The sequence below is a fragment of the Coffea arabica genome, chromosome 2e (assembly GCF_036785885.1).
Source record: "Coffea arabica cultivar ET-39 chromosome 2e, Coffea Arabica ET-39 HiFi, whole genome shotgun sequence".
Lineage (NCBI taxonomy): Eukaryota > Viridiplantae > Streptophyta > Magnoliopsida > Gentianales > Rubiaceae > Coffea > Coffea arabica.
In genome coordinates this window covers 25,640,299-25,884,778 of record NC_092313.1, presented here as the reverse complement: position 1 = coordinate 25,884,778, position 244,480 = coordinate 25,640,299, and the positions used below count along the sequence as shown (strand labels likewise).

At 36.3% G+C, this 244,480-nt stretch overlaps 19 protein-coding genes, 2 long non-coding RNA genes and 1 pseudogene across 41 annotated transcripts; 14 read left to right on the top strand and 8 right to left on the bottom strand.

Moving 5' to 3' along the window:
- Positions 1-8,136: 8,136 nt before the first annotated feature.
- LOC140036173 (uncharacterized) lies at positions 8,137-9,063 on the bottom strand. The gene has a single exon (XM_072077476.1). The coding sequence runs from the start codon at positions 9,061-9,063 to the stop codon at positions 8,137-8,139; it is 927 nt and encodes a 308-aa protein (XP_071933577.1).
- Positions 9,064-14,721: 5,658 nt separating this feature from the next.
- On the top strand, positions 14,722-16,058 carry LOC113732163 (probable carboxylesterase 1). The gene has a single exon (XM_027257811.2). It carries the CDS (start codon positions 14,929-14,931, stop codon positions 15,865-15,867), a length of 939 nt encoding a protein of 312 aa, XP_027113612.1. The 5' UTR covers positions 14,722-14,928; the 3' UTR covers positions 15,868-16,058.
- A 5,845-nt stretch (positions 16,059-21,903) lies between these two features.
- Positions 21,904-24,507, top strand: LOC140036172 (uncharacterized). The gene is made up of 5 exons (XM_072077475.1): positions 21,904-22,623; positions 22,912-23,046; positions 23,167-23,217; positions 23,281-23,586; positions 23,692-24,507. Exons 1-5 carry the CDS (start codon positions 21,904-21,906, stop codon positions 24,505-24,507), a joined length of 2,028 nt encoding a protein of 675 aa, XP_071933576.1.
- A 9,103-nt stretch (positions 24,508-33,610) lies between these two features.
- LOC113732164 (probable carboxylesterase 1) lies at positions 33,611-34,879 on the top strand. Its single transcript, XM_027257812.2, has one exon. The coding sequence runs from the start codon at positions 33,799-33,801 to the stop codon at positions 34,729-34,731; it is 933 nt and encodes a 310-aa protein (XP_027113613.1). The 5' UTR covers positions 33,611-33,798; the 3' UTR covers positions 34,732-34,879.
- Positions 34,880-43,123: 8,244 nt separating this feature from the next.
- Positions 43,124-44,647, top strand: LOC113732162 (non-specific lipid transfer protein GPI-anchored 14). The gene is made up of 3 exons (XM_027257810.2): positions 43,124-43,680; positions 43,861-43,968; positions 44,125-44,647. The coding sequence occupies exons 1-3, from the start codon at positions 43,332-43,334 to the stop codon at positions 44,280-44,282; spliced, it is 615 nt and encodes a 204-aa protein (XP_027113611.1). The 5' UTR covers positions 43,124-43,331; the 3' UTR covers positions 44,283-44,647.
- Positions 44,648-48,097: 3,450 nt separating this feature from the next.
- Positions 48,098-50,702, bottom strand: LOC140037250 (uncharacterized). Its single transcript, XR_011841169.1, has 3 exons — positions 50,532-50,702; positions 48,948-49,033; positions 48,098-48,771 (listed from the first exon to the last, which is right to left on the bottom strand). It is a non-coding gene; the product is annotated as an uncharacterized lncRNA (long non-coding RNA).
- A 1,853-nt stretch (positions 50,703-52,555) lies between these two features.
- On the top strand, positions 52,556-60,095 carry LOC113732161 (uncharacterized). Of its 4 annotated transcripts, none has more exons than XM_072080171.1 (14): positions 52,556-52,815; positions 53,386-53,548; positions 53,796-53,998; positions 54,748-54,817; positions 55,459-55,655; positions 56,102-56,177; positions 56,284-56,367; positions 56,444-56,523; positions 57,121-57,247; positions 57,424-57,447; positions 57,528-57,578; positions 57,673-57,831; positions 58,577-58,709; positions 59,339-60,095. In XM_072080171.1, exons 3-14 carry the CDS (start codon positions 53,841-53,843, stop codon positions 59,509-59,511), a joined length of 1,332 nt encoding a protein of 443 aa, XP_071936272.1. In that variant the 5' UTR covers positions 52,556-52,815; positions 53,386-53,548; positions 53,796-53,840; the 3' UTR covers positions 59,512-60,095. The 4 variants fall into 4 exon arrangements, with proteins under 4 accessions (XP_071936272.1, XP_071936271.1, XP_027113609.1 ...); XM_027257808.2 differs by having other exon boundaries at positions 52,558-52,815; positions 53,402-53,548; positions 57,388-57,447; XM_027257807.2 differs by having other exon boundaries at positions 52,558-52,815; positions 57,388-57,447.
- An 11,535-nt stretch (positions 60,096-71,630) lies between these two features.
- Positions 71,631-82,215, top strand: LOC113732160 (serine/threonine-protein phosphatase PP2A-2 catalytic subunit). The gene is made up of 11 exons (XM_027257806.2): positions 71,631-72,152; positions 73,764-73,820; positions 74,815-74,898; positions 76,084-76,155; positions 77,146-77,217; positions 78,896-78,936; positions 79,526-79,592; positions 81,062-81,253; positions 81,331-81,420; positions 81,502-81,609; positions 81,774-82,215. The coding sequence occupies exons 1-11, from the start codon at positions 72,057-72,059 to the stop codon at positions 81,837-81,839; spliced, it is 945 nt and encodes a 314-aa protein (XP_027113607.1). The 5' UTR covers positions 71,631-72,056; the 3' UTR covers positions 81,840-82,215.
- A 5,154-nt stretch (positions 82,216-87,369) lies between these two features.
- Positions 87,370-87,807, bottom strand: LOC113728473 (uncharacterized). The gene has a single exon (XM_027252874.2). The coding sequence runs from the start codon at positions 87,805-87,807 to the stop codon at positions 87,370-87,372; it is 438 nt and encodes a 145-aa protein (XP_027108675.1).
- A 12,697-nt stretch (positions 87,808-100,504) lies between these two features.
- On the top strand, positions 100,505-109,354 carry LOC113732159 (uncharacterized). Of its 6 annotated transcripts, none has more exons than XM_072080165.1 (7): positions 100,505-101,314; positions 101,932-102,645; positions 103,818-104,066; positions 104,149-104,240; positions 104,412-104,540; positions 105,250-106,032; positions 108,652-109,354. In XM_072080165.1, exons 1-7 carry the CDS (start codon positions 101,216-101,218, stop codon positions 108,734-108,736), a joined length of 2,151 nt encoding a protein of 716 aa, XP_071936266.1. In that variant the 5' UTR covers positions 100,505-101,215; the 3' UTR covers positions 108,737-109,354. The 6 variants fall into 6 exon arrangements, with proteins under 6 accessions (XP_071936266.1, XP_071936267.1, XP_071936268.1 ...); XM_072080166.1 differs by having other exon boundaries at positions 100,506-101,314; positions 104,412-104,486; XM_072080167.1 differs by lacking the exon at positions 108,652-109,354 and adding an exon at positions 107,282-107,784 and having other exon boundaries at positions 100,506-101,314.
- LOC113732158 (protein SOSEKI 1) lies at positions 107,103-113,785 on the bottom strand. The gene is made up of 8 exons (XM_027257804.2): positions 113,482-113,785; positions 112,820-112,951; positions 110,703-110,842; positions 110,385-110,454; positions 109,876-109,991; positions 108,703-109,393; positions 108,396-108,497; positions 107,103-107,497 (listed from the first exon to the last, which is right to left on the bottom strand). The coding sequence occupies exons 2-8, from the start codon at positions 112,858-112,860 to the stop codon at positions 107,326-107,328; spliced, it is 1,332 nt and encodes a 443-aa protein (XP_027113605.1). The 5' UTR covers positions 112,861-112,951; positions 113,482-113,785; the 3' UTR covers positions 107,103-107,325.
- A 5,675-nt stretch (positions 113,786-119,460) lies between these two features.
- On the bottom strand, positions 119,461-121,639 carry LOC113732156 (hypothetical protein At1g04090). Its single transcript, XM_027257802.2, has 2 exons — positions 121,173-121,639; positions 119,461-121,082 (listed from the first exon to the last, which is right to left on the bottom strand). Exons 1-2 carry the CDS (start codon positions 121,375-121,377, stop codon positions 119,536-119,538), a joined length of 1,752 nt encoding a protein of 583 aa, XP_027113603.1. The 5' UTR covers positions 121,378-121,639; the 3' UTR covers positions 119,461-119,535.
- Positions 121,640-129,474: 7,835 nt separating this feature from the next.
- Positions 129,475-133,464, top strand: LOC113732157 (beta-hexosaminidase 2-like). The gene is made up of 2 exons (XM_027257803.2): positions 129,475-130,493; positions 132,322-133,464. Exons 1-2 carry the CDS (start codon positions 129,701-129,703, stop codon positions 133,254-133,256), a joined length of 1,728 nt encoding a protein of 575 aa, XP_027113604.1. The 5' UTR covers positions 129,475-129,700; the 3' UTR covers positions 133,257-133,464.
- Positions 133,465-137,262: 3,798 nt separating this feature from the next.
- LOC113732154 (beta-hexosaminidase 2) lies at positions 137,263-140,661 on the top strand. Its single transcript, XM_027257801.2, has 2 exons — positions 137,263-138,195; positions 139,604-140,661. Exons 1-2 carry the CDS (start codon positions 137,403-137,405, stop codon positions 140,560-140,562), a joined length of 1,752 nt encoding a protein of 583 aa, XP_027113602.1. The 5' UTR covers positions 137,263-137,402; the 3' UTR covers positions 140,563-140,661.
- Positions 140,662-142,407: 1,746 nt separating this feature from the next.
- Positions 142,408-144,429, top strand: LOC113728829 (flotillin-like protein 6; annotated as a pseudogene).
- A 5,360-nt stretch (positions 144,430-149,789) lies between these two features.
- LOC113732153 (beta-hexosaminidase 2-like) lies at positions 149,790-153,728 on the top strand. The gene is made up of 2 exons (XM_027257800.2): positions 149,790-150,668; positions 152,651-153,728. The coding sequence occupies exons 1-2, from the start codon at positions 149,876-149,878 to the stop codon at positions 153,607-153,609; spliced, it is 1,752 nt and encodes a 583-aa protein (XP_027113601.1). The 5' UTR covers positions 149,790-149,875; the 3' UTR covers positions 153,610-153,728.
- A 1,793-nt stretch (positions 153,729-155,521) lies between these two features.
- LOC113728952 (non-specific lipid-transfer protein 8) lies at positions 155,522-156,231 on the top strand. Its single transcript, XM_027253298.2, has 2 exons — positions 155,522-155,928; positions 156,016-156,231. The coding sequence occupies exons 1-2, from the start codon at positions 155,579-155,581 to the stop codon at positions 156,023-156,025; spliced, it is 360 nt and encodes a 119-aa protein (XP_027109099.1). The 5' UTR covers positions 155,522-155,578; the 3' UTR covers positions 156,026-156,231.
- Positions 156,232-160,978: 4,747 nt separating this feature from the next.
- On the bottom strand, positions 160,979-164,422 carry LOC113732152 (protein neprosin-like). Its single transcript, XM_027257799.2, has 7 exons — positions 163,585-164,422; positions 163,407-163,493; positions 163,064-163,321; positions 162,801-162,965; positions 162,626-162,679; positions 162,345-162,491; positions 160,979-161,682 (listed from the first exon to the last, which is right to left on the bottom strand). The coding sequence occupies exons 1-7, from the start codon at positions 163,753-163,755 to the stop codon at positions 161,305-161,307; spliced, it is 1,260 nt and encodes a 419-aa protein (XP_027113600.2). The 5' UTR covers positions 163,756-164,422; the 3' UTR covers positions 160,979-161,304.
- Positions 164,423-169,240: 4,818 nt separating this feature from the next.
- LOC140036931 (uncharacterized) lies at positions 169,241-173,443 on the bottom strand. 4 transcript variants are annotated; one of them, XR_011840565.1, is made up of 5 exons: positions 172,821-173,443; positions 170,578-172,502; positions 170,412-170,486; positions 169,922-170,037; positions 169,241-169,436 (listed from the first exon to the last, which is right to left on the bottom strand). It is a non-coding gene; the product is annotated as an uncharacterized lncRNA (long non-coding RNA). The 4 variants fall into 4 exon arrangements; XR_011840567.1 differs by having other exon boundaries at positions 170,412-170,698; positions 172,125-172,502; XR_011840566.1 differs by having other exon boundaries at positions 170,412-172,540.
- Positions 173,444-175,697: 2,254 nt separating this feature from the next.
- Positions 175,698-178,290, bottom strand: LOC113728501 (protein neprosin-like). Its single transcript, XM_027252902.2, has 7 exons — positions 178,150-178,290; positions 177,790-177,876; positions 177,421-177,660; positions 176,896-177,060; positions 176,731-176,784; positions 176,438-176,584; positions 175,698-176,190 (listed from the first exon to the last, which is right to left on the bottom strand). Exons 1-7 carry the CDS (start codon positions 178,246-178,248, stop codon positions 175,813-175,815), a joined length of 1,170 nt encoding a protein of 389 aa, XP_027108703.2. The 5' UTR covers positions 178,249-178,290; the 3' UTR covers positions 175,698-175,812.
- Positions 178,291-216,479: 38,189 nt separating this feature from the next.
- Positions 216,480-223,122, top strand: LOC113732151 (uridine 5'-monophosphate synthase). The gene is made up of 7 exons (XM_027257798.2): positions 216,480-217,107; positions 217,451-217,787; positions 219,554-219,637; positions 221,016-221,098; positions 221,187-221,274; positions 221,359-221,613; positions 222,517-223,122. The coding sequence occupies exons 1-7, from the start codon at positions 216,635-216,637 to the stop codon at positions 222,643-222,645; spliced, it is 1,449 nt and encodes a 482-aa protein (XP_027113599.2). The 5' UTR covers positions 216,480-216,634; the 3' UTR covers positions 222,646-223,122.
- Positions 223,123-223,840: 718 nt separating this feature from the next.
- Positions 223,841-232,067, top strand: LOC113732150 (glycerophosphocholine acyltransferase 1-like). Of its 10 annotated transcripts, XM_072080155.1 has the most exons (14): positions 223,842-224,397; positions 224,472-224,609; positions 224,810-224,867; positions 224,989-225,089; positions 225,343-225,438; positions 225,527-225,620; positions 225,784-225,933; positions 228,315-228,403; positions 228,695-228,800; positions 229,006-229,114; positions 230,168-230,298; positions 230,547-230,757; positions 230,961-231,129; positions 231,735-232,067. In XM_072080155.1, the coding sequence occupies exons 1-7, from the start codon at positions 224,356-224,358 to the stop codon at positions 225,819-225,821; spliced, it is 567 nt and encodes a 188-aa protein (XP_071936256.1). In that variant the 5' UTR covers positions 223,842-224,355; the 3' UTR covers positions 225,822-225,933; positions 228,315-228,403; positions 228,695-228,800; positions 229,006-229,114; positions 230,168-230,298; positions 230,547-230,757; positions 230,961-231,129; positions 231,735-232,067. The 10 variants fall into 10 exon arrangements, with proteins under 10 accessions (XP_071936263.1, XP_071936264.1, XP_071936254.1 ...); XM_072080162.1 differs by having other exon boundaries at positions 223,841-224,397; positions 225,527-225,592; positions 225,799-225,933; positions 228,315-228,800; XM_072080163.1 differs by having other exon boundaries at positions 223,841-224,397; positions 225,527-225,592; positions 228,315-228,800.
- The last annotated feature ends 12,413 nt before the right edge of the window (positions 232,068-244,480 follow it).

The following is a 244,480-nucleotide window of genomic DNA, read 5'->3' as shown; positions in this document are numbered from 1 at the left end:
CTCGAATTACTAATCGAGCAAGCTCGAACTAGTTCGATTAGAGGTTCGAGTCGAGCTCGATTGTCATATGCTCGAGCTCGACTCGGCTTGTTTTACAGCTCTAGATTTGTAGCTGTTGATTGGTTTCCTTTTGTAATTGTTAGATGGTTCAATGGTAAAACAACTTACTTATCCATTTTGATAAAACTCAAAATAGTTGGCCACTCTTTTATACATATCATTCTTGGTTTCCATTTTTTTCTTATACAACGAATCTTTACAAATCATATGCGATTGTTTTACTTCTTTTAATGACTTGTTACGATTAGATGTTTACCATTTACCTAAAAGTTGGGTTGTTCTTTGAATAAATTTCAACCCCTTTTTTTTGTATAAATTTCAACCACTTGATTAATTGTTCTTTGTAATTTCGTCATGTATTCACCATTAGACTTGACCATGAATCAATGGAGTGATTTACTTATCATTGACTACATTTTTAGATGAAAATTTTGACAACAATAAGTCAAGTGGCTACATTTGACAAAGTAGATTAAAGCTCAGAAGCATTTATTCATTTTATTTGTTCTCATAACTTCCTTCCTGGTAATTTTTATAAAATAGAGATCACAAGGTGTGTAACTTCTTCTTTGAATAACTTATCACCAATACAACATAATTAAAACCAAAAATGTTCTAAAGTTTGTAGAAATCAATATATTTTTGCAACAGTACACATTTGTATTTACAAGTTAAACAAAAAGAAACAAATGTGAATTTACTTCTATGCAATGCAATTACTAATAAATTTCACAAAAACAATTTATTATTTCCTGTGAACAATATAACTATAACTACTACAAAGCTATTGTTTCATCAATTACTACCAATGAATTCATTCCAATGGGCACTGGTTGTGCATAACACAGCCTACCCCTACTAGTATATATATATATATATATATATATATATGCGTGTGTGTACATATATGTACGTATATATGTAGAATTCAAAAATTGAGGTGTCTCTTTCAAAGTACACAGCAACCTCACGGGAACCAGATTTGTCAATGAAGAAGCACGGAACTTCCCCTGACCGAGCTGACCTGAAGAGCTCGACGTGTTGATGGAAGGGCTAGTCCCAAGCCTGCAAAACAAACAAGAGAGTGGTCTAACAAGGGGGCCCCGAGGTGGTCTCCGAAGGCACTCCGACGGTCAAGTTAGTTTTCCGGTGGACGGAGTGTTTTGGGATAATGTATTGAGAGAGTAATCTGTCAATAGTGAGCGTACCTTGTACAGTGGGTATGTGCTACCATTTATACCTGTTGAAGAGTCCGACCTCCGTACGTTCCGGGACTTGCCCTGAATAGCTCCCAATCCCGCGCTGAGGGGGATTCTCCCCGCCCTCTGCGGGGTAGCTCTCGGGAGCCTCCCGGAGCCCTACCCGTCGCGCACCCTGGGCTGGTCCTCCGTGGGCCTGGGGAGCAGGCCCAGTTCAGGTTGCCCCTGGGCTGCCACGTGTGCAGGCCCAGGATGGGGCCTCTACACTAGCCCCCTAGATTAGGTCAGGCTCCCGGGCAGACCTGATCTACCACTTAGCCACGTGGGAGCCCATCATCACCCTGCTCCGCCGCGGTCACTTCCGAGACAGTGCTGACACTGGGAAGTGGCGTCCGCGTCCCTTCAGTTGTCGCGTCCCTTCGGTCTCCGTACCCCCATTAAATGCATTCACATGGGACGGTTTAAATTCAAGCAACCGTTTCCCTCCCCCTTTGCTCCCTATAAATAGGGATTGTCAAATTCCAGTTAACTCCATTTGCCATTTTCCTCCTTCCTTGTGCATTTCCAATTTCCCGCAGTGCATTTCCGGCCAACCGCACCCAGATTCCGGCGATTCTACCACCACTCCAACCCTAGCACACTCCTTATCCACTAGTAAGTCTTCTACCTTCCTTCCCTGTGCTCTTCGTTTCCTCCCTTTGCTTTTCTGTATTTTATGTCGGGCCTCTCCGACGTCACTTCCACCGCCTCCCAGACTCCGGTCCGTCGTAGAGCCACCAGAATTTTCATCTACTCTTCATCTTCATCATCACCCTCATCATCTCCCTCCCCTTCTCCTCCTTCATCCTCCGCTTCAAACCCCAACTTTCCCATTCCCGACTTGCTTGAGCCCATCGACATCATGAGTTCACCATCCGCCCATTCTCCTTCTGCCCAACTCCGGTTGGAGGCAGCCGAGCTCGACGCCTTCATCGAGCGGCGAGCCACTTCTATCCCCTCTCCCCAATCCCCGCATAACTCTCCTGGCGGAGCCCAGGAGGGGGTTGGGGAGGACAGGGACTCCTCGGAAGGGACCCCCACTGCCGAGCAGGGGGATGACCCTGAGTTTAACTACGGCCACCCCGACCGGGAGGAGACCACCCTCTCGCCCGAGGCAGTGGCCGAGCTGACCGTCTCATTCTCCATTCCTCCGGCCTTCGAGCCGCGAGCTGCCGGGCCCACCGACCGGGCTTGCCGACCTCCCCTAGGCTTTGTAGCCATCTACAAAGAGCAACTGGTCGCGGGGCTCCGGCTTCCCATTCCTCCAGCCCTGGCTGAGATCCTGAGCTACTGGGGGTTCAGGATAACCCAGGTTCACCCCAACTCGATCAGGATCATCCTTGGCTTCCTGATCTACAGCCAAATCTGCTCCATCCCCTATTCTCTCTCCCTCTTTCGTTCCCACTATGCCCTCAAGGCCTCTCTCCCTGGGTGGTACTACTTCTGCCGCCGCTCTCCCAGCAATCGCGGCGGGAAGGGCGCCCAGGATCTGCTGTATGGGGTCCCCTCTTCCGTGAAGAACTGGAAGGGGGACTTCTTTTTTGTTAAAAACACGCGATTCCCCCCCCAGGCGTGGAAGGTCGGGGGGTTCGGGGACGACCCCTATCCGGAGGACCTGGACCCTGAGGCCTTTGGCCAGCTGCTGGGCTCGGCGGTGAAGCTGTACGCAGCCAAATTCTCCACTGAGCAGATCTCCGCAGCCGGGCTGCTGGGAAAGCTGTCCGGGTCCCCCGGAGGGGTGGAGTTCTCCCCTGCCGACCAAGGCACTTGTAATACTGCTCCCGTTTCCCTGTTACCTGCTGCCTTTCCCCCTTTGTTTTTCTGACCTGTAGCACTAATCTGGTGATGTTTTTCGCAGTGAAGAGGCTCTCCAGGCTATTGGGCACGCCGACCGAGGAGGCCGCCTCCGCCGAACAGCCTGAGGCGGCGAAAAAGGCTCCTGAGGCCTCTACGACTCCTGGGGCCAGCTCGGCCCCCCAGAAGGAGGCCTCTCAGGCTCAGTCCCCCTCCAAGCCAGTCCCCGGAAGGAAGAAGGCCACGGGGCTGAAGAGGGGGCGAGAAGACGAGCCCTCCCAACCTGGGAAGAAATCTGCGCAGGGCCCAATCCAGCGTCCCCTCCTGCTGACGTCTGGGGGCCCTGTCCACCTGGGGGTGGGCTCCGCGGAGGAGCACGTCCAGGAGAGCGCCCCCCCGAGCTTGTGGCACTTCCGCCACGTGGCGCCTCAGAAGCCGGGGCAAGCCCCCACAATGCATGATCCCCGGCGCTTCTGCCCGTCTTGGGAACTCTCCATCCATGACCGAACCCAGTTCCCCGACGTGGCTCGCGAGCTGGTCACGGGCGCGGTCCTTCCACGGGACAAGAAGTGGATGGAGCTGGCCAGCCCGTTCGAGCTCCAGGACATGTACTACACCGGCCAGGCCCAAGTAAGCCCTTTCTCTCTTGAGCCCTTATGGTTCCCAGTTTTTTCTCCGTGTGCCACATTTTACTCTCACCCTCGCAGGCCAACGCCGCCGGTGCTGCCCTGGTGACCCGCTTCTCCGAACTGTCTCCCGACTTGGAGAAGATGCAGAAGAAAAATCGGGAGGGCGAGCAGAAACTGGCCAAGGCTCTTAAGGAGATGGACTCCCTTAAGACCAAACTGGGCCAGGCTGAGAAGGGGTTGGAGGACTCCCAGGTCCAGCTCGCCTCTACCAGGTCTGAGCTGGATCAGGAGAAGAAGGGGGTGGCGAAACTGAAGGAAGAGCACGCCTTTGAGCTCTCTGGCGCCATTGGCCCAGAGCGCAAGAAGGCTGTCCGGGACTTCCTCTGCTCCTACCAGTTCGCCGATGACGTGGCCTGCCTCAACCTGCCCATCCTCCAGATCGGCGTTACGCGGACCCTGGAAAAAGTGAAGGGCCTCAACCCCCCTGGCTTCAACTTGGCGGACTTCCAGGACTACAATCCTGCGGCCGAGGAGAAACTGGATTGGCTCTTCGATGGGTACCGCAAGGGGCACGCCCTGAAGGATCTGGTGCGGAGGAGTGATGTTGGGGCCGAGCTGGCGGAGCTCCCCCTGGAGGAAGAGAAGACTCCTGGTAGGGCTTCCGGGAAGGAGCCCGTGGCCTGAGGCTGGCTACTCCAGAAACCCTTTCCGTCTCCCTATAAGGATGTGACCATGCTCCAGTTGAAAATGCCCTTGAGGGTCCATCTGAGACGGAAAGCCTTATAAGGATGTGACCATGCTCCAGTTGAAAATGCTCTTGAAGGTCCATCCTTTTTAACAGCCTTCTCCACCCGACCTCCAACATGCTTAAGGTGCACCTCCAGCTCCTACCTCTCAACATGTTTGAGGTGTAACTTCAGCTCCCGCCTCAAGCAGGTCGTCAGCAAGAAGAAAAGCGTAGCTAGGCCTCTCGTCCGGTACAAGGTAGGCGGGAAGCTCTGTAATAGATAGGCTGGAAGTTCTGTAATAGATAGGCTGGAAGTTCTGTAATAGATAGGCTCTGAATGTATATATGAAACTCGGAGGGTACTTCCTTGCAATTCTTTCCCGCGCTTTACTTACGATAATGACAGCCAGATGCCGACCTCCCGGGTCGAGCACCAAACCTTCCAAGTATCCCCATCGTGCCGACCTCCTGGGTCAAATGCGTTAAGATTGTGCCGACCTCCTGGGTCGAACACGTTAAGATTGTGCCGACCTCCTGGGTCGAGCACCAAACCTTCCGAGTATCCCCATCGTGCCGACCTCTTGGGTCGAACGCGTTAAGATGGTGCCGACCTCCTGGGTCGAACACCCCTTCCAAGAACACAAAACACCTATTACTAATCCCTAACCCCCCACTAGGACATTTAGATAGGGAACGCTAAGTGTTCTAGTGCTAGATTTAAAAAAACAAATAAGTACAAATGAAACGATAATTTTGAAAGTCAATTCTTTATTGATTGATAAAGCCGAAATTCTAAAGAATTGGACAACTGAAAATGCTGGTCGAACCTACGCTAAGAACAGCCGCAGATTGGAGAAGTGCCAGGTGCGGGGTACATCAGATCCATCCATCCTCACGAGTTTACAGTACCCCGCTCGGTTGGCCTCTAAGACCTTGTAGGGGCCCTCCCAGTTTGGGTCGAGCTTGCTGGAGCCGTGAGCTCGGCTGACCGAATTCTTCCTTAGGACAAGGTCTCCGGGCTGGTATTGGGTAGCCCTCACTTTGGCGTTGTAATAGCGGGCGAGCTGGCCTTTATACTTAGCCATACGAACCGCCGCTTCCTCACGTTTACCCTCGAGCATGTCCAAGTTGTACCGAACCTCTTCCTCATTGGACGTTGCCACGAAGTTCTGCGTTCTGGGCGAGGGGAGACCGACCTCCGCGGGCACCACTGCCTCTACTCCATAAGTTAAAGAGAACGGGGTCTCGTGGGTGGCCGTCCGGGGCGTAGTGCGGTAAGGCTAGAGCACACTGGGGAGCTCGTCCAGCCAGCTCGATTGGGCGGACGCCAACCTGGTCTTCAATCCCTGCAGAACGGTTCGGTTAGCGTTCTCCACCTGCCCATTGGCCTGGGGGTGACCAACCGATGTGAAGTGTTGGTTGATCCCGAGCTCGACGCACCAGCTCCGGAAGGGGTTCTTGGCGAACTGGCGGCCGTTGTCGGATATCAAGACGTGCGAGATGCCGAAATGGCAGACGATGTTCCTCCAAAAGAATTTCTGGACCGCCTTCCCCGAAATGGAGACTAGGGGCTCTGCTTCTATCCACTTGGTAAAATAGTCGATAGCCACCACGAGGTCCTCGTACCTTCCGGGAGTTCGGGGGAATGGTCCTAGGAGATCTATTCCCCATTGGGCGAAGGGCCAGGGACTATGAATGGGGATCATTTCCCGAGCTGGCTGGTGACGCAGTGAGGCGTGCACCTGGCAGGCTCGGCATCTCTGTACCAGCTTTGCGGCGTCGCGAAAGACGGAGGGCCAATAATAGCCCAGGAGAAGGCACTTTTTGGCCAACACCCGGGACCCCACATGTGCCGCACATATACCTTCATGGACCTCACGCAGAACATAGTCTCCTTTCTCGGGAGTCAAGCACTTTAGCCAGGGGGACAAGTACGACCTCCTGTAGAGGGTTCCCCCGGCGTAGGCGTATTTGGCAATTCGGAGCTGAATTTGCCGAGCCTCAGTTTTGTTCTCAGGGAGGGTACCCGAGCTGAGGAAGTCAACGAGGGGAGCCATCCAGGTGGCCGAGTTATCTACCGCCAGGACCTGGACCTGGTCGATACTTTTCTGCTTCACCACCTCTACCAAGACCTTCTTACTCAGGTGGGCGAACGAGGAGGACGCCAGCTTGGACAAGGCGTCCGCGCGCTTGTTTTGGGACCTTGGCACCCGCTCGATCTCAAAAGTATCGAACAAGGCCACCGCCTCTCGTACCTTAGACAGGTATTTCTTCATTACCTCGTCCTTGGCCTCATACTCTCCACGGATCTGGAGGACGACGAGCTGAGAGTCGCTTCGAACCCGGATCGCGGTGATGCCCATCTGGTGGGCTATCCGCAACCCCGTCAACAAGGCCTCGTACTCCGCCTCGTTGTTGGACGCAGGAAAGTCAAACCTAAGCGCATAGGTCAGTTCTTCCCCCGTGGGCGAGGTGAGCAGCAAGCCAGCCCCGCTGCCCTCCTTGCTCGAGGCGCCGTCCACGAACAACACTCACGGGTCCTCCGTCGGGGTGTCCGTGGGTGTTGGGACTAGCTCTGTCGGGGTCAAGCTAGCCCCCTCGGCAAGGAAGTCCGCCAAGGCCTGAACCTTGATCGCGGTACGAGGCTGATAACTGAGGTCATGCTCGGCTAGCTCGACGGCCCACTTGGTCATCCTGCCCGAGACCTCGGGCTTAGTGAGTATCTGGCGCAAGGGCTGGTTGGTCAAGACTACGATGCTGTGAGCTTGGAAGTAGGGCCGGAGCTTGCGAGCAGCGTGCACCAAGGCAAGAACCAGCTTCTCGGCCGGGTGGTACCGCGTCTCTGGCTCTTGTAAAGCTCGGCTGACATAGTACACCGGTCTCTGGATCCCCCCGTCCTCCCGCACCAAGACCGCACTGACGGCCTCGTTGCAAGTGGACAGGTATAGGAATAGTTTCTCCCCCATCTCGGGGGCGGTCAGAGCGGGCAGCTCGGCTAGATAGGCCTTCAGTTCGGCGAAAGCTTTCTGGCATTCCTCATCCAGTGAAAGTCCTTTGGCGCTTTCAAGACCCGGAAAAAGGGAAGCCCCCGAACCGCGGAACGCGAAAGGAACCTGTTCAGGGCAGCCATCCTCCCTATGAGTCGTTGGACTTCCTTCACGTTCCTCGGGGGGGCCATGTCCATAATGGCCTGAAGTTTATCCGGGTTGGTCCGGATTCCCTCTCGGGACACCAGGAAACCAAGAAACCTCCCCGATCTGACCCCAAAGGTGCACTTCTTCGGATTTAGGCGCATCCGGCTCTCCAGCAGGATGTTCAGAATCTCCCTTAGGTCGGGTATGAGCCGCTGGTCAACCCGGCTTTTGACTATCATGTCGTCCACATAGACCTCCATGTTTTTACCGATCTGGCTTTGGAATCGCTTGTTGACCAGGCGCTGGTAAGTAGCTCCCGCGTTCTTCAAGCCGAATGGCATGGTTCTGTAACAGTAGGTCCCCTCCTCGGTGATGAAGGAGGTCTTATCTCGATCCTCCTCAGCCATCTCTATCTGGTGGTATCCCTTAAAGGCATCCAGAAAGCACAAAACGTCAAAACCCACGGTAGAGTCTACTAACCTGTCGATCCTTGGCAAGGGAAAGCAGTCCTTTGGGCAGGCCTTGTTAAGGTCCGTGAAGTCTACGCACATCCTCTAGGTCTGATCCTCCTTCTTGACTAGGACGGGATTGGCCAACCAGGTCGGGTAGTGGACCTCCAGGATGATCTTGGACTCCAGCAACTTGCCGACCTCCGCCTTGATCACCTCATTCCTCTCGGGAGCGAAACTCCTTTTCTTCTGCTTCACCGGCTTGAAGTGAGGGTCCACGCCGAGGTGGTGGACTGCCAGGTCCGTTGGGATCCCGGGCATGTCATCCACCGACCAAGCGAAGACCTGGGAGTATTCCCTCAACAGAGCTTTCAACCCCTCCTTCTCCTTGTCGGGCAACAAGGCTCCAATGCGGAGAACCTGGTCGGGCCGATCCCTCCTTAGGGGGAATTCCTCAATCTCATCCTGGGTGCCCAGCTGCTGAGCCCCATCCCCTGGGATATAGGGCTCCAAACAGGTTGTCTGGGCGACCACCTTCTCCTGCCCCCGGAGCGTGGCCAGGTTGCAAACTCTGGCTATCGCTGGGTCGCCGCGCACCTCGGCTATCCCCCCAGGGGTGGGGAACTTGACGCTTAGGTGGAAGGTAGAGGGAATAGCTCGGAGGGCGTTCAAAGCGGGTCTCCCCAAGAACACGTTGTACGGGGACGGCTGCTTGACCACCACGAAGTCAACGGGAATGGTCCGGCACCTTGGGGCCTGTCCTACTGTGACCATCAGGGTGATCATCCCTTCCGAGCTGATGGGTGGTCCTGTGAAGCCCACCAGAGGCGTCCGGACCGGGGTCAGCTGGTCATCCCTTAATCCGAGCTCCTTGAACACCCGATAGAACATAATGTCAACCGCACTACCCTGGTCGACATACACCTTCTTCACCCGGTAGTTGTTGGTGACAATGTCCATCACGATGGCTTCGTGGTGCCCTGAGGCTAGGGGGACCGCATCCCTCGGTCCGAAGGTAATTTCCTCATCCATGCGCAAGCGCTTCAAGGAGTCGTCCCCTTCGGGGGGTGGTCACTTGTTCTTCCGAACTGCATGACTGTCCCCCCCCGTGGGTCCTCCGGCGATGGTGTTTATCACTCCCGCCAGGTTCTGGGTGTCCTGGTCAGGAGAGTGGCCCCGAGGAGCGTCACGTCGCTCAGGGCGGTCGCGTCGCCGTCCCTCGTTCCTATCTCCGTAGTGGCTGCGTCCGAGCCCCTGACCTGGCCGGCGCACGAACCCTCCTAGAAAACCGCGTTGGATCAGGTCCTCGATCTCCTTACGCAGGGCCCAGCATCCCTCCGTGTCGTGTCCGACGTCGCGGTGGAAGGCGCAGTACCGGTCCTGGTTCCTTTTGTTCCGGGGCGTCCCCATCTTGGGCGGCCGATCTCCTAGTCCTTCCGCCTCCATAACGGCCAAGATCTGGGCTCTGGGCCGTGTTAGAGGGGTGTAGGTCTTCTCTGGGAGAGGCGGCGGAGCTGGGGCCCTATCCTTGGAGAGGCGATCGAAGACGTTCTTCCTGACTTGGCCGTCCTTAGTTTCAGGGGGGTTTGCTCGTCCTTTCCTGTCCCCGAACTCCCGATCTGATTCTCGTTTCAAGCGGCCGGCCTCCTCTGCGTTAGCAGCAGCATGAGCCCGGCTCAGGAGCTCTCCCAGATTCTTGGGAGGCTGCTCGACGAGCTTGTAGTAAAGCTCCTCTACCCTTAACCCGTTCATGAAGGCAGCCATGACCACCTTCTCGTCTTTGTCCCTGATCTGCAGACTTTCCGTGTTGAAGCGCGTCATGAAATTCTTCAGGGACTCATCCGGCTTCTGCTTGACGCCATCAAGTGAGCCGCGTTTTTCGAGTAGGTCTTCGAGGAAGACGAACTGGGCAGCGAACTGCCTGGCCAGCTCGGTGAAATTCCGGATGGACCCCGGCGCTAAGCCCTGGAACCAGAGCCGGGCCTTACCCTTCAGGAACATGGGGAAGGTCTTGCAACGGAGTGCATCCGCGGCGGTCTGCAGACGCATGTGCGTCATGAAGACCGAGAGGTGGTCTTCCGGGTCCGTCGAACCATCGTACAGCTCGATGTTCGGAATTTTGAGCCTCCGAGGTAGCGGGTAGTCCTCTATCTCTCGGGTGAAGGGCGAGGCTGCGTAGCTATCCTCATACTGTTGGGGCCGCAGGATCTGCTCGAGCTCGTCCCTGACGGGCTGCCATTGGGGAGGGTCCCGCGGCCGGCTCCTGATAGACCGGGCGGGGGAGCGCTCCGGCTCGTTCCGCGTAAGCTTCCATGAGGAGGGGTTCCTCAGCCGACCCCCTGCGGACCGGTCGCGAGAGTACCTCTCGCTGTCCCCGACCATCGAGGCCTGCGGCCTGGGAGGAGTCCGCGGTCGTTTCCTCTTGGGGGGCTGGTCCCGTGACTCGTCCTCTGAGGGGATGGGGAGCGGCTCCCTCTCCTTCCCCTTCGCCTTAGAGGTCTGCGCACCGCCGGCCTCTCCCCCTTCCTTCGCCTGACGGATTATGTCTTCCAGCATGGGGAGATTCTCGGTCACAAACTGATAGATCTGCTGTTTCCGTTTCCCAGAAAGGGCTGAGCCCCCGGCGCCTCGGGCTGCCTCGGTCTCCAACCGCCGGGATCCCTCGCCGGCTCCGGGATCAATGTTATCCACGGTTCGCTTGGAACGCGTTCTCGCCATCGACACAAATACTCGTATCCTCGGTTCCCACAGACGGCGCCAACTGAAGAAGCACGGAACTTCCCCTGACCGAGCTGACCTGAATAGCTCGACGTGTTGATGGAAGGGCTAGTCCCAAGCCTGCAAAACAAACAAGAGAGTGGTCTAACAAGGGGGCCCCGAGGTGGTCCCCGGAGGCACTCCGACGGTCAAGTTAGTTTTTCGGTGGACGGAGTGTTTTGGGATAATGTATTGAGAGAGTAATCTGCCAATAGTGAGCGTACCTTGTACAGTGGGTATGTGCTACCATTTATACCTGTTGAAGAGTCCGACCTCCGTACGTTCCGGGACTTGCCCTGAATAGCTCCCAATCCCGCGCTGAGGGGGATTCTCCTCGCCCTCTGCGGGGTAGCTCTCGGGAGCCTCCCGGAGCCCTACCCGCCGCGCACCCTGGGCTGGTCCTCCATGGGCCTGGGGAGCAGGCCCAGTTCAGGTCGCCCCTTAGCTGCCACGTGTGCAGGCCCAGGATGGGGCCTCTACAGTCAATCAGCCATTGGTTGTCAGAAAGATTATTATATTACTTCCAACTTGAAGGATCCGAAAAAGAAAATTAATATTTTGCATTTTTCCTAATTTTCAGTTATCTTTCTAGTTTAAACCCAGAATATAGAACAAAAAATCAGCAATATTTACCCAAAAATCCATTTATTAAAATAACCATTGACTATTACAACAAGAGTACGGGAATTACTGGCACCCATAAAAAGAAAACAGGAATTACTGCTACTGATCTATTGTGGGAACAATCTTTCTTTCTTGGTCTTTGCTAATGATGATGAGCGGACTTTATGTTGTTATTGCAACAATCAGTCATATTTTACTCACAAAGAACCGAGTAGTTCTGTAAACTTTGCAGCTGTAGCTATGCCACTCAGTATTGCACCTTCAACGTTAGGGCTAACACAGAAGTCACCGCAGATTGCTAATCTCCTATTTCCGTTCCAGAGACACTTCTGCTGCTATGCTTTTCGCCGGAAATGGACTTCCCCTGTCAAGTAATACCATGCAACCACTCTTGAAATGTAAACATTCTGAGAAGTAGAAACAAAACAAACTAAGATATGCTTATTCTTCGTCAATCGTGTCAATGGAGTAATCCTGGAGCATTCACACTCCCAACAACCATTTGATCGCTCACACAGATTTTAATTAATGCATCTAAAGAGAAGTTTCCTTTCCCTCCTGAAGGGTCACATAAAGAGATCTCAAAATCTGTGCCATTGCAAGAAATACGAGTTTGGAGCAATTACTAAGACTAGATTAGACGCATCAAAATCATTTTCTCTACCCGCTAGGGAGAAAAATGACTAAGTGCATTGCACACACTATAGCCTGTATTCAAAATTTTGCCTCTAAAGACATCATCTCAAGTTTGCCTTTAAACTAAAAGAACAAGATCTCCTGTTCAAATCCATAATTTTTTTTTCTTTTTTGGGTAGCAAAAAGTGAAAAGACAAATTTGCCTTTAATTTAAACATTATTCTGCTCGTTTTGAAAAGAGGGGAGTGAGATTGCAGCCACATGCCATATCTTATGCAGAAAAGGCTGCCAGTTTTTTTTTAAATCATCAATTTAAAATTTAGTTTGAAAACCAACCACGTTTGTAATGTCCCTCCTTGTCGCACTTATAGCAGACTCTATTCTTCTTCTTGTCCTTAAATGTACTTGCTTCTGGAGACTTTCTTTTGGAACTAGAAAAATTCTGTGAATTCTTCTCACTTAAAGCATTCACTTTGATATCAGATTCTGTTTGCTTCTTTGGAAGATTTTTGGTATCTTCTTCAATACGTAAATGTTTCAAAATCTGATCTATAGTGAATGCTTCAGTAGTATGGAGCAACTTTTTCTTATAGTCATTCCAACCGGTTGGAAGTTTGGCTATTATCGCTCCAACTTGCAAAGATTCAGATACCTCCACTTTCAGATCATGTAACTTAGACACAATCACTTGAAAATCATGAATCTGATCCACAAGAGAAGAATTCTCAGTGATACAAAAATCAAAATATTGCATAATCAAAAATTTGTCCTCACCTTGTTTCATCGTATTATATTTGTACTCCAGCGCATTCCAGACTTCCTTTGGCAACTTGATTGCAGTATACAGATCATACAAGCGGTCAGAAAGAGTGTTCATGATGTGTCATCTACACAGCAACTCGTCCTCTTTGCTTTTCTTGCATTGTGCCTTGACTTCATCAAAATCATTATCTTTAGGCGCTGGAATTTCACGAAGTGAAGGATCCAGAACATAAGCAATCTTCAAAGCTGTCAAGAAAAACATCATCTTATCCTTCCAACGGGAGTAGTTAATGCCGCCGAATCTGTCCAACTTGACAAAGTCCTGATTCATCACTTTGAAAGTGAATTCAGAACTTGACTCCATTGTTGAGAATAACACCTTAAAATTGTTGGAAATATAGTAAATAACTAATCTAAGCTAGACAAATGCAGAGACTTTGAGGTGCGAAAACACTTTCCTTAAGGTGTTATTTGCCTCTGTATCAGACAAATTACCTCTAGGATACAACAAAGTCTAAAAACTATCAACGAAAAGTGATTTAATTTTGTGAAAGTCCTACTATTTTAAAGAATTGAAGCACCTATCCAAGACATTATCAAAGGATTCAATCCTTATTGAATAGGTGTATAGGCAGTTAACCATTTAACAGGTACGTATGTTAAATACAGCTGTCATTAGCCACATCTAATTAATTATCTAAAATAAATATTTTAGACAATTAATTAACACCCTACCCTAATCAGAAAGTTCCAAGATCCAAGGTGGATCTCCTTCAATGTGGGACAATGAATTTCAACTTTCTCATTACAAACTATTACCAATAAAAACTCTATTAAAGAAAACTTAATTAGTGTTGTGAGAGGGATGGAAGGGAAGCTGCAAAAGATGAAGTAGAAGAGCAAGTGGGAGATGGAATAGTGGAAGTATGGAGGGTGGGAGAAGTGAGGGATGAAGTAGAGGGGCAAGGGCGGAGGAGGGGAGAAGAAAATGCAGCGATACATAGGAAGAAGGAGGAAGAAAGATATGCGCTCTTTTTCTCTCTCGTATTTTTTTCCGTTTCAATTTTGCTTTATTTCGCATCTTTTTCTAGAAGTTGTGTAATGAGAAGTGAAAATGTCCAAATTTGTGCATCTGATCCTCAGCCCCCTTAATTAAGGTGCTCTTTTACCGGCCCTCATTCTAAAAATTTGATATTTGTAACAACTCACGTGATTGTATTAATCCAATTCTACATCGAAATCTATTTGGTTATTCCCTCCTCTTGAATATTACAAAACCAGTCAGTGCATCAATAATGAGAAATCACATCAAATAAAAATCTATAAACTCAAAATCCACAATCAAAATTATTCTTAATCCTCTCAGCATCCAATTTTTTCCATCACTCTTTATCCTTTTTTTTAAATTTGACAATTTGTAATTGACTTAGAATTCTAAAAATCACTCTTAAATAACTGTGATTTAATTGACTAGGAATTCTAAAAAGTCATTACTCTTATTATGAAAAAAATTTTGTTTGCAGATGTCAACTTGTTACAAATGTCAAATTTTTAACGTGAGACCCAGTAAGGAAACTCCTTAAGGAGGCCAAGTATCGGATGCACAAATCTATGGGCAATGGGTTTTGGGTATTGGAAGACCGCTTAGTTTGGGGTTTTGATACTTGAAATTACAATAATTCCAATACTGCATGTTTGGTCCAGTGCAATGAAAATTGAATTATTGAAATCATACTTTAAAATTTGGCCATTCAGGATTCCCGACCAAATTGAAAAAAATTGACCAAAACTCTCAGTAACGGACCCTATATCCATTATTCCATTTCCCTTTCCAATTCCAAAGCAAGAACTAAGCGTCCCCTCGTAGCAGTCAACCAGACACTATCAATGGGAGTCATTACCCTCTTATTCCCATTGTGGGAGTACAAAACCTCCCAACCAAACGGTGGTTAATAAATAAATTGAGTCACGTGGTGTGCACGGGGAACGAGAACGACGGAAATGGTCTTGGAAACCACCGGTGTCCTTATTCTATTAGTTAGATAACATCCTATAAGCGTTAATCACAAGTCCAAACACTTGCCTCCGTCCCCATCTCTCCTTCCATCAATTCCAACAATGGACTCAACCCCATCAACCGAGGTGCTTCACGACTCCTATCCCTACTTTCGTGTATACAAGGATGGCCGAATCGAGAAATTTGCAGAGTTCCCCTACACCCCTCCGTCAGAGGATCCCCAAACAGGCGTCAAATCCAAAGATATCCTTATTCCACCTGAGAATAACGTTTCAGTCCGCCTTTACCTTCCCAGAACCACCACTCCTGATGAAAAGCTTCCCATCATAATCTACATCCACGGAGGTGCTTTTGTGATTGAATCAGCATTTTCTCCTCTATACGATCCCTACCTTAACTCCCTAGCAGCTGAAGCCAAGGCGATTGCTGTTTCCATCGAGTACAGACTAGCCCCGGAGCATCCTTTCCCCGCATGCTATGATGATTCTTGGATAGCATTCGAATGGGTTCTTGCACATGCTAGTTCTGCACAGGGTCCTGAAGCGTGGATCAATAACCATGCCGATTTTGCTAGAATCTTTTTGGCAGGTGATAGTGCTGGAGCTAATATTGCACATGATGTAATGGTCAGGGCCAGTGAAAAAATTGGACCAGGGGATGAGGTAAAGATCGCGGGGATGATCTTGGTCCATCCCTATTTTGGTGATGGTAAGCCTGATATGCTTAATAAGCTTTTCTCCCTCATAGCCCCAGATATTAGCATCTGTGATGATCCCAGGTTGCATCCTATGGCGCATCCTGATCTGTTGTCGAGGCTTGTTTGCAAAAGGGTCCTGGTCTTAACAGCGGAGAAGGATTTCGTAAGAGAGAGAAGTTTGCTTTATTACTGCGCATTGAAGAAAAGTAGATGGGATGGAGAATTGGAAATGATGGAGACTGAAGAGGAGGGACATTGCTTTCATCTGCCTAACCCAACTTCTGAGCGTGCCAGGGTTTTGATGAAACGAATTGTTACGTTTATCAATCAGGACCCCTCGTAAAGGACCTCCCACCAAGAGATCTAATTTCAACCATTGAAGAAAATAAAAAGGAGAGATGGAAGCTATAGCTCTCCCTCCTTTAGTAGAAGTTTAAGAGATTTGGCGAACTCCAACTCCAATGTCATAACTTTTGTCTCACTTTCTGTAATGTTCTTGTAGTAGAAATTTCTTTTATTATTTTATTTTTTTCATATATTGTTTTTTGATTTGTTGTAGTTTGCTTTTTATCTTATATTTTTTTTTTCTTTTTTACTTGTTGAGGAAATTCATGAAGGATGGATAGCAATATACAATAAGTGACGTAGAAGATTCGTGGTGACCGAAATAGGTGAAGTGCATGTGTGGATGTGTAAATAATTAGACATTAACTTCCATTCCAAGAGAAGCCGGAAAAAATAATTTTGGGTTGGTTTTACTTTGGATGCAGTATAGGACCCTTCGCTTTAGTTTGACAACATGATGATGATACACGGCAGCAATGGCCGGTGAGATTTTGTATGATTTGGACTTTAGATTCGTACACTTGGAAAAAGTTTTAACTGCTGAGGAGCTGGCATCTGTCACCGGCCAGGACCAGATCTTGAGTGAGACCAAGAAAGATTGGTGTGGGCAATTATAGACAATGTGGGCAATTTGTCCAGGTGCAAGTAGTGGCCAGCAGGGAGGGATTTAAGTCCCACCTTAAATTATAGGTGAGGGTTCAAATCTTAACCGTAATAAAAAAAATTTGAAGGCATTGTCATAGCATTTTTTTAGTTTAATTGGGTATGTATACTCATTAGTCTCTAACACAAGTCTCCTTAGACTCTCCCTTCCTTTAGATTAAGATAGAGTAGATTATACAATGTAACGTTGCTGGTAAAAAAAAAAAAATGGTAGTGCCAGGGGATCGAAACAGGCTTTTCTATCCTTGAATCTAGTCCATCGGTCTCCAAAATGTTGCTCCCACTCGTCTTGGGACTTGTAACGAGGGAGATATAGCTTGAAGTCCAATCCATTTCTGGTACAACAGTGGAGGCGTCTACGGTTCTGGGCAACCAAATCTTCAGCAGGTGGTCCTTTTGGATAGGGAGGACTAAAACGTAGCAATGCCACTAAATAGAAGACATCTCCTTCAGGCAATACAACAGAAGCACGGCTATCCCACCTAATCAATTGAATTCATTTGAAGCCAAATAATTAAAATTTTATTTTATTTATTTTTTTAAAAAGAAACTTTGGAAATGTTTTGAATTTCATTCATAACACATCAAAATTACCAAGACCACAAATTCACAACACGTACAAAAGTATGTCACAGTTCCATTCAATTTCCAAAAAAGAAGGAAGAAGAATAAATATGAGGACATGGTTATGGTCCATAAAAGCGAATTTTAATAGGATGCTAACTATTGGTCCATGTCTAGCAGATTAGAAGTGAAAGAAACAAATTTTTAGCGTGCACGATTGCCAGTTTGTGACATCAATGCAATTTAGTAGTAGTATTTCAATTCAAATAAATACTACCAACTTACTTCTAGACACGGCTACATGCCATTGTCTATGATTGACCCATTGTCTATAATTTAGTTGCTTACGCGTAAGCCAAGACCAAGAAAGATTGGCGTGGGCAATTACTCACTTAGAGGTGGGTGACCATCACATAGTACTTTTAGTATGAAATGGCAGAAAATTACGTCTTTACAAATAATCTAACCCCTTTTAGGAAAAATCTTTAACCTACCATCTTGGATAGATATATATGGAGTAGGAATCTATTGGTAAATAATTGTGGTTAAGAAAACAATAGTCTTGACTTTTCTATTGATATTAGGGATAATTTCAAAAACCTCTCCCGAGGTTTCTATTAATTATAGTTAGCTCCCTTCAAGTATTTAAAATTACACTTACTACCCTTACTTTTACTATTTAGGTAACCATATAGGCCCAATAACCTAAATTCTTTTCAATAATCCTAAACTACACTTCTATTAAAATTGTGAAAACAAAAAGGAAAAATAATTTAGTCACCACCTTCCACCTATACACTTTTGCAACTAATCAAGCATTCCTAACTCAATCCCTTGCTATTGTATGGCAGAGCCCCAAATTCACTCCAACTTAGTCCCCAAAATTTGGCCAGTCACAAAATCCCCAACCTCTGCTCAAATGCTTTTAGTGCAAATCAATTACAATGGTCACCTCAAATACCCAAATGTTTCTACAATTCATCTATTTCATTCAGTGCCCAAAATTAACCAATCTCAAATTCCAAACTGCGATCTCATTGGCTGTCATCTTGTCAAACATAAAACAGTATCCTAGCCTACGACCACCAATACCAAAAAGTAATACTTTTACATAGCAAAGCACATAATTTAGTAATACTCCATCAACATCTAGGGATCTAGACCAACTTCGATATCCATAGCAAACTACTATCAACTATTGCAAATCAATTAAAGAAACCCAAATGCAGCTGTTAATATATAAGAAAATTGATTTTATAGAAGGCAAAATTGCATGCCCCTCATCTAGACCTCTTTCCCTTCCAACCATCTGTTTCTTTTTATTTTTTTTTAAATCTATTATTAGTATCCTCTTTGTCTCTATCTATTTCGACCGTAAAATCTTCTCACCTCAATTTATTATTTGGCAATTTCAAGTCATTAGCATCAGCAAAACATAAGAAAAATTGGAAAATTGAAAGGTTCTAATTACTAATTACTGAGAATGAGAGAGGCAGACATTGCTTTGCTGTCATTATGGTTGGTGGGAACAGGTTATCCCATAAGGAGAAAAGAGATAAGACTCAAGAGGGATGGGAGAAATAAAGAACTATAAGTAGTTGGTGAATCTATGACAAGATGGGTAGTAGTGGCAATTTTTTTTTTCTGTTTCACCATTTTGTTTCATTGCATGGTATAGATTATCTATTTAATGAAGGACATTGTTGTCATTTCACTACATCTAGGGAGGTTGGTGTAATTTTCTAAACCTGAGGGGAGCTGTGTGAAAATATTAGTAACCTCATGGGAGATTTCTGAAATTATCCCTTGATATTATCTTGCGAAAGATGTGACAGGAAGTAGGTAATTATTCATCTTCTTAGTTTTACTCGAGAAAGGAAAAGCAAAAAGAAAAAAAGAGGGAAAAACAGCAATTGTAGTGAAACCCTTGAGCAACAAAAATGTGCTTAAGGTTCATGACTACATTTGTTTTAGAGGATGTGAATGAAATGGAGAAAAGAGACAATCCAGCTTAGGTCAATTGAAACTAGAAACAAATCTAATTGTTGGTCAAACCACGACAAAAGCATCTGATATCTCTCTGATTGATGTGAAGCTGAAAGCACAAAGAAAAACCAAAACCCTACATTGATTAACTACTTTAATATAACTTTGCTAGTCAAATTGGTTAGTAGGAGAAATGGGGCTCCACTTACTTCTCTTTGGCTCTAGATCATCCCCTCTTTAGATGATGACTAAACCATGCTGTCTTTTATGCTGGACCCAACACTTTAAATCTAGCTTGCTGCATGCTGTCATGATCTAGTGCTACCTAGATCAAGTTCCACACAAGACTTAGCCATTGAGGAAACCATTGTAGACAAAAGGAAAGGCTGCCAAACAAAAATTAGCTCACTTGGTAAGACTTGTGCATGTGTATGTTCTAGAGTAACAGCCCACTGAAGAAAACCACAAGTCTGATGCAGTAGATGCATTGATTTAACTGTTGAATTATTGTAACAAAACAAAAAAAGAGGTCTCTCTAGTCTCGTTGCCTACTAATAACTTTTGATTAAGTCAACATGATGGCAACATCTGTTAGTAAATGCAATATGCATATTCGGCTCTTTCTCTTTTATTCAACATTATAACTTCAATTATGTAATTCTTGATGAAAGATGAAAAAGAATCAAGGAAAAGATTGTGGTAGAGAGATTCTCCTCGCCCATACTTAGATATTTTGGAATGATTGTTCTATATCATTAAGCAATCATAGCTTGGAATAGTTGATATTTATTAATTGAATTGGGTTTAAAGAACTAAATTTTTTTTTGCATTAATTTAATTATTACTTCATTCTCGAATACACTATATACTTCAATTCATGATTTCGTTGTACTGAAGTACTAATATTCCCGGTCCCTTGAGAGATTTAATCTGGATTTCTCTCAACGGTTCTTCTCTTTTAGAGTCTCCAATGGTCTAATGCATCCCTCAAAAGGGCATTTAGAAAGAGCAGTTAGCTGCACGATCCAAACAGTGGCCCCAACACTTTTTTAATTGGAAAGAATGTCTCCAATTAGAGAGACCACATAGATTAATTAACGTTCTTTAAGGATTCTGAAACAAAACTAGTCCGACCTTCTTTCTTGTTCGTCAGGTCAATAGATGCTAGAATTTGATGACTGATATTACGGTCATACACTTTTTTCTTTTTTCTGTTTTTTGGGGGAGGGGGTGAGGGGGAGTGAATACGGATAATTGGATAAAAAGTTAATACAGATGTTTTGGTTTGTATGACACTTAGGTCTACTATTTAGTGATCAGATGATGGCTCTTAAAATCTTTTCACTGCGAGATTCAAAATTTGAATCTTGAGCTGATAGCCGGGGGTGAAAAGGATGCTAGGAGGCAAAAAAAAAAAGATTCCACTAGTTTAGATAGAACGAATTTTGGTGCTCCATAAGATGCTTCTGAAAATATGTCAACTTTTGAGGAGATAATTATCCAGGTAACAAAGAGGTTTTTCACCGGGAAAAGCTGCCCTAGCTAGCCAATTGATCAACTTGGTAGTAGACGGCACCAATAGTAATGGAGTACTAGAGGAAAACTGCACAAGTCACGTAAGATATGTCTGTCTGTAAGCGCAGACAACCAAGGAAGGTAACCTATATGATAAGGAAAAACAAATAGCTCGGTTTTATATAACCTGTGATGAATGTTGTTAATCCTGCCCCATGTATCACGAGGATCATAGGTGAAATTTTCGACCAAACTTGGAACTACAAATGTGGAAGAAATAGAGTAACTTAGTTGTAGAACTACTTACAATTGCCATGGTTATTAGGGGAGGAGGGGAGTTCCTAAAGGTTCATGACCAAGATTTGGTCAAAAAAAAAATATAAGGTCCAAATTATATCTTGTACATCATTTTTCATACTATGTGTGGGGTCCATAAAATTTGTTCTATAGTTATACGTTGTCGAAAGTGAATTACACTGTGTGCATACAAAATTACATCTTATGCATTTTGTACAAAATCGGTCCGAACGATTTTTCGACAAACCATTGGAACCCCTTATCCGTTATTAGGTAACACATCTTTTTTCAGTATAATTATTGATGTTGAAGCCGAGAAAAGATAAAGATAGTGAGGGGGTGCTTTATTTAGAGAAACATCAAAACCAATATATCTTAATGGTGGTATAATGCCATTCCACTACTTTAACCATCTTTTTAGGCTTGATGTCATGGAGTGAAAAGGATTTCCAGGAAGATCTCTCCAGTCTAGCTTGAAGAAAAATGAAGGCGTGATCCATGGCACGAGGAAGGCGTGATTGATCAACTCCAAGGAAAGAGAAGGCGTGATTTAGAAAACCACACTTTTACTAGTTCATAACAGAATTATGCTTCTGTTATGAACCAGTGGGGCTGAATATTCTAGAATCCACGTGTCCTTAGCTCATTGGCTAGTTTAGAAGTTAGTTAGTCCGGGAAAACAATAAAAGCTGAGGAAATCTCAGTGATAGCTAAGTTTTGCCATTTTCCAATTAATTGTAAAGGAAGATTGGCTCTGCCAATCTCTCTTCTCCCCTCACGTTTATTCCTTCATTTCTTTCCCCTTTAATCTCTGAATCTATTGTTTCTGTTCTGTATTCAATTATCGAATTAATATTGAGAACTTGAGTTACCAGATCTTTACGTTCCCAATCCCATTCCATTTTTTGTTAAGCATTAGTTCACTGATTGCTGCAGAGTCTGTCACCATTGCCTTGAACTGGTTCTGTACCATTACAGTGGTATCAGAGCTCAGCTATGAGCCATTGGGATGACTAAGTCACAGGATGAAGTGTTGAAGAAGGATCTGTCTGAGCTAGGCAATGTGGTCAAGGTACTAGAACACAGGCAAGAAGGTACAGAAAGGACCCTTAAAAATCTGGATCAAAAATATGAGAGTATGATGTCTATGATGGCCAAGTTGAATGGCAAAGACAAGGATGCAGAAAGTAGCAGTTCAATAGCAGGTCCCAAGAAAAGAGAAACACAAGGGGAAGGCCATGGCAGATCAGATTGGAAGGAGAACAGATCTTATACCAGAGTGCCTAAGATGGAGCTGCCTAACTTCACAGGAGATAATCCAAGAGAATGGATCCGTAAGGCTATCAAGTATTTCAAGATCAATGGAGTGGAGGAAAACATGAAGACTGAGATTGCTGAGTTGTACCTGAGAGACAGGGTTGATACCTGGTTCCATGGAGCATTCAGTGGCAGGGAAGTCATTCCATGGACTGAACTTGCCACTGCATTATGTGAAAGATTTGGTGAAGGCGCTCCAGAGGAAGCCATTGAAGAATTCAACAAACTAAGGCAGGAAGGGTCTGTAGCAGACTACCTGGAAAAGTTTGAGCTACTCAAAGCAGTGGTAATGCCTTCCCTCCCTCATTTGGCTGATTCTTATTACAAAGCATGCTTCTTAAGTGGCTCGAAGGAGGAGATAGTTAATGTGGTCAAAATAGCCAAGCCCCTAACTCTGGCTAATGCAATAGAAGTAGCCAAGTTATAGGAAAAGAACTTAAAAGCCATACAGAGAATACACAAGGCCCTACCCAACACCACCCATACACAAAAAGCCCCATTCCATCCCCAAGGCCATAACCAAGGGAGCTCCTTTACTCCCAGGACCTCAGACAAACCCCCCACCAAAAGCTACAAATACCCAAACAGCAACCAGAACCAATTCAAGAGGATCACCCCTAGTGAGTTCAACCTCAGAAGAGAGAAAGAACTGTGCTATAAGTGTGCTGAGCCCTACACTCTTGGCCATGTATATAAGCAGTCTCACATTCACCTTTTACTAGTCAATGATGAAAGTGAGGACTCTGTATCTATTGAGAGGGAAAAGGAGGCTGAATCTGATGTGTTCTGTGATTGCATTGAGGGTAAATTGGAGGAGGAACACATAGAAGTTTCTGTACATGCACTGGCTGGGGGAAGTGAGCATTGAACTATTAGACTGAGGGGGGTAATAAAAGGGAGGGCTGTCACTGCATTGATTGACAGCGAAAGTACCCACTGTTTCCTGGATGAACAGCTGGCCAGGAGCCTGAGACTAATCAGCAGTGGACCTTCCCTGGTAGTCAAGGTAGCTAATGGAGAGAGGATATAGTCCAGGAGTCTAGTTAAGCCAGTGGTATGGAAAATGCAGGGATATGAGTTTCAACACCAGTTCAACACTCTGAAGTTGGAGGGATGTGATATGGTATTAGGAGTGGACTGGCTTGCCAGGTTCAGCCCCATAGAATTTGACTTCAAGGGGCTGAGTGTGAGGTTCAAAAAAGGGAAACAACAAGTGGAGTTGAAGGAAGAGGGTAATCAGGTGCAATTGAGACTGATAAAAGGGAGTAGACTGCACAAGTGGGCTAGGAAACAAGCCTATGGGATCTTGGCTCAGCTAAGAACAGTAACTGATGTGGTACCAGAAGCTGAGACCATTTCCCCAGAAATGGAAGGGGTACTGTAGGAGTTTGAGGATGTATTCAGGAAACCTCAAGGACTGCCCCCTGAGAGGAGTCATGACCATTCTATTACCCTTAAAGAGGGATCCAAGCCTTTCCAGATCAGACCTTACAGATGCCCCTATGTCCAAAAGACTGAAATTGAGAAACTGGTGCAAGAAATATTAGGAAATGGCATCATTCAGCTTAGTAACAGCCCTTTTGCATCCCCTGTCCTGCTTGTAAAAAAGAAGGATGGCACTTGGAGGTTCTGTGTAGACTATAGACAATTGAATGAGCTGACAGTTAAAAGCAAATACCCAATACCCCTTATTGATGAGCTTTTGGATGAGTTGAATGGTTCCAAGTATTTCACCAAGATAGACCTGAGGGCAGGGTATTTCCAAATCAGAGTCAAGGCCGAAGACATACCTAAGACTGCATTCAGAACTCATCAGGGGCTCTATGAGTTCAAGGTGATGCCATTTGGGCTGACCAATGCCCCTATTACCTTCCAGGGCTTAATGAATCATGTGTTCCAAAAGCAGCTGAGGAAGTCAGTACTGGTAGTCTTTGATGACATCCTAATATACAGCTCAAGTTTACAGGAGCATCTGAAACATGTTGCAGAAGTTCTGAACATCCTCAGGGGGCACCAGCTATATGCCAAGAGGAGCAAATGTGCTTTTGCTCAGGCACAAGTAGAATACTTGAGGCATATCATCTCAGAAGATGGGGTGAAAGCTGACCCTGAGAAGATTGAGGGTATGGTGAAGTGGCCTAGACCAGAGAATGTAAAACAGCTGACGGGATTCCTAGGCCTGACTGGATATTATAGAAGATTTGTCAGGGGGTATGGCAGTATAGCCAAGCCTTTGACTGCACTGTTGAAAAATGACAGCTTCCAGTGGGGGGCAGAAGCTGAGGAAGCCTTCTAGAGGCTCAAAGGGGCCATGTGTGACACTCTTGTTCTGGCCTTACCTGATTTCAACCAACCCTTTGTGATTGAGACTGGTGCCTGTTACAGTGGAATAGGGGCAGTCCACATTTAGAAAATGAGACCAATAGCTTACATCAGTCAAGGGTTAGGGCTAAAGAATATAGGGTTATCCATCTATGAAAAGGAGCTATTGGCTCTAGTCACAGCAGTCACCAAGTGGAGGCACTACCTGGAGGAACAGTACTTCATCATTAACACTGATCATCAGAGTTTGAAGTACCTATTGGAATAAAGAATCACCACCCCCCCTATAGCAGAAATGGTTAACTAAACTCATGGAGCTGAGCTATGAGATTCACTACAGGAAGGGTAAAGAAAATGTAGTAGCAGATGCCCTGTCCAGGAGAAGTGATCCAGGCTTGGAGTGCACTGCAATAACTACCATAGTACTAGAATGGATCAAGGAGGTGATTAACAGCTACCAAGGAGATGACTGGGCACAAAACAGCATCAGAGAGGTATTGTTGAAACCAGATCAATCTCTCAACCTTAGTTACCAAAATGGTGTTCTAAAGTTCAAAGGGAGGGTAGCTGTGGGGTCTGGGAGAGAGATAAGAAGGAGACTGATCAGCACTCTACATGACTCACAGTTGGGAGGACATTCTGGCATATAACCAAGCTTCATGAGGGCCAAGCAACTGTTCTACTGGCCAGGCATGTACAAGGACATTAAAACAGCTATTTTGGAGTGTGATATCTGCAGGAAATGCAAGGATGAGCATGTGTCATACCCAGGACTACTACAGCCTCTGCCAGTTCCACAGTTCCCCTGGAGCCATGTCACTATGGATTTCATTGAGGGGTTGCCTAACTCTAAGGGGAAGGATACCATTATGGTAATAGTAGATAGGTATACTAAGTATGCTCATTTTCTAAGCATTTCACACCCTTTTAATGCCCCAAAAATTGCTAGAATATTCTTGGATGGGGTAGTCCAGTTACATGAAATACCCCAAAGCATGCTATCAGACAGGGATAGGATATTCACCAGTCAATTTTGGAGTGAGATGTTTACATTGTTGGGAGCTAAACTGGACCTCAGCACAGCTTACCACTCTCAGACTGATGGCCAGACAGAAAGAGTAAATCAGGTACTGGAAATGTATCTCAGGTGCTTTTCACATTTGGAACTAAAGAAGTGGAATCACTGGTTGACCATGGCAGAATGGTGGTATAACACCAGTTACCACACAGCTATTCAAATGACACCCTTTGAAGCCTTATATGGGCAGGCACCCCTACAGATGGGACTGGGGCCTTACACTCAGGCTAAGGTGGCCGTAGTTGGAGACTATTTGAGGGAAAGGCATAAGGTTTACATTGCACTGAAACAAAACTTAACACAGGCTCAGGAGAGGATGAAAAGGTATGCTGATGAAAGGAGGAGTGAAAGGAGTTTTGAGGTTGGAGATTGGGTGTACTTGAGACTGCAGCCCTACAAGTAGAGTTCTGTAGCTGTAAGAAGCAATACCAAGCTGTCAGCACGATACTATGGACCCTTTGAGGTGGTGGAAAAGATCGGGAAGGTTGCGTACAAGTTGAAGCTGCCAATAGGATCCAAAATACATCCTGTTTTCCATGTCTCACTACTAAAGAAAAAAATTGGAGAGCAGACTACACCTATCTTGCAGCTACCAGAGGTTGATGGAAAGGGGTACTTAAGGCTCGAACCCGTAGCAGTGCTGGACAGAAGAATAGTCAAGAGAAAAAATGCTGCTGCAGTACAATGGCTGATTCATTGGTGGGGAACAGATCCAGCAGAGGCAACATGGGAATTTGCAAAAGAAATTGAGAAACAGTTCCCTCAATTTCAATCTTGAGGGCAAGATTTTCTAAAAAGGGGAGGTACTGTCATGGAGTGAAGAGAATTTGCAGAAAGATCTCCCCAGTCTAGCTTGAAGAAAAGTGAAGACGTGATCCATGGCACGAGGAAGGCGTGATTGATCAACTCCAAGGAAAGAGAATGCGTGATTTAGAAAACCACGCTTTCACTGGTTCATAACAGAATTATGCTTCTGTTATGAACCAATGGGGCTGAATATTCTAGAATTCACGTGTCCTTAGCTCATTGGCTAGTTTAGAAGTTAGTTAGTCCGGGAAAACAATAAAAGCTGAGGAAATCTCAGTGATAGCTAAGTTTTGTCATTTTCCAATTAATTGTAAAGGAAGATTGGCTCTGCCAATCTCTCTTCTCCCCTCACGTTTATTCCTTCATTTCTTTCCCCTTCAATCTCTGAATCCATTTTTTCTGTTCTGTATTCAATTATCGAATTAATATTGAGAAGTTGAGTTACCAGATCTTTACGTTCCCAATCCCATTCCATTTTTTGTTAAGCATTAGTTCACTGATTGCTGCAGAGTCTGTCACCACTGCCTTGAACTGGTTCTGTACCATTACACTTGAACATTTAAATGTATAAAAACTACGAAATAAGATCTTTGTTTCAAGAAAACAAGGAGAAAAAAAATACGCTCATACCTGCATATTTACAACAAAACAGTTTGCTCAAAAAATGAGACACCATCTGAACAAACTAGGAATACTGAAATAGACTTCTTAATTAAACTGAACTCTCCATTAATAAGCCTATACCAATGCACTGCTTCTCAATCCTCTTATTACAAATATTTCTAGGTCGGTTTGCCAAGCTTATATGCAGACTATACTATAGACTATAAAACATTTTTTGTAAAGGACTATAAAAACATTTGTTTAGCTATATATCGAATTGTTTTCATAAAGGTTTTTTCTCAATTATCACTTGAAGTAGAATAATTTAGGCTGAATTTGGCATTCCGTTTGTCCACAAAAATAACGAGCACACATGTGATATGTGCAATCCTATCAATTATTATGTTGGATTAGGAAAAATAATCAGCCCACTGAACATAAAAATTAAAATTATCGGAAGAATACATACAGTTGCATTTTCCCTCCTCCTCCATTCCATTTATAATTTATTTGATCCAAATATGTGAGAACGCTGAAAGTACAGTGCCAAGAGAGCTAGGTATCTTTAGGCTTGCCATCCATTTCTTTATATGTACGTGGCTGGTCCACTCTACCTCTTTATGCAGAATCATAGTGATGGAGTGCAAAATTGAAAATTCAAGAAATGTTAATACCCAAAGAAAAAGGGTAAAGAATGTAGAAAGGAGGAAATGATTTCGTTGTTTCACTTAAAGAATATTATTTTAAGTAATACTCTGTCTTTTTTTTTTGAAACGGGAAAAACACACACACCCAACTAATTTAGACAAACGCAGGAGTTAATCGAGAAACCGACCCTAAAGCAATCTAAGGGGGATCCACAAAGAACCACTGTTCAGCCAATTGGTGACAGAACAGGGTCCCTGTGGACCTTAAACCCAGAGTAAAGACTCCACGATCTTTCGATGTGGGATAGGAAGTCCTAACCCCCCCCCCCCGCGCACACCCTCACCAGAGTTTGGTTTGTTTTTTCGAAACGGGAAGAACACACACACCCAACTAATTTAGACAAACGCAAGAGTTAATCGAGAAATCGGTCCTAAAACAATCTAAGAGGGACCCACAAAGAACCACTGTTCAACATATTGGTGACAGAACAGGATCCCTGTGGACTTTAAACCCAGAGTAAAGATCCCACGATCTTTCGATGTGGGATAATACTCTGCCGAATGTTGAAGATTTGAAGTCTTGATGGAATGAAATTATAAAGTGTAATATATGAGAGTTTAATATTCATTAACTCATTCTGGGTGCCAATGAAGCCAAAAAATAGAGAGCAAGAGCAGTATGGGAAAAGAAAAGGTAAGGAACTTGGTGGTTATATAAGGATATTTTCCATTTTAAGATGGTGCTATTAACTAAAATCTTAGAATGAATTGGTATTTGGGTCTCAACTCGAATTCGACTTTGATAATTACCAGAAAAATTTTGTCAATAAGGTAATCATTAAATACCAGAAAGAATAATTGAAGGAGTTTTACCAGCTAGGTAAATTCCAAATGGCAATAAGACTGATTTTGCTAAAGAGTTCACCTATGTATGCAGCGACTGAAAATCACTATATTCTTAAGTAAGAGACACAAGCAAAGGAATACACTTTAAATGTCCCAAAATATTTATCATGTTGGAAAAGTCAAAATACCTTTTAATCTCTTTTTTCAATATAGTCCTTCTTTATAATCATATGTAAATTATCACTCAAATTTAAAATTTGAATTTATGAGGGTAAAATTAAAAAGAGATGTACAAACATCACAATCAAATCACTATTTTTAAAAAGTTGATTTGACTAAATAATTGTGAGTATCTAAAATTAAGGCATCTTTTCAGTTAGAGGTCAAAACCTATAACTCAGAAGGGGGATCCTCAGCCCACCGATCAGGAGGATTGAACTGAAATACAAAACCATAAGACTGGGCCAAAAACTTCGCGGACTAATTGAAATCTTAAACTCGGATGTCAATGAGCAGCTTGTAAGTAAATCTAGACTTTTAATAATCAGGCCACTTTGGATTTGAGGTGGGTTCTACTCTTCTTTTCAGCCCAGATTTTAGATAGTGTAAGGACCCAATTTTAGTGAGGCAGGATGAGGTGTAGCAAATTCAAGCGTCAGTAGAAATTGAAGAATCTGATTTTCATCTTATAGTCTCATCAGATGTAAAATTGATTTGGGAGAATTAAATTGGATAGTAAGATGAAAGAAATTATAAGTAAAAGATAATAAATATAAGACCTCTCACTTATAAAAAAAATGTAAAATTGTTTTAACTTGACGTTAGTTTTCACTATTTTAAATTTTTGACATGTTCACTACTAAAATTTTTAGTAGGATTTCTTTCAAGGAGTTTAGGATAATATATCATGTGCTGAACATTGAATTGTTCTAGCTTGTAAAAAAGTTAGTTTATTTTGTACTTTAAAATATTAGGTTTTAAGAAATGCAACTTTTTAATAATAGTGGTTTGATTGTAATATTTGTCTTTTTCTTTCTAATCTTATCCTCAAAAATTCAAAATTTGAATTTAAATAGTAGTATGCATATAATTAAAGGGAAGGACTGTATTGAAAAAAGAGACTAAAATGCACTTTATTTTTCTCAACACGACAAAAATTTAAGACTTTCAAAATAAAAAGTATGACATTTTTAATGGAACAAAAGAATTTTTCAAGTCAATAAGCATTATGTACTCCATCCAACAAACGAGTTGTTGTTTAGTGGGGGCATTAGTGCGCTTTTGTATGGACATTATTCATTACTTGATGATGATTGTATGGACAAACTCAATAATTTACTAGCGAGCTTTTGTAGATCATTAATGCTATATTTTTCTGGTCTTTTTAATTGATCTTTTGGTCATTGCTTGTTACTACTTGTTATAATTATTTCAATATTGTGCAGTGCTATTGACAAAGAACCTATTGTGATTGTGTCCTCAACTAAAAAAATTTTCTACTGCACCTAACCCAAGAGCCTAAGTTAATAATGTAACGTCATATTACATCAGCAATGTGGGTTAGGCTAATGTCATAGTATGAATGATGTTCATGACTCAAGACATTTGAGTAACCATCAAGTCCACAAGTGGAGACATAGTCCAGATTAACCCAAGAATTTCTCTTCATCTTATTTTGGTAGTAGTTTTTCTAGAACATGATTAGGTAACTTCTAGCATTTAAGAATCTAGCAAATAACATGCCAAATTCTAAAATAATTATGTGTTCTTTATTTAATTTCTAGGCACTTTCCCAAATTTATTTTCGAAATTGGTTATGCTTTCTTCATTGGTTATCTAATGCCCATTTTGATATACCTTTTCTTCTATTATATGAATTTCCACTTTCTCATTTTTGGCCTTTTCTTTTCCAAATAACTTTGAGCTATCTATTTTTAAGTAAAAGTTTGAGATGAAGTCATTCACATGCAAATTGACATCACATAGAATAAACAGAAACTGCAAACTAGCATGAAGCACAAAAATGGCACAGAAAACCAACTATTTCTGGAGTAGTTGGCCACCAAGAGAGTTTTAAAACTCTATTTGGGTGCAGGTCAAGAGATTAAATTCCTTGTCCTATATTCTAATATCCAAACTTTCTTGGAAATGTCATTAGCGGGTGCGTAGGCATCCATTTGGATCAATGATAGTTCAGTCCCTTCAAACTTCTTCAGGTCCCCTTTTCCCTAATATAGAATAAATATATATCCATTGTGTTAAAAAAAAAGAGCAAAAATGTCCCAGAACCATTGCCTCTAGATAGCGGGTTGGTGAAGTGGGGCACAATGAACACTTTTAGCCAATACTCTGACACTTGTAAACAAAAGCTCTTCAATTTTTTTTTCTTGTGAGGTCATGATATACTGCCTTGAAATTTTAGGAAATCCTTGGAATAGTAGAAGAATCTCTTCTACAAAGAACTGAAGAGTAAAGAATGTTTAAACACTTTTCAACCACTAAAAACTGAGCATGATTGCCACATCTCATTTTTTCATCCCAAAAAATGCTTGTTTTCTTCTATCTGCCATGCTTTCATCAATCACGCTGTGTCAAGTAATACAAGGAAGCTTTCATCAATCCTCAGCTTTTGAGGTGACGTGTTGTAGGTAAGGGGAAAGAAGAGTGAGACGGTGGCGCTTAGGAAGTTGGAGAGTGAAGCTTCTCTTTTCTTCGAGGGAATCTTGGATGGTCTCAACAAGGTGAGTCCAAGAGAGGTGGTGGCCGTCGAAAGAGTCGTGGACTGTATGATTTGGTGCAACAGTAAAGGCAATGCGGTTGGAAGATTTAAAGGCTTAGACGGCAACAAGAGGAAGAGAAGTAAACAGAGTTTAGATAAAGGTTAACATGGCGGTAGAGATCATTAACGTCAACTCCACAATAGCTATTGAATTCTGGGATTTCAAAGTGGGCATGTGGGCTGAAGAAATCTTGGAGAGATTCATAGAATGAGTGCAGGAACGAGAGGAGTTGGGTTGAAGAATGTTTTGGAGGACTGTGAAAAGGCCTAGCAGAGACCACAACTATGACAATATCTCTATATTAATTTTCTGATGGAATTGAGGTTTTGTCTTTGTTTGTTGATGGAGTTGGCGGGTTTTATATGCAAAGAGAAAAGACAAAGAAAAGTGCTGGAGTTTGCATGATATCGTAGAGGGATTGTTTATGGCGGAATGGATTAAGATATGGTGAGATGGAGCCAAAGACAGAAGTCTGAAAGACACTGTTTAAGGGTTGAGAAAAGCAGCAGTAAAGATAAAGCAAAAAAGAAAACAGAATGGTCTACGTCTTTGTTTTTCTTTCATGTAGTGAAGCTGAATTGGAGTCACGCCATACTTTGTGCCCTTGAATTCCTTTTTATTGAGTGAATAGATACAAAAAAAAGGAATGACTCTTAAGTCCAACTTTGTTGAGTAAACAGCTGAAGTTATAGTTGTTGTTTCAGCTCACGATATCATGCCTATAATTAATTAGGTTTCTTCGCCTTTGATTTGCAAAATTAATAATGTGGTTGTTGGTATTTGTTTACTAGTCTCTTATTTCGTCATCCTCAAGAGGAATCTTTTTTGTAGTGCTTGGTCACCTATAATGAAACTCTATGGTAATTTGTGACTATTGTTGACGCATGACATCATAAATATTGATTTCAATCTCAATGGCAAGTTTTCTGCACTAATTGTCTCTTTAGGAAAGACTTTTGATGATATTTTAGAATACTTTTTCCACTTATCACAACATTGAAATATGGCACACTTCTTAAATTTTTAAGACTATTTCTCAGCTACTTATTGGTCGAACTAAGCTAAGCAGCCTTGGGCATAAGGTGTGTTTCGCGAACAGAAATTTGAGTTTAGTAGAAAGCATGAATGATGGACACCACGTCTTATCCATTTTAGTCCTTATCTAATGTACGATCATTAGTCCCAATAGGAATGACAGACATGAAATTTGCCAAGAAAATGAGGAGCACATCTTGGACATTACAGCAGCTGAGGGGATTTGTTTCACGACAAACACTAAATTAATGAAGATTTGCTCAAAGAATTGAAGAAGGTGAGGAGAGACATGCAATGAAGATTGAGATTGACTCGAGACAAGCATATCTTCAGCGGTACGTAGGAGGGAGGAGGAAGAAAGATATGCGTTCTTTTTCTCTCTCGTATTTTTTTTTTCCGTTTCAATTTGGCTTTAATTTGGATCTTTTTCTAGAATGTGGGTAATGAGAAGTGAAAGTGCCCAAATTTGTGCATCCGACCCTCAGCCCCCTTAATTAGGGATCTCTTTTACCGGCTCTCACTCTAAAAATTTGATATTTGTAACAATTCACGTGATTTTGTTAATCTAATCCTACAGCGAAATCTATTTGGCTATTCCCTCCTCTTAAATATTACAAAACCAGTCAGTGCATCAATAACGAGAAATCACATCAAATAAAAATCGATAAACCCTAAATCCACAATCAAAATTATTCTTAATCCTCTCAGCATCCAATTTTTTCTGTCACTCTTTACACCCTTTTTTTAATTTGAAAATTTGTAATTGACTTAGAATTCTAAAAAATCACTTTCAAATTACTGTGATTTACTTGACTTGGAATTCTAAAAAGTCACTACTCTTATGATGAAAAAAAATTTGTTTGCGGATGTCAACTTTGTTACAAATGTTAAATTTTTAAAGTGAGACCCAGTAAGGAAACTCCTTAAGGAGGCAAAGGATCGGATGCACAAATCTGTGGGCAATGGGTTTTGGGTATTGGAAAATCACTTAGTTTAGGGGTTTTGGTACTTGAAATTACAATAATTTCAATACTGCGTGCTTGGTCCAGTATAATGAGAATTGAATTATTGGAATCATGCCTTAAAATTTGGCTATTCATGATTCCCGACCAAATTGAAAAAAATTGACCAAAACTCTCAGTAATGGACCCTCTAGGCCTCTACCCATTATTTCATTTCCCTTTCCAATTCCAAAGCAAGAACAAAGCGTCCCCTCATAGCGGTCAACCAGATACTATCAATGGGAGTGATTACCCTCTAATTCCCATTGTGGGGGTCCAAAACCTCCCAACCAAACGGTGGTTAATAAATAAATTGAGTCACGTGGTGTGCACGGGGAACGAGAACGACGGAAATGGTCTTGGAAGCCACCGGTGTCCTGATCTATTAGTTAGATACATCCTATAAGCGTAAATCACAAGTCCAAATACTTGCCTCCGTCCCCATCTCTCCTTCCATCAATTCCAACAATGGACTCAACCCCATCAACCGAGGTGCTTCACGACTCCTATCCTTACTTTCGTGTATACAAGGATGGCCGGATCGAGAAATTTGCCGAGTTCCCCTACAGCCCGCCGTCAGAGGATCCCCAAACAGGCGTCAAATCCAAAGATATCCTTATTCCACCAGAGAATAACGTTTCAGTCCGCCTTTACCTTCCCAGAACCACCACTCCTGATGAAAAGCTTCCCATCATAATCTACATCCACGGAGGTGGTTTTGTGATTGAATCAGCATTTTCTCCTCTATACCATCCCTACCTTAACTCCCTAGCAGCTGAAGCCAAGGCGATTGCTGTTTCCATCGAGTACAGACTAGCCCCGGAGCATCCTATCCCCGCATGCTATGATGATTCTTGGATAGCATTCGAATGGGTTCTTGCACATGCTAGTTCTGCACAGGGTCCTGAAGCGTGGATCAATAACCATGCCGATTTTGCTAGAATCTTTTTGGCAGGTGACAGTGCTGGAGCTAATATTGCACATGATGTAATGGTCAGGGCCAGTGAAAAAATTGGACCGGGGGATGAAGTAAAGATCGCGGGGATGATTTTGGTGCATCCCTTTTTTGGTGATGGTAAGCCTGATAAGATTTTCTCCCGCATAGCCCCAGATAGCAGCATCAGCTGTGATGATCCCAGGTTGCATCCTATGGCGCATCCTGATCTGTTGTCGAGGCTTGTTTGCAAAAGGGTCCTGGTCTTAACAGCGGAGAAGGATTTCATAAGAGAGAGAAGTTTGCTTTACTACTGCGCATTGAAGAAAAGTAGATGGGATGGAGAATTGGAAATGATGGAGACTGAAGAGGAGGGACATTGCTTTCATCTGCCTAACCCAACTTCTGAGCGTGCCAGGGTTTTGATGAAACGAATTGTTACGTTTATCAATCAGGACCCCTCGTAAAGGATCCCCCACCAAGAGATCTATTTTCAATCATTGAAGAAAATAAAAGGGAGAGATAGAAGCTGTAGCTCTCCCTCCTTTAGTAGAAGTTTAAGAGATTTGCCGAACTCCAACTCCAATTTCATAACTTTTGTCTCACTTTCTATAATGTTCTTGTAGCAGAAATTTCTTTTATTATTTTATTTTTTTTTCATATATTGTTTTTTGATTTGTTGTTGTTTGCTTTTTATCTTATACATTTTTTTTCTTTTTTAGTTGCTGAGGAAATTCACGAAGGATGGATAGTAATATGATATATTATGAGAAAGTGGACGGGTACGATAAGTGACATAGAAGATTTGTTGTGACCATAATAGGTGAAGTGCATGTGTGGATATGTAAATAATTAGACGTCAACTTCCATTCCAAGAGGAAAAGCCTTTAACCAGTCGACTATATAGTAGTAATCTGGCTGGTTTGACTTGTGGGCATCATTGTCATTTCCCATTTTATTTCTTTAAAATGCCAAAATGTCCCACAATTTTTTTTGATTTTTTTTCCTCTTATAAGGTAGGTCAAAGATGAAAGTTGTTGCCCTTCTTTGACTTTCCTCTTATGAAGGTTGTCGTTTCAGTTCACAAATTCTCTGGTTACAAAGAGGTCCTTGAATATTGAATGAGAAAACGTATACAAGAAGAAGTGCAAAAGCATGCCACACAGCCACAGAAGATACAAAACAAAAGGCACAGTCAATATAATTACACAATGCCCACCCCAGTTGGCCTAACTATAGGAGCAAAATTCTTCATCGTTTTCGCTAAAGTTGATTAATTACAGAACACAAAACCTTCAACCTTTAGCATGGTGGTTCTCTTCCAATTTCCAGCAACTACTATAAGTGGCCATTCATTAACCATTCCCCTATTACTGCTATATACTAGAGGGCAAAAGAAGTACATAGAAACTCAACCAAAGAGAGAAAGAGATTGACAAACTCACTTCTCAATTATCACCCTTGCCTAAAACTCAAAATATACATTGCTGTGACTAAACACTACAAGATTTTTCACCAGTTTTCCCCATGTTGCAGATATTCCCACTTAAAATCATGATCACCACAATCCAGGAGAAGCCATCTTCATCATCTGCTTAGAAGAGGGAACCACCGCTCTCTCAAGCCAGATTGGTAAGAAACCATGAAGAGAAGAATCACAAGAAGCAGACCAACACCCCATGGAGTTCCACCAGCCCTGTGAAGTGAGTCTTGATCAGGAATTGGTAAATAAATCCAAGACCTGTCAAACGAAGAAAGCAGGTGCATCGCTAGAACAAGTAGTAAAGGAGAAACCACGAGGATCAACTTAATCTGATCAAACAAGGGTTCGAAGATATTCTCATAGTTGATGTACCATGTGAAACTAACAAAGGTGAACAATATCAGAAGGAAGAAACAAAGGTGTAGTGGCAAAGTAGGCTGAGAATGAGATGAATAGTTATCAGCCATTTTTCTAGCCAATTTAGTCTTAGCAAAGCTCAAGGATAAAAGGGTTTGGAGATTATTTGCTGACTGAGCTAGGTGAAGTGTGTGTGACGGTTGGGATGTGAAGAGTGAAGATCTGTCGAGCTTTGAACATTGTTTATATAGCAACTCAGGAGTTGTTTCTTTTTCTTTCTTTTTTTTTCTGTCAAAACTGAGGAGTTGCTTAGCTATGCCAACAATTCAATTTTCTTTAATTGCATAATCCAAGAAGCCCACTTGAGAAGCCGGAAAAAATAATGGAAAAATAAGCTTTGGGTTGGTTTTACTTTGGATGCAATATAGGATCCTTCGCTTTAGTTTGCCAACATGATGTACAGCAGAAATGGCCGGTGAGATTGTATGATTTGGACTTTAGATTCGTACACTTGGAAAAAGTTTTAACTGCTGAGGAGCTGGCATCTGTCACCGGCCAGGACCAGATCTTGAGTGAGAGAGGACCCCATTGTCTATAATTTAGTTGCTTACGCGTAAGCCAAGACCAAGAAAGATTGGTGTGGGCAATTACTCACTCAGAGGTGGGTGACCATCACATAGTAGTTTTAATATGAAATGGCAGAAAAATTACGTCTTTACAAATAATTAATCTAACCCCTTTTAGAAAAAATCTTTAACCTACCATCTTGGATAGATATATATAGAGTAGGAATCTATTGGTAAATAATTGTGGTTAAGAAAACAATAGTCTTGACTTTTCTGATTGATATTATCTTGCGAAAGATGTAACAGGAAGTCGGTAATTATTCATCTTCTTAGTTTTACTCGAGAAAGAAAAACAGCAATTGTAGTGAAACCCTTGAGCAACAAAAAATGTGCTTAAGGTGCATGGTTACATTTGTTTTAGACGATGTGAATGAAATGGAGAAAGAGACAATCAAGCTTAGGTCAATTGAAACTAGGAACAAATCTAATTGTCGGTTAAACCACTACAAAAGCATCTGACGTCTCTCTGATTGATGTGAAGCTGAAAGCACAAAGAAAAACTAAAACCCTACATTGATTAACTACTTTAATCTAACTTTTTCTAGTCAAATTGGTTAGTAGGAGAATTGGGGCTCCACTTACTTCTCTTTGGCTCTAGATCATCCCCTCTTTAGATGATGACTAAACCTTGCTACTTTTATGCTGGACCCAACACTTTAAATCTAGCTTGCTGCATGTTGTCATGGTCTAGTGCTACCTAAATCAAGTTCCACACAAGACTTCGCCACTGAGGAAACCATTGTAGACAAAAGGAAAATCTGCCAAACAAAAATTAGCTCACTCGGTGAGACTTGTGCATGTGTATGTTCTAGGTACAAGTATACAACAGCTCACTGAAGAAATATAGTGTATACCTCCAAGTCTGATGCAGTAGATGCATTAATTTAACTGTTGAATTATTGTAACAAAACAAGAAAAAGAGGTCCCTCTGGTCTCGTTGCCTACTAATAACTTTTGATTAAGTCAACATGATGGCAACATCTATTAGTAAATGCAATATGCAAATTCGGCTCTTTCTCTTTTATTCAACATCATAACTTCAATTATGTAATTCTTGATGAAAGATGAAAAAGAATCAAGGAAAAGATTGTGGTAGAGAGATTCTCCTCGCCCATACTTAGATATTTTGGAATGATTGTTCCATATCATTAAGCAATCATAGCTTGGAATAGTTGATCTTTATTAATTGAATTGGGTGTAAAGAACTAAATTTTTTTTGGCATTAATTTAATTATTACTTCATTCTCGAATACACCATATACTTCAATTCATGATTTCGTTGTACTGAAGTACTAATTTTCCTGGGCCCTTGAGAGATCTAATCTGGATTTCTCTCGACGGTTCTTCTCTTTTAGAGTCTCCAGTGATCTGATGCATCCCTCAAAAGGGCATTTAGAAAGAGCAGTTAGCCTGCACGATCCAAACAGTGGCCCCAGCACCTTTTTTTTTATTTAATTGGAAAGAATGTCTCCAATTAGAGAGACCACATTGATTACTTAACGTTCTTTAAGGATTCTGAAACAAAACTAAGTCCGACCTTCTTTCTTGTTCGTCATGTCCACAGATGCTAGAATTTGATGACTGGTAATACGGTCGTAGACATTTTTCTTTTTTTCCTTTTTTTGGGGGGAGGGGGGTGGGGGGAGTTAATACGGATAATTGGATAAAAAGTTAATACAAATGTTGAGGTTTGCATGACACTTAGATCTACTATTCAGTGATCAGATGATGGATCTTAAAATCTTTTCATTGTGAGATTCAAAATTCAAATCTTGAGCTGATAACTGGGATAAAAAGGGTGCTAAGAGGGGTGGGAGGAGGCCAAAAAAAAAAAAAAGATTCCACTATTTTAGATAGAACGAATTTTGGTGCTCCCATAAGATGCTTCTGGAAATATGTCAACTTTTGAGGAGATAATTATCCAGGTAACAAAGAGGTTCTTCACTTGGAAAAGCTGCCCTAGCTAGCCAATTGATCAACTTGGTAGTAGACGGCACCAATAGTAGTGGAGTACTAGAGGAAAACTGCACAAGTCACGTAAGATATGTCTGTCTGTAAGCGCAAACAACCAAGGAAGGTAACCAATATGATCAGGAAAAACAAATAGCTCGGTTTTATATAACCTGTGATGAATGTTGTTAATCCTGCCCCATGTATCACCAGGATCATAGGTGAAATTTTCGACCAAACTTGGGACTACAAATGTGGAAGAAATAAGAGTAACTTAGTTGTAGAACTACTTACAATTGCCATGGTTATTGGGGGAGAAGGGACAGCAACGGTTGCAGGAAGCAACTGTTCCTGAAGGTTCATGGCCAAAATTTGGCTAAAAAAAATGTAAGGTCCAAATTGCATCTTGTACATCGTTTTTCACACTATGTGTGGAGTTTTTAAAATTTTGTTTTTATAGTAACACGTTATTGAAAGTGAGTTACACCATATACATACCAAATTATATCTTGTGCATTTTGCACAAAATCGGTTCAAACGGTTTTGTGACAAACCGTTGGAGACCCTTATCCGTTATTAGGTAACACATCTTTTTTCAGTATATCATGATTGATGTTGAAGCCGAGAAAAGATAAAGATAGTGAGGGGGTGCTTTATTTAGAGAAACATCAAAACCATATATATCTTAATGGTGGTATAATGCCATTCCACTACTTTAACCATCTTTTTAGGCTTGAACATTTAAATGTATAAAAACTACGAAATAAGATCTTTGCTTCGAGAAAACAATGAAAAAAAAGAGAGAAAAGGGCTCATACCTGCATATTTAAAACAAAAGTGTTTGCTCAAAATATGAGACATCATCTGAACAAACTAGGAATACTGAAATAGACTTCTTAATAAAACTAAAATCTCCATTAATAAACCTATACCAATGCACTGCTCCTCAATCCTCTTATTACACATGTTTCTAGGCCGGCTTATATGCAGATTATACTATAGACTATAAAACATTTGTTTTTTTGGAAAGGACTATAAAAATATTTGTTTTGCTATATATCGAATTGTTTTCATAAACGTTTTTTTCTCAATTATCACTTGAAGTAGAATAATTTAGGCTGAATTTGGCATTCCGGATGTCCACAAAAATAATGAGCACATATGTGATATGTGTAGTCCTATCAATTATTATGTTGGATTAGGAAAAATAATCAGCCCACTGAACAAAAAAAATAAAATTATTGGAAGAATACATAAAGTTGCATTTTCCCTCCTCCTCTTTTTTTTTTTTCGGGGGGAGGGAGGGGGGTGGGGGGTGTATGGATGAAGGGGAATACTAGAGATTCCATTCCATTTATAATTTATTTGATCCAAATATGTGAGAACGCCGAAAGTGCAGTGCCAAGAGAGAGCAAGGTACCTTTAGTTCTGGCGTCCATTTCTTTATGTGTACGTGGGTGGTCCACTCTAGCTCTTTTATGCAGAATCATGGATGTTTATTTTCTATTTAGGGGTTTTGGGTTAGTAGACACCACTACATAGTGATGGAGTGCAAAATTCAAGAAATGGTAATACCCAAAGAAAAGGGTAAAGAATGTTGAAAGGAGGAAATGATTGTTGTTTCACTTAAAGAATATTATTTTAAGTAATACTCTGTCAATGTTGAAGATTTGAAGTCTTGATGGAAAGAAATTATAAAGTATGATATAAGAGAGTTTAATATTCATTAACTCATTCTGGGTGCCAATGAAGCCAAAAAACAGAGAGCAAGAGCAGTGTGGGGAAAGAAAAGGTAAGGAACGTGGTGGTTATATAAGGATATTTTCCATTTTAAGATGGTGATATTAGCTGAAATCTTAGAATGAATTGGTATCTGGATCTCAACTCGAATTCGACTCTGATAATTAACAGAAAAATTTTGTCAATAAGATAATCTTTAAATACCAGAAAGAATGATTGAAGGAGTTTTACCAGCTAGGCAAACTCCAAATGGCAATAAGACTGATTTTGCTAAAGAGTTTCGCTCCATTTGGATTAGTTGTTTTTGAGAAATGTTTTTGAAATATTTTACTGTAACAGTGAATATGAAAAACTTTTACATTTTTTGAAATATTTGATATATTGTATGAAAGAGATGTTTTTTAAATTTTTTTATTTATGTATTATTGTAATATTATATTTGAAAAATATGCCAATCCAAACGAATCTAATTTTTAAGTAAGAGACACAAGTAAAGGAGTCCAAACTAATTTTCAGTTAAAACGCAAAACCTAAGGTTGTGACTGGACCAAAACCTTCGCGGGCTAATAGAAATCTTAAACTCAGATGTCAAAGAGCGGCTTATACGTAAATCTGGACTTGAAATTATCAGGCCACTTTGGATTTGGAGTGGGTTGTACTCTTCTTTTCAGCCCAGCTTTTAGACAGCGTAAGGACCCAAATTTGGTGAAGCAGGATGAGGTGTAGCAAATTCAAGCGTCAGTAGAAATTGAAGAATCTGATTTTCATCTTGTAGTCTCATCAAATGTAAAATTGTTTTGGGAGAGTCAAATTGGACGGTAAGATGAAAAAAATTATAAATAAAAGATAATAAATATAAGACCTCTCACTTATAAAAAAAATAAAAAATAAAATTGTTTTAACGTGATGTAGTTTTCACCATTTTAAATTTTTGCCATGTTCACGACTAAAATTTTAAGTGGGATTTCTTTCAAGAAGTTTAGGATAATATATCCTGTGCTTGAACATTAAATTGTTTCAGCTTCTAAAAAAGTTAGGTTATTTTGTACTTTGAAATGTGAGGTACGCTTTTAAAGTGTTTTTTGTGGAGAGCAGTACTTTTTCCGTCCCAATTATTTTGTTATATTTAAGGAATGCAACTTTTAAATAATAGCGGTTTGATTGCAATATTTGTGCTTTTCTTTCTAATCTTACCCTCAAAATTTCAAATTTTGAATTTGAATAGTAATATGCATATAATCAAAGGAAGGGACTGTATTGAAAAAAGAGACTAAAATGTGCTTTATTTTTCTCGACATGACAAATATTTAAGACATTTCAAAATGCAAAATACAACATTTTTTTAATGGGACAGAAGAATTTTTAGAGTCAATGAGCATCATGTACTCCATCCAACAAAAAAGTAAATGTTTAGTGGGGGCATTAGTGCGCTTTTGTATGGACATTATTCATTACTTGATGATGATTGTATGGGCAAACTCAATACAATTAAGGGACTTAATTTACTAGCGAGCTTTTGTAGATCATTAATGCTATATTTTTCTGGTCGTTTTAATTGATCTTTGATAATTGCTTGTTATTACTTGTTATAATTATTTCAATATTGTGCAGTGCTTTTCACAAAGAACCTTATTGTGATTGTGTCCTCAACTAAAAAAATTTTCTACTGCACCCAACCCAAGAGCCCAAGTTAATAATGTGACGTCATATTACATCAGCAATGTGGGTTAGGCTAATGTTATATTATGAATGATGTTCATGACTCAAGACATTTGAGTAACCATAAATTCCACAAGTGGAAACATAGTCCAGATTCACCCAAGAATTTCTCTTCATCTTATTTTGGTAGTAGTTTTTCTAGAACATGATTAGGTAACTTCTAGCTTTTAAGAATCTAGCAAATAAAATGCCAAATTCTAAAACAATTATATGTTCTTTATTTAATTTCTAGGCACCTTCCCAAATTTATTTTTGATATTGGTTATGCTTTCTTCATTGGTTAGCTAATGCCCATTTTGATATACCTTTTCTTCTATTACATGAATTTCTACTTTCTCATTTTTTGGCCTTTTCTTTTCCACATAACTTTGAGCTATCTATTTTTAAGTAAAAGTTTGAGATGAAGTCATTCACATGCAAATTGACATCACATAGAATAAACAGAAACTGCAAACTGGCATGAAGCACAAAAATGGCACATAAAATCAACTATTTCTAGAACAGTTGACCACCAAGAAAGCTTTAAAAGGGATTAAATCCCTTCACCTACATTCTAATATCCAGACTTTCTTAGAAATGTCGTTAGCAGTTGCGTAGGCACCCGTTTGGGTCAATGATAGTTCAATCCCTTCAGGATTTTCCTTGAACCTCTTTCCCTTAGATCCCCTTTCCCTTAATATAGAATATGTGTATGTTTATCATTTTAAAAAAAAAAAAAAAAAAAAAGGCCCAGAACCGTTGCCTCTAGATAGTGGGTTGGTGAAGTGGGGCACTTTGTGAACACTTTCAGCCAATACTCTGACACTTGTAAACAAAAGCTCTTCAATTTTTTTTTCTTGTGAGGTCATCATATGCTGCCTTGAAATTTTAGGAAATCCTTGGAATATTAGAAAAATCTCTTCTACAGAGAACTGAAGAGTAAAGAATGTTTAAACACTTTTCAGCCACTAAAAACTGAGCATGATTGCCACCTCTCACTTTTTCATCCCAAAAAACATTTGTTTTCTTCTATCCGCCATGCTTTCATCAATCATGCTGTGCCAAGTAACACAAGGAAGTGAGCTTAATGATTCAACCGGATGAAAGGCAAAGATACAATATTTCATCTTTCCACAAGCACTTTTTGGCCTTCTCCCTATTTAATCTATATATTACATAACCAGGGGCTGCTAAACTTCTCATTCTCTAGCTTATGGCATTGAAAATGAAGTCGAATAAAGGGAAATTGTGTTTGATTACGCTAGCGTTGGTGTCACTGATGTTCGAATGTGCAATTTCTGATGATGCCAAGGATAAGCAAGAATGTACAAATGCTCTAGTTGGGCTAGCCACATGTTTACCTTATGTTGGTGGAAATGCAAAATTCCCAACACCAGATTGTTGCAGTGGTTTGAAAGAAGTCCTCAAGACCAACAAGAAGTGTCTGTGTCTCGTAATCAAAGATCGAAATGATCCAGACTTAGGCCTCAGCATCAATGTTACACTCGCTCTAGGCCTACCATCAGTCTGTAATGCCCCTGCCAATGTTTCTGAATGCCCTGGTGAGTAGACTTAGCCTATATTGAAGAACAAAAGCATTTAAACCGAAAATCCCAGAAATTTGAACTGACAATTCTTTTAGATAGAGCAGCATAATTAAGATCATTTTGATGATTATGCTGCTTTTATTTTTGCATCTTTGATTGCGATTATTTCCTCTGAATTTGGCTGTGAATATGCAGCTCTGCTCCACTTGGATCCTAATTCACCCGATGCACAGGTTTTCTATCAGAACGGTCATGCATCTAGCAGTATTGCTGGTAGTCCTGTAAGCGGTCCTACTGGAACAGGTACAGGAAACAAAAAGTATTTTATATACACAGTACAATTACAATAGGATACTTAATGGCTTAATTGGTGAATGGAATGTTCAAATGGATGATTTGGATGATTTCTGCAATTAGATTTAGTACAAGACTTGAACCATTTTACTGCTTTATTAACAGTTGGAGCAAGTCCTGCTGGTTCCCCTGCAGCAGCCAGTCCAGGACCAAACGCTAAACAGCACAGTGATGGAAATCGTAGTGGAAAGCAATGGTGTGGAGTGGAAGCTGTTGTTACCACTCTATTCTTGTGGTCTTTCACTTCAAACTTGATCATTTAAGACGAGCAAAAAATCAGATGATATGATTCTCCTTGCTGTTCGGAATACTGTACGTTGAGTTTTTCTCATTTTGCTCCAAGTTATGATCCTGGTGCTCATTGCTGCTGCTTGTTATCTTAGCTTTTTGATGATTGGTGAGCTTTTCTTTCCCCCACTGACCATCTACGGTTTTCTGGTTGGGAATCTTTTGTTGGAGTACATAGAAGATGAAGGGATCCTTCTAGTTCTAGCTGATTAGGTTCCTATGAAAAGAAAAAAGGCAGTTTATGGTAGTGGTACTTAGAGATAGGTCGGAATAATGTAGTTGAAAAGTGTAGACTTGGTTCTGCGATCAATAAAATCTTTAAGCGATCTCTTTTATGGAAGTTCTTGTACTGGAACCTTGAACCCCTGCACATATAAATCTCCAAGAATTCCAACACCAGTTTAACCTTGAGTATGTCTCTCATCCACATTTGTAAACATTACGCAATATGTAAAAGCTCAGACCAAAGACAATTCCAGTGCTGGATTAAATAGGTCATTGAGACTGTAAAAGCGGGTTTGAACTGAGCTGATCTCAGAGGATAAGCTGTCCTTGTAAGAGAATTAATAGATAATCCGACCTGAGCACTCCAAAATAGAAATTCAAGATTGACAAGGGTTTCTTCCTTGAGGTTACTCCGATGCTCAAATCAGATATGAGTTTTTTATTTTACGTTTGTGGAATACTGATGGAATTATTCAACCAGCTTTCAATTATATGAAAAATTTTATCTTTCCACTTGCACTTAACTATTTCCTTAAGCCTGGAGTTTAATACCAAGTCAAATTCCGGGCAAGATTCTTTCAATCGTATGATTCTTTCTCTTGTTGAGTGTGGTTCGTGTCCTGTTTCTGGTGCGTGCCATTTCTCCTCTTCAGCATTTTCAGTGCCTTGAAGCTATTTTTTCTCTTTCCATTTGATCAACTTTGAGAGTTTCTGGATTCAGAATCTTATGATCTGATGAATTTCACGAGCAAAACATTCAAGCACTTCATAGTAGTAGGTTGGAAATGGAATCCTTGAAGGATCCGATCTTGGTTCTATCATCAATATACCTTCATAATTAATGTGCTTTCTTCCCTACTTGCGTGGATGTTTTGGAAAGGACCCTTTATAATGCGCATCTTCAAGAACTGCAATCCAAACTTACCATCAGTTTTCACTGCATGACAAAATTGTCTGCACCATCAGTTTTTGTGAAGTAGATAGGATAACATGCAATCTGATCCATGTCCGTATTCACATGTGAGAGATTCCTTTAATCCTTTTGCTTGGATTAGGTTTCAGGTTTCAGAATCAACATTCTGTTTCTGAACCATTGATTCTGTCTACAATGTCCTCCATCAATCTACTAATGACTTGTACAAGCCAAGTTGAAGCCTGGCTTGCTTGTTTTTATTGTCCCCAGTGGCCAGTTTCCATCTTTTTTCCATTTTTAGCACAAAGTATTGCCAATTACTAGTTACAACTTACAGAAATACACAGACCTTGATAGTGCAAAGCCATACCAGTTTAGTTATAATTGGATGGCTCAAACAGGCAACCCTTTGCCGTTTACCGCAAGTCTATGTGAAATAGGCAAATTGCTACTTTATTTGGCCGCAAAACCAAAAGAAAAAAGAAAGTTAATTGCTAATGTCATCGTCAAAATCCTATCCCATTTTCCGACCATTTTTCCACGCTTCCCAAGATACAGCTTTAGATCGACAGCAAATTTGTGGTTGTACTTAGAAACATGAAGATGATTCCCTACCCAGATGCAGCTTGGCCCTGTATCATTTTCGATGCAGAATTTGTAAGCAAACTTTTTAACAAGTCCTCCACACTTCAAGTCAACAATGACCTCATGGCGAGCTGAGAGTGGCAGTTTTGAGGGCGGTGATAAAGGAAAATAGGACGCGGGGCTGGAGCGGTTGTCAGAACAACCGCTCCGGAAGTTGTAACACCATTTGTACATGGTGTAACATCATCTGTACAATGTGTAACAATTGAACAACAGCGAGTAAAATAAAACACCATTTTTGTGGGTCCCACACGGCGTGAAAATCGAGTTACAAGACGTGATCTGAACCGCACAAATTTTTTTAGCTTCATCCAGGCCGTCAACTGCCTGGGAAGAGACAACCGTCCAGGCCCCTCGTCCAGGAAAATAGGGGGTTGCTCAAATTCCGAGGCTCTGTAGATAATACTACTCCGGACTTCCTTAAAAAGATACTAACAGACGAATAACGTAATCAAAGCCGCAGAAGCTGCTTCATCAATTTCAAGAATACGCATTAATTACTGCTTTAGTATACTTATATTCTACTATTCCGTTCCTAGAGACGTCAAGTTAATAAATACGATTTAAAGTAGAACATCTTTTTATGTTGAGATAATATCAGAAACCTTCCTCCGATTTCTGACAATTTCGCTCGGCTCCTCTCAGGTTTAAACATTTACACTTATATCACTTGGCATAGTAAAGTACCTATAATGGTGAAGATAAACAATTCACAGTTTAAGACAACAGATTTATAAAGCCAAAACAAATCATATTTTTCTTTCTCGTGTCTATTTTCGCCCTTTTCTTTTCTAGATATTATATTACTATGCCATTTTTTATTATTTTCAGTTTTATGAATATTAGCAAACTGAGATTGTAAAATCACCAAAGGAGCAAAATATGTGTCAAATTAGAAAGAAATGAAGAGGCTCGCAATAATAGAGAAATAAATAATGAAATTGATTATTAAAATAAGAAAAATGACCAAAGATGCGAAATTGTAGTATTTTGTCTATTATCAAGAAAAAGTTTTGTAAAATATCAATAATTTGCATACGGATTTCTTTCGTTGGATTAGTAATTGTTGGTTATGATTTTGGTATAGAGGTGGAACTTATTTTTTTACTTCTTAGATGTTCATATTTTTAAGAACATAAAAGTGTTATAATGGTGGTTCTAGACTAGATTGCAAAGGTGTTGGAGTCGTTGAGATTTAATTTTGGAGCATAAAATTAGTTATCAATAAGTGAGGAGGGTATGTGTGTGTGTGTGTGTAACTTTTTTTTTCCATGACAAGCATTGATACTGTGTATGCAGTTTAGGATTTTTTTAGACAACTACTTGGACTTGGAACTAGAGTTTGTGTTTGGATAGTTGTTAAATATTAGGATAGCAGATGTGTGCAAAATATGAAAAAAAAGGTGATTCAGTTTATTATATTTTTCTTTTTTTATTTTGTACAAAAGGGTAGTTTAAGATTTTTAAGAGAGAATCTAACTTGTTGGGCTTACATTGTTATATAAATAGTAAAAATAAGGAGGTATATGTAATTTTTAAAACTTGAGAGGAGTTCTCTACAATAATTAAAAATCGTAGGGGAGGTTTGTACAATTACCCTTGTAATTTTCAAGTTCATAAATAAATTCATTTGCAAATAAACAAGTCAATATTGAACAAAATTTCAAACTCATTAAAATAATTATACGAGTTTGAACATTAGATATTTTGTTTAATTAGACTCGTTTATATCCTTATGGGCAAGGGCAGAATTTATTTTTGCCACTTTTCTAGAAATAATCTCCAGCAAAGACTTGTTTGGAAAATTTGGTTTGGAGATATAAGAAATAAGAGGTATGATGTGACGCCCCCGCTTCTCCCAAGGGCGAACCCTAGGGTATCGGCGGGACGCCTGCCTAACTTGCGCCAGGACTCGAAATTTCAAAACAATAAAAACTAGGTAAACCAAAAGCGTACTATTCACATTATAGCCGACTCCAACAAAAAATTCTATTTACATCCCCAAAAGCAGCGAGTCAATCCATTATATTACATTATGATAACAACCAGCAGGAAGTAGACCCTAAGGAGGGTCCTTATACAAACCACCAAAACAATAACAAACATCTTAATTGTCCAACTATTACAAACTAAACCTAACTATACTAGTGAATGTGCCAAGGAGTTTCCCCGCGTCGCCCCCTGCTAAGGAAAACAAAGGAAACGGGGTAGGCTATACGCTTAGTAAATAAACATGGGTAAAATCGTAAATTGCACATTTAGATAAACAACTATTTCACAAAATGTCAAGTCAAGTGCAAAAGTAACAATACAAATGAAGAATACAGGTTGGCTCCAAAGCCAAGTCGTTTGCCATGCGTGATCTCCTGCCGAGACTCCGTCGACCACAAATAAGGTCCGTAGAACTCCACTTGTACTCCCACCTAACACCTTATCACCCTCACTGGCCAGTCACCTCACAAACTTGCTCGAACGAACGAAATTGAGCTTTGTTCATAAACTCGGTTCACAAACTTGGTTCACAACTTGAACCTACAAACTTGGTTCACATTCTCGGTGAACCGGATTCACAAACTTGGTAACCTCAAACTAGGTTGGTATGGCTTCGACAAAGCCCCGGCTGGTTCGAATAGTCCATCTTGGTCAGAAGATCGACCCCAACTCACAAACGTCACCCCGAGCTACAAGTTCAAGGGGTTCAAACCCAAAACAATTCATTTAGACATGTCATGTATAAATATGCATGTAAATTAGGGTTTAGGTCGAATGCGATAAAGTACACCCTCGCCTAGGTACCCTTTCATTCACCTCAAAACACATAAGCAAGTTATATATACAAAACGGCCCGAATACTTACTTCAAAAGTACGTATTGCAAAAATGCAAGGATCACGTCACGTATACAGCTAGTAGGCCCCACCGGCACCGTCTAACCCGTCACCGTCTGAAACAGAAGATTGCATCACAATATATCACAAACGGCTACTAACATGCATAACTCAAGTAAAATGGCAAAATCGGCACATGCAAGTGCGGAAACGGCAAAATGGACACACGTACGCGCGGAAACGGCAAACGGAAACGGTCAGATTTGGCACCTAAAATCGTTTTGATCAAATTTCAGGCTACGGTTATCGGATCAAAGTACATGAGATACTGTTACGAAGCTAAAAAGAAGGGCTACAACTTTCATAAAGGCACCTCAGGTCAGATCCCAATGGAACTAGGACAAAAATGTGCAAAACAGTTCCAACCATTTCATTTCGGGTTATCAAACAGGCCCTGTTTGAAAGACCATAACTCACGACTCAGAAATTGGAATCAATAAATTCTAGAGTCAATAGAAAGCTTATTTATAAGGCTATAACTTTTGTGTTTTGACCAAAAGCTGAATCAGTATGGAGCATAGGGAAAAAGAGATTCAAAGTTCCTGTCAGAACTGTCCAAATCAGAAGGCAGTTCTGACAACCGATCTTGTTTTGGTCATAACTGAAGCTACGGAACTCGGATTCGGATGCACTTTATACCGTTTTGAAGTTAAAACCAAGATCTATATTTCTTATGAAGGGATCTACACCCAGTTCACAAGTTATCAAGACGGACAGAACATGGTCAGAAGCAAAATTAAAAAACGTAACACAATCCAGTGTACAAAACAGGTGCAAGTGTTTTGGCTATAACTCGGGTTACACTGATCCGTTTGACCTGAAATTTTGTAGGCATATGAAGGACTTAAGAGGCTACAACTTTCATGTTTTGAGAAACTTCTGAATCAGCACGTAGCATAAATAAAAATAGGACTTAAGTTCGGATTTGTGGACTGCTCTGTTCCAGTTTTGCCGGTTTCGAACGTCACAAACGCATGGTCCGTTGCTACGATTCTTATGCAAGCTTTCTAACCCAATTCCTACCAAATAAGCACACATATATTAACTTCTACATGGCTTACTAATGGGCCAAAACTTTCCCTCTAAGACCATAAAATTACCAAACACTAACCAAAATCCCTATCCTCACTCATTGGCACCATAGAACTTATTCCATCACTCATTGGCACCATAGAACTTATTCCAACAATCTACTAACCAAACCCTAACCAACTAAACTCTAGCCAAGCTAAACTAACCTAATGGAATGTAGGGTTTCATGGTCAAAATCTGATTTTACTAACAATTAACCACACAAGTGAAATTAACACATCATAGGCTCCATATACAAGCCAAACAATCATCCAAATCAACTTGAATAACTATGAAGCAAGAAACCCTAATTCTTTCATAAGTTTAACCGAAATTTGGGCAGCAATAAACCACTAAAATAAACCATCAATCAACACCATAAACACCACATGAATCATACAAGTTCATAATCACAACAAAACTTCACTTTCATGGCTTCAAAATTAATTCCCCAAGAGTTATCTTTCAAATCAAATGATTTACCTTCAATCCAACCTTGTTGATGATTAACCCACAACAATCAAGTAGCAAAGATGTTGTCTTCAACTCCAAGACCAAGATGGAAGCTAGAAGAAATTGAACTTGGAAGAACTTTCCCTTTCTCTCTTGCTCTCTCTCTCTCGGCCTCTCACTCTCTCTTTCTCTTTAGTTTCTTTTGTTTTGTTTCTAATGATTATCTTGCATAAGAAGATGATACATATAAGTCAAAGCCATGGAGGATATTTTCCATCCTAACCAATCACATAAAAGTTCCTCAATTGCCCTTTTAACTCCTTGCACTCCAACTATACATCAAATCAACTCTAGCCCTTAAACATTTATAATCTTTCAATTAACTCCATAGGTTACTAACTTAATCTAATCCAAATCACTTGACCACACTTAATTACTTTACTAATCACCCTCCTACATTAATCACCTATACTTAAACATACTTTATCCCACATAAAAGCAATTAAACAATAACCTTTTTGTCAAGGGCAAAATTAGGGTTTAAACCCAACTTAAAACTTCTAATCAATCTTAACACTAGAGGTTTTACTCATTTAGGGTTTCTACCCTTCTTAAAATTATTTAACCTATATAAAATGGATCAAATCCTATACTTACCCACACTAAAACACACACTAGCATAACTAACTTTAACCACCACTCGAACTTATGATTAATACAAAAACTAGGGTTTCAATCCTAACCCCAATTTAGGGTTTTCAAATTAGTCCCAAAACCTAATGTTACGGCACAAATAATGAATACAATCTAATATCAAACTTAAGAACTGATCGGGGTCTCACATATGATTCTAGAGTACTTTTCACTTGTCAAGAATTTAATGGAAGGACAACACAATTTTGATGAATTGAAATGTTAGTATGTTTCTTTTCGTATTTACTGAAGTGATTCTTTTAGCAATAACAAATTAATTTCTCAGCAAATAAGTACTATAAAGTTTGCAAAAAGAAAATGCGAAGGAGAAAAAAAAATAGTAATTAGATTGCATGAGGACCCAAAAACTATGTATGACATCGTGCTTTCTTTGTTGGGATAATTGCAGAAAACTCCCCTGATGTTTCTAACTATTTTGTTAACCTCCCTCTAAGTTTTAAAAATTATACTAACCTCCCATAAGATTAATTATCTTATAACATTTAGATCCAATCGATAATTAAAAAGTAATATTAAGAGAGAAAAAATAATATGATTCCATCATTGCCTCTCATCCGCTACATTATTTAATTTATTTAATACCAACCCATACATTAAAAAAACACTAAAATTTATTATTTATCATTAGGGATCAAATCGCATATAGTATCAAAAAATAGTATATCATGTTATATTTTTCACTTAATACAAGATTCAAATTGCTCTTTTACGTTATACACCATTATCAAATATTATCAAAAACAAATAATAAAAAAATTTGCAACCAAAATATTATAGAAATTAAATTTTAACATCATAAATATTTTTATGAATATATTAAGGTTAGTTACTAAGAATTTTATGGTATCAAAGTTCACTTTTTGATATATTTTGATTACAGATTTTTTGTTGTCAACCATGCTTGACGATGAGTTTATGATTGAAAAGAACAATTTAGATCTTACATTAAATAAATATATATATATAATGATATACTATTTTTTATGCCACATGTGATTTAATCCCTGATGATAAACAATAAATTATAGTATTTTCTTTAATATTTGGATGGATATTAGATTAATTAAATAATTTAGTAGATGAGGGGGCAATGATGGAATCATATTATTTTCTCTCTCCTAATATCCCTTTCTAATTGTTGGTTGGACCGACCTAGATGTTATAAAATAATAAATCTTAATGGAGGTTAATATAATTTTTAAAACCTGAAAGGAGGTCAGTGAAGTAGTTAGAAACCTCAGGGGAGGTTTTTGAAATTATACCTTCTTTGTTTTGTCGAGTTGCAAACATCCAGACAGTTCCCATCATGGACAGTTTCCACCATGGACAGTTCCAAGCGTTGAAACTTGAAAGGTAGTTGCATTACCAAGCAAACCGCCGTAATGAGAAAGAACAAAACGAAACAAACTATAGTTCACACTTGTTATCACAAGCTTCTTCACCGGCAAAGCTTTAATGAAATACAAGAATCTCTCTTTCTTTCGCACTTTTCCCTTTTCTTAGCAGTTCAGTGTATTCTTTTTCCATTAAATAGAGGAAAGAAAAAGGTGCAATTCTCCTCGAGAAATGCTTGTGTGAGTTCTTGCATAATTCTAGACAGGTACTGTGAGTTCCCTATTTCTTGGAAATGAAAATCTGAAACTTGTTCCATGTTGATAGATTCTAACCAACAGGTATTGAAAGGGGTCTTGACGCTTGCAGGTTGATTTGCTTGCACCATGAATGCATAATAAACCATGCATTTCTCAAAGAAACATATTTTGTTTGCTTATTTTTCCTTTTTCATGTTTTCTCTCTCATTTGTTTTTTCCTCTCTTAAATATGGGCTAAATTGGACGCAGATAACCATTTATTACTTAATAGCAGCTGCTTATATGGTTTTGATGAATTCATTATCGTGATTTTTTTTCTTTTTACCAGGAATGTTGGTTTTTCCCTTTGTGCCTTTGTGGTTTCTTCTAACCATGGAAAATTTGGGCACTGATTGAGCCAACTTTCTTGGATTTTCTCTTGATAGATTGAACAAAATAAATATCATGGAAATGATTATGGGGATCGATGCAGAAATATATTCCTCAGTGTCCAGCTATTGGAAAGTTACTTAATTTATAGTATCTGTTATCTCAAAGCAACAATCACTCAGAATCATTACTAAAGGATTTGCGTGTAGTCTTTGTCTTGTGCAGGGGCAAATGACATCCTTAGCCTCAGACAGACTGCCAAAGTTAAATTCATCCCTTATATTAGGAAATCCTAGCAGACTACCAGTCCTCTAGGATTGAACTTCTTGCTTAGATTTCCAAGTTGCTATGGCGGTCTTTTGAATTTTTAAGGTAAGTCAAAAGTGTAGTGGGATTCTGAATTAAAGGTAGTATAAATGTATAATCCATTCATCAGCCTGTCTCGGACAAGGTTCAAAGAGTTCAACTTTTTGTCCTTGCGGAAGACTACATTACTGCTATTTTAGCAAGTTGAATGATAAAAAGATGTGTCATTTGAAGATTGCATATTAGATTAGTACCGTTTAGATGGTAGCTGTTGTTGTGTATAACTTTTTCTGAAACTTCTTGTTTATTGCAGGGTCTCCACTAATTGCTATAGTGAATAGCAAGCCTGTTAAACATTATGATCAGCAATACTGAAGATGAGGAATTGGGCGCCAAGCCCCTCAGGAGGTTATCTGTCTTCTATTATGGTGTAGGGCACATGCTGAATGACATAACATCTGCCTGCTGGTTCACTTATCTCTTGGTCTTCTTGACTGATATAGGATTATCCCCAAGGTTTGTTTTTTTTTCCTGACTAATGAATTTTTCCATTTCCAGATCTTTCTTTTTCTGGTTTGCTTGTGCATGTTAATTACCTAAAAAGTGCTCAAATGTATTACTGCAAAATCACTTTCAAGAATCTTCAAAGCTGCACGTTCCTATTTGGCTGAATAATGGAATGCAATTATGTTCTGAGTTGCTCAGAAACTGTTTTGGTTTTTCATGACAGAAAGCCCTTCGGGTATGATAAGAATGCTTTTTAATTTACAATTTTCCTCCTGATGGTTCTCTTCCACATTGCTGTTTTAGCACAACTGTGCTTTAGAGGATGGCATGTTCTGAAACTCTCTCTTTTTTTTTTTACTTGGATCCTTGTCTGCATTTATCCAATTGATTGTCTTGGTAAGAATTTAGCAATCTTTTAGCCGTTGAAATCCTATATTAACAGTAATTTACTGCATTCTACCACTTTAGATTTTATTAGTTAACAGAAAAGAGAAACAGAGTTGGAATAAACTCCTTTGCACTAAAGAATCATAAATTGTTTCTTTTCCTGTTGAGGGAGGAATGAGTAGAGTTACTATCTCTTTCTGTTCAATCTGGATATTGGTTTACCTGGTATCTTGAACTTGTTTCATTGATTTATTTTGGATTGATTTTCCGTATCTTGTCGGATCCTATGCTCTTCTTTTCATGATTTATTTTATCAGTTTTTTTGGCAAGATATGACTATTTCTAATCCATTTGCCATTTCTGTTTGACAGTGATGCTGCAGTTGTTATGCTTTCTGGCCAGGTAGCTGATGGCTTTACCACCATATTTGCTGGTGAATTGGTATGTACCAAGATAACACAATTCAGAAACATTTTAGATTTTTGTATTTTAGGAGTTCCTATCATGATTTTACTTTCATGCTTGAAACACTGTGCTGTGGAGAAATATATCCAATCAATCTGTCTTCTGAGCCATTTTTCACTTGTTATGTTTCTTTCTCATAAAAGCAGAGAATAAATGGAAGATTTGTGCTTGTAATTTTACAGGTTGTTGTAGCATTCTGAGCATAATATAGTAGTTGATTTGTAAAGAAATTAGAAGTGGACTTGTCTGATTGTATCCTTGTTGAAAATCCTGTAACCGCTTCTAACCATCACATAAGCTTATTGCATAGAAAACATAAATCTAGGAAACTCAAAATTCAGAGAAAGCAGGAATATGGGATAGCTCTAAATATGCTGCTGTGCATGGAGTGACCCTCATCAGATGCGTTATGCTTGTTTATCCAACCTTGCTTGTTTAACTGGTCCGTGGCACATGATTTCACAACCAATGCAACTAGTGTAAGAAATGATTTTTCCTGAATTTCTAAATTTTACATGGCGGGAATCAGATCCAAGTACCTCTAGGAAAATCTTCATCATCCATGAAACTTATTTCAAACCTTGAATATCCTAATAACTTAATATTTCACATTCTAGATTGACAGGTTTGGACACTTCAAAATATGGCATGCTGCTGGATCACTTTTAGTTGCAATTTCATTTTCTTCAGTCTTTGGTGGTTGCCTCCCGTGCAAAGTTCTTGGTTCCAGTTCTTCAACTCTGAAAACTGTTGGATATAGCACATTTGCTGCAATCTTCAACGTGGGTTGGGCTGCTACTCAAGTGTCGCATATGTATTGACTCCTGCTCAAGTTTAATCGGACAACTGTAATTGGTTTCCTTGTGCATATCTGCCCACCCATATGATCCATTTTATGGATATGCACTGTCATAATTGCCTTAGTTTCTGTATAAATGCAAAGATTGCTATAGTCTATGATTTCACCAAGTGTTAGACATGAACGTCCCTTTTCTCTCTAAGCTAGATGGATAACAGTCCTGGGCTATTAGTTCTCCTATATGTATGGGAATTCCTCTACCATATATTCTTCTTCATTTTAAGCATCCCAAGGAGTATATAACCAAGTTTTGACATTGATCTGCAAGAGTTCACCAAAGTCAAATGCCAGTTCTTAAGAAAAGTCAATTACACTACTTTTCCTTGCTGTGCTGTTGCATTAAAGTTAGTTAATGGTTTTTTCCCAAAAGAAATGACTGTATGGCTGATGACTCATTGAAGGTCAATGGTGAATTGCATCACACTAAATTCAACAACTAGAGTAGTTTTAGCTAGCTGCCGCAATGCTTTTACAATGGTTAGAAGCTCTCTCTACTGCTCAAAGCTTAACTTTGTTTATGCTTTCAGTAAATTAATCAATTTATGTTTTTCTCTGCCTTTTACCCTGAACTTTTTGTTGGAAGGTTGCCAACCTTAGCTTGTATGCAGTTGCATTCTTTGTCTTCAAGGTCAAAACATCAGGAACACCAATTTCTGTTGAGAATCAGGTTTCTGAAATTCCAGAATGTGCTTTCTTTTTTACTTTCTTTCATTTATGTTCTGAATTTCCTAAAATTGGAGCAGTACCGCTGGATTGCATACATATCAATAGCCATTGGATGCTGCTTTGTGGGCGTATTTCATCTTGGAACTCAAGAACCAAGGTTTGTCATGTATTCTAATCTTTATTTGGCTATTTAAGGACTTATGAGCTCTAAGGTGAATGTATTCTGTCACTTAAGGGAGTACTTTCTTCAGTTTTACGTTGATCGCGAAAGCATAAAGTAAGCATCTCATCTTATTCCTTGGATTTTATTTGAAGTTGGGGAAGGGTGGGGGAAAGAATTATTCATCCCTAGAAAATTATGGTCATAACTCTTTAAGCCTCTGCATTTGAGGGGTGATCTTGACCCATGGAAAACTTGAACTCATAATGTTATAGTCAGTAGGTCATGCACACTAGCTAGAAAACTATAAATTTTAGATAACATAATTGTTAATTGTTTTTTGACTGTTCCATTGGAAAAGATGCTTCTTGTGCTGGAAATTATCTTGAGATATTTTCTTTTTTCATTTCTTTGTAGTCCTTTTCTTTTGGGTTGAATCATAAATAAAAAACAAATGGGAGGATATCTGAACATAAAGGCCTCATCCCATGTTTAGCACTTCTTTCTCAGAAGCAGAAAACAAAATCTTTCCTTATCTTTTTTATTTTTTGGGATTATCTGCTATTAGTTGCATTACTTAATATTTTTGTGCAGATTGAAACAAGATGCTCACGGAAAGGGTTATGCTCGAATTTATTGGACATACTGGTTTAAGAAAATTCTGTACTACCAAGTTGCTCTTGTATATGTGCTCACTAGACTAGTAACCAATGTTTCTCAGGTCAGTACAGAGTCAAATGTCAGCTACTTTATCGATTGTCTGAAAAATCATTTGAAGAGTGCTAGACTGCTAGGTACATGAGCTTAGTGCATTATCTGAATTCTCATGTATTTTGGTTTCTGGTTACATCCGTGGCTTAGGCGTATCTGGCCTTCTATGTCATCGATGATCTTCAGATGCCCCAGTTTTCAAAAGCTTCGGTAACTCACTTAATACTAATCATTTTACAATGTTAGCATTTTCGCTCTTTTACTGATAGTTCTTCTTTAAAAATGTTTAGGTTCCTGCTGCCATCTACATTTGCAGCTTCATTGTATCGGTCCTGCTACAGGTTTCTTTCAAATCTTAAAACTGTTTTTGTTTTTGTGCATAGTCCTTGTCTATATGTTTTGTATAAAACATCCTGCATTTCTCTCTGTATCTAGGAAATGACATGGACTGGGCCACGCTTAAAGTCCTTTTATTCTGCTGGAGGACTACTATGGCTATTTTGTGGTGCAGGAATATTTTTTTTACCAAGAAGCCTGAGTTATTTGATGTACTTCTTGTCAATTGTTATTGGAATTGCAAATGCCCTCATTATGGTAAGCAGTAAGTTCTGTTTTAGGCTTTTAGCGCTTCTGCCCCCATAGAGGTATTCTGGAACTTTAGATGAAGTGAACTGAAAGATGTAGAATCGGTATTTTTATTAATCAACCTGAAGTCTGAACCATCCACACCAGGCCAAGTATGAGTAGAGGTGTTAATCTTTCTCGTGTTAATCTCTCAATTTGAGATTACACTGGCATTTAAGTCCTGGAACTTCCAGAGTAGATCTAGCTGTCAAATTTCCATTCTCGTTAGAATATCTGAAGAAGTGCATTTCAGCAGGAATTTCTCGGTTAAAAAGGTGGTTTTATATGTTAATTTGTGATAAAGGTTCACTACTCAACCAATTAACATATAGAAAACTACAACATTGCAAGTTGAGAGATCAAGTGTAATGAAGATCATACTAAATAAGTATTCATTTCAATGGGCCTCTTGATCTTCAGATATACTTGATAAGATTTTCAAGGCTAGATGAGCTGGATATTAATTAACCAATCAGTTCTGTGGCTTAGAAAAGCTTTTAGCGTTTATGAAAGTTGGGAAATTCTTAGAACTTTGTATCAGTTGAATCCTATACACTTGAAATATTAGTCCTTCATCTCACTGGGCAAACTCTAAATCCAATGTAAGTATATTAATCAGACACCTGTCTCAATCATGAAGAAGAAACAGGATAATGAGTTTTTGTACTGCATTTATATCCTGTTATCACACCAATGTTTATTTTGCAACATCTAGGTGACCGGAGTAAGCATGCAAAGTTTCCTAGTCGGTGAGGATGTCCATGGCTGTGCATTTGTTTATGGATCATTGAGCTTTCTGGACAAAATTTCATGTGGAGTAGCACTATGCATTCTTGAATCATACCAAAGTAAGCATCAAGTATCTTTTTGCTTTGCACCCAACTTCGCTTTATTATTTACCTGTCCTCTGTGTATGATTTGATGTGTGGTTTTGAATTTCAACATCCTACAAGTAGTAGTGAACTAATTGCAATTAAACTTGTAAAGTTTCTCTTGCAGCTAACACTTTTTAGTGGCTTTCACTGACTTCGGGAATCATATATTGAAATATGTACTAGCAGGGAGTAAAGCTTTCATGCAACCACCAGCCTTCACCAATGCATTAAAGCTTGGTTTGCCACATTAAAGTGGCTCTACTCGAAAAATCCAGGCGGGTGCATAGTGCACCCGTCTTGTCCGGTGGTGGTTTAGTCCCCTCCGAATTACCCTGAGACCTCTTCAGGTCCTCTCCCTCCCCCTTAGTGTAGGATAATCTATCGTATCGACAAAAAAAAAAAGGGAGTAAAGCTTTCATGCAAGTCTTTTTCTTTTCAGTTTGATCTTCAATATTTTTACTTGGTCAACAGCTCATTTTCTCCTCTTAGTGATAATTCTCTGCCAGCTTTCTCTTATGCATTTAATCTTTTCGTTTTGGCGGTTTAAGGACAAATGCGATTCAATGACCAGCATCACCGACTTAGTTTTCATTTTTATGCAGATTCATCAACCAAAGTACATTCCTGTAGCCCGACAAACTCCTGTTTCTCTGTTGCTAGATTTGGATTAGGTTTTGTTCCTGCTGCTTGTGCACTCTTTGGTGTGGCAGTTACATGCAGCATGAAGATCCAGCCCCCCACTCCAAAGCCTTTGATGGAACCCTTATTGGCATAGATTTCACAAGACATCAAGTTAAATGTACAGCAACTCTCAATAGAAGAAACATACGCAGACAATGATCAAATGAAACGGATCGCTTTTGACTACCAATTCAAATGCAGCTCCTCATTTTCTCACTGCAATCCTAGCAGCTCTACTCATTGATGATGTTACACTTTTTGTTTGCACTGTTTACTCTTTTCTTGCCTGATTGCAGACAAAGGGTTTTGTGGTTCTTGCAGAAAAAGTTGAATACAGGAATTTGCAAACTAGGAAAAATATAACATTTATACACACTCTCTCTTGCAAACATTTATGACATTTATAACACTTATCCTTATGCTTGTAAGTTATATTCTTGATTGTCAGCCTTTAGCAAGTTCTTCATTTGCTCACAGTAATGCTTGGATGCTTGAAGTTTTTACATGGTTAGAAACCGTGAGATTTCATTGTACTTTTCAAAAACCAAATAGGATCAAAAGTCTTCATAGTAGTGGAGGAAAGAAAATCAACACTTTCTTCCTTCATTGAATGTATTTTGGTTGGCATATGTATTTTCTCATCAGCTGTCTTATTTAGTTAATGTTTTTATTGGGCTATGACTCATTTTTCAGTTTTTTCTTGTTTCCTTTTTCCTACTGATGTACAAGTACAAAATTCTAGTTTTTGGAAACTAGTATTGCATTTGCATTCAAATTTAATGATGAGCAATGTTGTAAGGGAAACTTCATCTAGCAGTAAAAGCGACAAGGTGGAGGATCAGACAAGCAACTGTATGTATAATCAATTAATTTGTGTGGTGAGGAAAAATAGTCACCAAAAAGGTTTAGTCCAAGAATATTTTGCAGAAGGAAAACAAAGGAAACCATGTTCCATTTGAGATTCAAGGGTTTGGGAGTTTAAATAAAGGGATAATTTTAGAAACCTCCCCTGAGATTTCATAAAATGTCACTTCGCTCCCTTGAGGTTTTCAAAATCTCACTTAGCGCCTCTCGAATTGACATTTTGGTAACATTATCTGCCCTTTTAACCAAAAGTAATATTAGAAAATTCATGTTTGAGGAGAGAGACCATTTTAGTGCCCTTAATACCCTTAGGCTATAAAAAAAATGAACATTTTACAAACCAAGAAAAAAAAAGTGCTAAATTGAAACCATCTTGAAAGTGAGGAGATGAAAGTTGATAAGGATTTATGTTACCGTCAATGGTCACTTTTATAGTAGAAAAAGATAGTAAAAGCAAATACTATTCTTTAAACTATTTCAATAAATAAAACCTTCCATAGTGTTGAAAGCAATTAGCACATAAAACTCATATATTTGAGCAAAAAAAAACTCAACAATAGATGAAATTCAATTTCAATATTATACAAATAATTTACTCAAAATAGACCGATTTTTTTTTATGGGAGTGAAAGATTAAATTTTTATTATAAACAGAAAAAGTCAGAATTTGAAAAATCACAAAGTTCGAAGTTTCAATTACTTCATTTCTCTCGTGCTCTACATGAATAGAAACAAATAAATAGATAAATATAGTTGTGAAACACAAAAAAAGGAGAGAAAAAAAAGAACATGCAGATATTCTTTTCCAAATGTGCTGAATATTTCATTGATTAAATTCTATATTTCATTGACATTTGCACTACAATTATATGTATGTATGTATAGACATTATTAAATAAAAGTAGAAAATTTAGAAAAAGAAAAACAAGTTTAGAAAGTTTAAATATGAGAGTATTATTAACAATTCTTCACCTTTGATATTGCCATATAGTGTCATTATCACTACAAGGGTGCGAAGCGAGATTTTGAAAAACTCAGGAGAGCTAGGTGATATTTCGCGAAACCTTAAGGGAGGTTTCTGAAATTATACCAAAAACTAATCCACCATGATTTGTTAGGTAGGAGTATGTTTTTATCATTATGCGAAAAAGATGTACTTAACATTCCTCTCTCATGTATAGGGTTTGCAAAAAAAAAAAACCAAAGTACACTAATACATAAATAGGAAAGTTTGATAAACATGTAAATGAATACTTCTTCAGTCTAGATTTTTTGGTGGTTTATTGTTGTTTAATCTAATTATCCTTCTACACTCTTGCAACATGTAATCATGCTACTCAAATGACTACTATTTAGTTAGTTATGAGGATTCCATTAACCATCGTACTCAAAGGATATGGTTTTCATGGTTTTATAGACTGAAGTGGCTCAATATATAATTTAGAGACCAACTTAGATGTCGAGATAAAGTTAAAGGATGCAAAATGGTATTAACTCATATATAATTGTCACTATTGACTCATTATTTCTTTTTAGAGCAAATTATCAGGATGGCCATTAAACTTTTGCAATCATCGAGTTTTAGTCATTGAACTATTAAAAGTTTGATTTTGGCCACTGAAATGTCTAAAGTTAAGATTCAAGGCCATTCCGTTAGATTTAGCCGTTAAGTATGCCAGATCTGATTGGCCGTGCGATTCCCAAGACAAAAGGAAGGGGTAATTTAGGAAGTTTGACATGCATCTTCTTCTTCTTCTTATTCTATGAACCTAAAGAAGGAGTAACCAAGAAACCACAAAATCTGTTGCTACTGCAACGAGGGAGAAGGAAATGGAAGAAGCTAAACTTGGGTTAGAGGAAGTAGCAGCAAGCTGCCTCCTCTACCTCCATCGCCGTCCACAGCCTCCATCCTCTAGTCCATTCATCGGTTGCGTATGCCTATCTCGATGGTTTCAACCAGTTCTCCTTCTCCTGAAGACAAAATTAGCCAAGCAACAGTCACAAAAGCAGTAAAAGCTCTTATGAAATGGAGAAAATTCCACCCGAGAACAACCCATCATAAACCAGCTGCAGGAGAAGAAGAAAAGTAAGGCTCTACTTGGATTGCATTTTCCATCCGAAAATGCTATCTTCTGCAGAATGGGTCCCACAAATTTTCAACGGAAAGCATCCAACATTTTTCACAGCGTCGGAAATTACCCACCAAAAAACACTTGAACGTTACAACTGTAGCAGACAAGACATATAACTGTGAAAGCCTCACTTTATTTCCTTTCTGCTAAACGGTCAGGAATCTTGCAACATCACCCATTTGGCTTAACTTTTGAATCAAAAGATAGCCTTTGAACCGTATTGCTTCTCCGCATCTAATTACTTTCCTCTTTGGAGATCTTGGCATCATTCACATCCCAAGATTTGCCTATCCAAATGCATCAGACTAGCAACCATTAAGCTTGGTCGGCTGTAGATTGTGCCGGGTGGAGCGTACTGAGCTTGGCGTGCGCTTGCTGCTACTGCTATTCAAACGTTACTACGTGACGGCGGTGGCTCAAGGCTGTTTCTGCGGCGGAGATACTACATACCAGGTAGGTAGCCCTTTTACTTCCATTAGATCGAAAACCTTCATTGTTGTTGAAGAGAATTACAACACTGCTGCACAAAGTGCATTCAGTAATTGTGAAAATTGAATAGGGGTGTAATTTGGGGTTAGGTGTACGGAACCACCGAAATTGAAGGCCATGCTTACCTTGGTTGTTTGGCTGCAAAAATTGACGATCCGTTTAACCAATGCAATGAGATGAGATCTTTGTATTTGTGGGTAATTTGGAGTGAACATTGTACTGAATGCACCTACATTTATGCTATTTCCCTATTGGTTTGTGAAACAAAGCTCCCTACCCTGCTTAATCCCCCATAATTTTTGGTTAGTTTGTCGATTGGCTTGGGTGTACATATCAAACTGTGGGAGGGAAATTTGCTGGTTTGCTCTGTCGTAGCGCACGATAATACTGAACCTATGTTTTGTTGTGGCCATGGGCTCTGACATACGAGTACCCCTTACGCGAGTGTGGTTACGGGTTGCAATTTTGTCTATGCTTTTCAGTACGAATCTTTTTATTACAAAACACAGATATGAAGCTTGATACGTAGAGTAGATTTGATGCCTTTGTTTGCCATACTCTTGCTTCTGAACACTCCAGTTAATGAGGTAAATCATGTTTTGTGTATTATGTGTGCCATGGATGTCCATTATTACTATCAATGCTTGTTAGCAAGTGTAAAGTAATACAACATTTTCATATCCTGAAATGTAAAAAAAAAAAAAAAAAAATTAGTAGGTTTGAACTGTGGATTCCATTAGTGGATCCAGTTTAAGGTATTTTACAAAGTTTTTGGTTTATTTATCCAAACCACTGTGTAATGCATATCGAAACAGGCCAGATGGTTGGTTAATACTACCAATGACGTCTTTTGTTTGATGCCTTTCGGCAACAGAAAACTTTTTTTCAACGTCCTTGTTTTGGTTGCATTCCTTCCGGGCATTGGCATACCCTCTGATCTGTGCTGCATCTATTTCGATCGCCTGCACACCATTTGATGTCTTCGAGTCCCCATAAAATAAAAGGTGAAATACTTACGTTTGCCTTGTATTCATGGGATGGGATAATTAGTTTGCTTGTATATAAGTCACTGCTTTGGGTCATATTTACACGTATTTAGCCTTATTTTTCCTAACAGTACCACCTATAATTTAGGAACCTCCCCTACTCCGTGTTCTAGTACGAGCATTTCTTGTCAATCAGAGAGTGGATCAAACGATCTTGACGGGTGCTTGAAGTACTATCACAATCGTACTTTAGTGCAGGTGTTTCAAAGACTGCCCTATTTGATTTGATTGATTTTTTAATGCTTTTGCATATTGCCACTAATGGCCGACTGATTCAGCTGTATTTGGAAATTACGTGTTAGATGGCCCGAGGCAAGACTAATGATAGTAGGGGTTCTAGTGCCATTGCCAAGTGGGAATACGAAATAGAGTGCTATTATGTTCAGCTGTTGCAGGAACACAAGGAAGTTGGCAACTTGTCCAAAAATAACATAAATGCCTGTGTGTTTGAGGATGTCCGGAATAGACTGAACATGAGGTTTTGCCATAAGTCATACGACTGTGACCAAGTCAAAAGAAATTACTACAGTTTCATGAGGGTTGCACGGCTATTCAAGGAAGTTGGTAACCAAACTGGCGTAGGGTGGAATGAAACATTAAAGTGCTTCTCTGCACCAGATTATGTTTGGAGATACTATGGCCAGGTTAGGGACTTGCACTTAGTCAATCCATTTTATCAAATTGGGCAATTCATCGTCTATGTCCTGTCCAGAAGTGTCTTAATTTGATTAATTACCATTTACGCCTAAGTTTCCACTTATATTTTGTTTAGGACAAAGATATAAGTCTTATCAAGAATCGGCCCAGCGACCATTACTGGAATTTGGTTGAACTTTTTGAAGATATTGGCGCCCTACGAACTTACGGCCAGTCTTCCAATGACCCACCTGTAACTGGGGAAGAGGCCCGATCAAGGCAAATGAACTATGGTAGAAATGCCGGTGACTGCACAATAGGTACTGAGGGGTCTACGCCAGGGTTGGAAATTCCAATTGATGTAGACGCTGAGAACTGCGATGCAGTCTCTGACGAGGAGCCACAACGCCGGGGTGGCAAGAAAGGGAAGCAGAAGAATAGTCGAGGTACCTCTTCTGTGCAAGAGGGTTCAAGGTCTTTGTCTGACAAGAGAAAGCGTGATGAAATATATGATCGTGCTTACGAGGAATTTGGCCTTGCAGCTAAGGCAAAGCGTTAATACTACTCCAGTAAGTCTGGATCATATAATTCTTCTGACCCCAATTCTCAGGACTCTGCCGCCAACTGTGTAAAAGAAGTGGACAAATTACAAACCTTCCTTCTTGAAGGCCAGGCCAATAAGGCATACGGTTTCTTTAAGAAAGATGTATGGAGGCAGATGTTTATAGCAATGTCCCCTGCCCAGAGGATTTCATGGATTAATAGCCTGTAACGTGATAGCCTGTAACGTGATCTTTGAAATCATGTTATTCTCCAGACGGAACCGATGACCTTGTACTTGAGAGCACTTGGTCTAGTTTTTAAATAGTCTGTTGTACGCTTATGTAGAACCGTCCCACGTACTAATTGGTGGTTTAGTCCAAACTTAGATGTTGTCCGAAGTTGTTGTTCATTGCTTTGTATGTCAAAACAGAAGTTTTAGAATTGGCAATGAAAGAAACAGAAAGATGGTATCTTGTGGTTAACTTAATGGCATGGCATGTTACACAATAAGTACTTCTATTACTAATGCGCAGCTGGCCTAATGAACTGGAGATGTAATGAATTTTTTCTTTTTTTTGGAGTTGAAAGTCCTTTCAACATTGTAACCAGAATATTATACAACAATAGGACTTCCTACGTCTTCTCTCTTTTTCTGGTTTTAAAAAAATCAGATGACTTCTACCTCTCTTGCCTCTAGCTCTCTTGGCGCCGGTACTTTATGCTGTTAAATCACCCAAAACTTTGTTGAAGCTGAGGAATAGAAAGTAACTATTGTTACTATGAGCATGCTAGTGCTTAAGTAAAGCTCAGAGAGTTAGTAAGGATATATCCCCTGCCGTACAAGACAAACAAGAAAAACTGGTCCTACCATATGAAGTCTGGGCAAATGCTGATATAGATCCAGTGATTTTAAGGCCCAGCATTACAAGCTTAATATAATTTTCAGACTCTGTATACAAACAATTTTAAGGGATATAAAATAGTACTAGTTTACATGAGCTTGGTTGGTACCTCAATTTGCTCGCTTCCATGATTTCCAGGTTAGATTCAGTAGTCAAAACATTGTTAGATTTAGTTGGAATTAGGGACCCTGCATAGTTTATTTGGGTACTTAGGTAAAGACTATCAATATGACCAAAAAGAATAAACTTAGGAAGCAAAATCTGTGTTCACAAATGGGTCGAGGCAATAGGACAAAACAAACTGAATAAAGGACTATATAACCGACTAAGGGTTGCAAGTTAACCACAAAATGTAAAGGACCACAGCTAGTACATTTCACAGTCAGTGGGGAACTGATTTTGATCCGAGCTACAACTATATAACTAAATGTGCAAGCTGTTTTCACATGTTGTTGCCTCTAGCTCTCATGGATTGCAATGTCCACATGTTGTAGGTTTAACTTACATATAAATAAATGTCCCACGAACTTGTTTTTATGGATTTCAGCATTGTCAGCTTGTACACTGGGTTTCCCTTTGTGCCTTATTTGTCCACCCAAATACATCTTTTCATCTCTCTCGGTTGGATATCCTTCATCTGTTGAACCTTCCAACGCGCTCTGTTTAACTTTGTAGATGATAACCGGAGACCATATTGTTTGCAGATAAAAGCCACAATGCAGAATATAGTTGGAGAACAACATAGTGATTCATCGTCCGATGATGAAGAACTTGAATTCTTAGCTTTGTTTGGTGTGAATGCACCTTTGAATGCACGCTACAATGTGGCGCCTGTGGGTGGCGAAAAGCGTCATTTTTATGACGGGGAAAAAAGTGAACAGGACTGGATCGATGACCTTAAAGTAGGACATCATGACAGAATGCTAAATGCCATGAGGATGGATGTTCCTTCTTTCTTAAACCTATGTGAAATTTTAGTCAACGGAAATTTCATTAAACAAGATTATCGGAAAAGGGTTCAGGCTGAAGAGGCTGTAGGCATGGCTCTACATTGTGTGAGCCATGATGAACGGCATCGAAATCTTGCCGAGAGGTTTCTCCACTCCACTGAAACGATCCACAGGAATATTAAGGAGGCATTGCAAGCTATTGTGCGTTTAGCCCCGATTCTAATACGGCCGAGGAATGAGACTGGTGTGCATCCCAAGATATACAACAGCAATGCCTTTTATCCATGGTTTAAGGTTAACAGCTTCTATTGTCCTTCCAATACCTTTTGTCCGTAGTCTTGCAAGCAATTGAACAGGATACTAGATTGTGTGGTTGTTCCCCGCTTCTAATACTAATATACACTCTTTCACTTGTTTTCACATGGTAGGACTGTGTTGGCGCTAGAGGTGGCAATATGGATAAATGGTTCATAATTGGTTTTGACTTAACGGATAGTGGATGAAATTTATCCAATCCATTTAAATCCATTTAATAAATGGATCTAAATGGATGGATCTAAATGGATTAAATACAAACCAATTATCCATTTATAATCCATTTAAATATTTTCGTAACTTTTTTTTTTGTCAGATCCTTCGGTATGAAATAGCCACTTTGGGCCCTGACTAATCCGGAGTTGAGCCAGGTTGCACCCCATAAGAGGCGCAAGCTCTCCCTATAAGAGTTGTAGTGCTTCTGGTAAAAATGCATTTTTAGGTGCTAAAAGCAAAACGTTTGATGAATATCATCCTATAAAATTAGGAGTAAAAATTTTTGTGTTCAAAACACTTTTAGCAAAAGGTTAAATTTGGTACTTTTATAGTAGCTTTTGTGATTTAAAAAATAAAACATTGAATTTAATCATTTTATCCTATATTATGAACTAAATAAAGAGATAAATACATTTAAAATTTTTTAAATTACATATTATCCAATACAATAAGTATTTATTGAACAATATCTCCAAATAATATATTTTAAAGCATTTAAATACTTAATAAGTATTTTTATTAAAAACTCTATTGAAAAATTATTTTTTAATAAGTTATTGTAACTCGCAACAGGCCCTTAGTAGAAGGCAAAGAACATGTGATTATTAAGCAACTAAAGGGAAAAATCTACAAAAAAGAAAAGACGAAAATATACTGAAGGAAGTAGAAGACAATAACAAAAAAGGATTCTTCTCAGATTTAACAAACTCATAGAGGCCAGTTGTCAATATTTTGACTGTGTTTCTAGCTCCACTTCTTGTGAACGTGATGATGTTCTCTAGTTTTGTGGGCCCACAACGATGACGCTTTCTGGAAGGAAGAGAAGAAGTTATTTGTGAGTCCTGGGTCCGTCTTTCCATTGCATTCTATTTTGCTAAATGGATTTATATGGATCAAGTGGATAAACCATGTAAATCCATCAATTTAATTGGTTTTAAATGGATAACCATTTAAAACCATCACACTTTTTCTAGTCATCCAAATCCATTTAAACTTGGTTTATATGGATGGATAAATGGATTTGAATCCATTTTGCCACCTCTAGTTGGCGCTATAGACGGAACTCTGATTCCCGCCAGTGCGCCACTAACTCGGCAACGTGCTTTTCGTAGTAGAAAAGGCAAAATTTCATAGAACGTGCTAGCTGCTTGTGACCACGACATGCGATTCACTTATATTTATGCTGGTGTTGAAGGGAGTGCTCATGATACTAGAGTTTTTCAGCATGCTGTGTTGTCCCCTGATTCTTCATTTCCAATGCCGCCTGCAGGTTAAGTTATCCTTCCTAATGTTTGTCTTTTCACAATTGTGAAACTGGTTTAAGTTCAACTGATTGTGTAAGCTCTCCGGGCCTAAGCAACATGGTTTCCCTTCATCTATGTCCTCAACTAGGTAAATACTATCTTGTTGACTCGGCTTACAAGAATATGCCTGGTTTTTTGGCCCCGCATAAAGGCCACAGATACCAACGAGACCAGTTTGGCGGGGAATCTGGTGGACCAAGAGGCAAGTATGAGCTTTTCAATCACCGTCACTCGCAACTCCGCAATGTCATTGAGCGGACCTTCGGCGTGCTAAAGGCTAGATTCTCAATCTTGAAAGGGCCAATGCCGAACTACTTGATGAATAGACAAGTAGAATTGGTAATTGCCTGTTGTGTATTACATAACTTTATCAGGGATGAGCATCCGCATGATGAGTTGTTTGCAAGGGAGTCCGGGGAAGATGAAGAAGATTATGCCGATCCGGGTGCACAACCCCAGCAAATTGACTTATCTGCTGCGGCACAGCGCAATTGGAATAGTTTCCGGATGGCCATAACCGATCACATGTTCGACCACCGGAATGGGAGACATGTTCCACACTAGTATGCCTGTGGTGTGCTAGTTTGATGCTCAAACTTAGCTTCAAGTGTTTCTGTACTATATGAAATATTTGTACGTAATGGCTAAAACTGTAACGGGGAACTGATGTGCCTTTTGCATTCCAATTTGCCTTTATTTTGGATATTCTGGACTGATCGCTATGTAACCTTGTGCTAAGATATGTGTTTTCTCTGTTTACACAAGCCAAGTGGGGCGAAATGAACACGGAAATTAGTCACAGGCTATAATCTTTGTTTTTAGATTATTCTTTTGTAGCTAATGTGCTAGGCATATGTTACAAGTCTAACACAGTTGACATGTCAATATATTGATTTGCTATATGACATTAGCGAGTAAAGGAATGTTGGTTATGAGCTGCTGCATATCCTTGCTTTCATTTGTAGCCTTATAAATAGAGTTGCAATTTTACTCCGTACTATGGCCAGGTGTAGAATGTCATGATGCAATGGCTGAACCTGAGGTATGAATAGCAGACATTGTTATTTCAATGTAGGACTTATTTTTATATCTGCTGCATTTATCAATGGATTCCTGTCAATTTTTGTATGCCCCCGTTCATAATGGCCACTCATGTTAATTGACTGGGGCCTCTGTTTAGCTGTGCAACCAGCAATCTGCCACTTTTTTGCCAATCCTTTGTTGCACTTCGTAACATTGGGCCTGTTTAGCAACATTACCCAGGCAAAACTGCACCTTTTAGTTCCACGTTTATAGCAAATGCGAGGAATGTTCATAGCAAGCTTTGAAATGATCATTGCAATCTCAGGTCAGGAAACTACCCTATTCGCTTGGCGTGCCATTGTTTTATGTTCTGGTTTTCATAAAAGGCTCAAGCAGGAGAATTTGGGTGCTGATTTTAATTTACTACCCTCGTAGCCTTCACCTTTGCATATTATGGATCCGGATCATATTCCCAATTCTCCTGACCGTTACAGCCTTTTATGTCTATTTTAAATCGCTTGCCGAGACTATGTTTCAGATAAGGCAGTTGATTGCCTAACCAACAATCAAAAGGTTAGCGCCATATTTTCCAGTGAAATTTGCAGCAATCCAAACAACATACTTGAACAAGTGCAATCCAAACAAGTTTCCATGTTTTCCGTCGGAAAACAACAGTGATTTTCCATCGAAAAATCGCAATCCAAACGCCACCTAAGAATTTCTCGAAGATGAAGATGGTAACAAAAAAGAAGATTTCGTTTAGCTCCTCTTGACCCTCAAGAAAATGCCACCGAAAGATTCATCCAAAATATCCCACAAAATTTCACTCCTAAACTCGCTTCACTCTCTAGCTGACGACAACCTTAGCCTTTGCCTGATTATAGACGACCGGGCCATCAAATCCCCGTATAAAATTATTGCAGAATTCGGTCAAAAGAAGGTGAAGTTCGAGGATATTCTCATTGATATGGTTGTCAAGCTATCCACATTGAAATCAGATTGCAAGACTCTGGAGGGAAGGTGAAAGCTGTATCAATCATACGACATGTTTTTTTGCGGATAAAAGGGTTCTTTCGTTGCTTCCAGGTGTTTTAGGGAAGCATTTTTATAAGAAGAAGAGGAAAATTCTGGTGCCGTTGGATTTGAGGAGTAGGGATAATTGGAAAGAGCAAATTGAAAGGGGTAAATTCGGCATTTTTATGCTTTGGGAATCGCACGGGCACTTAGATCTGGTATACTTAACGACTAAATCTAACAGAATAGCCTCGAGTTTTAACTTTGGACATGTCAGTAGCCAAAATCAAACTTTTAATAGTTTAGTGACCAAAACTCGACGATTGCAAAAGTTTGGTGACCGTCTGTATAATTTGCTCTTCTTTTTATTACTTTTAATTCTAAGAAAATTTATTGAGGCGAGACCTATTCTCGTTTATAGTTTTTAATTAACATGAATGAGTTCACCTTAAAAAAAAGACTGAAAATCAATATTAATATTTTTAAACAATAGATACAAATATAATAATTTCTAAAATTAGAGTTCTGTCTTTAAGTCATATGTCACTTGATTTTCTAACATCAATACGCTCCTACCCTCTCCTGTATAGTATTTCTTCATGTGTTTTCGATAAAAGTGAGGTATGAAACTAAAAAATAATTATTAATGAGCAAATAAACGTCTCAATGATAAATGTAACATGCACTGGTCAGCATGAGTTAGATTAGCTAAATCTAATAGTTTTTTTTTTTTTTGAAGAATTAACTAATTAGGTGCACGAGTCTTTCAAAAATGATGTGCACAATGAGGTCTCAAAAGAAAATTTCATTTTCAGTTTTTGAGATATCAAAAAGAAACAACGAACAATTTCTCAATCCCCCAAAAAAAAAAAAATGACACACACAACAGAGTGTGTTAAAAACGCAGATCATTGAAGAAATTCAGGATCCATTCCGTCTCTCTCTCTCTCTCTCACGCACTCACACCCGCACACACTGTGTCTTACACTCAATTGGAGAGAGCGGTTTTTTCCATTTAAATACCATTTACAAACACTCCGACTCCTCCCGATTTATCTCCCTAAAAAAACCAATCATTTCTTCCTTCTACAATTAATCAGGGAAAGCCCTCGTAAAATCGTTGTAGAATTCATTAAAAAAATCGATCTTTGATTGTGCTTAAAGAGGAAGGAGAGCAAGAAGGAAAAGGTTAACAGGAGAGGAAAATGAGCAGCGCGGATCTGGTGACCACGAGTTCCAATGGAAATCTTGATGACCAGATTTCTCAGCTCATGCAGTGTAAACCCTTGTCCGAGCCTGAGGTAATGATTTCAGTATTGTTTTTTATTTTTGCATTTGTGGCTTTTGTTTATAGACTCTTTGCGGATCTGAGATTAATATTTTTCTTGAAGTTGAGCTGGAGGTTGCATGAACAATTAGATTCATGTTTTAAGATTTGTAGCATATTTGGAACAGGTTTGATGGATTGCATGTAATTAATTCGAATTTTTTAACTTTGTTTGAGAAAAATATTTGGGAATTAGGGTTTTTTGAATTGTAGTATATAATTGGGAGATTTGTAATGAAGTAGAATAGCATTGCAGTTTAGGTTTTTTATTTGGTTTCTTGATAGTGTTAAATGTTAGCTGTTGTTGTTTGTGGAAATGGGGATTTTTTTCCATTGGTTGACAGAATTCATAATGGTGTTTAAAGGAATGAAGGATGTGGAGAAGAAAGGAGAAATCTTTGGGGCTGTGTATTTTGGTTTAGAGAAGCTGGACTAGGGACAGATGTCTCGAATAAATAAATAGCCAGCAATGAAAGTCTCTGGTAATGAAGTTTTGAGTTTGAAGAATTTTGATTGCGAGTTTAGTGAAGATAAAACATTTGCTGTAAAAAAAACAGTCCTTTTTTTTTCTGCCGCTGGGGGGAGGGTGGTGTGGGTATGTCAACTGTTGGAACGCTGGGTTGACTACTTGGATGCAGTAGCATCAATTGACTGGATGCTCTCTATTTCTGATTGTTAGTTGGACTTTTTCCGGAAATGTTGATGGTCAAAGCGATTGAAAGAAGCCAAAGAGGCTATATCAGATTGTATAAACATTATAGAGGAAAGAAAAACTGAGGTCAGCAGTGCTAGAGATTTTTGTGAGTGGCAAGAGGGAGAGGGACAGAGGTGCATGTAGAAATTGTAATTGGCTTATGGTGAGTATAGTCTATATGGTTGAGGCTACTAGTCTTGCAATGTAAGAAGAGATAGTTGAAAGAAGTTATTGTTACCATATTATGGCTAGAGTTACATTATTTCCTTGTTAGTTTTCTTCAAAAATAACCCATTTTGAACTTTCCAGAAGGACCAATGCTGGAGTACTTTTAGGCAGGAACTTATGTTCAAAGCTTGTAGTGTATTAAGCTCAGTATTGGCTGTATTTGGGTGTACGTCACTCGAACAAATTGAAGATTGTCAGACTAGTTCATTGACATGCTTGGCTTTTAGTAGCTCTGATTTGGTTGTCAGTCTAGCATGTCTGTGTCTTTTTCCATCAGTAAATAACACTACCATTTTTTCCCTCTTAGCCATTTCAGATGTATGAATCGCTTTTTCATGCTTTTTTTTCGTAAATTATATGTACTTTATCTAATTACATTGGAGAACAGCAACGTTTAGGAAAATTTAAGATACCATATAATGTGCCTTTATGATAAGATCCTCTCTCTCTCTCTCTCTCCGTGTGTGTGTGTATGTGTGGCCTTGGTGCAAGTGTTTTAATGCTAATTAGGAAGAGGGATCAGTAATATCTTTGTCCCCTTTTTGAGAAGGTGGATTATTTGTTTTACTCTTTAAAGCCATTTTGTGTTCTTTTTGGGTTCTCTAGTATTGTTGCTGAAAGGATAACCTGGACTTCAGTAGACTCTTCTTTTACTGGACGCAGGTTAGGGGTTTATGTGAAAAGGCGAAAGAAATCCTAATGGAAGAAAGTAACGTCCAGGTATTGTTGCTTTTGCTTATTGTTTTGCAGTGCTGTGCTTCACTGTGCATGGTTGAGATCTACTGCTCAATTAGTATCTACACGTTGTTTTCAAAGGCTTATGGGGTTGAGAAGTATTATGGGATGCACAACATGAATTCACTCAATATTAAATTTGTGGATGTGTAACTATATTTAATGTAAGGTATCTATTTAACAACAAAGAGACCAAGTTCTGGAAGTTAGTTATCTTTCCCATCATCCCTTTTTTGGAAATACTAAATATGTCAAAGATTTTTTTCCTAATAAAAAAAATGTGGCAAAGTGCAGTTTCAATTGATGTTCTACTTGCTTGAGAATGACCATTTTGCGATAAGTTTGAGCAGAATAGTGGTGTTTATATGTCTTTTGCCTTGATTAGAAGTAGATGTTATATCTCATGTTTGTAAATTTTTCCAGTAAACCTTTGACGTGCTAAATTATAAATACTTGTCAACTTATGATGTCGTTTGATATTTCCTTTAGTTTTTTAACCTTGATACACAGGTAATTACAAAATTCTCTAATCATTGGTTTTATTAGCATGTTATTTGAAGCTTGTTTTGTTCTTTGTGCTAGTATGATCCCTGATGTATGTTGTAGTTGCATCGAATATCGTGTTCGCTAGTGGGCCTCAAATTGGGTTGTATATATTTCTGAATAGTTTCAAATTAGTGTTGTATTCTCTTTTTTTCAAGCAATATTTATTTTGTCAAAAAGAAAAAAAATGAGAAAGATAAGTGAGGGATCTTGGATAATTTATGATTTTATTGACATGTTTTCTGCTTGGTATTGATTCTCGCATATAAGTGCATGTCAGGGATCATGCTCATGTCAATGATTATATTGAAATATTGTTGCATATAATTTCATTTTGAAAGTATTTGGCTTGATGATGCTGCAGTTCAGTGAACTTGAAGATGTAATGGATTTTCTTTTTCTATTCACGATTAGTTCTGTTATTTCTTTCATGCAGCCTGTAAAAAGCCCAGTGACCATATGTGGTGACATCCATGGGCAATTCCATGATTTGGCTGAACTTTTTCGCATTGGAGGGAAGGTACTTTTCATCAGCTGTGACAGTTGTATTGTCTTTTTGTTTTTGTCTTTGAGCTAGCAGAAGTAAAATTTGAGCCCAGCCAAAGGAATGTCACTGGGATCGAAGTGGTCTTCTGATTTTATAACAGGTTGAAATGTTATATATGGTAACTTTATTTTTTGTGATTTGTTGCCTCACTTTGAAATTTCTGTGTATGCCTTGGTACTTGCTTGTATGGTTTGTGATGTACTGTATTTCATTCAATGTGTATGCACTTGTGTATGAGAACTAAGAATTTAGGTTTGTGACTCTTTAGGTACTGCTTTGGTTGCATATTAAGCCCTTTGGTAGGTGTTTGGTGTTTTTAATGTTATTGGAATTGCAGTTAAGCATGGCTAATTCTGCTTAATATCTTTTTTAGTCATATCCATTATTCTCTGTGCACTCACTGAATTTGATTTTTGATTTTTGTGTATAACGGATTTTGCTGTGACATGTTTGCTTGTAATGTTATTTTATTTTCAATGATCAAGCTGAAATAGAAAATTCAATGTAAATGAATCCAAATTCCCAGGGATTTTTTCCAATAACCCTTAATTGTGAAGATGATTTTGTTACTATCAGCAATGTAGTTAATATATCTTTGCTGCAAACTTAATTATGAATTTAGACATGCTATGACTATTAAACTTCCAGAATTCCCATGGATGTTTTCCTCCTATCCCATGTTTTCTTATACATCTTATTATAACTGTACTAGAATTTGAATACATGGCAAAATGGAAACTTTGACTAGTCAATTTTTTTCATATTTTTAGAAAGGACGAAGCAAATGGTGACTATTGGTTGTTACCAGTGCTCAGGATTGGTTGCCATGGTTTACAGGATTGGAATGAAACAATCTGCCATTTAATATTGGTTTCTAGATGCCACTTTTCTGGAAAATTTCAATTTTGTCGATGGTGTTGTCACAGATGTCTTCTATGCAACAAAGAAAGAAATGTTTTATTTCCTTCGTTTGCTTGTTTGGCGTATGTGCATATTTATGTCGGTGGAATCTTGTATGGATTATGTAGGTCATTTACAGGATACAGCTGGTACAATGGATGTTTATTTGTTATGCTGAAAAAGTTCGTTCTTGATTGTTTCCTGTGACTTTCGCACATTTAAAATGGAATTGGCTTATTGCTTCATTGTTGTTGCCAGTGTCCAGATACAAATTATCTGTTTATGGGAGACTATGTTGATCGTGGGTATTATTCTGTCGAAACTGTAACAGTAAGTACCAGCTAAACCTAAGCTATATGTGCTTTAAATTTATCTTATATCTATGCTTTGAGAAATCTGTTTAATAATCGCAAATCTTTTTTATGTGTTTCGATAGGATCTGCTATCTACACTTTTGAGTAGTCTGTCTTGTGATAACAAATCTACGTTTGTTATTTTAGACCTGTTTTGCTTCTTGTTACAATTTTATTCTCAAATGTAGTCATAGATGTATCTGAATCAAGGTAAATGTCTTTGCAAAGTGTAAGTAAATCAAGAGAGAGAACAGAACATTGTTATTTCTTGAATAATAATTAATTAGAGCATAGATATATCTTGTGCATATTGTTCACTGTTTGTCTTATAAAGCTGTATAGTATTTGTGGCACAAGTTCTTTAGATGTGCCTGGAAATAATAATATACATTTGGATAAAGCTGAGCTACTTTATAGCATATTTCATGCATTTAGTTTTTGTGGCTAGTTGTGAGATAGTTCTTAGCAGGGATCTGGTATAGATGTTAAAGTATGTTGCTCAACAAGATTAACTCATGGACCAAAAGTATAAGCAAGTTGGATGAAAAAATTGGTCTCTTTGCTCCAGTACCTGTCAAAATTCTGAATTATTGACTCATTTGTTCTAGATCTCTAAAATTTTGATTTACAGGGAATTGAGCCAATTAATTAGGTTAGTCTGATCTGGATCCTTAATATTTTCCATTTTGCAGCCTTTATGAAGCTGTTCCTAGTGATTTTAGAGTGATGAGATTGCACTTTGATGGATTATATCAATGAAACGCAAAAGCACCAATTGCTGGGCTAATACAATAAAAGGAAGCTCATTTAAAATGGTTGCTTAAAGTCTTTGCTTTCCCGATTTCAAATCAAATTTTTGTGTGTTGATAATTGTCTATGAAGGGCATGGCTTTAGTGTAAAGCACTGAGATTCTATTATCTGGTAGAGCTTGAATTTTGTTAACTTGTTTGCTCTTGTTTTGATCAGCTTTTAGTGGCTCTTAAAGTGCGCTATCCACAACGAATCACTATTCTTCGAGGGAATCATGAGAGTCGGCAGGTACTGGTTTACACCTCTTACCGTCTTTTAGCAAAGACTGATTAAATATTTTGCCATGTTTTGCTGATAATCTGGACCCATCTTTATGAATTTTTCATTTTTGCTGTTGAAACATAGATACTAAAGCATATCTTCCTCAGATGTTGTTTGTCATTTGCAACTTACAATTTTTCCCCTCTTATGTCATTGCCTTCTGTTCTGAAGGTCAGGATCAGGGTGAGGAGGGTATAGTAATGTCGTTTCTGGACAGCTGACTTTCTTGAGACACCAGGTTGAGCTGGAAATTTATTCTAATGTCTAATAACCTTGCCCTTGTATGGCAATACAAGCAATTAAAAAACTGAGATGTTGGATGCTTAACAGCTCAAGGAGTTTTTTTTTTTTTTAAGTTCTTGATGAATTTGAGATTGCGAACCTATGGCGATTATTGGGTGGCTTTTATCTTAACAAATGGTTGTGACAGAGCTCAATTTTTGGAGTTATCATGTTTGGAGGGGAACGATGCTATGTTTTCTTTATTTAGATAAGTGTGAAATAACCTTGCTCATTTGTGGTGAGAAGGATGTGGGGAAGGTGATGTTTTATATTTAAATTGTATTTATGTTGATTCATCATGTTTCGTGAATTATGACTGACCAACTTGTGCTTAAAACACTTGTTTTTCCCAACAAAACCTACAGACCAGCGCTGCATTATCACCTTTCTCCACGGCCATCCCCCGCCACTCAACCTACCCTCCCCCTCCTCAACCCCCACTGCTGCACCCTCCGACCCCTGCCTCCTTCCTCCTCTACCTGGCCGTCTTCCCTCTTTTCTCCCCCACTCACCCAGTCCTCCACGGCCCCCATCAAGGTGGCAACTAGATCTGGTCACAATCTGGTCTGGATCCTGTCACAACCAGGTCTATTTGTGGAAGGGGGTGGAGGACTGGTTGGATGGGGAAGAAAAGAGGGGAGAGAGAGGACGGACGGGAAAGGAGGAAAGAGGGAGGAGGGGCAGCTTTGGGGTTGGGTGAAGGGTTGACGGTGGGGTGGGGAGGAGGAAGGAGGGAGGGAGTGACGGTGGGAATGAGCAGCTGTGATGGATGAGTCGTGGGTGGGGCTGAAAGGGGGGGGGACGTGGTGGGGAGAGGTGGAGGGGAGGTTGAGGAACAACCCAAAAAATGCCCAGACCTAACAGTTTTCTAATAACTTTTTCTTCAGTAAAATTTTTTTTTGAAAACACCCAATCTGGATGAGCTCGTATGCATTAATGCTGTTTAAATGAAAAGTACGCTTTCACTCCTTTCCAATTTAGTCACTTGGTTTCTATTCTCTACTGGATATTTTGTATGGCAGACCATACTTTCGTTATTGTCCAAGCTAAAATGTATGCCTATGTTGCATATTGTTTTCAGTGGATTCTTCCTGCTGTTGTCAATGGTGTCTGTTTGCTTTTGAGTGGAGCTGTGTACTGTAGTTTGCTATGCATGGTCTTTTCTATTTGACATTCTATGATTTTGTGGTTTGGATGCAGATTTTTCGTGATTTTTTTCATTTATTTGTTTTATTGCTTTGCCTTGTTTAGGTATGATCTTTTAAATCCTTTTACTGCCATATTGTTTTCAAGTTTCAAGACACAAAAAAGTATCTGTGCTTAGTAATAGGGGCTAAACATGTCTTTTGGTTTTTGCTTGCAGATTACACAAGTCTATGGATTTTATGATGAGTGCCTGCGGAAGTAAGTTCTATTTCTTTCTAACACTCATACCACCTCCTCTTCCAGCCATTTGATTTATATTGATTTGGAAACTGTATTTTCCTTTTCTCTTCTGAGGAAACTAGATAGATCACTTGACTTATATTCAGTTTTCCCTGAATTTGGTGGCAGGAAGTCTGCAAGTGTAAAAGGATTATTAGATGTGAAAGTACCAGTTACGATTGTACATATTGAAACTAACATGACACGTGACACAAAGGAACATGCCGGCAATGCTAACAAATTATTGTAGAGTTTTTTTTTTCCGGTTGCCAGTTGTGCAATATGAGTGGTTTCAAGATGAATGCTATGTTTAATGATTTTGTGAAATTTAGATTCATTCTGGAGTACCATGGGTAGGTTTTCTTTCAGAGGAATTATGGGTTTCAGGATATTGCCCCAAAAGGATATCTAACGAAAATATTGCAAGTTCATGAGAACATGAGTTCCCTAATCATGATGTCTTGCTCAAATAATACGATAATATCTTTTACTTTATCTTTTCCGCTGATGGGGCATGAAATTTGTTTTTCATTTTAATTTGTTATATTTGTTTCTTAATTTTTAACAGGTATGGAAATGCTAATGTTTGGAAGATATTCACTGATCTTTTTGATTATTTTCCATTGACTGCGCTGGTTAGTATGGTTTCTACTCTTGGGGTTTTCCTCCTCTTCTTCCCATCCTCTTCCTCTTCTCCTCCAATTGAAATGATTCTCCTTTTGTTTATTGGGTCTTCATAGTCTCGTTTAAAAACATTGATAGATTAATTTACACGTTCTCTTAAAAAATTGATAGATTAAGCTACATGTTCTAATATTACAAAATTATGCTGATTTTATCTCATAATTTGTCTAACTCAGGAAAATTTGGATTTTGTAGTGAGCTTAGCTTTAAATAAGGTGCCATGCGCTATAGCCCCAGACAGACCTTTGCACCATGATGCACTATGGGTGACTAATAATTGTGCAAGTGGCATTTTGATTGTGTATATTCTACTCACACCAATAGTTGGAAAATTGAAATTTTAACTTTCTTGGATGCTTTAATTTTCTTCATAGTGACCGTCCTAAATGACTTCCTCCATTATAACTTTCCCTACCTTCTTTTTTAGCAAACTTTGGACATGTAAAACATAATTAACCAAGCTGATATTGGAGATTACTGTATATGTATGTCCATTTGTATATACTCAGCCAAGTAAAGCAAATGAGTGTTTAACCAAGTGTCATTTTGATTCTTTATATTCTACTCAGGAAAATTGAAATTTTAACTTTCTTGGACATTTGAATTTTCTAAATTATGATATGACTGTCTAAAAGACTTGCTACATTATAACTTTCCCTACCTGTTTTTTTTGTAAAGTTTGAACATGTAACTTTTAGTTCATAATTTCCTATGGTATTATTGATGCACTATTAACCAACCAAATAAAACAAATGTGTATTTATATGTGGGCTTTTATTGACAATTTTTGGTAACGTAAAGTGCTAGCACTGGACTCTCCTTTAATGGACCAAAAGTTCCCTTGTGATGTCATTTAATGAGTGTGTTCTCCTATTCTAAGAAAAACTCCATCAAATAAAAATCAGGGACGAAATTCATTTTTTTTTCTGTCAAGTCAAAACCTTTGATTGGTCTTCTACTTTAAAAAGACTTTCTATCGCCCACCCTTAGGTTCTCAAATGTGGTGTCAAGTAATACTCTCTTGTTGCTACCTCACTCCGAAGCTTAATATTAATTTGTTAAAATTACAAACAGTCCATGTTATGTTGCGAGAACAAAATGTTTGGTCAGTATTTTATCAAGGACATCTTTGGCAGTTGGTGATAAATAGGATTCCAAGTTATTTTGAGAATTCAATAATGCTTTTCAGCCAATATTCCATTATTTATGACTTTAACCTTTGAACTCATCAACGCATCACTGGCAATCAGTTATTGTGCATGAAAATTTTCTCACTTTTCTGGGATTTAGTTTGATGTATTGACAAATTATGCCTCATGAACTTTAATTTCTGGACTTTTTTTTTTTATTTTGAGATTCTTATTTCTTGTGCTTTTGCTCTGCATGTTCTGACAGATTTTTTTTTTTATTTCTTTGCTAGGTTGAGTCAGAAATATTTTGTTTGCATGGTGGATTGTCCCCATCTATTGAAACCCTTGATAACATAAGAAATTTTGACCGTGTTCAAGAAGTTCCGCATGAAGGCCCTATGTGTGATCTTTTGTGGTCTGACCCAGACGATCGTTGTGGTTGGGGGATTTCTCCTCGAGGTGCTGGATACACATTCGGGCAGGTATCTTTTGTGGTAATTTCTGGTCTGTTCTTGTTTAGGTATGGTTTTCTCATGATATTGTATTGTCTACTTTTTAGGACATATCGGAGCAATTCAACCATAATAACAACTTAAAGCTCATTGCGAGAGCTCACCAGCTGGTTATGGAGGGTTATAATTGGAGCCATGTAATTAGCCAACCTCAGCCTGTATCCTATGTTTATTAGAAACTTTTGCTTCTGGTCAGTTGATTGAAATGTATATTGCAGGAACAAAAAGTAGTTACTATATTTAGTGCACCGAATTACTGTTATCGCTGTGGAAACATGGCATCTATATTGGAAGTGGACGACTGCAGAGGCCACACATTCATCCAGGTTTCTCTCTCCGTCTCTTGCCTTTGTCCATCCCCTTCTTGGGTTTTTTTACTATGCTTGTTAAAATTCGTTGTTATTTCTTCACTTACCTTTTGGGGTTTATTGAGACTTATCTTCAGTAATGATTGTAATGAAATGGTCTGATTGCTGGGAAAATTTTATAGTTTGAGCCAGCTCCAAGGAGGGGAGAACCTGACGTGACCCGGAGAACACCTGATTATTTCCTGTAAATCCTTTTGATAGTTGCTGACTGCATACATGGTGGTGGTTGATTCTGGTCATCATATATGTTCGAGGTTAGTCATGTTTAGCCGCCTGCCAGAGTTCAGTCAGTGGTTGAAGGCCAAAGAGGCGGCGGCTTTGTAGAATGATTGATAGCTGAGGTCCGAACATCCAATTGATTTAAATTCTACTCTAACCTAGGAGGGTGGAGGACGAGGCAAGGCTGTGATGATGCTGTGTATTGTATCGTTTATTTTTGTTTTTTCTTTCTCTGTTAATTCCCATAATTATGTGTTTTACTATATCTATATTTATGTTGCTCTGATAAAATATTTCAGCAAAATTGGGATTGACTTTGATATAGATGAAGAGATTCATGATTCAGCGGCTTGCTCTTTTTGGGATCCTTTGCGGCATAAAACTCTCTTTTAAGTCTTCGAAGTTTTGAACCCTCGTAGGACTCTGCATATACTGTTTAAATTGTAATTAGGCATGTTAGTAGTTAGGATCCTTTGATTCAGATTTAGATCAATAGAATTTAATTAGATTTAGATTCAAATCTAGACCTAAACCCTTATGGGTGGTATGAAAAGGTATATCTAATGAGTATCTGTGATATTGTTTTGAATGTATGGTAAAGAATTAAAGTAAAAATATTTTGGAAATTATAGAGTTTCAAGAATAGCATAAATGACATGCAATTTTTATTTTTGAATAATAAAATTAACATTCAAGATGTTGAATATAATATTATGAATTCAAAGAAAGTACTATTATCAACTAAAACTACTTGTTTTCAAAGGTTCATCTGCATTTTACATTCAATTTTGCATTTGTTTGTTTTTACTTTTTCTACTTTTCCGAAATATATAAATGTTTGTACCAATTATAATGATATAGAATATTAGATTATTTCATTTATATATGTATTTTTGTAAGATTTGATTTAAATCTAGGTTTAGTTTTGAATTATATAAAATTAAAATCTAACCAAACTATAACTCATTTATAGGGTTTGGATTTGATAAATTAAATTCAAATCCTATCGAAATATATTAGGTCTAAATTAGATCGGGATAAAATTTCATCCATGGACATTCTTAATCATAATTCAGAGTTAAAATTAAAGACTGAAAGTAAAACTCTACTCGGGCTCGGATTGATTTGAGATGGTCCCATCACCAGGGTCAAATCAAAGGACGTTTTTTTCCTTTTCTTCCGGATATAAGGAATTTCGCAAATAAACCTAATTTCAGAGGTTGACCTCAAAAGCCGGCACTTTTAAGGTTCCCTGGGACTTATCCCCCAAACCCCCAAGAACGATGTGGGAAATCAAAGGACGTCTTCGTTCCAGCACTTTTCTAAGTTTGAGCGTGAGGTGAGGTTGAAGCAGACCCTTGAACAGCTAGGCAGCTAGCTACAGAGACATTGGGTATACAATACGTCATCTTACGTTTGCTCATCATCGAGGTTGAAGTTATCTTCTTAATTTGGGATTAAAATTTATTGGCTATTCAAAATGGAAAAGAAAAAAAAAAGCTCTCTTTGGATTTGTCTTTAATTTTTGAAAGCATATTACTATAGTTCTATTTAAAAGTTGAAAGACGGATCAAATTATTTGATATCCGAATTAGATTCGACTCGATAATAGCTTGTTTATGCTCAACTTGCTAGAATTTGGTTTGCTAACTAAGCTAATATTTTGTATATTTCATAAATCTGCAAATGCAACCTGAATTAAGCTTAATTCTAATTCACGTCCAAAAAGTTTAAATTACTCGAATTTGATTCAATAATAGCCGTTAGTTTAGCAGCACTAGTTTAGAAAAGGTACCATGAGCTTTACTTCCATCATTATCATTATCATTACTATATAAAAGATACCATGAGTCATGGTACTTTAGAGTGCGAGGGTAAGCAGCTTCTGATCTTACTTTTTGGTATTCCAATTATGTCCTTTTAAATTTATTGTTAAAGCTTTATATAATCGTAATTGTGGGTTAAAGTGTTATTATTGCATCATCTGGCCACCTCACTCCATTTAGGCAAAAGAACCACAAAACCAATAGCACATACCGTATTGCATCCAAGGGAAGACAAAAGGTCATAAGTGACTAGAACTCCAAAACTAAAAACATCAGATTTAATAGAGAAGATGCCATCCATTGCATATTCTGGGGACATGTAACCACTCCAAAAAAAAAAAACATCCAGGATATAGTTGTAAGTGGTAGTGCATTAATGTTAAGCTGAATGCTACCAAGGATTTGCATTTGCGGCTTACTATGTTCCAACTACTCTTCTCGTGTTTGCTTCTGTCTCATCCCCTCCAAAAATTCTTGCCATGCCAAAATCTGAAAGTTTCGGGTTCATTTCTTTGTCAAGGAGAATATTGCTTGCTTTGAGATCTCTATGAATAATTATGAACCGCGAGTCTTGGTGTTGGTAAAGAAGCCCCCGAGCAATCCCACAAATGATGTTGAAACGCCTTTGCCAATGGAGCAATGAGCTTCTCTCTTTGTCTCAACAAATTAGCACAGAACTAATAGCACATACCGTATTGCATCCAAGGGTTGCATCATACCACATTGTTAATATTTCATGATGCATCAAATGGATTTTTTATGTACAAAAATTTATGATACCCTTCTAATTGAAAAAGAAGTACTCAAGTGGAAAAAATACAATTCAAAATAGCAACCCATCATTATCATTAATAGCAACCCTCAAAACAACAAAAACTAAAAAAAAACTAAAAACTACTCGTACATAAAGTGAATAGCAAATGAATCAAGAACATGAGAATAACATTCCAATGAAATTGTAGTGGAAGACAAACATTTTTACGAGCAGCGATAGAGTAGTGCTTCATTTGTATTGTTTTTAGCAAACCAAGTTTATCTAGCAAGTCATGTAGAAGCCATCTCCAATTGGCGAGGAAAAGGAGAGAAAGAAAAGGTCAGCATATATAATACTCTAATTTGTTAACCACCTATCCTATCTTGTGCATAGAAACTAATTGTACTCAAATTATGTTTAATTTAGCATCTAAGATATATCTGCAGTATTATTATTGGTGCCTGCAAAATTCTATCAAAAGGCATTTCGCTGCAATTCAAAGAGAAAAAGAATCTACTAGTATAACCAAAAGTCTAAAACGCACTTACTTTAGTACACCCTTAGGGTATGTTTGATAACATAAAAAAGTGCTGAATCTGAATTTTTTCAGACATTCAGATGTTTTACGTGTTTGATAAATGAAAATCTATTTGCTGAACTTGTTAAGCAGTGCTGAACCTGTGTGTATTTTTTTCAGCACAAGAATCCTAACTGAATGCTTAATTCTGATCAGAATCAATAGAATTACTTCAACTACATTGTCTTATCTACCAAATCTACCCTTATTTGTTAATTATGTTCAAAATTCTTATCTAATTAAACAATCTAATATTTTCTATCTAATGATTTTTAGTTTCTCTTTTCTCCCTTTTTAATGACTTTTACATCTTCTCCGTACTTCTCATATAATATATTTCATCTTTTATATTAATTTGATTTAAAAATAAATATTGTCATTTTCATACCTAACAATTTTAAACTAATTAAATCATAGATTCTATTTGTTTTTTGAATGAAAGGAAATAAGGACAAAATTGTCAAATTAAACTTATTAAGCATTCAGCTATAAATATTTATCAAACAGTATAAATAGGTTTAGCATTAAAATTCAGACATTCATATATTTTTTTCAGTGCTTAAAATTCAGCAAATTAATTGTTTCAGTATTCAGAATTCAGATTCAGTTTTATCAAACGGAACCTTAGTTTTTTCACAAGGTTCTTCTGTTTCCCCCTAAAATTACGCGCGCCTCAAGCCAAAACTTCTCCATATTCTTAATTGATTTACTAGTTAGCGTTTTAGATTAGTATTCAAAATCTATGAGCTAATGTTCTTGTGGTAAAGTAAAACTATAGCATTCCCAACATATTTTCTGCTTTTGGGAGCTTAGCCTTTGGTTTTGAAGTAGAAATCCACGAGAAGTCCATCTTGTTTTCTGTGCATTCCACCAAGCTGCTTGGCCTCCTGACGTGGGAGATTCCTGGTTTAACGCACGCAGTTGAGAAGCTGCGACAAATATATATTTTTCCCGATTAATCTATTCAGTCGTGTTAACGCTTGCCTGCTAAGGTATTTGGCATTGAATATTTAGAAAAATAAGAAAACAATCCTTTGATTGGACTAAGCTAGCAGTCCAATGGACCAAATGCTATGGAGTTCAAGTAAGGCTCTCTTTTTTTTTTTTTTTTTTTTTTTATAAAAAGTAAAAGTCATTAACAAATTGTTGAAAATCATCCAACACGATATGATTTACATTACTACTGCTCTAATGGAAGGTTAAACATACAATAGAAATTACAGACTTACAATTTAATAGATACAATAGATTTGAAAAAATTATGAACAGATCTAAAAATACAAGAAATTTCAAAATTATTTTCTAATAGATAAATCGTTGTAGATCCCTTATGTGTATGTTGCTGCAATCACCATATTTACTGATCAATGGTTTTAAACTCCAATAATGATGATGACATCGATCGAAATAAGTCAATAGTTCCAAAAAAAATTTAGATCCGATAGCTAGATCTAAAATAAGTTAACATTTAACAACAAAAAAACACAAAAATTTCCAAAGGAATCCCTAGGGGAATTGAAAATTCTCACTAGGAATTCCAGGAAAAACAAAAAACTCCTGCTAAGAAAAAACTTAGGAAAGACTTTATTAGAAAAACAAAACGAACATAATTAATTAAATTGATGACACAAAGGATTAAGAAAAAGGAGTTTACACGTTAATTAGCAGCAAATTGTATTTGAAGCTATGTTGACAATCTTGGATTTGAAACAGTTAATCAGTAGATTTATTGATCGAAAGCATCTCCACAAATTAAACTTTTAGCTTGCCCAAATTTTGATTTCATGAATATGAGCTAATGTAAGAGAGGACTAACAGTCTTTCTATTCATTCCTAATTGGCTGTTTTATCAACACACCAGTTTGCGATTCGGGTTATGGTACACCAGCTAGCAACGCTTCGTCCAAATGTAATTTGGTACTGACTGGACATACAAATGCTGCTAATCAATTAGTAATATAAGCTCAGTGTTTTAGTAGACTTTTATATAGCTCAATATGAGCCGGTACTCACAGTGTAATTTTAATCTTATTATCAATAGAACTTTTTATCGATTCTGGGAAAAAAAAAAAGTAGAATTGAAGCAAATTCAAAGATTTAAAACATGCACATGGTGAAGATAAGAAGGTAAAACTCAATAGCTGGGATGAGAAAATTATAAAGTATTAATAGTATATCATAAATTTATAGTTGCAAAAAAGTAATATTACAAGCCAAACAATAAATAAAACAAGATGGCAGCAGAATTAATTTGTGGGCTGCAAATCAAAGCAGGACGCAGATTAAGCTGCAGCCAAGACTATTAAGCATATAATTTCTGCTTAGTTTCTACAGATTTCAACTTAATTGGTCAATGGAAGAACTGGTTTCTTGTAAAGCCCCATTTGTTGTTTTCGCTTAAGCTTGATCAAATGGCTTAAAGCTTTTGCATAACGACTCACCATCCTTGTGAACTTCAATCCATTCAGTCCTTCTTGATCATGCTGTTTAACAACCAATTGAAGCTGTGGCTCTTCCTGTGAGAAATGTTGGCTAAGGCTCCTTCCACCGATCAGCTGCTTCAAGCTCTTCTTTTGGTCGTTTTCCGATGCTTCACTCAAACTAATGCTGCCCTTTTCTTCATCCCCAATGGCAAATTCCAGGGCACATTCTTCTTCTCCATGCCATGCTTGAAATGAGCCTTGATCATGATCATCTTCAACGAGATTCAATGATCTTCGAGTCCTCTTTGACATGGATAAATCATAGTGGAATTTATTTGGCTTGGACTCACTTCCCATTTCCTAGAGCAAATTAATGTAATGGAGCTGTTTCTTGAACAAAGTAATATAGGATTTCGAATCCACAAGGGTTTGCCTAATAAATAAAACTCATGGCTAGTGCCTAGTATATAATGATGAATGGTGGTTTGATCAGCAAGGGTCTTTTATCTGCCAAAATGTGCAGGCCATTCATTCATCACTGTTCAAAAGGTGGCATGTCAGTTTTCTTGGAAGGTCTATTGATCCGGGCCATTCCTACTCCTTTGGTGTCATCAGACTCATTAGACTAAACTCTGGACTGGAGTTGACATTTTGTACCGTTTGGAAGTGAGAAAATTTTGGTGGCAAATGTATGATATATGTTCCTCATTTGGTTTAGTTTTGGTTGAAATTCATCTCTACCATTGATGAAGTTAACCCCAAAAACAAGATTGGTATTAAGCTGGCCACCCTTCGTTGTCCTACTTACTGATGCAATTATCATTGATGTAGCCCTTCTGCCACCTCCCTATGAGGTAGGTAACCGCAACTAATAGGACCAGTGCACCGTGCGATTAGTAAAGTTGAAGCAAATATTCTTTTTCTGTTGCAATTTTTTACCATTTAAAGGGTGATTGGCGAAGGGAATGGGAAAGACTTCAAAAGACAATAAATTAACCTGGTTTTTAAACTAACCGAAGCTACTTGAAAAGAGAATTAATAGACCTGGTTTTTTAATGGGTTAAAAACAAAAAAGTCTCATGTGGTATACCTAATACACAAATAAGTCCCCCGTGGTTTCAAAACATATAAAATGACACCTCATGTTTTGAACTATATTATAAACTAATAGAAACTTAATGAAAATGACAATTTCGGTTGTTAAACTTACTGGATTCCGTTAAATTTATCATTAAGTTTACCGGATTCCGTTAAGTTTAACGAATTCTGTAAGTTTACAATTTAGTTCAAAACATGAGGTGTCATTTTATATGTTTTGAAACCACGGGGAGACTTTTCTATGTATTAAGTATACCACAAGGAGCTTTTTTGTTTATAACCCTTTTTTAATTAACGGAAGCTAGTGCACTTGTGCTTGTTGAATCCTATGTTTTCAGAACCGGACCGGATAGTGACTCGGCCGAGGTCAGGGGTCAATGGGTTCGACCGGGGGTCGATAGGGGTCGAACCGGATGACGTCATAAATAAAAATTATTTAAAAATTAAAATATTATATATATAATATCTAATAATATATTGATATTAATAAAGGTATATTTATAGATATTTGATGTTTCAAATATATTTAACAAGAAAATACAAAAAAATTAGAACAATCAAGTAGCAATTTATATTATTTAATAAATATTAACAAGTTTAGAATTAAAATTATGAATTTAATTAAAAAATAACATCAAATTTTAGGACAATATTTATAAAGTATCAAATATTTGAGGTATATCAATAAGTTTTAATAATTTAGGGGGTCAAAACATAATATTAAAAAGTTTGAATTTTTTTTAAAAAAATTACTGTTGAACCGGAAAACCGGTTTTTTCCCGATCAAACCCGGTTTTTGACCGGGTTTTAAATTTCCGGTTTTTTAATGTGACTCGGACCGGCTACCTGGCCGGTTCCCGGTTCAACCGGCCGGTCCGGTCCGAGTTTTAAAACAGAGGTTGAATCTATTTTGTGTAGATGATACTTACACTCCATAACAATTATGTCAGAAGCTAATCTTGGAGGACAAATATCAGTTGCTTATTGAAGATAAAATTGACGCTTTAGTGATTAATTGAGTTTAGAATGTATGGGTTACAAAGTGGTGTTGTTAAACTTGGATTGCACTGTACTTAAGCCCAGGAACAGGTCCAAAAGGCCGTTCTTTTTTGTGTTACAGATATGAAAGTCGAAATCTAAATCATCATAAAGTTTCTTCGTCTTGCTTGAGAGAGCATCAAATTTTGATGTTTTTATCCAATAGTTTGTCTTTGTGCATTGTTAATCACTTATTGCACATCTCAAGCATGCCCTTTAACTGCAATTTCAGAAAAGGAATTGGGTATAAGAAGATGTTATTAGTACTCTTAACTTTTTTAATCATACAACAGGAAAAAATGCAGCCATGCATTTCATCCTAAAGTACAACATGAGAAAAGATGGAGTGGTTGTAGTAATAATAGATAGAGGAATACTTTTGCAATGTTAAAGAACCAAAGAGAATGTAAAAACTACTTTTAATCCGTGAAGTTTCAACCGTTATCACTGGATCAAAACCTTCTCGACAAAGAAATTTTATCATTATAATAGTACGCAGAAAAGAAATATGGGTGAAAAAAATATTACAAGATCACTGATTAACTTGGGAATGCATAGATATATGTGACTTACCATATTTTTCCTTTAACTTGGGAAATGCTCTGATTTCTGAGCACAAGACCTAAATTTCATGTAATTAGCATGAAGAATAGGAGACAAAAGTTGGTCGTTTTTTAGTCTCAAGTCCAAAGCTCAAGGTAATTATACAATTTCAAAAGAATGCAAAGATTATACAAGGATGCAGGGCTTGGGTTATTCATTGCTGTAACTGGGAAAGCTATTGAGTATGTTTGGTTATCAAGATTTGTCAAAAAAAAAAAATTTCAAATTTTGTCTGTTTACATTATAAACACAATTTTCAATTATCTTTTTATCTCACATACATTATATCACAAAAAAGTGTTATAATAGTAATTATTTCAAATAACCTTCTATCCTTGTTGGGCTTTGGATAAAGAGCTGTATCAAGAGAAGGCTGAGTTGAAGAACGAACTTAATTGCCCAGAGAAGAACTCTATTTTTTAAATTGAAAATATTTTTTAAAAAAATTAATAATTTAAACTTTTGCCTCCACAAAAAACTTTAAAATATTTTATATTATACATATTGGTTTAAATATGTTAATATTCGCTCCTTCAACTTAAATTTTCTACTTCTGTCTATGTTAATATGAATAATCCAATGGGCTCTTTACCCTTTTCTTTGCAATATCTACAACCACCGTATCTTCAAATGGATGGTGAGTCTTCAAAATGCCCCATAGAATGGTCTAAACTAAGGTGCTCAAATCTATTCCCATCCGTTCTATTAAAAGTGTTATATTTTTCATTTTGAGATATCTCGAAATGTTTGTTATCTTACCAAAGTCAAAAATATTACTTTTGATTTTTTTTCTAATGTTGTCTCCACTCTTATCTTACAAAGTCAAAAAGGTTAGTTTTGATTTTTTTTTAATGTTATCCCCACTTTTATCTATATTTCACACTAAATTCAAATTTAAAATTTGAATTTTCGATGATAATTTTGGAAACAAATCTATTAACATCATCATCATCAATCCACTATTTCTTAAAAAATTGGAATCCCAAAATGCAAAAAGTAATTTAAGATGCAGCAAGTATCCTTTTTAGAATAAATTAAAATTAATGACTCAAATTGAACCACGTCAATTACAATTCACGACCCACCATATCATTTCTATCTATTAAATCTCTTCATGGTTCACGCTTAGGATGATTTGTTAGTTTTCTCGCCTTTAAGCCCAAGGAATCAAGAAGCTGAATAATAATATGTATTAATCTTTTCTACACTGACAGTATGTACACTATTAGCGTTGGATAAATTATAATTATGTAAAATATGAATTTAAAATTCAACTTTTATACATGTATCATGAATTCTAAGAATACAATATATACACTATTAGTGTAAATAAAATTTACTCTAAAAATATTAGTAGTGAGAGACTTTTAAGTGATATAAATTTGGTGGGTTCTACCCCTAATTTTTAGTAGAAATGGAAGAGCCCCTATCAATGACAAAAGCGACAATTAAACATAGTGATTGCTGTCTGAAAGAAATGTGGTAACTTCAAACTTGACTCAATCCATCGTGTAGATGGGATTGAAATAGATATAGGTTTTCATAATTATATATTAAAAAAAAAAAAAAAGCATTTGTCCACCTTCATCTACCCTTATGATAAACAAAAGCGAAAATGATATTTAACTGTAGTTCTACCTGTACATAAATTATTTATTTCCATAATAAAATCAATAATATCTGGTCTGGTAATGAAAGATATACGACATTGATGACCAAAATGCAAACAAAGCTGGGTCACCAGGGCTAGAACAGCAAGGCCACTGAAATCATCAAGTGAAAAAAACCAGGAGCAACATGGGCCATGGAGTGTCAACGGGCTTTCTGTACAAAACAACCAAGCCATTATTTGCTTGATATGAAGTGGTTCTTAGATTAAAAAAAAAATTCATTTCATAGATATCAATAGGGAAAATAGTTTAATCGATAAATGAAATTTTTTGTCATTCACTTTAAAATATTAATTTTATGTCCTTTATAAATTCAAGTAAGTAAAATTTGGTCTTAACTTAGGTTTTCAACTACGTTTTAATGTAAAATCACCATGTGACTCGTATGCTATCATTTTTTAGGTACAAAAAGATCGAATCCCATTTGTTTAGAGACAAAAAAAAAAATGAACATGGATCGGGTCAGATTTTGTTTTTCAGAGAAAAAATAATTTTTGGGTCAAATTTTACTTTTTAAGAGACAAAAATGAATATGTATCAAGTCATTTGTTTAACTACAAATGATATCTAATCTCTTTGTCCCTGAAAAATGACCACGTCTGAATTATGCAATGGATTCAAGGTAAAAAGTGATCGAGCACTTAGATTTGGACCAATTTTTGCTTACTTGAATTTGTAAATGACATAAAATTAATATTTTAAAAGTGAATGATGAAAAATTTTATTTAATAAATATAAGAGACGTTTTGAACAATTTTTCCACGTCACTATCAAAATGAGTTGTTCTGTATTGTATATGAAAATTTTGATGAAAGTGGTTGTAATTTATTAGGATATGCTCCTTTAGCTTGGTTTCTTTTTCTTCTTTTTTTTAAAAAAAAATTTTTGATTCCAATATGTTTGCTTAAGTGATTCAACTTTCCAAATTGTTGAATTTGTCCTAAAAAGATAAACAACACAAGAATTGGAAGAAGAAAAAAAAAAAGCTACCTGTTGGATTTCTCAAAATACAGCTATATATTTAGTAGATTTAATTAATTAGTTGTGTCGGTTGCTTGCGATGTGGTGGGCTTTCCTTTTTGCAATCTCTTCTTTTTAATGCAAATGTCATAATCTAATAAATAATCTTTGATGAATTTAATAATCTATTGGAACTTTTTTTTAAAAAAAAAAGGTGAATAGGCAAAGTCAATATAATCTTACCGGCCAACCACTAACATATAGTGTTACAACTTACAACCAGAAGTTATTATTTATTAAGATTTCTGAACAAATAAATATATTGATATTTGATTCCCTTTTTTTTTTTTATTCATTTAACACTTCATCCTCCTTATATAGAGCAAGTAGGGTCCAACAATAAAAATTGGGGTACCAATATCCCTTCTTGTGTTTAAAAATGATATGATAGTATCATTCAGGAACATTTCACATTTAAGATTGAATGGAAAAATGGTACATATGTACAATATTGTCTTCTCCTTGGCTACAACCCTTTTATCTTTCTGTTTTCTTTTTCAACAATTGAAAAAGAGGAAATACTAGTCTGTTTCAAGTGTTGTAATTTCCTTTTCAATAAACTTGGAAATTCAAGTTGAAAGAAATTTACAAACTATCATATGTTTGATTTCCATGTCCATTACTGTGGCAGATTCTATGAAGATTGATAATCCGATAACCTTTTTAGTTGGTGAAAGGGGAAAAAAAAAAAAAGTTAAGGCTAAGAATGTTGTGATGTACTTGGACCAATTTTGGGAATTCGAAATCTCACCACAAACTTGTTGACAGCTAGCTATTATATTTTAATAGATTTTATATTAAGTGGTTCGGTTTGAATAAATTATTATTTGAAATAATTATTATAACACTTCTTATAATATAACGTAATATGATTTACGTAAAATGAAAAGATAATTAAAAAATATGATAACGAGAACAAAATGTTTGTGATACAAATATAAATTTTTTTAAAAATAATCGCATATTCAATGACTCGGCTAGTGAAAATGAACAAAAGATTGTTTCCTTCTATCACCCAAGATCAACCGCAGACCATGGCAACTATTCTTTTCTTGGGTATTAAATTCCACAGGCCAGATAATTATTTGTATAATTTATTGTACTTGTTAAATAGAAAATTAGACAAATTGCGAAAAGTAGAGCAAATATATTGAGGCAGAAATGGCAACAAGCCTACAACAAAGTCTTGATTATTATTATTATTATGACATTTTAGCTAAAGTATATAAGAGTTAGCGAGACTCCAAAACGCACATAGCATATAAATGGGTGTGTTTGGATGGGAGATTATTTAGAATAATTATTGAAACATTTTTGATATTATGTATGTAAAATAAGAAAGTAATTAGAAAAATAAAAATGTGTTTCTAATGTAAGCAAACAATTTTCTGGCAGATAATTCCTATACAAATACACTTGTGAGAATAAGGATAACCAAACATGCTTACCGGTGTCATTTGTTTAGGTCTTCTTAACAAATTGTCGAAAAGAACTTTTAAAAATGTTTTATTATCTAATTTTATTTTTTATTAAGAAATTGCTATTATGATTATCGATTAAGTAGAAAATAGAAATTCCTCTCAATTTTTCAAAGGGTCGATTTTAGAAATCTCCCTTGGGGGTTTATCCTAATATCACTCAACTCCCCTGAAGTTTCAAAAATCTCATATAGCTCCCCTTAAATGACAATTTGTGTTATATAATCATTCCTTATGTGTAAAAGTAATATTAAAAAATGCGTTGGATGAGAGAGATTATATTATCTTTTCACTTTTACCCTTATGCAATTTGATTTATGAATGATGAAATATGAAAAAAAAATCACAAATAAGGTGGAATATTAAATTTAGAATATAAGAAAATGTAAGTGCAATAAATAACAAAATTATTTGCTTCATAACTAGAGAATTTGTTACGTGTAAGGGAAACTTTTGAAACTACTTCAACATTATAAAAAGAAAAAAGGTTCAAGAGATTGATTACAAGAAGAAGGAAGTTAAGAGCAAGATTTAACAGCAAAGGGACACAAAAATTTCGCCGCAAACAGGAAAATTCTTGGAGATTGATTGTGGCAAAAACGAACACTAAAAAAAAAAAAGATTTTTGCAACAAATAGGGAGAAAAATATTTAAGTTATTATTTTTTTAATATATTTTAGCTTGTAGGATTTTTTAATCTTTTCCCAACCTTTTGCTACTTTAAAATGGTAGAGAGTAACTTTTGTCATTTCAATGCTTCTAGTTGAAATATCTAATCACATCATATGACAGGGGAGGTAAATACAATTTTTAAAACTTTAGGAGCATGGGAGATGTTTCTAAAATTAACCCTTTCTCAAGAGAAAACACCTCAAATTGCAGGGGTAAGATACAGAATTCATGAAGAGTTGGAAGCGGGGCACCGAAAAGCCGATTTTTATCTAAACATGGCGTCGCTGTCCGAAGTCTGAAGCCCCCCTCCTGACATTTTCAGCTCCAAGCAAAATATACATCGGACCAAGTATCAACCCATCACTCATTTTCTTGACTTGGTCGTGACTTGTGTTTTCATCAACATAGTACTACAGGACTCGCAGCATGAAGGTGGTGAAAGTGGCAGGTATTTAGCCAACTTACCATTTTATCCCCGGAATGGAGGGCCTGTTTGGAACCTGAGTTTTTTGGGAGTTTGTCTAAAACTTTACTGTAGTGCACTGTAGAAGTTTTTGAAAAAATTTTGTAGCAGTTTTTGTAAGGTGAAAAACTTTTTTGTAGAAGTTTTTGAAATGTTATTGTAGACGTTTTTTGGATTATTTTTAGAGGTATTTTTAAAACATATTTTTGAGTATTTTATAATTTATAATTTTTATATTTTTATATTTTTAAACATTTATGCATTTATAATACATTTATAAATATTTACAAATAAATATAACTATATATTTATTTAAAAATATATAAATGTATTATATTATATGTAATACGTAATATACATATATTTATAAATGTATAATTAATATAAATGTATAAATTATAAATGAATATTATATAAATGTATAAATTATAATTTATAAATGTATATGATGATTATGTATAAATGTATTAATATAATTAATATAAATGTATAAATGTATTAATATTATGTATAAATATATAATTAATATTGTTTATAATTTATAATTTTTATTGTTTAAATATTTATATGCATTTATGCATTTATAATACATTTATAAATATTTATTAATAAATATATTTATATATTTATATAAAAATATATAAATTTATTATATTATATATAATACATAATATACATATATTTATAAATGTATATATGTATAATTAATTTAAATGTATATATTATAAATAAATATTATATAAATTTATAAATTGTAATTTATAAATATATATATGATGATTATGTATAACTGTATTAATATAATTAATATAAATGTATAAATGTATTAATATTATGTATAAATGTATAATTAATATTGTTTATAATTTATAATTTTTATTGTTTAAATATTTATATATATTTATGCATTTATAATACATTTATAAATAAATATATTTATATAGGTATATAAAAATATATAAATGTATTATATTACATATAATACATAATATAAATATATTTACAAATGTAATAATTGTATATTATTATAAATGAATATTATATAAATATATAAATTAATATATTATAAATATATAAATATATAATATTATGTATTAATATAATTAATATAAATGTATAAATGTATTAGTATTATGTATAAATGTATAATTAATATTGTGTGTTAATATTATGTATAAATGTATTATATTATACATAATACATAATATAATTGTATATAAATATACATAAATATATATACATAAATGTGTAATATATATAATATGTATTATATATATTAAATATATAATATATAATATTTATATAAATGTATAATTACATATTTATATAAATATTAATTTATATGGTATATAATATTTATATAAATATATAAAAATATATTTTAAATAAAATAAAATATTTATAATTGAGTTTAAATAAATATATAAATATATAATATATATAATAAATTTTTGAGGGTGAGGGACTCAAAAATTCAAAATTTTTTTTTGAGGTTACCGGCGGCGCCGGAATAAGTGACCGGCACCGGGAGAGGTGGTGGAGGCGGTGTCTGGTGTGGTGGGTTGGGTGAGGGAGGAAGAAAAGTTTTTAAGAAATTTTTTGTGTATAGATTTTTGAAATGTGTAGGTAAAAAACTTTGAAAAGTTTTTTGGGGTTCCTGTAGCAAAAGTTGTTAAAAAACTAGTAGCTAAAAAACTTGGTAAAAGACTAGGGTGCCAAACAGGCCCGGAATTTCCTACTGGCCTCTGTGTTGGTTTTGAGTTTTGATATATATACTACTTAAGAATTTTTTTTTTATAATTTGTGAAATACATTTTTTCAATCATTTTATTTTATATACATTGTATTACAAAAATATTACAATGAGTGATAAAAAATCAACTTTTTCTAGATAATTTTTATACCCAATAAACTCATTCATATATGAATTAATCTTTTTTATACTGATAGTGTATACACTGTCAGGATTAGATGACTGACAACTATGCAAAATTTGAATTTAAAATTCAACTTTTGTGTATGTGTCATAAATCTAACTAACAGTGATAGTGTATACACTGCCAGTATATATAAAATTTATCCTTCATATATTGCATCAAAATTTTCATGTGTTTCAACCAAATTGATTGTTCCCTTTTCCAATCATTTCTATTTCGCTAATAATTTTGAACTCATCCCAAGAGAGAGATGGTAAATAGTTCCACGTCTTAAAATTATATACTTATAAGAAGTTTTTTTTTAAAAAAAAAATTGAGATGAAGAATGATTCAAAACTTATTAATAGTATTAAGATTGGTAGGAATAGTGGTTGTCTAGTCACTAAACATCACAAGTTCAAACAGGTAGAGGTTCATGTTCACTTCTAAGAATTGCAAAAGAAAGAGATGCAAGATCTCTTTCTCATTAATCTCCCTTGCAACTTTAAGTAGATGGACCAAAAGAAAAAAAGGGAGAAAATACATAGCAAACATTAAATCATGAACTAATTAATCATGGTTTTTAGCACATGTGGTTTCAAAATTTCTTGGGTAAAAAACCTTAGCGGCTATTAAACTGTTGGTCGGATCATATTTTGATCATCAAACTATTTTTCGTCAATAATTGACCACTAAACAACATGATCAGTAAACCCGTGACCATTTACTCAATAATTCCTTTTAATCTGTGAAATTAGCAGTTAATCTATGAAATATGGTCACGTAATTATTGAATAAAATTGCCTCCGTACTTTGTCACGTGTATTGCTAATTTCACAGATTAAGAGCAATTATCGACTAAATAGTCACATGTTTACTAATTAAGTTGTTTAGTGGTCAATTACTGATGAAAAATACTTTGATAGTCAAAATATGATCCGATGAATAGTTTAGTGGCGGCTGAAATTTTTTATCCAAATTTCTTCCACGTCCGAGATACTATAAGTGTGAAGGATCATTCTCCCTTACTATTTAGAATCATTATACTTTTGCATGCTCCACCGTCAAGTACTATTTCAGGACATTCATGGGTTGTTATGTAATGTGGCAACAAAAAGGAGACGTGCGAGCTTCATTAATAATACTCAATTATCACTCATTTATCCTCTTGGGCCCTTCATCTTTTGAATCAGTACTATTTTTTTGCCTACATAAATTTTGAATCAATACTTGGCTTGCTAATGTGGATTAACACTTAGTTGTATTACCTCAAAGTAAGATTATGTGGAATGTTCAGTTTCTTATATGGTAGGTTGTTGAGTTGGATATATCTACGTTCCGTTAAGTGAACAATTTATCTTTTTGCTACACAGTCTTCTTTAATTTTTTTTTTAATTTTAATTCTTTTTGCTTTTTTTGGTAACAATTAATTCCTTTTCTTTTTCACTTCCTTATTTCTACTAACTTTCAATCAATTTATTAATTTTCGCCTTATATATATATATATTCGTATCAATTGGGTCTTACTAAATATTCTTATCAATCATTTATAGTTTTCTTTTCTAAAGTCTTTCGACAAATTATGTGTAGTCCCATTAAGCAACGGGTTAAGAACTAGTAATATATAAAATTTATGTTTTGTACAATAATGTAATAACTAGCTTCAACATCAACTGATATCCGATTATTGACCTGCAAATTGCACATTAAACATTGGGTTAGTGGCATAGAAAATTTTGAATTAAAAAATTTTCCTGTCTAAGGGTTGACCCGTTCAAGTACTTATGACCCGTTCAAGTACTCATGTAAATGTTGACAATCTGCGATGTTCGAGTCCTCACAACCCCTAAGTTGAGTGCTAACATTAGCTTGCCAAGGTGATTTTTGTCCTTAGCTAATGACTTCTTATGTAATTGGTCAATGAGATGCATTAAATTCAAGTGGTTTTACTTCCAAAACAACTACTCCCTCCGTCCCATTGTTAATGTCATGTTTCACCTTTTTCATTGTCCCAAAATTAGAGTCATGCTAAAATTTTTCCCTTCCAGAGTTCCATTCTTACCCTTGTTGTGCACATGTAAAATAGTCCCAAGAAATTTAATAGGACCCACCATTTATTCCCATTTAGAGAAGTTCGAAGAGTGTGCAGGATAACTCCCAGTTTATAAGGCCACTATTGATGCGTGTCCTTAACGTATGAAGAGATGCATTTGATTGAGGTGGGCCCCACAGAATTATGACTCTTTGAAAAACACAAACTTTAGTTGACTAATGCAATTCCAGCAGGGTAAATTTGGAAGTAAAGCATCGGTTGCCAATAATTGTCCACTGTACATAAAAAGTTGCAGTCCCAAGAAACGACTTTAAATTTGGGACGGAGGGAGTAATATTTTAATCTTTTTGGAAATGACAAATTAAATGACCAAGGACACCAAACAACGGAACACAAGTTTCCCAAAAATGGTTCACCTTTACTTGCACGGCTCTTTTCCTAAAAAAAAAGGAGTTTTGAAAACAAGTTTAAATTGGAGTTCAACAATTATTTCATCGTATATTCACGTTTTTACAAAGTAATTGAAATGAAGATTACAAAAAAAAGTACCATAATAATTAATCAAAAAAAAATTTCAAATAACCTTCATTTTTTATAAAGTAACGTATAAAAAACATCCTTTTATATCTGTATAGTAGTAGATTAGAATTACACGAGTGTGTTTGAATGGACTATTTATTACTTGGAAAAAATTATTTGTTTTATATTAAAAAATAATTTTTATTTTTATAATTATAAATAATTTTTTTATTTCACATACACCCACCACAAAAAAAGCGGTATAATAATCATTCTAAAAAATTCTTTTATTACCAGAGAAGTTTGGAAAGAAAAAAAAAAGGAAAAAAGAAAATCATTGGGAAGAGGGCATTTCGGGTATATAAATGGACAGGGACTCACGTTCTCTTTTAAATTCTATCATATCCTCTGAATCTTGTCTGTAGATTCATCAAAGAAAACGACAAAGCTAAAAAAATGAACACTCCAAAGTACTACTACCACCCTGTAGCCTCCCCTATATATCTATAGCCCTGTTTTCGTCATCAGCTTTGTTGGCTTCCCCATACTTTTGGTTATAGTATAAACCTCGTAACCTGAGCCCATCTTTCTCTTTCTCCTCAGTCGGTTACAGTCTCTCTGCATTTTTGATGTGTCCTGGTACCCTGTAGCACTCGTCATATAATATACGGCCTTTCTTCTGTTTCCTCTGCCAGCAAAAACCACTTCCCAATTCGACACTTGTCCCAAAACTCAAAAAAGAAAACAAATATGACTCCTCCAGAGCCATGTTCAATTCACCGGGCCAAAATGTTCAGTCTTGAATCAAAAAGTCTTGTACTTTTGTCTTTTATCTTTGTCACTATCATAAATTGACTAAATAGGGAGTATTTTGCTAAGAGTTTTTTTTTTTTTTTAAACTTTTAAACTCGCGAGTCACCATGTAAAATTAATTGTACATACGAGATTAATCATTAATTGTGTAATTATATACAGGTAGCTGCAGCTATCCGAGACTAAGCATGAATTTGTTGGTGAATTATGACATGGGCAACCCTTTATGTTAAATCTTGTACTTTTGCTGGTTTAAAGAACACTTTCTTTTTAGTGCTTGTGTTTCACCCAAGAAGGGCAGAAGGCCCAAAAGGGTCCTCTTTGGGGTCATGATCTCGAGTCTTGAGTAAATTAACGGTGTCTGTTTTCACTGTAGTGGTGTGAATTTGGTTGGGTATTGAGTGGGGGAAAGAAGAATAAAAATGGCTTCTTTAAAGCCTGGTATATTACTAAAGCTTTTGCAGAATGTGGATAACAAAGAGGCCAAAGTTGTTGGTGAACACCGCTCTGCTCTTCTTCAGGTGTGCCTACTGAAAACCATCATATGCTTGTTTTATTGCATAATAATTTGCATTTGAAGATTTTGAGGACTGATCTTTAATGGGATTTTACAAATTTATTTATGGGTAGTTTTAAAAATAAGGGATAAATTAACTTTTTGTTAATGATTTTGAGTGATAGTTTTATCGTGTCGGTGATAGGAAACATACATTCATTTTCTTGTGATACTTTTGTTTGCATTTCAGGACTTTCAGGAATACTTTTTAATGGGATTTCGTTATTTATTAGGAAAGCTTTTTCTTTTCTGTAATTTCAGATATGTTGTATTTTTCTTTCCTTTTTTTTGGATAATCTGGGGACCTTTTTTTTTTTGGATAAAATGGGGATGATTATATCAAGTATAGGTCGTTGTAAGTTTGTACCTTCACATCACATGCTACGCTGATGGGCTTTTGTTATTTCTTTGTGATAATTTTATAAATGTGTGTACTTTTTTCTTCTTTTTTCTTAATATTTTGACGATTTGGGTGATGACATTTTGTTTATGTATGTTTATTTACTTTGTGGGTAAATTTTTGGGTGGTTTTTGATTTTTATCATATTTTGTTTGATGATTTGGGTGCCGATATCTTTTTAGGTGATTGGAATAGTACCTTCATTGGATGATGATCCATGGAAGAGTAGGGGGTTTTATTTAAGAGTATCGGATTCAGTGCACTCAGCCTATTTATCTGTCTTAGATGAAGATGTAGAGTTGATATTGAGTGACAAGATTCAACTGGGTCAATTCATCCATGTGACCAGACTTGACTCTGGCTCCCCTGTTCCAGTGCTTTGCGGCTTAAAACCGGTGCCAAAAAGGCGTCCTTGCATAGGGGAGCCAAAGGATTTGATTTCGAGCGATGTTTTGACAGTTAGGAAAAATGTGGACTCAAAAAGGGTGAAAAAGAAGGTGGGGCTTGATAAGAAATCCTTGGCAAAGGAGAATCTAAAGGGGAAACTGAATGGAGTTTTGGATAATGAAGGTGTGAAATCAAGAAGGCTTTCATTGAGCTATGGGAATGTTGGTGGGCTGGAGGTTAGAAGGTTGAGCTTGGATTCGATCAGGAAAGGATGGGATCGGAGCCCTGGGGGTAATGGTAGTGTTGTATCAGTATCAAAGTCAAAGTTCAAAGAGGGTTCTTTGGGTATGGATTCTTCAAGGAGCCCTGCAGGTAATAATGGTGTTGCATCGGTGTCAAAGCTGAAACCCAAAAACGTTTCTTTGGTTTCAGATTCTGTAAATAGCACTGCATGTAATAGGGGCGTTACATCAGTTTCAAAGTCAAAATCCAAAGATGGCTCGGAATCTGTGAGTTATACCTCTAAATGAGAATTACTTGTATTAGTGGTTATATGCTATTACTGTTGTCTTGTGTCTGTTCTACTTTGCTGCTTCTGTTTTGTCTCCCCTCCTACTGCCTCGTCCCTTAACATGTGTAATTGGCGTTTATGAATCCAGAAGGTCTTTGTTCTACAAAATTATTGTCAAATATTGAGGATCCTATCGATTTGCCATTTTTTGATACTCTGCTAATTGAGTTGGGAGGTCATTGGTTGGATAATTCCCTGCTTTGAGGCTAATGTAGGTTGCTCTATCCCTTCTCCGTTCTAATTGTTGTTGGTTCCTTGGATGGAGTTTGACTGTGTAAACAATGTGGGCCTGTATAGAGTAGGAAATGCATGGCAGAGTATAGCTATTTCCCGTAGTATCTAAAATTGGCAGTTAATCTTCCCAAAATACTTGTATTAAATTTCCACCTCTGTTTTAGTCGAACTTATTATGTCCATTAGAAACAGTATTATGCTATAAACTGCAATTGATAGGCTGGAGGCTATGGAGACTACTGCCTAGAGGAGAAATATCTATGCAAAGTCTAAGATGATCCATCTTTTTTCATCCATAATCTGCCATTAATAGATAAAACAGTGAAACGTCTTTTTCTCTGGATGGTAATGCTATTGATCTTATACACTCGGGCCAAATCCTTTTGGATGACTCTTGTACTTTAGTAGGAGCAGAGTATTAGTGGTACTGTTGCTTCAGATGAGATATGGCAAAGTTAACGGTTGAATTCCAATATTCCTAAGGAGCGGTGAGCAACATAAAATTTATTCCGGTCAGGAGGAAAAGTATATATGCATGTCCTCTTTGATTTTGGGTTACACCCACTCACGAATATCCTGGGTGACTCACTATTGTACACCTATTGGTTATCTATCCTTAAAGGACAAGTGATAGATTCAGTTTCCCTGCGAAAATATGCAGACCTCAGATGTATCAAATATGCAGACCTCGGATGTATCTGTTTATTCTGTTACTGGTTTTAATTTGTAGTTCTGCAAGACAGAGGCAAAGCAAAGTTTTAGTTACTATCTGGAACCAATCTCTAAATAAAGTAATGGCGAACAAATGCTACATGTTTAACCACTGTGCCTGAGATAATTTTTGAATTTTCCTAAATCTTTATTGTCCCATGGTAGGTTCTTCCTGGCAAGAAAAGTTCTTCTGAGGATTCCACATCAAAAAATTCAAGCATTTCACCTCTTAAATCCAAAAATGGGACAGTGTCACCAAAACTTATAACCAAACCTACTAGGAAAGATCTGAAGTCTTCAAACAATGAAACTCTACCAGCTCAACTTAAGAAGGTGGATCTCCGTTTTGGAAATTGGTCTGACTCAAAGATCTCAAGCAAGTCAGTTCCTCTGACCATCCATAATCTTGGAAAGGTATGCATATTGATGAACATATAGGCTTTGAACTGTATACCATGGAAGCTTGTTATACTCAATGCATTCATGATGTGTTCAGGAGGTAAGAATTTATAGGAACATTTCCTTCCTGTCTGCTGCACATGCCATGGAAGATGCAGCCGCTGCGGATGGTGTCATTCGCTGCATGAGGTACTAGTATTTGTTATAGCTGTTTCTCTAACTGTAGCTGCGGATGGTCTCATTCACTGCATGAGGTACTAATATTTGTTATAGCTGTCTGCTGCAATGCATCTGTTAGTGTTATTATTTGCTATTACTAGAAATTTGACCTTCTAATTTGCAAATGCCTGATTAATGCAGGAGTGTCTATTTTATATCATCTTCATATGTCGGCACAAAATTATCTCTCTCGTTCACTGAAGAAAAAGAGAAAAGGCACATAAGTTCTCACTTACAACTGAAAAGGAACTTTGTCTTGCAGATGCAAGAGTATTTGGTCTTCTTCTATGCTTATGATTCCTTCGTTGTTTTGTATTACTTCCTCCATGTTAGATTGAAAGTCCATGTTAAACTTGGCACAATTTTTAACTAAGGATTGGAGTTTCTTGCTTCAATCCTAACTAAGCATTCATGTCCTCAAGCTGCTCTGCAAATTTCTTCTTGTATGAATATTAGTTGGTCCAATGTGGGCATCCATTCAGTTGAAAGCAATATATAAATTGTAACTAATTTTTCAAATCACCGGATATTTAGATTGAATTGAAATTCCATTGTATGCTGCACCAAAGTGTGAAGAACTGGCTTAATATTGGGATGTGTCAACAAATCCAAATAGATCATCAGTCTTTCATAAAAACCATATGTTGCTGTGTGGAATGAGTAGGATATAAAAGGTGGCTTTGATTTTCTTATCCTATGATTTGGTGAAGTGTTTCGTGCAAAACAAGAAACCTTGGCTTCAAGTAGCTGGAATTCCTGGGTTATCCTGTTCATCATTTCAGCTAATTGAAATGTTCTCAAGTTGAGCTCAGCATATATGTTCTTCTCAAATTTTAGCTGCATAACAGTTTTCTTAGGACTCTTAAGAGCTTTTTGATACCTTTTAACGTGATTGATGCAAGATATCTTTTCTCTCGATTTTTGTTAAGTTTAATTTTGTCTAGTGAAGATCATTTTCCATGTTTCCTTTTTTTGGCAGCATGTTTGCACAACTGTGCGAGTCATCTGAAAAAGATTCTGCTGGACAATTGGTGGAGCAATTTTTGCACCTTCAGGGGAATATGCAGAATGCAGCAGCCATGATTGAGGCATTGGTTGAAACCAGGACTCTTGAGGCCAAAAGCAGCAATTCTTGCAGCAGTCAGCCCCCATCACCAGAAATGTGCTCTAAATTTGCAAGCAAGAATGCCTTATCATGGGTACAAGCTGCAGTTGAGACTGATCTTGCAAAATTCTCTTTGCTCAGAAAGGACGAAAAGAAAGGCATTCAGAGTGGTCAGAATTGCTTCTATGTTATGTTAGAAAATGCTCCAAAGAAAATTGAAGCCGAGAACTCCCCATCAAAAAATAAGAGAAGCCCTAGAAACCATGATAAAGTTGTATCAGATTCAAATGCAAAAAATCCGCCTCCAAGTTCAAGGCGGCTTCCATCAGTGACAAAACGGGCAGCTGTTGAAACTGAAGAGTGGTGCAAGGGAAATGGGTTGAAGGATGCTGCAAGTTTAGCAGAAAAGTTGCTCTTAGTATCTCGTGGATGGTTCCTAAATTATTTGGAAAATTTCTTAGACAAGGACTGTGGACTCATGAATGGCGAGGCAGATTCTAAAACAGCAAGTCTCCTTGGACAGCTTAAGAGGGTTAATCAGTGGTTGGATGATTCATTTCCGCAAGGTCATGGAGTTGATGAGAGGATAGATGGCTTAAAAAAGAAGCTGTACGGGTTTCTGTTAGATCATGTTGATTCAGCAATCCTCTCAAAGAGGTAGGTTACAGTGGAAACAATTGACTTTTTGCTAACTTAACTGATTCAACTTGCTTTCACTAACAATCTGCTATAAAAGGGTGTTCTTGTTTTGCTTGCAAAAAATTTGTCATGGATGCAAATGCAATGCATTCAAAAGCTTCTAAAAGCGTCAAAGTCCATTGATTGAATATGGAAGGGTATACTTCATTATTGAGATGTACAGATGAACTTGACAGCTTTTTTTTTTTTCATTAAGATTGGAAATGTATGTGAATTCTTCTGCTATGTTATGATTATTGGTTGATTATTAGGTCTCGCACAGGAATTTTGGGGAGGGAAAGGGGCCTAGGGGAGGAGGTGGTGGGGTTTAGTAATCATGATTTTCTCCTCTTGATAAATCTAAAGTGATAATGTCCAGAAGTGAGTTTACCGAACTCACGATGTGAATTTATGAACTATATTTGAAATCTGCAAAATCTTGTATAGTTGCTAAATGCTAGAAACAGTACTGATATGAACCTCTCATATGGATGGAGATGTAGAATTTTTGACAGGAGTAATCTGAACTTGTCATGACATTGACAGTTCACAGCTGTATTTTATTCATGTCAGTTTGGAATTGCAACAATTTGTTTATAGCACCAAAAGCTCATAAAAAAGTCATTCTCACCATCGTTATAGGTTAAAGAGTTTTAATGCTTTTGGCTGAATTCCTTCCATAATTTGCCAACCAATTAGCACGGCGCCAAATTGCTTCATTCCATCCAAAGCTAAAACATTAGTACCCTATTGCTCAGAAAACCTCTCCTTTGAACTAATATGATGTTTTGCAACAGAGTTCATGGAATTCTAACAATATATTGCCAGTTCTTTGTGACTTGTGATACGGGCACACTCCTGAGTGTCCTTGGCAGTAGTTAAATTCATAAATCTGCAATTGAAAATTTTGTTCCTAATCTGTGGTTTGTTTGTAAACAAATACTCTTATCATTTTGTATAAAGGGTAGTTGATTGGGTACCCTATTCGTATATAGACCGTTGGACCTGCATATTGTACTAATTATGTGAAGAAGAACACCTCATACAGGTTCAGTCATAACTTATATGTACTTTGATTGGCAGTCAGCCTCCATTTATGTGACGAACTGGAATGTAAATGCTCATGTAGTTTGTGTTTCATAAACATCTGCCTGCGCTCTGCTCATTTGCATTTACATGCAAAGCTTTCAAGAGATGAGTGCTAAAATTTCCGATCAAAATGAACCAGATTCTTGAAGAATTGAAGATTATCTACTCTTAAAAAGTCTTGTATCAGTGAGTCAAATAATAGCCAGAGACCAAATTCTCCTGCGGGGATTCTGCTGGCTTATCAGCAGCAGCAGCAGAAATTGCAGGGCCACTATATTTCGCCCAGGCCTTCATCCCCCTGCAGGATTTCATATGTGCATGCAGTTTCTCTGGCTTAAATGGCTTCCCGCATTGCCTGCAAAATCAAATCGATCAATACAAGGCTTGCTCATGGTCCAGGCTATCCAAATTGTGGAAATTAGACCATGTGAAACGAACTGTCCAAGGAGAATTTGTCAGTTTCAACCATTGATCTTTTGGCTGCAAATTCTGGTTCGTGGGTTCTTAAATTGAAGGATTGAACAAGTAATTAAACTACACAAAATGATTAATGTATTTTGATTAACTGACTTAAGCATGTTATATACTACTTCTAAAGTCGACAAGTTAAAAGGTCAAATTTCAGGGGCCTTACAATTGATCTTCGAGGCAATTTCCAATGGTAACTAAATGATGTCGACCTGAGTTGAATAAGCTTTAGGATGTCCATTTTAAATTATGCAGTGTCAACTCTGTATCAGGTGTTCGGCATGCATGATGCAGTAATACATGCTGATCATATAACTTCTTCTTAATACTGTCATATTTAGAAATGCAAAAGAGTAATTTATGCAGTCAAGGATAATAGTAGTTTAACTGTACAAGTCAACTATACAGTATTAGCAAACCATTTGTGAAGGATCTGCAGCTTGTCCAATTAATTTTTCTGCACCTAGTCATTTAGTTTGTATTCCTCATAATGTGTAGAATAATGCTTAATTTGGCTCTTTCTCAGTCATTAAAGAAAAAGGAAGTGCCCTTTAAGCAGGCCAAACTACTGACTAATTCCAAATTCTGCATTAGAAAATAAGTCATTTTAAGTTGATTAGACCAAGTTACAGAGAGTAAGATTAAGTAGGTTTAGTAGAACGTTCCCCTGCATTAATCACATAGTAATCTCTTCAGATTCCTACGCAAAAGTGCAGAGATAAAATGATCTAACATTCATTGACAAAAACTTGAGGAAATAAAATGCTTTAGTTACATAAACTTACGAGCAGGGCGGTCCATAAATAGGCTTGTGCGCAGCATTTGTCTTCTGGTTATTGAATTCGCTATTATTCTTCTGTGAAGCCCTCACCCCATCAAAGCTTTTCCTGTACCAAAATGTACTCAAGGATTCATGAACCAAAACCATCTAATCTTCAGCATTAATTTTATTTCAGAACTTATACCAATTGCTTATATCTTCGTAGACAACTTAATTCTTATGCTTTGCATATGTTAAGTTAATTTATCATTTCTCACCAGGCAGCAGGACAAAAAAAATAAAGAAGAAAGGATTGAAGTCAATCAGATTACCTTCCACTGCTTTGTCTTTGTTGATCCCAATTAGTCCCAAAGATCCTTTGAGACCCTCCCAACTTGTCCCCTTTCTGTAGTAGCTCCTTGGTACCGTTAGAAACATGATTCTGCTTATCCAAAGATGACAAATTTGCATTCGCGGGTGGTTTATTGCGACGACTGATTGTAAGCATGACTGAATCATTTGTCTCCACAGCTCCACAAGTGATCAAATTTCGGAACAGATGAGATGCATTTGAATAACTCCTGCTCTTAGAAAATGAAGGTTGTGCTGTTGATGAGGTTGATGCTGATGAAGATGGTGCACTTATTTTTTCTTCAGACATAACGTTGTTGGCCTTCTTGTTCCTTTTACTGGAAAGAGGTGAATAGTATGAAGAACCCTCACTTTTGTCACTTTCTTCATGCATTTCTTCTTTGGGAGTCTGGAAACTAGAATTCTTTTCTTGATCCTGATCCTGATCTTTGGTCTTCATCGAATCATCAGTCAATGTCGATGACTGTTCAGAGCCAAAAGTTGGTGATTCTTCCTCAATTTCTGGAGAAAAGATTTTTGTAGGTTGGTCCATTTTTGTTTCTTGATGATGATGATCATCATCTGGATTTTCTTCAGTGGAGGAGGGTATACGATCACTACTGTCTTCTTCCTCTTTGTGCATTGAATATCTCTTTTCGCTAGGTGAATCCTCTGTGAAAAAATTCAGCAAGGAAAGTAGTTGATCATAAAAGGTACAATATCCTTGGCATACCATAGTTGGAAAAAGTCCACCACTCAAGTAATGTCATGATTCTCTCCTAAGGTGGATTCTCTTTATGTTGATTCACCTTTCTAAGAAAAATGAATCTGAAATAGTGGTTGACCATACAGCAGTGAAAATTATTGGAAAGTACAATAAACATAATTGGATTTCCATCCTAACTTTTTTTTAATATATATAAATTATCAACTATACATGTCATTACTACATAACCACCTATATTGAATTGATAGACAAATTATGTTGACTTTAAAGATGCACAGCTCAAAGTTGTATAAATAATGGTTGTTTTTGGCGTTAAACAAAGAAAAACAACATTTTGGACGGAACTTAAATTGATTGAAAATCTGACCACATTCATATGTTATTTTTGCTAATTCAACCTAGAATAGGTCTAATTCAAGAAATTTACCTATTGTGGCTGTGGAAGAAATTTCCGATCCTTTGAGGACATATTCGTTATCTGAGATAGGGGTAATGAGATCCTCATCCAGCAGGTCTTGCCATACATATCCACTTTTGTATCTCCTGCACGCAAGAATCTTTTAAAACTTTGAATATACCAACCATATAAATATATATATATATATATATATATATATATATATATATATATATATATATATATATATATCCAAATTTTGCTTTTCCTAATTTGGTTTAAGGAAAATAATCCATTTTAAGTACTAGAATATAGTAGTACAAATTGCAAAGTACTATTAAGAACAAAAAAGGAAGCAATCATTTTAAATATGTTGAAAGGCTACCACTTTTTTTTTTTTTTGCCATATAAAACTACTATATCAATCAACAATTGCAGCATTTTTCAATCCCATTTGATCTTTAACTAAACTATGGCTCCCATTTTATTGGCAGCAGTGAGAAATTATCAAATTGATGAACAAGTATACTTTCACAAACCTCTTGTATGACCAAGAAAATGATTCAGGCATGTCCTTTCCTCGCAATTCTCCCAACCATCTCTTGACATCTATTATAGCATGAGCAAAACCGAAAAGGAAAAAGGTTTTATTTGAACCCAAAACCGAAAAGGAAAACCAATGGAAGCAACTGCACAAAAAGTCACAAATAGAGGATACATACATATAGCCACAAAAACCATATACACAAATCTATGTATCGTGCTTTGTATGCCTGTTGATGTTTCTGTTTGTTGGTTGAAGAAAGAAAAAGTGTGGGGAATATTTGATGATGATGCCTTGAAGAAAATGAACTTACCTCGCAAATGTACACCATTTCTTGAGAGGTGATGAACTCGAATGAGATGAGGCTGCTCAATCCTACCTTTTCGACTAAGGAAGTAAATGACATGAATTCTTCTAACTTCTGCACCAACTTGATTACTCTCCATTAATCTTCTGTGAACGTGCCAGGAGCATAAGCAAGAAACAGAGAAAAATAAATGGGTTCTTCTTTTTAGGCGAATTTAAGGAAACTTTTATTCAAAAATAAAGTTAAAAAAAGCACTTATATGAATATGAATCAACAAATGGAACCCCAAGACATGATCTTTGTCTTTGCCGGCCTGCATGCTCCAGAAAAAGACATGAAGAATAAACATATGTAGCTAGCTAATTCATCGTGCCTAACCAAAGTCTTAATAAAATAATCCAAGGTATAACAATCTCTATATATATGTGTGTGCAGGCCTAAAGTATGGTACTATATTTTTTACTAGAAAGGCATAGAAACTGATAAAATTCTCTTAGTGATCTAAAGAAAATGATCATTGGATTTGGAGATTACCTTATTGTTTTGTTTTATCTGTCATAAACACACAGTAAGAGTGTGAGAAAAGTGTTGCTTGATGCTTAATAGTAGGACAGCATTGAACAATTCTTTAGCTACCATTATAGAGAGGACTTGGCCCCCTTTTAAGAATTTATTTCTGATTTCCCGCGATATTCTTGGCGCATATGGTTAAAGGAAGCTATGCAGCTTTTGACCATCTTTTTAATCTCCCGAAAGAAACTTTCTGTTGCATGATTTTACAATGATTTACTGCCAAAGCTTTTCTAAACTCTCATATGCATGACAGTACTGAAACTTCTGGGATGCAGTCTTTTTTCTGTTGGACTGCAGTTTTTGTTTGTACTTTTATTTTTTAAGGTGAGGCCATTGTGAAAATCAAGGTATATCCCTGCCACAAAGGGACATCATTGAGAATAAGGTTCGCAAGAATGTCCAATTGTGCTTTTCATATACATTAAGATTCTAACTAGATTTGTGATTCTTCCGGGAAAAAAAAAGGGAAAAGCACTTGGGAATTTTTTTTTGGGGAGGTAGAATGAGTCACGTACCATCAAGTGATGACTAACTGACTGTATAATGCCTGAGTTAGACCAACAATTTGGTTGTATTCAATGTGTTACAAGCCAGATATGTTTGACATGATTAATTTTCTTTAGCCATAACCAGTTCAACAACATTTTTCTTCTTCTTCTTCTTTTGATAAGAAACCTTTCTTTCAATTAGAGTTGTTTGCTTGCTTAATCCGTGAAATTAGGCTTTTATATATGATAAAATTTGAAGGTAAAATTTTGTAAGTTCCATTTATGAGACGTATCAAGATCGAGTATCTGACAAATTATCTAATAATCTTTTTTTTGTATTATTTCTCAAAGAAAAAAATCTTTTTTTGTATTAGGCTATTTGTTGTAGGTAATTTTTGATGAGTTTCAAAATTACCTAGCAACAAGAACAATAGAAAGTGAAGAGGATTCTAATTAAGATTAAAACGGAGATGGCGGGGAAATTTCACAAGAAAGTTACTCCCTATCACCATCCATGAGAAGGGTCAATGTAATTGTGAAAGCCTATAACTCTCTAGGCATAATCCTTAGTTTAATTAACATATTATTTGATGATGATATTTAAACAACGAAGTAAGTGGAGTTTAAAAATACAGTAAAACCACAAAACACATAAACAAGTCACATACGTCAATGCTGATATGAAAAAGTAGAGGTATCAATTGGGTCTTCTGAATCGGATTTTGGCAAGCCGAGGCTTGGTATTGGATCACCTAATTGACTTTTCCCACTTCCCTTAGATTCATGTGTGACAATATAAATATCTTAGCTGTTCGCTGTTCCAAATAAACATTTACACTTGCCAGCTATGTATAGTTTTATGGTTGAAAACATAATAATGATGCATTTTGTCCCTCCTTATTGTCATTAATTCGGCATCCAACTAAAGGAAAAAGAGCCAAGAACAAATGCTAAGAGGTTGGATATTGAATACTCAGTCGACTAACATTAAAACAGAAATTAAATCATGAAGACAAAATAATAGTAATGAAAAGACAAGGGGAAAAGGAAAAGAAGATTGACCTTTTCATGTTGCGTTTTTGTTCTAGATATATTGCTTCCATTGTTGATCATATATTCCTCTGCAGAAATCGGCAGCCTATCCTATGGTTAGTGGGCAGACTGCTTCTTGAATATTCTCCTATTCTTCATTGTCTGCAAATCCAAAAGGAAAGAAAGATCGTAAAAATGGATTATGGGTTCACCAAAAAGAGTTGTGCTTTCTTATATATTGTTGCCCTGGAGAACTTTCTTGCAAGACTAGAGATGTGTAGTTCAGGCTATAGACTTGAGCAAGCTAAAGCAAGATTATCATAGCCACAAAATGTAACTACTTATTTATACTCCTCTAAAGAAGCAGTATACTCATTATAGAACCTCGTAGCGATGGCCAATTCATCCCAATCCAACACTATCAGCATCTTAGTGTTGATGTTAAATTGTAATCAAAGCAAAAAGAGATGATAATTACAACTTGCTGTGTAGTATTCCAACCACCTACTGTAGCAAAAAGCAACAGAAAAGAAGGGAGAAAAGCAAACTTTGTCTAGTAACTTATCCTTAATGAAGCAAAATGACCCCTCAAACTAGGGAACGGGAAGAAAAGAAAACTCAATATTCTCTTAATTATGCCATGGTTGAATAAAAGAAAAGATACAAATACATAGCATCAGTAAGATTCTTACATGTTTTCAATCATGTTGATCGATCGGAGCCCAGAAATTCAAATTGATGCGGACAGAAGATGTTATGCAGTAGCCTTCATATCAGGAGATTGATATAAGAGCAAAGAAATACTGCAGAAGTTTGTTTTGTCCTGTACTTGATGTTGATGCTGAATTGAGAGTATATTACATCAAACAGCGAAGCGTGCGTGCCGTTTCAGCTGAGACTTGAGCATTAGAAAGTAGAAGCTAAACACTATAACAATATACAAATGGAGATGGCCAACCAATCCATCCATCTTTATCTATCATGCAAGTAATAGTCATTTAATTACTTGAGAGTTTATGGCACGAATCGGTGAAAATGCCATCAAGGCCGACTGATGTTGATGTGGGGGAGGGGGGGGGGGAGAATATTATGGTTGATGACTATTTCTTGTACCTTCAACACCATTTGGTTTATTTTAGGTTTGTAAGTTGTTCAGGTATAGTTTAATAATACAGGATAATAACAGGATAACAGATGACAGGAACAAGCAGGTTATAGGGAGGTCTGCAATTAAGGAAGATGATCAGCCATTATTAAGCAGATCTGCAAATCATTTTAGCTTATCATTTGGCTAATATTTGAGTATTTGGCTGAGGAGTTTATAGGATCTTCTTGGTGTTATGTTCATTTATGCAATTTATTAGTTCAAAATAATGCTAACAAGAATGTATATACATTCTTCAATTTGAAATTAATGAAGATTATGCTATACAATGCGTACTCTTTCTTGAAACCTTGAAATGTTTGGTGTGAATCCATTACAAAAGAAAGTTGGTTGTAGGGTTGTAATAGAGAAATTAATTAAGACTATTGCTGTAAAAGTTTGCTCAATTTAGGAGAAAGTAAGTTACTATTCAACTATGTATCGCAAACAAATACTTAGGGGCTGCTTGGTTAAAGGGTTTGGGAATCAAAGAATGGAATAAACCCCTTATTTGTTGTTTGGGATAAGTCTATTGGAATGCAATTTTTGGAATTATTTCTGAAAAATCATTCCCGAGCAAATTGGGAGGTTTTGGACAAAACCCTCAACTTATTCCCTCGGACAACATTTATGACTCCTCTGCCCTCTCTTTCTCTCCATCACCATGACTTCACCATATTCAAATCCAATTCCACTTTTCCGTTTCTTTCCCAGGAAGCTTAACTCGCCGAACCACCTCCGCCAATATCTCCGTCGCAAACCACCACCACCACTACCTCCACTGCGATGTCGTTGCCTCCTAACCTGGCCTCCGGCAGTCCGCTTTACAATTAGAACTAGCGGAACCCTTACCCGCCATCCCTCAGTGAGAATTCCTCCTCCCTAATGCCGCTGGGGATTTTCAACCAACGGGCGGGTTCTCGATTGCAAGCGCTATCGCAGACCTTGGATGTTCAAGGATTGATGGATCTTTTCGCCGATTGGATGACGTCACATAGTTGGAATAACATGAAGCAGTCGTTTGAGCTGTGGGTTATGTCATTAGATAAGAATGGGAAACCCAAATCTGCAATTACAGATTGGAAACCCAAATCCAAGACTTTGTAGGCTTTGTGATTTAACATTATTCTGATTTTATCCAACTAATAAATTAGCTTATGGAAAAATGGGAAAATGGATAATTTATGGAAGAAAGCCATCAAGAGCTGGTGTTTTATTGGAGAACGGGTTTATTTTTATTTTATTCGATAAATAAATTTATTTATGGAAAAATGGGTACTCTGTTCTTATAATAGAGGAAAGCCATAAAGAGCTGGTGTTTTATTAGAAAACGGGTTTATTTTTATTTTATCCGATAAATAAATTTGTTTATGGGAAAATGGGTACTCTGTTCTTATAAGGGAGTTTCCTGCAATTATCCCTTTGTTTTATAAGAATTGTTATATGAGGGGTAAATTTGGAATTTAATTGCATTTAATTCCAAAACAGTTATCAAACCAAGTATCAAGAATTGGAATGATGCTAATTCCAATATGTGAACCAAGCTAGATATTGGAATGAAAAGTTTAATTCCAAAACCAGAGTTTATGATTCCATTTCTATTTCCGATTCCAATATGTGAAACAAGCATTCCCTTAGTTTCTGATTGCACTATCAATAAGATCATTATTTTATTGTTTCTCGTGATGACTGAGGAACTATTTCAAAATTGAAAATGCAAATTATTACATAAATTTTCATTTATCCTTTGTTTGGTTGGACATGTATAGTTGCTTACCCTAATCAAGCCATGAATTGGTTAATCAAAAGTTGGATGTGAATATGCCTAAGACCCATACTTTAACCCTTTTATGGTGTTTACAAAATTTTCCAAACTCCTCCACTCTTATCCCTTTTTTCCAACTTATGATGGGGGAGACTTGAGAAGTGCATATTAGCTGATTGACTAGTACTAATGAAAAAGTTTTTGTCCCAATCATGTTTACTTATTTTGCGTTGCTTTATGGCATACAAAAGCTGTATATGACAATCTCTTTCCATCTCCTGGTTACAAAGTGTCCTTAATTTCATTGGTAGATGTCTTTGCTGGTTGGCTCATAATTGAATATGAGCATGGTTTTATGATCCATCCTTAACTAGATAAAGCAAGGCTCTTTTATGTACTACCATTTTTCCTGCTTTTATAACAGAAACTATGACCAGAAAGAGTAATAAAAACATATGTTTTTCTTTTCTACGCATTTATTTATTATTATTTAACAAACATCTCATTTTTCTTCATCTACCACTACCAGCTGTCGAGCTCTAGCAGGTGACCATGAATTTTTATATGCACAGCAAGTTTACCAGTGAAGTGGGCATTCACTCTATAGAGCAAAAACCAATTCAGAGGTTAGGATGCCTGGTGTACTACTGTGTCTAATAAACTTGTACCTTAATTCTGTTGGAGATCACACGGTGAAATTATTAATGAAGTTCAATCAACGGTTGTTGCAACATCAAATTTGTGAGCATCATTGAATTCCCTGTACTACAAAATTTGGTTGCATTCTTCTTCTTTTTTTTTTTCCTTCCTTTTTTTGGTGTGGCCGCGGGGGGATGGGGGGGGGGGGTGTTGTGAATGCTGACCTCAATGGGATTTCGACACAATTAAGAAGTCCAGTTCTCTTCTGGTCATTTTCTAGTGAAATTGCGTGTGGAAGTTTTTCACTTGTTGTGTTTGCTAAATTGATGCATGTGGTACATGTTAATTATGTTATCAGTGTCTTACTAATAAAAAAGATGGAGCCCAGGGGTTGTCTGCGATCTTGTGAAGTTAAACGAAGACCAGAGGAACCAACTACCTTTACAGTAGTTGGACACCAGGGAGCTCTCATTGATCGCAGGTCAAGGGTTCGAATCCTTTGATTTGTATTCACCTCTAGAATTTTATGAAAGTTTCACTAGTGGGTGTAAATGTATCCGTTTGATTCGGCAGTGGTTCAGTTTCTTCCAGATTTTTCCTTGGGCTACCAGATTCTCCCTTGGCTCATTTGAGTCCACTCCCTCCCTTTAATATAGAGTAGGAATAGGAGTAGAATAGAAAAACTATCGTGTTGACCAAAAAAAAGAAGACCAAAGGAAAATGTTAAGGAAACTTCGATCATTTTTGTGTATTATTCTACAATACTGCTTAAGATTGGAAATCGTACGTTCACACATACACACATGTACATATTGTAAGTAGGAAGTTTTGAATTCATAATCTCCTATTTATAATTCTTCCCAACTCTTGCCCTTTTCTTCATAAGACTTGATTAGTCTTTCTGACATTTAGATTATAGCAATCATTTCTTATTTTTATCCATATTTTATCCAATATACTATGAGAAAAACATTAGTCTGTTCATTCTTGCTACTGATGCAAATTTGGAAATTCTTGTCTTAACAATTACTAAATCCACAAACATAATTTGTGGTGGAAACTCGCTAATTTATAGTCAGAAATTGAAATTTACCTAGACACAATATTATATTTTAAGCTACATTAATATTGTTTTACAATTTTAGTTTTTGGAATGTTATATTTATATTGCTTCTATAATCCAGATCATTTAATTTAACATGAATCTAAATTTTATTCTTTACAAAATATTTCCAATGAACTAAAAATCGAATTAAAAGGGAATTCGGAGTCGTTTTTACTCACCATGGTTTCACAAAGGAGGACCTTGGATTACTTAACAGCTGCGAAAACGAAGACCAAGCATGGAAACAAGACTTTGGTAATTTATGTATCATCCTCCAATTTAATTTTTCTTAAACTCTGCATAAAATGATGACAAATAAAATAGAAGTAATGAAATATATCCGGTCATTTAATGAATTTTTCACACGAGACAAATAGAAAATTCATTTCAAAGAATTGTTTGGACATTTAGGCCCAAAGTTGAACTGATGGACCCTTGTTTGGGAGTCCTAAAACTTAGGTAGTTGATCATTTACTTTAGATTTCCTGTGTATTGAACTGAATAGAAATTTGTAATGTAGGAAGCTTGTAGCCCAACTTGATTTTCCAGGCCTCCTAGTGGACCATCTGACCATGGATCAATTCGTATTTTATCATCTCATCCTTGTTACAGGTTCGTTCAGCCCGACAAATTTCAGTGCATAACCAAGCAGCTTTAGTCAGGATTCGGGCCGACACAATTTGAGTTTCGTACAATTTTGCACAAGTTGATCTCTGGTGTAAATCAATTGAATTTCAGTATAAATTAGGTCTGATTTGCTGTAAATTAGGTGCAGTTCAGTGTATGTTGATTTTTTATTATTTGGTATAAATCAAGTATAGTTTGGTATAAGTTAATTATTATCACGTAGTATAAGCTGAGAACAAATTAGTGTAAGTTGAAAGTAAATTGTTAATTTACACTAACTTGAGCGAAATGGAACTTGTGAGGCCCCGTTTCCTTTCAGTTAAGAAGGGAAAGAAAAAAAAAAAAGCAATGGAAGTATAAGACTAGGGATTAAAAGTTTACATGCAGAAAATTTGTAGAAGCACAAATGGCAAAAGGAAAAAGCCAACGAGCACATGGTAAGGGAATGCTTAGTGTAATCCCATCTTAGTCAACATTCAACTCTATGAGCTCTTTATTAACATAGTAACTTTTTCTTAAAAATTTTTTTAGCAGGGAAATGGTCGAAATTAAGAAGTAGGGAAAGAGAACGGAGAATTTCAATCCAGAACGTCTAAATCTTGAAACCTCAACTTTAGCTACCAGACACACAGGAGTCTTGGACTAACATTAGCCACTTTTGAAGCACATGATGGTAAGCAGATGCCAACCAAAAGAGCAAGCATCAAGAAAAGCATTTATTTTGAGGATTAGGTTTCTTTACGCATTCTTGAGTTCGCTTAAGAAAATGAGAGAAAAAAAGAAAAGCATTTATTTCAGATGACCACAAATAAAGTTCAATGAAATAGCAGATGCACCAAAAGCACATCCAATAACTGAACCTAAGAACCTTAAAATTCCTAATACAACTCCAAAAAGTGTGCCGAGAGAGAGAGAGAGAGAGTTGTTCAACTATTCCTTCCAGCTTTATATCACAGCAAAAGAAAGGATTTAATTGAGTCACGAAAATAGAGAAATAAAGTGCATAGTTCAAGAGAAATAGTTACAGATACGTTTAGAACATGACCATAATTAGAAGTTCTGGACAAAATTATTGTGAGGCCACCTTTGGCCGTATGCTTTATGGGCACTAGCTTCTTTCTTTTGTGTGAAGATGTTATGCCTCTGCAGTTTGCCTTTAATAAGGTCATTTTCTTCATCGTTATATTGCCATCAGATGGCAACTGGCCAACTACCAACCACAACATGTTATGGCATCTACATTCTTGATTTTTTTTTTCACCCAAACTATATTGTGTGAACGCAAATTCATCAAAAATTGAAATACCATGAACATGAATGAATAAGACAACTGAGCAGTCAAAAGAAATATCAAGGCAAAAAGATTGTAGTAAAAGAACAGGAACCAAGAAGATAAGAATGAATGCGTTCCCATTTACTTTCATGTCCTAACACAAAGATCAAAGCGTTTGTACAAACTCAATAATCTAAGTCCTTTCATCTCCACTCCAATTATCCTTGGATATGGGACCAGTGGGGCCTTCCTCACCCAACACTTCACTAGGAAGGTCACTTACTGCTTTGTCTAAAGCTCTTTTTAATTTCCCAGGCAAAAATTTCTCAACCTTCTTGATCTCATCATTGATATTATAGCTGATTTTTGGACCCCATTCTCTGGTATAATTCAACCATGGTGGTTCAACAATTGTTGACCCTAAATAATCAGCAGAAACCACTGAGAAATTTGCCCCAGCATCCATAAAAAACTGCCCTTTGCCAGTATCATTTCTTATTCCAACATTTGAGTTAGACCCTTGCAAAAAATCTCCTGTCTTTGGATAAGCAGCATGGCCATGCAATGAGGAATATACCACTGGTTTGTTACCATTTTGGAACTCAAGCCCTGAAGCACTGACCCATGTCCCTCCACTATGTTCTGAAAAATAAACACTTTTTAATTCTCCATTGAAGTTACTAATCCTCAGTGTCACATGCTCCCAGTCTCCAACATGTTCCCCAATTTTTCCTAGCTTAATTGTAACAAACTCAACTTTTGCTCTAGCTGCACCGTTAAAAGGGTAAAAAACCCATACAGCCAAGTCAGTAAAAGTTGCACCTAACATAGGTTTAACATGTATATATACACTTGCATCTTGTAGCTTTCCTTGCTTGACCCTATCTTTAGCAGCATTATCACGAGGTAAATCTATCCAATATGCACCATCATTTGTACCACCTTGGGGCAAATTTGACCCTGTTGGGGTAATAGCAACAGGATTGGATTCCTGCCCTCTTGTGTACAGTAATGCACCATTTTGGAAAAACCAATTTACTGAAGAAGGAAAGAACTCTTCATCAGGGTGAAAGTAAATCACTGGAGAATATTCAGCAAGTAATGCTCGAATCTGATTCAGAGTAGGCATAGCATGAAAGTTGCCTTGCAGATTCTTCAAACAAGCCAGTGATGTTGCAGCCCCACTGTTTTGTGCTAATATAAATGTACCTGTGGAAACCCCTAAAACTTGAATCCCTCTAACTTTTGGCCTTGAACCATATATGTTAATGCCATTAGAACTACCCCAAATCCAAGAATCTAGATCAGTAGCATCAGTGTAATCAGAGCGGACGCATCGAACTTTTTCCACTGAAGGCTTATCAGGGGAGCTTGTGACTACATGACCAATGGCCTTGTAGCCATCAGGAGGTGTTGGCAGCCATATATAGCCCACGCCATCTTGCTTGATATTCAAAGATTCACTACTCCAAAGAAGTGTATAATCAGTGGGCTTGCTCAGAATTCCTTGACCTGACGAGGCATCTTTTGCAGCAAGAACCCATCCAAACAGGGGACTATTGTTTGGTTGGCTATAGTAACCAAGTGTAAAGAATCCATCTGGGATTGAAGATGGTTCAAAAAAGGTTGCACCAAGATTATCTGGTCCACCTTCATGAGTAGCCCAAACTTTATTAAAAGTTGATACTTGACATACCTGTAATCCTCCCAAATCAATTGTTCCATTAGCAAATCCCGCACCTATAATCCACAGATGAACAGAAAGTTAGCAAATTTCCACAACTCTAACCAAGAAAACAGAGGAAAATTCCGATGGGTTAGCATTTTTACCTTGAGGCCAGGCGGGTAATGGGGAAGGAAGCTTGAACATGGTTTCAATAGGAGGTGGCTGGTTGTCTTTCTTGGACAGATATGCCACAGAAGGAGAAATTGCATTTATGCTATTTCCCATGCTTGCATGGTCCAACTGATTCTGAGGTCTTGAGCAACAGAATTGAACATGGAGTGCAAGGAACATGAAGTAGATAAACCCCATTTTCTGCAAGAGAAATTGCTTTAGAAAGTGTAAAGACAAAGCAAGAAATCTAGTCAAGCGACTGTGGCGTGAAAGCTATTCATCTATTGGTTTTCTGTACTTGAAGAATGAAGCATAATGTTTGAGATTTGAGGATTGGATGTTCTTGTCTTCTACACTAAAGCTTTCTGCTTTGGCTTTGTTACACCAGTCCTTATTATACCTCTCCTATTTTCACGGGACTGATTCTGTGTATCAGTGTATGCGCCAGCTCTAGCTGTTATCATAATATTTTTAATGTCATAGTTAAAATGAAAAATAAGGGAAAAAAAAACATAATCCAGTGTATGCAATTGTCTTAGATACCTGATCTGAATGCTGACAACGACATCATGAGTCTGCAGATTGTTGATTCAAGGAACTATACAAAGGAATCTTTTTATTCTTTAGGGATAATATCATAAACCTCTCCTGAGGTTTCTTATAATATCATTTGGCACCCTAAAGTTTTAAAAACATCACTTACTCTCCTTACTTTTATTATTTGTGTATCAAAACTTTTAAAAATCTTAAACTACTTTTTCATTTGTTAAATAACAATATTCCTAAACCATTTTATTCACTTCAAAAAACTATCACCTACAAAACGATTTCTTGTAGTACTACCACATCATAATACTATACCTCATAAAAATATAAATTTGAAAAATAAAAAAATATTTGAAAAAAGTACATTTGCACCAATTTAACTCTATATACTTAAAACTGATTTCTTATGAACTTTATAATTTTTTTTAACATCTTCTCAACTCTTGTCCAAACCGTTAAATTGTATTAATCATTATAAAAATCAACTCAAAATACGCAAATAAATCACATTTCACTTTATCACAATTACAAAAAATAAAAGATAAATAAAATTCAATTTATTATAATTTACTGATAAAATATTGCATAGTCATCCAAAAAATAAGTAAGAGAGAATGACGGATAAAAAGGAGAGAGAAAAAAGTCACTTTTGTTTCTTTTTTTTAAAAAAAAAAATTTGAGTTTCATTTATTTGATATATAAATTATGTTTCAAGTAAGAGTTAATATAGTCTTTTTACAATTATTAGAGGAGGTAAGTGATATTTCAAAAATCTTAGGAGGCCATGTGATATTAAGAGAAACCTCAAGGGAGGTTTCTGATATTTTCCCTATTCTTTATGAGCAAAGTAATATTCTATTCGATACTAGCAAAAAGGCAGTTGTAATGACCAAGTGTGTTTTATACTTATGTATAGTAAGAGTACACAATAATGATTCAAGATTTTCTGATTAGTTCTTGTACAAATATGACATCATTTTACTCAGTAGATAGAGCTTGTGGCATTGAGTACAACCGGTTTTGCGATATGGCAGACAGGATATTTGCATGGAAACTTTTTAATTATTGGCACAACTGTCATCACTAGTTTAAAGGGAAAAACCTTTTCCTTGTACATATGACAAGACAAAAGCATTATTGTTATCTTCTTTGGTGATTTACGGAGTAGAATCTTTCTCAAAGTGTAAAGCAAAGGCTCAGCCAATTCACTTTTTGTTTGGATTGCTTTTTTTTTGAGTGAAAATAATTTTTTTATCTATTTTTTTTACTTATTTTTAGATATATTTTAAATTATGCCTGAGATGTTACTGCAAACTCCACAAACAAAAACAATTTTTTAAAAAAAAAACAGGTAATCCATATGGAGCTTTAAGGTTACGGTTGTGCATTTCAAGTTCACATGCATCCATGCATTAAAAGCTTGTATTACTATCATTAAGAGGTATGCAAGAATTCAGGCTTGGATTAGTTAATTAACGATAAGACTGTGGATGTGACTGCAGAACTTTATACAGGGTATTAACAAAGAAAGCATAAGATGATAAGACACCAATAAGGCTAATGGATGTGAGTTTGAGACGCTAACGCGTTCTTGTAGCAAGATAGTCAAGGCTGACCTGTGTGCTATAATGTTTTGTACTGCGTCTTCAAAAACACAAACCCCAAACTTCCCCTGTGGTTATTACTTGTCAACTAGTTACACTGGCCCTTCGGATTGGCTCGGCTGGTGGTGGGGTAGCCTTATTAGGTTTCGGTACTGTGTGATCACGGTTCGACTGCTTTTACCGTCTTGTGTATTTTGGGAGGCGGGTGCACAGGATCAGGGAGATTAGTCCGAAAGGGATACTCCCTGTGATGACAAAAAAAAAACTAGCTACACTGCAAAAATACAGCCACAATATTGTGCAAAGCATCATGTAATAGAACAGAAAGCTAACAACTAAAAGGTGCAAAATATCAAACGTTTTATGAATATCAAGCTAACGGGAATGTCAAGGAATTGGGTAGAATTAATTAGATCTTACAATTATGCAAATTAGGATTTGGACAGGTTTGTCTTGTAGGACTGCCTTTTAGTTTAGCCAAACTCTCTATTAAGTGGGATGTGTTGCTTTTGCATTTAGAGTTTTTCCATAATGGACCCTAAACATCATTTCAGGGACCATTTGATAAAGTTAATTGACAACGAGTTTCATTTCATCTGCTATGAAATCCCTATATACAGGTTGTAATCTCTTCGAGGATAAGAACAAGAAGCTTTTGCACATTTTTGTAAGACATGCTAGGAGGAGGCTTTATATCCAAGAATCTTCTCATGAATGAAGTATGGAACCAGTGAGGGGAAAGATGAAAGAAAAGAATGGAAAAATAAAACTAGAGCTAAATGATGAATGGAGAAATGAATGAAGGAGAGCTTACTTGCATTGGAAAATGAGTGACAGCATCCATCTTCCTTCCCATATCAATAACAACAACAACAACAAAATTGCCGTAAAATATACAACAAAAGATTATTGTTAATGATAGTGGAAGGTGAGGGGGTGAAATTCTGTGCAATTTTAGCTTTTCAATTGCTTGAAAAAACTTCGCTCTGTATATTCTTGGCAAATTAAGCAGATGACTTGCTGTAACAAACTCTTCCGAGTCCTCGGAGATGGATGGCAGCATATCCCGTACGAAATTCCGAAGCATATTTCTGCTTTATGCTTTGGAAATTTGAATTGAAATTCGTCTTCGGATAAAATTCTAACATGGTAGCAGCAATATTATAGTCATGCAAAATTTGAAACCCACCAAAGTTATAAATCCCTGGATTCTGTGTTAAATTGCCACCAGCCTTGTCGGCCTAAAGAAATGGATACGAGATGAGAATGTGCATGGCAAAACATCTTTTAACGGGTCCAACCTAGCTCGACTCCAGATTAATCGGGCCAAAATGACTACCACACACTGAAGATTATTTGAAAAAAAAAAGAAAAAGAAAACATTCTTGATCCTTTTTTTTTTTTTTTTTTCAAATCTAGCAGGGGAGGGTGGAACTTAAGAAACAGGGAGGAAGTAGGGAGATTTGAGCTTAAAATCTCTAATATTTAGAATCTCAATTTCAACCATTAGATCAATACCTCATCGATCTTGAGAAATGCAATAATGGAGATACTGTACAATGTTAAATTGCAAATTAAAATATAATGGTGCAAGATTAAGTGCAACTCCAGCTCTCAGGTGACACAATATATATATAAAAGAAAGAATTAATTTTTCCTATGCACAGTAAATGTTACTCCTTCCCTTTTTTTATAACTGACGTTTAAGAAATTTACTCTAGTGTACTTTTATCTGTCGTTTTATTATCCCCATACAGTATTAATTATTTTATCATAATTTTACCCTTTTATCTCTCTTTTCCAATACAGGGTTCTTAATTACTACTCCTAGTAATTATTGCATTGCTTTTGGCCTAGTAAAACAACACCATTTAGTACTCTAGTGAGAGAAAACATGGATGAATTAGACAATTAATGAGGGTACAAAAGGAAAGTAGTGTACAGATTTAAGCAATGAAAAACTTTTCTTAATTGGTGTGCAAAACCTTAAACGTCAGTTATAAAAAAAGGGAGGGAGTAGATAAATGATAATTATCCAAAATTTAAATTTAAACTCCAACTTTTGCACACGTGTCAATGTAAATTTACTCTAAAAGTGGTTGCAGCACATTTCAGAATGCCCATTTGCTCAGTAATTAATCACTGATCGGCCCATGCTTCGTTGCGTTATTGTTTCTGCATTCATCCATCTATGGAATATTGGTGCTACCGCACTAATGACATTAGTGGGATATTAATTGCTCCATTATGCGAGTGCTAAATTATTTTATTCTACAGTGGGGAACACCAATTTGTACCCAAAACGGGCCGTGTTTGGTTTTTATATGGAAGGTTAAGTTCATAACCAGAAATTTTATATGTATTGGTTAATCCAATTCAAGTGACATAATAAGTTTTGCTGTTTTAATTGAGAATGGGAATTAGGTTAGAATTTCGCAGAATTCCACGCTAATACGTTCCCAGTTTGAATACAAGCTTAAAGTTAATTTAAATGTTTGAGAAGTAAATTCTGAATTTAGTTGTCAGTTCCAATTCTGAAATTAGATCAGTTTGAATACAATTTTTAAGTTAATTTAAATGTTTGAACAATAAATTCTAAAAGTAAAGCAAGTTAAATTGGCAGGAAAAACTTCGGAATCTTTCGGGAATTCGTACTGGATGTTCTCCAGCAAGGCTCAATGGCCCTACTAACTTGGACTGGATTAATCCCAAATTGGGCCCATCTGAATACTCGCTAAAGGAATGTGCCCTCTCACTTGGGGCAATTTGTTGCAGTCAGAAGACTACTCTCTGCCTTTAGGTAAGCTGTCCACATGTCCCTTTTTTTTTTTTTTTTTTTTTTTATCTACTCTACTCCTACTCTTATTCTAGCCTATTCTAGGGGGAAGGGAGGACGACGAACATTGAATCACCATCGGATTAAATAGATCCACTACGCACTCATATGGATTTAAGAGAAACTACATATAGTGGCACAGTGGTAGGAGGTAAGATTTGAACCCTTGATCTTCTACTCTACCAAAACTTAAAGTGTTTGATGATGGCAAAAAACTTTCTACTTGTCTAACATGGAATTTTCTTGACATGGAGTAGAGTAAACTGTGACGATTGACAAAAATAAAACACTTAATTTCCTCAACGCACAAATAATAAAAAAAAAAAGAAAGGAAGGTGAAATTAATGAGGACCAAGATTAGCTGGTGAGCTTAATAAGAACTAGTCTTCTTTAAAGACAATGAATGTGACACTAGTATGAATCTGAATGCACGTTCACTGCAACAACTTTTTTTTTATTTTTTTGGGGGACAATTCAAAATGTAATCCCAGCAATATGTAGCTGAGGAGAAGAGCATAATGTAGCCATACTTTGTCAAGTGGCACAAAATTTAGATGGGACACTATCTTTAGTCCTTCATATAAGTCAGACGGGGCTTTTCTTCCAGTTATTTTTTTTTCTCTTCCCATTAGAGTAGGGCAACATAAGTGGTATTGTTTGTTTGACTTTTTATTTTTTTAATTTTTTATTTTTAAAAGTCACTTTACAATGTAAGTAAGAATTGTATGATGCTCTTTGTTTTATGTACAATCCAATTCAGTCAATTTTCTTGCAGAATTTTAATTGTTAGTGTTGATTTTGCTTAGGTTAAATCGCAAACTAGGCTCCTCTCCATTGTATTAGGTAGAATTTCTTTCCATTATACCCTAATAAATTTAGTTTGATGATTGTTTTCAAAAAGTCAATACCATTTATAATATATTTCATCACTTGTTTTAGTTATAATTTTTATAAAATTGACTAAGGTTCCGTTTGATAAAACTGAATTTGAATTCTGAAGTCTGAATTCTGAAATCTGAATACTGAAACAATTAATTTGCTGAATTTTAAGCACTGAAAAGAAATATATGAATGTCTGAATTTTAATACTAAACCTATTTATACTGTTTGATAAACATTTATAACTAAATGCTTAATAAGTTAAATTTGACAATTTTGCCCTTATATCTTTTCATCCAAAAAAGAAATAGAACCTATGATTTAATTAGCTAAAAATGTTAGGTATGAAAATGACAATATTTATTTTTAAATCAAATTAATATAAAAGATGAATTATGTTATATGAGGAGTATAGAGAAGAAGTGAAAGTCATTCAAAAGGGAGAAAAGAAAAATAGAAAATCATTAGATAGAGAATATTAGGTTGTTTGATTATATAAGAATTTTGAACATAATTAATAAACAATGGTAGATTTGATAGATAATATAAGGTAGTTGAAGTAATTCTATTGATTCTTATCAGAATTAAGCATTCAGTTAGGATTCTTGTGCTGAAAAAAATACACACAAGTTCAGCAAATGGATTTTCATTTATCAAACACTCAAAACATCTGAATGTCTGAAAAAATTCAGATTCAGCACTTTTTTATGTTATCAAACAGACCCTAAGAATTATTGTCTGATTAATCATTATAAATTTTATTACAATTTTAGTTCATTTCTTACCATTCAAATGTTTTGTAATTGAATGCCAAGGTATTCTCAAAAGAAATATCATTTTTTTAGTATGTGCATCTAGAGATTAAAAAAAAAATAATGACATAATCGGAATCGTACTAATTTAGATATAAATAAATGGAGAGACCAATGGAGAGAAATCCAATGAAAGGATACTAACCTGGTTAAATGGATTTAGGATGCTACTCTTAACATTTTACTATTACTATTTATTCAGACAATATGAGTTACTTTAGAGAATATAAGTGTGGTTTTTATTGAATTATTCTCCTTCTTACTAGTGCACTTCGAACAAAACCTTATCAATGAGAATTTTAGTTCCTTATTGACAAGGCATTGGATCTCTTGGACAGGCGCAGGTTTTCTTTTCTGTCTTTTTTTCCTCTATTGTTTTAAGTTTAACATATTTCGACCTTTTTACCCCCTAACATAATCTTGTTTAACCTTCTCACATTTTTCAACTGCAAGGCATGATTATAAATGAACAAACAAGAAGTACGGACAAGCTTTCCGACTGCAGTTGGATCTTTTGTATCACCGTCCAATGCAAAATTCAGCGTCAATCCCACTTATCACGTAAGAATAAAAGAAACTTAAATAAATAACATATAACAAGTTAAATAAATAGGACACTTGACATAAATATAAAAGTAGCATTGAGTTGTCATCGAAAAAATAGCACTGAGGATCCCATGTGTTCTGATCCGACTGACTGACTGCTTTTGATATTTAACTCAATTACGCAGGCCAGCTAAAGCCATGATTTCTTCGAGCAGGTGATCGAATTAATTTCGTAATGTCAAACAATCCCATCCCAACTCCCAAGTAGCATATAGCATCATAACTAATTTCCACGCACACAATTGGCAGCAAAACATTATGCTTGCGTCCTTTGGAGGTTAAAATGCCCCTGGAGCTTTTCTACAACCTTAGCCTGCAAAATAATCAAATGGGACAGATCCTTTCCGGGATTATCCATACATATATATATGTGTATATGTGTGTGTGTGTATATATATATATATATATATATATATATATCGGCAGTTAAGCTTCGCCTGCGGCTTATTCTTAATTTTCCAATCTGCTAACGATGATCTAGAGCTTCCATAATTGACTGCCTACCACAGTTGTGTCGAAGAAAGAAAAGTGCCTCTAAACAGTTAATACATAAGCTGCCGCCGAGGCAACAATGTGATCAATGACATAAATACAATAAGCAAATCGAAAGTGAAGCACGAAAGCTCATCTGCTGTCCAAATGGAAGCAATCAAGAAAGCCCTATCATTAACTAGGAAAAGGCATAAAAGCCAAATCTTGTAGCAGTACTTTCTTTTCTCATTCATTCTTGTATTCAAATCAAGTGCAAGATTCTTGTGATAGATTTGGTGAACTTGTCAAAGCATTAAAAGTGCTGATTCAGGACAGATTGAACACGAGAATACTATATAATATGAGAATTCTTAATCTCATTCGATTGTTCATATCAATATCAAAAGAAGACGTCATAGAACTAGAGCATGTCGTTTTTAACTTTTTAACTTTTCCCTTCTGCCTTTCTCTCTTGTGTAATCTTTACGGGCTTCTTCCTAGAAAAGATCTCAAAAATATAGTAGCAAGAAAAAGTCATTACCCCAGTGGGAACTGGGAAGAGGAATAAAAACGTAAAAAACAATACATGAGGGTGAAACTGAAGAGAAGAGGACACCATACATCATTAAAAACCAACCCCAACCTATCAAAGAAAACATATAAATAGATGACTCCTCTTAGTCACTATTGCCATAATTAATCGCTTATCCAAAGTTCCATTCCCTCCCAAATCCAAATTCACAAGAGTCGATACAACGCCCAAAAAAATGGGGAATGGAACTAAAATTCCACTCTCATTTCTCTTGATTCTTGCTCTAGTTTTCCCCTCAGCACCACAGATCACTGCAGCTAGTTACCCAATTAACGTCTGGCCTAAACCCACAACTTTCTCCTGGCGACAACCTCAACTAACCTTACTTTCTCCGAACTTCAGCATCCAATTCCCCGCAAATCCCTATCTCAAGCCGGCTGTCAGTCGTTATTTTAACCAAATCTTCAGTGAACACTACAGTCCATTGGTGGTTCCACATCTCAATGTGACGACATCAGCCCCTCTTGCATGCCTCAGCATCGGAGTCACTGACCTCTCCGCGCAGTTAGCTCACGGCGTCAACGAATCCTACGCACTTACAGTTCCCTCTCCTTCTGAATCCACAACAGCCACCTTAACTGCCGAAACCGTATGGGGAGCGATGCGCGGGCTGGAAACATTTTCTCAGCTGATTTTTGGGAACCCACCCAGAGTGGCTTCTGGGCTGTACATCTCCGACCAACCATTGTATACTTATAGAGGGGTGATGTTGGATACTTCGAGGAATTACTTTACTGTTGGGGATTTGAAGAGGTTGATCAAGACAATGAGCATGAATAAGCTGAACGTCTTTCATTGGCATATAACGGATTCGCATTCGTTTCCCTTGGTTTTGCCGTCCGAGTCGGTGCTGGCTGAGAAAGGAGCCTATGGAGAGAAAATGAAGTACACACCAGAGGACGTGAAGGCCCTGGTGGAGTTCGGAATGCAATATGGAGTTCGAGTTGTGCCTGAGATTGACATGCCTGGTTAGTCAACTTGTCTTTGTTTGAAGTCTTCCTTTGAGTATACCTTTGCAAACAAGTTTGATCCAACGTTAATTGTTTGTTGGAGTACTACCTCGAGTACATCAGGGTATACGTAAATTTTTTTCCTTATCTTTTTGGGTTTAGGAAAGTTGATTATGTACGTGAGAGTCCATATTCCAATGTGATGAATTTGAATACTATTGCACTAGATTGCTTTAAATGCCCTGCCGGGCTGCCACACCAGCTAACACGTGTCCTTGAACGTTGAAGTATCTAATATTTAGGATAAAAAACAAAAAAACTCCGTGGTAAATCTAATACACAAAAAAATCTCACATGATTTTAAAATATACAACACGATATTTCATACTTTGAACTAAATTGTAAAGGTGACGGAATCCGTTAAATTTAACGGAAATGGATGAAATGACCAAAATGTTCGGATATAATTAAGCAAAAGACAGCTCAAAAAAATCATTTGTTTTATTCTCTAAAGAGAGAGAATTGAGAGTTAAGGGGTAGAATAGATATATTTGATAAAAATTAGGTATAAATTTTTTTTTTTAGGTTCTAGTAAGTCATTTCCGTTAAGTTTAACGGATTCCGTTTCCTTTACAATTTAGTTCAAAGCATAAGGTGTCGTGTTATATATTTTAAAATCATAGGGGGCTTTTCTGTGTATTAGACTTACCACAAGGGTTTTTTTTTTGTTTTTTACCCTAATATTTATCATCCTTACATGATGTAACACAGATTGTAATGAATATTCAGCAATGGTTATTTAACGATTCGTTACAACTTTGGGATTAGGGGAGGTATCTATTACTCCTCTGCTAATGCTATAGATTCAAAGGTACTACGATAGCTAATTTTTTTTTTTTTTAATAAAAGGCAGAACTAGAGACAGAGGGTGAGATTCGACTCCAAACTCTGCCGAGCCCGACCCTTGCTCTGAATAGTTATTGAGTATTAGATTACAGATTACGTAAATAACATAGTAGTAAGTGAATTGACCATTAGGGATCATCGAGGTTTTTGTTTGTGCGTAAAATAACAAAAGAAAGAGAAGGATGAGGTTGCATGCTTGAGGTTTGTGTAACTTGGGATTTTGCCTTTGGACTATGTCATATTACTGGCATGAAAAGAACATAGAAAATGTTGCTGGCATTCTGCATTATACTCTTTTCTGCATCTTTTACTGAGTGTTCTTTCTCCAAATGTAATACACGGAGCTTGATAGAGCCAATTTTCATCACAATTTTGTCCTAGTTATATCCCGACCAGTTTAGAGAAGCTCATTCAACCAATCATCGCCACCGCACCCCATATTTTTGCATGTAGTGCCACCTGTACTTAAACATTGTTTCCAAACAAGTTCCTCTAGATAGAAGAACACATTTTTTCCCATGGAGTTTTTGACCATGTTAGAAATAGCAAGCCTATCGTGGTTACTGGTATCAGATGATCAGAATTTGTGGCTTACATAGCCGCATACGATTAATATTATGGATTTAGCTACTTAAGTAGCTCATTATCCGTATTGAGTTTGGCTTGAATCTAATGGTCTCCGGTGACATTGGAGGCAAGAAGTAATATGACTAGAGTTGCCCAGTTTCTAGTGAGCTTTTCATTTTCTAAGCTTTGAGCATGATTACTTCTTATCTATATTATGTGAATCACTCAAATCACTGTAAATATGCTAGAATAACGTTAAAAATTTAATTGATTAACAAAAGATCCTCGAGCCGAGTTTCAGTTTTCACGATTAAGCTTATGCAATAAAGCCACATTTTGTCCAACATGACAATTACCAATGTATATTTTGCAGCACATACTGGATCATGGGCAGAAGCATACCCTGAGATTGTAACATGCGCAAACATGTTTTGGTCGCCAGCTGGATCTAATCCGTTAGCTGCTGAACCAGGAACCGGTCAACTGAATCCCTTAAACCCCAACACCTATGAAATAGCAAAAAATGTCATAGATGATGCGATAAATATATTTCCAGATTCATTCTATCATGGAGGAGCTGATGAGGTCAATGCTAACTGTTGGAAAACAGACAAAGACATTCAAGCTTTCCTTGCTAAGAATGGGACACTCAGCCTGCTTCTTGAATTGTTTGTTAATTCTACCTTGCCTTACATCTTATCCAAGAACCGTACTGTGGTTTATTGGGAGGATGTTTTGTTGAGCTCCGACATCAATGTTTCTGCTTCATTGCTTCCAAAAGAGAATATCATTTTACAGACATGGAACAACGGACCAAACAACACTAAAAGGCTTGTTGAAGCTGGTTATCGGGTAATTGTTTCATCTGCAGACTATTACTACTTGGATTGTGGGCATGGCGATTTTACGGGAAACAACAGTCTATATAACCAACCACCAGGTACTGATCTTGGTAATGGAGGTTCATGGTGCGGGCCATTCAAAACATGGCAGTCTATCTACAACTATGATATAACATATGGCCTGAACGAAGAGGAGGCCAAGTTGGTATTAGGAGGAGAGGTAGCACTGTGGACTGAACAAGCAGATTCGACAGTTATGGACCCTCGGTTCTGGCCTAGAACTTCAGCAATGGCTGAAACATTGTGGTCTGGAAACCGCGATGAAACAGGAATGAAGAGGTATGCAGAAGCTACCGATAGGTTGAATGAATGGAGGAACAGAATGGTGGCCAGAGGAATAGCTGCTGAACCAATTCAGCCTCTTTGGTGCATCAGAAACCCGGGGATGTGCAACACAGTTCAGTGATTTATAATTAGTTGTTTTTTGTTTTGTGTGTCCAGCTTCATGTTTCATTTTAAGAGTGTTTGCAATTAGTCATTTCTGTCGTGCACATCTGCAACTTTTTCCACCCATATTGTTTACTTGAAATTCTGGAACACTCGTTAACTCAAGCTGAGATACTTGAGCGGTGCTTGCATTTTCTACACAATGAATTCTGTTTTCGCCACAATCACCAATCAATTGGAGTATTATCTACTGAAAAGATTGTTACTTATGCTGTCTCACCATATTGACGCCAATGCAACGGCCAACATAATTGTTTTGAATGAAAATAGTGAAAATATAATGCCAATGTAGAAGCTTCAGGAGTATTCTTGTGGAAATATCCTAGCTTTAAGTTTGTCCAAAATCAATTTTGAAATGAACTTGCTCCCAAATCCAAGTCACAAGATGGTAAAGATTCAGTATGAACTGATCTTTTCTCGATTAAAACTAGAGTATTAGTGTATACACTCTCATTGTATATAAAATTGACCCTTAAAATTAGGTTCCTATTAATTAATGCCAGAGCAAATTTGTTTTACATGACAAATTTAGACTCCCAAGACAAATAGTTCATCCCACTAGTTTTCCACGGTTCTCAACCTCTCCCTCCAAATAGTCTCGTGCTCATCTGATCATCCTTAACGGCTTAACCTGCTCTGATCCCCCGCTGCCGGTCTTCTAAGTTTCATCTCCAGCCCACAAACTCCATTAGATACCTAATTGTAGCCTCAGGCAAACCAAGGCGGCCTAGATACATTCTGCAAAGAAAGAGGCTGAACATGTGTCAAATCGAGTATGGTAATTCTTTTTTTTTTTTTAAAGTGAAAAATTAGTTTGAGAACTAAATTGGTTAAACAAGAAAAAAAAACCTTTAAGGACAAAATTGTTGAAGTGTAAAAGTTCAGGACCAAATTGACGAATTTTTCAACGTTTTTTTTTTATTTATATTATCCCTAATTTTTACGAGGATTATAGAAGAGTCCACTTAAAAGACGGCAGGAGTTGTTGCAGAATTAGATGCAACGTCTACAATTGTATTAGTTTATAGCTTGAAAGGAAAAAAAATGCGGCATTAACTTAATTTTCATGTATTAGATTTAGAAAGTATTTGACAATGTCAAAATTAGGAATTAGTTTCATTAGTACCATCTAAGCAATCTAGTTGAGGAAGAACGCTAAAATAAGAGGTCTTAAGCTCCCAGGTTTTAATTCTCTAATTTATTTTGTATAAGAAAACAAAAACTAAAAAAGCCGCAGTAATCAGTAAGAGTACATCTGGGGAAAGAGGCAACACATCTCATTCTGCTTTTTATTTTTTTAAAAGTTAATTTCTAGAATGTGTTCAAGATTTATCAAATGGTTCTGAGTATTAAAACGTTGAGTAATGCAGACTGAACACAAAAGTTTCTCATACTATATGTGAAAGTTTCTTAATTGTTTACAATCGTTCAAGATAATAGTATAAATCTTCAGAAAATATCCAAATAAACTAGTGGTCAACTTTGCTTATAACTAGACCATTTTTTGGACATTATCCCTCTCCTTTCTCCGATTCCCACATCTTGAATTTTGTTGAAAAGTTTCTTAATTGTTTACAATCGTTCAAACTAATAGCACATATCTTCACAAAATATCCAAATAAACTAGCAGTCAACTTTGCGTATTACTAGACCATTATTCAAACATTATCCCTCCCCTCTCTTCCCATTCCCATGTCCGAATTTTGTCTAGTATGTGTCCTTTAAACAATGTTTTTCAGAGCCGGACCAGACCGGCCAGTTCGATCGTTTGGACCGTGAATCGGACATACCATCGGTCCGGTTTAGTATCAAATTCGAAAGTTAATGAAAAACCGCTAGAAACCAGTCGAACCGTATGAATTGCTAAAATCCGTACAAATCGTAACCCGACGGTTTTTAAATTTTCAAACAAAATGTCAAGCTCAAATTCAAACCTGGGTCTCCATGTTCACATAAGACAATCTTACCACTAGACCACAGTCATAGGACAAGTTCAGTTTGTCTTGAGAATTCTACTTAACTTGACTAAAAAATAGATTAAAAAAATGAAACCCTAACATTAAGAAAAGAAACAGCATACGCACTTTTCTTTCAATCCATCACTTTCTTGGCTTCAGGCTTCTAGGCCAACGGCTCCTCCAGTTCTCCTCTTGAATTTTTTTTTTCAATTTTTTCTTCTTAACCCTTTCAAACCCAAATATCCACAACAAGATTTTCTCAAGCCTTCACCGTTATTATCAAGCTATCATCTTTAGCAGATTGTAGACAAGTTGGAAATTTCAACTTTCACAAGATATTTGAGACTTGAGCTTTTCCTGTTTTTCATCATCTTGGTAAGTTTAATTTTGCCCTTTTCAAGGTTTTTGTTTTCTATATTATTATCTTTAGCCGATTTTTTTGCATTTTCTTCTTTTTTCCCCCAATTTTCATCCATTTCCCCTAATTTTTATTTTATTTTTATTTCATTAATTAAGGATGAAATTATGAATCATTAATTATTTTGCAATCATATTTGGAGAAGCTATTTTTTGGATGAAGTATCAAATTAATAAAATTAGACATGGATGAAGTATCAAATTAATAAATTTTGTATCAATAATTGTTCTGTTTTTTCTATGCTGTTTATTGTGTTTTTATTGCTTTTTCTATGCTGAAGTAATTAGTCTACCAAATGCTCATTCATCTTGAATTTTATAGGTTTAACTGAAGCAACAAATTAAAGACATGTTAAAGTTGATTTGTGAAAGTTGTTCAAACAAAAGCTTAAAAAAAAAGTGCCAAATCGGATCACATGTTTGTATTTCTTGGTAAATTCGTAAATGGTAACCTCAGGATCCCATCAATTAACCATTTATTTACACTTGTCGCTAGGGTCTTTAGAACCATTAAATTTATTGGCACAAAATCAACTGTATCTCAATTGATGTTTAGTAGCAATTTATTTTTTATGTCTTTAGTTGTATCTTTGTTTTTCAAAATTGTTTGGTTTTTTTTTTTTTTTGAGTTTGAGCAATTAGATTTATATTTTTATAATAAAATTTTAACTTTTTCAGATTAAGTTGATGAAATTGTGAAGGTGGTGTTGTTGCTTATCATGCCATCGATGGAAGTTTGTTATTCAAATGGTTTGTCTTGAATATGAGTTGGACTCTTTTAGGGACTTTTTTAAGAATTGTAAAAGAATTTCAATATTTATTTTTATTTATTTTTGTGTTTTTATTTGTGATAATTGGTGAACATTTGGATTGTATCTATTTATGTTTGTAATGAATTTATGAAAACTTGTGGTGAATTATGATATTTTAATTATGTTTATCATTCCAGATTTTATGTATAACTCTTAGGAAATTTGTTATTATCTCAACTTAAATTTAGTTATATTGGTGAATGCATTTTAGAAACTTAAGTTATCAATAATCATGTTAAATTGTACATTAGCCGTCAAGTTCAAGTGTAGAATGAAAACTTGTGAAGTACTTAACACTAAAGTTGCAAACAAAAAAAAAAAAAGCAGAAAATCGGTGAACTGGCCGGTCGGACCGCGAACCGGCCCCCTCTCCGGTTCACTGACCGGTCCGAGTTTAAAAACTTGCCTTTAAAAGGAAGGAAGCCAAAACAATCCGTAGGGAGCAAAAATTTTTTTCAACATCAATTAATTTAGTTGACAAGGACGGATTAGTTCATCACAAAAAATCATGTATCTCTCACTATCGATGTAAGAATTGTGACGATTTATAAAAATTTCCACAAATAATCTCTGATTCTGAGGCATAACCTAACCTCTGTATATAATCTATGATTTGGAGGCATATCTTGTGGTTGATTGACGTGGAATCCACCAAAGCTTTTCCTTGAAAAAAAAGGAAAAACCAAAAAGTCATCACTGTGGAAGAACGACACAAGCAAAGCGACAAATAAAATGGTTGCAATTGGCAATCATTTGTTACTCTTACTCGCTTACTGTAAGAGTTCCCAATTCCACTCCATTAAAGAGAACCCATAAATAGGAGAATCACTATTACTACTATTACTTATCATCCCTTATCAGCAGTTCCATTTTCCTTCTTAAATTCCAACCAAAAGGGGCTGCTGAATCGCCCAATAAATGGGTGCTGCAATTGGTATTCCCCTCACATTTCTCCTCATTCTTGCATTCTTCATCACCTTATCCCCTCAAATCTCAGCCGTCAGTTACCCCATTAACGTTTGGCCTAAGCCAACAGCCTTCTCATGGCCCCAACCTCAAATAACCTTACTTTCTCCGAACTTCAAAATCCATTTTCCTTTAAACCCATATCTTCATCAAGCTGCCAACCGATACCGTAACCAATTCATCAAAGAACACTACAACCCATTAGTGGTTCCACATCTCAATCTGACTTCATCACCCCCGTTAAAATCCCTCACCATCACAGTCACTGACGACTCTGCACCGTTAACTCACGGCGTCAATGAATCCTACACCCTCACTATTCCATCGCCCTACCAATCGACGACGGCCACCTTGACGGCAGAAACAGTATGGGGCGCGATGCGCGGGCTGGAGACATTTTCTCAGCTGATTTTCGGCAACCCGTCAAGAGTGGCTTGTGATTTGTATATCCACGATGAACCCTTGTTTCCTCATCGAGGGGTGATGTTGGATACTTCAAGAAACTTCTATGGTGTGTCGGATTTGCAGAGATTGATCAGGGCTTTGAGTATGAATAAGTTGAATGTTTTTCACTGGCACATAACGGACTCGCAGTCGTTTCCTCTGGTGCTGCCGTCGGAGCCGGAGCTGGCTGGAAAGGGAGCCTACGGAGAGGAGATGAAGTACTCGCCGGAGGATGTGAAGAGGGTGGTGGAATTTGGAATGAGATATGGAGTCAGAGTTGTGCCCGAGATTGATATGCCCGGTGAGTCAGTCAACTAGCTAGTAGTCTTTCTTGAAGTCTTCCTTCGACAAGGTATTTTTATATGAAAAATGATTAAAAATTTTTAATTTGATTTCTAGGTTCAAAAATAGAATACTTTAGTATTGAAAGTATAATATTCTTCTTACTTTTTTAGTTTCTAAAATATAAATATTTTTTTGGTCTCATTTTAGTCTCTAAAGGCATAAAATTTGTCTCAATTAAATATAACATCTGTCTCATCCCTATCAACGATTTTATTTAGGTGGGACATATTTTATATTTTAGGGAATAAAAGTCCTGTTTTTGAAGTTTAAAAACCAAAATGAGAATCTGAATAGAATTGGAGGGTGCAAAGTGAAATTGAACCACTTTAGTTGCATAATCCTCTTTGGTTTTGTACGCTTAATCAGTTTTCTTTAATTATTAAAGCAGTATAAAGTCCTGATACCGGTCATATGGCAGTGGCATAGTGCAAATGTTTTACTAGCTTTTTCGCTCAGTAATAAAAACGGCCTACGAATTCTCGCTTTATAGCATTTGAGAGGTAGGTCGCTTTATATTGTACTTCTTCTTGTTGCAAGAACTTCCCTTTTAGATCAAGGGGCTAATATTGGAATGGGCATGTAGGCGATCACTTTCCTGTTCTACCCCAACCTAACTTCACTTGCCATGGAAATTTGCCAATGATATTAGCAAAATTGTGCATATTCTGCAAACAGTGCACACGGGGTATCATAAAGTTGTCCTTTATGGGGTATTATAGAGCAATAGCACGGCTGTTTCTGCAATGACTGGAATTAAGTCTAGCAAGATGACAACTAGTGATGTAAATGAAGTTGATATCTGCAAAGCTTCACGTGTAAAACACATGAACTTCGATAACATTGATCTCCTTTCTGTTCTTTGATATAAGAATTTGGACAAGCAATCACGGAAAGAGGGATTCCTGAGTAATATAAGTTTAGAGAGGATACCAATACATAGATACTTATAATCAGCTAGCTACCAATTTAAAGATGTACCTATTCCTCTGTATGCTAGATTAGTATAGGATTCATAGTTTTTCCATCCTTCACTAATTAATTTTGACTTTTTTCATCCCAAAGTTAAAACTGCAATGATAGTCAAATCTTTTAGTTCCAATTCCAGCAGAAAGTGGCTTTTGAAATTGATATTGTTACTAGTCCATGACAGGGATAGTATACAGAAGTTTGGGGACTATAAGATGAATGAAACTTTTAGTATGTATGGACAAAATGAACTTAGTAGCTTAGAGGATGAAACTGTGTGAACATTGAAAGCTTGTTGATAAAAAGCTGCGTCAAGCTGAATATCAAGTTTGGCACTTAAAGACTAGGTAGTAAAACTGAATTTGCCCAACATGACTTTGATTTTTCGTATCTTGCAGCACACACAGGATCATGGGCTTTAGCATACCCTGATATTGTAACTTGTGCAAACATGATGTGGTGGCCTGCTGGAGTAGATTGGACTGATCACTTGGCAGTTGAACCGGGAACTGGCCAGCTAAATCCCCTAAGCCCCAACACCTACAAAGTGGCAAAAAATGTCATCCATGACGCGATCTCCATGTTTCCAGATTCATACTATCATGGAGGAGCCGATGAGATCGCACCAAATTGTTGGATAACTGACCCAGAAATTCAAGCTTTTGTTGCTAAGAATGGGACTCTCAGCCGGCTTCTGGAAATGTTTGTTGATTCAACCTTGCGTTATATCATCTCCCTAAATCGAACAGTGGTCTACTGGGAGGACGTTCTGTTGGATGCCAATGTCAATGTTTCTCCTTCATTGCTTCCCCCAGAGAATGTCATTTTCCAAACGTGGAACAACGGACCAAGCAACACTAAGAAGCTCACTGAAGCTGGTTACCGGGTTATTGTGTCATCCGCAGACTACTACTACTTGGATTGTGGGCACGGAGGGTGGGTCGGAAATGATACTCAATATGACCAGCCACCTGGTACTGACTTGGGGAATGGAGGTTCCTGGTGTGCACCATTTAAAACATGGCAAACTATCTACAACTACGATATCACCTATGGACTAAATGAGTCAGCAGCTAATTTGGTATTAGGAGGAGAGGTAGCATTATGGTCCGAACAAGCAGATTCCACTGTTTTGGACTCTCGGATCTGGCCTAGAGCATCAGCAATGGCTGAAGCATTATGGTCTGGTAACCGGGATGCAACAGGAAGGAAGAGGTATGCAGAAGCTACAGATAGGTTGAATGAATGGAGGAACAGAATGGTGACTAGAGGAATAGCTGCAGAACCAATTCAGCCTCTTTGGTGCATTAGAAACCCGGGCATGTGCAATACAGTTCATCCATTTTTAGCTAGTTAATTGATTTGCCTCTTCAGCTTCATTGGTTCAATTGCTAATCTGTAAGCTGTAAACACTTCTACTGATTAATTCAAATATTTCAACGTTCATAGTACGAAATTGAGAGATACTTGGGCATTCTATAAAAATTCATGAATACATGCCTTGTGGATAAATTTTGCTCTTGCTGCATAACATCAACTATTTCCTTTTAGTTCCTTGTATTGTTGTGCAAGGCCAATGCAGCTTCCTTTCAAGTCATTGGCAGCAAAATTGTGCTATGTTAGGGTACAATCCTTGCAGATTTCTTTGCATGAATTAAATTGGCCGTGTACAAAATCTAGATAAACAAAAAGAAAATCCAAGGAAAATGCAATGATGTAACGAGCATCAACACAGTATTAGCTGCTGAGCCCAAAATGAATTGTAAAAGTAGGCTACAATTCAACAAAAAAAAAAAAAAAAAAGAAGTGTACTGCAATTAAGCTTTAAGTCTGCAGCCTTTTTAATCTTTTATTCACTTTTAGACTTAGTAGAAAAAGAACTTGTGCTTTGTACAGAATAAATAAACTAAAGTAAATGATAAACCTTTATGTTCATATATTCATCATGAAAATATGTTAATAGCCGTACAAATATTTTAAACGCTTTTAAATTTCATATTTTGATGGTGCCCTAAACTAAAAATGGACTTATGAGGGTGTAAGTATCATTAAAATTGAACAATAGGTGCAGATATCAATAAATGTTTTTTTTTTTTTTGGATCCAGTTCCTCCAGGGCAGTGTTGATGAGAAAAAGTAGTTTGATTTGCAAGAAACTACATTCTTTGTTTCCCGGTCGAAATGCACTATGATCATAATTACAATTCTATTGTAAGGATATAACAAAGATAATCCTTTTTTGATTGCCTTATCTAAATCAAACCCATGTAGAAGTTTCTTTAGAGCAGGGTTTTAGAAATAAGCCAGGATCTTCCCTCGTTTATTCTACTACTTATAGCCCCACGCTGTTCTTCAATTTTCTGTGAAAAATCGATACCCTTGTTTTGTTGAGCTTTTCAGTAAAAGTAAGGAGAGGTAAATATTGTAATATCGTGTTTGTTTGTGCTTGTAACTTTTTTTCTATTTTCTTGGTGTCCAAGTTCTTCATCATTGTAGGTTAATTTTTCTACGTAATTTTTTCTATATTTCGTTTGTTAGATTTTCTAAAGAAGTGTGGTCGTACCCATGATTGAAAATCCATGGGCTTCTTGTTTCCTTTTTTATTGTCTTTTTGGCTGCTAATTTTGATTTTGCTCGTGCATTCTAGACCTGGTACTTGGTTCTTGAAAATACCAGGGAACAGAAGAAACATTATTGTGATGGTAGTAGTTTCCAGATTTCTTTTTTCTTTTCTGTAATTAATTGTGGCTTTTAAATCCCTAATCGTGATGAGAAAAGGATTTATCTAAGGTGGCCAGGTTTTGCTGTCGGCTGTCAATGTTCTATACCTTATTGATTTTGCATAAGCATTCAATCAGAAGAAGTATGCAGAGCTAAAACTTCTGTCCAGTTTGAAAGTTTTCAGGATATATAAAGGACCTACTTTGATTTTAGTCAGTCAGAAGATGACAGGAAAAGAAGATGCAAGAAATATCATTTGGCTGAGAAACAACATTGCATATTCGTATTTTCTCTATGATCATTTGGTTGTCTGATGATCTTTCGTATCTTCCCATGATGTGAAATTTTGATTGCCTAATCTGTTGATTTCTGATAAGTGTACTTCATTGCGTTGTATCTTTTAGTCAGTTCATTGATATCTTGAAGATATATATATGGTTCTCTCCTTGTCTGTCTTAGGATAGAACATCGCTGAAATCAAAATGTATCGAGTTGCACAAGCATGGGAGTTTCTAGTGATCACCGGAATTTTTGTCAATGACATAAAGATTACAAAGAAAGCGATTATCTGGCCATTCCAGAAATGTAGCGTCATTGATCTTACCCCTGTAAACTACACCTTCAAAGTCAATGCAATGAGTGCCGAGAAGCTAGCCTTCTTTCTCCCTGCTGTTTTCACCATAGGTCCAAAAGTTGAGGATCATGAGAGCCTCGTTAAGTATGCCAAGCTTCTTTCTCATCAGCAGCGCGATTCCCATGATGTCAAGGAACTTGTTAAAGGTGTCATTGAGGGAGAAACTCGAGTTCTTGCTGCTTCGATGACTATGGGAGAAATCTTTCGAGGCACCAAAGATTTCAAGCGGGAGGTGTTTGAGAAGGTTCAGTTGGGAACTGAACCAGTTTGGACTTCTGATTTACAACGGTAACATCCAGCAACTAGTTGATGTTCCAGGACATGAGTATTTCTCCTACTTGGGGCAGAAAACTCAAATGGAGGCTGCAAATCAGGCAAAGATTGATATTGCTGAAGCGAAGATGAAAGGTGAAATAGGAGCCAAGGAAAGGCAAGGACTGACGACTTCAAAATGCTGCCAAAATTGATGCCCAGACAAAGATAATATCTACGCAAAGGGAAGGTGAGGGGAGAAAGCAGGAGATCATGGTGAAGTCCCAATTGAAGATCTATGAGAATCAGAAGGAGGCTGATGTTGCTGAGGCAAATGCTCAGCTAGCAACCAAGAAGGCTGCGGCCTGCGTGGGCTCGTCAGGCAAAGTTGGCTGAGGTAGAGGCTGAAAAGAGTGTAGCCATACGGGAGGCAAAGTTGCAGAAGGAAGTTGAGAGGAAGAATGCATTGGCCAAGACTGAGCAGCTTAAGGCCCAATATCTCAGCAAAGCGAGCGTGGACTATGATATTAAGGTACTTTAATTACTATAGTTTCATTCCCTGCAATGACATTCATTCAATCATTAAGTCTGAACTTCTACTCCTTCCGTGCTGTTAAAATTTGGAAATCAGAAAACAGGACAATTCTTTGAGTTTCCAAATCTCCTTCTATTCTAAAGAGAAATAACTGCAGCCCATCAGTCGGTTTTCTGTCTTGCTTTTAACTCAAACAGATTCAAAATGAATCTCTTTTTGCTCATATGAATGAAAAAAACTCTCCATCCCTTGAACCTCATTTATTTCCTTACTCCCTTGATAACGTCAATCATGATTGCAATCTTTGTTCTTTGCCTCTATCTCATATGATTGATCCCATGGTACACATTTTGCAAGCATTACTGCAACAATTATCGTTTTGTACATGTCCTTACAACCAGATGATCATATTTCAAAGTAAATGGAGTTGAGTCCACTTTTTGAACCATGTGATGCTTTCAGATCATCTGAAGCTTTCCAGATTTAACACTCTTAATTTTTTTTGCATATGTCGTGTTGATGTCTCTATGCGGATCATTGATTGCCATTACCTATAAAAAATATAGGTTCAAGAGGCGAATTCAGATCTCTACATGAAACAAAAGGCAGCTGAAGCAGTCCTCTTACGAGAAAGAAAGAGCTGCTGAGGCTCAAAGAGTAGCAGCAGAAGCTCAACTTTACGCAAGGCAACAAGCCACAGAAGCCGAACTTTATGCAAAAAGAAAAGAAGCTGAAGCAATGGTGGCACAGGCAGAAGCTCAAGGAACTTATATCCGAACATCACTTGGTGGAAACTACAATGCGTTGAGAGATTATTTGATGATTGATGGTGGTATGTTCAAGGACATTGCCAAAATCAATGCCGAAGCTATCCGTGGACTGCAACCAAAGATCAGCGTCTGGTCAAATGGTGGAGAACCCATAGATGGAGCAGGAACAGGAAATGCAGCCATGAAAGAGATAGCATCATTTTACCGGGCCTTGCCACCCTTGCTTAAGACCGTACATGAACAAACTGGCATGTCGCCTCCAGCTTGGATGGGCAGTCTCCCCAGTTCTAGTGCCAGCCAGCCAGCAAATTAGTAATCAAAACAATATCTAGTATTAAGACTTCACCAACTAGTCTACTAAATTGCACTAATCTAACCTTGGTTTATATTTTCAGTAGACATTCTCTTAGCTCTATTCTTTTTCTCCTAAGGTAGACTGCTCTTTGATCTTGGCTTTTATAATAGCTTTTGTTTGTTGTGCGTTACCTTTTGCTTGTTTTCAAATCGCTCATCCCTGTTCTCTATTGATGCTGAATCTTTGTTCTCGTTTAGATTAAAAGAAATTAAAATGATTACATTCTGTCTGAGGCTTTCAATGGTCTATGCAAAAAGTATCTGGAACGTTATTTCGTGAGGGTATTAGATCAAAGAGTGAGGGTGCTCACCTCGGCAGTACCTTGTTGCTGAGGTGACCTCGTTTCGTCTCCTACACGAATACAGCCATTCCCCGATCCGGATCCTGAGCTCGGCTCGGTTCATGGTCTCCTACTCGGATGACCTCTGCACCCCTGGCTACCACCTCGGCTAGACGCTGATGATGTCAACACCCCTGACAACACCCAGGACCCGTGCTTTATCTGAAAAGCACTGGGTGATCTTAATGACTACTGCGCAGGACCCCCGTCATCCAGCCCAGGCGGCTACAGTGTCAGAGTCAGGCCTCCTGGCAGGGAACAGAGCCGTAATGTCAGGACATGGGTCCCACCAGCATGAACCCTCCGTCCTGACCTCCACTCCCACTCTATAAATACCCCACACACTCCCAACAAGTAAGCATACTGTTCATTTGACAATACTACTGCTTTTCTCTCGTTCTCATACTAACTTGATCGTCGGAGTGATCCCAGGGGAGAAACCCCGCCATTCACTTCGGACACGAGGATACACCTCACTTCATCTCAGAGGAGCCTGTTTCTGGTCGGTTCCACTACCCACCAAAAATCACCTCTTCAAAGAGCAAGGAGGTAAAACTTCAGGTATGGAGGCTGCAAATTCAGCTGGTAATAATCATTAGTTGATGTCTAATTATATATTCGATGCTTGATTTAGGGGTATACTATAGATTTCAGTTGTTTTCAATGTCATATTGTGAATAAGCGTTGTCTAATTTCTTCTCCATGGGAAGTTGGATAAAATTTTCAATCTCTGTGATTTGCAAGTTTTCGAAGACAGCAAGCACATTTGAACTACAGGTGAAAAAGAGTGGTGAAACAAGGCCGGAGAATGCTTTGCATGACAGTGATTTTAGCTTACTGCTGTTGTTCCATGATATCTATTATCCCCTTTAGTAGTTCTTGAAAAAGGTTTATATCTCAAGTGAGCTTCAATTTGGACAAAAAGAAAGAAAGAAAAGTGATTTTTCACATAATTCTCTTTATGGTTTCAAAATTTATACATAAAAAGGTAATAGAAACGGTCCTCTACAACACAATTGAAATGTCAAGATTATCCACATTTAGAAACAAAAATGACTGAAATTGCTAAGATATATAAAGTTAATTTGTGTGACATCTTAACCCCTTATGGTTTTCGTGCTTTATCATATGACCTCCTTGTGGTTTTCAAAATCTATGCATAATCTCCATGTGATTAATAAATAAATTCTATCTTAATATAGGGGTAATTTTAACATTTTAATCGACTCCATTATGAAATACAAATTTTATCATTTGACACTTAAGTCTAAACTAAGATGAGGTTAAGTATAATTTTTAAAACTATAGAAGGGTTTTGTAGAAAGATACTAAATTACAAGGAGGTAAATTGTAATTTATCCAAAAAAAAAAACATGGTTGGTCTATTGTAACATGTTCATGGTTACCAATGATCCAATCATTTACCCATTTATTCTTCTAAGAAATAAAATTATTCATCCTACTCCAGCCACAATCAGATAATTAGACTCAAGTCAGGTGATCAAGTGCGGAATATCATTATACACACCACACGTGATTTCCATTTGCAGCCTCTCTTCTGGGTCTTGGATCAAGTTCGGAACTTCGGATCCAATTATTCAAATATTGGTATGTACTAATAAAAAGCATTCTTCACATGGGTGACCCAATTCAAAGTCACCTCAAATTCGCCAAGTGACTATGCTGTGTAGAATGGCAATTGGGATGGATACCTATGAGGGGCAATGGGGCGGGGGGAATTTTTTCCCCCGTTTAGAAACGGGGCAGGGGGTGGGGCCCGCCACCCGTTTAAAAAATTTAATAAATATATAAATATATATGTATATAATATTTAACTTAATTAGTTACAAACTTATAATAATTATATAATTTGTTATATGTATTATATGATATATATTGTATATGTAATATAATTGATTTTATCAATTATATTAATAATTATACATGTCTACTAATATAAATTATTAATTAGTTATAATAATTTACTAATATATTTTTACTAAATTCTTAATTATACTTGACACAACAACACTTTTTTTTCAAAAAAAAAACAATAATGATTTAGTGATTGTATTTGTATCAAAAGTGAAAACTTAACTATTTTAGTTGTATTTGTTTCGTCATATTGGATTGTATTCAAATAGTTTTTGTTTGATTATTTTTATGAGTTTCAATTGTGAAATTACAATGAATAATAACTTTATGATGGGTTAATATTTTAGTATTTGATTATTTGTTAAAATTTAATTATAATAAAATTATATAACAATTTTTTATTAGTCCGATGGGGCAGGACAGGGGGCAAGGCGGGGACGGGAGAAATTAATGGACAGCGAGACCCGGGGCGGGGGAACCCGTTGCCTGCGGTTCCGTGATGGTAATTGTTTTTTTTTTTTAGTGTAAATGAGAGGGATCGAATCGGGATTTTTCACTTATGCTGTCTCCCACCGAATCATACAATCAATTCATCCCTCGGTTACCATCATGGCATGCAACATTATGTAACACAAAGAAAAAGAGATTAAAAAAATGTTAAACTGAGGTGATGTGAATTTGATATTAACTCGTAAACTTATAAAAAGCATTGCTTAGGGTCCATGTTTTAGGTATAATTCTGATCTTTTTAACTTTTTGAAACACCCATCTTTTCTACTAATATTTGTAAAACTCACAGCAGTTTTTAGATAGTTTTCTACCTGTCTCTTTATTTATGCATGGCAGGCGCAATTATTTGAATAATTTACTTTTCAAGAATAGCTAGTTAGAATTATCATTATTATTATTACTACTGCCACTTGGGCACATAATTTAGACTTCAAAAACTCCTTGTAAATTTTTTTTTTGACAAGGCAATTCTTTGTTTGAAAAGCTAATTTTTAAAATTTTTGTTTATATTTTCATGAACATATTTTTCAATCACCTTTTTATTTCACATACATCAAATCACTCCAGTAAATTTTTTTTTTTAACAAAAACTTCAGAAACTAGCAAACAAATGAGATCTTATTTTTCGACCACACAATGATTATTTTTATCTTACACTTGAATTGGATGTTAGGTGTTGATTACTAGTATCCTTCATTTGACTTCATATCATACTTGTTTCGTAACCCCACAAACGAGTATGGACAGATTTTTCCGACTTACTGCCATTGCTTTTTAATTTAAATATCTTATTCAGTATTGTCTATTGAGACCATTGCATGTCCTATTGTCAAACAACTCTATCATGGCTATACACATAGAAATTACATCACATATGTAATTTATAAGAAATTCGTATTGGTTCTATGTCTCTACTCTCTTGTTGTAAAACTGCCGTAATAGTTTCGAATGCTTCCTAAAACTTTTGGTCCTAAAATATGCCAAGTAAACAAATATTAATATATCAGACATAGCCTCTTTCTTCTTGGAACATTGGTAGTGGGCAGTGATAAAGTTAAACATTGGAGGCAGTTTATTTAAATCCAATTTAATTAACAACTTAATGAGATTATTAGTCTGAATTTTTCATACCTACTTTGAAAGAGACTAGTTCGTGTTCGGACTGCTAAAAGAACAGCACTAGATTAGATTTCTGAGTGTTAGATTATAAAAGGGAAAATTTCTTGTTATCTTCTGTGATTTTACATAACAATAGATGACCCCTCTAAGATTTTGAAATAGTCACATAATTTCTTTGTGATTTTATATAAAGTGAAAAATGGATAGAATACACAACCAGTTTTCGATTTATACCAAATCCACGTAACCCCCTTATGTTTTGTATAAGTATCAACTTTATTCCTCTGTAATTTTTGCATTTATCCACTTAATCTCCTTATACTTTTATACAAGGTGGTTAAACCGTCGATTGATTTAGCATTTACGAAAGAGGGCACTATTGATATTTCAACTAACAACATTTCATAGGCTATTTTTCGTCAAATTTTCACTTTATATAAAATCATAAGGAAGTGAAGTGGATATTTTGAAACGTTTGGGGGTCACGTGACAACAGAAAAAATCAGATGACTATCATAAATGACGATTGAAGTGCTGATTGCTTATGGTTGTCCAAACAAATGCAGAATTTCAGAAGTTATATAAGTAATATGATCATGATTTTATGACATAGTGGGATGGTGGGAGTAGTGATAACAAAAAAAAAAAGAATGATGAAATGAAGTTTGCAGATTTATTTAAGGATACCTCAGGGTTTTCATTAAGTATGATAAAGATAGAACTTTTAAATTAAATACAAGGTACAAAATTAACTTTATTTGATTTTAGCCTATACTTTACAACCTTACACAATTAAAAGTCAAAAAATTTGTGCGTGAAAAGAGATTTGACATGAAGGAAAAATCATGAAAACAAAAGACGAGCTTGCAGGCAAACGAAAATAAAAGAAATGAAACATCAGATCACAATGTCTCAAATTTAAAGATCTAAATATTCGAGACTTGATTAAAAGGTGTCCAACGAGTATTACTTGGTATAACTAATATTTGGCTAACTTATCATTTTAATATACTATTTATTTATGTTTAGTTTTCCTTACATTTAGATAATTACTAGATTTAATTTCATATTTTCCAAATTTTAATATTTAAAACCTAACTTAATGAATATTCATTGAACACCCAGTTAAGCAAATACATTAATAATTAATGAATTAAATGGGATTCCTCTCAATAGTTTCATGTACCCCACAAATTAAGTTCTTGATTGAATTGTGTGTTTTCATAGAAAAATACTTTGGATGCATTTTTTACTCACTTTTTTACTTCACACGTGTCACATCGTTATAATATATTTTTCTACAAAAATTTTAAAAATTTACAATCTAAACAAGGCCTAAGGTTGCCACGTGAAAACATGAAATGATCTAACACCTTTTTGCAGTAAAATAAATCATAGAGATTTTTTGAAAGGCTAATTACCATGTAATACAAAACTTGTATATCACCTTTACATGGAACCAGACCAAATACAGAAACAGCTCTTCTCTACTGTCATCTATCAACATTGTCTGGTTACAGAGCCAACACTATTCCATTCCCTCCTATACCCCCCCAAAAAATGGGGAATGGAATTAGAAGTCCCATCTCATTTCTCATCCTTCTTGCTTTAGTATTCCCATTGACCCTTCAAATCTCAGCCGTTAATTACCCGATCAACGTCTGGCCTAAACCGACAACCTTCTCATGGCCCAAACCTCAAATAGCCTTACTTTCTCCGAAGTTCGAAATCCATTTCCCTTCAAACCCATACCTCCATGGCGCTGCCAAACGCTACTCTCAACTACTCATTCAAGAACAATACCACCCACTGGTAGCCCCGCCTCTCAATCTGCCGGACTCACCCGCACTCCAATCGCTGATCATCACCGTGACTGACAAATCAGCGCAGCTAACTCACGACGTTGACGAGTCCTACACCCTCGTTATTCCCTCACCATCTCAAAGTACTGCGGCCGCCATATCGGCCCAAACAATATGGGGAGCTATGCGCGGGCTGGAAACATTTTCTCAGCTGGTGTATGGGAAGCCATCAAGAGTGGCTTGTGATTTGTATATCTATGATGAACCCTTGTTTCCTCATAGAGGAGTGATGTTGGATACCTCAAGAAACTTTTATGGGGTGGCTGATTTGTTGAGGTTGATCAAGGCCATGAGTATGAATAAGCTGAATGTTTTGCATTGGCATATAACGGACTCGCAGTCGTTTCCCTTGGTGTTGCCGTCGGAGCCGGAGCTGGCCGAGAAAGGAGCCTATGGGGAGGTGATGAAGTACTCGCCGGAAGATGTCAAAAATGTGGTGGAATTTGGTATGGAATATGGGGTCAGAATTGTTCCCGAGATTGACATGCCCGGTGAGTTGTCTACTTACATACGTTTCTTTCCGAATTATGATTTCATTATCCAAATTATTTGGTTGGTCCTCAAACTATTTAGTCACTACGCTTTTAACGCTCCAACTATTATTTGTATATTTTTAGCTCTCCAAACTCCTAAAAGCATCCGTTTGGATTGGCCATTTTTTTAAAAATAAGTTTTTCAAATACAATATTATAGTAATACATAATAATTCAAAAAATATTTTATCTATACAATATATGAAATATTTTAAAAATTTTATAGTAAAAATTTTTCATATATATTATTATAGTAAAATTTTTCAAAAATACTCCTAAAAACAACTAATTCAAACGAAGCAAGTTCTGACCCTATGTCCATTCAAGCTTTTAAAACCAACGGAAACTACACCGTGCACAATATACAAGCAAAAATCTACTCATAACTAGCAAGTTTCATAGAAATCTAAGTCCAGATTTGGAATCTACATGAAAAGCAAAGTCTAAAAATGTAATTTAATTTAAATTTGATAGCACTAAAATAATGATCAATTACTGGTCAACAACAATCAATGGCCGTTAATGTATTTGGAGGATTGAAGATGGTGAAAATTATGCCACTTTGAGGAAGATTTTATCGGGAATAATGATTGAAATTGATTGAAGGGCTAGAAATATATGTTTTTAGACGTAAGAGGGCTAAAAATATACAAATAATAGTTAAAGGGCTGAAAGTGTACAAGATCAATAACTTGAGGGCCAAAGGGACTTTTTGCCCTTTCAAAATTGAATAGATGCTATCTCTGTCACTATATGTAACATGTAACTGTATTTGCTAGCGTAAAAAAGCATTTATATCGTTAATGAAGTGTAAACAAGTCTGATGGAGTTGAGTAAAGTTGACTATAATTGCATATTAATCTTTACTACACAATAGCATATATATTAACAAATATAAATACATGTCACTTGATATCAATTAGAGGCTGGATTTTAGATTTGCATACTTCTACACCCGCTAATATATATATCATCAGTGTAAGAAATACTATTTGTCTTCTAATTACTGAGCTCGAACTTGACTAAAAGTTAACAGTGCTGATCACAACAGCATAATCCGGCTTTTCAAGCACACTTAATATTTTAGAATTAATATGTAACTGGAGCTTAACAGGAAAGGACTCCCGAATATTTGAAGAAAATGAAAATAGAAAGGTTAACAAGGTTAAGCCCAAGATCTCTTTTTTTTTTTCTTTTTTTTTTCAATTGTGCGAATTACTTGTGAAGCACTGTTGCACTTAATTATAAATTTGGTTTGCTATATTGATTACTTCCATAATTCTTTAACTCTTTTGATCCAACGGTGGTACTAAGTTTCTTCTAGTTAGGTTCATGGGTATGGTGAGGTTGTTTGTTTTACATTGAAAGAATGAATAAGAAAGAGTGCTTGATATGTATGTAATAACCTACAATCTATTAGGTTAAGTTTTTAGGTTAAAATTGGCTTTTGACTTATATATTAGACATCTTTCAGTTACTCTCCTCCTGTCCTCCCTCTGCTATTGTCTCCCTTAGGATAGAAATACCATTTGTCACCAATTGTAAAATATTTAATAAATTTACTAGAGCCAAAGTCAAAACAACGTTCAAATTGCATTCTATATTTTCCGGCTATAAATCGGGCCATGAAATCGGGCATGAATTTGAAGAAAAGCTTTATAGCAACTCTCTACTCCCGTGTTAAAAGTTTTTTGCAGATGCATATGGTTACTGATATATTTTTAAGGGACATTGAATGCAACTTAGTTTTTAGGTTGTTAACTTGATCAACTCCTTTGGCGAGAGTACCATGCAATGAAACCAGGGTATGCTAGACTTACATTTCGTTAGGTTCCTGAATTAAGTTTCTTGAAGCCAATCTCAATATGGTCATTTCGAGATTCATTATGCAGCAAAGACACTTGTCTTCCATACATGACTGCAAATTATGTAATTTGCAGGACACACTGCCTCATGGGCAGAAGCTCACCCTGACATTGTAGCTTGTACAAACATGTTTTGGTGGCCTGCTGGAGCAGATTTGTCGAGCCGAATAGCCCATGAACCTGCAACCGGTCAACTGAATCCCTTGGCCTCCAATACCTACAAAGTAGTCCAAAATATCATCAAAGATGTAGCCACTATGTTTCCAGATTCATTTTTTCATGGAGGAGCTGATGAGGTCACCACAAATTGCTGGAAATCTGACAAATCCATCCAAGCTTTCCTTGCCAAGAATGGGACTCTGAGCCAGCTTCTAGAAATGTTTATTACTTCTACCTTGCCTTACGTCATCTCCCAAAATCGTACAGTCGTCTACTGGGAGGATGTTCTATTGGATGCCAATGTCAGTGTGGCTGCTTCACTACTTCCCCAGGAGAATGTCATTTTACAGACATGGAACAATGGGCCGAACAACACGAAAAAGCTTGCTCAAGCTGGTTATCGAGTTATCGTGTCATCAGCCGAGTTTTACTACTTGGATTGTGGGCACGGAGGGTGGGTTGGAAATGACAGCCGGTATAACCAGCCACCGGGTACTGATCTTGGTAAGGGAGGTTCCTGGTGTGGGCCATTTAAAACATGGCAAACCATCTATAACTATGATATCACGTATGGACTAAATGAGGATGAGGCTAAGTTGGTCATAGGAGGAGAAGTAGCATTATGGTCAGAACAAGCAGACCCAACAGTTATGGACCCTAGAATTTGGCCTAGAGCTTCAGCAATGGCGGAAACATTGTGGTCTGGGAACCGGGATGAAACAGGAATGAAGAGGTATGCAGAAGCCACAGATAGATTGAATGAATGGAGGAACAGAATGGTGACCAGAGGGATTGGTGCTGAACCCATTCAGCCTCTTTGGTGCATTAGAAATCCGGGCATGTGCAACACAGTTCAGCCATATGTACCTAATTGAATATTCTGTGTCCAATATTCATTTTGGTTATCCCCCGTTTCCTCTGTTTCGTATTACTCTGAGGCAGCTTTGCTATCTGTTACTTTTGTATTGCTTATATATATGCAGGTTTCTTGTTATTTCATATTAAAAACATTTGAACTTTTGATAAATAAGTTGGATTTTTTTTGGTTGGGGGGGGGGGGGGGGGGGAGGGGGGCTTTAATGGTTTCAAAACAATCACTCAAACTTATTGATCATGGAGAGATGTAATATACAGGATAACTATTGTTTGGTATGAATTTCAGGTGCTAATAATTGCTCCTCAAGTGTTTGTAAATCAGATATTTCCTTGCATGTCTATCTTGGAAAATTAGTGAACTTTATACAGCCCATACCGAGACGCATGGTTTAAAGTCTCGGCTGAGTCGTCTCGAGACCGTCACTGGAACAAACCCCTCCGATACGATACCGGGACGAGATGATTCTAAGATACTTGACTCGCGGAGATCTTGGCTGAGTGATCGAGAACTCGGCTGAGAAATCTCCAATACGGATAGTCTTGGCCGAGTCGACTCGAGTCGACCCGAGTCAACTCGCAAATTTACATTTTACAGATTTTCTTTTGCTAATTTTTTTTAGCATTTTTTAATATTATTCACAATTTTTAGAAATATTAAATCCTTCAAAATTTGCGTCTCGCCAAGACCGTGACCGATATGTCGAAATCAATGTGGAATAGTTCGGGCCGCGACCGCGACTTTGAACCATGCCGAGACAGATGATGTTTACGTCCCTTTTGATGATGTCCATTTGAGGCTGGGTCTCGTTGTAATGAACTGATTCATAAAATAAGCCCAGACATACAGGCAAAAGGACTGATTGGTGCAAGCATTTCTGACTTGGAAATCTGTTTGCTTAGACTCGTTGATCAAACTTCAGCATTAGACCCAATTTTCATTAAACGATTGAAATACTTTCTTTTTATGCATAACCTGCTTATAAGACTAGTGAGAAAACTAATGCCAAGATTCCCAGTCACAGAGATTAAAAGAAAATATGTAGACATAATGAACCACTGAAGCATAAAGTAAACTGGGGAAACCACTTACAACCCAAAAGCATTTCATAATACGAATTTAATTTAGCTTTAATCAGTGTAAGCGATCTCTTGACAGAATGTAATTAGAATTGCGGAAGCAAGGCTGAAATTTTCCCCGAAACATTTAGGTCTTGAAGTCGAAGAACCGCTTTGCAAAGCATAATTTGCTAGGAATAAAGTTTTCTTGCAAATTTCCTGATAGTATAAAGCCTGTAAGTAGCTATTTCTGGCATACAGTTCCCATGCCATTACTGAATGATTAAACTATACCAGATTATGATATGTAGTTGAGACATCAGTGTCTGGGGGCTGGCCAATAGTCGATATCTGAACTGGCTCCAAATGGCATCATTGCATAGAACCTTACCTTCCTAATTACTTCTGCCAACTAGTCTTTGCCCATGTGTTTAGGTTTTGTTTAAATCTGAGCAGGACTGTTAGATGTTTAATGGTGAAAACCTTTCTTAAGGGACTTGAATCCGAGTAACAGAAAAGAGTCTTTGGCACATTCAGGTGCTTCTTGGATGTGGCACAAACCCCTATCTTTTGCTGGATAAATCAAGGTGAAGTAAGCAAGAGGGTAACCTCAAAGTTGGAGTGATATCCTAGTTTTTGACTCTTGCACTAATATTAACATGGCATACAGCTGCACAAACTCACTAAGCTTATGCATACCTGCTCTGCTTCATCAAATCCAGCGAATTTTGACTTTTCAACCCATCATTGTTGCCGGTTTCTTATACTCAATCACTTAATCATGCATTGTCTACGATATAAAACTTTTACTTGTGCTAGTCAGCCTTCCATAAAAGCAGTATAAAAACCATAACTAGTTGTAAACAACTCAAGTTAGTCTGAGTTTTGTGTATTCTTGTATTGAGAAGCATAATGAGGTCCTCTAGCCAAGCTATAATCTTCCTCATGGCTGCCTTTTTGGTGCTGTTTCTCATTGCACCAGCTTCAGATGCTGCAGTTACATGCGGCGATGTAGCCAAGAAGATTGGCCCTTGCGTTGACTACCTGAGGTCAGGCAGTGGGGCGCCACCTCCTCCTTGCTGTGGAGGAGTTAAAGCTCTGGCAGCTTCTGCAACAACTACACCAGATAAACAGGCTGCTTGTGCTTGCCTTAAGACTGAATCCAAGAATCTGAACATCAAACCTGAGCTAGCTAAGGCTCTTCCAGGAAATTGCGGAGTCAGCTTGCCTTATCCCATCTCCCCGAATTTCGATTGTACCACGTAATAACTCTTGCCTCTTGCTTATAGGCGTATTATATCACCTTGTACTCTTGTTTCTAAATGTTTGTTGTTGTCCTTAATTTGCAGGATCCGCTGATTCTGAAGCAGCTCCGCAGAGGATAAATGCTTCTCTTTTGTATGAAGAAGCAAAGTACGATGATGCCGGTCTTATTTACATTACGATGATGTTGGTTCTCTTTATCTAGTCATATTATGAATTATGCTGGACTTATATCCTTGCTGTCTTGTACTGTGAAATAAAGCATCGCAATGTATTATATTGCGAGAATTTGGTTTCTCAAATCTCAAGTGCATTACCTAATTCCTGTATCTCTTCTAATTTCAGTTTTTCGTTTGTCAATTCATGGTAAATTTTCTACCAAGTAGATCACACTAAAACAAAAACGAATCCTCAAAAACCATAGAAGAAATGGTGAACCTGTTCTCGCTACGAGCAGAATGCAAACCGGCTTTTTGTGGCTCTGTTATCATCACATCTGCTCCAATCCAAATCCCACAATGATATGCTTATTCATCATGTGATCATGGTTCGCCATCGCAGGTCGCGTCCAGCATATCGGTTGAATATCGGGTGATACACACCTTATAACGCATGAAAGTTTCCAAAAATTTTAAAAAACTTGCTAAAATTAGAAAATTACTAAAAAAATCTGACTAGACTCTAAGTTGACTTTGATATATTGGCCGACATCATGCATCACGGATTTGAATTGGCTAATATCGGCCGAGTCAGAGTAAGTCGTTGCGGATATGATAATATCCGCGATTCAGGGATCTATATCATACCGATCTCCTCCGTTTCAGTTACAACTCGGCCGATACGTATTGGTATCGGTTGGCCGATATGGCAAACCATGCATGTGATGATGTATTGTGCAGGGCAGAATTTTACAATGAAATCAATAAAAATGACAAAATTTTGTCAGCTTCGCTATTTAAAATGGCAGTAATAACTAGAAGCTGTGTCTGATCTTTTGCTTACAGTGTCAAATTGATACAAGAAAAGACAATCAAACTCTTCTGACTTAAAAACTCTGATGGGCAAAGTGCTTCAACTGCTATCATTGATTGAATTCAATTTGATGTTTATTACAAAACATGATAGTAATACAATGATAGTAATACATCCACTTTCAATTTGATGTTTATTACAAAACATGAGCACTTTTGGAATCTAAGAATCAATGTACAAGTGGACAATCTTGCTTGATTTTTTCTTATATATTCAAGAAAAAATTGTCCTGTAGCATTAATCATAATTTTAAGACAGATAGAAGGTTATGAGAATTGTCCTGGAGTAACGTGCTCTCGTGCTTAGGCCGAATTTTGCAACGAGATAAGCATCAGGCACATGACAGGCTTCCTGATAGCTAATCCCACAGCACCGCATTGCCATAGATCACCTGCTTGCAGAATGCAGAGCCTTATGCAAAGATCACAAACATGCTTCCAACTTTTCTCAATTGCTGCCTGCCCCAACTCTAGCTCACTTACTAGATGTTAACCAAGTTTGCTACTTATTGACTTCCACCACATCACATGAGACAGAATGAGATGAGTTTTAATCTCCTTTTCTGAATTATGCAACTAATTAAACAATTGCTCCCCCTATACAGATCCTTGCATTTCTTTCTATAAATATCGATTTGCCACCTTGAATTCAAGCAAGACTTAAAACTTATCCGGATTTCAAATATTGAAAGTTTCGTAATATTGCTTTCTCTGTATCAGCATGAAATCCAAGGCCCCTTTTGTCGTGATCACTCTCTTTGTGCTGATTTTGCTGGTTGCACCTTCGGATGCAGCAATATATTGAAGAGCATGAGCCCTTGTATGACTCATCTGAGGAGCAGCGGTACCGGGGTGCCGCCAGCAGCATGTTGTGCTGGATTCAAGAGAGTCGCATCTTCAGCAAAATCTGCTGCCGACAAAATGGCAATTTGTGGCTGCGTCAGGGCAGCTTTCCGGCAAACAAAAGTCACCGATGCAACCGCAAAGGCTCTTCCTGGCCGCTGTGGAATCACCCTTCCTTTCACAATGTCCTCCAACATCAAATGCTCCTGAGCATGTTGCTTAGAATCTTGTGGGAGTCAAACAAGGAGAAACTAGTGAACAACTCCTGTTTATCTTCTCAACTAGTAATACTAGACATTTCTTAAATTTCTTAAAGCTATAAAGTGTCTACCAAATAGTACATGTTTCTGAGTGTTTTACTTGTTACGTGATATTTCCATGATAGCCTTGAAAGGTTTGTTGATTCAAAACTTTGAGCTGAAAATTCTAAAAAAAAAAAAATTGTGAAACAAGAAAACATTTAATATTTGGACAAAAAGAGTATCTATAATCCACTTAGTACCATTTCACTTTGCCAATCTGTTTGGTATAAGTATGTAAGTACACACATCTTCAAGAAAATGTGAATGGCACTCTTATTGGCAATTTGAGTACGTGAATTATACAAAACTAGACGTATCTTTCATCAAGTTTAAACTCAACTATTTTTATGAAATTATGTTTATCTTTTCACGCAAGTTATAAAAACAGAAAGAGTCAAAAGAAGTGTCATTAACAGATAAAGAATGTGACATGAACATTTCTCATATCTGAATCAGTTCTTACATACTCTTTTGGCACTCTGTCACTTTTGCAGGACAAAATGTGACTGGTTTAGTTAATTTGGAGCATCAGAACACTCAGTCAAGCAGCTTCAGTCAACGTTGTTACATACTAGTGATCAATAAGCATGGATGTTTTGATGGTTGCATGAGTCTATCCTTTGAGGGTTCTTGTACACGGTTTGTTACCAATAGCAATAAAAATGGATGAGTTGCTTGTTGGAGAGGAATAGTCTTCTCTCCAGATCCTAACTTCTGATATATATATATATATATATAAAATAAGATTACAAGAAGAATCCGTAATAATGGAAGAACTTACTGCTTGATACTATTACTACCACAAATTAACCTGTAAATAGTAGGATGAATTTGAATTTTAATTAACCTATAGTAAGAATAAACTCATGTACGGTGAAAAAAAAAATTATACTCATGACTTTGACCAATAGAGTACCTAAACCTTTTGGCATCTTAATCTATTAGGGGCATGTTATAAAAGAAATTAAAGTGTGTTCGGATAGGAGATTCTTTGGGATAATTTTTTTAAAAAATACTATAACATTTTTTTTGATGTTAGGTATGTAAAATAGAAAGGGTGCTAAAAAATGGGTATGCAAACAAATAAATTTGTGCAAAAAACAGTCCATCCAAACAGACCCACCACAGTTTTCTTTCTAAAACCCGTCTTACCGAGATTTCCTGAAAAAAACTACGCGTTTTATTTTATATAATAATATATGTTAAATGAGACCAAAAAGATGAAATGGACAGAAAATTGTGTATATCAATGGAGGAAATAACGATGACAATAATTCTTTACAATGACACTGCAGAACACTGGAAAGGATGTGACGCAAACTTGGTGGCACCTTTGTTTTATATTGGATGGTTTGAGAAAGGAGTGAGAGGTCTTGTGCTCGAAATTTCCTATTCGTAGAAAAAAAAAAAAAAAAAAAAAAGGGGGGGCTTTGGACTCGGACCACATCCAGGCTGAATTTGTTTCAGAGTAATCCACGACAAGCAGTCAAGCCTGTCCAGTTCGGCCCATAACAAGAATCGTAACTCTGAAGAGATTCAAGATTTTGTTGAGTACACTATTCGTTTGGGCCATGCTAAGCTTCAATTTACCATTTTAAGTATTACGACCCAAAAACACATTTGTTCCCCAAAAAAAAAAAAAAAAAACCCCAAATGTGCGCAATATCTAACTAATCTTGGTTCAACCCCAGCTAATTTTACAGATTTCTCTTTTCGAGGCAAATTTGATTATAATGGTAAAATCCTTGGGCAGATTTGCTCCATACGTGATAATTAATGGACTCAAATGATACAGATTTCCATACACATAAGCACAATGTGATTTTTTTTTTTAAAAGCGATTAAATTATGATGTTTATGATTTTTCCAAAAAAAAAAAAACCATGATATTTACGATGAATGGAGTGAATTTACATTTGCGAGCAATGTAATTACAACTAAAATTTGTGGAAGCTAAATCAACCATGATGAAATGAGAAAAAACTATTTTACTTGTAGAAGTAAGTTTCCTTGTATTTCTTTCTTTTCTTTTTTGACTGATAAAATGAGGATTTTTCATTTCATATGTACCTTGTCCTTTTTTAAGTAATGGTCATCGGAATATTTTCTGTGTACAAGTAGAGGTGTCAAATCCTTCAGGACCACCATATTAAAGAGAAGTGGCATACAGGCTACTGTCCACCCGTGAACAAAAATCAAAGCATATGCTAGAGCATTTGCAATTTTCTTTTTACTACTCCCTCCGTCCCACTTTGATAGTCCTGTATTTCTTTTTTATCTGTCCCAAATTGTAATCTACTTTCCAATTGAAGAATGTAGTTGTATTTTAATTTTTCTAAAATATCCTTATTCAATGTAAGTAGTTGTTACTATAAACCTACCCCATTTAATGAGAGTTGATTCTTTTTTTACCATCAATTCAAGTTCCCATAAAGTTGTACCATATTTAATGTGAGGGTATTTTAGAAAAATAGCAATCTAAATTTATTTTTCCAACAAAGTTAACTGTTTTTTCTTAAACTGTGTGAAAAAAGAAACAGGATTATCAAAATAGGACGGAGGGAGTATCTTTTTTGAAGGATCCATAGCTAGTAGTAGAGCATTTGCTAGTCACTATTGGCAATAGAGTAAGATCTAATGGTTTGTTTGGATAGTGAAATATTTGCAAAAATTTATTTACTCACATAATCGATATATTTTTGAATCATCTTTTTATCTCACGTACGACACGTAAAAAAGATGTTACAGTATTTTTTTTTTCATTCAAAAAATTATCCCAAGTAATCTACTATCCGTTAATATTCTAGACAGTACTGCTATAGTTTTACCAAGCTCTGATTTTCACATCATGCAAATCTCGAATTGCAAGAATCTTGCCATTGAAAATCACTCACTCCAAAGACAGGAGCAATTGCAATTATGAGAATTTTACACTTAAAAGAGATACATGTGAAAAGGGCTCCTGTTTCTTTAATCAAGAAACTTCACCACCTCCTTTTGGTCTCCAAACTTTGAGTGGAGATCTCAATTGAGGAGTCAAAACTTTCCATCGACAGAAAGAGGAAGACAAAGATTCACATGTTGCTATATGCTAAACTAACCTATAAAGTGCTTGCTTCTAGGGATAAGAAGACAAACATGAAGTCTAAAATTTTGGCTAACTTGTACACATGAAAAGGTAGGGGTACACTGAACTTGGTCATGGACAATTAGTGTTTCTACCAGGTCCACCATAGTAGAAGAAATTACCCCAGTCTCCATCTTTACCAAGCTTTACATCATAGCAATTTGACTCCTCAGTGAAAATGCTAAGGTCAGTGGGGGCTCTCAAGTTGTTTGAGCCATCTACAACCTGGATATTCTTGAAGTAACTTGCCCCTGAAAACCCTTCTCCAGGAAAATGGCCACTGCCCATTTGAGTAGTGGTATGCAATCCATCTGATTCCAAGTTCACCACCTCTCCACCCCATTCTACCATAGAAGCACTGTCAACTAGGTAAGAAAAGAGAGAGGCTGGCCAGTACCCCAGCACATAATCATTTCCAAATTGCATCCACCAATTACCCTCTTTTGGATCCTACCAACAATTACAAAAGTCAAGAAGATAACATTAGATAGAGGCAAGACAACAAACAAAACGACACTGAAAAAGAGAAGCATGATTCCAAAAGAACAACTGTAAGAGATTCGCTTTCCACCTCTATATTATAATCCATGATTCTGCAGTCTTGCATGTTCAAATTATTAACATTTTTTATACTATTGAAATTTTTGTCACAAAATATCACTTTTAACCCCTCAGTTGGAGACTTCTATTCTTATTGAAGCTATTTTTGGCCATGAAGAACAGCTATAAGGAATTCCCTTCCACCTCTATGACATAACAAATACTATGATAGTGTGCCACCATTAGGAAAGTTTTATTTTCATTCTGGAATACTTGTACTTACAAGAGAAAATTAAGCTGAACTTTTGCAGTGTAATAGATTCTAATGTGAACTGATGCTGAACAAATTAAAACCAAAAATAGAAGTACCCTAGTATAAGAAATTTTTGTTGCAAGCATGAATTTTCTTTTCTAATTGAAACAAAACTATTTGGCTTGTGATGATAGTACATGACTTTTCCTTCATTTCATTTTTTTTTTTTGTGTGTGGTTTATTTATTTTGAAGAAAAAAAAAGTTCCTAATCAAGAAAGGCGTGGGACGGTCGAGTCAGTTTTTGGTAATTAAAGTTACCTTCCATACAAGTATGCTGATGTCGTATTGTGAACCCTTATAGGATGAGAGTGGGGAGATGCTGGCCCCTAGGGCTATTTCACTGTTGATTTGAATAAAGCCTGAGCAAAGCAAGTTGTAGCAACCCGTGGCTTGATAAGCATCACTCTGTCATTATTTTTTCCACATTTTCAACAGAAAGCCCATGACACGGTTCAGATGAAAGCATATGCTAGCTGTATTAATAGAAACTTGATTGGCACAAAACAAAACAATATGCTAGACAAGATTTGATGGCTTACAGTCCAGTAGGTGAAGAGTCTAGTGTTGCTATCTCCATATAAATCAGGGCTGACCTGAAATTTTTGTTCAACTAAAAATTATTGGGGAAAATAATTGATCACAGGCCACACTGCACATGGTTCTTGACATTATCAGCATGACAATAATGGTACTAGGCGTTATGGTCAAAATTACCTGCCAGCCAGCTTCAATGCTGTTGAGATCAGAATTAAAAGTACCCCCCAAAAGCCAAATCTGGGACAGGCTAAATTCATTAGGCTGCTGAATTTGAGGTTCCCAAACGTTTATGGTTGCCTTTGCTCCATAATACTTGCCTCCTTCAACATATGCAATTGCATGCTAAATATGCTCAAAAAAAAGGCAAGAAAGGAGAAAATCTGTGAATGGATGGTAAGAGTATTGACTTATGAGACCAGAATTGGAAGAATTGCTTGTACCTGGTGACCAGTTTGGGTGATTAAGTCAGGTGCAGCTGACCTTGGCTGAGGAGAACTTTTGTGCTTCTTCTTTCCAAAACTCCCAATTGAGCTTGCTCTCAAGAGATCCTCCTGTTTTGTTCTTCTAATTGGAATGGTTCCCTCAGGACACCTTCCATTCAAGTGCCACAATTGATGGACTGGTTTCGTCTCCTCGTTCAAATTAGACACTTTACTCACCCCAAAATTTAGCCCTTCTGGATGATAATTAGGCCTCACCTATAAAAGCCAATTACACAACCTCAGCTTTCAAGGGCAATCAAAGCTGACATCTCCTTTGCAGAATTGTGCAAACAGAACTGACCTGAATGGTGTGGTTTTGCAGCAAAGGATGATCAAATGCTGGTTGACGAGACCTATGGACGCAATCAATTATATCGCCATCTGGGCTCTGTCCAAAACCACCCATCGTGCATCAATTATGTAAAACCACACATGCAAACACGCGCTAAAAGATCACACAAAAGCAGAGGAACCTTTACCTTGATGGACTTAAGGGGAGTCTTGTTCAATTTGCTCAACTGTTTCGTAACTTGAAGATTCTGAAATTCAGCGTTCAGTCTTCTTGAAGCATCGCAAAAACTCATCATCAATAGCAATATGAAACAATAGTACAATCCCTTTTGCTTCATTTTGGCATCCATGTATAGCATGCCTTAATCAAAACTTGAACTCCTGCAACAAACACAATCTGGGATGTTCTTCCACTGATGCAGGTGCTATTAATACCACTACATTTCAGAACTGTGGCTTCCTTTTAGAATGGAGCCAAGAAAATCTGCCGACGGTTTGTATTTGACAAGGGAGGAGGATGGTGGAAGGGCACAATGGGAATATTACGTAAAGAAAATGAAGGAAATGGAATGTGAAAGAGTGAGTGAGAAAGAGGCAGAGAAGTAAAGGGTGCTTTGGATCGTCTATGTTTCTGAGTTCATCATCTCTTTGAGCATTTAACAGCTGCACTTGTTTGTCGTTTCAGTGCGCCACTGTTCCCTAGTTCAATCTTCTTTTGGTTCAGACCTTACCAATAATATTTGAATCTCGTGACAAAACAGAACTTACTGCTGGAAACTACAAACATTTGTCAAAACTTTTTGGTGCTATCTAGGTCCATTTTTTTTGTTGTTGTTTTATTTAGACATTTTTTCTGTTACAAAATTGGAAAGATTAAATGTCCCTTTACACCCTTGTGACCTCCTCATCTTCTTACTCAATTAATCAGAGAGGAGAGGAAAGAAAAGATTCAATTGTGAAGCAATTGATATAAATGTACCTCTCAGAGAATTAAGGTTGGGGCCTCAATTCTTTTTAATCTGAGGACATATACATTTAGTGCAGCTTGTCTTCAGTTATAGAATGTGGACAACAAAGGCTTAGTCACTCTTAGACAGACGCAACTTTCACCAGCACCACACATGGCACATCCTTACAAATTCCAGTTATTACAATTTGATCCCACATTCAAATGCAAAATATAAAAAAAAAAATTTCCCATCTTCTGATTGGATCATTGATGAAAGTGGGTTTGACCCACATTTTGGTACAAGTCCACAGTCATATTAAATTAAGCAATGTGCCTTCTATTGCCATCTCACTGTAATAGTTGACTTGTAGTGGGTGCAAGGCTGTCTAAAAAGGGAAAATGATTTCCCTTCACAATCTTGAATAATCTATAAGACTATTATGATGCTATGATAATTTCAATGCCAAGATTCAACAGCCTTGTTTTCCACTTAGAATGATTGGGTGGTTTTGACGCCAATTTGATGCAATGATATGGTGTAATTACGGCTCTCATTTTCTACTTCTAGCCTCCAAACCAAACGCCTTCTGCAGATGGAGAATATTGTTGGAAGTCTTCGGCTGCAGCTTCATAAACTTTCGATTGCTTGTCGTCCATCTTGCACTGATAAATTTTTTTTTCTCTACTTTATTTTCACCAAGTTATTGTGTCCCAAAACAGGATTGTTTTGTTAATAAAATAACAGTTAGTGATCCTTCCACTCATAAATGAGTTGGGCATAAATGAAAACGAGTAAACGCCACCCACAACACAAAACCCCAACAAACCTATGTAACATTTGGCTTTGGATGGCCAAATTTATAGCCTAGATTGTTGGCTTATATATATCCAATCTACTATATAGTTTGTGGAAAATGTTGGTTTATAAGTGTGAAGAAAACAATCTCACCTTATGAGCCTGTTTTTGAGGTGAAAAATTCAATAACATAATATATATCTGAAATCGATAGATATCAGAGCACGTCTTATCATAACAATTTTGTAAAACGTCAAAATATTTGATTATTTTGACGATTAATCTAGTTTCGAACTTGAAATGTGAAGGAAAGCTTGTAGGGTTGTTCTAGGTAAGTCGGGGATGAGAATGCTAATCCATCAACATGAATTATGCCATGTTGCAACTCTGTCGATGGAGCTGAAAAGAAAAAAAGAAAGAAACAAAAGAATTGCTCCGCTACCTGCGGCCATGGCGAATTTTCGGATGCAAAAGTAAATTGCAGTACTAGGGAACAACAAGTTCTTGGATGGTAGATGCGTCGCAATCAACTTTTTATTCTGAGAAGACAAATGCTGCTATCCAACTATCTGCAACGGGGAACAAAGAAGCTAGGTATGATTTATGAGGATTATTACAGTTGCCAGTTAGATGTTTTGAGGAAGGAAAAACTTTTTCCCCTAAAGTAAAGTCTATATTTCAACTGTAATCTTCTTCTTCTTCTTCTTTTGCATCTTAAAGGAGTTGTACAGATCTAGGGGTGCTGTTGAATTGGACATAGTCCAATTATTGAAGATTCTTTGGGACTTCCTCTCTTAGCAGGATTTTGGCCACCATGTTGAAATGCTAGGATTTCCAAGATAAAGTTGTGGTCCTCTATTAGGGATTTCAAATTTAAAAGGAATTGCTAAAGTTAGAGACATGAAGATTCAAAAGGTGACGCAACAAAGCTTATCCACTACAAAGATTTTATCTTGTTCCATGCATTTTATCTAATCTAGGTCCAATTAATTACGTCAAAATATGTTCCAAATGCATGCACTAAAAGTTGGTAAATTATGACTTAGTGAATATTACGTACAGAAATTCATACTGAAATAACCAATCTCCTAAACTTGGAATATAGAAGTGGCGGACCACAGGCGCCCACAATGCAAAGTCCATTTGGATTCTTATTATTTGAAAGGTTTTTTTTTTAATTTTTTCAAAACTTAATTAAATCATTTTTCCATCTCACTTCCATCACATCATATATTTTTCTTGAAAAAGAAATCCACCTAAAAGTTTTAAAACTCTTACTTATAGGTGTTGAGGATTATCCCTCATTATCCACAAATTGAAGAATAGTATAAAGGGTCTGTCTAACGAGGTGATACATTTCCAGTGTCATATTTTGGAAAGTGTAAGATTAATTAGAAAAATCAAATCAATACAAGAAAAGCTAGATAAGATTAAATAGAGAAAATATATAAATATAAGGGATGGTACTAATTATTAGTACGTATATATATATATATATATATATATATATATATAAAAGATAGGTTTGGTAAATATTATGTTTGTTAATAAGTGCCCTGAGGATGCTCGCTAGTTAAACCCCTTATTTTCCCTAAATATTTAGAAAATAGAAATTAAAGTTTCTTTCAATCAAATGGCTGTCATCATCAGCATGCCTAGTCCCAGCTTTTTCTGCATTTGTTGGCACCACCTACCTAGTAGTCACGCAAACAAAAAGAAATTGCAGATTATTTAATCCTAGAACTAGACGTTTCTTTTGTTGAAAACTGTGCCTCACCGAACATTAATGACTAAGAAAAAGATGGGTTCAACAAATTATCCAATTCCAAATGATATATTTTTTTTTTCTCTTTTTTCCTTTTTAAAGAAATGAGATACATCTTTTAAGAGGATGATATCAACGATTCAGCCTAGTTTTTCAGTTTGGCATTGACGTCTGACCCACCCTACCCCAAAAAAAAAAAAAAAAAAAAAAAGAATAGTACCCCACATTTCTGTCCATCAGCAATTCAATCCATTAATAGTTTTCCTCTTCTTGCATATTTACATTTAAAAATTTCCATTATCCTGTGTAATAATCTGGTTATTATTTTTTTAGCAAGAAAGGAGGAAAAAATCAGCACCACTATTAGTAGGATTTTAATTGAATTCATTCTGTTTAACAATTGGTACAAGGTAAAAAAGATGGGATATTTTTGTAGGGAAGTCATCAACTAATTTTTGAAAAATTAGAACAATGAGTTGGATAATTTACTTGGAACTCAAATCAACAATAGAGGAATTATTTAAATTTAACATATTATAATACTGTATAAGAAACTCTTTAAAAGCTAAATCTGTATTTTATAATACTGTATTTATATTATATTATAATATCATATTATAATACTATATTCTATACCACCCGTTTGTATTATAATACTATATTTTATATTATTATATTATAATACTATATTTTATACCATCCATCTCATCCGGTGGTAGTTCAGTTCTCTCCGAATTATCCCAAGACCTCTTCAGGTCCTCCCCCTCCCCATAATGTTGAAAGCTATCATATCGAAAAAAAAAACCATCAAATCAAAATTTCAAATTATTTAATTAACAATATAGTATTTTTGTACCCAAATACAACGTCGTTGTTCCAATTGCCATCGTAGCCCAGCCTAGTCAATCGGAACAGTCCAACATGGTAGTTGATTGGGCTGCTGCAGGGTCGAGCTTGGGTCTGCGGCTTGCTAAGCGAGGCACTTTTGGACTAGCCTTAGTCTCATTATTTATTAAACGGAGACATCATTAAAAATAGATATTTAAAAGATTGGAAAAAGATATAAAATAGGATTAGCGAATTAAGTGACAAAGATAAAAAGGAAGATGTTCTAATTTATTATTACTCTCTATTTTTCCTCTCTTTCATGGATAAAGTTAATCCATTTCATGTTGATGTTTCGCTTGATATAGCAATGCTCTAAAAGATTTTGTTTTCTCTTAGTGCACACATGCATTGCAATTCAATGATCTAGTAGTACAATTTGTATCGAATGTATTTAACTACCATACACTGTAATTATGGATTTAAATATTGGTATTGTTTAATGTGTTTATTTTCTACTATCTCATTGCAATTATTACTTACAAATTAGTATAATTATTATGTGCTATGGTTTTCCTTTTTTTCTTTTTGGGATATGCTCTCCTTTTTTACTCTCATAATACCATGCTGTCAAATGCATGGCCAAGAGAACCAAAATCTCATCAAAGGAAAAATCAATCTAAGCCCAATGCCACAAAAAAAAAAAACCATTAATTTAATTTAATTTTTACTAGAAATCCAAATGCACAATTACATCTTTTCCCACTTCTTTTTTTCTCCACCCTTATATGGAGAATCTTGAATTATACTAACTGGTTATGGACGTTTGGGATTTTTGCCAGGTCCTCCATAGAAGAAGTAATCTCCCCAAGATTTCGAATTTCCAAGTTTCATATTATAGCAATTTCGCTTTTCAACAACCTTCCCAAACTCTGCAGGTGACACTACAAGAAATTTGGTCATCAGTGACAACAATATGTCATCACAAGACATAGAAATGTTGTCACTAATGACTTTTATTGACGACTTTTGAGTTGTCACAGAGTCGTCACTATATCTCCGTCGGTAAAAGTATATAGTGACAACACAAAAAGTCGTCAGTGAATGGTTGTCATTAGTGACAACAATATGAAAGAATTTTATTGACGACTTAGCATGTTGTCAGAGATGTATTGATCAAGGTTGTCACTGAAAAGTGTCAGAAGTTGTCACTTATATGATCTACGTATTGACAATATTTGTTGTCACAATTGAAGTTTGGAGTTAGTGACAAGCTTTGTTGTCACAAAGAGTTTTTTATTCTTGTTATGCAACAGCTCTTTTTTGTCATTAGTGATCTTTAACATTGTCAGCTCCATTTCAATAAACTCACAATTTAGCATGGTAAATTATTTATCTAAAATAAATTGAAAGAAGTAATCTAAACAATCGATAATCAAAGTAGTTGTTGCATTAGGCTACATGCCAATATAGCATATTAAATACTCAAATGTCATATTGAAGTGCACATTACCCAACAAAGGTCTATAAAAGTAACATTGTGCCCAAATATCACATATTCATAAGGTACGTTTACAAAAGGAATTAATTTTAAGAAACCAAAGAACATCCAAGCGGGCCCTTGCGTGAGAAATTGACTTTGTCTTCAACGTCCTTCAGTCATTGCTATAGATAGCTCCCAAAATTTTGTTTAAATAGCATTTATCTGTAACAAAGTAGTAAAACAAGTAGATAAGGGGAGAATTAAAACACTGAAAGAGAAGTAACAATACTTAGGTTGTTTAGCTAAAATATGCAATCCAATAAGAACCTCAATAATTAAAGCTGTACATTCAAAATCAGCGCCAAACTATTGCACAAAATCAGCTCAAGAAATAAGTACTGCTATTAAACTTCAGCTTCAAAGGAATAATATAACAAGTTGATAATGCAACAAGCACTGCTATAAGTACTGCTATGAACAATATAACCAATTGATAAGACTACAAGCACAACACTAAAGGAAAAGCAACTTTGATTCGCTTGCTTAGCTAAACATTCAAATAAACTAAACTGAACTAAACCAAAACAATCCAAAGTAATGAATAGCAGAGGATACAACGTGTCAAGTATGATAACCAAAGTAATATCAATCACGATACAAGGTGTCGAGCTATCCATTCATATAGGAGAAACTGAGGCAATGTGTACCTCATTTATATAAGAGAAACTGATGCAATGGGTATCGTGAGAAAGATGTCTATGGGTTGCTCAATCTTTACAACTCATTTCTCCAAACCACTAGAGGATGAATACATGGAGTGGTACTGCATAAACAATATTAACATTATCAAAATCCATATACCCAAATTACTCCAATCACAAAAACAACTAAAAGCTACTGAAAAGCATTGGCATTGCCATGTAAATGCTTGTTAAAGCAGTAAATATTGTAAATTGCAAGACTTAATAGCTACCATCCAAGGTCAGAACTCATCACTATCCTAGCTTGTGCTCAAACACATTACCTCAATAACACCATCATATTGTACAAAAACTCAAATCACTTATATATTTCAGAACAACATATGCTAAGCTTAGAGAGCACAAATTTCTATAATGAAAGATCCAAAGTTCAAAACTTTCAAAGTCAAATAAGAGAACTTTAAAAGCAGCAAATTAAAGAAAACAATTAAGTCACCTATTCGATAATCTTTATTGCCACTCTATCTTTAACACTCCCTCCTAGCTTCAAGAATTCAGTATTGCTTCAGATCTAACAAAGTAAATACTCGTCATCAATTCAAGTAAATAATAAGCTGAACATAACTATGAAAAATAATATGTTTGTTGAGAAAAAAAATTACCTCATAGCCAGTGGCATCAGATAGGCTATTGATTTATCAGGTACATTTATTTTTCAAGAAAGAAAAACAAGCACCCTGTCCTCTTCACCATATCTTATTTTATGCCCTAAGGTAGAATACTCTGAAAACCATTTCAAATTACACTTCAAATCACAAACTACTCCTAAGTATAAACTACTTTGCCATACTTAAGTAACCAAAACTGAATTGCATGGAGAAATAAAAGATAATTAAGGTAAGAACATAGATGATAATTTGAACCAAAAAGCACAGGAATTACCCATCCACAATGGCATAACATATGTATAAACTACTTCACCGTACTTAAGTAACCAAAGTTGAATTGCACAGATCACATACAAAAGTTGAACTAATCTTTCCCTATTTTCTGTGGGCATTCTCCTATAGGTTTGTACAAGTAGGAACGCAAGGGAAAAATTTGACTGTGGTAATAGAAGAAATCAGAGCATTACTGTTCCTCACTGCTTCTTTGCTAACATTTTTATGAGCCCCTTAATAATTTTACCAAACCACATCAAATTCATGATAGAAAGAGCGCAAGGCACAACAAATACTAGAAAATAACCAACTGAATGCATCTGGATGACCTGACTATAATGAATGTAAACATGGTGAAACATGTAAACAAACAACAAAATCCTTGCCATCAGCCAACCAAAAAAAATAAAGAGACCGTTAATTAGGTAGGCATTGGACCTCTTCAATCCAGAAATATCAAGATGCCATCTCATGTTGATTTCTGGGGTAGTCATTTCTGATATGAGGACCATGAATATATAAAGCTGCCCCTTCCCAGTAAATACAAAATATGCTACAGAAACTCCGAAAAGACTGTGATGGACAATATACTCTAGTGTCTGTGTGTGTCTGTGTGTGTGTGTGTGTGAGAGAGAGAGAGAGAGAGAGAGAGAGTTAAGGAGTTGATATAGAAACAGGTGCATGCCTCTATGTATGGTTGTGTTACTTATGACCTGTACCAATATTACCCCAGACCATTCAACAAACGGAGTCATGGTCTGGTTTCATTTCAGCCCACAACCTAACTAAAAACCATACCAACTGCCTAACTCAGCCCTTTTAATTGTTCTAGCTTTTAGAATAATAACTGAAAAACTAAACTGATAATAGAAGCTTCAAGCACAATAAATTTTTCATTGAGGCCAGAAAGAATGAGCATAAGAGCACTTCCAACATCACCAACCCTTTCCAGCAAGAAGGAAGCTGCATCTACAATTCCATATTCCTGACAGAGGCGTAAACAGTTCTCTACTCTATAGCTTGACAAAATGACATAGTGAAAACTCTAACTAAACCATAGATACACAAGATTAACTAAGCCATAAACTTTTAAAGGGAGAAAAATAAATTATAAGTTGTTAACATGATAAACCAGAGCTTGCTTGTTCACTGGGACAACAATAAACATACAAGTCCATTGAGCATATATGACAGCAGCTTGCCACGCGCATGATTAATAATACATTCCTCCTTTCAAGAACTTCATCCACAGTTGAAGATATACTCACCTCAAGATAGTGTTCTGTCACTTCATCTATCAGCTGAATTGGCTTACTGCGGAGCAATTTTGGGAAATCATTCAATTCTTCAAGGAACGTCTTAATTCTATCTGACTAATGCTTTGCCATCCTTCCACTCGAAAAATGTAAACTACCATATTTTCTTAAGCAAGAAAATTTGAGATTTCCAGTTGTGTGAACTTCAACAAGTGTATTCAAATAAAGAAAAAGGCTCTCTGGGTGAGAGTGTAACTGAGAAATTACCATCAGAGTTTGCACAAAATTACCTGTCTAATTTGACCAGATCACCAATCCTTGAAAAGACTGCTGCTTGGAAGGCTTCTGAATCAGTTTCACTCATTCTCCCCCTACCAAGTCCAGCCGTAGCTGATTTTGTACAAAAAATCGTTGAGAAGCAGCAAGTCCTTCCCAAGTGGGCCAAAAAGTAGAGGATACAATTAATCTAGGGGATTCACGATAACTAGGCAAAAATTTTTCCCTAATTTTTTCCCTAAGTTAAGATTTAGGGCAATAAAATTTCAGGGGATGAAAAGTTTAATCATATAAATAACCATAAAATTACACCCTCAATGCAGGTTCAACAAGAATGCAGGTAGAAATTTTCAGAAAATAAAAAAAAACAAGCATAGGGCCAAAATATTTGCAAACTATCTTAGAGACAAAGAAGAGAGGGAAAGAACTAACCTTTGGATAAAGAGTCCGAATCTCATTCAACAAAATCGTCTTTTGACCGGAGCCAATCAGTCCAGGGAAGGCAACTGGCCTTAGGCCTTAGCTTAGCTGGTTTGGTTCTTGGGTTTGTTGAGTCCCTGATTACTGCCCTAAGACTTTCCGTTCAGTGACATTCACAGGTCTTCTGTTCCCAGGACATTGACTTAAATAAAAGCGTGTACTGATCAGGGCTCAACAAAGTCTCCTGCCGGCGATCACTCGGGAAGAGTCATCCTTTAGACTCATTCTCCTATCGGAGGAAGATGCCGGGCGCTGCAGGTCTCGTTTTTTCACTAAGCCACTAAGATCTGACTCAACATCGGCCCGCAGAGACTTGGAGAATTACTTGGTCTTCAATGCCCAAGAGCCACGGTACTTCACTGGTCTTCAATTGTCGAAGAGATCGAGAGTGTGGTAGAGGTGGAGGTGGAGGTGAAAATGGAAGTGGAAGTGGAGGTGGAGCCGTGGATGTAGAGGTGAGTGTGGGCTGACGGGCTAAGTAAAAGTGAGGTGATTTGTGAGAGTCTGAGAGAGAGTTCAACACTTAGAAAAGTTATTGTTTTGCATCTACATAGTACAAGAGACTTGGACAAATTTGCGCCTCTTTTTTTGCCTTGAATTTTAAAATTGTGCCACTTTGTTTTTGTCTTGAATTTTAACTAGATTTGGACATCATAATTCCCCCCTTTTTATACAAGAAAAATTGGTGCAATTTTGTCTTTTATAATTGTATTTGAAATATAGATTTCATTTTTATTCATTATTTTTGTGTCACAATTTTAAAAATTTTAGTATGATTAAAAATTCTAGTATGAGTGGCAAAATTTTTTAAATTCATATAAATGGAAAAGTATTTTAATAAAATTTAACTAGTTCTTATAGGTGCTAAAACTTTATATCAATTATAACTACTATTTATAAAACTTTACTATTAATCCATTATCTTCAAATAAGAAAAAAAATGCACAATTCAACTAATACATAAAGTGTATTAGTTAATTAACTAAGGAGTTTAGGATTTATCCACTTCGATAACCGGTTCAATTTGAAAACTCTTATTTATATTCATATCAAATTAACTAATAATCATTCTAAGTTAAGTAGTCACAAGTTTATTTACACTAATGAATTTTTTATTTTTTAATTATTTTTTATTCTAATGAAGTTATTACATATACAAGAAAATTAAACTAATAAGGAGGCTCATAAGTATACAACAGTTAAAAATCATTAGAGAACACATAATGATTACAAAAAATTAGGAATAATAGTTGCAAAAAGCAATAAATATTTTAAATCAAACAGTGATAAGACTAGGTTGTCACTAACGGCTATATAATGTTATCAGTGATAACAAGAGCAAAGTTATCAAAGAAAGTGCTATTAATACTGACGACTTTTAGAAAGTTGTCACTATTGTAGTTCCCGCTCTCTCTGTGACTCTTGGCGGGAATCGAATTGTGACAACAATGCAAGGTCGTCACTGATGTGTTGGCTTCCTTGACTCAATTGTGACAACTTGTCGTATTGTGGTTAAAGGACCCCATTCTGTGACGACTTTTTTTCATCACTGAGAAATGTTGTCACTAATGACCAAATTTCTTGTAGTGTGACCTTATAATACTGTTTATTTTCTAGACTACACGAAGACCCTTGAAGAAACCTGCCCTTGTCTACCACCCTTCTTCGGCAAAATGGCCACTGCCCATCTGAGTTGTTGTGTGTGTTTTCCGTTTTTGTTGAAGTTTATCGCTTCTGCACCCCATTCGAGTACTGAAGCACTTTTAACAAAAGGTTCGTAGACAAAGGAGCTGGCCAGTGACCAATATCATTGTCTTCTCCATATCGCAGCCACCATGCATTTGTTTTTTCGGTCCTAACAAAATAATACCCACTCTAGAAGTTATCAAATCCAATTATAGAAAAAGGGTTCTCAATATTAAGGTTTTACTAACGATATTTGATCATAGGTATAAGATACTACTAATACTTTTTGGAAGTTAAAAAGTAGACATTAATTAGGAAGGTAAATAGCAAGAAAGAACAAACTCAAAATTCTCAGTAAGTACGTAATTACTGTCTTGTTATCAGATTTGGACTCTTGTAGGTTGCTCACATCTAACAACGATTTTGGTCGTTTTGGAATTGAAAATATATGACAACCAAACAATTTGGTAATTGTGTGGGAAATTTATGTTACATTCTAGGCACGAATTTTCCAAAATTTGATACCTCATGACTAGCTTGGTCGGCAATTTTGGTATCAGCTCATATATATGGTATTCAAAAGGTATTGTAAAACTCCATGATAGATTATAGAACGTCTTATAGGAGAAAGAAGGAAAACCACTCTTAATTCTCAAGAGGATCCAGATGTGATCCAGTCTTATTCATTAATTGAGTATTAATTTTGAAATCCTTGATGCTTTATTGCATAGTCTGACATCATATTTTTATATTTAATTGTATTTGTATGGATCGTCACTTAATTATGTAGTTAATGGTTAGAGTTTAGGATTTTTACATGTAACTAATTAATAATTAAGTTAATAATATATTTTTTGAGACTTAGTTGGTTTAATGATATAAGGTTCACATTTGTGATATTTTTTTTTTCCATTTTGCTTCTTTTTTCCTTTGTATCAAATCTCTTCAACGAAATTAAGTGTTAGGAATGAATCTTTTTTTACAATGTTTCCAAAAGATGAGTAATTGTATAGGACAATAATAATAATAATAATGTGTAGGTGATATTATAGTACTTACTTATAGAGACTGTACTGCATTAAATTTCAAATTTGACCACACTTATTGCAAGTTCTTGGCTTTGTCCTATGCCACATTAAAACATTTATATATATATATATATTTATTGTATTGAGCATAAAAGTACATAATCACATCTTTTTTCCAACTTCTTAATTTCGTCTCCAGCCTTGTGTGGAGAATCTTGAAATACACCTGGTCATGGACATTTAGGATTTTTCCCTGGTCCTCCATAGTAGAAGAAATCTCCCCAAGTCTTCGAATGTCCAACTTTAATATTATAGCAATTCTGGCTATCAGCAGCGTTCCCAAGCTCATCAGGAGGGTTTACAACGTTGTTGTTATCGAGCACACGAAGATCCCTGAAGTAACTTGCCCCTCGAAACCCTTCTTCAGCAAAATGGCCACTGCCCATTTGAGTTGTTGTGTGTTGCCCCATTTTGCTCCTGCTTATCACTTCTCCACCCCATTGGATCCCCGTGGCTGTTGCAGCAAGGGTCGTGAATAAAGAAGCAGGCCAGTAACCAATATGAGTATATTTCCCGAATGCAAGCCACCATGCATCTGTTTTTTGGTCCTAATGAAATTACACCAACTCTATTAAGTTTTGGAAATCCAATAATAAAAGATACAAGTTTAACTGATATTTTATAGCATGTGCAAAAAAAAAAAAAAAAAAAAAAAAAAACTAGTTGTTCTTTTTGGAATGAAGAGGAGGCCTGCAGGAAACATACTCGTTCATGCTAAGATCACAAACTATTAACTCTTGAGTATTGACCATTAATCTATGCTATAATATTCTTGATCGATTTCCTAATGATTACCTTCCACATCGATATGGTGATAATATACTGAGAACCATGGTAGGTTGAGGTGGGATGGATTGCTGCTCCCAAAGCTAATCTTTTGGAAACTTGGACAAAGCCAGAGCAATGCAAGTTGTAGCATCCTGAAGAATTATAACTGTCTCTCTGCAATAATTTCTAACTTCAATAAACACCTCCATTACCAATTTATGTTGAAACATATGCAAGTTTAACTATATGTTTTGTACACTGAAAGGTTGATCCGGCAAATTAAGATATCAATTGGATGGCAATGGCATCTAGTGACTTACAGTCCAGTAAGTAAAAAGTCTTGCGTTGCTATCTCCAAATATACCTGGGGAGACCTGTTACAGATGTTAACATTAATATAGATAAACAAAAAATATGATACAAATACCTTCGTTTGTTTTTGTTATTTACATCAAAGTGACAGCTGTATTAGTTAAAAGAAATACCATCCAACCAGCTTGAATGCCGTTGGCTGGTAAACCATAGAAGCCTCCTGTAATCCAAATCCCAGCCAAGCTATGTTCATCACGGCTCTGAACTTGGGGTTTCCATGCGTTTATAGTTGCCGTTGCTCCATAAAAAATATCATTTCGAACATATGCAACCGCATGCTAAATCATTGCAAACGGAAACAAAGGAAAACAATAAAATGGGCTGAAAGAAAAGTAGTAGATGTCAAATGAAGTCAATTGTCAGCAATTACTGTCGTCATGTTAACACATTTTGAGGACTCTCGATCGTAAATTGTTCACACACTTAATGTTATCTAGGTCTATTTGAAATTGTGAACTTGTCATAACAAATAATTCTGTCCAATTGTGTGGGAAATTTTTTACATATAGACATGAGTGTCATACACCATTCTTTTAGAAGTGATCAGGCCCTGTGCAACAAAATTTTCGCATTCTTGCTGGAATTTTCGAACATTTGATGCAAGGTCTAGCAAGAATTCTGTAACTGTGCATTGATACCTCATGATTTACTCCGTTGGTAATTTGTGTATGAGCTGAGAATTGATGAGGAATACTTTTGATAGAGCTTGCTCTCAGGAAATTTTGTTTCTTGGTTCTTATGATAGGAATAGTTCCATCAGGGCACTCCCCATTCAACTGCCATGGCTGAGTAACTTGTTCTGAATCCTCCTGACTATCGGTAGTGAAATTGAACATCTTGCTCTCACCATCTAGTATTGGGATATAAGAAGGCCTCATCTGCAACATCCAAAATATAGGAACCTATTTTCATCCATAATATAATTATACACATAACTGAATATCTAAGTGCTACTCTGAGAAAAACTTCACATTCTTTTGCTATCAGTTGGAATAAGAAAGACTCACGAATATGGTATGATTCTTGAGCAAAGGATGATCAAATGCCGGTTGATGATAGATATCGACACAATCAATTGTATCACCATCTGGGCTCTGCCATTTACAATAACCATGCATCAATGGGTTGAATAAGTGCCTTGCCTCAAGCTAGAGGTTGATACAGAACTTACTTTTTAATTTATACGGACAAGAAAAAGAGCAAAAAATATTAGTAGGTTGCATTACCGAGAAACTATACATGTTTACAACAACCCCCCCCCCCCCCCCCAAAAAAAAAAAAAGAAAAGACGTGCATGCAGAGAAAACATCATGATGAACAAGGAGCGAGGCAGGATCAAGCACTGCATATACAAGCACATTGATTACCTTGATGGATTTGAGGGGGACCTTGCTTGCCAAGTTCAATCCTGAGGCATCATATAGACTGAAAATGAACGACAAAATCAATAAAGACTTTCCCTTCATGATCTTCTTGGTACTAAAGGGCGAATGCCTAATTGATCCAGAGGTTGTAGCGTGTCATTGTAAGTGCCCGGGACAAGATGTATTTATAAGCTCTCCACTTATTCGAAACTTGTATACATTGTATTTGTATTTATGTACTGCCTTATCTTGAACTAACTGTTTGTACATTTGTGCAAAACATTAATTAGTGAGAAACATCCTTCTTTTATTAGTTGCTGAAGTGTCAGTTATAAGTGCATCCCAACAGGATAAGTTCGGCATACATTTTGCTACCACTTTTTTTTTTCCAACATATATTAAATCACAAAAAGTGATTTAATATTATCTCACAAAGTTTCTTGACATAATCTTGCATCCAAGCATTGAAAGAGGTATTAGTTCTAAATGTTTACTTAATATATGACCATTTTGCTTTTAAAGTTTTAGGGGATAATTTCATAAACCTCCCCTGAAGTTTTTGACAATTTCACTAGCCTTTCTTGAAGTTTGTAAAATTGCACAAACCTCTCTTAAGGATAAGGTTTTAATAGCAAAATCTGTCTAATTAGAAAAAGTAATATTAAAAAAGTATTTTAAGGCGACAGATGAAACTTTTATTTCATAAATACCCCTTATAAATATGTACAAGTAGCATTAGTAGAAAAATAAAAAGAATTAAAAGTTAGAAACCATTAATACACCTTTAATCACTCAAAAAGTTCACATTTAATAAGTTAAACAATACAAATAAGCAACAAAACTATACTAATGATTACAAGATTCAACAAAATAGACTAGTTATCTCTTTTAATATGATGTTTGCTATGATTTTTATGATTTTGAACAGAAAAAATTTTGAAATTTGCATTTCTTTTCCCTCATTTCAATTTTCTTTGAAGCTCTTAAAGCTATGACAATTGTAAAGTAATTTCATGAAAATAAAGGAGAGAGGAGGGAAAAGAAAGGATTATTAATATAGTTTGTTTTGTTGAATTTTGTGATCATTAATATAGTTTTGTTTGTTTATTTGTGTTGTCTAATTTATTAAATGTGAACTTTTTGAGTAGTGAAATGTGTTTATTGATTGTTTTTAACTTTTAATTATTTTCATTCTTTTACTAATACAACTTATATACATGCATAAGGGATATTTATGGAATTAAAAATTCATCTCTCTTCTTAAAGTACTTTTGTAATGTTACTTTTTCTTATTGGACCAATTTGTTATCAAAACCTTAACCCTAGGGGAGGTAAGTAAAATTATACAAACTTTCGGGGAGGCTAGTGAAATTATTATAAACCTCAGGGGAGGTTTCTGAAATTATCCCAAATTTTAGTGAGCTGAAAATGATTACTACATAATCACATCTATTATGCAGAATAGTAACATACTTATAAGTGAGGAAAAAGACCTCCCATTTGTAAAGAAAAAAAAAAAGGCATAACAAAAATATAACATAGATTTTGGTAAGAGAAAATCCTTTACCAATACAACCAAGGGTTAAAAGTAAAAAAAACTCCTGTGGTATATCTAATATACAGAAAAACCCCCTCATGGTTTCAAAACATATAAAATGATATCTCATGTTTTGAACTAAGTTGTAAACTAACAGAATTCGTTAAATTTAACGAAATCCGGTAAATTTAACGGAATCCGGTAAGTTTAACGGTCGAAATCGTCATTTTCATTAAGTTTAACGAATTCTGTTAGTTTACAATTTAGTTCAAAACATGAGGTGTCGTTTTGTATATTTTGGAATCATGGAGGGGTTTTCTGTGTATTAGATATACCACATGGGGCTTTTTTGTTTTTAATCCTACAACCAACCATCTTGACACGGCAAAGTGCAAATGAGCAAATATTCCAGACGCCAAATAGGAGACAAGTTTCAAATTTGGGAGTTACTTCAGAAATGAAAAAGGAGCTTTTGCCTCTCCTCTATGAATTTAAGCTTTCTTTTCTTTTCTGCCCTAACATTTTGTGCTTGCAAAATTTGATTAAGCAATTATCAACACATTTTAGCCGATCTGTTGATGCTAATGATAACGTGCCGCAACATGTGTACTTATCAAATATCCAAAATATGTGTAACGGGCCAAATAAAAAATGAATCTGAGACACCATGCAAGCTTTCAAAGGCAAAGATCTCGCTGTAAGTCTTTTTTTTTTTTTTGTAAAGACAATAATACACATCGGAGTGTAGGTTTTGTGGATGCATAACTACAGACTGGCAATTAATTTTAAGGTAAAATACACTTTGCTCCCCATATGGTTTAGCGATTTTTCACATAATCCCCTATAGTTTCAAATATTATATATAACTCCTTCATAGTTTGGATTAAAGTGTCAAAGTGATGAAAATGATCTTCTATAACGAAGTCATGAAAATATCAAAATTATTTTTATTTAAAAATTAAAATGGTTGAAGTGACCAAAATATATAAACATAATATACACAATATTTTAACCCCATATGGTTTTATATTTTACCATATAAACTCCCTTTATGGTTTAGTATTTTACCACATAATCCCTTTATGATTTTCAAAATATATACATAATCCTCCGTGGTTAATAGATAATTTTCAACTTTATATATGTGTACTTTTAATATTTTAGTTAACTTCGTTATGAAATGCAGATTTCATTATTTTGACACTTTAATCCAAATTATAAGGGAGTCATGTATAGTTTTTGAAATCATAAGGGGATAATATACAAAAAAGTGCTAAACTACAGGGGTAAAGTGTGTTTTACCCTTAATTTTGTCAAAAGGAGTAAAGAATTTCAGTCGAAAAGCAACAAAATATAAATCATTTAAATGTGTTTCGGTTTTGTTTAACTGCACCTACATATCTTTTACCACCCCTTCTTCCTCTATCCAACTTCATGTCATCAATCTTGAATTATACATTTTCAAGGACATTGATCACTTTTTCCTGGCCTTCCGTAGTAAAAGTATTGTCCCGCTTCTGGATGGTGTCCAACTTGTATATTATAACACCTAGGCTGCGGATCATAGACTACAAGTTTACCAGGAGATCTTATAACGTCTGACCCATCAATTACTAGGATGTGTCTGAAGTAATTAACTTGCTCGACGATACATTGTTTCAGCGAATTGGCCACTGCCCATTTCAGTTCTTTTTGTGATGCCCATCTCTGTCATCGTTTTACCACTGATTTCGTTTAAAAATGTCCTTTATGGTGGTGTGACCAGATGTATATATAAGCAGTTCAAGTATATAATCCATTTGTTGTACTGTTGTTCCATTCAGACTTTCTTTGTGTTTATCTAGTAGTGATTAACACTTGCCAAACTTTTAATTATTTGCAAGCAACTGTTTTATTGAAATTAATTGATACTTACCAAAGAGAAAAAATATTAATTGGTAGATTACTGAGTTAGTTATTCCATACCGTACCAAGTGGACATTTTATCTTTAAGCCACAGGGTAAATTAAATTGCAAAAAAAAGTGTCTGTTTATATCTTTGCAGATTTTGTTCTTTGCTTGTTTTTGGTAACAATTAATTGTAGTCCTACTTGCAATTCGTTATTTATGGTCAATTGAATCCAATCTATTAATGACCTATCTTTGTTTGGGAAAAAAAAATATCAATGATCTATCTTGTATAAGTTTATATTAATTGTACCTTCTTTATTTTTTTTTTGTCAATCAACTCATATCTTTCCTATTAATCCTCTTCAATCATGTTTTTTATTTCCGTTATTGACAGTATATACATTATCATGATTGGATGGATGACACATGTGCAAATTTTGAATTTCAAATTCAAATTTTGCACATGTATCATATATCGAATGGTGATAGTGTATTACTATTATTATTACTAAAATTTGGACAAAATATGCCACGTTAATGCTTATATAGACATTTCTTTCCTTTGATAGGTTACTAAGTTGGCTATTTCAAAAAAAAAATTTTTTGTCTATTCTAGTTTTTTCAGTTAGAAGTTCTATCTTTTCTCTATGTAGGAAAAAATTGTGTTTGCTTATGTTTCTTGGTGGATTTTATTCTCTTTTTTTTTTGCAACAATTAATTATAGTCATTTATTACTTTCTTATTTATAGTAAATTTTAAACAATTGACTAATTACCTACTTTATATACGTTTACTTTGATATTCATGCTTTTCTTTTTTTTAATCAATCAACATTTTTTTAAAATTTTCTTCACTTACGTCAACTATATTTCTATTATGTGATTTGATTATTTATTTGTAATTCTAAAGTTTTGACAATTTTCATTTTTCAATGAATTTATATTCCACAATTTTAGCATATTACTCATACAAGCCCACTTAAACTGTATAAATAGTCAGTCTATCCCCAAAATTTTTCTATTAGTTTTTATGTTCTCTTTCCATTAGAATTCAATGTAGGCTAAAATGGTATCCATATAAACATGGGACTGTAAAAAATTCTTCTAAATTACTTTTCTTTTGTTAGTTTTTAATAATTTGATCAAATAATAAGTTCATTATATATTAGTTTTCTTTTTAAATTTTTAAAGTCATAAAAAAAAATCAAATATTAAGTGCATTTATTTCCTAATATATCTTCTTTACTCTTATGTTGACAAACCACTACTAATTAGAGTAAATATAATTTAATCATGGGATAAGATTCGATTGAAACTAATTATTAAGTTACTATGAATTAACTATTTTTAATCTATTTAATTTAAATGCTTATATTACAATTAGCATATTAAATTTTATAAAATAGTATTTTTAGTTATTTTATATCAAAATTTGTTAAAAAAACTAAAAAATTTAGGGCACAAAAAGTGCTATGCAAATACATGGGTGAATAATTAGTATATATAATAAAATAATGTTCATTTAATAGATTGCTGAGTTCGTTACACTAACATTTTACCAAGTAGACTATCTATTTTTTTGCCATGTGGACTTCTTTAATGTTTATGTTTTTCTATTTTTTATTCCTTTTTTTATAACAATTAATTCCTTTGCCTTTTTTACTTCCTTATTTATTGTATGGTTTCTTATTTATAGTCAATTTCAATAAATCTATTAATGATATACTTTATATAAATTTGCATTAATTGTACATTCTTTATTTTTTGTCAATCAACTCATATCTTTCATGTTGTAATCATCTTCAGTCATTTTCTTTGTTTTAGTAAGTTGTTGAGTCAGCTGTGTTTTGTCAAATGAAAATTTTATTTTTCTGCCATGTGAAAAAAAGTTGTTTGCTTATGTTTTTTGGTGGATTTTTTCTTTATCTATTTTCGTTAACAATAAATTACAGTCCTTTTTACTCCTTATTTATAGTAAATTTTAAAAATCTATTAATAACCTATTTTATATACATTTTTATAATTTATGCCTTAGTTTATTTTTTGTCAATAGGTTTCCTATTCTAATTATCTACAATCATATTTTCTATTCCTACTATTGGATAGATAATTTATTACCCTTCTCATAATTTGGAAAAACTTTTTCCCATTATTCTATACTTCCTTATTTGTAGTAAATTTCAATTTATTAATTCCCTAGTTTATATAGGGTTACATTTTTTTATTTATTACCATTGCTAAAATATGGACAGACTTTTATTTTTTTTAATCATTTTATACTTCTTTATTTGTAGTGAATTTCAATCTATTAATTCCTTACTTTATATACATTTATATTGATCTTTCTTGATTTTTTTATCAATCAACACAAATTTTTTTGTTAATTTTCTTCAGTTACGTTTACTCTATCTCTATTATTATAATTGATTATTTATTTATAATTCTAAAGTTTTTATAATTTTCATTTTTAATGAATCTATTTTACACAATTTTAGCATATTAGTCTTACAAATATATTTAAATTTAAAAAATTGCCCATCTAAATTTTATAAATAGTCATTCTTTCCTAAAGTATTCTATTAATTTTTATATTCTCTCCATTCAAATTCGATACAGGTCAAAGTAGCATTCATATAAATATAGGATTGTAAAAGTTCTCCCAAATTATTTGTATTAGTTTTTAATAATTTGAGCAAATAATAAGTTCTTCATCTATTAGTTTGCTCTTAAATTTCTTTTTAATTGTGAAAGAATCAAATATTTTATTGCATTTATTTTCTAATATATTTCCTTCACTTACATGATGAGTTACCACCATTATTTAGATTAAACATAATTGAATTACGGGATAAGATTTGATTGAAACTAATTATTGAGTTGTTACAAATTAACCATTTTTAATATGTTTAATTTTAATGTTTGTCTTACAATTAGTATATTAAATTTTATAAAATAGATTTTTGAGTACTTTTATAACAATTTTTGTTCAAAAAAATAAAATTATAGAACATAAAAAAATGCCCATGCAAATGCATGGGAAAGAAACTAGCTTGTAACTAAAATTAATACTTACCAAACTTATAATGTTTTTCTTTTTTTTTTTAACCAAACTCATAACTATTTGTAACTAACTGTTTTATTGAAATTAACTGACCATTTTAACTTTAGAGGCATGTGTCCTAAAGTTTTGGCCTTTATAGACGTCATTCCAATTTTGTGGATTTTTTTGCTAATTCAATATACTTGATGGAAAACCAAAAAACAGATGGTCAAAATTTAATTGGTGTCGATCAAATATGACTTTGTATTTAGTTCCCATTGTGAAGAATAATTAAGTTGGCACTGTTTGGCCTTTTGGCTATTAGGGATAATGATCTAGAGTAATTGTTTCGACTCCAAATAGTAGTGCCAAATAAGGATTAATTTCACTTTGCACCCATTGACATGTACTTGCTCTTACTTTCCTATGTAAACTTAATTTTAGGAAAATGTAATCTAAGGTATAGGATTCATCCTATTTGGATTCAACTGTTAATATCATAAGCAAAACAAATATAAGTAAGAAGGGTGCAAACAACCAGCAATTGTAAGAAATGCACACTAGAAGGACTAATTCCACTTTGCACCACTAACTTGTAATATACTCTTTGATTTGTAACATTTGGGTCCAATCCTTAACATTACTAAGCAAAAGTTGTGGAAGCTAATTCTTTTTACTCTTGAGTTGACATTTATCTAAGGAGTATTAATAAGGTCAGGCTAGTCCAAGTTCAAGCCTATCATGGTTCAATAAAAAAGTTCAAGCCTATCATCTTTAAAAAGTTTTGCCTGACTCTTGTATATCAAGCTAAGCTGAGGCCTTCAAATGAGGCCCGATTAATTGTAAGCTAAGTTTGGACTAAATAAGGCTCAGCTAGATTAAAGTTTGGCCCAAGTAATCAAGTATATATGTATATATTTTTATTTAAAATGATGTATATTGTTCAATAATTCTTCAAAAGAACAAAGTTAATTCTTAAGTTCTCTATTAACACAATTCACTTAGAATAAGTTGGTCGTTTTCTTAATAGTAGTAATTTTCGTTCCTTTCCTTTGAGCCCTTGTAGTGCTATCTTTGTTTAGTAACAATTCACTTAGAATATACATTGGCCTGAAGGGACTTGGCTTAGGGATGCGGACTTTGCCCTTGGCTAAATGTCTTTTAATAAGATTCAACTAAGTTTGAAGAGACATTCGAAGAGTAACTTTAACATTTTTGGTTCGACTTTCAAATTTATCTTTTAAGTTTCCATTGAAAAAAAAAAAAACCTATTAAACTTGAGTAAAAATAGAGAAACCGCAAGGGAAAGTAAGGTTCCGTTTGATAAAGCTGAATTTGAATTCTGAAGTCTGAAATCTGAAATCTGAATACTGAAATAATTAATTTACTGAATTTTAAGCACTTAAAAGAAATATATGAATATCTGAATTTTAATGCTGAACCTATTTATACTATTTGATAAGCATTTATAACTTAATGCTTAATAAGTTAAATTTAACAATTTTGCCCTTATATCTTTTCATCCAAAAAAGAAATAGAACCTATGATTTAATTAGTTTAAAATTTTTAGGTATGAAAATGATAATATTTATTTTTAAATCAAATTAATATAAAAGATGAAATATATTATATGATGAGTATGGAGAATATGTGAAAGTCATTAAAAAGGCAGAAAAGAGAAATAGAAAATCATTAGATAGAGAATGTTAAGTTGTTTAATTAGATAAGAATTTTGAATATAATCAATAAACAAGGGTAGATTTGGTAGATAAGATAAGGTAGTTAAAGTAATTCTATTGATTCTTATCAGAATTAAGCATTCAGTTAGGATTCTTGTGTTGAAAAATACACACAAATTTAGCACTACTTAACAAATTCAGCAAATGGATTTTCATTTATCAAACACTCAAAACATCTGAATGTCTAAAAAGTTCAGATTCAGCACTTTTTTATGTTATCAAACAGACCCTAAGTCTTGTTTCTCCCAATTGGGTTTGTTTGGATTGTTGATTATTTATAAAAATTTATTTGCTCGAATAATCAACACAATTTTTAATTACCTTTATTTTACATATATCACATCAAGAAAGTGCTGGAGTTTTTATTTTTCAAAAAATTATTTGAAATAATTTACTATCCAAACACAATTTTACATGTTGAGTACTATCACAATAATAATGTATTCTCCAATTTAGGCCTTGCTTGCTTACAAATTATGAATTTTGAAGTCGGACACTAATATTTCCTTTTAGTTTAAAGTACAGTTGGCAAAGAGGTGAACAGTAAAAACCATATGAAAAAATAACATTGTGCTTAAAAGAATCTTTGGATCACTTAAACAGCATTTAACAATTTAGCCATTTTTTTTAGGGAAATAATAATTCGCGAATGATGAGATTTAAGGCACTACATCGAGATGATGATACATATTTCCCTACGTGATGAAAACATGAAATAGAGGGAAGTAATCATTTTGCTAGAAATTTGCAATTTGCTGTGGCATAGTAAATTAAGTAATAGAGAAATGCCGAGGTTGTTTGGCCGGGGGGCGGGTGGGGGGTGAGGAGTAATCTTTTTCTTTTAGAAATTTGCAATTTACAGTTGCATAGCAAATTAAGTAATGGAGAAACTCGAAGAAAGGATTTGGTTGGATGACAAGAAAGATTGTAAATAAGAGATTTTGAGTTCCAATCCTTCCATTTGCCCAAAAAAAAAAAAAAGTTGATGGAGAAAGGAGTGGAAGCGGAACTAATTACTACAAAGACTCTGTAATGTAACACGGGAAATGGCAAGGTTTACTTTTCTTTTTTCAAAGTACGTATATCATAAGCAATTGTAATTGCAATAATGAAGCTCAATTTGTTATATTTCCTTGGACAAGCAAAGCAATGATTACTCATGCCACTTCTTGTTCCCCAGATCGAGCCAAGATTTGATTGAAACGCTTTCCAATTTTAGATTTCCCTAAATTAAAAAGTCATCGCTTCAAACAATTATTAGGTCCTTACTCTCAAGATAGGTACGATTTCTGAAGTCTACGTTTGGTTTCATTTTCAACATGCAGAAAAACCGGGACATCATAACTCACACCTCATAGTTTTTTTTTTTAAAAGAGAAAAAAATGTACATGAAGATTTGCTTTTCTTTTATTGTTTAGTTCAAGCTGATTTTCAAGTTCAAAGGAGGAGCAAACTTGTATTTTACGGTTTTTGAGTAAAGAAAACTAATGCTCAATGATGCGAGATATCCACACAAACTATCACATGACCATTATTGTTGCTCTGCCAATAAAGTCACCATTAATATTCAGTACGTGATAGGGATTTCGGATGCTTCAATCTGCTAACAACATGCACGAGACGAGAGAATACGAACAGGATTGTATTACCTTAAGTAGATTTGATAGGAGTCTTAACGCTTAATTGATTCAATTGTCTCTTAACCTCGACATTGTGGCTAGCAATGGGCAATTTGGGGGCATCGCATAAGCTTATCATGAATACCATCACTAAGGAATACAATGCTCTCTTGATCTTTACGTTGCTAAGATGCAAATCCATAATTATTTCAAATTGTGGAGTTGTGCATTATTGGTGTTGAATAAGTGCATATGCAAGCTCTACAATCCGGCAAATGCAACAAATTGTTCCACACATGTTAGTGATTGCAACCTTTCGCATCCATTAAGTAAGTAGATTAGGAGACAAGAAACACATGTTTGTGATCTAAATTCAAGTGTCAGGTATCAGAGTTTAGATTTCAAATCTTTGTAGCGTATCCTAGGGTTAAAAGTTTAGGATGTCGGACCTAGGGTTAAAAGTTTAGGATGTGGAACTAGTTTGAAAATTTAGTGACAACTTGTAGGGATGAAAATCGGAGCCTAGGTTTAGAGATTTATTTTGGGAGATATTTGAGAGACTTTACTCTCGAGAATAGTGACTGGATAACTTAGTTATTCCTTAAGTGATATTGAGCGAGTTAGCATCTTTAAGTTTCTAATCCGGAAATTGTGGTTGTTTTGCAGGGATGGAAAATGGAAATGGGAACCCTGCTGCTAATGAAAATAGTCATGCAAATGGCCATGTACAGCCTCCTAGATCTATTTACTACCGAGCTCGTGACGGAGAAGCTCGTGTATGCTACTCGCCTTCTTTTGGGATTCCTCGATGCCCCTGTAGGGTGATGTATGCGTACCCTAATGACCTAGTACTATCACTGGACGACGAGCGTCGTCAGTTGGTGAGTACCAATCGAGCGTTACATCTGGAGGTTGAGAACCTGAGCTTTATGGTGGATGCTCAGAAGGATAGGATTGCAGAGTTAGAGGGGATGGTAGTGAACGAGATGACTAAGGCTGAGGTCGCTCGTGATGAGCTTCAGAGGGTTAGAGCTCGACTTACTAGGATAGGCGAGGATGTCCGGGATGGGGCTTTCGGAATTTTGGCAGACGCTTCTATGTTGATTGATGATATCATGGACGTTGTCCAGAGCCCGGTTCAGGAGGAGGATCCGGAGAAGAACCCTGAGGAGGAGATTCCACCTGGTAACCCTACTATGGACTAGATCCAGAGTGATAGACTCTTTTGACTGATATAGTTAGAATTAGCGGGGGTAATGCTAGTGCTGAAACCATTGTATTTTTGTATGACTGTGTGGCCTACTTTTGAGACACTTAACTTTACTTTAGTCATATGTGACTAAAAATACTTTTGTGGTACCTGTGTGCTATATTTTTGTACTCCCCCATGACTTGCTAATTGTATGAACTTTGAAGTGTTAATGAATGTAAAATTATTATTGATTCTAATGTTTCTTGATTGGCTCTTGTTTTGAGTATTTTTTTCACGTAATTGATTTATTTCTTATACTATACACAACTAGGATAAAGGAAGGACGAAAAAGTGGTCGAGGTCATGAGCGAGGGACTAGACAAGCCCAACCTCACGGGGATGACCAGGGATCGGCAACTGGACCGACCCAAGGATAAGGAAATATAGAGGGTAATCAAGTGGCTACTGCCATTAATAGGATGACTGATATCCTTGAACGCTTAGCTGAGAGACAGGGTCCAGGACCACTTAACCAACCTGGGGAACAGGATAGAGGGAAAGACAGAGCTTAAGAGATGTTCCTGAAATTTAACCCGCCTAAATTCACTAGTGAACTTGATCCAGAGGTAGCGGAGAATTGGTTAGAGAGGATGACCAATATATTCACCTCCCTAGACTATACCGAGGATAGGCAAGTAAATTTTGCTACTTTTCAATTTGAGGGAGTGGCACGTGCTTGGTGGGACGTAATAAGGGGAAAGTGGGAGAGAGCCCAAACCCCTTGGACTTGGGAGAATTTCATGAGGGAGTTTAATAAAAAGTTTCTTCCGCCTTTAATACAAGAAAAGAGGGAGGATGAGTTCATCAAGTTGAAACATGGAACTCTTAGTGTAGCGGAGTATGAAGGGAAGTTTACTAAGTTTTTTAAGTACGCTATTGAATTGGTGATCAATGAACGGAAAAGAATAAGACGGTTTGTACAAGGGTTTAATGTAGAAATCCAGGAGGGTTTGGTCGCAACCCAAATCTCTACATTTTCTGAGGCACTAGAGAAAGCGCAGAGAGTCGAGAGTGCAAGAATGCAAGTAAGGGACTTCCACAATAAGAAAAGGAACTTTTCTAGTCCTACTTCTGGACAGGCTAATAAGAGTACCTCACCTTCTAAAAGGAAAAAAAGGAATGGGAGGAGTGGAGATACCTAGTACAAAAAGAGGGACTCAAAGTAGAGAAGGTCCCAATGGACGGAGTCAACCGAGAGTAACACCTTCTAGTGGTTCGGCAGTGACACCTCAAGTTAACTGCAGTTACTGTGGTAAATCAAATCACTCGGAGAATGACTGTTGGAGAAAGTCTGGGAGGTGTTTGTTCTGTGGTAGTGTCAAGCACCGGCTCGCGACTTGTCCAAATAAGCAGAAGGTAGGAGGTAACACCCAAAGGCCAGAAAAGTCAACCTCTAAGCAGACCAGTGCTAGGGGAAGTCGACTTAAGGTACCTGCTAGGGTTTACGTACTGGACCATCAACGGATACTCGATGCGACTGAGGTAGTTGAAGATACGGTCCCTATTTTCCATCGCTTAGCTAAGGTCTTAATTGATTAGGATGCAACACATTCTTTTGTAAACTCTAATTTCATGGGTGGAATAGACTTGAAACCAATTAAGTTACCATATGATTTGGAGGTTAGGACGCTTACTGGGGAATCAAAGTTCGATTGCTAATTGGGTGAATAGAAATTGTGAAATACGGATCGGAGAGTGTAAGTTAGTGATTGATTTGAATAGCATAACTATTAAGGGAATGATATTATCCTAGATGTGAATTTCGAGGACGAAATTCTTTTAAGGAGGGGAGGATGTGAGGACCCGAAAAATTTTCTTATTTTTATCGAATATTGTTGGATTATTTAAATATTTATTCACCCATTTTCTCTGAATAATTTATTTCAACCATTTTAAATTCATTCGTATGGAACAATGTCTCTCTTATATTTTTAAAATGTCCCGTTAGCCAATTTAATTTTTCGAAAGTTCGTTTAAGTGAATAATAACGAGTATACGTGTTTCGAGACGATATTTTAACCGAGGGTACAATTACCTCGGAGAATTAAGAATGATCAATAGTCGATTGAGAAAAGTTAATTGAGAGAGTAGAGGTGAATGAGTTCTAATTAAATTACCCCGTGTCCGCGTCGAAGGTTTTTGAAAATCACACCGCACGACAAATTGGAGACTTGAGGAATCGATGTGTGAGTACTCATGGTTTTATTTCTAAGATAACTATTTTTTTTCATAATTAATTACCCTAATATTGGTTACTTCTATTATCGTTATAAGAATTTCTTTTAAGTTTCATTTTATCGCGCGTGAATCGAAAATTCGCATAAATCGAGTCGGAGCGGCCAAGTGGAGATTTAAGAAACTTAATCTAGACTACTAAGAGTAAATAATGATAATGTTTAGGGAAGTGCATAAGAGATTTAGTGCACAAGTGAAACAAATCTAAGAGGAAACGGGCACGAAACGCGCGCGTACGTGCACTATTGGAGAGTTGACTTTTGTACATTTAAAGCCTACATCTACCCAGCTTACTCAAGAAGCTTTTGTAGCTGCAACACTCTCTCTCTTTTCTCTCATTGTAGCCGAAGAACACCAAGGAGAAGAAGGAGCAAAAGTTTCATCATTTCATCTCACTTTCTTGCACCAAATCACTTCAAATTTCTACCACAAACTCAAAATCACTTGGAGATGATCTTGGACTAGGAAGAGAGCTTCATTCTCACAGTTTTCTTGGAGTTCAAAGGACTAAAAATTTCTGAGTTCATCATCTAAGGAGGTAGTTAATCATCCAACATTTGAATCTTAGCTTTTGTAAGTTAGATTACACTTAGAAACTTGTAGCTTCATGTGGGTAGCTTTGGATTGTTGAAAATCATGTGAGTGGGCTCTATGAAATCCCGAAATGGACTTGTTGGACTAATTTGATGATTTTAAATGTTATTTGTGTTGATTAAGTGTTAATCTAGTAGAGATATGTTGAAAAAGTGGAAAGAAACTCAAAGGAAACCAAAGGGAAGAAGGGCCGGATTCTGCCCTGTTTGTACAGAGGCCTTGGTTCAATTTTTTTGTGGTTAAATTGTCTTGATTTTGATGTGGATATGTTGTATAGGTTGTGTGGAAAGTTTTCAACAAAAATCACTTGATTTGGTTGGGTAAAAGTTGTATTTTCAAAAATTCTTCAAAATTGGAAAACGTGTACAGAGATACTCTGGCAGCGAACTTTAACGATCATAACTCCTTGGTCCGACGTCGAAATCAAGTGCCATTTGCGGCATTTGAAACTAGACACTTCCAGTTTTCTAAAGGTATAAAATGAATCCCCTGATTCGAATTGAGTGAGTCGTACCAGCTTTTCAAATTTACCTGTCCTGTTTCACTCGTGTGCTAGAGAGACAGTGAGGTGCTGGAACTTGTTGCTTGAATTTGAGCTAGCTATGGACTGAATCTTAAAACATTTTTTTCTGAGAAATTGTATTCCTATAAATGTAATTTCCAACGCCACCAACCATGCTCAATTCCAAGTGAAATTGAGTGAGTTGTGGTCGAATTTCAGAACTGCGTCAGTGATTGAAAACCTTAGTTTTGGCTCACCGATGGCTTAGCTTGAATTGAAACTTTTTATCTTGAAACTTTTGGTGTTAATCACCTACCCAATATATGTTGGATGTTTCTTAGACCATTGTTCCATAAATGAACCAGATTTGAGTCGATTTCATGGGCCAAATGTTAGAAAAAGGAAAACGGAGGCATAAGGCAGATTTGCCTTGGAAATTCTTGAAACTTTAGTGGTCTTGTTAATTATCTTTCCATACGAATTTTTGTATGAAATTTGGCAGAGAAATAACCCTTATATGGTAGTGTATTCATACCAAATTTGGTGCCATTTCAAGTCTATTTCGATACTCAACTGAAGTCCTAAAGTTTACGTTTCAAACCTGGAAATTCTTGTCTAGTGAGAAATTTTCAGCAACTTTGAGCTGCTATATCTTGGCGCTAAAAACTCCGATTTATGTTCCATTTGTTGTGTTTTAAACTTTGATTATAACTCTAATTGAGTGTAAAATTTCAGAGGCTAGTTCACATTCTGTGAATTTTGCCAAATTTTCAAAATTTGCCAAAAATCAACCCCGAAATCTGTTCGGGGAGTTCAAATCAGCAACTTGAAGCCAAAATTTGAGTGTCTTCCATTTTGAATCATGGAAGAGTGTCTTCTATGAACTTTTAGTACTTTGGAAGTAGTTTCCAATGGAATCATGTTTTCCAATTTTGGGCCAACAAAGAGTGAGATATGATTTTTCAAAAATCGTACTTCAAATCTGAAATTTTCAAACTTGACGGAAATTGAGTTTTGGAGACTTTCCCCTATCCTTCACTACTAATTGACCATTTTGGACTTGTCTTCATGAAGGAAATCAGTTTTTCCTTGCGTTATTAAACACCACTATTGAACCTTGAATTTTGAGCGAGTAAAGCTCTATTTTATGGTATTTTCTTAGATTGTACAAGTATACAATTCCTCTCTTGTCAAGAAAGAATTTATAAGTGATAGTGAGTGACGGTTAATTATCGTTTGTTCTGGCACTCAAGGAGATCTTCAAGAGAATTTCACAGGAGATGCCTAAACAACCGCTTGTGCTTTACTTTCTTGAATTATTTGGTGAGTATCAAGTGTATGTAAACTTGTTACGTGCTTAATTGTTATAAATGATTGAAGATTTTAAAAATATTGAGTCGAGTGTGTACTTTACTGCACTCGTTCTCATTCGAATGAATAATGATTGAACTGATTGAAAATGATTGAATTGATTGAAATGAAATGAATGAATAATGATTGAATTGATTGAAATGAAATGAATGGATTGAAATGTATTGAATGGATTGAATGAAATGAAATGATATGCTATGGCTGCATACGTCGCTGGAGTGAATCTGCTCGACTCATAAATGTTAAATGGGGGACGCCCAAACTCATAGGCCGACCTTGGGACTCGAGCCGGCATGATCTTGGTCGGAAACCTTGGTGAGTCATGGGAATGTAATGATAAGTTTGATCTATTGGAGAGATTTTCTTTGGCCTACTCGTGCAATAACGCCTTTATTACAGTTCGGGCCTGGTGAGGGGTTGTAGGGTGGAAGGAATTGTGAAGTAAAGTGGAGTTCTACGGATTTAAAAATACCGACCCAAGTGACGAAGTGTCATCGTGGGAAGGTATTCAATCGAGGTTGACAAAGCAAGTGAAAATTAGTTCCTAAGAGCTACCATATCCTTGAATTGTTTCTGTTTAAATTTCACTTGAATTGTTAATTACTCGAATATTATTGTTTTACTTGTTGAATGGGATTGCTACTTGGACAACGTGCTTGCATGTGTGTTCTTGACCTCACGAGCAATCGCTCACCCCGTAGATTTGTTTTCCTTAACAGGAACGGACTTGGAGTGGAACTCGAAAATATCCTTGGAATGTACTTTTGTGTTAGGGTTTTAAATGTAATCGACTAGACACCTTTTGGCAGTTGTATATTTTGGAGAATTGATGTATTTTGAACTTGTGGTGTAAGATCGGGTGTTACTTATGGAAGCATCCGCACTTTCTTACTTTGTCTTGTCCTGATAGCTATTATTGTATTAAATTTGAACGGAAATTATACCGAATCCTGGGGAGAGTTGGGCAGGCGTCTCGCGGATACCCTTTGGTTCTCTTTTGGGAGAAGTGGGTGCGTCACACAACCTGAAACCAAATTTTCCAGCAGCCAAACTTTTCTTTTCCTTTGATTTTTCTCGTTTGTCTTTCTTTTTTTTCCTCTCGTTTTTTTTCAGTTTTTCCCCCTGATCATCCCCTAGATTTCCTCTTTCTCCCCCTTTTTTCTCTTCTCCCTCTCTTTCTTTCTTCCTTGCTTATCCCCTGAAACCCTCTCTGGCTTCTCCTCCCTCTTTGCAGTCTCTTTCTTTCTCATTTTCCCAATTTCTATCTTGTTTCCTTGCTTTCCACAGCCTCTCTCTTTCTCCCTAACTCTCCTAGATCCTCTATTCCTCTCACTCTCTTGTTTTCTCTTCTACTCTCTCGGTTATGGCTGGAAGGAGATAAAATCAGAGATATACTCTCCACTCTTTCCCTCGTTCTCTTCTCACGGCTTTTTCTTGCTCTGTTCTTCAGTCATTTTTCTTCTTTTTTTTCCGTCCGAAACCTCTTTCTTGTTTCTTCCTCTGCCTTCCTCAGTTTTTTCCCTTTCTTTTCCTCCTCCCAGCCTTTTCTCTTGCTCTCCCTCTCTTAGTTTTTCTTGCCCTTGCCCGTAACTTCTTCTTCTCTTTTCCTTTGCTTTTTTTGTTTCCCCTTTTTCTTCACCGCTAGCTCTCTCCTTTTCCATTTACTTCTATTTTTTTTTCTTCAAATTTTTCCTAAGCTTCCAAGTGTCCTAGCCACCTATCCTTGAGATTATGTGGTGTCAAAGAAATAATGAAACACTTGTCCAATGTCTCCCCCCCACCTAACTAGTTTGCATGGTCTCCATTTGGCCCTGTTGCATGTGTGCCACTATTATTTTGTATTTTGTATTTTTCTTTTCAAAATAAATTTATGATAAATAAAATGCTAATTTCTAATAACATTACAAAATGTCATATTATTTAGAAAAAATTGAGTTTAAAAAAGATAAAAATGAATTTTTATTGGGAATTTTCTTCTTCTTTTTTTTAAGAAATTTGATAATAATAATAATAATAATATTTTTTTTAAAAAAAGAAAGATGAACCTAATTTGCTACTACCAACTTAATCAACTAAAATAAAGTAAAATAAAAAAAGAATAAACAATTAAAAAAAACTAAAATTTAACTAAATCAAATTGAAATTTTGGTGTCTACATTTCTCTGTCTTTGGCTTCAATAATGGCCATCAATCTCTTGACCTCATCAGATGGTTCGTCTTGCGATTCTTGCATACCAAAACCCTTAAACCAATCCTCATATTGTGGTGTTACTAAACCCTTTTGTTTGAGTTCCGGGATGTACTTGACGTGCTCGTCGTCAGACAATGTCCCCTAGGTCTTAATGATAGGAATCTTTATCGAAATTTCACTTGAACATATCCTGATACGGTCCTCGATCAACACGTTTCGAGGCATATAGCACGTTTGCCCAAGGATCTAGCGAGGTTGTCCAACGTTTGGATTGCGGAACCTAGAATCAAACGGACGACACAATTTGATTGAAGGTGGTAGAATGACGACTCCAATCGAGGTGAATACTTAAGTGGATAGGTCAGATGAATAATCAAGGACCACACGAGGTTGCTCAAGAACCCTTGCTAAAAGCAAGTAAATGAATTGTACACTTAAATGTAAGAGAAACAAACAATGTTTATTATCATAAAACGGCCATCCCTTTTGCTTTTATATAAGGTGCCTTTTTATAGGTTAAAACCCTAGGGACCTAATCCATCTTGGTCAAGGATTGGCGGCCCATCTACATAATCTAGAAAAGGAAATTTGGGCCACAATTTGGCAAGAGTGGGCCGACTTTGCACAACCAAATGAAACTACTAATTAACCTAGCAATTCAACTAATAACTCGATAAGCCCAACTAACAAACAACTAATAACAAACGACTAAAGGACTAACGATTCGGCCAACTCCATTAAGCTTCATTGACTTGAATCAAAGTGTAGGCAACTTGATTACATCCTTCAAGCCTTCAAGGTCTCCATGAAAGCTTTGAGTCAAGGCCGACCCATCTCGCCATCCGTGCACACATCAGTCCCCTCCTCTTGAGAAGGATTTGTCCTCAAATCTGGATGGAGATGAATGATACTAACAAGAGTTAGTAGTATGACACCTTAAATCGACAGTGCGCTTGAAGGTCAGCCACGTTGGGAACAAATGAAAGGTCACGAGCCAAGTTAAATGCCGTTTGGTCAACTTCATGAGGCTCTCAAACAAAGACATGCGCCAAGATAGGAAAGAGCTTCTGTAAGGCTCGTGAAAATTTCAGGTAGCAATCCAAAGCTCTCTAATCAGCTTTCGGTCATGGATTGTCATATTGTCACCTGGTTGTTGCTGATGTGGCACAAATTGCCTATCTGGACGTGGAACATTGAATCAATCGGGTTGCACTTCCCTAGAAGCACGAACCAGCGAGGTAAGACCAATATTCGGATCTTGATTGGCACATTTGTAGGCATCACCCGACATAAGTGGCAGCAATGAAGTGAAATTCACTCCATACGAATCACATGTTTTCGCGCAACATATAGCTGAAACAAGCATGAAATCAGGTTGCAACTCTTTAGTCATAGTTGGAAAATTTTGGACAGTTTTACAACCTACAAACACAAACTAACCTTCAACTTGAAACAATTCAGAAATTGGATAAAGAAATAATGGGACATTATTAACTAAATGGTAAGAAAGTATAGAGCAAGATTTAAATGTGAAAACTCCCTTTGACACTTCAATATTCCTTCCACCAATTAATTCAACTTGAGATTCTAGTACTAGTCCTTTCTCATCAAGATCTACATAAGAACAACAAGAGTTAGGGCTAGTAACATGCTCAACATAAGGCAAAAATGATGAACGAACCATAGGTAAAGGACAAGAAGTAGAATCTGGAATTTTCCTTTTACAATGAGCTCGAATGAACCCTCCAATGGTGCGGATAGATTTGAATGGACATTGTTCCATGGATTGATACCAGAGAGATGTAACTCCTAGGAGACAAACTCCATGGAAACTCGCAAAGTGTCCAAGTGACTTTGGAATGGAACATGCCATGACCAGTTCTACTTGACTTTGTGTAATCTCCACAAAAGAAGAGATACTGACCAAAACAAAGGTAAGTTTGTGAGGAAAATAATAGGCCCTCACTTTTTTGCTCAAAATCAGCCCACTTTCTTTCTTCTCTTCCTTTTTACCACCCATCTCATCAGATTTTTTCATCTCTTTTTCTAGTTCAACAGCTGATCCTTTTATCTCATTGCCTTCAACTCCCTCGGATTTTACCTCTTCAGGCACAATTCTCTCATCTAGCTTTTTCTCCATTCTATAATGCTCAAATTCACTTTTCATGTATGCTAGATCAATACAAAACTGGTCATAAATAAGTGATACAAGTACAAAATGACGACCATGAAATAAGAAGGAATGCTTATTAGTATGTCGGTCATATTTAATTTCTCGCCTCGACATCCATGCTTCGCCCAACAACACATGTGTCACTTGAATTGGGACTACATCACACAACACCTCGTCCACATAGTTACTGATTTGAATAGGTACAAGTGTGTGCTTAGTAACCCAAACATCACCATGAGTACTCATCAACTTGTATGGTTGAAGATGATCAATGGTTGGAAGGTTTAACTTCTCAACCATGATAGCACTTGCAAGGTTGACTTCATTACTCCCATCAATGGTCAAGCTACAGATTTTATCTTTGACACCATAACGAGTATAAAACCAACCAAGTAATTGAGATTTGACGATGTCCAATTGCTCATCTACGCCACATAATGCCACTTCTTTGACTTCCTTAGGATCAGGAAGACAATGTTGTGAGTTAACTTTTATATGTCTTGTACTCGCCATAATGTATGAGGGAACCCGCAAAAAGCTAGCAACGAAAAAGAGATTCTTCACGACACACAAGCTCACGTGTATGTGCTCATCACTCGTGTATCACTCAAAGCACTCAAATAAGATTACCAAAATTCCTTACCTTGCCGGTTTGAGTAGTTGAGAAATGCCGCTCAAAATTCAAAAATTGTTCACCAAACTTCGTACAAGAGTAACCAAGAACAAGGACCAATTTGGAAACAATTTGGACACGATGGTGTAAGATTTTGGCAATTTCCTAAGGCGGATAGATTTGAAATACGCGAGAATGGAAAAAGGAAATAAGAAAATCCCTAGTTTCCTAATTCGAATGGACTTGGTAAAGTGGAAAAAGGAGAATTATCCAAACTGTCCACTAGTTTCCTAAATGAATTTGGAAACAAGTTAGTTTTTGAAAATCTTTTAGAAAACCTTTTTTTCTTGAAACAACTTTTAGAAACTTTCAAATTCCCTTCAAGAAGGATTGCACAAATCTGATTGGTTTAGGAAACCTTTTGGAAAAATCCCTTTCCTTCTTGTAACAATCTTTAGAAGGTTCCAAATTTACTCCAAGTAGTATCGTGCAAATCAGAATTTCCTTCTCATAATTCGGTTGCCTACCCTTTTTTTTTCTCTTGTTTTGTTTTGCCAACCGATTCTTCCTTCTCTTTTTTTTTCGTTTCTGTTTTGTTCCCCTTTTTTTGACTTGTAACAAACAAACACAACACAAAGCTTTGACCGAATGGATTATTTTTCTAGATTTGTGTTCGGCCAATTCAATCGCACAAGACACCGTCAAGAACTTCAAGATCCTTCAAGAATGTCCAAGATAATTATCAAGAACTTCAAGATTGTGATCAAGAATTTCAAAAAATCCTAAGTTCTTGTAGGTTCCCTTTAAGATTCACAAATTCCAACAAGTTTCACCAAAAATTAGATTTGAAAACAAGTAAAATAACTTGGATGGCACACGAATAAACTTGGACAGATTTGACTTGACAACTTCGAGCAACGCACGACGTGACAAAGGGGGTAGAAACCCTAGTTGCCGCCGCCCAAGTTGGGTGTCTCGTTGCTCAAGCGATGGCCAACTAACAAGACAGATTGGTGACTCAACCAGAATTTTTTTGGACACCACAAGGGCACATGAACCCACGGGCAGATTTGGGAAACAACTACGGTTAGAATTGATGCCACAGACAACCACAAACGCAGACAATAACGACTCAACAACAACAAAACATACACGGTCAGAATTCATGACACAAGAAACAAAAAACTTTGGACAGGTTATGAGACACAAGAAGTAAGCAACTTCGGTCCCAATTTCTGTCCAAACACTCGTACGAATATGGTAGACAGAATTATTATTATTTTTGAACAAGGCAGCGGAAACAAAGGAATTCTAGACGACAAACAAAGACAAAAACAACGGATATAACGGAAGATATCTCAACCTATACTCTGAAACCAACTGATACGGTTCTCGATCAACACATTTCGAGGCATGTAGCACGTTTGCTCAAGGATCTAGCGAGGTTGTCCAACACTTGAATTGCGGAACCTAGAATCAAACGGACGACACGATCTGATTGAAGGTAGTAGAACGACGACTCCAATCGAGGTGAATATTCAAAGGATAGGTCGGTTGAACAATCAAGGACCACACGAGATTGCTCAAGAACCCTTGCCATTGCAAGTAATGGAATTGTACTCTAAATGTAAGAGAAACAAACAATGCTTATTATCATAAAACGGCTACCCTAAAACCGTACATCAAGGAGCCTTTTATAGACTTGAGACCTATGAGCCTAATCCCTTTTGGCCAAGGATTGGTGGATCTCTTAATGTTACCTAAACTATGAAGCCTATTCGGGCCACACTTGTTCATGAGTGGGCCGTCTTATTTCACAAACCAAGGCTAGTAAAACTGAAACAAATAACAAATGACATCAACTACCAAAATGATGACTATCAACTAATAATCGGTCACAACAAATAAAGGACATGCGTGACCAGAATTTTAAGTTTCATCGGCTTGAATCAACGTGTAGACAACTTGATTAATATCCTTCATGTGACGCCCCCACTTCTCCCTAAGGCGAACCAAAGGGTATCCGCGGGACACCTACCCAACTCTTGCCAGAGCTCACTACAATCCACAATTCACAAGCCCGGAATACTTCAATAATACTTTAAATAACTCCAATACATAATAAAAGTACTCCAAAATATCTCATACTTACAATTAATCAACTCTGGAGCTTAATACAACCCAAAAGAATATTTACTACAGCCATCTGCTGTAATACAACTTAAAGTTTTCAAAAGAGACCAATCTAGTACTATTCACGAGTACTCTCAATCTCGAACCCTGTTAAAGAAAATAAAATCGTAGAATGAGTTATACAACCCAGTGAGGTTCCAAGACACTCTAGCAGTTCTAATAAATTAAGTAATTGAGTATACTGCATGTATAGTTCAAGGTTGCACATTGGCATATTAACATGAGACAATAATCATTGTACGAGTAATTTCAGCATATCACAGGTATGGCACATTTGCATAAAACGGTTATCATTATGTAAAATAAACACACATTGAAGGATACGGTGTTCCATTAGAACCATTTCAGTCAACTGCACCTTATAACTTTCGGTCCCCACGGTACTGTCTGGCCATCGCTTTATTCCTCCAGCGATAATACTCGAGTATATCGAAACGGTGGTTCAGGGTTCCAACCTACCCGACCGAGTCCAGTCCTGGCTCGAGTAGGTCAGTAACCAAGGGCAGGACCCAAGTTCAACTTAGAGCTTACAACATGCACAAGTAATCAAATAACTTGGCTAACGGTAAAAATTTATTCTTTTGGTAGGTCGAGTGAGATAAAGTACACACTCGCTTTAAAGTGGTGGACAATTTCATATAAGCAATTACTAGTAACAATTAACACATAAACACATAAGCAATATTTGATAATTTCATGTGAACATGTAATTTATGGTAATCAAATAATCAAGTACCAGGTAATCAAGTAGATAGGAAACGGTAAGAAATTACGGTAAACGGTAATGGTTGACGGTTAACGGTTAACGGTTGACGGTTAACGGTAGTAATCACGGTTAATTGGTAGACATTAGTCATTTTAATAGGCCGCCATTGGCCGTTTTCCACTTTTACCACTTAAGAGTCGAGGAGATTCACTCCAACCGACTTATGCAGCCATAGCATAATTAATCATTTAAACACATCACATAAATATGCAATTCAAGTATTTCATGTCGAGTAATTCAAGTATACATTACTTAAATATGCATGAGTGTGGTAAATACTTAACATGTAGCACTTAACACTTAATGATCATGGATTAAGTATGTCATAGACTTATTCAAATTACGTACTCCTATATGGAACACTCACCTATTGCAACAAAAGAGTAAGTGCGTATACAATCCTTCAGGTGTTCCCCTCGAGATCCTCTTGAAGGTCTCCTTGAGCACCTGATCAAACAATAATTGTCTAGGACACACGATCTCTTAAAATCCCTTACTTATCGTGAAGGTTGTACTAGTGTTCATTTTAAGGAGAATTCATGAATTGATCCTTAATTATTTATAGTCGAGACTCGGAAGTGGGTTTTAAAAACACAAGAGAAATTTGATTCTCGCCTTTGAAATCAAATGTAAAACGGTCTAGCAATATCGAAGTAAAATGGAGAGTTTGAAACCCTCAATTTCCTTTAAGTTCGGAAATTTCAGATTCGGCAAGCAAACTTTGAAAAATCAGATCTCACTCTCTATGAGTCCAAAATTGGAAAACTTGGACCGTTAGAAACTACTTCCAAAGTACTAAAAGTTTCTAGAAGACACTTTTTCATGATTCCAAATGGAAGGTATTCAAAAATTAGCTCAAAGTTGCTGTTTTGAACATGAAGACAGCTTTCGGGGTTGGTTTTTGGCCAACTTTGGAAATTCGGCAAAATTCACTCAATTTGAACTAGCCTTTGAAATTTGGAATTCCATTAGAGTTACAATCAAAGTTTAAAATGGAACAAGCGGAATGAGAATTGAAGTTTTGAGCACCAAGATATGGTAGCTCAAAGTTACCCAAATTTCTTTGTTAAACAAAGGTTTTCCAAAATCAAGTCACGAATTTTGGAAGTTTAGTTGAGAAATGAAACGGCCTCAGAATAACACCAAAATTAGCAGTGTAATACTACCATATAAGGGTTGTTTCTCTACCAAATTTCATAGAGAAATAGGCTCAGAAAGTGGGTTAACAAAACCGTTGAAATCACAGGAAATTCTAAGGCTAAGCTGCCTTTGAACTTCCGTTTTGCCGTTTCCAAACATTTGGTCAAGGAACATCTCAAACATGATTCATTCCAGTAGAAAATGTCCAAAATATGTTCAAGGTACATTCGCTAGATGATTTACAATAAGAAACTTTGGATAACAAGTCTCAAACCGTAGTTAGTTTCAAATCTGCCCAAAACACTGTTTTCGTTCACAAAGTCAGTTTTGAATTTTGATCATAAATCACTCAATTCAACTCGGAATTGAGTGTGGTTGGTGGAGTTAAAAAATAGACTCATAAGGCTATATTTTCTCAAAAGAAATCATTTTCAAAATCTATCCATAAACAGCTCATTCATGAGCATCAATTTGCAACTCGTGTGCTGTCTTCCAAGAAGCAACGAAACAGGACAGTGGATTTCAAACGAATGGTTTGGCTCACTCAAATGGAACCAGAATGTGCATTTTATATCTTAGAAAGCTGGGAATATCTAGTTTCCAATTTCACAAACGGCACTCGATTCCGATATCGGAGTAAAAAGATATAGCCGCAACAAATACACTGCCAGGGTGAATACGGGATAAATTTCCAGATTGCTAAGCTGTCGTAAATCCAATATTTGGGTGAACAAATCAAGTTATTTTTCAATGAAACTTTTTACACAACCAATATAACATGTAAACAACATAATCAAGCCATTAGAACCTCAAAATTTTGCACAAAAGTGGTCGGACAAGGCAGGGGTAAAATGGTCACCTTTGCTCCAAGCACCTCCTTTGATTTTCTACCAACAATTCAACATTAATCCACTAATATAAGCACTAAACCACCATTAATTTCATCATCAATCATCAAATCAGTCTTTCTATCAAAGTGGGAGTTCACAGAGCCCACTCACCAATTTTACAACAATTTAAAGCTACCCATGAGAATCCAAGAGCTCATGAGTGTAATATAACTTCCATAAATCAAGAATTAAGAGGTTGATCGTTCATTACCTCTCTTGATGACTAAATCAGAATTTTTGGTCACTTTGAAGCTCAAGAAAATCATGGAAATGAAGCCCCATTTCTAGCTTAAGATGATCACCAAGTGTTTAGCAAAGTGTAGTTAAAATTTGAGGTAATTTGGTGGAGATTTGAAACAAGAATCAATGAAGGAAAAATGAAGAACTTGGTCTTGTTTTTCCTTGGAGTTGCACAGCTGGAATGAAGAAGGAAAAGAAGGGATGATGGCTGATGATAAGCTTCCGTGAGAAGCTTTGAAATTTGTGGACAAGAATTGCTCCAAAAGTCAACTCTCCCTCGCGCGCACGGGCGCATTTCGTGCTCGATTTCTTTCGAATTTGTTTCACTAGTGCACTAAATCTCTAATGCACTTGTATTCATACTATTATTATTTACTCTTAATAATTTAGAAATAAATTTCTTAAGTCCCTCAATTAAATCGTGCGTGTGAAAACGCGTATTTCCAATTTGTGCGCGATAGAGTGAAATCTCCAAGAAATTCCTATAACGATTGTACCACTAACTAATACTTGAATACTTAAACATGAAAATATCTATTTTTAAGACTAATGTATAAGTATCCAAATTTTTTTGAACTTATTGTATCATCAAATCGATCACTGTCTCCAAACGCGTATTCACTATTTTCACTAAACGAACTTTCAAAAATTAATTTTCACAAGTCATTTTTAAAATATAAGAAAGTCATAGTTCCATGTAATTGGGGCTAAAAAGGTTAGAAAATAATATTCGGAATAAACTGGCAATTAAATATTTAAATAAGCTTGTAACAGGAGTTTAAAATAAATAAATTTTGTGAGTTCTCACGACTTTTCTTAATCTACTATTGATCATTCTTATTTTTCTAAAATTAATGCACTCTCAATTAAAATATAGTCTCGAAAAATATGTATTCATTATTCCGGACTAAACGAGTTTTCGAAAAGTAATTTTTTTCTAATAAAACGCTTTAAAAACATAAGAGATGCGTTTTTCCATATAAATGGATTTTAAATAATTAATTAAGCCAGTAAAATATATTAAATTAAGGAAATTTTCGGGTCCTCACACTTCAAAACTTCAATGTCTCTATGAAAGTCTTGAATCAAGGCCGCCATCCATGCACACATCAGAGTTGGAGATGATTTGAAAATCATTGAAAGTTTGGAGAATAAAAATTCAACAATATACATCTTACTCCAAGTTGAAGAATCAAATGAAGGATAGTTGCCTAGAAGGCCGAGGTCACTTTAATCATTTGATCATTATTTTCGTTATTTAATTTTTAATAAATTCGGCCACATAAACCTTCCAAGTTGGCTGAATATTAGATAGCCATTGTTAGTCCTTATCTCGGCCCAAAGGCCCTAGCCTAGCCGAATGTGCTTAAGTATTTTTAGTTCAAGTGAATCCAATTCACTTTAGATTTAGTCAAGTGAATCCAATTCACTTTAAGTTATCAATTGTATGGCTATATATAGCCAAGGTGATGTGATACTCACTTGACGCGATCTAGACAACGAATCACAAACGGTTTGGCAGCGAAAATTTGATTCAATCTAATCCCCGAAGTAGCGAACAATGTTGATACTATCTCAACCCACTACTTAACGAATTAGCGAACCAAACTATAGGTAGAGAAACGCCACAACCAATGAGTTACTTGATTGATAAGTTCACTTGAATAACTCTAAAAAATAAAGTAGAGTTAAGATCGTTAGAAAAAATGATGGCGTTCCTCTACTTCATCCTAAACAAAGTAGAGTTATTCAAGTGAACTTATAAATCAAGTAACTCCTTGGTTGTGGCGTTCCTCTACCTATAGTTTGGTTCGCTAATTCGTTAAGTAGTGGGTTGAGATAGTATCAATATTGTTCGCTATTTCGGGGATTAGATTGGGTCAAATTTTCGCTGCCAAACCGTCGGTGATTCGTTGTCTAGATCGTGTCAAGTGAGTATCACATCATAGAGTGGGAAAGAAAGGATATGTATCCATTCAAAACTAGCAATGCCTCCATAATCTTGAAAATGACATCTAACTCCGGAACCATATATATTTTATAGATCAATTCAACATGTTCACGTGCCTCATACCACTTTTAGTTCTCCTTGCTTGTGGACCATGCAATATCATGTTCGGATTGTGCTTGGTAGCTTGATGATCGTCTTCTTGGTCTCTTTATAAGTTTCATCTTGTTCGGAAGTTTTAAAAGACAGAAGTTCATTGATTTGTCATTTAACATGCTTGTTCTTGTATATTTATTTTATAAATTAATAAAACTTTAGGGGTAGCAACCTCGCCACAAATAGTATTTGCTTTTAAAAAAGGTATTTGCTCTTGTATTATAAAGTCTTAATATTTGTTGTAGGAGAACATTTGACATAATAAAAAAAGGAAGAAGAGCAGAATTGGCTCACGATATTTGACACTTATGCAATTTTAGTTCTAAAATTTTTGACAAAAATAAATCTAGTCCCTTATGCATGGCACTTGTGCTATTTTAGTCCCTAAAGTTTCTAAGTAATTTTAGGACAATATATAGATTTTTACAATTACGAATAGAATCTAGTCATCTTCAGCCATGTGTTCATTTTATTAATTTTATAAACAAAGAAGCAAAATAGTAGCTAACTTTAAATAATAAGAATAATTTAAGTCATGGCCAGTGAATTAGTTATTAGCCAAGAAAAGAAAAAAATTATTTTTGTTAAATTATATGCAAAAATTGAGTGTTAGGGTCTTTGGTTTGGGGTCACTAAAGGTATAGAGAGAGTGTGTGAGTTTGGATTGATGATCAATTGGATACTCTAACTGGTCTCAATTTCGTAGCTTAGCAAAATTTTTGTACTGGTTAATTAGTTAAGCACATGCGGGCATATGAGTTATTAGTTTTTAATTTTGTTGTTTAAAGTTGGTTGACGAGTGTTCAGGCTTCAAGTTAAAATTTCTCTTTATACAATAAGCACAAAATTTGCCCAAATACTATTCTTTACTGCAAGTATATAGGTCAATTTGAAATAGAGAATAATTTCAAGTCAATCTCACTTTGAGTGTATACAAGTACTAAAGTTACTCACCAAAGTTAATTCATCATCACAAAAACAAGTGCATAGGTCAGCCTAAAATTAAAGAGTTTAGCCTTACATCTTAATAAAACAAACACACATAATAATACAACCAAAGTTCTTCATTCAAGTTCTATAAGAGTAAGAGCAACTCCACAAAGATTGTAGCTAAGTGAAGATGCAAGCCTCCAAAGCTTCAACCAAATTTCAAGAGTTGGTTCCTTGGATCTTGCTAAAATGAAGAAAGATGGCTAGAATTTGCTCTCTCAAGAATTAGGGGTTTTCTCTCTATTTTCCTCACTTATGTTCTCTCCAAAAATCTCTCTCTCTCTCTCTCTTTCCCAGATAAGCAACTATATATAGAGAGGTTGGAGGTGGCAAAAAAAAAGTTCTCTTTAATATTAGATCGACATCACTGCTAGCTCTAGAATTGGTGATGCTTTAAATTTAACCTGCGGTGTCCAACTTGAAATCAGCCACGTTTTCTCTATTTTTGCTCACTGTGCAACTCAGCCAGCCCTAAGTTTGGCCATGCACAAATTTCAACCAGCCCTGACCTTCATTTTTGAATCATTTAACTTTGCATTACACTTACGGGTGGGCACGGGTCAGCAAATGGCTGACCCGACCCTAAGATGTCGAGTCACTATTTTTTTGACCCTAATCCACTCCGATTATCCTCGGGTACCCAATTCTCGGATACCCGAAAAATAGGGGCGGTTCATAGGGTACCCGTCCCTATTTAATGAATACAAATTCATAAGATGAACCTGTTGTACCTGTACGTCCAGCCAAAGACATTTAACAAAGTCCAGCCAAAGACATTCAACAAAGACAATAGCAGCATTCCAGCCAAAGACATTCAACAAAAACAATAGCAATATTCAAACTAGACAAAGGCAAAGCATATTCAATTCTCAAAAAGTGATCAGTAGCAGTAGTTCCACAGCAAGCCATAAAGTTAGAAATATCTACACCGAAACATAACTTCCAAAAAGGACATATAAATGAGAAAAATGTACACTATATAGACATTCTCAAATCCAGCAAACATGGCATAACGCATTGACTAGGCATAAATCAAGAAGCTGTCTTCATAAATCCTCAACTTTCTACAACACATTAAGGAGCACAATCTTCAAGAATCATCAATCTTCAATATTAATAATAGAATGCTCCTCTGTCAAACCTGAAAAAAAATTTCAAAAATTAAAGCAACCAAAAAACATATTAGCACAAGTTGAAACTCAAATGAATAAGAAAATTTTCAATGCAATGATAACAAGATATGAAAAGTATTACCCGATTCCATTTCTTCAAGTTCAGTTATATTTTCTTCCAAATCAATTGGTTGAATACCCTTACGAAGCCAATCTTGTCCACAAATTATAGCCTCCACCATTCTTGGAGTTAAAGAGTTTCGAAAAGAATCCAAAACACGGCCTCCCGTACTAAAAGCTGACTCCAAGGCAACAGTAGACACCGGAATAGCTAATACATCTCTAGCAATTGCAGCAAGAACTTGGAACCTATGAGCATTATCTTTCCACCAATCCAATATGTGAAAGTTTGGACAATGAAAATCTTCTTTCATTTCCATCAAATAGATATCCAATTCCGTTTTATTGTGAGTGCTATCCAATGTATCATCTTTTTTAGAATACTTTGCATGCATGTAATCTGATGCCCCTTTAACTGTAATTGTATCAACATCCATTTTATCCATTTCCCTAAACTGATTTTGACTTATTACTTCCATATGAGATGATTTTTCAGCAGAATAAAAGTCAATTAGGGAATGTAACACCTTTTTCACCTTAACTTTTAACATTTCAGCATTCTTAGTATCATATGCCTCATCAATTGTCCATTGAACATAACTTAGTTTATGCCGGGGATCAAGAATAACAGCAATCAGAATCAAAATGTCAATCCTTTCAACATTACCCCAATATTTGTCATATTTTTTCTTCATATTCCCAGCCATAGTTGACAAACCAAAGTCATCACTTCCTTGAAATAAATTAAGAAGACCACCAATGCCAAAACTTTCATTCATATATACATTTCCAGTCACATAACGTGAGCCTGACATTTTCACAGTAGAATCATAAAAAATTTGAAGAAAAGGCAACAAATCTTCTGCATACTCCCAATCCATTTCAGTTGGCACACCTCTTACCTTAGAACTCCTACGAGTATCATTCTCACTTTGTGGAGTTAACTCTTCGACATATTTGCTATCCACAGTTTCTAGCAATTCAAATGCCTTTTGAAATTTTAGAGCAGCCTCTAACATTAAAAATGTGAAATTCCACCTAGTTTTAACATCAAGGCATACAAGACTTTTACTTTCGATTCTTTCTTTTTCTATGCAAGATTTGAATCTTTGAGCTCTAGCAGGTGAAGACCTAACATATCTCACAGCTAATCGAATCCTAACAATAGAGTCTTCCAAGTCTTTCAATTCCTCCTTAACTGTCAAATTCAAAACATGGGCAGCACATCTCATATGCAAGTATTCTCCATTTAAGACAGTACCTTTCCAATTAATAAGCCTTCTTCTCAAATATTGCAAACAAGTGTCATTTGAGCTAGCATCATCTACCGTAACAGTCAAAACTTTACTAATTTTCCAATCAAGCAAGCATTTTTCTACTGTCCGACCAATAACTTTACCCGCATGACCTGTAATAGGACAAACTTAAAATCTTTTTGTGCAATTTTCATTTATCATCAATGAAATGAGCTGTCAAACATAAATAATTCAGATTTTGAATGGATGTCCAAGCATCAGTGGTGAGACATATGCATGAGGATAAAGTTTCAAAGTATGCCTTCAAACTTTTCTTCTCATCTAAAAAAAGCTTATGGCAGTCTCTAGTTAAAGTTCTTCATAATGGCATTTCAAACCGTGGCTGCATAACTTGACAAAAATCCTGAAATCCTTCCCTTTCCACAAATTTAAAAGGTAGCTCATCTATAATCACCATCCTAGCCAACATTCTCCTACACGATTCTTGATCAAACATATGGATTGTTAATGCTTTTCCCCCTCCCTCTTTTGGTTTAAATTCCAGTGTCTTTTGCCTCTTATCCGTGTTATTATACGGATATTTTTTACACCTATGAAGGTGATTACTCAAAGAAGTAGTACCATTTTTGCTTGCACAGGCAGTCAATTGTTCACAATATTTACAAGCAGCTTTCTTGTCTTTTGTTTCCGTACCTGTAACAACTACATAATGCTCCCAAACCCAAGACCTACTGCTCTTGGTAGACACTTTTGTCTCGGATATTGGATGAGGTGGTACTTGACATGTTTCAGTTTCAGAGGCTCTAGCATCAATTTTTGGATCCATTGATGATGAATGATTAACACTTGGGCTTGCAGCTGTAGTAGCTGTTTTATCCCCCGTACTTGACATCTGAAAAATTCAAAAAGCTTTAACTGCTACACATCTGAAAACAAGAGCAGATATTTCACCCAAACAAGAGCAGATATTTCACCCAAACAAGAGCAGATATTACACTTTATATAAAGAAAAAATAAATGTTGCCATTTCATAATGTACCCCTATGAGGAAAATCTATGATGAAAATCACTCTCCAGAACCAGTTTTATAGCATAAATATCATCAATAACCAAACAAATAAGTTTTCTTAAATCCCTTTTATATTCTTTGAACGTTAGAAAAGAACAAAGTGCAACTTTAACGGAGGACTAACCTGAGAGATTCAGAAAATTGGCAAAAGATATTTCCGCCTATAAAAAGCCTGAATTTTGCAAGATGGGACGAAAACAGGAAAAAAAATGACAGAGCTTTGAATTAGTGCTTGGGAAAAAGAGTTTTCAAAAAAGTCCAAGAATTACTAAACAAACAACAAATCAAATGAAAATCCCACTTCTCTACCATATGCGCAGCTAATACATAGCTCAAAAACTCCCATAAAACCATGTCCAGATTCATCAAATACATAAAATAAAGGGTCATACATAGAAACAAAAATCTCAGTACTGAATAAAGTAACAGCTAAGGTCATTCTTTTAGGTTGATTTGGGAAGTAGTACCATCATAGTTCGGTCGATATATGATGAGCTAAGGTACTTTCAGAAGTATCAAATCTAGTCATCTAAAATACTACATCAAGTGCAATATCAATGAGATACAAAAGATTCTTACTGTACGTATACTGCAGATTTAGTGAACTATTCTATTGTAGCTTCCTTTTCTTTTCAAGTGAACTATTCTATTGTAGCTTCCTTTTCTTTTCTAATAGTAGGAACTTACCAATGATTTACGCTACCGGCTCTACTGCTGAGTTTTGTGATCATGCAGTCCGAAGTAATTCATCTAAATAAATTATTCCATTGACTATTTCAACAATAAAGGGACCTTCAAAACAGTAGCTAATATCTAAGTATTAGATTATTTGAAATCGAATTCACCTTAATTTTTTCCTTATCACCTAAATTGGTTTTCTTAGTTTAGACATTCGGTAATCTGCCTACAACCTTGTTTTAGGTTGAATATTCTAATTTTTTTCCCTTAAAGAGATGTCTAATTATTAGTTGCTCCAATATTTGCTCAATCGGCATTCTCAAAAAAACAAAAAAAACAAACCTGCAGTGCAGATGAAGGTCGGCGTTGGCTTGAGAAATCGAAATTGAAAGTCTCTGTTGAATCGTCTGCTTGAGGCTTGCAGGCTTGAGTTCAACTTGACAAAATTGAAGAGATGGAGAAAGAAGTTGTCGACTGTCGAGGAGGAGGAGGAGGAGGAGGAGAAAGTGAACTGAGGGAGTGTCGGCTGAAGAATGAAGAGTGAAGACCGATGGATTCATTTAGGTTAGGGTTAATAATAACTTAAAATATTATACAATTGCCCCTATATTTTTAATATTTATATATTATACCCCCGGGTCGGGTACCCGCGGGTTTTTACTTTTACGATCCGTATCCGTATCCGAATTTTTAGGGTACTCGACCTTATCTGATCCGCTGATAGAAATTGGATCGGATATCCTATTTTTCGGTGCGGGTCGGGTTGGGCATCTCGGGTTTTCGGATTTTTTTGCCCTACCCCTAATTACACTTGGACTTGATTCCCTTTGTTCGCACTTCAAAATCTTTGAAAGTATCATCAAATTCTCCTTGCAAATGATCTTCATGCTCCAAGTCCCTACAATACATGAATAATTTGGCCAATAAACCTGCAAAGTTTGCAATAATGTAACTCAAACCCTTTCATTAATATACACAAAACCCTAGTTGAAACACTTATAAATAATTCAAAATCACGCAAAACCAAGCACATATTACCTACTAAATTATGTAAAACAAATTCTTTTCATTAGTCACTATTTTGTTTTTTTTTTTAATTCATTTTAATGGACATTTCACTGCATGTGACTAAGTTATATTAGTAATTGAGAAAAAAATTTTCAATTATTCTAAATCTACTTCAAATTGGACAAATTGTTGACTAGCTTTGTTCTTGCTAGAGACTTAAATTGCATAGGTGCTAAATGTTAGGGACCATATTTGTTTTTGTTGAAACTTTAAGAACGAATACTGCATAGGTGCTAAATATTCGAGATTAAACAGCATGTTTCCCTAAAACAGATTCATTTACAACTTTCATTGTCTTACTTTTCTCAAAAATAGTTTAATTAACCAATTCTAACTTCCTCACTTTCCTTTATTTTTCCTTGACCCCACTAAAAAGTCCCAAATACAATAAAAAGTAGGGGTGGCAATTTTGATTTCGACACGATGGAACCACACAAATGCCACTTAATAAAAACTTGATTGAAATAAGATTTTAAAAAATATTATTTCCCAATTAGGTGAACACAATTTTGACACATATACAAAATGGGTAGTAGTAGGATCCGTGGTTGACAAGTGTGCGTATTAGTAGTTAAGAGTTGACACTTTAATCCTCACTTTCTAACACGACACGCTTATAACATCAACAATAAGTTTTATTAACTATTCTTATATTTCTGGTTCCTTTCAAAATTTACGTCAAAGTTTTCAAACGAAATTATATACTTTAAAAAAAAACTCTATTTGGTCTCCTCCTATATCTATGTAAAATTTTCTTAGACTCCCTCCTAAATTTAGAGTTAGAAAAGTTTAGTTCGCTTCAGAATAAAAGCTGTCAAAGGAAAAGGCCTTTTAAGAATTAAGAATTCATGCCAATTTTTTGGATACAATTAATATATTTTTAATAAAACACTAATTGGTTTTCCTTGCATATTTAAACCAAATTATTTTTTAATTCAACGTAAATTTATCGTGAAATTGTTTAGTTCTTCCCTAAATATAGTATTGAACCCAATAGTTATTTACAGTCAACTTATTTGGAGTCTCTCTCAAATTTACCATGAAATAAAAAAATTCAACAAAAATCAATTTTTTTGAAGTAGTAGCTGGGTTATCGCATATATTTACTTGCACCAATTTTTTGGGATTTCCACCTAAAGTTACCATGAAAATAATTCATTCATTTCCTAAAGGAAAAATCATTCAAAACGTCTCTCACATTTTGCAAAATAATTTTTTTATCCCTCACTTTTAAAAGTATTATTTTACATCCCTTAGAAATTCACATTAGTCAAATTTGGTCTCTATCTAGATTTTCGAATAGTTTTTTATCGGAATCCATCACGTGTCTTACACGTGATCATTTTTTAGGGGTAAAGTTGTCGGATTATATTTCACATAATCTGATCCACAGTCCCTCGTATTTCATAAAATGAATATTTTCATCCCTTGCATTTCATAAAATGAATTTTTTTGTCGCTCACATTTCACAAAATAAAAATTTTCATCCCTCATTGATCATGTGTACAAATAGTTTTTTCTTATTCTTAAAAATCCATGTATATGTCTATTTGATTTCACCTGAACAATACAAATAGCATGTAATATATTTTTACTTGATTTCACCTCAACAAGCTAATTGTAGTTATGGGTAAAATCAAATAGAGTATATTACATGCTATTCATACTGTTCAGGTGAAATCAAATAGATATATATGGGTTTAAAAAAATATTCAAACAAATGATCGATGAGGGATGAAAAAATTCATTTTATAACATGTGTACGAATAATTTTTTTCTTATTTATGAAAATTCATACATATGTCTATTTGATTTCATTTAAACACTACAAATATCATGTAATATATCTCTATTTGATTTCATTTGAACAAGCTGATAGGATGGTACAGGAGAGGGAGTGTAAGTGAGAGGTCTCAGATTCGAACCCTCTCGCTTATACTAAAAAAAAAATAGATTTCATTTGAACAAGTTGATAGGGTGGTATAGGAGAGGGAGTATAAGTAAGGATGGCAATGGGACGGGGGTTGGGGCGGGGGCGGGGGCGGGGAGGGGGGAATTTTTTTTCTCTCCTCTTAGAAACTGGACCCCGGGGGGGGAGCAGGGGAGTGTACCCCCGCCCCACCAACTGTTTAAAAAAAAAATATACGTATATAATTACATATATAATATATAATTTAATTAGTTACAAACTTATGATAATAATATTTTATATGTATTATATAATGTATATTAGTATATGTAATATAATTGATATTATCAATTATACTAATAATTATATATGTATACTAATACAAATTATTAATTGGTTATACTAAATTTACTAATACATTTATACTAAATCCTAATTACATTTAATACAATAACATTTTTTTCTCAAAAAAAAAACACAAGTACAATAATGAATTAGTGATTGTATTTGTGCAAAAAGTGAAAACTTGACTATTTTAGTTGTATTTATTTCATCATGTTGGATTGTATTCAAATAACTTTTGTTTGATTGTTTTTATAAATTTCAATTGTGAAATTACAATGAATAATAATTTGGTGATGTGTTAATATTTTAGTAGTTGATTATTTGCTAAAATTTAACTATAATAAAAATATAGAACAAATTTTTATTAGCCCCACGGGGGCACCCGCTGGGGAAGCAGGGCGGGGTGGGGACGAGGTGGGGGGAGCGGGGGAGGGGCGGGGGCGGGGGGAATTTGGCCCCAACCTCTCCCCTGTCCCCCACTCCAACCCCGCCCCGTTGTTATCTTTAGTATAAGTAAGAGGTTTCAGATTCGAACCCTTCCGCTTACACTAAAAAAAATAGAGATATATTACATGTTATTTGTACTATTCAAGTGAAATCAAATATATATATATATTTATTTTAAAAAAAGCTATTCGTGCATATGATCAATAAGGGATGAAAAAATTCATTTTGTAAAATGTAAGAGATAGAAAAATATATTTTATGAAATGTGATGGACTATGAATCGGATTATATAAAATTTAATTTGACAATTTTGCCCTTTAAAAATTATCACGTGCAAGACATGTGGTGGATTCCAATTAAAAACTAGTCGGAAACCTAGGTAGGGACCAAATTTGATCAATGTAAATTTGTAACGGATGTAAAATTATACTTTTAAAAGTGACGAAAGAAAAAAATTATTTTATAAAATTTGAAAAATGTTTTGAACGATTTTTCATTTCCTAAATATTGTATTGGAGTCAAAGGTCTTGTATTTTCTTTGGACTCCCTCATGAATTTTCCAAGAATATTAAGTAGTTCTCTCCTAAATTAAAACTAAAAGTTAAAGGTAAAGGCCAATGAAAAATTTGCTTAAAATTTTCAAACAAAAATAAATGTTCTTTAGAAGAAAACCACTACTTTAGTTCCCTTCTATATTTGTTTACACTAAATATTTAGGATTACCTACTGATGTCAAAATACTTTTAATCCCTCCTAAATAAGGAGAGCCAAAGTTAGTCTTATATTTAGTTATTTAGTTAGATCAAATTTCTTAAGGATTTTCACTTAATCTTTTGGGAAAACACTTTAATTGCCTCCTTTTTAGATAAAAATTAATACCCTCGTAAACAAATACAGAGCATTGTTTATTGGAGCGGAAGGTCGTACTAAAAATTCTCTTGATAGTTAAAATAAACTTGACAATGTTGCTTATAAATTCGCTCCCAATTTGCGAGAAACTTAGTTTAATCCCAAAGTATTACTCTTTTTTTTTTTTTTTCTGTCGACGGAGTGGGTGTCCGGATCAAGTCCGTAAAGGTGGCCCGACTAATCCCACTTCGACCTGGCCCAGCGCTCCAATCAGACCTAGCACGTTAGATGCACGGAGAAGTCGATGTTGCTGCGGAGGTTCGACCCCAAATATTACTCATTGGAGTCAAAAATCATACGAAAAAGTCTCTTAAAGAGTCAAAATTAAGTTCTGTATAAATCCACCGAAAGCCCAGGCTACTTTAAATAGCAAATAAAAGGGTGTGATTCACACTACCCGTATAATAGAATCCTATAAACAAATTGGTTGTGGCAAATCATTTGCTGTTCTTCCATTTGTTTCCAAGGAAAAAAAAATTATTTTAGTTTGAAGGGGAATGTCATCATCTTCATCGTCAGTATCATCAACCATGGAGAATTTAATCCTGCAACTCCACGACATCTCTGCCGTAAAATTTGGCAATTTCAAGTTAAAATCAGGCATCTCTTCTCCGATCTACATAGACCTGCGTCTCATAGTATCTTACCCTGCACTTCTCCGGCAAATCTCCCAAACCCTCGTTTCCACTCTCCCTTCCTCCACTAGGTATGACGTCGTTTGCGGTGTTCCATACACCGCCCTCCCCATTGCCACCTGTGTCTCCGTCGCCAACAATATACCCATGCTCATGCGACGCAAAGAGGTTAAAGACTATGGCACTGCCAAAACCATTGAGGGCGCCTTTGAACCTAACCAAATTTGTCTCATTATTGAGGACCTCGTCACCTCCGGCGCATCGGTTCTCGAAACCGCCTCTCCCCTCCGCCATGCGGGACTCAAAGTCACCGATGCCGTTGTTATGATCGATAGGTACTACCAACTATCAATTCTTGAACCCTATACATGTAATTGTCCTGTGATAATTAGTGTAAAAATTCGTGCATCAGTACAAATGTTTTTTTTTCCCCTTATTTGAGTTGTTTCTTTGATACTGTCTTTTGCTTGTTTACCACTACTGTGAATGTTTTTTTGTCTTTTTTTTTTGATGAATAGCAATGAGCGATTGCAGTTAGGCTTTCGTGAAGTGCTATTTTCTGGTCTTTTGATCCTATTAAATTTGATTTGGTATCTGAGGAACAACTCAGTTCAATAACAAATTTATTATCAACACCATGTTTTATTTTCACAAGATTTAATCGTTTTTGGGTGAAAGGGAACAAGGAGGGCGGGAGAACTTGGCAGAAAATGGGATTACATTGCATTCAATGGTTAAGTTGACTGAGATGGTGAGGATACTGAAGGAAAAGGGAAGGGTGTCAGAGGAAACAGAGAAGATGGTGATGCAGTTTTTGGAGGAGAATCGGAAGGTGGCAGTCCCCGTGGCTGCTCCAGAAAAGGTCAAGTTTAGGTTGCCATATGGCGAGAGGGTGAGACTGGCAAAGAATCCAACAGGGAAAAAGCTGTTTGAGATAATGATACAAAAGGAGACCAACTTATGCTTGGCTGCTGATGTTGCGACTGCTGCTGAGTTGCTTGATATAGCAGACAAGGTGAGATTTAAGCGAAAAAAATTAAATAAAAGAACAGTGGCAAATGTGCAGGAATATATCTTTACTGTTCGAACTTCTTTTGTTTTAGGGAGGGTGACTCCGCCTAATGGAATGCTCTATAGCTCTTCAATCTTCCTTATCTTTGTGAGGGCCAGGCAGTACTGGATGGGAAAACATTTTCCTTTGTTAAGTGCACTGTTTAAGATTGGGGATTTAAAGTGTAAAAAGATTAGATAGTTCTTGAAGATTTATATAAAGTTGGAGGTAGAAGGAACCATAAGAAAGAAATCTTTATTGCTTATAAATGGTCATATTTTTTGACTCCCTACCATCTCAATGGAATTATATGTTTGAAAGAGAACTTGGGAAAAGGTGTTGTTTTTATTCTTAATTTTTACATGAACGAATGGTTGAGAACTGTCACAAGGAAATCATTACTAGGATGAAGAACTGTTTGATAGAATGCTTGATTTGAGAAAGGATGAAAAACAATGCTGGATAGAATTTTTTTCCTGTTTATTAGAAGCTGCTTTTGAAATTGAAAGCTATTATGGTTCTCCTCATATTATGACACGTGTGAGGGACAGTGCTTGACAATTTTCTAAAACAATCATTTTTTTTGGGGGTTTTTGTATACAGTTGTGTATGACAGCTTCTTTTAGGTTCTTCCCAAAATTATAACACATTCTAGGCACAGTGCTTGATTGTCGATTGGTTTAACGAATATGATTTAAAAGTTTACAGGATTTTTTTGAATGTTAATGGAAGAATATTACTTCTGTTGATATTTTTTTATCATATTAGAAGATAATTACCAGGTTGAATCTGTGGGTTAGGCCCTTTTAGTACCTCTTAATATACCTTATTATATTCAAAGGATCAGAGGTCCTCTATAGAAAGAAGATTAACAGGATGCTGTTTGGATAGTTAGGCCAGTGCAAATCACTAGGCGTTGTTGCAGGTTGTTCGTTGCATTACTAATTACAATGTTTCTTTGCAAGTGTAGAAAAAATTAATATATGGTTCTCTGCATTCCGTTCTATCATAAAATTTCTGGGATACCAAAATCTTGAGGCTCGTTTAATTATTAGTTATGTTTCCTTCTGCTTTTATGAAAATTACAGAAGATTGAACATTTTACTTTCTAGCGAATTAAAGAAGTCTTACCCAAAGTGTGAACTGGAGGCTCTCTCTCTCTCATGCACACGCACACAGAGAAAGCCTTCTTACTTTCCAGAGTTTGATAATTGAACCCTCTTCCTCCATTCTTGAACAGCTTCACTCCTCCAAGGCTGCCTCACTATTCTTTCTCTGCTTATGACCAGCATTAAAAGCATAAATACACTTATATACTACATTCGTGATGGAGGCACTGCTGTTAAATTCCTTTTCACTGTGAAGTTGTGGGTGGGATTAAGGAGAAGAGATGATAGCTGCATTTGTTGATGAGACTTGGACAAAACCTCTGTTAGAATAGCTATCCTAGTCAGACGTCAATTGCGGTGTACATATATGCCCAATAGAAGTATATTAGTGCCATATGGTATTGGTACTTACCATATGGTACTTGTTTATATCATGTTGAACAAAATATTTCGTTTGTTTGTGCTTTATGGTAGATTATTTCCTTTATTTCTCAATCAACTGCACTGGTTTTGTCCTGAATAAAGAAAACATGTTACTAGTAAGTAGAAGAGAACAACATATGGAGGATGACCAGTGCTGAAAAACTTATTTTGCTTGTATGCCTATGGATATTCTTGCAGGTTGGACCTGAAATCTGCATGCTGAAAACCCATGTGGATATCTTGCCTGATTTCACCCCTGATTTTGGCTCTAAACTTCGCTCGGTAAATTTCGGTCTTTCAGCTTTTTATAGGATCAACTTGAATGCAAATAAAGGTGTTGGCCAAAACAATGGACATTTGCTGTCTTGCTGTTGTGTTCTAACTTTTAGGTACTTGGGAGGAAGGCTTGGAGAATTGATTTCCTTTGCATTTATATTGTGACACATTTAAGCAAGCCCCCACCCCTTTACAAACTTGAAAAAGGAAAAAGAAAAAGTCTGGCAGTGCTTTGCTCATATTTGTGAATAGTGGTGTTATTCTTTAGATTTTAGACATATTAAGATGATATAACCAGGCTTAATGATTTCTGTTTATTTGACTTCATCCTTGTAGATTTCCTAAAACTTGCTAATGTATTGCCTCTATTTCTTTTGTTTTGTTAAGGAATGCACTTCATAATTTTTCTTGCTTGGGATAATTATTAAAAGGCCATCAATAGCGTATGTACTGTTCACTTGGCCTGATGAACAGAGTGGTTTTGAGTATCAAGATATGTATGTAGAGAAAACCAGTTAGGTAGTTAGATACGCATAACTTTTCCTACCCCTTGTTTGAAAGATGCCAATTGGGTAACAACCTTTGGCGCCTGTAGCAATAAGACATGGTAGCAGAATGTCTGTTTAATGAAATGCTCATGGACTGAGATTGGTAATTTGATTCTATTTCTTCTGGATTATGCTAAGTATCCATTCATTTCAGTGGCAATTTAGATTTTTTTCCCATCAAAAATAGTGTAGAATGCTAACTAATGTCTTGTCAATTGAACTCTCAGCTTGCATAGATTAATATGCTTGTCTAGTTGAGACTTGAGGGTTTTCTTGCAATTCCAATGTTGAATAAAAAATCTCAATTATCTACTGCCACAGTTTTCACAGATCAGCACTTTAATCAGTTGTGTTAGATTATTCTTACGGAGGCAGTAAAGCTATCTATAGGCTGTTATGCTATTAAAATAGCTTTGCCTAATAGTGCTTCTATTCACAATGCATCCTTCACTTAGAAATTATTTATACTTTGACAATTCTTCCCATTTTATCTGCTTCATGGTTGGCTTGAGGTACTTAAAAGTGAAATTTTAGCCAGTTCAATATTTGGTAAAATTGTGAAACACAGGATAAGTTTCTTGAATCTGATTGCATATGTTTCTGTCTTGTCTCCCAGTTGACTGATTTTGAACTTAAATTTGCTCTTTCCATTTGAACAACCCTAATTTTACTGGTTTCTTGCTTTTTATAATACCCTGCATCATGCTTTTGTCTTTGGGAAACAAGCAGAACAATGAGAATCTATCACATGTTTTGATAACACGATTCTGCAGTGTATTGAGGTTTTTATTAGCTGAGTTTCCTGGATGAAAGCTGATCATGAAATATTTCTGAAGATTGCAGAAAAACACAACTTCTTAATATTTGAAGATCGTAAATTTGCTGACATTGGTAATACTGTGACAATGCAATATGAAGGGTGAGACCACAGCTCCCTGCAATATATGTTCATTTATCCTTTGATATTTACAATCAAGTGTCAAAAAATTTGCTTGTATTTTCTGCAGGGGAATCTTTAAAATATTGGATTGGGCAGATATAGTCAACGCTCACATTGTTTCAGGTCCGGGAATTGTTGATGGGTTGAAATTGAAGGTTTGGATATGTACTTAATGTTTATTTTTTTTTCGGTGGTGAGCTTCTAGAGATACTTACATTTGATTGGAATGCTGTAATTAGGGTTTGCCTCGTGGTAGGGGCTTGTTGCTACTAGCAGAAATGAGTTCATCTGGTAATTTCGCTAAAGGAGATTACACAGCTGCTGCTGTCAAAATTGCTGAGGGCCATTCAGATTTTGTTATTGGATTCATTTCTGTTAATCCTGCATCATGGCCTAGTGGACCAGGAAATCCAGCCTTAATTCATGCAACCCCTGGAGTTCAATTGGCGAAAGGTGGAGATGCTTTGGGCCAGCAATATAACACCCCATTTTCTGTAAGTTCAATTTTCTTTTATCAGGTCTTCCTTGTAGTTCCATGCACTAGCTAAAAGATTAAGGGGATTACTTCCTTTTGGTGCAAATTTTGCTATTGGTAAGAGGCCTAGTTGGATTTAGTTTTTAGAAGTTCTGGACATCTTTTCGTGCATTAGGCACAAGGTTGGCAAAAACTTTTTGGGCTGTGAGCTGAAATTGAGCATTGTAAATGCAAAAATTGATTAACACAGAAATCATACTTAACGAGAGTTTACCATTTTAATCTTGCGTTGTCCTGCAAAAAAAAAAAAAAAAACTGCAAAAATCGAGATCAAGTGCAATGTGCTGGCTAGTTTTACAATGTGTAACAAGAAATTTCACGTTATTTGGATAATGGTGATAAAAATTACAACCTTTAAGCTTAATTTGGTGCTTTTCACAACTTTGAATCGTATTTGGGTGTAGGCTGTAGCTTGATTATTATTTGAATTGGGTTTGAACAAATGTTCATGGGGTCAAGCTCTAGTCAATTTCATCCGTTTGATTAGGCAAATTTCAAGGTTTTTCTCCAGTTGAGTCCAGTTTAAAATTTTGAAGTATTTTTGGGGTGGGCTCAAATTTGGCATTGTAAAAGTAAAAATTGATTAACACAGAAATCATACTTAATGAGGGTGTACCATTTTAGTCTGTGTGCCCTGCGAAACCAACTGCAAAAGTTGAGAACCAGTGCAATGTGCTGGCTAGTTTTACACTGCTCACATGCATAGACTGCAGAGAATACTTAGGGTTATGATTTTTTTGATCGCTGACTGGATTTGTATGTTTTTTCTTTAAGGAATTTCCTAATTAGATAGCGTAGGGAAATTTTACATGCTTATGTAATAACAACCCTCGTATGATCTGACATAAGCATGTATTTTTAGGTCATTTCTGAAAGAGGCAGTGACATAATAATTGTTGGGCGTGGAATTATAAAGGCTGCTAACCCTGCTGAGGTAGCTCGGGAATACAGGCTTCAAGGATGGGATGCGTATTTACTTCATTGCAAATAGAGAAGCGGATGCAGATGTGTGTTTCCTTTTCGGCTTGTTATTACAAAGATTTGACGGGTTTTTTGAAGGCTTCAATGCATTGTTTCCACAAATAAAATCAGAGCTAGTGTGCCAATTTTTAGCATAAATGCTTGGGGCTGCCAATTTCATTCAATGAAGTTGCCTGGCTATGGTGTTTGATTGAATATTGTCATTGGCCTCTAGTTACCAAGAGCATGACAGAAGCAGATTATTGACTGCATCAAGCTGACGTGAGATTCACTGATGTGCTTCAAATAAGTACTGATGAAGCCAGTGAGAATCTTAAAACTCGTCCGTTCATCTTCTTTTTGACTAGTTGCAAACCCTTGTCAATCGGTCCAACATGCACAGACCAAAAAAAAAATAAAGGCCTTAATAAGCAATCAAGTATGAGCGGTTCATGTATGAACAATCTTTTGTAGTTTATCTGAAATAGATTACGGTCATTATGGTTTACGCTATAAGTCTACCAATTGAGATTTCAGTTATAATAATACACTCCTTGAGGCTTATGCTATAAGTACACTAATTGAGATTTGTGAATGTTGTCTTTTTCCTTGAAAATTACTCCCTCCGTTCCACTTTAATAGTCTTGTTTTCCTTTTTCGTCTGTTCCAAATTGTAGTTCACTTTTCAATTCAAGAATGTAGTTGTATTTTAATTTTTTTAAAATATCCTTATTCAATGTAAGTTGTTGTAACTATAAATTTACTCCATTTAATGAGAGTTGATTTTTTTTTTACTATCAATTCAAGTTCCTATAAAGTTGTACTCTATTTAATGTGAGGGTATTTTAGGAAAATAGCAATCTAAATTTACTTTTCCAATAAAGTTAACTATTTTTTCTTAAACTGTGTGAAAAAAAAAACAGGACTATCAAAGTGGGACGGGGGAGTATACGCAAATCCATTTTCAATTTGATATTTTTGAGTCCATGAATGGTTGAGGAAAGTCAACTCTTATTCTCTATCCGTGTATTTAATCACTTTAATTTTTTTTCCCTCCTCCTCTCCCTCTCTCTCCCTCTTGAAGATGAATAGACATTTCATGTTCTTATTTTACTTATTTTTAACCACTTATTTTTTATTTTTTTAGGCTCTAGCCGTGTGGGTCAAGTTGTGTTGTTGTTGTTATTATTATTTATTATTTACATATAAAAGCTTTAGAGGCTCCAATGTACAGCTAAAAAAAAAAAAAACAAAGTTCCAATGTACAACATCTTCTGCAAGTGCTTAAAAGTCTGAAATTTACTTAATCATTGCATTTCATCCCCTTTTCTCTGTGTTTTCACGGTAGCCTTCTACTTTTGTTATGGAAATTGTTTTTCATTTGACTCCATATCTGCTTTTATGTTTTCCCGGCCAGCTACCGCTGCTTCACTTAACACAAGCTTCTGAAGCCACTAGCCCTTTTGAGGCCATTTCTATCTATTACCAGATATTTGCCAATCCTTCATCTTCCTTCATCTTCTCCAGAGGCCCTAACAATAAAGGAGCAGGCCATTTTTTTAGTACTATCCAGTTTTATATATACGTCACTCAAACCCACAAAAATAACAGGCGAAGGAGAGGAGCACAGAAAACCACCACCACCTTTTTCTTCTTTTCATTTACTTGCGGGAAAACACAGGAGAGTCTTTGAGCAAGAAAATGTATAGCAACGGAGACTCTTCTTCTCCGGAGGACTCCAATGGCGAATCAAATGAAAAGGCTCAGAGATCGATCAGAGGAGGTATTAATTTTTCCCACGTATCTGATTTAGTTTTGCAGTTTGTGATGCGATTTGGGTAGTTCTATGTCATCTAGGAATTGTTTGTTGCGCAGAAAGTGGCTAAAACGAAAGAGATGTTGTCGAAGCAAGCAGGTCAAAGCAAACAGATCTTGTCTAAACATGCAGACAAGATTGCCAAACGGGCTGAAGAGCACGAAAGATTCATCAACAAGGTAATCAAGTAACCGACCGACCAAAACCCACCATTTGTTTGTCAGATGGTCTCAGTGGCTATTAAAAGAACAACTTTGTAGCTCATATTTGTTTCCGGGATTCATAGTTTATTTACTTTTACTAGCATGTTTGCTTATGGTTTGGTGACCTGGGATGTCGATTTTAGGTTGCACTGATTGGGAGCTTTGTGGGTTGATAGGTGACTTATTTGTTGAGTGTTCTTGGGTTTGGAACATTCTGCTTTCTGTTGGGTGCCAGTGAGTATTACATTCTTAAGATTTGATAATTCAGTTATCTTTATCCCTCGAATAATTAGTTAGGCCTTGTGGATTGTCATTTGCTAATTTGCTTTTGCGGTTCTTTTCTATTGTGGCGCAGGGCCTCAAGGTGTCCCTTATGCATATTGTTTGCTCTCTGTCATATTTGTTCCTCTACGGTGGATTTATTATCGATACAAGAAATGGCATTATTATCTCTTGGTAAGCTCTTCCTGTTTTGCAACTTCTTGTTTTGGCCCATTTAACTATACGAATATTTTTTGTTTTGCGTATCTCGGTTATTTAGATGTTTTGTCGAAGAGGTTCTAGAGTCCTAATTAGACAAAATCACTTTATGTTTAGTTGGAATTCTGATGGTACATGTTATCTGTGAATTTTTCTGTTTCAGTGTAGACTTCATCTCCTACAAAATGTACTTTCTCTTGTGTCACTATGTACTTCTTTTGCCATTCAGGACTTCTGCTACTACGCCAACACACTATTCTTGGTCATGCTTCTTTGTTTTCCTAGAAATGAGAAGTTTTTCATGATTTGCTTTTCTTTTGCAGAGGTAAGCAATCAATCTGGAGATGCCTTGTTTTCATCTAAATAGCATTAAGATTTGCTTCTTTATGTCTTGACTCCTCACATAACTGCAGGGTCCACTGGCTTGGGCACTGATTGTGTGGAGATGCAGCTTAGCCTTTAATTCTTTCGACAAAATTGTAAGCGTCTTCATACATCTTTTGTCCGGTAAGTTGGACATCCTTCTCTACAAAATAAGACAAAGGAACTTAAGAACCTTTTGATCCAACTTCGGCCCTTCTTTTCCTTGATCCCCAAAGCAAAAGCTGCAAAAATTATCTGTGGAATTCTTGATACGGTGGCCAAAATACCTGCCACATCTGATGTTCAGATTGCCCTATGCTAGGAAATTGTGCAATAGACGCGTGATGAGAAGTGAACTTTCCTTCGTTAGCGCACTGAGGCAAAGCTTGCAGCTCTATTGATGGAGACCAAGGAAGATTCCGAAACTTTAGCTCTCCTTTCTGGACCAATCAAGGAGGTGAGAGGATATAGCTTTCATTTTATATGGTCTTTTGCACTTGTATAATTTCTCTCATGGGAAAGTTTCATGTTTTATGTCTCTGCAAGTTCAGAATATAGGAAAGCTTCAGCTGAGTCCATTAAGTGCTCTTTTTATCACTTGAATTTCTTCATTTCCAACCTCCCATGACTCAAGTACTGATTTACCTTGACAGCTTTGCTCAAAAAGCATCCTTTAGTTGATATAAACTTCTTTTCCTGCAACTGCTTTATAATTTCATACTACAGACCAGCTTTTATGTATTAATTGTTTTTTGAGGACTTGCAACAACTGAATGTTGAACAAACAGCTCAAGAAACTTAAGCACATAATCAATAACTAATATGTTTCCTTGCTCCAAATCATTATGTTGTCTCAAAAGTTGAGACAAGTCCAAATCTATTTGTTTAAGTTTTGTTTTACCTTCTTTTATGATAGCCATGATATAAAAAATGATGCAGTTTTTCTTAATGAGTTTGAAGACCAAATCCGACTTAAAAATAAATAGAAATGGAATAAAAGAAATGTAGGAATCACATCTAGGTTTTACTACTGTGTTACCATTAATTGCTTGAGTCCTGATGAACTTTGAATTCGATAAGTGCAATTCTAATAAGTATTATTGACGATTTGGAATTCCACTTTTGGAGGTCGAAAGTTGGAGTCAAGTTATGCTCCTAGAATACCTGCTCTTTTTTTTTAGTGTCTTATCAGACAATTTCACATAATTATTTATCTAAATGTTGATGTTTGAATAGTTTATCTAGAAAATTGCATAAAAAGCGATTTTTCTGATATGATCTAGAGAACCATTTCATGAGTATTGAACTTTGTCCCTTCTAAGTACCCCAAAGAACCTTACGCCCAGCCTTCTGCATTTAGATTGCGTAGAATTCTATGATCCCCAATTGTTCCTCGTTCTGGAACTGCTCAGAATCTAGGTAACCTTGGGAATGACTTTTGGTAAACGTAACAAGTCCCTCATGAGAGACTGGTATCATACAAAATATGGAAACCAATGTTTCATTTCCATTCTTTAACCTCCTTATCAGAAAGAAATAGATCCAGCATGGCAGACTGGTAGAAAATTGAAAGTTTCAAGGATCTAAAGGAAAACCAACTCATAACTAAGGCTCTCAATCTTAATTTCTAAGAGCTATCATTTGTGTAAATTTGTCATCTTTTGTATTGAAGTTAATTCTTTCAAAAATAAAAAATAAAAAAAATCTTTAGCAAGCCACATATTAGTACAATTCAATGATACTTTCTGCTAATATCCTCAGAAGTTAGACCTTTTGCTACTGCAAAATAATGAAGCCATTTTTCTTATTGTTCACACCCCAAACAAATAAAAAATTCATTTACAAAACTGCTTCTCTATGTAAGATATTTTAGTAAAAAAAATGTTTCAAGCTAAAAATAATAAGTAATGTTTTCTAGCAATTGGATCATTTTGAGATTGAGCCAAGCAGCCAGCATTATAGAACAAAAAGCACCTAACCTAACGTTGAGATAGGTGGAATTATTGCAACAACCAACCGCCAGCAACACAAACTACAGTCATACTACTACTACTTAATGCATTTCCCCTCTGCAATACCATCCACCTCTGTTTCAATCGCTCACCCATACCTCTAAATCACTTTCTTGATAAATACAGAGAAGAAAAAGGAATCAATTTTTAGCTAATTAATTTGTAGAGTAGAGTAGCTAATCAATTTAATTTGAACAAGTACAATATAATTCTTCTGAATGTATTTTTTTACAAACGACTATTATATCTTTTTGTCATGCTTAACCTTCTTGTAGTAAAATACTTATTTTCCCGTACTGGACATTGATACCCTTTTAAACATAAGGGACAGGCGTAAAGATAATCATTTATGGCAGAAAAGGGATATCCATAGATATCCAAACATCTGAAACATTACGATCTCTACATCTTCGGTGCCAGCTACCATTGCTTCAATTCTTGAGTCAATTTTCATCTCAGCCACTAGCCCTTCTGAGTCAATAACTCATACCATTGCTTCATTTATTGAGCTAGCTTATACTTTTACAAATATCCTTAGGAAATGTTCAAAGAACAGAGGTTACCGTTGATTACATTTGATCTGCTCTCCTTGGGGGCATTTTTGTCATTCCAACCTCTTGCTTGATCTTTTTCTTAAAGCTCATACAACTGATTACTGCTTTTGCTGGGAAAATACCTTTTTTCTGCCCTTATTACAAGCTTTATGCAAATGTTAGTTATTGCTGAAGTCTCATGATGCTACCCTTATTACTCATTCTTGCAGTTGTATGTACACAACTTTTTGTATGTTCAGAAAATTGATTACTGAGTGTTTATCATTTTGCAGTGAGAGTGTATATGAAGATGAGGACTTTGATGAGACCCAGAGGCAACTAGCTGCATTATTGGCCTCAAAGATTCAAACATGCTTTTCCTGTATCTTTAATTCTCTTCTTGTCTGTTTTATATAATAAATTGGATGATAGAAATAATGATCTACCTTACTTTGAAGTTTATGATTAAAGAAACTCGAAATCCTTCTAAACAATAGTTTTGTTGGAAGTTTTTGTTTTAAAGCCTACTTCTACAGAGTGCTCATCTTCTTGATTAATATTTTAGCATTCATTTTACCAGGTTATGTAAAATGCATTTCAAGAAGAGGAAGCATAAGTTATTTTTGCTTTTGTATGCATTCATTATTTATAACAAATCTGTCTACCCTCTCAGGTCATTTGTTATTTGAATGAACTAAATCACTCATTGTTGTATGCCCTTGGAGCTGACCTTCTATTCGATGTATCAGAAGATTCATATTACGTCCGAAGTATTCTAGGTAGGATGTTGTTCTTGAATTCTGCCTTCTAAATTTGTTCAGTATTTGTATGTATTGCATTTATAAGCAAATAAATCATGGTTAGATAAATACTAATTTTTGACTATAAAGTGGCATTGGTACTACATAACTTAACTATGCATTTCTTTTTAACCATGGCATGCACGTCTTACTTATTTTTCTATTATATGCTTTTGTGTCTCAGCTAAAGCTATAGACGAATGTCCTGACCTCAAGACGAAGGCTGCTGAGTCAAATAAAGCAGCAAAGATAGATTCAAGATCAAAATCCATTGTTAAAAGGATGCTTGATAAGTATGTAAACTTCTGAAATGCTAGATTACACTATAGATTTAAACTTTTTCTCATTATCTCATTTTTGAACCTCCCTGTAGGTTTATAACTAACAGAAAACATCAATAAGCTGTGAGAATAGCCATAAAATACCAAAGATTGGATAAGATTGAGGAAGCAGTTATAAGAAGTGACAACATTCAAGTAACCCTATACTATTGTAATCATGTCTCTCACAGTTTTGTCAGCTCTAGAAAATATTAGTGTGACGTGGTTATATCTATCTAATTCATTCTTGTTAACCTTATTCATAATTCTAATTCATTCTTGTTAACCTTATTACTAATTCTAGAGAACATTAGTCCAAATATATTAGATGTCAAAATTTGAGAAATTCTGACCCTCAACTACTTTAATGCAGATACAACGTCTTCTTGTTATAGTATTCCAAAAACTGCCATCACCTGATTATTTAAGCATATGTCAGCTTCTCATGTTTTTGGATAGACCAGAGGACATTGCAGCTGTATTTGAGAAACTCTTAAGAACAGAAAGCAATAATGATGCTTTATTGGGATTTCAAATAGCATTTAACCTTGTACAGAATGAACACCAAGCTTTTCTTTTGAAAATGAAGGACCAACTTTCCAGTCTCAAGGAAGATGTTTATGCTGAGAGGTTATGAAAAATAAAAGGAATACTGTCTGGAGAGACTTCCATACAGATGACATTGCAATTCTTATATAGTTATTATAACTAAGGCATTTTCCCTATTTTCTTTTCTTCTCTTCCCAAGATAGTTTCTCAGTTTACTGGATTTCTTTGAAGTATTTGACTAATTGTTGGTTTTTTGCATATTACATTGCATGTCCTAATTCTCAACACAATAAAGCAATCTGTTAAGATGAGAAATAATATTTGTCATAATGCAACTATATACGCTAATAGCATTATGCGTGCTGTCAGAACCGTCAACACCTTACTGTGCACCTGCTTTGCTCATCATTTTATATGTTGCATAATGATAAAAGTAGTCATTTCTATCTAACATTTTGTATTTGTTTAAACTCTCAGAACTGGCTCACCAGGGCTACAAATTAGGTTAAGTTTAGTGCAACAGCACTACGAGAAACACAAGCATTGTCTACTATAGGGAAGGCATAAATCAGTTCCTGTGTGATAGTCTAACAAGCGCTAATGCTGAGGTATTTGCCTTGTTGTGTTATGTAAAAAAGTACCTATTTTTATCTTTGCACTTTTCCGCCTTTTTTAAAAATTGTCTCCTACAAGTTATTCAACATACTACCTACCTTAAAGAATGTCCTTTACTTGGACATCTCTGCTTAATGTCTATAATCTATTTCTAAAATTAAAAGCTTAATGAATTCTCTCTTTTGAAAAAGAGAAATCACAAGTCAGTTGGACATTTCTAACGATTTGGCATTGGGGATAGCTCTTGACAGTTTATGGAACAGAAGAAGCAACTGATACACTGATTGAGCAGATAACTTGGGATCAAGACCCCATACTACGTTATGGATAAATGTATGCATTTGCATTGGCTTACAGTAGAACTGCAAACAACAAGGCCATTCGACAGCTGCTGCATTTTGCTGCATCAGAATTGAGTGACAATGTTAGGCACACTGCAGTTTTAGCACTGGGTTAGTTTCTCTTACGTTCAGGTTTGGCACTTGCATATGGTTTATGTTCTAGGCTATAAAAATTTGACAGCAAGGCTTTACTTCTCCGAACAACTTTTCATATGATGTATTGGCTCTTAATTTTTTCTAACCTTCTACTGGGATCGATGAAAATGCACATATTGAACAATCCATCTAATTGAGTTGCTAATCTTAAAATGTAGACTCCTCAAATCGTCTCCCTGCTCTCTGAATCATATAATCCACATGTTCATCAAAGTCCAGTTCTTATGTTTGGCATATCATGTGCTGGTACTGGTCTGAGCGAGGCCATATCATTGCTGGAGCCTTTGACATCAGATGTGCCAGCGATTCCCCTGTTGATGCATTCAGGTAGTTTTTTGCCTCATTTAACAGTGATTCCCTGATTTTTTTACCTTATTTAACAGACGGCAATTGGAAAAATTTATTCTGGATAAGCATCAGGACACTGTGAGCAAGATGCTTGCAATTTGAGCATTAGGAATGTTGGATGCCACTATTCACTGATTTAACCTGAGCATAAAATCTCATTAATGCTGTACAATAACTCATAAATATTAATCTTCTTGTTTCATTTTCTTCTCTACATCAGAAGTATACAGACTCTTATTTCTTCTGCTGCATCCATTTTAGATTACATCAACATAATGGATATTCAGTGTTTTCCCATCTATTACTACCTCTATGCTATTATACTCGCACCTTCTCCACATACCAACTCCCCTGCTGTTACTTTGACTAAAACTTACCAACTCCCCTGCTGTTACTTTGACTAAAACTTTCCTACTTGTGTAATGAAGATTGAGAAACGCAGCATTTTCATTTCACATTTAGTCACAATAGATGCATGATCTTTTTATTATAGAATAAAAAAAATGTTTTTGTTGACAATGCTTTATGTTGGATTTTTTTTAGTTGTTACAAGCTTTGCTCACGGACAATTTTGTAATTGGTAGATTCATGGTGCTGCAGAAAGGAAATCAGAACTGGAGCTCTTTGAATGGACTAAGCATTTTGAGCTCATGTGTAACACATAGTTCACGACACAAGCCTGAACTAGCGTGTCAGTTATTGCTTTTTTTTTATTTATATATATATATATATATATATATAGCAGCATGGACATTGTTCTTTAACTTTTATAACAGGAAACTCATTCTATTGATTTCTGCTCACACTTAATATCAGAGCCTAAAACATCATGCAGTGAAAGCAATTGCTCATGCTCATTCATTGTAAGACACTTACTGCGCTTATAGATTGTGTATACAACTTCCGCATTGCTACTATTATCTGTTTCTTATCTTCGCTTCTTTTTCTCTTTCAACTTTTTCCCTTCCCTCACCCCTGCATAATTCTCTATATATTGAATCAAGTTTGTTTTCTCTTCATTACTTCTCAGTTCAATGACAATTTCAAGCCGTAATCAATTATATTAAAAACTCAGACCAGTTCTCCTCTGCTCATCAAACAGAAAAGTGAAAATCAGGAATTGCTTAAACTCAATGACACCTTACTAATATATACTACTTTTCCATGGTAAGGAAGCTTGCTAACAGGTCTAAAGTTCCCACACCTTGCGTGGGAAGCAACCCCTAGTTTACACATACAAACACCCAAGAAATCAACTCAGACGCACACACGCACAAACCAAAAAAATCAAAGTATATGCTTTATTTGCGTAGTCACCTATTCAAAAGTATTTGTAATTGAAGGTGTGATTATTTGGGTTTTTTTTCCCTAAATATACCTATATATATAGTGGCACTAAATTCAATAGCTATTCGTGAAAGCAAACATGATGCAACCAACCCATGTAAAACCCACGTCCTGGCTCATTTTTTTTATTAGTTAATTTTGCTCAATTAATTGAAAAGGCAAAATTACTATGGGTGAAAAAAAAAATAATATAAAATTTATTAGTACGATAGGGTAGAGGAGTAATTAGGAGATGAGATAGAATAAGAGTTCATAATAAAGTAAAACTCATATCTAAACCACCTACTAGTGGGTAGTTGCTAGGATTTAGAATTTTATCAAAGCAATACAGAGAAAAAAATTAACACCATTCTTACCTTTCTCTTGTCTGCCTCCCTTAGAGCAAGAATCCACTAAGAATAGAGGAGAAAGAGAAGACGTCGTTGTCGTCGAACAAGCAGACAACTAAGTGCCTAGACCTGTAAGTTTCGAACGCACGCTAAAATTCTTTTTCTCTTGAGTTTTATTAGTTCCACGAATTATTTTGAAAATTTCGAGTACATGTACATTGAGATATATTTATGCATGTATGAGAAATTTAGGAAGATTTAGGTTTGGATTAGTAGGATTAGGGTATTAAATTCTAATTATGGGATGAATAGGATTACCAAATTGTTGGAAGGTTATTTAAAAAAAAAGGAAAAAGAAAGAGGGGAAGAGCAGCGGCGGCTGCCGTTGCTATTGTGTGCGTTGCTAAAGCTTAGCAACGCAACAACTGGGAAAAAAAAAAAGAAAGGAGGAAAGGAAAAGCCGCCAACACAGGGCTGGCGACATGAAAAGGTTAACCTTTTGGCCAACTGAATGAAAAAAAAAAAGAAGAAGAAGAAGAAGGGAGAAAGTCACCAGCGCATGGCTGGCGACAGAGGAACCAAATTGCCAAGGTTGGCCAGGAAAAAAAAGAAGTAGAAGTCAAGAATGGCTTGGCAAAAGCTTTGGCAACGCCAGTGGAGTGCAAGCCAATAGAATTTTTTTTTTCAATAGTTATGATAATATTAAATAAATAAACATATATATATGTATAATGGCAAGTATATTTGGATTAGAAAGATAGCATGGGCTTAGTGAATATTTAGTAAATAAATTTAGAAATAACTAGGCCATCTTTTATGGACTAACATAGGAACTAAATTTCAAAATCCAATCTAAAGATAATTTTCGGAGTTAAAGATTAGTCATTTAAGCTTATACTTAATTAATTAAGTCTAGGATACTTAGATAGAAATCTAAAATATCTTAATCTAGCCTTATCAGATTAATTTATACAATGTAAGATAAGTCCTAGATGGTTAAACGAAGCACTTACAATCATAATAACAATAATAACAATACTAACGATAACACTGATAATCATAATGGATAATAATAAATCATAAATATGTATAGTAAGATAATAGTCAAGATAATAAATATGATGATGAATAATTATTTTCTTCTAAATTAGGAAACTTTACAAAAAGGAGAACCTTCCAAATTAAGGAATTTTCTAAAAATAGAAACTCTCCAATTTAGGAAACTTTCCAAAAATAGAAATCATCCAATTTGGGAAAATGCTACTAGGGTTCATATAATGGTCTAGACAAGAATCTTTGACTTGCTCAGAGTTTGTATATTTATGTATCTGTAGCAAATATCAACTAATTAGAAAACCTATGCATTTCATAGGTATGACACAAGTTTAAAAAATCTAAAGCAGTTCCACTCGAGTAACCAGACAAAGGTAGGTGGTACTTACCCTTCTAAGATTTCAAAAGTTTAAAGTGAAATTTTTGTCATTGATTATATTTTTACGTGTTAATCTGAATTGTTTTTGATTAAATGATTTACTTGACTATTTAAGCAAGTTCTATTTTGACTATGCAAAAATGGACCATGTGATTTATTTGAAACCTCTTGACATGTTATTATATACCGAATGAGCTGTATCTTTTATCAAATCAAGAACTATGCATGTGACGTGTGAAGTGAATTTAGATCAAGAAAAACTCAAAACAATCATGGAATAGACGGTAGGGATTATAGTCCTGTCTAATGGTCATGGTAGCCTGGTATAGAGTCCGGCCGATTGACAAAGTCATGGTAGTCTGGTATAAAATCCGACCGATTGATCCATGTATGTAATGAGACCAATCTGTAGTCATGAAACATATTGGTCGCCCACCTAGAAGGGGTTTAATCTTTAGGCTGAGTACTTCGTAGCCGGTCATTACATGCACTTGTTATGAGCTGATCTGAAGAGACTTATGAATTAATATAAAATGATCTATGACTTTATGACTTTCATGTACGGTTACCAATAAGATGCTTTGAAATTGCTTTGTCACTCGTTATTACTAATTGTTTTACCCATAACATTATTTTCATGATTATGGACGTGAATGATGTGCAAATAATTTGATTTATATATGTATGTATCTGTAAAGTTATGAGTGCATGGTCCAACAGAAGAGTAGATATTACCTACTGAGCAACTTGTCGCTCAGCCCACATTTTTACTATCTTTGCAGATTTTGAAGAGTATGAGTTGATTTACGTAGAAGACCCTGAGTACGACTTTTATTAGTTTTTAAGTGAACAGAAGTTAGTAGGCTAGCTACTTCTAGGTGTTAGTTTTATTTACTTTTATTTCCGCTGTTTCAACCAGAGAATAAATGTACGAACTTATTGGATATTCATAGACTATCCTTCATATGAGATTTGTCCCGTACTTTATTTAGTTATATTATTTAGTACTTTTAAAGTTTAGTCTAGTTTAATGTTGTCTTGTATTCTTGAGCGGGACTTGAGAATACGGCGGATGTCACGTGACAGGCGCGTGCGGGCTCGGGGCATGACATTTTTAGTGGTATCAGAGTTTAGGTTCAAAATAACACCATAAGACAGGACGGTTTAAGAAATGAATGGTGGTGATTAGTAAATTAACCTTGAAAAGATTTGTGTACCTTAGAGAGGAAGAAATCATGACTAATAGTGTTCCATTTGGCATTGTAGGAGATGGCCGAACTGGTACACGGGGAGCACTAGGATTGCGACTACCCAGTTCATGTGATAGGATGCGATGTGGCCCGTCTTAGGAAGAGACAAAGATTATATAGGGACAGGTACCTTGAGGAGTCAGAGAGAGCCACAGACGGAGTTAGGAAGGCTCATGCGTTGGCTGATCGAGTAGCTGACCAAACGCACGAGATCTCGACGTTAATAGTGTCAAGGGAACACATGAGACAGAACATGGAAGGCTGCCGTGAGGAGGCCCTTCGTCTACGAGAAGAGGTCAATAAGTTGAAAGCGAAAATGGAAGTATAGAAGGGACTAACTGATATGTATAATGAAAGATTTGAAGAAGTAACTTCCCTACTCCAGGATCGAGATACGGAATACCAAACTTTAGCGGTGAAATATTAAGAGAGGAGGCAGCGCGTGATGAACTGGATAGATGACCACTAACCCCTTGTACCCCAAATGCCTGGGTGGAATCACCTGTGACCTGATAGTGACGCGGAACTAGATAGCGACCCCGAGGAGGATCCTGAGAACATGCCCGTAGATAACCATTAGGGGAAAATGGAGTTGAGGACCAGGATGGTGCTGAGGGGGTGTAGGAGACGGAGCAGTTGTGGATGCAGACCCACCCGCAGATGAGTAGTAGAGTTGGTCTAAGAGACATTCTATTTAATGATTCATCTATTTTATTAGTGTTATGGAATATTATTTCAATAACATTAGTAGGTTGGTTAGTGATTGTTTGCATTGATTAGTTTTTCTATCTAATTGTAGATTATTGGACAGTTTCGACACTAGATTCGTTAGATATTTCTAGAAAAAGTTAGGATATTAACTTCGATGCGTAAGAAGTCAATCTTTTCATCTTGAGTTAGTGAATAAAATCTCTACTTTAAATTTTTATTTAGTCATCTATTTTATTTTTGGGGTAGTATGCATAAAATATGCAAGTAGATAACTTTAGTTGTGGCGTCTTAAAAATATATATTCATATATATATATGTATAATAATAAATAAGAATAAAATACTTAATTTAGTATGGAACTTATCTGTTTGATTTAAGAAATGGCACCAAACACTAGGCGTGGCGGAAATCATAATGGCAGCCCTACTGGTGAAAACAACCACGGTAATCACAACCAAGAACCATATCAAGGAAATAATAATCAGAATATGAGTTACCAAAGGGTTGGATCAAGTGAGCATTAACCCTACATGATGTTACCCGTAGAATTAGTGATTACACTAACCGGGGTAGCCCAAGCATTACAAGTCCATACACATTTAGCACAGATTCAAGCTGTTCAAACCCAAAATCACGGACAAGGGGGAACTCAATCATATTATAAGAAAATTAAAAGGGTCCATGTCCCTACCTTTGACGGAACTCCTGATCCGGATTTGGCAGAAAAGTGGTTAGATGAAATAGAAAATAATTTTGCACTTTTGCAAGTGTCGGAGGAGATGAAACACCTAATCATCAAACCCTTTTTGGTAGGATAAGCCAATAAGTGATGGGCAACTCTGGAACCTACCGTCGCCCCACCAGTAAGTTGGACAAAATTTAGAGACGAGTTCCTGAAATATTTTTTCCCACCGGCTGTAAGGATGCAGAAAATAGATTAGTTTGAAAATTTGAAACAAACTCCAGGGATGTCTGTGGTGCGGTATTTGAATAAATTCACGGCGTTAAGAAGGTTTGTTCCATCAATAATGGCAGATGTGGAGTTGAAAAAATATAAGTTTATACGGTGGTTATCGAGTAGAATTCAAACTAGGGTGAACAGCTCTTACACCCCTATGTTTAATGATGTGTTGGACGCCAGCATTAAAACTGAGGCTAATTGCAAAAGGTTAGATGAAGAGGGTAGAAATAAAAGACCTAGACTAGGGAATGAACTTGCAGTGTCGGCAGACAGTTCCGCTTAATTAAGAAAAGTCATGGGCCACCACCGAAGATAACTGGAAGAAGCACCTTCCCTATGTGCAAAACTTGTGGAAAGCTGCATTGGGCAGAATGCCGGTTTAAGACGACTGTCCCCACGTGTAAAACTTGTGGGAGGATGCACCGAGGGGAATGCCGAATTGGAATAGGAGTTTGTTTTGAATGTGGACTGCAGGGGTATAGAACTATGAATTGTGCAAATAGGAAGGTAGAAGGAGATAAGAGTGACAATCTCACTGATAAGAAGTCAAAGGTTAACGCGAAGGTGCATGCCATGACCGACGTTAAGGCGGAGGTGTCAAGCGATGTGGTCACAGGTACTCTTCCAATTAATTATGTGCTTGCTTACGTATTATTTGATTGTGGAGCTAGTCACTCTTTTGTTAATAAAAAATTTACAAAGTACTTGTGCATGTCTCTTGAATAGACGGACCACCCCTACCGAGTGACTGCTCCAAAAAATAAAATCCTAGTGTCTCATACTAGGTATCCAAACTGTAGTGTGGAATTGGAGGACAGGAGATTAGAAGTAGACCTAGTACAAATAAATATGAGTGATTTTGATGTTATCCTAGGAATGGATTAGCTAGTTAGACACTTTGCACAAATTGATTGTAGGAAGAAGAGGGTGTTATTCATGAAACCGAACGAGAAGGGTTTCTCTTATCAAGGAAATATTGGTGATAGGAAAATTCGTAAGTTACCTCTTCTATCTGCTATGTAGATGTATAGGACAATAATAAAAGGGTGTGAGACATATTTGACTTATGTTGTAGATATGGAGAAAGAGGAGACGCTTCTAGAAAAGATTCCGGTGGTGAAGGATTTTTCTGACGTGTTTTCAAAATACCTTCCTAGTCTACCTTTGAATAGAGAAATAGAGTTTGAAATAAATGTTATACCTGAGGCGACTCCCATATCTAGCCCGCAGAATTAAAGGAACTTAAGGAGCAATTACAGAAACTACTAGATAAGAAGTTTATTAGACCTAGTATTTCTCCTTGAGGTGTACTAGTACTCTTTGTAAAGAAGAATGATGGTAGCCTGAGCTTGTGTATCGATTATAGGGAGTTGAATCGAATTACAATAAAGAACAAATACCCTCTTCTGAGGATAAATGATCTTTTTGACCAATTGAAGGGAGCTAAAGTATTCTCTAAAATAGATTTGAGATCAGGATACCATTAATTGAAGGTTAAATCTGAAGACGTCCAGAAAAGTGCTCCGCCGTACAAGGTACGGGCACTATGAGTTTCCGGTAATGTCCTTTGGATTAACCAATGCTCCGACAGCCTTTATGGATCTGATGAATCGGGTAATCAAACCGCAACTAGACCGCTTTGTGGTGGTGTTTATTGATGACATTTTAGTGTACTCCCCAAATAAAGAAACTCATGCTGCTCACCTTAGGGAAGTCCTAGAGATACTAAGAAGAGAGAAATTGTACGCTAAATTTAGTAAATGTGAATTTTGGTTGAAGAGTGTGGCATTCTTAAGACATGTGGATATCAGCTTAAGGGGTGTCTGTTGATCCAAAGAAGGTGGAGGTAATTGTAAACTGGCCATGGCCCACTAATGTAACCGAAGTGAGGAGTTTCTTAGGGTTGCCCAGTTATTATCAAAAATTTGTGAAAGGATTCTCCACCGTTGCTATGCCTCTTACTTGGTTGACTCAAAAGAGAGCAAAATTTAAATAGACAGATAAATATGAAACGAGTTTCCAGAGGTTAAAGGAGAAACTAGTGTCAGCCCCAGTACTTATCCTACCCTCTAGAATGGAAGGATTTGTGATTTATAGTGATGCCTCTAAAAATGGTTTAGGATGCATTTTGATGCAAAATGGGAGAGTAATTGCTTATGCTTGTAGCCAACTAAAACTGTAAGAGTAGAATTATTCAACATGTAATTTGGAATTGGCGGCAGTAGTGTTTGCATTGAAAATACGGAGGCATTACTTATATGGTGTGCAATGTGAGATTTTCACCAATCACAAGAGTTTTAAGTATCTATTTACTCAAAGGGAATTGAACGTGAGGCAGAGAAGGTGGTTAGAATTAATTAAGAATTGTGTTTCAGTTATCATCCGGGTAAGGCAAATAAGGTAGCGGACGCTCTCAGTAGGAAGTCAAGGGTATTAAGAGAACCCACGACAAAGGATTAGATGGAGAATTTTGAAATGGAAATGGTGGATTCCACGGCTCAAATGCTAGCTGCCTTAGTGGTCGCACCTACTTTAATAGATAGGATTAAAGAAGCACAACATTTTGATAATGGGTTTGCAAAGATTAAGGAAAAACTTAGAGTGGAACCGGTCGATGGGTTTGAATTGAAAGACAATGGGAGTTTGTGAAAAGATGGTAGATTATGTGTGCCAAGGGATGAAGGATTGAAACAGGAATTGCTAAAGGAGGCACACAATTCGAAATTCTCAATTTACCCTGGTGGGACTAAAATGTACCAAGACTTGGAGAGGAATTATTGGTGGAATGGGATGAAACGAGAAATAGTAGAATATGTAGCGAGGTGTCTGGTATGCCAACAAGTAAAGGCCGAGCATCAAAGACTTGCCAGCTTATTGCAACCCTTGAAAATTTCCCAATGGAAGTGGGAACATGCGACAATGGATTTTGTGGTAGGATTGCCCCGAACAATTAGGAATAATGATGCCATTTGGGTTATAGTCGATCAGCTAACCAAATCTGTCCACTTTCTACCAATGTCGAATGGGGTAACAATGGAGAGGTTGGTAGAGATGTATATGGAGGAAATCGTATGTCTTCATGGTGTTCCAGTAAGTATAGTGTTTGATCGAGACCTTAGATTCACGTCTAAATTTTGGTCGACCTATCAAGAAGGTATGGGGACTGCTCTGAGATTAAGTACCGCCTTCCTCCCTCAAACGGATGAACAATCGAAAAGGACCATACAGACACTGGAAGACATGCTCAGAGCTAGTGCTCTAGACTTCTCGGATAGTTGGGATAGGTTGGTGAAACTAATGCAGTTTTCGTACAATAATAGCTATCATAGCGGTACAGGTATGACACCGTTTGAAACGTTGTATAGACGAAAGTGTAGATCCCCCTTATATTGGGATGTAGTAGGTGAAAAGCTGATCACTAGCCTCAATTTGGTAGAAAGAATTTTGGAGAAAATTAAGATTATTCGGGGAATGTCGCGCCCCATTTTTAAAAGAAAAATAAAATAAAATTTACAGGTTTATAAAAAAAAAAATTTGATTAATTTTGAGTAAAAAATGTGAGTTTTGATTTTTTAAAAAATAAATAAAGAAAATGGGTCTAAATGGGACTTTAAAAAGTGCGACGGTTTTGACCCAAAATAATAGTTTAAAAATGGTTTTTTATGAAAAATAAGAGTCGCCACTTGGTATTGAGTTAAGGTGTACCAAATCACCTAAAAATAAATTTTTAAATGAAAAGTAGAGAAAACCCTTTTTAAACGACTCCAAATCTGCGAAAGTCAAGAGAAAAGAGGTCGGGAGTCACGGTTGAAGAAAGCGAAGGCAAGGATAAAATCTAAGACACTCTTTCAACCTAACCAAGGCTAGTTGCGTCATTTAGTTAAAAATTTTTTCTTATTTTAATTTTAAAATTTATCACATTTGGATGTCATTATATGAATGCCAACCTAGACCTAATGGCTATCAAGAGGGTCAAGATGTCTTTCCAAAACTTGATTGGTGCAAATCGCATTAATTGCGACGCTCACAAGTGACTCCTTGAAGAGGTCGCGAAGTTTGCAACAAATGAGACTTGAAAAGAAAGAAAATAATAATATACAAATATATATGACCTAAGAGAATGCATCATAATGGGTGCGGAGACTATCATTTGTGACTTCGATTTTCCCTTTAATAGAGGGAATACGAGCGTGCTAAGACTAGAAAACCATACTCGTCTATATCCCATATTCAAGGGGTACTCCATAATCTAATCAAACAAATGTACTAACCTATTTCTAATTTTCGTAAATGGAATGCAAGTCTACATGTCATGTTTCGCACATAGGCATAAGGGATATGTATATAGGGGGAATATGGGATAAGGGATATACATATAGGGGGGAAATATCATGCAAAATGGTAAAAAATCCTAAAAAGTAGAAAATATGCATGAAAATGTAGTGATTGTCACACAAATATGATCTAGCACGTGGATGGTCCTTAAGGGTCTAGCGTGGAACTAATCCATATTTATAAGTTTCCACTAGCGTTGAACTAGCGAAAAAACAGGAAAAAAGGCCACAACTAATGTTGAATTAGTGTGATGACGTCATACATTTATCATAATCAAATAAATCATATAAAACATAATAAAATCAAGTAAACACATAATATCACATAAAACACATAACACATAAGCATGATATCTAGATGCAATGCTCTAAAAAAGCGAATAACACGTAAACACACAAGCATGCAAAACACACAAAGCAAATAAAGCAAATAAAAATCTAACTATTACATTTGGGGCTCTAACTACAATCTAAAGGGGGAAGGAATAAAATAAATACTTAACTATTAAATATTCCATCTAAATACATGTCTTGAAACCCCTAACTATTACAATTCGGCATTTAAATGCTTCTTAAATAATCAAACATTAAATTAAACTAATATGCAAAATTAAAACAAGTAAAGTGAATAAATAAATAAATGAAAAAAAAAACATTCAAAAAACATGCAAATTACACACATAAAGTCACAGAGGATCACATAGTATCAAGTAAAATCAAAATAAAGGAGTAGAGTGTACTTCCCTTGAATTGGTGACCTAATGAAATGAAATTTTTCTTATTTACCCTCCAAATCAAAGAAAAAGGTCAAGGCATCACTTTAATTAACAAATAATCATAAGAAATGGAAATAAACACGAAATTGAATCAATCAAAACATTCAAATGAAAGTAAACAACTCATATCCAACAATTTAAAACAAACAAGGACCCAATTGAAAGAATTAAAGAAGTTGCAAGGGTCAAATTATTATTATTGCTAAGATTGGAAGTCAAAAATAAAAGTTTAAAAACTAGTGGAGTTCTACTAATTATCTCCTAAAACTAGAAAATAAACCTACTTAAAACATGGTTAAAACATAAAAGGAACGAATGAAATTCAAAAGAGTGAAATTGATTACTTTTTTCAAATTTCTGGGCTATAGTGGGATGAGATGATAATATAGGGGTTAAGTTGCAATTTTAAAAATTTTTCATGCAAATGGTTCGAAAGCCTTCGTCTTACTCACTGGTTTCTTTATTTCTGCAACTTTGCAACTTACTAGCAACCCCAGGAAATTTGCAATGGCTTTAAACATAGCTTCGAAACCCAACATTCATTAGTGATACGGTCCTCGATCAACACGTTTCGAGACACGTAATACGTTTGTCCAAGGATCTAGAGAGGTTGTCCAACGCTTGGATTGCTGAACCTAAAATCAAAACGGACGACACGATTTGATTGAAGGTGGTAGAATGACACCTCCAGTTGAGGTGAATACTCAAAGGATAGGTCGGATGAATAATCAAGGACCACACGAGATTGCTCACAAATCCTTGCCAAGAAACAAGTAAAGGCCGACTCTCTCACAACAAGAAGAACCGAAATAAAGTAACTTTTATTGATAAAATGTGTAACCCTTAATTCGTACAAAGTGAGTCTTTAAATAGATTAAGGGCTAATGAAAACCTAGAGGGAAAGGGAAAAAGGTTCAACCACTACAAGGCAAGGTGGGCCGGCCCATGACTAACTAAACAATCTAGTCTAACTCTAACAATTGAAACCTAGCACTAAAGCCCTAAGGCCTAGTCGGCTACCCCACTTGGAGGCCCACTTAACTCTTCATGGATTTGGATCATTGTGTAGACCACTTGATCATTCCCTTCCAGGCCCTCAATGTCCCTATGGATTCCTTATTGGTCTTGGACATTTCGCACAAGGTTTGGAGTGACTCTTTGAATTGCTTAACCCGCGCACGAGTAACTGGGCCCAATGGCACTCGGACTGGATCATTACGTGGGCCAAGGTCCATGCACACATCAGTCCCCTCCACTTGAGAAAGATTTGTCCTCAAATCTAGATCCTCCTCGTTAAGGAATGGACTCAAATTTGTGACATTGAAAGTCGCACTTACGTTGTACTCGACAGGTAGCTCCAATTTGTATGCATTGTCATTGATGCGTTAGAGCACGCGGAAAGGTCCATCATCCCTTGGGGACAACTTATTTTGGCGTTGCTTGGGGAATCTTTCTTTCCTCAAGTGTAGCCTGACCCAATCTCCAGGTTCAAAGGTCATCTTGCGACGGTGCTTGTTGGCTTGCTGGATGTATTGCTGAGTACGCCTCTCAATGTTGGCTTGAACGGCTTCATGTAACTTGCGCACAAAATCAGTTTTCTTTTTCCCATCTAAGTTTGTGTGCTCAGAGGAAAGTAAGGGTACCAAATCAAGGGGGGTCAGGGGGTTAAAGCCATATACGATCTCAAATGGTGAGTAGTGTGTTGCACTATGAACAGTTCTATTGTAAGCAAATTTCACATGTGGCAAACACTCTTTCCAAGATTTAAGATTCTTTTTGATCAAAACCCTGAGTAAGGTATCAAGTGTGCGATTGACAACCTCAGTTTGTCCATCGCTTTGTGGGCGACTTGTGGTTGAGAACAATAATCTAGTGCCAAGTTTAGACCACAAAGTCTTCCAAAATAACTTAAAAACTTCACATCTCTATCGCTAACAATGGTTTGAGGCATACCATGCAGACGGACAATTTCTTTAAAGAACAAATTAGCAATGTGGGATGCATCATCAGTTTTGTGACAAGGGATGAAATGAGCCATCTTAGAAAATTTATCAACAACGACATAGATGGAATCATTACCCCTTGGTGACTTAGGTAGTTCCAAGACAAAGTTCATGGACAAGTCTACCCAAGGATGATGTGGAATAGGTAATGGGGTATACAAGCCATATGGATTTGTTTTAGACTTGA

What these genes read in the sequence shown, in the direction of transcription:
- LOC140036173 (XM_072077476.1), bottom strand. Translation starts at nt 9,063, where the DNA reads ATGGATGAGGAAATTACCTTCGGACCGAGGGATGCGGTCCCCCTAGCC.
- LOC113732163 (XM_027257811.2), top strand. Translation starts at nt 14,929, where the DNA reads ATGGACTCAACCCCATCAACCGAGGTGCTTCACGACTCCTATCCCTAC.
- LOC140036172 (XM_072077475.1), top strand. Translation starts at nt 21,904, where the DNA reads ATGACTAAGTCACAGGATGAAGTGTTGAAGAAGGATCTGTCTGAGCTA. An exon ending in CTCTGGCTAATGCAATAGAA is followed by an intron (nt 22,624 to 22,911) that starts GTAGCCAAGTTA and finishes GTATATAAGCAG; the next exon opens with TCTCACATTCACCTTTTACT. An exon ending in GACCTTCCCTGGTAGTCAAG is followed by an intron (nt 23,218 to 23,280) that starts GTAGCTAATGGA and finishes TGGAAAATGCAG; the next exon opens with GGATATGAGTTTCAACACCA.
- LOC113732164 (XM_027257812.2), top strand. Translation starts at nt 33,799, where the DNA reads ATGGACTCAACCCCATCAACCGAGGTGCTTCACGACTCCTATCCTTAC.
- LOC113732162 (XM_027257810.2), top strand. Translation starts at nt 43,332, where the DNA reads ATGGCATTGAAAATGAAGTCGAATAAAGGGAAATTGTGTTTGATTACG. An exon ending in CAATGTTTCTGAATGCCCTG is followed by an intron (nt 43,681 to 43,860) that starts GTGAGTAGACTT and finishes GTGAATATGCAG; the next exon opens with CTCTGCTCCACTTGGATCCT. An exon ending in AAGCGGTCCTACTGGAACAG is followed by an intron (nt 43,969 to 44,124) that starts GTACAGGAAACA and finishes CTTTATTAACAG; the next exon opens with TTGGAGCAAGTCCTGCTGGT.
- LOC113732161 (XM_072080170.1), top strand. Translation starts at nt 53,841, where the DNA reads ATGATCAGCAATACTGAAGATGAGGAATTGGGCGCCAAGCCCCTCAGG. An exon ending in GATATAGGATTATCCCCAAG is followed by an intron (nt 53,999 to 54,747) that starts GTTTGTTTTTTT and finishes TCTGTTTGACAG; the next exon opens with TGATGCTGCAGTTGTTATGC. An exon ending in CAATTTCTGTTGAGAATCAG is followed by an intron (nt 56,368 to 56,443) that starts GTTTCTGAAATT and finishes AAATTGGAGCAG; the next exon opens with TACCGCTGGATTGCATACAT.
- LOC113732160 (XM_027257806.2), top strand. Translation starts at nt 72,057, where the DNA reads ATGAGCAGCGCGGATCTGGTGACCACGAGTTCCAATGGAAATCTTGAT. An exon ending in CTGGATACACATTCGGGCAG is followed by an intron (nt 81,254 to 81,330) that starts GTATCTTTTGTG and finishes TCTACTTTTTAG; the next exon opens with GACATATCGGAGCAATTCAA. An exon ending in AGGGTTATAATTGGAGCCAT is followed by an intron (nt 81,421 to 81,501) that starts GTAATTAGCCAA and finishes TGTATATTGCAG; the next exon opens with GAACAAAAAGTAGTTACTAT.
- LOC113728473 (XM_027252874.2), bottom strand. Translation starts at nt 87,807, where the DNA reads ATGGGAAGTGAGTCCAAGCCAAATAAATTCCACTATGATTTATCCATG.
- LOC113732159 (XM_072080165.1), top strand. Translation starts at nt 101,216, where the DNA reads ATGGCTTCTTTAAAGCCTGGTATATTACTAAAGCTTTTGCAGAATGTG. An exon ending in CCAAAGATGGCTCGGAATCT is followed by an intron (nt 102,646 to 103,817) that starts GTGAGTTATACC and finishes GTCCCATGGTAG; the next exon opens with GTTCTTCCTGGCAAGAAAAG. An exon ending in CCATCCATAATCTTGGAAAG is followed by an intron (nt 104,067 to 104,148) that starts GTATGCATATTG and finishes TGATGTGTTCAG; the next exon opens with GAGGTAAGAATTTATAGGAA.
- LOC113732158 (XM_027257804.2), bottom strand. Translation starts at nt 112,860, where the DNA reads ATGGAAGCAATATATCTAGAACAAAAACGCAACATGAAAAG. An exon ending in AAATGGTGTACATTTGCGAG is followed by an intron (nt 110,455 to 110,702) that starts GTAAGTTCATTT and finishes ATGCTATAATAG; the next exon opens with ATGTCAAGAGATGGTTGGGA. An exon ending in ATTTATGGACCGCCCTGCTC is followed by an intron (nt 107,498 to 108,395) that starts GTAAGTTTATGT and finishes TTGATTTTGCAG; the next exon opens with GCAATGCGGGAAGCCATTTA.
- LOC113732156 (XM_027257802.2), bottom strand. Translation starts at nt 121,377, where the DNA reads ATGGGGTTTATCTACTTCATGTTCCTTGCACTCCATGTTCAATTCTGT. An exon ending in ATTACCCGCCTGGCCTCAAG is followed by an intron (nt 121,083 to 121,172) that starts GTAAAAATGCTA and finishes TGTGGATTATAG; the next exon opens with GTGCGGGATTTGCTAATGGA.
- LOC113732157 (XM_027257803.2), top strand. Translation starts at nt 129,701, where the DNA reads ATGGGGAATGGAACTAAAATTCCACTCTCATTTCTCTTGATTCTTGCT. An exon ending in GCCTGAGATTGACATGCCTG is followed by an intron (nt 130,494 to 132,321) that starts GTTAGTCAACTT and finishes TATATTTTGCAG; the next exon opens with CACATACTGGATCATGGGCA.
- LOC113732154 (XM_027257801.2), top strand. Translation starts at nt 137,403, where the DNA reads ATGGGTGCTGCAATTGGTATTCCCCTCACATTTCTCCTCATTCTTGCA. An exon ending in GCCCGAGATTGATATGCCCG is followed by an intron (nt 138,196 to 139,603) that starts GTGAGTCAGTCA and finishes CGTATCTTGCAG; the next exon opens with CACACACAGGATCATGGGCT.
- LOC113732153 (XM_027257800.2), top strand. Translation starts at nt 149,876, where the DNA reads ATGGGGAATGGAATTAGAAGTCCCATCTCATTTCTCATCCTTCTTGCT. An exon ending in TCCCGAGATTGACATGCCCG is followed by an intron (nt 150,669 to 152,650) that starts GTGAGTTGTCTA and finishes TGTAATTTGCAG; the next exon opens with GACACACTGCCTCATGGGCA.
- LOC113728952 (XM_027253298.2), top strand. Translation starts at nt 155,579, where the DNA reads ATGAGGTCCTCTAGCCAAGCTATAATCTTCCTCATGGCTGCCTTTTTG.
- LOC113732152 (XM_027257799.2), bottom strand. Translation starts at nt 163,755, where the DNA reads ATGCTATACATGGATGCCAAAATGAAGCAAAAGGGATTGTACTATTGT. An exon ending in TCACCCAAACTGGTCACCAG is followed by an intron (nt 162,966 to 163,063) that starts GTACAAGCAATT and finishes GAGCATATTTAG; the next exon opens with CATGCAATTGCATATGTTGA. An exon ending in GACTCTTCACCTACTGGACT is followed by an intron (nt 162,492 to 162,625) that starts GTAAGCCATCAA and finishes AAATAATGACAG; the next exon opens with AGTGATGCTTATCAAGCCAC.
- LOC113728501 (XM_027252902.2), bottom strand. Translation starts at nt 178,248, where the DNA reads ATGAAGGGAAAGTCTTTATTGATTTTGTCGTTCATTTTCAGTCTATAT. An exon ending in TCCCCCTCAAATCCATCAAG is followed by an intron (nt 177,877 to 178,149) that starts GTAATCAATGTG and finishes TGTAAATGGCAG; the next exon opens with AGCCCAGATGGTGATACAAT. An exon ending in TCACCATATCGATGTGGAAG is followed by an intron (nt 176,191 to 176,437) that starts GTAATCATTAGG and finishes TAATTTCATTAG; the next exon opens with GACCAAAAAACAGATGCATG.
- LOC113732151 (XM_027257798.2), top strand. Translation starts at nt 216,635, where the DNA reads ATGTCATCATCTTCATCGTCAGTATCATCAACCATGGAGAATTTAATC. An exon ending in TTGGCTCTAAACTTCGCTCG is followed by an intron (nt 219,638 to 221,015) that starts GTAAATTTCGGT and finishes ATATTTCTGAAG; the next exon opens with ATTGCAGAAAAACACAACTT. An exon ending in TTGATGGGTTGAAATTGAAG is followed by an intron (nt 221,275 to 221,358) that starts GTTTGGATATGT and finishes TGCTGTAATTAG; the next exon opens with GGTTTGCCTCGTGGTAGGGG.
- LOC113732150 (XM_072080153.1), top strand. Translation starts at nt 224,356, where the DNA reads ATGGCGAATCAAATGAAAAGGCTCAGAGATCGATCAGAGGAG. An exon ending in CTGCTTTCTGTTGGGTGCCA is followed by an intron (nt 224,868 to 224,988) that starts GTGAGTATTACA and finishes ATTGTGGCGCAG; the next exon opens with GGCCTCAAGGTGTCCCTTAT. An exon ending in AATGGCATTATTATCTCTTG is followed by an intron (nt 225,090 to 225,342) that starts GTAAGCTCTTCC and finishes TTTGCCATTCAG; the next exon opens with GACTTCTGCTACTACGCCAA.